Genomic DNA, 282,442 nt, shown 5'->3' with positions numbered 1-282,442 from the left:
AAGTTACTCAAACACTCCAAGTTGCATGGGAAAAAGCATCAGCTATACGAAGGTTAATAATAGTTATGGGAGAAGAAAATGATATTGCTCTTTTCTACACCATTGGATGTAAGTATGTAAGGTATGATTATTGCAAAGTAATCTATTGAAAATGAGTCGCTAATTGTTATGGATACATTTGTTGCTATAAAATTCACTGAAAATAATCTTACAGTGATAAAATGGAATTAATGTAGTTTAGCCCTATTGATATGATAAACATGTATGTCTGAAGAGGAGCGCTGATGAGATGAGCAGAAAGGAACCTCTGAAAAATATTTGAATTGGGTTTTTAACTTGTAGAACTAAGTTGTGTGCTCTTGTAACCGAGATGCTTGTACAAAAATCTTGCGCTAAAAATTTAAATGATAGTCACGCAAATATTAAAATAGAAAATTTTATAGAAAAAATAGCATATAGTGTTTCTCTTTCTGCTTTCAGTGTTTAGTCTAATCCAAAAGCATACTGTTATGTCATGAATCACAGTGATGCTTTGGGTGTCAACAGTTTTGGGCTGGCAGAGAACGGCTGTGTGTGTGTGTGAGAGAGAGAGAGCGCAAGCGAGTGAGAACCAGTCAGCTGTGTCATTCAAAATTATAACTCATGTTCATCTTGTTTGGGGGTGGAGGTTTTTGACCTCATCGGGAATTATTTCGTTTTGAAAATTCTGTGCACCAGTGGATCGGACATTTCACAGCTCTGTGATTTTGCAAACGAGATCTTGATCTTAAAATTCTCTGACATGACTCCTTATTTTTTGGATTTGGAGAAAGCTGTACTTTTTGGACTTTTAAGTATATCCATTCATATTCCATATTACACTGGAAAAGAACAAGGTAAAAAATATATATATTTCCAATATATTGTCATTTGCTTTTTTTTTTTAAATATTGTTGGCTTCCGGTGTAGCATGTAGAAATAACCAGGTGTAACGTAACACGATGTAAAATAACACGAAATGTCACTGCTGGTCCCCTGTGGTGTGGATCTGTAATGTGTCTCGTTGAGAAGGTGTCACCTGCTTTGAAAAACTTGCTAACAACACCTAACCTCATTACTGTGATTCAGGGACCAGAAACTGCTCAATTTTAGTGCCTGGACTACTCTACCAGAGAAAGAAAAAGAGCTGTTACAAATACAACGATAGACAGAAAGAAGTGACGGCAGTACATCTGTAAAAGGTAAGGTAAAATTGGGCTGCTGCCAAAGCCATCTTTCTGTCTCCCAAAAAAAGTACAGAAAGCACAAGTAACTGCTGAATTATGTAAGAATTTAGGTAAATTGGCAGGGATTAACACACATGGACTAACACAGACCAGCAAGGTGGCTGGATGATACTGTGTTCAGCTCTCAGTGTAGGAGCAGCTCTCATGGTGAGAATTCAGGAAAGACCACATTACTGTCTGGGAAATGAGCAGCGTCAAAATCATTTCTGCATTTGCAGCCAGGAGCGTTTCCAATTTATTTTCTCCAACTGTGCTGTTAAATTTATATCATTAGTAGACTTGAAGTAACTTAATCCCATTAATGCGTGCACTTCCATAGTTCCCTGAAAATTCAGTGGCTTAAGAGGCGTGTGGAGGAGTACCCAACTAATCACTTTCCAAAAACAAATTCTTTGAACGAGATGTTAAATAACAGATCGTGGAAGTTTATGGAGTAGATAGGAAATCAGGAGAGAAATGGGCCAAGGGGAAAGATTGAGACCCCTCTTGTTAACGGGGATTCAGTAGTGCTGAGGGAAAGAGGGAGGGACAGTTGCACCGTGATGGAGCAAGAACAGAGAATTTGTGCTTCTCCATGGTTTAATAAGTTTTAAACCCAGTATGGCTCAGTAAGAGTCCACATGGATTCAAATGAAGTCATGCTGGTGTGTTGTGTACCACAGAGGTGGACACCTCTCCCCTGTAACCACCATCATGATGTGTTCCTTGAACATTAACACGAATGGAGAACAGAATAAACCGGCAGAGAAGATGTACATCTGGTAAATAACAAGGAACAAGAATGTCAGGTATCCAAGTATTTCATAACTACAGGCCCATTTTATGACTCAGAAGAAAAAAATTTTTCTAAGAAATGTTTCTTTCAGTGTCTTAAAATCTTACCTGCCTTTAAGCGAGCCTTTTGAAAGATCCCTTTATCCTCCTGGGAAGGACGTTTCCATCTGCAAGGGCTATTTTCTGCCAGCTTAGTTGTGGAGACAAGATGCGAGGTGACGGCTCCGGAGGAAAGGCCTCTCCACCTCCTCCTGCTCGGCGTTTCCCCCAAAGCCTACAGGGAGGCCGGAGGGAGCAGCAGCAGCTCCTGTGTGACGAGACAAGCAGGAAAAATTGAACTGGCACAAGGAGCAGCTGTGTGCAGCGGTGAAGGTCGTAAGGACCTAAAGGAATGCAGGTGGCCTTTCTCCTCCTCTTGGATGGGTTCTCCACATACCTATGCACCGTTGTCACTGTAAGTTGGAATGTGCCTGAACACCAATGCATCACTATACTGCAATCACCTTACTGTTAGTACTATTAGTAATGTGGGGGCTGCTGGTAGTGTAGTGGTTAGAGCTACTGCCTTTGGATCCCAGGGCTGCAGGTTTCATCCCTACCTCCAGCTGTAGTTCTCTTGAGCAAGGTACTTACCCTAAATTGCTCCAGTAAAATTACCCAGCTCTATAAATGGGTAAATAATTGTAACCTTAATGCTGTAAATTGCTTTGGAGAAAAGCATCACATGAATGAATGTGATTGTTAGTACTATTCACTAGCTGTTGTAAAAGTATTATATTCATTTTAAAAATGGGGAAAAAAAGGCAAAGCCTTTTGCAATGTTTGCCGACAGAATATTTACATTTAATTTATTGATTTAGCTGACACTCTCCTCCAGATCAATTTATAGTGTTAAGTCCACACACCAAGTTGCTCGCAGTTATTTATATTACCTAATATGGCTTGATAATGTGCATGGTATGAATTCAGGCTAAGTATCAAGGGTACAACAGCAGATTGTGGGATTTAAACCTGGCTTTTTTCACTGCAAGTTTACAGCGTTAATTCCTACACTTCCTGCTGCCCCACAAGTTTTATGAGAAGTCAAGCAGACTGTGGTCATATGGATTTGTTTTTAATGTTATGAGCCAGTTTTATGTTTTTACAAATGGCAGTAATAATGAAGTTGTGAGCAACAGTGTCTTCAGCTGTGCAACCCTGATCTCTCATGAATAAGTGAATTGTGAGTTAAACTAAATTTTAATTGTTCATTGCTGATAGCTGATGAATTGTTGATTGAATCATATTCAGGAAGTAGCGAAAGATAGAATAAGACTTTTGCTCAGCTCTTTTCAACGTTGGTAACCAACGAAAATATAAAATTATGTAAAATGTCATTAAAATGGCCGGGAAGGCAGCTAGCACTGATGCCTCCAAATGCCTGGACTCTGGGTTCAGATGTGGGTTCAAATCTCACTTTCTATGAAGTTTGCATGTTTTCGTGAATTGGTGACTAAATCGCCCGTAGTACGAGATTGTGTGAGTGGCCAACGATGGAGTGGAGTTCTGTCTCGAGTGCACCTTGCCTTGTACCCCATGCTTCCAGGATAGATTCTAGACCACTATAACCCTAAATTGTAAAGGTGCTTAATGAGGATGGATCGATGTTGTTAAAACACATATATTGACAGACAAAATACTGATAACTTAATCTAAATAAATAGCAATAAATATTGATATATAACAATACAATCACAAGGACAAAAAGGAACTAGTTACATCATCTAGGCAAACTAAAATTGCCCTGATGGACACATTTATTTCTTTTATTTTTTTTTTTAGAGAGAATTAATAATCTTAGAAAAGTGGTACAATCTGTTCATCAGTCCATTTTCCATATTGCTATTGTGTGTCTAATTTCAGTGGTGGCCAAATTTATTTTTCTGTAAAAAGTAGCCCTCGCTTTAAAAATAAGCCCACACCGCACAGCTACTAGATGTAGCAGCAGTCATGTCCCATACTGCTCTCAATAGACACATTAATGACCTCCTGTGGCCCAGGGGAGACCCTGACCTACAGCGACATTGCACATATGAACAAGGTAATGGAATATTGCACATATTTTATTAACAATCATTTCTCTGGCTCCATTCCCTGAGATCAGGATGGAGAAGCGAGGGAGGTGAACACAGTAACAGGAAGGTGGAACATTTTAATGGGGCTCAAATTAACAAGAAGAACCCCCCTTGGGACCGTATCTCGACACTCTTTTGAGAGCATCGCTTCGAGGCTATCCGCACATGTTGCTATGTACCGAGATAATTTGTGCAGCTTTTCGATGCTACAGCGTAGTTTTCTTTAATGTTTTAGGGAAATCCATTGGGTTTTCTTTTGTTTCAACTCTTTATTTTTTTCTGTTGTATTTATAGTTAATATATCAAATTGTATTATTAATACCATTATTTGTATTTGCTGTAGCTGCTGCTGGTCATAGATTGATAGATAGATCTGGAGTACACACTACAATAATTGCTCTAACCGCTTATATATGATACTGATTTATATTAATATCCTTCTGAGTTTACTATGCATGAATGTACTGTGGCCCTGCTGTTAGGACAAGGATCTCTAGCCCCACAAAGTGGGACTCTGTGGAACTACTCACAGAATGTTCTTAGCACAACAATCACAATGCACACTGAAAAATATGAATGCTTTGAACGTGAATATTAAAAATAAATGTTATCAGACTACATTCACTGGCTGCTCTTATAAACATTCACTGCTACATTATATCTAATTATGTCATGATCAATATGTTCCATGTTTTTTTCTTTTTCCCCTAATCGCTGTTGCTTTTTATCAGATTCTGACGTTTAGTTTTAGAGGGTTGAAATTCAAAGGGAGGTTCATTATATGGAATTTGTATGGAGGGATTTATCATATTATCCAGTACTAATGGAAGTGCCAGGCAAGCCAGACAGATGGTGCTTTACTCATAGGCAAAAACAGCTTTGTCATGAGAATGGTTCTTTTGGAATTAACATTTCTTTCCAAATGGTCAAATTTCAAAGGAATAAGACACTATTATTCAGAATGAGGAAATACAGTATATAGAAAGAACACAAGAGATGCAGGGAATTAAAAAGACAAGTTACTGAGCATAAAACGAGCCGTTTCATAACGGCTGCAGCTAATAAAGCCAAAATATTTTATTTTCTTATGAGTCTGTGACAAATTTCTCATCACCAAGGTATTAAAATTCAGCAAACCTAATCCTGGAAAAGGATGTGTTTGTATTTTCAAAAAAAAATTATACTGAATTCAATACACACAAGTCATGCTGCTTTACCCAGTAACGTCATGTATTGTAATTTCGCGGTCTGCTCTCTCCTCCTTTGGGATCTATTTAAATGACACTGTCTTGAAGCATTTTGCTGCTATCAAAGTGCATGCAGACCGATGAGGTCTGAACGTTTCTGCTGTCAGATCGTGGAGATGTCGTCAGCGGCCAGCCGATCTCCAGCAATGTGTGTTAGACGGCCGCTCCTCTGAGGGCTGCATCTCTAGGCACAGTTACACGCGACGTCCTGCCCCTCAACACACACAATTACAAAGCGAGCCAAGACATGTAATTACTTCTCAGTAGCAGCCATCTCTGTCTCCATCTGTCATCACTTCTCTAACGATCACTCCTCCAGTTACCATTACTTGAATAGTTTCTCTAAAAAGAATTAGTAAGCCTGGGAAAATATCAGCATGAGGGCTCTTCATTTTCTCTATGAAAAAAATACATTCTTTATATCTAAAAATTATGCCCTGGGTATAGGACTGGCAGACAGTGCACTATTTAGTTAAATCTTTGACTTTACAGTTTTTCGCTGACATAGGAAATGGTGTTTTACAAAGTCTAACAAGCAAAGTTTATATTAATCTATTTAATAACTCATTTGCATTTCATATCTGAACCAAAGCACTATAATCCCAAAGCAGAAGAACAAAGGGCACCGGTGAAAAGACTAGATAATGTAAGCCAGCAGAAACGGGCATTATCTGTGAATTCAGTCGCACCGATCCATTGCCGATGACCTCTGAAACCTCCGAGAGGTCACATCTATATGCCTTGAGAATACATCTTTTCGAAATCCATTAGCGTGAAACCTCTGAAAGCCTGACTTTGTAGGCATAAACACTAATACGTGTACTGGACACTTCAAGGTTTACGACTCTTCCCCAGATTTTTATCTAGAATTAGTCTCTTATTGTAACAGTAACAATGTAGGCAGAGCCCTTAAAATGCAAAGACAAAATACTGTACAATCTACATACAAAAGGTAAGAGGACCGGTGATGCAAGAAAACAATACTAAAATAGTATCGAGACCTTTCCTTTGCAAAGAGCATAGCACACTTGGAATAAAGCATTACTAACACTATAGAATATTATTAAAGAGGTGGCAGAATAACAGCAGAATTAAAATAAATACTGTATTTACTGGAGTACAGATTGCTCCTTATAATTCAAGACTCTTAATATAAAATTATCAAAACTGCGAGCTGCATTTGATTATATATTGAAGACCCTAATTTATGTCTAAAGAGCAGACAAAACACACATGTACTATGTCTCCTGCTTTCGTTTCAGCACACGTGCGTTTTCAAAGCCTCTCCTCTCCCTCCCCCCATAGCCAGGAGAATCGAGATGCTAGTTAAAACGTGTTTACTCCGAGGCTGTTTCGTGCATCAACAACTTTCGCTGATAATCTGGCTTTAATGTTGAGAGGAAACTGCGCAGCAGGAGGAAAGCATTTGTTTCATGACGCATAATTAAAGACTCGGGACCCGCCACGTTTCAGCCACAGCCGAGCGTAAGCTTCAGTTCCGCACGAGACCATGCAGCACGCTAGGCCGATTTTCACGTGGTTACCGATAATCTATAATTACACAAATACCATGAAACACGACAACAGTTTCGAAGACAATTACTCCATCTTAATGTTACAGTTTAGCCAGATTTTCCTTTGAAACTAAACTAAAACCATCTGCAGACTGGCTTCTTTCTTCCCGACAAACTGAGCCAGAATGGAGTTATTCCCGTTTTCTAAGACGCCAAGAAAATGATTCATGCATTGCAGCAGCGAGTGTAAACTGCCCGCAGAATGGCATTCTGTCTTCTGTCGACAAGGTTCTCAAAAAACTAACATTTGAACGTATCGCCACACATCTGTCGTACGCAAGGCTGGAATACCAACCTGAATTTTGATTAGGAAATATTTGTCTTGCTTTGCCTGCATTACGTAAAAGGTATCACCAGTAGCTCGTAACTTTTTACATTAGGCTACTCACAATTATTTACCCTTTTATAAAGCTGGGTCAGTTTTACTGGAGTTCTTCAGCGTAAGTACCTTGATCCAGGGTACTACAACAGGAGCAGGAATTTGAACCCAGGTCATTTAATTCTTTACTGCTGGGACAGTATAGTGCTTGAAGTTGTGGCTTTTGGACCCAAAAGTTGCAGGTTCAAATCTCATTCCAGCTCTAGTACCCTTGAGTAAGGTACTTTCCCCTAAAAATTGCTCCAGTAAAAAAATTACCCAGCTGTATAAATGGGTAAATAACTCTGTTGCTTAGGAGAAAAATGTCAGTTAAGTAAATGTACTTGATGTACCCTCATGAGATCAAACTTTGTGCAATTGTCTTTCATCAAATGTCTCATAGTGGTAAAAACGACAGCAAAACATTGTATGAAGCTCTATTTGAATACCTGAGACTAGATGAAATCTGGTATATGTCTGTAAGAATTGGTGTTGAGTGGCTCTGACTTCATCGCTGAAGAATGCAGGGTGCAGTGAGTCGGCCAGATTTCTGGGTGGCTTTTGGCTCCATGCTTGTTGCTGGAGAGCTTCGGAGAGCGTTCTCAGGGAAACTATGCCCAGTCAAGATCTGTGTGGCTATATGAATGTCTACTGGTGGAGCGACAGACTTTATACTGGGAGTCTGAGCTCCTAGACTTGCCACTTCTCTTTCACATGATTTGCTGCAGTGTTGGGTGACACTCCTGATGTGAGAATCAAGTGACCAGATCTGGAAGACATACTTGTCACTTTTCAGTAAAAAAAAAAAAATGGGTAATCTGTACTACAGGTATATCAATTCAGGATAAGTGTCGTGATGAAGTGCACTTAGATTTACGTTTACATTAATTTATTTAGCCAGATGCTTTTATCCAAATCATGACTTCCAACAAACTCTATGTAGTGTTGTCAGCCCACACACCTTATTCACCGCGGTAACTTGCACTGCTAGATACACTACTTACAATGGGTCACTCATCCATACATCAGTAGAACACTCTCTCTGTGTCACTCACACACTTCAGCAGAAGGTGAGATTTGAACCTAGGTCCTTTGAGTCTAAAGGCAATGGCTCTAACCATTATATTCCCTGCTGCCCCATTTATGTTTCCAACAACCTTTGGAAGTTTTACAAAAAATGGTATTGTGATCTTGAATGTTTACATTGGCAAGAAGACCATGAAGATGGAGAGTGCCCAAAAAAAAAGAGGTCTACCAGAAGTGTAAGATTAAAAATGGCCATAGTGACACATCAGCAGTGGAGTAGGACTTTGTGTGATGCAGTAGGACTAGTCAACCTTGCCAGGTTGTCTGGGTAATGGAAGGTGATGCTCCAGCAGGAACCATGTGTCCCATCTGCTACAGATGAGCCTTTCGCCAGCCCAGCGGCCGCTTTGATGACATGCCAGGTGAACGATTGGCCAATTGACATATCCTGCTGTTGCCAAGAGACCCGTTTGATGCACTCGTTTACATCTCAGCAAGAATCTCAGTCCCCCTCGGTGCAGAGGCCTTGCGGTTTGGGTGTATATCCATACTCAGACATTCAGACATTAATGTCTAACACATTCTCTTTGATCAGCTTCACTGTCAACATACATGTCATAAAAGGTCAGCCAGTTTTTTTTTTTTTGTTCTTTGGAAGCCAGGTTTTGAATATGATTTTTTATATTGTAAGATATCATGCATATCAGCAATCTGTGGCTGGGCTGAACATCAGTTATAATTTGTATGTTCCCAAAGCACAGGGTTGCATGTTTTACACTGAGATTCTAGTTTCATTCTGATTTATACATGGACATTACCTTGAGTATTTTTTTAACAGAACCCAGATTAAGAACCCATGCTCTTGATGTTTTGACTTTTTTTTTTCTTTTTTTTTTTTTTTTTATAGCTGCTGTCTGGAAAACCTTAATAAGCATCCTAATGAATAAAAATTGTTTCTCATCATAAAACTATAAAGTTAAACTGCAAGGTTTATTTTCCTGGCACACAGGGTCAGGGATATTTAAACTTAAGTTGCGTAGAACATTATCTTTAATTAAAACCATTTGCTGAATTCTGTGTTGCTATGTGGTTAATTCAGAAAGGCTGAGTGTGTAGTCCACAGATACAGAAAATGCACTGGAAATCTCCATCATAAATGCTCTTACTAGGTTTTAATTTGTGCGTTTTATTCTGACTTCTATCAAAGCCAGCATGAAGAATTCAGACACCAAATCTGCACGACCGTACACAATTTTTACGAACCACACAAGCATTACAATTTAACGTTTGTTAACCATAGTGCTTGAATTAACATTCATGGAATGCGCAGCAGCGCTGCATCCAAGCTCCCCAGCTACTACGTCTTCAGTTCTCATTTAAGCAAACCCCGTCTGCATTTTAATAGTTTCTGTATTTCATTACACGGCAAACTGAAAAGTCGTACAGCTTTTCAGTTGCTCAGAAAAGAGGACAGTATCATGCATTTTGATAAACAAACCCATTCTTCTTGTGAGCCAGTCACAAGGTTACTGTCCTAATTATTTCAAGACAGATATTATAAATATCACCCGTCACAGTAAGATGCAATGTCATCCTTAACTTATGGATAAAGGAAACTCTTTTTCACTTCCCGGCACAGACTGTCCTATTGGTGGGGCAGAATGTCATTTTTACTCGAGAATCATTCAATAATCAAAACTAAAATCGCTTGTTTTAACACACCACTTTCATAACAAAAAAATGTCCACAATGCTCTTGTAGAGCAATGTTAATGTTTAAAGAAGAGAAGGAAAATTCAATTTTGAAGGATGTTGTTGAACACTGAAATATTCATTCAAATGAACTTCTCAAAGCTTAACATATACAGCACTTGATAAGAAGGAGATATATTAATAAAAGTCCATTTTTGCATGTTGGTCAGCCATGCATAGAAACTGATTTACCTGAAGAAATAATAGCTGTGAGTGTTCGTGAGATATTTCGAGGATGTTTCAAAATAATAAAAATCCCGATTTGATATACCTGGAGTACTGAAAATGGGCATTTAATGTAAATTGATAGCTGAATTAACTCAAAAGTTATCACAAGGAAATTTTCTGGACCAAAATAATAAAAATAATATAATTTAAGGCAAGACATATTCAATGAACATTATGTTAAGTAGAAAACTGGATGTTTAAATTCTGCAGTTTTTAATATTCGTGTATTGACACTTTTTGGTTAAACTAAGGTGCAAAAACACATTAAGCTCCAGTATGTTATACTGTGTCTAAATCTCAACACGTTTTTCATATCCAGTGATAATTAAACAATAGAGAATTAGAACTTGGTTTTGTGAAAACCAGCAATATTTATACCAAGGCATGGCTTATTCACAAATTCACCCTCACTTTCATGGATCAGTTTATGCTCAAGAGGTCAAAGTGGGCCACAGTCTGTCGTGAGATGTCAGGAGCCATGGTCTGCACCCTGGACACCAGTCAATGTAGACTATGGGAGAAAACAGCAGAACCTGGAGGAAGCCCACAAAAGGTCATGAAGAAAGGTTTGTAAACTCAACAGCAACATAAATTGAAATGGAAGACCCTGCAGCTGCAAGGTTGCCCTCGGAATAAAACTCTGAAATGGAACTGCCAGCTTCCATGAGGAACAAAAAAAAGAAAGACCCAGTCCTTGCATCCTGGCCTTTCTGGGTCTTCAGGGGTCAGAGGTCAGGTGCTCGGTATCTCAGAGCCCTGTACCCCAGCTACCCTTACAGGTCACGGTTGAGCTTCAGTTTCCTGTCCTCAATGTGGCGCAGTAGAGTCCTTCCCCTCTTCTCCACCGTATGGATCAGCGGCCCGAGTCCCTGCAGGCCCCCTCGACTCTCCCAGAATTCCCTGTCTGTGTACAACGACTGCAAGAGCATGGGCTCCAGGCAGCCCGACTTGAGCACAGACACTGCTCTCTCTGGGAACCTAAAAGACAAGTGTGATATTTTCGTTTCTTCACAAAGTGTGATTTTTGGGAAAGCCTTACTCTTGGGTTACCTCAGCTCAAATAATATGGTAATGAACAATGTTGAAACAGTGACAATATTACTGCCATAAAAAAAAAAAAAAAAAAAAAAAACTTTTTTTAGCTTGATGCATTTAGCAGTTATATAATGTACAGAAAGTCACACAAAACAAAAAGGCTTAATACTGTCAACTCACTCATCGATGCCTTCTACCAAGAGGAAATTGAGGTTGTCATGTGACTGATAGGGTCTGCCTGAATTGTCAATGAACACCAGTCTGGATGGATCAGCCTTCCTCACCTGGGTCAGAAGCATAAAGACAAAATAAACTGCATAGGTGCTTGTCATTTTGAAAACACAAGATTCTTAGTTTTCACTGGGAAATACACCTGAACACTGATGGACTAACTCATGAATTGACACAACTCTGGTGAATGCATTTCCAAATTCTCAAGCTCTGATGCATGACAAATGCATTGTTTCACGTCAAATATTTCAGACCGTTTACGTACTGGTAAAGCGGGCTGACTTGCTAAACCAGGTGTCATTCAAAGTTTTCTTTTTTTAAAGTGGTTTATCAACAAACAGTTGTCAGTTGCAAATACATAAACCCAGTTTATGCATAATGTATGTGTATGTGTGTGTGCACGCGCGCGCACGTATGTACATATACTCACTCAGCCCCCCATATAGCGAGGTCCGTACGACAAAAAAAAAACCATCCCAACAGATTATAAAACTAAAGAGCCTCTTTTCAAAGAATGGGCTTATTATTCACTATTACATTTATTCCAGTTGCACAGTCATTTAACTTCCACAATATGTATCTTATTCTGTACAATGGCTTTTATTAGGGTTTCGGACAGCAAAACATAAAACACATAACATTTTTGTCCCTCGGCAGTATCATTCTGGCCATTTTCCTTTAGTTTATTACCACAACCATGGTATCTTACCTCCCCTCTATTACACTGAGAATTTCAACTAACCATTGATTAAGGCAAATATAAATCACAGCTGAAACAGCAGACCAAATACTAATAATACTATTTGTAGCTCAGTAGCTCTGTTTTCAGATGTAATCTTATTATGAAATTGGAACAGAATGGAATTGAAATGGAATGAAAACTGGAATGGAATTATAATGAAAATTCCAAAGCAAATTTGTTTTTCGCACACCTTCCCATCCAGGGTATACAAAGCGGTGTCTGCGTTATCGACATTTCTCAGCTACATTAATTCATTTTTACCTAAACAGTTAAAGTAAAAAGGTTTTGTTCAATGGTGATGCATTTGTATAGGTATGCCTTGGTAGATTTATGGGCTGCAGGACCATCGGATTACCAGATGGGACTCACCAGGATGTGGACCAGCAGTAAGTCTTTGGGGTTTCTGCACTTTGCGCGTAGGAGGTTTTCCACACAGGACTCAGAAAGATCAGGCTTGAACCCGCAGCAATTGCGGTCGAGTCGGTCATTCACCTGCAGGAGACACGGGATTCCAAGAGACTCTCATAGCACTTGCCATCCTATACTACCCTTTGACCTATTGTAAAGTACAAGGTGTACTGAGCCAACGAGATCACAGTAGGGTGTCACACTGGAGCAAGGTCACACCCTCCAAACAACAGAATCAACATGATGTTTATCAAACACAAGTACATGCTGGTGATTGGTCCCACAGCTACTGACATAAAATAGCAAACAACGTGAAAACTGAGGCTTGGCATATGGGGGGAAAGGCATGAGCACGGCTCTAACACAAGATGAAACAGCCTGCTGCAACAAAGTCAATGCTCAGGTTCCAACTGAGGTTGCGGGGGCACTGATGGATAGTAAAAGTGGTTAAAGTTTTTCCAATCTCAGTAAGTTGTGGGAAATCCAGGAATACTGAGAACTGTTGAACTGCGGCTTAGTTCACCAAAAGGGCTGTCCAAGTCAAACGTGAAAGGGGGTTTGCAGCATTAAGAGCGTTTTTTTATTTGCTTGGTATCTTGTATCATCCTGAGTTTACAAACATATACATTTATTCATTTTGCAGATGCTTTTAACGTTATGTTTTGTGTTGTTTTAACTACTCTTTACACCACTGGTCACATTATAATACAGCAATACAGTGGAAACCTGAAAGCCTGCACAGATCCCAGAAAGTCAGCACTGCCACTGAGAACAAATGAGAAACATAAATCTCACTTAAAATGTCACACCACAGCATACTGCATTTATTTTACTTTACCATTAGTCTATTGCAGAGAAGGATGTAGTGGTTTGCAGTGACAGGATATTACCTGAAGTTAGGGACACCATGAAGTCAATTAAGCACCACAAGCTTAATTGAGCATTAAATACAGACTTATGCTTTACAAGCCTGCAGGTGAATGTAGCATGTGTGGAACTTGGCAACATCTGCCATCATGGACTGTTCATTAAGCGTCATTAGTGGTCTGACCACAGTCAGTATCTGAGATTTTGAATGCCTTGCCTACCCTTAGCCAGGCTGCTTACTCCTCTGAAATGGAAGACGTCTCCCCCAGTTGTTAAACTGGGTCCAGGATGGCACTCTCAGGTTCTCTCACCACCCTACTAAATTTCATGTCCATGCTCGAAAAACATATCCATTATCCTTATACTGTGCAGTCGGAGTTCTCTAAGCTACAGATGGAAATTAAACTGGTACAGAAAAGCAGCAGGATGGTACATATTCATTACAAGTAAATAACGACTAATAAAACCAGATTAGTGCCCCCATTATTCCAGACTAAAACAAAAAGTATTATAAAGTATTTTACAAGTTTTTACGACAAAACGTGTACACTTGTGTATTTCTGCATGAACACATTTTTAATGCAAAACTGTTGCCATTTTGGCTTCGGAACATTTGCATATCCCACAATGACATTTCCTCAAAAAGATACGGTAACAGATACACTGAAAATGTTCCACCGAACTGCATCTAAATGTAAGAGCGGAGAGCCTAGAGACATTATACAATGGTGTTTACTTGATTTAAAAGGGTCCAGAACAGTGGCACGATGTAATTATACAAGGAAAAAAATTTGTATATGTTGTTATGATATTATTAGACTATTAAACTGTTCTGTCGTTGCCTAAGACATCTTTGAGCAGAACCTAACATTACAATTGCAATTGTGACTATGAGAGTATGTCAAATTACTATACCATATGGCACAGTCACAAACTTATAACACCCAAAGGGGTCAGCATAAATGAAATCCAGCCGGATATTAGTTCTGAAGGTGTCACATGCTGTCCTTGCATAGTTGTTAGTATCTAAATTTAATATTGTACAGAGTCATCAGAGGTGTTAAATGATCTGGTAAGGGACATTGGAACACCTGTCCCGTCAGCTGTTTGAGAGAAGCAGTCAATAGCAGTTAGCTGCTGGCAGTTGTACAGTTATTGACCTGTACAAGAGAACCTTAACCTAAGGGGATGGAAAACCCAGAAAGATGTTAATAAAACACCAAAGTTCTTTTGCATTTACTCAGATTCACAAGAGACTTCATGAAGTTAAAAAAAAAACACATTACTGATTGCCAGATTTATTTTTACTTCTGCTAGTTGGTTTAATGAGAAAATATGATGGTCATATTTTTACTTTTGGAACAGAATGGCAATGATTGGACTGTACTTCTTTCTAAGCACCACAAAAACAGAAGTTCTAAAAATAACTCTATTGGTAGGGATGACATGATTGTAGAGTTGTTCATTGCAAACTTGGCTCTGAACCACCACTCATGCTGTAGACACCACAGCATGGTGAACAACTGCTATTCCTTTCACCTCCTCTAAAATATTGTCTTCTTGATGGAGCTCTGTGATTGCATGTCGTTGTTGTCACTATGGTAACCAAAGCTAGCAGCTATAAAGGCCTCATCAGGAAACAGACATGGATGGATGGATGGATGGATGGATGGATGGATGGAATCATCTCCACCCTGAGTAACCAGAAGATGTATAAGCTAAGGATGGAAAAAGGGTTGAATTTAGGCATTTACCGTATTGTGTACCACATAAAACAAAGGAATGAATGATGTGGGAAAAACTAACTTGTAAAAAAAATATTATCGCAGCTCTGTTACATTCTCTGAAATTATCCATGTTTAAACAGAATGAGGTGTTATGTTACAAATAGAAGACTATAGAACTGGGCGATAAGAAACTGTAATCTGTACTTATTACTGCAAAATCCAGTTTTACACTGACTTTATTAAGACTGGCAGCTCATGAATAAATTAACTTCTGAGTCCAGTGCAAATATGAATTGTAGCTTGATGAATGTCTCTTTGGATTTTTAATTGAACAGAACAGATAATACACTATAGGGAGATCTACAGTAGATAATTGCTTATTAAGTTGTATTTTTATTAACTTACTTGCTGACCTACAAAACACTTGCATGAGATTCAGGTCACAATTAATTATTTTACAATCAATTACTTTTATAACTCTAGAAAGGAGGTTGTGCCCTTTATTTGAGTAGTGCTTATTAAATCAAAAATATTTTGCCGGGTTCTTCAGATGAAATTAGCATGCAGTATAATGAGTGCTTAAATAGGCTCATTATAAATGCCCTTGCTTCCAAGGTAATTAGAATATACTTTAAAAAAAGCATGAGTTTTATTCTGGGATGATTAAGTACCATGGAAAACAGAGCAACAACTGGCCTCCATGAGATTTCAACTAAATTAACACTTTGTGGATCTGTTCTAATGAGAAATCATTTAACAGCTGAATAACTTTCATTTGACTGTCAGGTTACACACTGTCATTACTTTATGGCCATATGATTCCCCACCTAAGCCATACCTTAGAGAAATAAAAACTAGATTTATTTTACATAAAGTGGTCACTAACTTACGCTTATCTTTCTTTAGACCTTTGGCTGAAGTCCAAAAATTGCTCATGAAATTCACTTTCAGAACTGATTTGTTTTCATGCAGGTTCTTTTGGTTAATGTATTGGATGCATCCAGGCTCAACACAAATAAAGTACATTCATCATCCATTATAGAGTCTCCCGATGTTGGGTTTTTTTTTTTCCCCACTTATCCCAGTACAAGTCTGTGACATTCGGCCCGATGGAATAACCTAAAGCCGCATTTGAAAATTGCACCACTGCATTGTGGGAACTGCATATCCCTGCTTTTAGTTGCGGTCTGGCACTCTGTGTCTCGGTTGCAGATGCACATGTTTGTGTTTTGCATCACTGTGCTTTAAAATTTTCTTTTTATTTAAATGTAACATACAGCCTTTGTCTTCAAGTCAGTTCACATACACTATCGTAATAAGTGCATGACATTATACTGTATATAAAATCAATTTAAAAATATTGTTATAAATTGAAATTCTGTTTAATGTGTTACACAGCGTTTTCCCTATATTAGGCATATAGTAGGGTGAACTTGGGATGGGCTTGGAACAAATATACTTTTCCCCCTGAGAAATAATGGAATAATAGTTGGAAAAATAGCCCTGTAAAACCTTGTGTTATGGAAAATCATGTAATAAAAATAACTGATGAACATCGATGCATCAAGTGGAAAGTAACAATCTAGGTTTACTTAATCACATGTCTGCAGCTATGCCTCTTTCTCTTAATGTAATGCACAAAATGTATTTTCACTGAGATGTACGTCGCTTTGGAGAAAAGCGTCAGCTAAATGAATAAATGTAAATGTAATTGGGTTTATGGGAAAAATAGGGTTGGAGAGACTACTCAAAACAAACAAATTTGCAACCAAAGCATTATCAATTTCAATAACAATCTTAATAAAAATGTTAGCACAGTTTAAAACATGAAACTGTAGTAATGGTAAAATATATACTACTGTAAATATAGGACTTTACCATAAGAAAAAGGAAGACATCCTGAACACAACGTTGACTCACTCATTCATACCAGCGGTGCAAACAATACAACGCTCTATAATTTAATTAACAGTTTACAACATCGAGCTTTTCTGCATTTTCAAGTTTTTATTTTAATGTTCACTACCTTGCTTCTAATTTTTTCGGTGATATAAAATATTTTGTGAAAATGACAGGAAAATTGAGGAGTGGACTTCCAAAACGTGGGATAACTGAGCATCGTGTGTATTCCTCCACGGGCCGCCACATTCAGCTGATTTAGTCAGCGAAAGCACAAACATGTTGGGGATGAAATCATAAGCCAAAGAGAGATTCACATTATACTGAACCAACAGGGGATCTCCTTGAACTGGGACTGGACTATGGAGGATAAGTGTGCGTCAGAAATGTGCAAGGTCTTGAGATGCTGGATATTTTGTTACAGTACCTGAAGAAGGAAGTCGAACAATGCCAATCGCCCCCACTCTGAGTGGTGAACACCAATGCAAGGTGAGGAGTTAGCAGGGGACTCCTTACTGTCACACTTTGCTTTCAGCAGGGCCTGGTACTGCAGCCAAGTGAGCGGGAAGGAGTTCTGGTCGTTATCAATGTCAGCAAGGTGCTGGATGTCCGGGTCCCACCACACCACGGGCCGGGCTGTGCCGGTGGTGTACTTGTAGGGCAGGAGGTCACTGCGGAACCTCCTGGACACTGCTGGCAGACTCCTGTTCAGCCCCAGCACCCTGTCTAAGTGGAAGGCGAACACCTCAAACCAATCATCAGGACGTTTGATCAGGCCACAGAGACCTTGTTGGCAGCGGTGCCTGTGGTCACCAGGCTGGACCGCTTGGCTGCCCTGATCCAGCCCCACCTGTAGCACCTGGCCATGGGCGGGCACTCTGGATTTACTGACTACCACGCCGCTCGTCAGCAATTCCATCCTCTGGATGTCCTCACTGCTGAGCCAGGGAAGTTTCACAGCTCGAGACCCAAGGTTCCGATTTCTTTTGCCCGAGAAGGTGTCTTCATTCACCTTCCTACACCAGGTGACGTCCTCCTTCTCAGCCCCTTCCTGGGTCGTGTCTCCTTCTTGAGCAAAGACATGTTGCCTTTTCCTACCCATGGGCTTTGACTGCCTGCTATGTTTCCTGAAGTCTCTGGCAGCTCTCCCTGTCCCAGGCTGCCGATGTTCAATCACCTTACCAGCAGGTGTGTTGGCTTTTGGGCCACTTGGTGTCCACTTGCTCTTTGATGTATCCTGGCTTGCAGGGTACTTCTGTGTAGCAAATGTCACCCCAGGCCTGATCACAGCTTGTAAGCCTTGTCTGGGGGGAGGTCGCTGGACAGAGATGAAAGAACTACTGTGGTTAGCCTGCCCACTTCCCTGCCTTCCTTTCACATCTGTTGCAAATCGCTGTGGATGTTGCTTCTCCCTGCTGCCAGAGGACTTGCCTTTGGCTTTCCTAGGAGCCACATCTGAAGTTACGTTGCTCTGGTGATCCTTTATGGCAGCTCGATAAAGCTTATGTATCCCATCTTTCTGTAGAATTTGGTCATCATCAATTTCCCACTGACTTGTTGGAAACTCCCTCAGTGGATGAATAAACTTCCAGGCCCTCTGGGTGAGATCCAGTGGAAGAGGAAGGAAGCGTGCAGTAGGATCCCTTCTTTGTCTCCCATCGTGGATAGCGGCACGAAGTCCACGTTGAGACAGCCTCTGGCTCTCCAAAGGGAGCAAGGGGAGTGTGCTAATCATCAACACAGACACAATGAAGAGGAGGAAGAAGAACACTGCCAACCACCTTCTGAAATACATCTTCAACCACAGTCTCAGAGCCTGGAAGGCAGACAGAGGAGAACTGAGGTCAGGGTTCACGCCATAAAAATAATGTTGTTGCAACTTAATAATGATCATTGGTAAAAACCTAAAAAGATCCAGTCAAAATTCATGAAAATTCCCTAATCTTAAAGTCAAGTTGGAATTTAAGGAAGTAAATATGGAACTTTTCCAAATTTAGTGCATTTCTCACCACAGGCCTTTAAAACACAGCAGGCTTCTTCTGAACAGTTCTGTCAGGTGTTGCAGCGACCAGGGCTCCTATACTTATATGGTTTAATGAGCTTCTGTGCCTGTCCTTTTGCAGGACCTCAAGTCATAAGGCACTACACCACCTTTCAGATGCGTTGTTTTACCATCCGGAAGGACCGACTGTCCTAGCGAAAGTGCTCACATTCCGATTTTATTCTTGAGCTCAAGAGTCTGTACTGTCAAATATGTACTTTCTAACGCCATGGCCAATTGCAGTTTTTTGAAGCCTATCACCTCTCTGTGGCATAAAGTATACCAAGAAAACTATCTGGTGGGAATAAATTGTTTTCAATATCAGTCATTTCAAAAATCAAGTTTTTAATTGCAGAATGTATGTGTAATTTAAAAATATATATCTTTGTGATCCAATCAGGATCAATTAAAGTTTTACTTCCCCCAACATAAATGCACAAGTCTCCATGAGATATCGATCTAGATATTTAAAGTACCGAATCATATTTTTCTCTTCCTATTAAACTAGGGTCAATGGTAATTAGGTATATCAGACCAAAGTTTCATGACCCTCATCCTTCAGACTGCTTGTTTTCCCAACACTCATTTAAGTGACATACAGTATACATGTATCAGCTGCACCAGGACTGTCAACCTACTAACGGCAAATACAAGGAAAGGAATATTTTCGTCCAGTTTGCCTCCTTCCTGGTTATAGCTTTTCCAGTTCTGTTTCTCAAAGCATACCATTATACTGTACTCTGCAGGGAGAAAAAAATTCCTAGCTTGCAATTTTGAAGGTCCTTTGGTGGAAAACTATCCTCCGTGGTTTTAAACTGTGACTGCACAGCTCACTACAGGGTATGAATGGTGTGACTAGTGCTGCAAAAGACACCGTGTTTCACAGCAAAAACATCCATACAGATTGCTCACACTGGGAAAGGTTAAGTCTGTGTCTTGACACAACAACGCAGGACCTGCCGCCTGGCCATGTGCCACCTTACATGCTTAATGAGCATCTTGGACACGTTGAGCTGGTGCCAGGTGTGCTCAGCCCCCGAAGCGCTGCCTCTCAGCAAACAAGCAACACTTTGTAGGTACTTCTGTGAAACTAGATTTGGCCCAAACATTTTGTTCATTTTTGAGCTTGTTTTCTCCTTTCTGCAAGCCCCGGCTGGCGACGAGGCATTTATTAGCGTGCGGGTGTGCGTGTCAAGATGTTTATTCCAAGGGTTCAATGAAGAAGCAAGCAGTTCACTACTGTAGTGCTGTGGTACCCACAGGCAAGATACCTACTCTGAATTAATACGTTAAACAACACCCAACTATATTAACTGCTAAAAACCTGGATGTTAAGACAGACATCTTTTTGATACGTAAGAGCCCCCAGCTAGCAGATACCCCTGAGACATTAATGGAAGTGCAGTATATCATTTATACATATAAATTACATTATATTTACATTTACATTTATTCATTTAGCAGACGCTTCTGTCCAAAGTGACGAACATCTTAGCAAAAGTACAATTTATGCATTACATTAAGAGATGGAGACATAGCTGCAGACATGAAAGTCTCAAGCAAACCTAGTTTGTTACCTACCACTTGCTGCACCGAGGTTCATCGGTCAAGTAGGTGCATAAAACACAGGATGGACAAATCCTGATACGCTCCTACCAATTTTTTTTTTTTAAATATTATAAGATACACAAGCAAGCAAATACAATGCCGGAGTAGTGGCTGATTAAAGGCTTTATCTGGTGATGCTCATGAAGTTACGGCGCATGAACATTTACACCGTACATGAGCTGGAGAGATCTTGTGCGAAATGGGTCCAGAAAGGGTGAGTTTTCAGACCCTGATACTTTATACATATATATCTTTATAGTATATCTTTATACTATATGTTATATATTTCTACTTTTATCATATGAATATATCCCACAATCCAGGGCAAACTGTAATGATATGCAATGTAATTGTAACGAATGCCACTCGAGCAAAAGCACAACCTTACAAATGTCACCAACGGGAACGTGACCGGGCCGCTCGGACACGGGCGAGGTTGTGGGATCGGTGCGGTTCGCAGACGGCGACTGGCGTCCGGGAGCGGCGGCTGCTGCGGACGCTACAAAGGACTACATTGCTTTTGGTCGAGACACCGTTGACTTCACGCGTCGGTTAATGTCTCAGCGCTCATTTATTTACCCGAAAAGCATCGGTGCCAACCCAGACCCAGCCAGTCATCAGAAGTACCTCTGTGGCTGCAGCGCCGCTTCAGCAGCAATAAAACAGAGATGGAGGGCCTGAAGGAGACCCTCCCGCCACGCTGTTTCTCATTTTTACCTTTTCACTGGGAATTTTTTGCACACCGCTACCATGACAACAGCATGCTTTGAATCCTGATGCCCTAATGCCCTAAAATGCTCCCACCCTCCTCTGCTGAGAATGTGACATTTCTCCTTTCTTTCATTTCCCCTCCCTCCTCAGCAGTAATTTGCAGGAAAATGAATCACGACAGATTAGCAAGTAACTCATCCAAAGGACTTGTCAAATCCTGTGAAATGAAAATAAGCCTTAAAACCGCCTCACTGCTTCTTACTACTGTTTATTAAAGCCAAGTTTTTTTTTTTTTTTTTCTCTCTCCATCAATAGAAGACAGAGCTTTATCAGGGCCTCAAAACGAAACGCATTCAACGTGGCAATACTGTATTGCTAGTGCTACAATGAATCATTAGGAAGTCACAGCTTGGTATGTTACTAAACACAGAGAAAAATGTTCATACTCACTTTTTCCTAAACCGCAGAGCTGTTTTTTTTTTTTTTTTTTTTTTTTTTTCCCCCCCTCCCCCAGTCGGATTTTTTCACCTTTGAAACAGGGCAAGTTTTTGCTAAAACAGCTTTGGCCTGTCTGCATCGCGTGCGCAGTACGCTTCTGGAGAAACATGCTGGCAGCAGATTTATGGAAGAGGGCATACGGATGTCTTTATCTGCGATTAAAAAGCAACGCAAGAGTGGAAATGCCACGGTGCCGCTCCACTTGAAAAAGAAATGGGTTTCGTGCAAAGTGTTCACCGTTTAGTCGGCCCAAGGGGTGACAGCGAACGGCACATTTTCCCTGAAGGGCAGCCACATTGGCTCGGTGTCACAACGCGGCAAAAACAGTCCAGTCACCTTGAGAGAGAGAGAAAGGGAGGGATGAGAGAAGGAAAGTGGGACAGAGAGAGAGATTCCTAACAAATGTACTTAAACGCAAAGAAATTCACTTCTGAGCCACTACCAGAAATCCAGGGTATAAAATTCAGTTTACATGAATGTGACCTGTCAATGTGAATTAAACTGGTTTCGTAATTTCTTAAACTACACACCTACTCCTTAATGAATTAATTTATTATTAATCATTAAAATAATACAGGGTTTGTAGCATAATATCATAATTGCTGTGATACATCATCATCATTACTGGAAATGTTCAGTACTGACTGATTCATGTCTGCCTTTGACATTTCTGGTGAATCATGTGTTTCTCAGTCAAAACAAATCTGATGCAATCTTTCTGCAGTTCTGGTATAACTAGTGACTATGAAAAAACCTGCTTTTTGCTGTATTCTGTAATTAAGCCACCACGGATTAAAATAAAAATTTAAAAAAAAAAAAAAAAAAAAAAAAAAAAAAAAACCTTGACAAAACTTTCAATGAGAGTCGCCACAGAGCTGCTTTTTTCTGCATATATAAATTGCAAAGTAAATTTCAGCGCAACACCAAATATAACGGGTGGCTGTATCACTACATGAAAAAATGTACAATTAGATCAATTAACCATCACATTGTGCAAAAAAGCTGTTTGTTGCAACTAAGTTCACATTCTCATTTATTCAATGCAAATCAAGTTTTCCTTCAAAAGCAACAGCCTGGCCCTCTGCATTATGCCTATTATGATTCTTTCTGCTTAAAAATGTAAATATTTCACCATCCATTTTGCACTGTACTATGCTAAGTGCTTTAAGGCAACGCAGGGAAGGGCACTACAGAAAAATATACTTATTTGAAGCTTTTCTACTAAGCGACTAACAATGCTGGGTTGGTATACTACACTAGGTACTATGATTTACTCCTTTATATAGAAGCTTAATGTTTACTGGAGCAATTCAGAGTAAGTACCTTGAGCAAGGGTACAACAGAAGGAGTGGGGATTTGAACCTGGATGTTGGGGTTCTATGGCAGCACATCTAACCACTGTCATAGCAGAAATTATTCTGTAGGAAGCGAGACCAGAAGACACCACTTTAGGTTCAACAGATCCTTTCATTGTGTTCTATGCAGAATGCAGCAACAATGGCAAAGTGCACCCTGGTTCGATTAGTGCACCCATAATGCATCTGGATTCTTGCTGGTCCTCTGAATTCAATCACTCCATGAGAATAATATGAAATCGCCCCTCTCGCAGTGAGACCTACAGTGAAAAAACACACCAGGAGGGATCTTCTAAGTGAGCCACAAAGAGGAAGCATCACTCTAGGTTTAATTTTTTTAAATGTTTGATTTTGGTGTAAACCTTGTAATAATGGTGAGTCCAGATGACCTTTCATTCATCAGCTGCATTTCATGGAATAAGAAAACCATCACCACCAATCATTGATTTCATGATGTTTCGAGACTGCAGTCAACAAGAGTGCATTTAAATTCCCCCAGTCACTCAGCGTACCGCACATTGCGAATGATACCATGCTTTTCTATATCATCTAACAGACAAAAATTTCAGCCGTTTCACTTTCAAATTCACCACATTGCTGAACACTGCTAAAAATGTGTCTTTTTCCAAATGTCACAGCAAAATGCACATGCCTAAGGGTGATGCCTAAAGGAAATGAAAGAAGCAAAGGAACTATCACCCGCTGGCATCCAATCATACAAGATCCCATAGGAGGCTGAGCAGCTGAATGATGCCAGAGAAATAAATGACAACATCTAAACCTGCTCACCGCATGTTTCGTTAGCCCATCAAACCCAGACAGATGTTATGATTTTATCAATGGCTTGTTAAGTGTGACCATTACCAATGAAAATATATTTCTTTTTTTTATTTCCTTTGGGATCCTCATCATGTTTTTCTTAAAAGTTTACATTCAGTTTTCTGACTCATTCCGTCACAGTATGGAAACTGCCACTTGACATGTAGGCGGTGAAGGGGCTCATCACTGGTGAGAAAATATCATGCCCATTGTTACTGCGAGATCTGTGTGACAGGTACTGTCACACACCTGTCTGACAAATCATGCACTCCAACATTATTAATTACTGACAAGCAAATGTACGACTTCTTCCTATCATCAAAATATATAATAACATATCCTATATACAGATACAGTACAATATTATATGTGTGTGTGTGTGTGTGTGTACACATAAACTCACACATATGTATATCAGAATCAGAATGAGGTTTCATTTGCCAAGTGTGTTGACGCACACAAGGAATTTGCTTTGGTGCTTGGTGTTTTCAGTATTACAGACAATAGGAATAAATAAATTAATAGCATATTTACAGAGTAAAAGGAATAAATACAAAACAAAAAGTTAATTACAAAGTGATGGGATATATTATACTGATAGGAGACTTACAGGGGAGTGTAACTGTTAATGAGAGCGATGGCCCGAGGGAAAAATATCGACAATGAAGAGGAGATTCCATTATCTTTTTTCGGTGCGTGAACAAATAAATATTTCTCTGGAAATAGGCAAACAATTTACAAATCCATAGCAGATTCATCTGCCCTAGAGGAAACTTAAAGGATAACAGTAAACCTTCGTGTTTATAGCTCTGACAGCCATGCCTGTTGCCCAGTGCCCCCCAAACCCACAATTTCATAATATTAACCTTCAGATCAAGGCCTGATGTGATGCTGAGGGCAACAGTGGAAGGGGAACAAGGAATGATCTGAACACCACATTGCCCTCCCTGAGCTCAAAGCGCCATCACAGCTGCCACCACGGAGGGAGAACCTGTCACTCAGCGCCGAGCTGTCATCAGGAGGTCCTTACAAAGCTAAGAGGACGTGGGCAACCTGTGATTCAGGCCGTGACTCAGGCCAGCCGCAGCCAATCGAGGGGGTGTGATGGTGGGAAGCGGTTTAACCACCACACAGAAGCACGCACAACACACACACACACACACACACACTCCTTTTTCAAGGGATGCCTCAGGACAGGCAAGCCGCACTTCACGTTCACAACAGAATGAATCACATTCACAGGAGAAGTCAATTCAGATTAAAAGCAGATGATCAGGGCTACCCTGTCATCTGACTTGCAATATGAGAAGCCTGACATGTTTCAGTCATTAAAGTTCCTATTTGAAATGCACACCGCTGTGGAACATGCATTTTTTACATATTTATGGGGGGGGAAACTTATAATATAAATTTCCATTTACTACCAAATGTTGAAAAGTGTAGTTAGATCAGTCATAAAAAATACTGTATGACTCATTACTATATTGCACAGTTGACACGGTACAAAATTCAACAGATTCTACATTATCTCGCATACAATTCAGTACAAAATTGATGTAGTCATAGTTTGGTCACTTGCTCATTTTATAACAGATTTGGTGTTTGAAAAATGTAAAATGTCACCTCAAGGCTTGTCATTAATTTGCATGCCCTATATAATTAATCAGCAGCAAAATTAATGACACTATAATTACCAAATTCCAGGCAATCATATAAGCAATGCATTTTTGTGGATTCTAATTATAACAATGAGCCCTAATTACATTATCCAGGCAACATCTATTCTGTCTGAATAACACATTTGGTGTTAATGCCATGTGGCACTAATTAAGGCTGGTTGCGAATAAGCTCTTTGCCTTTTATTCCCCTGTTTTCACTGCAACTTCATATTCCTCATTTTGTGAGAGTAAGTCAAAATAATAAAAGACCTGCAGAAATCACCATCAGAGTTCAAGAATGTTGTTACATAGCTATCATAACATTTAAACTCATCTCCCATTTAATAACTTAATAAAAATTGGTAATAGGCTTGATGGTGGCACAGCAATGGAGCGCCGGTGCTGTACATCTCCTGGGCTGTGGGTTCGAACGTGGGTTCAGATCTGGCTCAGCCTGTGTGGAGTTTGCATGTTCTTCACATGGTAAGGTGAAGCGCTGACTCAACACTGCCTCTACTGTGTGCATGTGTCTATGAAGAAGGGTGGGTGGGTGGAGGTGTGTGTGTGTCCGTCCGTCCGTCCGGCCCAAGGTATAACCTGCCTCATGCCCTGTGCGTAAGACATGCTCCGGAGCACTGAGACTCCGCATTGGACAAGTGGTTATTGACAATGGACAGGTATTTAATAACATCTATACTGAATAGGTGTGAATGACATTTTCATACCCCGCAAAAAGTGGAAAACTGCATTTATTTTGCCACAGACTGTCAGGCATTATTCATATAATGTAACCTTTTTGCATCAATTCATTGGCTGGGCTTCTCAGCGGTTTTGCTCAAGAAAACCGATTCTTATAAAAACATTCTCCAGTTATGCCTATAAACATTTACAAGGGGACAGCAGGCTTCAGACCTCAGCACCATCAAATTCATGGGCTGAAAACCATAAGGCATCAAGAGCTACTAGCAAACTTCACAAAGAGGCCTTGTGGGCGAGGGGGGGGGGGGGGGGGGGGGGGGGTAATGGCACGATCCTGCTAAAAGTAACAGATGCTTTAATATTTCCTGTAAAAAAAATAGTAATAAATTTAAAAAAACCAAAAGGGAAAAAAGTCACACAGTACACGCCAGAGAAAACAAATTCTACAACTGCCAAGCAGACCAATTTTGGAGGTAAATATTTTGTCCCACCTCAAACAAGCGTGGGAAAAAGAAAAACGAGACGCACTCAAAGTTGACAGTCTTCCCTGGTTCTACCTCGGTCAACCTACACCAACATGGTAATCCAGGTAAGTGCGATTTTGCGGCAGCGTTAACAAGGCTCCGTGAAGCCGACCGCACTACTCGCCTCGACCAAGGAGTTCCACGGGGAGCGACAACACTACAAGAATGCAATAACTTACCACTGAGGTATGAGTTCTAATTCTCCACCCATTTCCAGCAGTCATTTGCAAAAGTCTGCTGAGAGTTTTTCCTTCCAGTCTGCTGCCTTGCTGTGCTTTACCACCCAGGAGTTCTGGATTACCACGTTCATTCCTGAGCCATTCACGCAGTTGATATTCTACCCTTTCCCCAGCTGGAACTTGGGGCCTGTCAGGACCCCGCCGCTGGAATTTGACACTGGTGGTCTCTGAAAGCCCCTGCGGTTCTCGCTTTCAGAATGCTGTTGCGGTTAGAACAGCACCTGGATCTTGGCTGAGGTGGAGCTCCATTTCAGCTCAGGTAGCCTTGGGGGTCATACTCTACTCACCTGAGAGGAGCTCCACAAATCCAGACTTTTTTCTTTGTTTTCAACAGATGCAGCGATTAAAGCTACTATGTTTGAGATACTCTTATACACAAATAGAGATGTTTTAGGAGTGATGTTCCAGCTCTTTGCCAGTGGAATCCAAAATAAATACCAGCCATGTGCAAAGATACGAGGCTATATTTTCTTGGATCATGCACGAGCCACAATGTATCTTTACGAAAGGTGGGTGTTTTAATGTAACTTCAACAACAGTGGAATCATGGGACCAGGCTGAAAGAACAACAAGCCAGCTGTGAAACTTCTCAAGAGCAAAACCCGATTTAGAAGCCCGTTGAGTCGCTTAAACTTAAAGTTATAATCAGATAAAGCAACAATTCAGAAAGATGCGCAGGATTTTAAAAATTATTTTTATAACCAAAAGAGCCCATAGCCTATAGCGATCGCAGCCTGAAATCTAAACTATATATTCAAGAAGACAGTTTTAAGAAATACCTTGAATAAAGGATGATGGACACGAAACGAAAGAAGAGTTCCGTCTGAATGAGGTTTAGCGGAACAACTGTATAAATACGCGATCGGAGAGACCGGCCGCGTTTTGTCGGGAAAAACAATACTAGTGTAACGTTCACGTGCTCGCGCGCGCGCGCAAATGCCTGGTTCTTTCTTCTGCCACGTAACGAAACGCCGATCCAGGTGTTCTGTCTTCTGTTTCCTCAGAAAAAAACCATCGCAACATTCAATTCCACACCTAGGGGGTTCATTGCATTTTTGTGGCCGACCGGGACCGCGATTGATCACTTAGTTTATGATTATTGATCGTCCAGCTGGCTGCGCGCTCACCGTCGGATCCATCCATACAGCACTTTCTTCACGGCTTCTGCAGAACTCGTGGCTGAAAAGCCAGGGAACGCAGCCGGACACTTACCATGTTTTTTTTTCCCTCCCCTCCCGAGAAGGAAAGTTTCACACAGACGGCGCACGCGGCTCGCTCCCACATGTGTCCCGTGCCTCTCGGAGCCTCGCGGTCGGGTTTGAATCCCCAGCCGCGCGCGCTCACTCATCGAATCCACTTCTGCGTCTGCCTTGCTTAAGCATCGTCTCCGCTGCTCTCCGTCCACCGTCCGCGCGCTGTTACACTTCAGCGCGTGCATGAGCGGCACCGCGCCCCACCTTCTCCAAGGGGGCGGGGCGCCACGCTGCGGCACCGTTATTGTAACGCAAACCGCAGAGCGCAGATCATTCGTGCAGAACCGTCCCAGCAGCTGCTGCTCTTCCTCTTCTTCTCGCAGCAGCAGCAAAGTCCACGAGAAATGCTTTACTGTCCCAAGAAGAGGGCCCTTCTTCAGCAGAAAGACCTCCTTCACAATGAAATTGCCCTGCGCCTGGCTCGCGCTTCACGCACACGGCGCCCACGAGAGTCCGCACCTGAGATCACCCGCGCAGTCCTATCCATTTTGTTCATTGCACTTTTCCTTCCTTCTTATTTAACAGTCTGAAACCACTCCCCCCCCCCCCCAATTCTCCAGTACACTAGAGACTGTAAGAGTGGTAAAGGTGTTTTCTTTGGAGGTTGCCAGTTCGAACCTTCTCTACTGCTAGGAGACCTTTGAGCAGCTCGTACCTAAAGTGATCCCGCTGTATAAACGGGTTCGTAGGTGTCTCAGCGTTGGAATAACGTGTCAGAAGACGAGACTGTGAAAAATCACGGTGTGCGTCTGTTCAGCAAGCATCGGTGCGGTGGTTCGAACGATAGAATTCGTGCCTCCCACGCGAGAGAGCCAAGTTCGAGTCCCTGCCGATGTACAGCTGAGCTGCTATGGGGGAGGGAGGAAATTCAGTTACACATTCCTGGAGGTTTTCAACTTCTCTAGGCAACAAGGGGCGGTGGTAGTTAGAGCTGCTCAGAGGTTGTGGATTTGAACTCCAGTTACAGTACCTGTGAGCAAGGTACTTACCCTAAAATTAAACAGGTGAGTAAAGAAGTGTAAGTACCCTAATGTTGCTTTGGTGTGTGATGTAAATGTTGGGTGGCTCTATTCTAAATACATTTATTTAAATGAAAAACAGCAATATACATGGTGGCACAGTGAGTAGTGCTGCTGTCTTACAGTGCCTGGATGGTGTGAGAGAACATGGGTTTGATCCCTGCTCAGTCTGTGTGGGTTTCCTTTGGGTGCTCTGGTTTCTGCCCACAGTCCAAAGCCATGCTGTTCAGGTTCACCCATAGTGTGTGAGTGACAGAGAGAGTGTGTGTGTGTGTGTTCCACTGATGTATGGATGAGTGACCCAGTGTAATTAGTGTATCTAGCAGTGTAAGTCACCATGGTGAATAAGGTGTGTGGGTTGATAACACTACGTAGAGTTCATTGGAAGCTGCTTTGGAGAAAAGCATCTGCTAAGTGAATAAATGTATATTCAGCTATATATACTCATTCAACTATACTGTATATATAGTTATATATTTAATTCTCCCCATATGAAAAAAGAAAAATGTTGAAAACCAGCTCACTTTACAGAGGGCAAAATCAGATCTTTTAGCCATCTTCCAAATAATTATAACAGTATAAAACCATTTTAAAAGAAAAGCAAACCCTTCCAGGCAAATACTTTACTATCAGGATGAAACAGACAAAATTATAAAGATACAATTATTGCATTGATTGCATTTGTTCATTTAGCTTATGTTTTCTTCGGAGCTAAATGCAGTTTTAAGATACATATGATGATTTCAGAGATGGTTATATGTCTCTGTGTGGTTTATGGACAAATTCAAGAACTTGGTTTACAGGCGTGTTAATCTCCACATTGAAAAAAAAAGGAAAGTAGCTCTGCTGAAAATACTAAAACAATACATTTACAATCAACTTAATACATGTATGTTCGAGATGAGAACATAATTATATTGCATAAAGTCCAAGTGAAATTCAACACAGTCATCAAAAAGTGATATGTTGATGCTGCAATAAAATGTTCCCATCTATTTAGACTTGTAACAGATGGTGTTCACTCAACATGATTTTTACTTTTTGTTCAATGTACTTAATTAAAATTAGTCAATGTAACACAATTCCTTTGCATTGTGTCTCAACTTAATGTCATTGTGTACAATCCATCTACGTTTACTTAATCCAGTTGTATCGGGACTATATATGAATAATATTTGTTGGGTCAGTGTATTGCTGAAACTGAACTGAAAAAGGGAGGATCTATAAGAAATATATATCTATTTATATAGTATATTGTATTATATATGGTTATAATTTATTATAGTTTAACATTCTATCACTTTATATATATGAATGACACGTAATTAATAATAATGTAACGACCCGCATTACTGTTTTAGGAGGGAAACCCGTCTAATGTAAATAGTTGCATTGTGGGGAGAAATGTTAAATGTGGCTGTGCAACCACTGGGGGCACTTAAGGGGAAAATGATGGGGTGACTGTCGGCCACAATGTTAGCAAAAGCCTAGTGACGCTAAGTAAAGGGAGGGGAGGTGCAGCTTCTAGAGGAAACAGGGTCCCCGGATCTAGGGCATTATTTCCTTGGTGCCGGTATTCAAATAAATCGTTCGTAATGAACGCTGCCTCTGCGTTTTTCTTCCCCCATCCAAACCCATAGCGCTGCGCACCACCACATTAAATCTAATTAATAATGTTATGCATCTGATAGATACATGTTTTTTCTGTCTTGTTTTCTCGAAAAAAAGAGAGAAAACCTCAAGCTTCTTTTCGAGATGATAAAAACACGACACAAATGTTGGCTTTTCAGTCAGTGTCATGTAGTCTCGACAACTGTTTTGCGAAAGCGTATTTCCAAGGTTTATCACAGCTTTATTTCTGTGGGGGGAAAAAAAAAAATGAGACGGACTTCTGTTGAAACGCTGCCCATGTATTTTAGCTTGTATTCAAGAAATATCAAGTTTATTCCTCACATATTTTTGTCTCCGCCTTCATCGAGTTTTCTTTCTCCGTTTGCGCGGGAGCAACTTTGAAGCGAGCAAGCGCGCGTGCGTTGGACTATCGCGATAGTCACGACAGTCGATCGCTATCGTGGTAGTTGCGACAGTGGTCGCGATTGCGGAAGTTGTGAGAGTGGTCGTGGCGGGAGCGGCCTATCGCTGGCTGTTTGTGTAGGGCACAAATAAAAGCAGTCTGTGCTAAAGATGCAGGGTTATTTCGGGTTGGGCAGCAGGTGAAACTGGTGCTTTGCAGCTGCTGAGCTGCTTAGTGGGTACCAAATGAGTTCAAGTCCAGCGCAGAATGTGCAGAGTTGTATTTTTCTCCTGTGTTTCCACACACACACACGCGCATGGATGATGGCACCACTGGCAACATACTTCTGTTCCTCCCTTTCACACGAGTGACATCCATCAGTACTAAACATACTGTCTAGTAGTAACCAGTTAAATTTACCCCACTGGTAGTACTTAAGTAGATTTCTGGAAAATTGTGCTTTTCAGAGTATCTTTTGCTATGAATACTTTTTTTTACTTTTACTCGAGCATATTTGCAAAGAAATGTATTTTTCCAACTGTTACATTCTTACCATCCTATTACTTGATCAGTAAGCAGCATATTAATACCATGAGAGATTTACATTTCTCTGTGCAATGAGACCAATCAGAGTTTACTGTTGATCAATGAGAGTTTTAGGGCTGGTCAATCAGGGCTCGGCATTAAGATTTGTCCGCACCTGACTCTCACCAAGTTCATGTATATGAACAACACTCTATATTTGCATTCCTACTGCCAGCAACAGAAGTACTGTATCACACATTAAACAGCTTGCTCCATTTAATCTTTTATTGTTTTGAAAAATATGACCTTTTTGTTGCATCTCCAAGTTTATTTGTTCATGTAGTCAAGGGTTCAAGGTTCCAGAATTTATGGTACCTCATCTTAAAATTTACTGTTAATTCCGAGTGATAATTCACAATTTTACTGTGGATACATTTCATATGTAGAGCAAACATGTAGTGTTCTTACAGATAGACGAATGGAACTGCAATCCATATAAATAAAAAATATCAAAAGAACAATGAATCGTGAGATGCAGACATACACAGAAGCAATCGCTGTCTTCAATAGCACATTTATCATGCTCATTTTCCAGGGAAGTGTACATTTCTGCAACAGTGCATGTGGGGATGTGTATATTAACCCCTCACAGTCCACGGCAAGGAACAAAGTTATTGTAGACCAAGGCAAAGGCGAAGAAATTTAGTTGGTGACATAATTTTTTGCTTACCTGCCGTTCTCTGAGCATCCGCTCTGATAACTAAGCGCACAAACAAAAAGCCCGACGACACTTGACCGATCGCACCGTTGACCTGTCGAACCCCGTAACTTGCACAGGTTCCAGAGCTCGCTCTTCTGTGAGGCGGTTAAACTGCAGTGCCGCCCTGCTGCGTGGACATCAATAACAAGCCCGGACGACTGAAATGATGAGGAACATGACGCTGAGGATGGCCAGGGCGGAGAACATGAAGAGGAGCCCTGCAAACACAGAGTTGTCCATGGGCAGTTGCAACAGCTTGGCTTGAGCTGGGATCTTGTTGGAGAGGGTCAGCATGTACCCCAGGGGCCAGGCTATACTGTTATTGTTTATCTGTGAGTGGAACAGGGGGAACACGTAGGTCATGGAGAATCGAGATCGAATTACTGCAGCAGCCATGTTCAATAAAAAACACTTTGTGATCTATTTAGAAACAAGACTCATTTGAGCAAGACTTTGAATTAATACCTAATGAACACAGTGATTTGCTTAGTTATTGGATATAGGATGTGGTATGTGCTTACCCTATTTTGAAACCTAATGTTGTTCCACGTCTGAGGACTGAATCCATAGCCGTCGACAAGCAGGGTATAAACTAGATTTGACGAATAGCAGTAAGTCCTCAGGTATTTTTCATTCTTTTTGGGGTACATTTCTTTAAGCTAGAAATGAAGAGACAAGTCACTTCACTCCAGTCTATTTCCATATCAGCAAGCAGCATAGCTGTGAACTCCAGCATACCCTGTTCACATTCACTGAAGATGTAATATCTAAGCTTATGATTTTCCCATTTCATTGTTCACAGCTAATTAAGTTTTTATTTCTGAAAAGTAAAAGCATGAATATACTGTGGCAAACACAGTCATCGATGGGGGGGGGGGGGGGGGGGGGGGGGGGAAACACTCACTTTCTGCCAGGGTGTGGAGCAATGGGACCAGATGGTGGAATTGAAGGTGTCCAGACTAAATGAAGTATTCAGCTGAAACATCTCAACGATGTAAGAAAACCCAGCATAGGCCTGCAAGGACATGTGCGCTCCTGGTATAGGCAGCTTTTCAAATATTCATAAATCTCACGATCGACATTTGTCCACGAGTGGATGGACACTTATGAGGAAAGTGTAGGACATTTGTCATGGACAATAAATATGAAGACAAAACCACATGATAAAAACATGCTACAACATACAAGTTACTGTGATCGACTGTGACAGATGGGACCAGGGACAGCTGGTAGTGTAGTGATTAGAGCTACTGCCTTTGGACCCAAAGGCTGCAGGTTTGATTCCCCACCTCTGCCTATAGTACCCTTGAGCAAGGTATTTACCCTAAAAATTGCTCCAGCTGCACAAATGGGTAAATAGGTAGACTACCATTGTAAGCTGATTTGGGGGGGGGGGGAGTGTCAACTAAATGAATAAATGCAAATCACAAATTTCAGCTTGAGGAAATAAGGCTGTTTGTAATAGACTACAGCCAGAAAGTGACAGAGAAACTTGTTGTGAGTAATAAATTAAAACTGTACTCTAAAAGGAAAAATAAGGCATTAGAGTAGCTCAAGCTCTTACATTAATTTATTTAGCAGATGCTTTTCTCCAAAGCAACTTCCAATGGATACTATGTAGTGTTACCAGTCCACACACCTTATTCACCATGGTGACTTACACTGCGTCACTCATCCATACATCAATGAAACACACTCTCTCTCCCTGTCACTCACACACTATGGGGGAACCTGAACAGCATGTCTTTGGGAAGAAACCAGAGCACATGGAGGAAACTCACAGACAGGGGAGAACATGCAAACGCCACACAAAGCAAGCAGGGATCAAACCCACATCCTCTTGCACCATCCAGGCACTGTGAGACAGTAGCACTACTCACCATGCCACCATGCCGCCCTCATGTGAGATCAAATCAACCAACCACTGCAGTGTATGCTGCACAACACATGAATGAACCATACCATGAAACTCCCAGACACGGGGGGCTGATAGACCCCGTTGAAGGAGCAGTTGGACAGGCCCTGACAGGAGGTCAGGTCGAACATGGTGCGCACAGTGGCTCTGCACAGGACCGGGTCGCCTGTCCCCACGAAGGTGATCTCCTGCTTAGGGTTGTAATTTTTGGGCTTCTCATTGCAGGGGGTCCCAAAGATGTACTCAGCAGACAAGGTGATGCTGTATCCCTGTAGGTAGCATGGATTTTCCACCTTTCTTAGGGAGGACCTCTGTAACGGAGTGAAAGGGAAACTTACACTTATTCATTTAGCTGATACTTTTCTCCAAAGCGATTTACAATGTTAAGATCCTTACAACTATTTACCCGTTTATACAACTGGTAATTTTACTGGAATTATTTAGGGTAAGTACCTTGCTCAAGGGTACTACAGTTGGAGGCTGAAAGTGTTGGTGCTTTTAATTTGAGTTTTTAATCAGTCATATACTTTTGAGATCTCATTTCACACTGCTACATCACATTAGGTCTCAAGCTGACAGCTGTTAGTACTAGTGCCTAAAAGCCCTTATGCTAAATTTGGACATAGGTTCAAATCCTGCTCAGTCCGTTTGGAGGTTGTATGTTTGGTCTGTGTTCCTATGCGTTTTCTCCAGGTGCTCCTGTTTCTTCCCACAGTCTAAAGAGAAGTTTTCAGGTTAATTGCTGACTCTAAACTGCTCCAGGTGTTTATATGTGTGAGTGAATGTGTGTGTGTGTAGTTTCCCTGCCATGTTTGCTGGAATCCTTCCTCACTCCATATGCTTCAGTGATTGGCTCCAGATCACTGTCCCCCGCACTGAACAACGGGTTATTTATAATGGATGAGTTGATGCCAGATCTCCATGAGACAAAGATTTATTAGCAAAGCTACCTGGCGAATTATTTTTACATTTATTCATCTAGCTGACGCTTTACTCCAAAGCAACTTACAATCTATTTACAGTAATTTACCCATTTATATAGATGGGTAACTCTACTGGAGCGATTCAGGGTAAGTACCTTGCTCAAGGGTACTACAGCAGAAAGTGAGATTCAAACCTGCAACCTTTGGGTCCAAAGGCAGCAACCCTGACCACTACACTACCAGCTGTCCCTGTATTAGTTTGTGTATTAGGCTGTTTATTGATAAGGTAACCGGTGTCCCTGTCTATCAAATTGCTAATCTTATGCTTTTGGGCAACGCTGTGGACCGCTGCAACCCTACATTAGGACAAGTGGTTATCAAGATGAGATGGATGGATGGATGGATGAATTTCAGAGAGCCATCTTCTGGTTAACATGAAGATACCTGCAGGTGCTTAAAGGTCAAAAGCAAAATCATATGATACCTTACTGACAGGTATGGGGAGGGTAGGTACGTATAAATATGCACAAAATATAACAAAATTGTATCGCAAAATATAACTAAAATATCACTAGTACTCTGATTGTCACTGCACACACAACTTGCTCTTTGGTAATTTTACTGAGTTTCCCTCTTTTGTAGCTAAGCAGGTGGTATAAATCGACTAATTTCATGCTCACTCTGTGGGCTCAACTGCCTTTCGAATGGCGGTTTTCAAAGTTGCCCATTAGTGGTGCCTGAGTCTGAGAGGTGTGTTAATGGTCATTACTGTGTGTTGTGTGTAGACTTCAGATGAAAGTCTGTAACGCTAAGGTTTCAAATGGGAGCCACCGAAAACTGCTGAAATCGCACAGATCAATTTGTTAATCCCATAATGCATCCTCCGTCTGCTCTCTTAAGCCTGGAGTCCAAGGACGGAACACACGTGACAATGCACTGGCCCTAAGGCAGACAGGATTAATGGCCTTTCCAGAAGTGGTCAGTAGGAAGCATTAATGATATAAAAAAGGTTATGACCTAAAATTTTAAATGAAAGCTAAACCATTATTTACTGCACCAATATCTGCTGTGAGTGAGGCGAGGAATAAAGAGGCAATTTTGCATGATGCCAGTCAAGCAGTCCAGCATCCTGGGGAACTGGGCTGCTGAAACCTAGAAGCAAAATTAAAATACACTGCACACCTGCACAAGGCTCGCCAGGACCTTCTTCTCTGCCTCATCCTTCCCATAGCACGTGAAGCTGTGGGTGTACACGTTGTACTCGTACCCGTACAGCCACACTTCCACGAAGCCATCTGGCCTTGGGTCTCCTGGCACCTCTTCTGAAGGGACAGAGAAGGCGATCTGGGTGGATGCCCCACCTAGGTCCAAGGACCCAACTGTTTCTGCTCCTCCCGGTCGAACCCAGGCGTTCCACAGGTTCCTCTGCAAGGCACGAGGGCAGAGGGTGACTGGACTACCTGAATCCCCCCCCTTGTTCATAGAAGTGGAGAGAAGATGTCAAGGGTCTGACACAACCATACCACAGCAGGGCAGCATCAAGGTTGGGATCATAAAATCCATTGGGGGGGGGATGTTGTCCGATGCTCAAGTGAGCATAAATTGCCCCCCACCAAAAAAAAAAAAAAAAGTGTATAACTCCATTGAGCATTGCTTTCATTTATAATATATTATTATATTATTTGTTTAAGAATTTTTCTCCCCCCTACCTCACAAGTTGTTACACCACTATAAAATCCATTTTTATGGTGCTATACTTTTAAGTTGCTATTAGTTTTAGGATGACATACAGTCTTCTCAGAATCTCGCATGTTTTCAAGACACATTTTGAAAAAAAGGTAAATGTTGAAGAATGATCATCACTGCTGTAACACTGGTGTGAGAAGTTTAATATTAAATGTCACTTTACTTTGCTGATTTGCATTTGGGATCAGATGTGCTGTTTCTTACTTGCAAAAAATAACAATTTTTTAAATGAACACATTTTAAATTAAATGTTCAGGTTGCCTTTGAAAGTGAAATTTTATATGTATGCATAAAGTTTCAAACATTTCTCAAGTCATATTACAAATTTATCTCACACTTTTCACTTTGCTTATTCTTTCCATAAATAGCAACAGAAAAATTTAAATATAGCAACTTAAATGTAACTAAAGGATATGCATGTTGTCCAAACTGGAAATACTGGAAATACAGAATAATGTTTAAATAATATTTAATTGATGAACCAATGTTCAACTAATATTAAGTAAAATTAGATTTTTTCTGGTTTTTTGTCCATGAACCACTGTGTCTTTTTATTCATGATTGATATGCAAGGTGACCTCAATCGCTGACTTCTAACTTTTGCTGGCGTGCAGCAAAAGTACCGAAAAATAAATTTAACTGATCGACTGTTGGAAATTCTCTTATTTGCATAGTCATCTTTGCTCTGTATTTATACACCCTTGTTATAACTGGTGGGTGTGGTGGCGCAGTGGGTTTGGCCAGGTCCTGCTCTCTGCTGGGTCTGGGGTTCAAGTCCTGCTTGGGGTGCCTTGCACCAGACTGGTGTACTGTCCTGGGTGTGTCCCCTCCAGGCTTGCGCCCTTTGTTGCCGGGTTGGGCTCCGGCTCACCACGACCCTACTCAGGACAAGCGGTTTCATACAGTGTATGTGTTATAACTGTTGGTAAAAGTCAATGAAATACACTTATCGCAGTTGAGATAATGTTCTTGTGTCAGTTCTTCTGAGATCCTACTGTTGAACAGGTTGCTGGGCAACACATAAGCAAAGAATACAAAATTTCACCAACCTCGATAAGATTTCCCTTCAGGTAGTTAGCGGTGATCCAACCATAGAGCCCCTCCTCTTCTCCTGAGATAATGGAGGCATTCTGGAAGCTCAAAGGTAATCTCTGGAGGTATTCCCTCATGTCCTGTAAGATTTTGTCTGAGGCTGTATTATTTTTTTGCCTAGTGACACATTCGAGAACAAAAAATAAGGTTATATGTAAATGTGTAAACGTGGAATTTTACTTTTTCACACGTGTATAATCATTTCTTTAAGCTTCACATACAAGAACACCAAATGCCAGCAGGTTTTATCTTAACAAAAATGGTTGTAAACATAACCAGCATTGGTTTCATGATCCCGCATCATAGGCTGCTTCAGGAACTTCACATCCAAGAGTTAAATCTCCCAGATGGCAGTCTATGTCGGCTGATCTCAATATGAAGAGTTACCACACTAAGGAAGAAATGTGCCACGGTAACACAACGTGACCGGCGTCTCAAGTTACCTTAGGAGTCTCATACCAGCTGTTGCACCAAGGAAAAGTGGGGTGGTATTTTGCTGGGAGGAGGGAATTTTGTCCATAATCTCTGCCATACACATTTTCATAGAGCTCCAGGAGGCCTCATCCTGGGCTGGGTTTTGACCAAGGCTTGATATCCCAGGACCTGAGGATGAATGTCACACAGACAGGTCATGGTGCTTTGCTACATCGTGGCTTAAAATACAAGTAAATTAAAATGTATCAGTAGCAATATGTTGCATGTCCTATGAAATTAGAAAATATTGTTATTGGTTAATGTAGATTCATGACTAATGTACAGTTCCCTTTGGTATCGGTGTGTACATTGCAGACCACGGTTATTTACGTATTCACACGAAAACACAGATGTGTTCAACCTATACTGTACATGATGCTTCTATACCACAGCATATGCTTATTTGTGGTAGAATGTGCAGTGTGTGGTTCTGGTGCCTCGCAGTTTCTCGACTTTTAGTTTTGACATGGCTTTGAATCCAGCTCAGTCTGCATAGCATTTGCATGTTCTCTGTTTTTATGTGGGTGCGCTCTGGTTTCCTCCCACAGTCCAAAGAAGCCTGCTTTAGGTAGACTGGTGACTCAGAATAGTCATAGTGTGTGACACTGTGTCTTGCTTGCTCTGTGATGGACTGATATCTCATCCAGGGAGTACCCTGTCTTACACTCTGATTAGCCTTGGACCACCATGACACTGCTTTGGATAAGTACTTACTGATGGATGGATGGATGGATGGATGGATGGATGGATGTTCATTCTCAGTTTTAACTTAAAATAGACTGTGATAACAATGATGATCATCATCATTCCAATATTTATACCAGCAGGTCCACCCCACAGTATTATGTATGTTACCGTAATGTTAAACATATTCTGATATAAGGTTAAGTTATCCATTTTTTACATGATCCACATTTTAGAAGCACTTCCTCACCTTCAACACGACATTTCATGGTCTCATTGACCACCCCGGTGTTGTTCTCCTTCTCTGCAGGCCATTGGTACAGGTAGATAGTAGTGCGAGATGAACCTGCATCGAGGACGATCCCATACTGGACAGAAAGAGAAGAGCATACGTACCACGTTCCAGGGTACACCTCACTGGATCTCTCCCTACATATCTGATGTTTTCCACGGCCACATGTCTCCTCATCTTCTCTTCCGATTACTTCCTTCTACTGTTGATTGACATCAGGCACCTCGTGAGGTACCACCGATTTCAAAGTAGATTTTGCCTCATAAATTATTCCAGATGTCAAGATCCAGCAAAAGATGGACAGGATTTCAATGACAGGGCTAATGGTAACTGCACAAATTCTCAGTCACTGGGAAAGAACTCCCAGGTAAATCTGTGGCATCTAAAGAAAAATTATTTAGTTAATTTTCCAGTTAAGGAACTATCTTGGCAACTCAGCCTTGGGGGTACATCTTTATGCAGGGGAAAAAAAAAGCAGCCCTTCCTCCAAATTGATTGCCTTTTGCCTAAGCTCATAAATTTAATTTTATCACTTTTCCACTGGATCCACTGCTACTGCTGCTGACGCCTCATCTCACATCTGTTATTGCTTTCTTAATATAGGCAAAATATTCAGTAAGACATTCACAATGGATGCACTAAACCTCTGTTATTAACTGTATTACATCTGACACCATTTGACGCATATGAACTTTGAGTTGTGCAGTTATAATTTATGGTGTTTGCATTCTGTGTTTCTCCATTTGTTTTGTGGCTCTCAGTTCACTCATCAGCACAGCGAGTAAGAAATTCAGCGATTCAGTTAGTCTTTCCAAAGATGGAGCATTCTTAAAATTAAATTAATCTCAAAAACACCCCAAAAGCAGCTTAATAGTTCTTATTCTTCCAAGAAGAAGAAGAAAAAACATACTCTCTTATGTGTACTTCAGCACTAACCCTATACTGACACTTGTCCAGAACGTCACAGACAGTCCCTTCTGAAATGTAATCTGCATGTTTTTTTTTTTTTTTCTTTTTCTTAAATCATATCACATATGCGTCATCTGAACCTCTGCCTTTTCTCACATATTTTCTGTTGAATCTGCGGTAAATAGAAAATGGCCAGGGCTAAGCATGTATAATTTTAATAAACTAATGTGTCAAACAAACGCCAAAAATGGGAATTGTACTTTGTCTTAGAGACTTAAGCGAAATAAGAACACCTGCATGGCGGTTTTCAGAATCTTATGGCGAGTGCAATTAAGCGGCACAAAAATGCATTTTCAACATGACATTGACATTTTACCTTACATTTATTCATTTAGCAGACGCTTTTCTCCAAAGTGACGTACATCTCAGCGAAAATACAAATTTGTGCTTTACATTAGGAACGCATAACAACATAACACAAAAATACAGCAATAAGAAACAAACAGGGTTTATACTGCCACTTTGCATAAGTTGTAGCATAACCTCTTTCCCCATGTTTTTCTGTTTACACTCAGCTGCAAACCACCATGTAAGATGATATCGAACAAGCACTTATTTATTTAGGTGTTTTTTTACAGAAAATTTAGCCACGTGGGTCAGGGGTACTACTGCGTTTTATCATGGGGCTTGAACCAACGACCTCCAGATTACAGAGCACAGATTGTGGGAAAATAACTTCACGATTTAAAATTACAAATACATTTCCCTGCTTAACCTTTCATAATTTTCTGTTTTTGTTGCTGCGGTCATGGGTGGTTATCCTGAGTATTCTGTCTTCTTTCATTATATAAATGTTTAATTCTTCTGCAGCACTCTGGAAGCTCTAGAAAGAGCTATTAGGGCCATTTGGTTGGGCGAAGCGTATCTACGAGAGACGACCTCCCCCAGGCTCTGATAAAAAGTGAAATAGTGCGCTGTGGCTGCAGTGCAGGGGACTTGTTGATTTCAGAGTAGGAGGGTAACGCGCTCTGCTGTAATAAACACCACCTGAATCCAAGTGTCTGGAAGACGATTTTATGTTCATCGGCATCTTACCTTCAAACCAGGGGACGAGTATGCGGCCTTGTGAACCTGGACGACGGAGACAGAGATGAGGACGGCGATGCTCGCCAGCAGGAAGAGCAGAGCGACGGCGACGCCCACCTTCGAGGCCATATCCTGTAGGGGAAGAACGGTGATAATGACTGAACGATGAAAACACAAGTGAACAATTTAACTGCCTGCCTGGAGCCAAATGTCACCTGGGTGACTAATGAAATGAAATGAAATGAAATGAAATGAAATGAAATTAAAGTGAAAATGAATAAATGTAAATGCAAATGGGTGGAATAAAACAGTAACCATCTTTACAATACTTAAGTTCATTCGAGACTTCATTCAGTGAGCAGGCTGAAAACTACATAAAATGTATATTTGGGAAAAAAACTGCTTGCTAATCCATATTGCATAGAAGCACAGGGTCAGTACCGTCAAGATGAAGTTCTCATTGGCAAAGCCCATTGTTTTCTGGTAAAATAAAAGCGGTTGCCCATTGCTTTCTCCCAAGAATGTCTTTGGGAGGAAACCCACATGGGAAGAACACGCAAACTTTGCATTGGATCCGAACCCACGTCCAAAGCCACGGCGCAAGAACTGCGAGGCAGCAGAAGAGCTACCTGCTGTGCCATCATGACCCTTTGGGCATGTAAGCATACCTTTGCTTTTTTTCGCAAATACAATAATTACAGGTCCATAACACTTTGTTGCTCAGACATCTACTTGTGACACAACCTCAGCACATTTTACCTCCTCTAGGCAGTCATTTTTGTACAGGTCATGAAAACAAATTGGTCATATGCTTTTTTTGAGACACGGGACTCCCTGAAAAGCTATTTTGGAGAGCTAATCTTGAGCTACTGTGAAAACTCCTGTGTATAATTACAGAAATAATACGCATCTGAAGTGTTTGTATTTTTTATCGGACTCTTATTAACAGCGTGCAGAGAGTTAAATTCAAAATACTATGTACTATGATTCATCGCAAGTCGCTTTAGAGAAAAGCATCTGCTAAATGAACAAATGTAAATGTAAAATAAAACATTGGCGTTAATGGATAAAAAGCTGAAGTACTTGTGTTTATAAACAGTGAGAGTAACTGGAATGTGAAATAAGAGGGGAAGCTAATGGTATAGCTTTTAGAGCTGTCGCTTGCATTGTAAAGACCCAGATTTGAATCTCACCCCCTGCTATAGTGCCCTTTCACAGGCTACTTGCCCAGACTTGCTTGAGCAAAAATTATCCAGCTGTATAAACAGGTAAATAATTCCAAACTGCTTTGGAGAAAAGCATGATACGTAGTAATAATGAAAAACCTCGAACAGACTGATATATTATTTATAATAAGATGCTGAACTTCATGAGGCACCTTTTTGCTCTTCAAAAGCTTCAGCGGAATGAAACTGAAAATAAAATTATCTCCCTTCATACATCGCATGCAGGTGCTTTAGAACGGTGTCAGAATGTGGCGAATAGACAAATACAATTTACTGCTTGTACGGATGACCAGAGTTAACACCTATTGAAATTGCCTTTGTTTTAAATGGCAGCTACATTTACAGCAACATGCACTACGCCTTAATTTCATCTCCTTTAAGTGGAGTTAGGCTAGAAATGGGACTAAAAGGGCAAGTGGGTCCATTCGAAAGAGCGGATTGTCCTGTTAAGAGTTAAGCCTGAGCCCTCGAGATTGTGATCTCAGCGAATGAGAAAGATCACGCTTTGCTTACCTTGCTGTGCGAAGGGCCCCGTTGAGATGGAGTACAATGAGGTGTAAGTGTGCAGACACAGCAGCCAACTGACCAGCAGCCGGAGTTTCAAGGGATGCGCTCCACTCGATGCTATGGGGAGGGAGTGTAAACACTTAGATGGCAGGAGCCCCTCCCACTCCCGCTCCTTTCTCAGCTATCCGAGGTGCTTGTGACCGGACCCCCGCTGGTCCCCACCCCGGTGGCCACAGCTACCTGTACTTCCCAGAAGTCCATCATTCTTCGCCTGCCTCTAAAACAAACCCACGAATACACACACACACACACACACACACACGGTTACAGTGGATACCTACTGATTTTGTTGTTCAGCGCTAGCTGGTCCCATCCATATAACCGAAGACATTGTGGTAAACAAGTTGTGCAATAAGTGATCTCACGAGTTGATTTATTACTTTTCTATCAAACTTGCTGGACTTTGAAGCTTCCAGTGAAGGAAACATGATTCCTAAACTCAAAAAGACTTTTGCATTCCTGCCAAACGAATGATTGCGTCTTGATAGAGACACTACTTGATATGAGGGGACACGTTCCACGTGAGAACTGAGACATGCGAGACATAGCGCTACAACGGTAAACGGACTCCGACACAATGAAGGGCTCTGCTTCTGCGCTGCCGTACTACTGATACACGGACACAGGCCGCCATCTGCGCGAGACCTTTCTCAGTGTGCCGTGGTCAGCAAAACAGTACAGGAGTTGTTACAGCCAAAAAAAAACATCAGTCATGGTGGAGACTGTTTGCAAGTTGGGCTTCATATGATTACAGTAATTACAGTGCATAACAATCAAGTGTAAAATTTTAGGTGCCATTTGTTTGTCAAAAGGGATGGTGCTCCTCTTAAACATTCCTCTGACGGGGGGGGGGGGGAATCAGAATTAAATTTAAAATAATTTTAAAAAAAGAGTTATTCAGCCCTCCAAACAGTTTTTCCTCTGCACAACCCTGATGGAAATAGTTCACTGTACAAAAGGATTTTTCATTAATACCATATTATTTAAAAAAAAAAGAAAAACGAACTAGCCTGCTAAATTCAACAAACCTCATGTGTTACCTTGCATGCAATTCAGCAATAAAAACAATGCGCTTGTCCATAACCAGGCATTGTGAAGGCACTCTCTTGAAACCTGAGAGAAAGAGGTGGTGTATGTGGTGGGATTGCTTGATGGGAAATACAAAGACCACAGGAGACCGAGTTCGGCATTAATAGACATCTGCATCAGCATTACCAGTTGAGATCAATTCACAAAAAAAAGAAAAAGGGCGGGGGGGAGAGAAGCAACCTAAAGAAGCTTCTTAACCGAACGGGGTTGGGCGAGCTGAGGTTGTAGCGAAAGTCTACTTGACGCGATTACGACGCTCCGCTGTGCAGAGAGTAGGCCCGCATACGATTGAGCAGCCCAAATAGAATGGCAGTCCTGATAATCAAAGGAAAGTACACCTTGCATTGGTCAAGGATCGGGGGGAACACGCATATTTTTAGCAGCCGGATATGTGATCCGACGCCCATTAGTCTGAAGGAGCCGGAAAGACGGGCGTTCACAATTAGATTGGGAAACTGCAGCTTGAGAGCCATCCCACCCTGAGTGATACTCTCACGTCAGAACTTTCCGAACATGTCAAAGAGCATTTCGGGGCTTCTCATTCAGACAAACTGTAAAACCCTCCGCTGACTAATTTGCCTCTACTCAGAACTGTGTAGTACTATGGAGTTAACGTGCACACACATTTTGCATCTGTCAAACGTTTGTTTTTATACAATCATAATCATATACAGTATGTCGTACATAAACTGAGAAAATACTGCTCTATGGTTGTTACGGCATTAACAAAAAGTTAAAGTTCTTAAGAAAAAGTCGGGTATTTCAATCCTGCAAAGGGGGAAAATGATTTGGGATGGATTTTTTTTTAGTGTATCAAAGGGAGTATAATAGAAGAACGTATGTGTCTGGACGACTTAAGATTTAACCACTTTCAGTAGAATAATAGTAATCTATATTCATATTCCTACAATAAACTTACACTATATGAATACAAATACACGAATGAATTACGATCAGTGAAGATATATAAATGGTTTCCAAAAAACACAGAAAAATCAATTATCGAATCCTGCAGATAGGCAGTATATGTTTAACAACATAGCTTTAATCCTGTTAGTGTATTAAAAAGAAACTCCAGAAAAGGAATTACCAAGACACTTGGTCTTAATGGGATAATGCGTTTGTAGGGAACACAGAACAGTGTATTAGATGACGTTTGAAAAAATGTGTGACATGCTTTGCGGGCTGAGCGATCCCAGCAGAGTGCATGAGGGATCTTCGAGGGACTTTTAAAAGCCACGGAAAAAGGAGACGTCCGTCTCAAATCCAAGAGCGGAAAGCCAATTAACAAAGCAGAATTAGAGAGAAGCTCGTAAATGGACATTGCAATGGCGACGGAGTTAAGAGTCGGTGTTAACAGCACAGCAATTGAATTAACCACTTTTGCAGAAGGCCTTGTAAAGTGTGAATCAAGAGTGTTAGTGCTGTGCATTTTTTCTCCTCATCATATTAATAACATTTCCACAATAGCAGATATAATGCTGTGATGGTGTAATGAATCTGTGGCTCCCACTGGCGATGCTCAAACAGTGCTGGTAACAAGGAAATCACAGCTCACACAGTGAAACTGGTGCAGGCACCCGTGATTCACACCATATGGCAAAAATTCTTGAGAGCAGCAGACTATATCACGAGAAGTTTGATATTTAAAAAATGTGGTGGAGGAAAAAAAAAATCTGTGCTTACAGAACAAAAACGAAATGAAAAGCATCCAGCTGGAATGTTCAGATGGTCACTCATGCTGATCATCAGGTGAACTGCAGAAAAGGGCATTTGCATAGAAATTCATGCTGGAGACAAATTAAATTCTCACCATTCTACAAACAATCAAATTAAAAAGCTCCTAAGTGCATGTCTGCCTACAAAATATGATTTTCTGATGAAAAACATGCTGTAAAAATCACAGTTTCATATCATACCGAAAGACACACTTCCTTTTTGGAGATTCAAGCAGCAAAAAGTTTAGGATCCGTGTTGCCAGCTTCCAAACTAATAAACAGTCAATTTATTTATTAAGTAAAAAATCAAAATGTTGAATGAGTTGAGATATACTGCAGAGAGAGTGTCCCCAAATACATAGAAGTAATGCTCAAGCACCAAAAAGCTCAAAAAAGCTCTATGTTCTCATACCCTGATGCATAACATGCTGTCATTAGATAGCAGCTAGAATCTAATAGTCCAAGCTGAGCAAACACAATATATCTGGCGTACAGCTCGGCACGTAGCTCGTATCATCTGCGAAACAGATGAAGACATTTAACATAACATATCAAACGGGTCTTACCTTTTCTTTTTTAATAAAAAAATAATAATAATAAAAAAAAAAAACAATTTCAGGACTGCTCAGGTTTGTCCGTGTCTGGGGGTCACAGAATGAACAATGCAATTATTTCATAGCTGCGTACAAATAAGATTAAGCAGTTCCTGCGAAAAAAAATCTGATTGCACTGGCTGGTGAGGTGAACGGACGAAAATAGTGAGACCCCAATGCCAGCACATTTCTATAATTGTGCAATATTAGCAGGCCCGGGAGGGGTGAGCGGCCAACTGGCCTTGGATTTCCGGAGACCTTTGTGTGCTCTACCAGCTTTATGAGTAGTGTTTCCACTCTTCTGCTCCCTTCTACCTTCACTTTTTAACCCTATTTTCGTTTTAACCACGAACCGACGACGGCACCCCGACTGGTGCTGAAACATCCGCAAACAAAACACTTACGAATACGAACCAAACTTGGAGGCCACCAATCCTCTATCTTATCCTTAACCTTGTTTCCTATGTTACTAACCCTAACTTCTTGAATTTCCCAGCATCCTTACATTCTCTCTCTGTTCTCCGATATCAATCGGCCAGACCCCGAAGAGGAAGGGTGCTACAGAAGAAAAAATTAATTGCATGCAGTTAGGTCACCGACATTACACATTTTCAAATGGACCGACATGAGAGCCACAAAAAATCAACAGAGTAAAATAATGTGAGACATTAATTGGAGCTATTAAATTATTATCACCATTAAATCGGTTTGCTGAGTCAAAATGAATTAATTCTCTTTGGCTATCCCCGTCTGCAGACATGAAATAATCATGGAAATGCTGACATAGCTTGACAGGGAGAGACTTTTATCTAACATAAAAGAGACATCACTGAAGATTGAGAAGCTATGAACTAACATTAAAACATTGTCATATTTTGCGTGTAAAATGGGCCATTTTCACATATTTTGCCTACTGTCTACTATGAACATCAAGTGAATTCCCAAATGAAGACAAATAGTGATGAAAAAAGTCATTTATTTCATGTGTATGGAAAATAAATTTCGTATAAATATGTATATACAGTACTGTGTAAAAGTTTTAGGCACTTTGTTGGGGAAAAAAGCTGTGAAGTGAGAATGCTTCCAAAAATAATGCTTTAATTAATAAACTTCCTGCAAAGCTTAGTAAGCAAGCATCCATAGTCAACAACCGCTTGTCCCGATCAGGGATGCGGCAGGCTTGGTGGGTCCCGCTCTCTGGGGGGTCTGGGGTGCCTTGCAATGGACTGGCGTCCCGTCCTGGGTGTGTCCCCTCCCCCTCCAGCCTTGTGCCCTGTGTTGCCGGGTTAGGCTCTGGTTCGCCGCGGCCCCGCTTGGGACAAGTGGTTTCAGACTGCGTGTGTGTGTATGTGTACTTTCTTTCTTTAACGACAGACAAAACCCTTACTGTAATACTCAAATTTTTTCCAAAAGGAATGCTCGGAAATCTAAAATACTCTCTTTCCCATTGACACTAATGCAGACGACATTAAATAATTGCCTGAAACAAATATTTTTGTGAAACATCTATGTGCCTAAAACTTTTGCACAGTATTCTATACGCAGACACACACCCCTGGATATGACAATGCTTTCAGTAAACGTTTTTTTCAGTCTTGCTCTCCTTCCCCCCTGGGTTCCTGTAGCAGCTACAGGGGATCAACGAAATATCAGAAACATCACATTAAAAGCACTTTGAAGCAGCGCTTTCAACTTACTGAGTCTCTGTGACTAAGGCAGCTGCACAGGTCAGTCACATTAACTTGAATACCAATTAGCAGTATGAAAGTGGTCTCAAAATAAATACTTTAATACGTGATTTTCTAAGGCACCATGAGACAGCTAACAGAGTTTGAAGGAATTAAGAGTAAAACACAACAGGGAAAGCCATTACAGGTCAACGAACAGACAGGCTAGATGCTGTCGCTGTTACTCTTACTGTTTCTCTTAGCTGTGCGACAAAAAGCCCCAGAGGTGCAGGAATACAGTAGAAAGATCTCACTGGAATCTAGAGTTGGATCAAGGCTTGGAAATAACATGCTGCTGTTCCCTTGAGGCCGTGAGCAGAGTCTTGAACGTGATCCACTCGACGGAGGCAGACGGGGCAGGCAGTTATAGAAGTGTGTATCTGAAGCGTGAAACCAGGAATGAACACAATACCTGTAGCCAGACATATGTCAGTGTTTAGTTCATTTACACACAAAAAAACATATTCCTCAAATTACTAAACTATTAGGTTTATATATATATATATATATAAAAACAGGCTCATTATGGGACCTCCCAAGAAAAAGAAGTCAAATAATGTCAATAATGAAGGTGACAGCTCATATAATACCAGTCATTTCTCAAACATAACAGGCAAGTGACAGGACTCTGTAGAGCAGAACTAGGTAGAAGAATAGTAACTGAAAAACATAAGTGGATTCACTGGATATTTTTTGTAGTTTCTTGAATATACGAGATAAATTTGACTTCAGATAGACAGGTAGATTGTTATATACAACGGGGGCCGTGGAATCATAAGAGAATTGTCTTTGTGTGGAAAGGAATGCCTGTGGGAATCAGTAGTACCATTCATATTCTTTACAAAGTTTAAATAACATGGGAAAACAACATCATTTTGGGGAGAAGTTTCTATGAAATGAATGCATGCAAACAAGGCCTAACTCAAAAAAATATAAAAGGTGCTTGAATTTCGAAAGATGCATTTGGCAGAAAAAATTGTGGCAATCAGTTTAGGCCCTCATATAAAGCAGTTAAAGATTCACATGTTCATTAATAAAAAAACATGCAAAGCTATATACTAAGAACCAACGTGATCCAGAAAACCGATATACTAATTCTCTCCTTATCTTGTGATTTGCACTTGATGCTAAGTTATACATCGCTCTCCACGTTGTAAATTTTCAACAGCGGTTCATGCTTCCTCAAAGGTTTACAAGCAGCAGAACACAATTAAGGACACGCTCATTAAGCTGATTGAACCGCTAGCACGCCTCTGCATTGATTCTGTCATTAAACATTTATAATCAAATTTACAGAGCTTCTTCCCAGGATGCATTCTCTTCCCATCAGTCAAAGCCCCTAATGTCATTGTACTGTCCATGAACACACTGACCAGGGTCCAGGACAACATCACATGCATGAGCAAAAACAAGAATGTGAACATTACAGTGATTTAAAAGCTTGTCAGAATGTATGATTCACTTCCCATAAGAGCTTGTGATAGTCAGGCTCATGGAAGAACAGAGCCTATCCTGGAGTCAATGGCCGCAATGCTGAGGGGTACACCCTGGACAGGATGCCAGTCCATTGCAGGGTAGTCTCTCACTCTCACTCTCACTCTCACACACACACACACACACACACACACACACACACACACACACACACACACACACAGTCACTCCCCCCTTCATACATTACGGGCAATTCAGAGTCACCAGTTCACCTGAACGGTATGTCTTTGGACTGTGGGGGGAAACCAGAGCACCTGGAGGAAACCCACACTGACACAGGCAGAACATAGAAACTCCATACAGACTGAGCTAGATTTGAACCTATACCCAAAACAACACAGGTGCTGTGAGGGGATACCTCTACCTGCTGCACCACCTTTGTCAGATTTCTATTTGTTATTATGATGGAAACCACTCACATAAAGGTACAAGTGGGTAGAGCAGACAAAAACATTACTCAGGTAAAAGTACATTTTATTTTAAAAATTTCATGATTGCCCTACGACACTGTTCCAAAGTTATTTAGTGATCTGGTGTATTACAATACATGTCAAATACATCACTTCAATAAATGTGAAAGAAGTTCTCAGAATTCGTGTTGTCAGATTGCTGGAGAAGGACATAATTACTGGCTCTATTATCACCGTGACCCTACTTGCTCTGGCCGTGAACATGTTTGACACGTGAGCACTGTTGTCTGAAAGGACTCGACCTTCAGCTTCAGAGCTTCCCTCAGTGCTGGTGTCCTGCCCTCCGGCCACTGCTTTCAGCTCTGACATTAGCACGTTCGCACAGAGCTCGTTGTCACTGCTCAGGATGAAATTAAAAACACACACACACAGTTTCAGAACCGCTTGTCCCATACGGGGTCACGGGGAACCGGAGCCTAACCCGGCAACACAGGGCGTAAGGCTGAAGGGGGAGGGGACACACCCAGGACGGGATGCCAGTCCGTCGCAAGGCACCCCAAGCGGGACTCGAACCCCAGACCCACCAAAGAGTAGAACTGTGGTCCAACCCACTGCGCCACCGCACCCCTTGAAATTAAAAAGTCAATCAAAAATTATCCAGAGGAAAAAACCTGCAACAGTTTTCGAAGAGAAAGGGGAGAAGTCATCAGATACTGAGGTCAGAAGCAGGAACAGGTGTGGTTTAGGGGTTGGATCTGGACGGGGGCACTGATGGGGATACTGGGCAGTTCGGGACACTTCTGTGGCTTCAGAGAAAAACGGTGATGTTACTTCCACCAACCTGGTCTGGGGAGACAGACGCACAGGTGGGCAGACAGGTGGCTGGGCTTGCTCCCAAACATTACCCTGGCACCACCCCAACCTCTCTTTCCCTGCCTGTCCAGACAGTAGACTTTGTAATTTGCATTTGCTGACTTTTTGGGCTTATTAAAACACACTGACAGTCCTTCTGTCAGAAATGTATCTTTTAATCAGTGCCCAAGTTCAGCATGAAGAGAGAGCTGAGTCAATGGAGCAGGGACAGGAGAAAAAAAAAAAAAAAAAAAAAAAAAAAAAAAAAAAAAAAAAAAAAAACGGTTCACGGTGAATTTCAGACGAGTGTGAAGCCCGGAGATAAGCCTACAGGGAACACTGTGCAAAGAGGCAGCTGTCACATTTTCCTTTCTGATATCTTGGTATGGCTTTTGTTATTATTCCAGTACAACCTGTTTAGCTGCAAAGTCCTCTGAACTGGGTTTAATGGACTGAACCTGGAAGGACTAAATGTCCATGGCCCCTGGTGCCATATTGATAGACCATGCTGGTGAAAAGAACTCCCACTTAAATCAACTTTGCTGCAATGCTGACACCTAGTGGCGCTGCTTATAGTTGCAGTTCAAGTGTCCTTGAAATTCCAGCAAGACAGAATGAATGAAAAAAAAAAAAACCTATTTTTATTTAATTATTTGAAATTAATCATTTTTAAATAAATTTGAAATTAAATTAAGAAAACATTAAAGGGTAGAACATTAACAAATGACAGACCAGGTAAAATGTAGTTATAGTAAACATTTATTTCTTCAGCATAAACGACACAAACATCCAGATGTGGCATTTCCCGAAAGCTATCCGTCTAACTGAAGTCTAAAGGCTTCACAGCGTTCAAACCACGCCACACAGAGGTTGCAGAGATCAAAAACTGGGAGGACATTTATACATTGAATACAACAGTTACCCACAGTTATAGATGGCAGCTAGGCAAATCAAGCAAAAAACGAAAGCTCGCACTTATCTGTATGAAAATGAACAGAACAGTTTTGGTTTAGTGCTATTCAGGGCCATTCTGAAGCATGGTTGAGCAGGTTGACAAGATCGCGTCGACCTTGTTGATCTTTTATCGGTTTACGGGCTGTAGTGATTTGGTAAACAGTGACTGGAAAAATGAGATGTGAGCTGATGTGTCCTCACACCATTCCTAAAAAGAAAAGGCACAGTTTACAAGTGTGATGCCCAAGGACAGAACAGCTGGCCAGGTGTTCTAGTAGTGTTCACCATCCAGATGAGGTGGTGTTCACTCTTTGCAGATATCCATCGATGATTAGAGAGAAATGTATGGCATAATCACCGCAACCATAAAGCAGTTATCCCACAAATTCAAAAAATATATTTAAGACTGAGGTTGTAGGACTAATTCAGCAGGTGATTCTAGACAATGTAGTGACAGCTGGTTTAGCAGCTCCAAAGAGTGAACCTCTGGATAAAACTCTCCAGCAATAAGACTGCATTCCCTCAACTACAAAATATGAATTTCTCCACTTTAGTGGGTGTGGTTTTATATACATCTCCACTTATGGACTTCTGTGCAGCCTCTGATGCAGAGAGGCAAAAAAAAAAAAAAAAGTTTCGGTTGAGAAGAATTCGGATCAGCTGAAGCGCAGCAGATTTAGGCGTACGATGCAAGCGTTAGGCACGAGAGGCTACACTTCCTAAATTATTTAAAATTACAGTGGACACTTTCCAGTTTAAACAACTTTCAGCACATAAGATCCTTAGGTTTAAGTGGCAGCCTGTAGCATAAGTACCAGTCCTCTAATTAAAGGCCTTAAAGGCTTTACGCACTTGGGGTCAGTCGTAGGAGACTCAAGGCTCCCTCTACACACCCCTAGTACTCTAAATCCAGCTAAGCAAGCTAGCTAGTGGCTAAATCCTGTTTATCTCCCCTCCTGCCAAGTCTGGATCATATTTTTAGCAACGGTGTCCTTTCCTCAAGGGGATCTGGAGAAAGCTGTGTGAGCAGCAGCGTAAGGGGAAGGGATGCTGTCTTTGCTGTCAGGTCGCCGACCTCAAGACTAGTTGATGGACCGAACAGGCAACTTGCACTGCAGAAGTTCCCCTGAGTCTCCAAGGATCTTCCTAAATGGCCAGTGAGATAGCTAGGCATCCATCTGATGGATGTGCATCGACGCCATGCAACAGTGGTGACTATGAGCAAAGCACCGGATTGAAGGCCTTGCGTGTGCAAATTAAATACCTCTCAAAAACAAAGCAAGTACAAGACTAGTCTAACCTACTGTATATGCATGAACTAGAATAATCCTGGATTTGAAAATTTGGCTAATTGCAACATAAAATATTCAATTGCAGATCACTTGCTCTAAACGTATGCATTAAGTAACTGAAGCTTGTCCACGGATCAGTAATGGACAGTTGCTCTTGAGAAACAAGCCTGGTTCGGCTGGGCTTTGCAGAGCCACGGTGCTGGTCAGTGGGGCAGCTCCTGTAGCAGCTCCGAGGCCAGGTCCGTGATGTGGGCCCAGCTCTCGCGGACGTGGTGCAACTCAGTGGTGCGGGCGCACACTGCGAAGCGCAGCACGAATTTGCCCGACAGCTGGCACGGCACCATGTGTATCTTCCTAGTGCTATTGATGCGTTTCAGCAGCGTCTCGTTTAGCTCGTTTGAACCCTTTTGACAGAGCCAGAAGAACGGTCAGTGCCAGCCACACCACGTGACTCAGTCAAGACATTTGACACGCGGTTTAACTTAGCCACCTTCAGCCTGAAGCAGACGAGGCCCAGGATGACCTCTGCGCAGATCTCAAAGCGCTGGTCATCTCGAACCATCTTCTCAAACTCCTTGGCAAGCAGCACCTGCTGTGATGTCAAGGCAACGAACACATGAGAACATCCACGAGCAGCCAGCTTGACTTGCAGCCATTTGAACATTCGGTACAAAGTTCCTGCTCGGGGTACCAGGTGTCCACCATATTACTACCATATTCATTCACGTGTTACAACATACACAGTTTACAGCAACCTGGATGTACAACAGCCATGCCATCAACCTTGTATTAATTTATGTCCCAACATCTAAGGGCAACAGTCTGAGGAAACACTCTGATGAATATCTTCAAGCAATGGAAATGCCCTCGTACCCATCTCACGTGCTTCACAATAACATCGGCTGGCCGAACTGCTGCAGATCACATTTATTATCGACTCAAAGCGTCTATGAACCATTTCGTTGTATTTACAAAAACAGCTTTAACTATAGAACATTTAGTTTCTGATTCCTTATCATTCCCCCCCTTTTACAAACATAGAGAACCTTGAGTATTCTACAGAAAAGAAAGCAAATTCAGAGATGAAAGAAAAGTGTAGCATGAAAATACTGTACTGTATACTATGATCCTATGTTAGTATTTTAACACGAGTGCTTGAAAACTCAAACACAGCTCTATTATACAACACGACATTAATATTAAGGCATGTTAAGCTGTGTATATATCGATGGTTTATATAGTACAGTATTAGGTGGATTGTGACAGAAACCTTGCAGAATTTCATTTACAATCTTTCCAAGAAGAACCCGGAGCCTTTAGTACGTATATGGTATGTGGAAGGTGACTTTATTGCAAAACATACTAACTCTTCACCACAAGACAGTGCAATTGGGCTAAGTAAAGCAAACCGCATGTGCTCTTGTGAGGTGACAGCAAGGAAAGCGGCTCGAGCAGGAATTCCACCGAGCGAGCGCTCGTGATGACTGCAGCGCAGCAAGTTCTTCTGCGCCGAGAGGAGGACAGGGATTCGAACCGACGCTGCGGGTCGTTCGCCGTGCAGGAAATTGGGACTGACAGAGCGGAGGAGGCAGTTACCTTGCGGATGTGGTCCTGCAGGCCTCGGAGTCCGTACAAACGGAACACGAACCACAACTTTAGAGAGCGGAAACGTCTCCCGAGCGGAATCTGCCAGTGCTGTGGGGCGGGAGTGATGTCAGATGCAACAAGCAGACATGCTCAGCAACAAATGGACTTGGATCTCTCCCAGGCTCTCGTTACTCAAAAAAAAGAGCGCCTTTCAAATGCGGCACATATGGCGTTTCTCCTGTTAAGGATGGGGCTAGTGAGCCTGAGCAGTCCTAACAATAGCACGTGCAGCAGATGACCAAGGGGCAAAGCTCGGAGTCTATTGCATTACTGGCTTATCCAAACAGAGATAACAGCTGTCTGGGGCTGAAGCCAGCGCTCAGCTGTATGTAAGGAGAACGTGACAAGTGTAAAGCGTTCCAGCAACAGAAAACACACACACACACACACACACACACACACACACACACACACACACACACACACACAGCTCGACACTTCATGGAATAGTTTTAATATTAACATCAAATGACAGATGATTTTGTTCAGAAAAGGTACTTACTCTGTAGTCGGTGACCAGCCCTGTAATTCAAGAACAAGAATAAAGGGGATTAAGCCTTACATTACTGCAATTTTTTTTTTTTTTTTTTTTTTTTAAATAGTGTTCAGTTTTAGATGTGCACGATATCGCAGGTTTAATATCTGGGCTGACGTCCAACATCTTGTTCCGCGTGAATGTCGAAAACAGAGCTTTTTAACATCCAGGACACCTCCGATTGAGGCATCAGGGCCTGTAGCGCATGAGCCAATTACACAGAGAAAAGGTCTGAGGCTGTTGCAATAACCTGCAATTTGATTTGGCGGTAATTTCATATTGGAGACGTGACACGCGGCCGACCGCGAGCGCTGGGAGCACAACAGAGCGGCGCGAGGAAGAACGAAGCCTTTGTCTTCCTGTCAGCACGAATGGGGCCTGGCAGCAGATGTTGAGCACGTCTCCGAAAGATGGAGAACAAAAGGCAGCCCTCGCCGCAATACGGGGGGTAGCCGATGGCTGCTTAGGAACACACACCCGTAAAACATGTCCGAAATGCAGAAGGCCACGGAGACAGCAGCAGGAGCACTTTAAAAGGGTTGCTTCCATGCCTTGAGTGTGATATTAGAAGGAAAAGTTCTAGATCATAAACACTTGCAAGGAGCGTTCAGATTAGTCACTTCCTGCAAACCACGAACTACATGCAGAAATCAAAGCGTTTCTTCCTTCATCCATCTTCCGATGACGAACTTGTGGCGACGGGCGGTAACCTCCGGACAAGTAGCACGTCTGTTTTTAGGACCCCCGCCGAAGTTTTAAGAGATGACGATTCATTGGAAAGCTCACAAACTTCACAATGTGGGGGAATGAACCTTTTGGGCCCGTGTGACCTGCTCACGGGGTTGGACTTGGTCTTCTGAGACCGTACCGAACTTTTGCTCCAGGATGGCCAAACAAAAGCTGAGTAAACGGAAAACGAATTGTTTGTCTTGACCATGACGAACGGTAACCTCCGGACAAGTAGCACGTCTGTTTTTAGGACCCCCGCCGAAGTTTTAAGAGATGACGATTCATTGGAAAGCTCACAAACTTCGCAATGTGGGGGAATGAACCTTTTGGGCCCGTGTGACCTGCTCACGGGGTTGGACTTGGTCTTCTGAGACCGTACCGAACTTTTGCTCCAGGATGGCCAAACAAAAGCTGAGTAAACGGAAAACGAATTGTTTGTCTTGACCATGACGAACTTGTGGCGACGGGCGGTAACCTCCGGACAAGTAGCACGTCTGTTTTTAGGACCCCCGCCGAAGTTTTAAGAGATGACGATTCATTGGAAAGCTCACAAACTTCACAACGTGGGGGAATGAACCTTTTGGGCCCGTGTGACCTGCTCACGGGGTTGGACTTGGTCTTCTGAGACCGTACCGAACTTTTGCTCCAGGATGGCCAAACAAAGGCTGAGTAAACGGAAAACGAATTACACCGTTACAATGCACTCCTTGCATTTCTGACATGTACGTCGCTTTAGAGAAAGCATCTGCTAAACAAATAAACGTAAACTGAATGCCGAACCATGTGATTCTTGGAGAAGTCGAAGAAAGGAACTTCCTCAGGAAATGCCTAGAAATGCTGGAATTAAGTTTTCGGAATGCAATTTCGAAGTTTGGACCGGGTCCTGTTCTCCGGCGGGTCTGGGGTTCAAGTCCCGCTTGGGGTGCCTTGCGGCGGACTGGCGTCCCAGCCTGGTTGTGTCCCCGCCCCCTCCAGCCTTACGCCCTGTGTTGCCGGGTTAGGGTGCGGTTCACCGCGACCCCGTATAGGACAAGCGGTTCAGAAAATGTGTGTATTTGCAATGAAGTGATCTCACAACCCTTTTCCTTATCTTTTCTACCTTTCATGTTTTTGCCCTCCCTCATAGGCCCTAACCACTGTGCCTGCAGAGCCTCATGGAAAAGCCTGCATGAGGTGTTTTAACCAGCTGAGTAACGAAAAGTAATTCCAGCGACACTTTTCAAGCGAGACAATCATTAAAAGGAACTGAGACAAACTTGAACTAACCTGACTCTTGGTGGTCATGTTTCAGATACAGAGGATCCATCTTGAAAGCACCTATGATATCGGCACGCTCCTTCACCCTAAGGCAAGGGAAGGCGACAAAAGGTGAACATCTGCATCTCCCATCGCTTGCGAGAAGGCAATGCTTCTCAGTAGAGCAGTAAAATCCGCTTGCTGTGTTTCACAGCACTTTAATATTTTTACATTAAAATGCATTAAGGGTTTACAGCTTTAGAGGAAATCTGGAGAGAAAAAGCAAGTCCTAATCATGGCATCTGCATTCTCTCAGTTGAGTTCATGTCTAGAAGGTGCAAAAGAATACAAGATCATTCAGATAATTACCCTGCAGAAAAATCTTTAAAGATAATGAAACAAGATCGTAGTCGGGTGCAAAGAGCAGCTACCGTTTATTGCACAGCACTTATTTGTAAAGGTGTCCACCACAGGTTGCTACTTTTCAGCCACTAGCAGAACATGAAGTTTAGCGCTTCTTGTTAAAAAGATGAGTCTGTGTCATTAAGGGCTGCGTTTCCTCCATTTCAAGAGGTTTGGAGGTTCGAAGAGGCACGCGTTCCCGTCGCTCTTGGGCAAGAGCGTGGAGGGCTGTGCATCGGTCTGATTGGAGGTGAGCAAAAGTGCCCCTTCAAGGCAATAAGCCCCCCCGACAGCCTGTTCCCCCATCTTCACGAAGCAGGACGCTGAGCTGCAGAGCCTCAATAGCATTGCTCAGTCACTGAGAGGCTTCACATCTTGATAAGCTTGTCTTATACGATCAACTGTCCTGGAGGAACAGCTAAATGCACTCAAACCCGCCTCTTTGTCAAAGATGAAACGATTCCCTTTCTCCAATTTAAGAGAACACAACAATATTCCCAATAACTGTCACACAGGAAAGACAGTGTCTTGCATCAATAAACCTGTGGGCAGTTTTGGGAAAACAGCACTCACCCAACAAGTAATTTCCTGGACTTTGTGCCAGATCAATAGGATTTTCCTCCCGTTGGTTTTGTTCAACCAGAGGTTATGGCTTAAGCCTCTGCAGACGCAGACCTTCTGTATTCAGACCCCTCAGTCAGCTTTCAACAAGCTGTATGAGGCCGCTGAATGGCGATGAAACAGCTGTCAGACCTGCATCTTATTTTAGTTTAATGAGGGGGAACACAGTGTTGCCATGGACAGGATGAGCAAGCTGTTAGCACACAGCACAGGGAACAAAGCGCCATCCTCATTTCCCGGTCACCAGTAATCCAACGCGTTTAAAAGACACAGAAAAAAAAAACAATAAGCAGGGGGAATATAGTAGCGTGGGAGATTTGGAAGTCAACGTGATGCTGACACAAACAATTGCAATCGATATGTGGACACTCGTTGGTTTGTATCCGGACCAGCTTTGTTCCCAAGCGGCTCACATCCGCTGGATTTTTACCCATTTGTCAATTGGCCCTGAGAGGAATGACATGGTGGAAGCCCTTAGGAAGATGGAAATAAAGGCTCAGAATGGTCCTGGTCAGTATAAGGTGTTTGACACTATTCCAGACCATCTCGAGGGGGTTCTGCCTGCAAGCTGATCAGTAGATTTCACAGCAGTGATCTGCGAACTTCGGAAAACTGCATTTATTACGGCACAATCTGCGAGGCATAGTCAAACGGCGACTGCTCTCCAGATGTACTTACCACATCACAGAACAGTCAAAATTGACCAAAAGCCACTTGTGTGCATTGAAGTTGAAGGAGTCTGCAAACTAAACAGAAAGATGGACAATTTCAGCTGGAGGCGATAGAAAATGCTCTTAAAAGCCATACTTCCACGTGCCCATTAACCTTGAGACACAGGCACCGTAGGGTTCCCGCCATTCAGTTCGAAACATCACGATATGGTCGCAATGCTGCCCCTCGGCACAACTTGCACCCGCTGCTCAGCTTCCGAACACTACCGCTGTAACTGGAAGCGTCCGTTTGTTTACAGCTCCAGAGTCATAACATCTGCGATACAGATGTGACTCGGGTCTGGACTCTTTAAAAGCATTTATCGTCAAGCTGTACTAAAAATTATTTTTTAATTCGTATTGCTGAAAAATGAGATGTGAGTTCCTGGTTCAATGTTAGTTTACTGAATCAGGCTGTACACGTGTGAATTAAAGAAAAAAAAATTTAATCTAATAAACTGGATTCTGAAAATCCCTAACTTGACTGTTTAATACAACAACCCAATGTATTTGTAACCTACGCAAAAACACCTAGATACGGTCAGTCTGATACTTCAGATCAGTTCACCACCACCACAACAACAACAACAACAACAACAACAACACAGGACAGACCTTTACTTTCAATGGTGAAATACTGGTAACTACCAGCATGTTAAGAATTAAGCTCAGTTTTTAGAGCTTTGGATAGCGTGCCAGGGACACGTGCCTGTCCCATGGTGCGCACTAAGAACTGCAAAACGCAGAGCAAAAGGAAGGCTCGGACATTCCAGCGAAGCAGAACATGCAACTGAAACAGAAAATTAAGGCGATGCTGGCATCGTGGTAAAAATTCAATGTATACTTCCTCGTCAGTTCTTGGAGGAAACCCAGCCATCACGGCTTTTTACTATCTTCTTTTCAATATCCGCTCTGCTCTTTGCTTCCTCACGCTATCTTCCATTGTATATGAGAACAAGCTATAGAAGCACGGAGGACCAGCAGGCCTGGGGAGGGCTGTTAATTTCCTAGCAAATAATGAAGCTACAGAAAACCCTCCCCCATCTGCCGCTCTGGAGCCGTCATCGGGCGTCTGATAAGCAGGAGTTCTCTTTACGGCCTTTGGGGCTGCATTGTTTGAACTTGCATCGCAGATAAACCGTGATATTTCTTGAGGCCGGGCCACAGGTTCTCTCCAAAGGTCTGCTGACGCCTCAGGAAATTACCACGCTCTTATCTCCGCTCGGCCGGGCTAAAGATCCATCACAATTCAAAGGCAACGCGACATTTGAATTTTGCTTTGACCGGACGATTCGTCACCCACGCCTTTCTTCTCGTCGTCGGCTCCTTGAGCGTTTTCACATCCGTTATCATCCCGTTTTACACTTCTGGAAATGTGAAACAACTACCTGGGTGGCAGCGGAAAGATCAAGGGGGTAAATCCACTTTGCATGTTGCATCTACACACAATTCTTTCTGGACCCTCCTACCTCCACGCCGTTGAGAAGCGGTCTGAATTCCGGACAGATGAAGGCACTTCCTGCATAGGCTGCATCGATGTGCATCCACATCTTCGCCGCGTTACCTGCAACGCGGATGAGATGTTGAAAGAAGTTTGCCCAGACGGACAGTTGGTACACGATCGAGCTGTTGAAGAAACTTTACTTACATAAAGGACCAAGTTCAATGATGTTATCAAACGCACATGATGCTGTTGTTCCCAGGGTGGCACAGAACTGGGGGGGGGGGGAGAAGAAAATTTTCATGGTTCAAACTACAGGGTCTTAAATGCTGTCAAATACATTAAACGAAAATCTGAACGGATGCAAAAGCTTGATACGCGTTACATTAATGTTAAGGTTTAACGTAAGGGGATGTCAGTTGAGAACATGTCATAAATTCCCTGCAAAATATGAATTGCTTGCAGTGGCACAGTTACTATGAACTGGAAATTCAGCTATTGATTCACAAGAAATCAATTAATCCACCTACAAATGCAAACCAAGCAGATACATTCAGACGATTCAGGGTTATTATACTGAAACCTTCAAGCTTGTTCTATGGACTTGTTACAGCAGGGGAAGCAAGATGCCACGATGGAAAGATGGCGATTTTATCATTCATATCCGACAAGCAGAGAAAGCATCTCTCACGCACTGCGGTGACTTCGTTTGCTGTCCCAGTGTCCCCCACCCACTCCCAAGTGATTTGCTTACATAGAAAGGAATAAGGCCTGCCCTCCTGTCCCTCTCCACCATCTTCTTCAGCGCTTCACCCTGCACCGAAAACTTCTCATCGGTGGGGACCTTTTTCATTGTCACCCCACCGATGAGGCCAGCCCGCTCCACGGAGGAATGTGCCTGGTATGGAAACGAGACACATACTGCACTAAAGGACAACTGCAGAGATACCGAAGAGTAGTAAACACATTTTGCAGGAAGTATCCCAACCTCATTGAAAGGATAGTCCGCTTGTGTCCTGGACACCGCACTGCCTTCTCATAGGACTTACTGTGGTACAAAGTTCTTGCGCTGAAGATTGTTAGTTTAGACAATAAAGCCCCGGAGGCCTTCCAGGTAATGTCAGGGCAGGATGGATTTACTAAGGTTGCCTTTGTGCGGTGCCCTTAAAATGTCAGGACTGTCCTTGGGTAAGACCAGCCCACCCAGACAAGTTCACATGGAGTCCTGTCGTTTTGCATTATAGGCTCTTCAGGAGAAGCCAGCTGTCATAAGGTGAAGCTCTCATCGCTGAGCCAGGATAGATGGGCTGTGCTATTTGGAGCACTTAATGCCCCATTTATATACCAGCTATGGGCGACGTGGTGGTGCAGCCGACAGCGCTGGTACCTCCGAGCACGTGGGCTGTGCGGTTTGCATTCCCCCCCACCCCCCACTGTGTCCATTCAAATTTCTTCCTACAGTCCACACAGATGTTTCAGGTGAAGTGGCGAGTGAATTATATGTAGTGTGGATGTTTGTAGGGAGTATTATATGCCACTTTGGATAAATGTGTAAGGTGAACATGACACCATATTTACCATTTATACCACATAAACACCATTTTGCTCACATCACAGCAGGTCCACAAACACTATTTGTATTATTTGAAAACTGTGCTCTCCCATTGTACCATATGATTTTAAATAGAATATACATCTTTAAAATGTAAAGTTCATAACCCCTTGACCCTGTGGCATCAAACCTCAATTTTCTGCACATAATTAAATTTACTCTCCTCTCCAAACACTGGCTGCAAAGTATAGGCTTGTAAAGCTTAGGCCAAGACCCATTTTAATCATTCAGTATGCGGGGGGGGGGGGGGGGGGGGGGGGGGGGGGGCGTGAAAATGCACAAACTCCAGATAAGGATGGTTGCAACCAGGCATAGTGAAGGAGTACTGACCTTCTTTTCACCATACTATAGATAGGTAAACTGCTGTATTTCAGCCATTAACTCTTCAAGACTGCAAACATCGTGCTTTGTTACACTTTGTGAACATGAAACAGATTTAGTGACAATTTAACATGTGGCATTACATTGTGGAACATATTCATTTACATTTATTCACTTAGCAAATGCTTTTCTCCAAAGCGACTTACAACAGATACCATGTAGTGTTACCAGCCCACACATCTTATTCACCAGGGTGACTTACACTGCTAGACACACTACTTCCAATGGGTCACTCATCAGTGAAACACACTCGCTCTGACACTCACACACTATAGGGGAAACCTGAACAGCATGTCTTTGGACTGTGGGAGGAAACCAGAGCACCCAGAGGAAACCCACGCAGACATGGGGAGAACATGCAAACTCCACACAGACTGAGCGGGGATTGAACCCGTGTCCTTTCACACCATCCAGGCGCTGTTCTGAGATGTATGGAAAGTGTTTACCAAATGAATAAGAGGTAAATACAGTGACAGATAAGCGTGAGTAACTCTGCAGAACACACACATGCACGTCCTGAGCAGGGTCATGGTGAACCGGAGCCTAACCCAGCAACACAGGGTGCAAGGCCAAAGGGAGAGGGGACACACCCAGGACGGGACGCCAGTCCATCGCAAGGCACCCCAAGCAGGACTCAAACCCCAGACTCACCACACAATAGGCCCTGGACAAACCCGTTGTGCCACTCCGCCCCCCCACAAAGAGAACTAATCAAGTTTTTTGAAAAGAGTTCAAGCTAATCTCTGCTGTGCTCCACTGGCAAGTCTTTCACACCCACTTCCATCCTGATCTCCCAAGACCTGCATCAATATGCTGCACATCCTGTCAACATCACCTTTACCAGCAATAATTTGAGTTTTACAAGACTCAATATTGCAGACACTTTGACACATCTTCATATTTCCAATTACCTTCCACTCTAAATGCAGCTACTTGCATAGAGAACTGCAAAATAAAAAGTTACAGTATTGAACAGGATTGTTGAAGTATCGACTCCACATCATGGTTTGTTTGTTTATGACAGCATTACCTGGTCGGAGGAGTACGCCACCAGTTTCGAGAAGATCTCCGACTCTGTACGGTCTGGATTGTCGGCCTGGATCCATCTGACAATCCGGGAGCGAGCAGCAAGGAGAGACATCAGCGTGGCCTCGCTGGCGGTGCCCTGCAAGGGTCAGGCAAGGGTCAGGCAAGGAGCGGAAAACATGGCAAGCGATCGCCTTGGGGCATACAACTCCACCGGCCATGGAGGTTCCACATGCCGCACAGCATCAAGTGTCCAAACGCATGAGCTTCAAACGGACTAAACCAGGAACACGTAGGTTGTCTTGCAAGGAAGGAGTTAAATTATTCTGACCCCCCCAGTTCTTTTCCTGGCATTTAAAATCTTCCATTTATCTGTTTAAGAAGCAAAATAAATAGGCAATTAAAGTGAAATGAACACGATGTTACGAAAGTGTTCATGTTGAGCTGTAAGTGCAATATGTTCAATGCCCTATTCCAAACATGTCCGAACATTGACAATCGCATGTCCAGATTCCCTTTAAGTGGATGTTACCAACTACTGCTATGACCCCCCGGCTGATCGGAGACGCACTCCAACCGTGCGGTCAATATGCATTGCACTCCGTACACGTTGGTTTCTTGAGATCTTATTTTAAGCAGTGCTGCAAGTGAACGTGCACGGCGCAGACAGCTTCAAAACTCAGATAATACAGGAGCTCTATTAGTTTATACAGGGGCAAGTCGCTGTTGATTTGTTTAGGCACATGTGACTTTGCAGCTATATCCCATGAATTTTCTCTGACTGAACAGGTATATCACAGTAAAACCAATTTATATGCTCCGCTTGAGTTCAACAGTAGAAATTCTAGGATATTCTTCAACATGGTACTCACATATTCCCATCCAACCAAATAATATAGAATTGTGGGGGGACACCTTATGATTTCTTGGTTCCTTCAATTTCATTCATACATTAACATCTAGTCCTGCAGAGATGCAGCAAAATTTAATGTTCTCGTGAAGAATTTTCGAAAGCAACGAAGCATTATCAGATCTGAGTTCTGTCCTTTCCTGTTTATAAACACATCTGAATCCGCATTTGCATCCTCTGAAATGGCCCATAAACTGTTGGAGGTGCCATCTGTTGCCATGGCAAATGACATTCAAAATGCAGGGAGACAATGAGACAATGACAGGAGGTGCTCTGGCTTTGACGCAGGGAGGCGGGGGAGGGGGGGGCTGCTAGGGGTGAGATTTTCATTAGGTAGCTATCGTATACGTCACGTTTGTGTTGTTGACAGCATCCCTTCATAGGCAGGCGCGCATGCATACACACACACAGCCAAAATTAAGGGTAATGCATCCTTGGCCTTCTCTGGCAGAAGCTGCCAGCAAAAAGCAATTTCCTGAGCTTTAAGTGTTGTGAGGCAGAAGGAGAATCAATGGACAAATTACAGTCAAACAAAAACATTTAGAGCTCAGAGTTTCTCCCCCCGCCGCTTGCTCAGCCAGACATTACAGCCAATTACTTGAACGCGGCATTGACATTTAAAGTCATTTGAAATCGCAAGGCAAGGAAGCCTCATCTCGGTTTCTTCACCAGTTTTCTAAATAGTCATTCTTTCAAGTCTTATGAGCAGTAACAATTCAGCTGAGATCAGCTGAGAACAGGGCTGTTCCATGTACGTACAAAGCAATCAAAGGATGCTCCATTGACACTTCAGAGGACTCTCAAAGTGTCCTGATCATGTACATTTGACCTTAGGCTGAACAGTGGGATGATGGCAAAAATATTAAGAGGCACAATTAAGCACAAGTAACTTGGTCAAGGGTACTACAGTGGTGGTGATGCAAGATGCTTTAAGGTTACTATACCGTGTCTCTAACCCTAACCACGTCCCGTAAGCAGTGCAGCACTTACGGCACAGTTCCTTACTTCGAAATGAGGAGTTTTAAGGAAGCGCATAGATCTTAGATGCATGTTGTGCCTTAGTCCATCAGCAGTATTTCACTTTGGCATGAAGCAAACAAACACATTCAGGAACCACAAATGAATGCTGTAAGCCTTTTGGTAAAACTGCTTCATTACAAAAAATTTTTTTTTTTTTTTTTTTTTGCATTTAGGAACATGGGTGTTGTTTCCAGTTGACATCCCTAGGAGCTGACAGCATCTGCCTACCTGAATGACCCCTCCGCCACATCCGGTTGTACCTGCCAAGAAATTTTCTGGCAGATTGATCATCTTCCCCAGCCAGTCCAACATCACTGTCTCCAGCTCTGTACATGCTGGACTCGCTGCCTATCGTGGGACCAAGGTGGGGGGGGGAGGAAAAAAAAAAAAAGCTTGTTTCAACCTCTCATAGTATATTGGAAGGGCAAGTCAAAGGGAAACCATATCTGGCAAAGAAAACAAAAGCAACATATTCCCAGCTGAAGAGTTTTACTGACATGCAATTGTCAGAAGGAGGCAAGTACACCTATGAATTAAGGTTTAAAATAAAAAAATATTTAAAAAAAAAAAAAAAAAGTGTGCTAGAATTATTCTAGTGAAACCTGGCTGTGGTAGTCCATATTTAAAAACTGAAAAGTTATAAATTTGCAAAGATCGCCAAGATAGAAATGAGAACTTAATGTTCAGGTTGATAAGGGGTGTGCCACGTTTGCACAAATTTGGTAGAGGGAAGTGTTCCAAACCTGTAGTCGATCTCCCATTGGAGACCGCGTCGCTGAAAACAGCGTCGTCGTGCCGACAACGTGGGACACTGCAGAAAGTGTAACTACCTTCACGCTGGGTACACGACTCCATTTTCACATGCAAGCCACTGGTCAGCACTTTTCCTCCAATCTATTCATTCTCACATCATACACTCACATTGTCTGAAGCCGCTTGTCCCAAGTGGGGTCGCAGCGAACCGGAGCCTAACCCGGCAACATATGGCGCAAGGCTGGAAGGGGAGGGGACGCACCCAGAACGGGACGCCAGTCTGTCACAAGGCACCCTAAGCAGGACTTGAACCCCAGATCCGCCAGAGAGCAGGACCCGGTCAACCCCTCTGCGCCACAACGCCCCCTCTCCTATTCATTCTCAACTTTCAAAAATACTAAAAGGGGTAACTACATTTCTTTCAAGAACATGGAATGCTGGCGTACCAAAGACAGACTGCTAGAGGCAAAAGGAATTAGACTAAGCCACACTTACCCAGGAAAAGCCGATACAACCAATGGCTCCACACAACATGTCAGCCAACATGGCTGGGAAAGAGCTTGCAGTAGGGAAGTAAGCATAGAAGAAAGGACTGTGCCAGTGGGTAACCTGTGGAAGAGGGGACGTAGAAGGATATCAGGGTACACCATCTATAGGAGGTCTCGTTCCATACATGGGTATTTAACCACCAGTGAGTTCTGCCTTGCTGCCCCAAGGTAGACCTGCACATTACGTTAATTTAGCAGACGTTCTTCTCCAAAGCAAGTTCCAACAAACTATGTGGTGTTTTCAGCCCAGACACCTTATTCACCATGGTGACTTACACTAATAGATACACTACTTACAATGGATCACTCAGGGGAACAGACTCGCTGTGTGTCACTCACACACTATGAGGGAACCTGAACAGTGCGTCTTTGGACTGTGGGAGAAAACCAGAGCACCCGGAAGAAACCCATGCGTACGCACGGCAAACATGCAAACTCCGCACACACTGAGTGGGGATCAAACCCACGTCCTCTCACACCACCCAGGCGCTCTGAGACAGTGTGACTGTGCCACCACACCACCCATAAGAGACATTACGATCGTACAACAGCACTTCAGACACATTCAACCCAAATGAACTTAACCAAGTCATAACACCAAGATAAATTCCAAGTTGTGGGGTGGGGACCCCAATGTGCTCAGCTCAATGTACAGTCTATAAGCAATTGGGTAGCAGCAATTTTTTGCTTCATCCTTTTTTGCTCCAGCACATTGAATTTGAGATGAAAGAGTTATGAGGTTAGAAGTAAAGAATATCAGCTTCAATTTGAGGGCATTTACATCCAATAGTGCCATCACTTTTAGTCCCCTAGAAGTGAGGCGCCATGTACAGAAAGGACTGGAATCCCAGCACAGTTCAGATTATGTAAAATGTGAATTATTAGCTAGCTCTATTATAAATGTGATGCTGTTTAAATTGGTGAACAGTTAAATCACTTTGGGGTAAAAAGTGCCAGCTAAATGGCAAATGAACGATTTCAGGCAGTGAGGGGCATTGCTTGGCTTCACCTTGCAGCGAAAGGAGAAATTTAGATCTGCGCTCCTAGTACAGTAAACTTTATCCAGGTTTTCACCCTGAATTGTGTCCGTACTGTTACCCCGCTGTATAAAGTGCGCACGTTACGAGTATCTATTGTACACACCTAAAAATACAAGTCACCGTAGACAAAAGGATCAGCTAAAAACTATTTATATAGTACTCTAGCCTGAAGGCAGAACAGACAAAAGGAATGATTGAGCACATTTTAGTGAACTTTTTTCAGACATACAAAACAAACACCTGTTGTGGGTGAGGAGTAGACTTGTCCAATCATTCCCACAAGGAGCTGTTCAAGCCCAGAGCCTGGAAAACTGACATGAGATGGAAAGTACGTGTTCCAAGTGTAAAGAACATTTAGAAGATTTCCATTTGCAACCCCATGCTATCCGTACTATAGGCGCTTCCAGTGCTGGTCACTTGGTCACTCACCCCAGGCATTATGACTCTCTCGATGTCCTTCACAACGTCCTCATACATCTCTGGTTCCACCGGCACTTCCTCTGGAATGAGGGACCTTAGGTACCCAGGTTGAACATCAGGGTAGACTGATCTCTGCTCAATGGTCTCAATATAGTCTGCAACATAGTCGATCATCTCCTTGCCTCGCTTGCGGAACTCCGTTGTATTCATCTTCAAGCTGAACGGAAAGATACACATGAGTCATGATGGCTTCACTTCCGAAAGGACGCGAGTGTCGTCTGAAGGAGAGACAGCCACGTTTTCCATTATTCTGATCCCTTCAGCAGAGCCTGGACCATGACATGCATCCATTGTTTTAGTAAGCCTCGAGAAACTGATCAGCTGGTCAACATGGTCAGTAAATTCAAGGAAGCAATTTGCGGGGACCCTCAAACTGAGTTATTAGAAGGTTGAATGGCAGTTAACAGAATAAACTCTAGAACACCCCTTCAATGTGTAATAAGTCTAACTGCAATGCACCTAAACAATAAAGTTGACTACTACATCTCAAGGAGAACTTCACGACTACTAACAAACCATGAATCGCAAATGCTCTTCATGCCACTCCTTGTAACTTAATGCCACCCGAGAGGATTAGTGCTGAGACACATTTCAACAATGTGTTTATGATGTTCTGAGGAAGCCACTTCTGAAGTTACGCTGTGTGATTGTTACTAAAAGCAGCTCAAATGCAAGAGAATAAAGTTTAACAGATCATGATGAAGTTGTAAAAGGAGCAAAGCCAAAAGGTTTATCAACAGAATAGAATAATGGTTTACCCATTCCATCTCTGGGCTCCATGGTAGATTATGGCTAGTGAGACCATCACCGTGTACCTGATCACAGAGACACAAATGTTCCCTTCTCTAATCCACGTTAATACAACCGTAATAGAGGCATTGGTAATCCAGTGGCTTCAGACAGTGCTCTGCTTGATTATTCTCCAGGAGGAGAAGAGTTCTTAAATATTCCATACAGGTCATCACCAACACCAGGGTACTTGGCCATCCCTTACCAACAGTTCAGGCACCACTTAGATAGCGCTGAACACACTATGGCTTTGACAGGAGGCATTGATGAGGATTTGTTGGATGCTATTCATCCCAGCAAGAGGACATAAACAACAGCATTTAAAATCAATGTCCCCAAAGCTCAAGCATCAATTATCCTCATCACCTGAGCCAGTTTTACACACACAAGGCATGTATTAATTTGGATCTGTACAAGACAGACAAACCACAGGACAAAATTTACACCACTTACTATTAGTCGAAGGAGTTAACGTTTGGTACAAGTCGGGTCCACGCTCAAAAGGTTATAGAGGAAAACCCACAAGGTTTTGCAATAAAACAACACGAGAGTATCGGGGTTGGATAACAGACATTTCCCTGTCGAATTGCCCTCCTCAGGCAACAGGTGCCAAACCTAATAAGGGACCAGGTGTGGCACAGCCCATAGATGCTGCACCTGACATGAACACCAGTGCTGGAAACACACCAAAGGACAGTGCTGCTGAGGTAGGAGGACTCACCTAGCCGTGTCAACCGTAGCCGTTCGCCCGTCGCTGATCAGACTCTGTAACATGGAGCCAGCCAGGGCAGCCTGCGCTTTTATCCGCCGAGTGCCCCCTTCAGTCAGCCAATGGGAACGGCCCCCAGAGCCGCGAGGCAGGGGAGCGAGTGGGTGGGTGACCGGGCGGCTGGCTCACGTCACATTTAATGAGACTCTCATAATAAAGCCGGATGCAGATCATTGACAGAAGGACCTGAGGATCAATCCAAGGGCACTGAGGTTACATTATATAGCCGGCAAACAATCAGCAATAAGTAACCAGTTAGTAACAGGAATAAATGACCAGGAAGGCTAAACTAAGTGAAACGGTGTAAATTACACCGTTCTGGCCCTTTATCCAAGACCTCGTGGTGTAGCTGCATCTCTCCCCCCCCCCCCCCCCCCAAGAGTCTGGGGGGCCTCAAAGTTCACTCATGGGTAATAGTAAGATTTTTACTGATGCTTTGTACTTTTTGATACCAACTATTAGGCCTTTTATTTTGCCCTCTTTCAATATTTGACCTCATGTGGTGGGCATCTACTTATTGTTGTTGCCTTACTCCCGCCACCCCTTGGACGAGATGTGCCATGTTGCGCTTTGCGTACTTTCACTTTGTCATGGATTAATCGAATGAAACTCAGGGGGGAACATTTGTGGACCGGAGACCCTTTTTTGGTGTTGTCAGTTCTCCTTTGAAGAAATCTATTCAAATATGAACAACAGCTAACTACAGCATAAAGATAAGATTTGCAAAACAAATCAAACAAAATGAGCTCTGATCAAAGTTCCAGATGGATTTGCGGCACTTCTCTGCCACCTAGTGGACCTGTGAAGTTCTACGTTTCATTCAGAAGTTTCTCTATTTTAACTTATTCTCACACTTTTCTGAAATGCAACCTACAGTGTTAAGACACCTAAAATGATCAATTTAGGTTAAGTACCTTGCTGAAAGTGAGATTCAAACCTGCAACCTTTGGGACCAAAGGAACCAGCTCTAACCACTTCGCTACCAGTTGACTGTCTGATACCTAATAATTTCTTCCAGTCCGAAATCAGCAAAGGGTAGCTCATCCTCAATTTCTGCCAAGGGTGATGCTGAAACAGTCCTTGCGTTTAAAAAATAAAATGCCAGAATGGGATATTGCTGACAAGTGTACAATAAAAATGTTCTCTACTAGCAAACAATCCCTCCATGAAGCTTCAAGCAGCAATAGAAATGTCCCCTTTAATCCCTTGAAAATTCAATATCCACTTTAACTACAGCAAGGGAATGTTGAGCCTCTTTTTTTTTTTCTTTTTTTGCTTTGTTCACTGGCTCTACACAAAGGTGTTTAATAGTCAACTATTTGGTTTGTATGAAGTTGTCTCAGCAGGTTGTCTCCAATCAATCACTTCGTTTGGAACAAGGTGATCTAGTTCAAAAAAAAAAAAAAAAAAAAAACAGAAAACTGGTCCTTAACTGAGGAACTTTTCCTCGACAAACTTCTGAAAGGTGCGTTCCCCCTCTTTACAAAAAAGATCTAGAATACCAATCCAATTCTGGTGCCAAAGCACCCGATGCACCAACTCATAATAGCAACAGCAAACAATAAGTGCAGCCTGAGATCGTTCATAAGACTGGAGAAGGTGGAAAGAGAAACAGAAGGCGAGCATGCTATAGATCCTCTGCCTTCTACATACAACGTTCTCAGAACTGGTGGATATTGTCACCTCTCCTCCATCAGCCTCCAACTCCAAGCTGATGGCAGTTTTTAATTGCCCTTTGTTCACAACTCCTGTTATGCATTAGTGAATGTGACATGTAAAAAGAAGGGATCATGGAGCTGCAGATGAGCAGCAGTAGCCTGATCTAGCTCTGGCTACAGTTTTTTTTTTTTAATATAAAAGTGTTCTTATTTGTGTGTCCAGGGGACTTTGTACAGGTGTATGAAGTATCCCGGCTCACCAGAGGGAGGGGCTATCTGCCCAAGCACTGTCCACAATGTGCTCAATGGGAAAGAACAGATTTTTCCCAATTATCTGACATTTGAAAGATTTAAAAAAAAAAAAAAAAAAAAAAAAAAAAAAAAAACCCCTCTGGGCAAGCAAAAGTGCATTTGACAACCAATAGAAACCCTAAGTAAGGATCAACTGGACTTTGATTTTATCGGTTTAATTTTTAATTAGTCACATTACTTTAACACTGTGAGTGCCAGCTAAAACATTGCAGTTCTCAGGGTTCGAACCTCGCTGTGCCCACTTCTGATGAGGATTCAAGAGGTTGAAAGTGAACAGATTTCTCACAGCACCAAGGAAACTAAAATCCCCCCCCAGTCGCCAGAATCAGGGAAGCAGCACCCTCCTCCGAGCAACGCTGCCAGATAGAGTCTGTAGCAACAAGAAACGGGAGAATTACAGCAGCTACATGGGAGTAGCAGTTGCCTGGAGCCAAGTTAGCGCAGGAGAATAAGCAATGAAAATACTGATGATTTTCTCCAAATAGATTGGCGTGTGGGGGGAAAAGGAATACTCCAGTTTAACATTTATTCCAAATGTTACTTTGAGTCCATATTTTATGTGTACATGTGTATCGTAAGCTGCTGTGAACAGATATCTCCATTTTTACAGAGAAAACTACATTTATGTTAACTTGCAAACCACTTGGGGGGAGGGAAGGAAAAAAAAAAAAAAAAAAAAAAAAAAAACCAGCACACCTTTGAATGTGTAGCAATGTATTAATTTTATTCTAATTACAATAAAACGCAATATATCAGTCCCTTATTTGTACAAAAATACCTGAAAAGGTTACAATTAAGATTTATAAACCATTCAGCTATTTACAGAACAAAGCAGAGCACATTTTGAATAGAGGAATTCTCTCCACAACAGGAGACAAAAATTAATCATTTCTATTTTGCATTCCCTGAAATGTACCTATCACATATAAGCCCGCGCGCACACACACACTTTATTCAGTTTCACATTGTGACAATATCTGCCAAGCTTAAATGGAAAACAGTTCAATAACTGGTCAAATTGTCATGTCTATATTAGTGCAGAGATTGCATCTGAGGCACCTGCTCAGTTTCAGGCTTGTTTAAACAGTAAGAAAGAAGGGAGAGGGAAGGAGGAGGGGGGAAGAAGAAGAAGAAAAAAAAAAGTATTGTGCAATTCATTTTAAAAAGTTATATGCAAGCCTAATCTACACAGAAAACTACTTACCATGAACTATTTGGTGTGTCCTCATTGCAATCAAAAATCACTACAATGCATTATTTATACATAACACTTAATTCTAAATGACCAGTTGTCAACAGGCTCTAAATCAACCCTGAGCAATCCAGTTACATTCATGTCACTTAAATAGGGGATAGAATGTACTTTTTCAATCAGTTCAAAACTAGTAGCTCATGTACTGCATCAACAGCCAACTGTAATGCGATGCTGCTATTTGAGCATGGCAGTTTCAATTAACGGTAAGACAAGCTAATCAGTTCTACAAGGTCTCTTGATTGTTTGCATTTTCATAAAACCATGATTTGCACCTAAAGTATCAACCACTTTTGATGCAGACAGCTATTTTAATGTATAAAAATTAAAAAAAAATCAGTTGAACTTGGATATATTCTTAGAGCAATTTGTGAAACCACAAATTCAATAAGCTTTATATACATTAATTGAAATAAAGTTACACAATCAAGTTTCTTCATGTTATATGCAGCTATGATGAAATGCCATACATGGTGATCTGTAACCTACAAAAGTGTTACATCTATATTATGACTTTTATGCAATATACATCTATTCCTTAAGAAAATTGCATGTATCATATTTAAAGCAACATAAGCAAATTAGGCCAATCTGGTTTCTTACTGCAGCAATATGAAACTGGAATTATCAAGTGAGTGGACCGACAAAATTAAAATACTGAAACTGATTGAATGGGTCTCTGGAACAAGTACAATATTCATACAAAGACTTCCAAAAAAGTGCTTAATTCAAGTAGTCTTGCGTGAAATTGCATAACATAGGGAACTACTATGGCAGCTACATCTTGCTTGTATCCCATTTATTGCAAATATCATGTGGTGTATTAATAGGCCTTATATTTCTCTTGTGGTACAAGAGACATGACTATAAATACATGGCGATATTTCTAGCTGCCAAATTTTACTCACCTTTATGTCCAGCTGGAGTGTACAGAGCAGCTGGATCATAACATGTTAAAAGGATGAAAACCCTAACAAATGTTTGGCGGGGGGGGTGTAAATTTTCATACATGTACACCAAAATTTGTACTGTGTGAACCATGTTAACTAACCATCAGAAAAAGCTAATGTGCTTTACATATTACTTCAAAAAATGTTTGCTACAGTTAATTGCAGTTTAAGTATACAAAAAAAAAATGCACTTGGTAATTTGAACAGTAGCTAAATTAAAGAGGTTCAATCATTTTCAAGAAAAAAAAAGCTGTACTGCAGAGCACTGAGAATATATCTAATTTCAAGTAATTAACTTCAGATAAATACGTTTCTGAAACATCTGAAACTCGGCTGCTTTTCAGTTAAATAGCGGTATAGCATACAGAGAACTTAGCGTGGCAATTCGGTTATTCCATCAATTTTTACTTGCGTGGTTATAAAAAGGTCCAAAATGATGGCTCTTCAGTCTCGATCTTTCCAGTTATGGTGATAAAAACAAAGATAACTGAAAAGTAACTCCCTCTATTCCTCATTACATGGGCGTTCACCTAACATACTGTTACTGTACAACGTAACACACGAGGGACCAACACTAAACAGAAAAACTGATTTCATCCACGACACCAGTTCCCCATTGCATTTCTAGTTTCTCCATGAGGACCACATGGTCCACAGATGTCAAAAGTGAGTTACCGGTCCCAAACGCTGAGGTCACGGTCCTAAGTTTCCTGGGGGCGTAGTGGTAATATTCCGTTTTCTGAAAGACAAGCGCTCTACAGGCAGGTTCTCAGGCAACAGTCCTCCCCAATAACATGGTTCCTATTCCCATCACATCTCCAAGGCATTAATTCTTTCTTCCTAAGTTCTCAGTCACATCATAGGAGCACAAGACCACACGACCACACAGCATCCCATAGCTTAATTTCACTTTAAGCAGCACAAGCTTTTCAATAAAATGCTACTTACAAGCCCAACAATGTGAAGAAATAATGAAGAGAAATGATTATTCTTTTCCTGAAGTGTGGTGGATGGGGCTGGGAGGAGGAGGTTGGAAAAGATTGGATGTTGTAGGTATATGTATTAAAGTCAATGTTCCATGTATCTATACACAAGATCTTTCCCCATCAAGAGTATTACAACAAGCTTCTCAGAAATATATGTATGCACGTAAAGGCCATAACCCTTTGTCTGAAGAACACACATCCTGCAAAGGACTGTATGGGCTGTGAGAAGCACCCCCCCTCCCCCGACCCCCACCCCACCCACACATACGTACGTTACCCAGCTGCTCCAAAGCAACAGCTCATACAGTTCGACAGCTACAACACTTACGGTCAGTTTCAACATACCCCCCCTCCACTGTCAACTTCTTGCATCTAATCACCACAAAGGATTTCCAACATTAAGCCAATTTGTTCATAAAGACTGTTTTGGAAATGCAATATTCAGAAAAATCAAGGCCATTTTTCAAAGAGTGCAAATGGGGTGGGGTTAAAACAAAAGGTTCTCATCCATGTCATGAACAATATTGCAAACATGCTTACTGAGTTTTGTCCTTCCTAAACAGCATAAAAGTATTTACCAGATGAGTGTGGCTAGGATAATACATTTAATAACTATTCAGTTTGTCAATCGATGTCAATGTACTGGCAGATAAAAGAATGATCTTGAACTATGTTGTCTTTTGTCTTTGATGTAATTTTTTAGTCAATATATACAAAAATATCCCCATCAGCAGTCTCTGGTAGCTTAATGTAACAGGACAAGGTGTTCTATAAGGTCATTTATCGGTCTTGGTCATAAGGCCACTACTGTGCAAGGATGCTTAAGTTTGCAAGGCAGGACTCCTCTGTTGAGCTGGTAGAATTCCACAAGTTGTATCAGGTCGCTGAATTTGGTAGACCCATCATCAAGGCTAAAGAAGATTTGTCCATCTTCTTCACACTGGAAGAACAAAAATATATAAACATGTGCTAATTATCATTCTTTACATGAGAAAGTCTGCCCTTTTTATATATTGGCGTTTTATAAATCTGATACCTCTACATTTTTATATATCCGAGTCTTGATTCAAAGTTAAAACAAAAAGTACTTCACGCTTTCACTATAGACTTCCAGATGTCATTCCAACCCATTAAGGGAATTCGCAGTTCTGAGAAAGTGCACCCTTAATATCCAAATATATAATTAAAAAAAATTACCCTCAAAATGGCAACTTACCAAAAAATAGGTAAACATGAACAGGGGTTACAGGCACAGAACTTTTACACTTTGCATTTTCCACAGCTATATACTCGAGTTATTGTACTGCAATACCATAGTGTATGTACTGCATCCTAAATAGATTAATCTTCAATCTATAATTTCTTTGTCAAGGGTAGAGCAGTATTATGATAAATACGGTATGTCGTTAAAGTGTTTATGTGAAAATAATTTTGCACTACGTGCCTCTGGGGCATTAGTTTGCTCTTTCCCACTATGGACATCCTTTGTGTGATTTTTGTACAAAGGCTGGATTCATACAGTAGACAGACTGTTCTGTTTATCCAGCAAAGAGATCTGGAATGTCCACAAGACTGTGCCACATTAGCTGATATTAACTTTTTCCACTAGCTATGGGAACAATATTCCTGATGTACAGTTTAGCTCACCGTTTCATATTAAGCATGAAACATGAAGATGTACCTTCTGTTGGCAAGAACTCTTGATATTTAAGAATATTTCTTAAATTTGTTGCAACAATTTCAGATTTTTCAGTAATTTCAGAAATTGAAATAAGTAAAACTGATACTTCTCTGAGCTGCATCAGTATCTCATCACCCTAAACGTGACAAACTCCACCAGTAGGAAATTACGTTTCACTCACCGGTAAGATCTGGAAATGTTTGATTTTCTGGTGATGGCACATTGTCAGGACAAATGCTTTTGGATTGCTCTGACTGTCCCTCAGGAGGAATAAACTATTGCAGAAAGATAAAAACCAAAGAAAAACAAAGTTTACATCATAAAGGTAGAATAGTCAGTACTAAGGGAAGCAGAACCTGACGTTTGCAGACGTACCCGTCCACTTGTCCTTGCTGAATGATCATCTTGTGGGACTCTTCTCGCGTGATCCTCCCGTGAAACCACAGCTGCGTTCTGTGAATCACTAAGAGGCATATAATTCAGTGAAGGACACATTCTCATCAGAAAAATCCAGAACCAAAACCCTTTTCTTTGGGGAAGTAAATACCTGTGCTAAGCGAGGAAGGATGAAGTGGACCAGGGCTACCAAGAACATTCATTCGCTGACTTCGTTTCTGGGGGGTAATAAATGAAGCAGCTCAGTTTAAACAGGTTGCACTAACTTCCTCTCATTTCCACCAACTAGTTTCTCAGATGCACAGATGCACCAGTAAAGAACACAGTGAGAAAACCAGTTTACCAGGGTGCAGGCCTAATACAAGTTGTGTCTCATCAGGACACATTCCACAAAGTAGTGCAGTTCCACATGTATTCCTCAACTAAATTATATAGCTATTACATTCATTAATTATAAACTAGTTGAACAAAAAATTACACCAGTCGTTTTGGACTTCATTATAAATTGAGCCAGAAGTATTGAGTAACGTTGAGCTCTTGGAAAGTGATACTGATACATTCGACACTCACTCTCCACGCATGGCCCTCCTCCAGGGCAGCACTCTGCGCCTCCACTGGGTTGTCGATCACCCGCCCTATCCTTCCTGAGAAGTCCATGGCCACCAGAGAGTTTTCAGACACACTTCGCTATAAAGAGAGGACAATTAATTCCTGCTCAAACACTTCTACAGGTGTTATTACCCTTCTTAAGTGCACCCTGTAGCCCTGTCCATGTCCTGCTGGAATAACATCTGTGCACTTTATTTTAAATAAACAGTTCCAACCAAAAAAGCAACACCTGATGGACAACTCTTCTGCAGATTAGCAATGCATCAGGAAACCTTCCTCAAATTAACTAGAATATTCATTCATGAAACTGGAGCACAGCAGAAGGGGTTTTAGGGAACAGTTCCCACCTCCCAGAATTCCAATCCAGGGGGGCACCAGACATGATCACCTGACTAATCATGACAGGTTAGACAGCAACAGCTCCTACTGTGGCTGTAAACAAGAGTAGCACATGGATATTTTTCATATAGAACCCTTAAAAGTTGAAGTAGAGACTTAAAAAAAAAAGCTTACCATAGGTGTTGAAAAGTGAGAGAGCAATGTTTTCCGTTGCTGGGGTATCTTGTAGTTCTGATAAAGCAAAATTCCGTACTGCAAAACATAAAAAGCATGTATTGTCTCATTTATTCCATTTACTACTACTACTTTTCTATAACAATATTCCTTTTTACTTACCCTTTAAAAAAAGTCCAAAAACAAAAAACTGTGGCATTTTTTCCAAATAATTTACAACTTCACATTTATACAGCTGAATACACACACACACTCACACACACACCATATATGATTAATAGCTAACGCTATTAGATGACTAATGATAAATTGACTGATTGCACCACCACAAGTCACATAACCAAGTCTTACACACAGCGTCCTGTGCAAAAGGTCTCAAACTGCTCAATCTAGGATCAATCAACTTTTTTGAATTCTGCTGCCACACAATGGCAAATGCTTGGGACCCTTTTCCTAAAGCAGCAAACTGTACTTCATCTCCAGCTGCAGCACAGCAGGTACTGCACCTGTTCTCGCACTCGTACCTTCAGGAGCCGGAACGCAGTCATCCAGCATGTCCTGCTCTGCTCATCCTCTGCGCACATCATCCTCAACTCCTTGAAGTCACTCCTCACCTTGTTTGGCTGCAATTCATGACACCCAGGGGGACAAGTTCTTTAAAGCTTACAAGGAAAACACCAGAGTAACTGCCTCTGACATTGTGTGTTTGACAAGCTGGGAGCTGGAGCACATCAACCACTGTCAGGAAAAAGCACAGTGACAAGTGAGGCTACTCAAAGGTCTAAGTCCAAGCCACTAATCAACTAATCCTTCTCAGTCTGTGAAGGATGCCTGCTTCACCGGTGGTGCCCTACAATGATCTCAACAGAAGGTTCATGTTAGGTGAGAACCTAGAGCTTTTATCTGTTCCTTTAGCCATCACCTCTCCAAAGCAACAATGTTAAACTGTACCAATTCAGTAAAGTACCTTGATACTCACATGACCCCTTCTGCTCCTTAATCCTGCCCCATATCTGTCACCATTAGCTTTGTGTTCCCCCATCAATTCTATATACACCTGCTTGTGTCACATGCACCAGCGATGAACTTACCTTTATGCAGAACTCAAAGTCTGTTGGCGCATTGTGCAGCTTTTTGCCTGTTATTACTGTGAAGATGTTGCTGTCTTCAAGGTCGGCAAGCAACTGCAAGTGCCTGGGTTCCTGGAACGAATCGACAAGGACGCAATGTAAAAAATGTTTCACAGGAGGGGGGAAAACTAATAGGAAGAGACTAAAATTAACTTCTTTACTAGAGATATAGGTGATTGTTGCACCATCTTCTCAGACCAGGGCAAATATATTGAAGTGAGTAGGTGCTGAGATTTTATGATATCTGTTGTGTGTACCTTTTCCAAAAAAAAGTGAAGTACCAAGACTAAAAGACAAATTGTATCATGATAGCTTTAGTACCTTGGAAGGTAAGGCAGAGATTAAAAAAGTTCAAATATTTCCAAAGCCAGTTCTTTAAACACTAAAAAAAATGGAGGGGAAAAAAAAGCTTTAAGAATGTAAGCTGAGGCTAAGGAAAAAACCTTACCTTAGACATTCCTTTAATGGAAAAGTACAACCCTGAACGTCTTAGAAACACATACAGTTTCTTCCACGACTTTCTTCCCACATCCTTCAGATACAAAAATCCCTGTATTTCAGGACATCCACTGGAATTTAAGAACTTCTGAAATGAGAATGTGTGATTTGGTTAACAGCAACTGAGATAAACAAAGGACACAATGTCAAATGGTACACAGATGGGAACCCCTGATTCACAGCCCCTATGGGGTCCAAGCTCTCTAGACACACTGTCACCTAATTTAAATAAACAGTTTAAGTTAGACAGGCAATTATTTCGATCAGGCTGTGTTGTGTCTGGTTCAATGTGTGCCCAATGGGGCTGTGAAAGAAGACACAACATTTCTCAAAAGTCAATTTAAAGACTTTACAAACAACCCAGATCAGTTTCTGATGAAGTCTTACAAAAAACCTTTTTTTTTTTTGAATGCTATCAATATGCACATTTGCAGCAAATAAAACTGCATTTTTAATACACCACTTCTCTGATTGATCACACCCACTACAGGTAACTTGATACCGTTGTGGGGATTTCAGCAGGATCACAAGCACGGAGGTATACTTGACAAGCGTAGCAACAGATGCTGTGGGACGATACGGCACCTGTAAGAGCTGAGATGGCGGAATTGAGCCGTTTGTCTCCTGACACCATGCGACCATCTGTTCTGGGAAGAAGTTCTGTCGGGGGGATCCCAGAGAGACACTTTAACCATGGGTTTCACAGGGTACTGCTCCTTTACCACAGTATATTATGCCCTTACATTTTAACACACCAAAAATTAAGAACTTAAATCCTCACTCTGTCGCCAAGCCAACACTTATCCAAAGTGACTGGCAGCTCTTCATCCATCTATACTGCTGGGTATATTTATTGGGTAATGCAAGGCAAGTTCCTTGTTCACAGCCACTACAGGAATAGTGGGAATTAGGACTTAAACTGGCAGCCTTCAAGCTACTAGTCTGCACCCTTAACTACTGTGTAACTGTTTCCATAACTCTGCTATAGAGCCAGATGGCAAGTACTGAATGAGTGCCACTAGGGACTGAATTATGACAACTGCTTTCCAAGACACTTTCTTTCACACAGTTTCCACTTTACTCATTTAAGTAATATATTCCATCCAAGCAATTGGACTAAATTCATAAAATAAACATCAGAAAAACATAATAAAACAAAGGTACTCTCTTAGTGTGGAATACGGTCAGTGCCAACGAAAACACCAACCTGCTCTAATATCTTAACACCCAAACGGCAACAGGAAATTAGTAAACTTCACACTTAGAGCGAGCATGAAATCAGCAACACAAAAAAGCCTAATAGCAATGTGGTAAAATCAAGGCAGCAATCAAGTTAGCTGTGGGACTCACCAAGGGATTTCTGAAGAATTCATATTTGGCATAGTTCTTCCTGAACAGAAATTTGCCTTCACTCGACATCAATGCTTGCACTTGCACCACCAGCTCGTGGTCCTCCAAACACCTGTCTGTAGAAAGATGCTCCAGGTTAATGCTCATATGGAACTTTGATGAGTAAAATCAAGTGTACCAAAATGTTTTTCTTCATGTTTTACATCACAACAGCAAGAAATTTCTGCAAGTGTAAAAACAATTGTTTGCTGCAGAAAAGATTGCATACAGTGCTGAAAATATTGAAAAAGAAACCATTTGTGCAGTTCTCATGCACACCACCTCAGTTTCATTACATTTCTACATTTTCACTTAATACAAGGATGAAACTTAAGGTTCAGAAGGAGGAGCAACAGAGGGAAGAAATGGGGAGGGGGATCACATGGACCAACCTGCCAAATCATAATCCATTCACACAAGGTGTGTCGAGACAGCCACAAGCCACTGTCCTGTGAACATTCTGAAGTGGTCCCATAGATACTGCAGGGAGTGTCTGGGACAGTTATTTGAAGGTAAATCGGTGTGTATGTGTGGGCTTCCTGCGGACAGCAGTGCCTGTACCTGATACCTGGCAGCCTAGTTGCCCTGGGCAACAGCCCTTCCCAGCAGGGTGGCAGCAGAGCACTCCAGGACAAGGACCTAGTCTGAATCGCTGGGCCAAGCTTGAATGATTATAGCTGAAACTCTTGGCATGTTATTCGGTATAAGACATCTTCCGGGTTGATGGCACGGCTGCACAATAAAGAACGATTTTTGAAGTTGTTACCCTCAGCATGGTGTTTTCATGCCTTTGTCTACCCCCTGCACTTGCTCATTGTGTTATTCCGATTAAAGGCCCAAGTGATATTGATATTTATGATCAGTGATGAATCTGCAGTTTATCGTGACTTGAATATAAGACCCATTGTTGGCATACCCCGTTCTGCTCAAAGGCAGACAGGTCTCCTTCCCAGCTTACTGAGATGATCAGGATATTTAGCTTTGACTTGGAAAACTGTACCCTTATTGGTCTTCCTGATTATGTTACATTTACACCCAAAAAAAAAAAAAAAAAAAAACACTCAGTAATGCCTGTCCCAGTGAAAAATCCCACACCGCTATGCAGCATATACAGACAATATAAATGGAAATAAATCAAATATCTTAAAAGTACATCAGAATTTCAGGTACCAGTAACTAAACATGGGTAGCCAACTGACATCACATTTTACTAGTTCAACCTATTTTTCCATTCAAAATTCACTCAGTCACACAAAAGCATGCTCTTTAGTATTGATGCTTTTAGTTATCTATAATGGTTTGGACACCATGAATCAAAGTTCTCCCGAGACATCAGAGTGGGGGTGCATATTCTTTGTATATTACACATTCAGTTTAATGAAATGCAACCTAGTTTGTGTCAGAAAATGTGTGTTGCAGTGCAATACCGGTTTATTCTAGGCAGCAATATTTCATGGGGTTCATTAATCAAAAACATAAAGCTTTAAATAAATATAATTAAGCCTTTCCAACAGCATTGTCATCTTAGTCACAAAGAAACCTTTCTAATGAAATTGAGCCCTATTAAAATGTTACAGCTAAATTATACATGAATATAGCCTTTCTTAGGGGGGGCGCGGTGATGCAGTGGGTTGGACCGGGTCCTGCTCTCCAGTGGGTCTGGGGTTCGAGTCCCGCTTGAGGTGCCTTCCGACGGACTGGCGTCCCGTCCTGGGTGTGTCCCCTCCCCCTCCGGCCTTACGCCGTGTAGGCTCCGGTTCCCCGCGACCCCCTCTGGGACAAGCGGTTCAGAAAGTGTGAGTGTGTGTGGCCTTTCTTAATGACATTTTACTGAAATTAAATTAAGGAATTTCACTGTTCTTGCCATCATTAGTGTAAATACTACATTTAGGATTAAAAAGTTACAAGGTTGCAGGGAGAGAATAATAATCAGAAATAAATTGAAGGATAGTGGTCAATGTGTAACTCCCTATTCCTTTCATTTTAACCGATATGCTCGATTAACAAGCAGCAGATTGGCATGAATACATGGTGGAGATTAAGATCTGAATAATATGCAATATTTAGTGTGTTGAAATATGTATTCCAAGAAAATTCATTTAAATGAAGAAAATTGACTAAAGTCTCAATTAAGGTTACAACCGCTGGAATTAAGGTTATAACCTTAAATCAGCGTAACCATCCCCATTCGCTAAGTCACGAGGTGGTGTTACACTAAAGCCTTCCCTAATGTGAGCAAAATTAGAAGATGTGCCTTCACTGACTTCCTTTTAGATTAGCCATTAATTCCAGATTACAACTCTGAGGGTCACACTTCCAGGAACACAACAGCTCCTTGCTAAGCAAAGCCAAACATACTGTATATGATGCCCTAACATAAGGAACACAAGCTACTGCACACCAAGAATGACAAAGTAAAAATATGAATTCACCTTTCCATACTGTAAACCACTGGGCAGTATAACCTCTAGACAAAGAACGATGCTCTAGCCAGCTTCACAACTTGTATGAGCAGTTATGCAAGCTGAACAGATATGAAATTCATTTGAAGTACAACACAACGAAAACTGTATCGTGCTTTACATGTAACACTCCAGTACACGTGTATTTTACAAAAAACTAGCACCAGAAGTCTGCTCATAACTTGGAGTTAAGTCCACCCATTTTGTTAATCAATAAAATTGAATTACAGCTTATTCCCTTGATTTACCAATGGGTCAGGGTAATGTTGAAAATATCAAACAATGAATTAAATTCATACAGGGGGTGCGGTGGCGCAGTGGGTTGGACCGCAGTCCTACTCTCCGGTGGGTCTGGGGTTCGAGTCCCGCTTGGGGTGCCTTGTGACGGACTGGCGTCCCGTCCTGGGTGTGTCCCCTTCCCTCTCCGGCCTTACGCCCTGTGTTGCCGGGTAGGCTCCGGTTCCCCGTGACCCCCTCTGGGACAAGCGGTTCTGAAAATGTGTGTGTGTGTGTGTGTGTGTGTGTGTGTGTGTGTGTGTGAATTAAATTCACCTTAAGACCATTTCATCAGCAGATCATGCAATGCAGGATCTCAGTTTTCCTCTACCTAGTAACATCAGAAGTGAAACAGGAAATTCTAGGCAGAACACCAGCTTTCTTCATTGACACAAAGCAACATTAAAGTATATTCTTTTTCAGTCATTTAAAAGTACATCTCCAGAATCTGTGTTGGTCTGTTTGACGTGCGTGCACACGTGTAGCTTGCACACACATGTCTTAAGAGAATGAAACAAAGGAGGGTCAGTAGCACTTTAACACAAGAGTGCATATGGAGAATGTATTAAGAAGTGTTTCACCTTAAATGACAACCAAGTGTCTCCTGGTTAAAATCCCCAGAAGTGGTCACAAGACTGATGCACAAGAGAAACGTTTATCTGGCAACTTATTCACTGGTTAGTTTGTTGAAGTTGGATAAAGCAATTTAAAAAAATGCTGGATGAAATCACTTCTGTAAAGTTGAGATGCTGTAATCCCCTTCTCTTATCTCACAGCAACGCAAGTGTGCATTTGCTACATTCCAACAGCGGAAAGCAGAAACGGGCCTTTATGCTCACCTACAAAGAAATCTAACTTAAATGCTGACATTTTTATATAGTCACAAGGTATAAATACTTCAAACGTATTGAAGTTGGATAATGTTTCTTCCGTGTGGGTCTCCTCAGGGTCAATAAAGTAACTTTCCTGCTCAATTTAAAATGATCTGGAAATAAAAACCTCAAGGCTGAAGGCACTTGAATTCCATACATCCCTGTATGAAGTACAAGTTAAGAGTGAATGCTATTCTCATACCATGTGCTATTAGCTACACACAAAAAGCATCTGAAAAGCCCTTGAACTGGAGATGCACACACTTGTCTCCTGTCCATTGTTCTTCCCACTAAAGTCTGCAGGAGGGTAAGCGTTTACCTAGGCCAAGAAGAGGGTGATGTTCCACAAGTGTCCAACTATTGTCATCCACACAGTGGCTCTTGTACACAAGTAGCTGGCAGAGGTCCCTGGCGGTCATGTCAGCTGGAATCTCCACCACTTTTCCTGTGCCATCTTCACTGAAAACTTTCACAATCTGAAAAGCACAAAAAGTCAGGCATGTGTTAAAACCCAGCCAATAAGAACTGGCAGGCATGAATGAGTGTCCACAAGACAAAATCATGCACAAATAGTCATATAGATACAGGAAAGGAGTAACTATAATTTAAATACCCCATCGAAAAAAAACAAATGAAAACTGTTCCCTGTAGTTGTCCCTTCCCCCCCAATCAGGTATATGCAAGAAAACTCACTGAAACGCCAACATTCCCACATCCCCTTCCTAAATAAAAATCTCAGTTTTATATGCAGCTCTCAGAGTCATATTACCAGTTCAAATACTTCAGGCAAGGTTTAAAGTGTTACGACCACCTGCTACCCCTTCAAGTGAAGCTCTGACACAGCCAGTGACATCTAATGGCACGTTTGATGAAAAATAAATTGTGGGGGGGGGGCAACAATAAATCCTGTTTTCAGCAGCTCCCTGCAGATCAGTCTTCCTCCAGTCGGCCCAACGCGGAAAACATTTTGGATTCACTCAGAACTCTTTCAATGCCCCAACGCAAGCTTTCAAAGTCACACTCATGGACCACCCGTCAAGCTCGCTTCCTTTTGACGGATTCGGTGAGGTTAAAGTATTTTTTGCAAGCCTCCCCAGAGGGGGGGAGGAGAAAGCCAAAAAAAAAAAAAGCATTCTTGTTTCAAAAAAGAAAATGCATCGAAATCTTACCTCCACGGCCCGAAAAACGCAGCAATCAGGAGAACAGGATGGCATTCTCAAACAGTCTAGAGAAAGACCGTTTCTCTGCAATTCCCCACTTACTGGAAGGAGGATTGGAGGAGGAGCGAAGGAAAAAAGATCGCGCAGCAGTTCTGCTGTGTCAATGGATTATTGCACGGTACCTGTCACAGAACCTAACCGCCGCCGTGCATTGGTGCGAGCCGGCGCATGCAAATGGCAGTTTCCAGCAAGGCGCAACTTCCTAGTGATCTTCTCACAAAGGGTTACGAGCAAAGGCGTTTAGGTAGTGAATCAAACCACACTTGGCTAACCAATCGCGGGGCCGGTCTGGGCTGATGTAATCGTTTGCCACTCGCACACAATCACATACAAACACGCACAAACACACTGGCACACTGACACATGCTTGGGATTAAGAGACACCAGATACACACCCAACTTTTACCAGCAGCAGCTCAGCCTCTATCACTTAAGGTGGGGGTGGGTGTATATACATCTCCGAAAAAGCTTGAGGGTAAAGAAAGCCTTTTGACTGCTTTCACAGTTAAGGTTGCTTGTATCTCTCCCCCCCCCCTCCAAGTTTGGTTTACCTCCCCAAGCTCATCTCTTGGAGGGGCAAGCCTCATTACAGCTGAAGTGAGACAACCTGAGCGCTCGGATTTTATGAAGTCGGCATTAAGCCAACATTCCTTCCCCAAGAATAACTACGCCCGGAACCGGACTGTTTTCATAAAGCAACGCCCCCAAAGAACGGGGTGGGGGGTTGGGAAGAGAACCCAAAAAAAAATAACCCTTCACTGCAGATACCTGATGCAACACTGCAATTATTCTGTAAACCTGTATGTGCTGTTTGGACATCTAAGTGGCGGACTCCCTCCACCCTTGATTAATAGTAATTTAAGCGGAAAGAGTCATTTAAAACTGAACAATAGCTTTTAGGTGACATGTTAGTGTTCATCTGATATGCACATGTGCGATATTTCATGTGTCAAGTTATTTAAAAAGCATAGCAAAGGAACTGTTTCCTATACAGTAGAACTGACATAAATAGGACACAAAAGTTCATACACAGGGAATAAAGAAATGTGAGCTCACATAACCGTGCTCATTTTTAATTGTGACGTCTGGAATTAGGTCTGAGCAATGAACTGCTAACACTCAGTCACCGCTTACACTCGTTTCTGACATTTACCATTTTATTAGCTATATATGTGGACATGCCAGGGAAAAGGGGGGAGGGGAGAAAAAAAAAAAAAAAAAAGAAAACGGGGAAGAAACTGATGTGGTCTCAGTCAAACTTGACAGACATGTGCCTGTGTGGATGTACTTACTGAAGTCTTCATCTATACCAGGAAGAAGTTTGTCAGAAATACCTACTTTCAATGTAGAAATAATATTTGCGATGTATTACAGCCCTTTACATTTCATTGTCTGTACCTTTGACCTGTGCAGGGTTTACCAATCTCACAATAAATAACACCTGCGAAAATCCATTTAAGGGCAAGCTGTGGTCCTGTAGATTACAAGGTCTGGCATGGGCTAGAGAAAGCAGCACAAACACTTGATAATGCAAGTGTAATGCAGACTTTGATTTCTGTTTCTGAAAATTTAAGGTACGGTGACAACATTATTTAAATGGATAGAGCAATTACTCAACCTAATAACCACTTGGATCCTGGTAGGCATGGGATTAATAATGAATATTAAAACCTGTTAAATATTCAAGTTGTCTCCACATTTATATTCCCTTCACTTGTGGTCCTTATCCCGTACCCCCCCCCCCCCCCCAAACACCCAGCAGTGGAGGAAGTTCACCAATTAGCACCTTTACTGTTACACTTGATTACCATAATCCACCCAGGCCAGAGTGGGGAAAGTAATGCTTTAGTAGTTACTCCACTTGACCCATTCAGTCCTCCAAGGGTTCCTTTGATCAGGGGAGACAGGATGAAGAGCATTAGAGAAACTAGAAACTGGAGAGAGGGACCCCCCCCCCCCCAACCCTTCCTGGTCACAGTGCCCACAATCATGACTCAGGGACCTTTATGCTAATGAGTTTCTTATGCAATGTAATCCACTCCTCTCCAGAGGGTTTAAACCCCAGGAAACCCACAGGCCACAAACACACCGCAGCCTCTTTCTACAAAAATGCAAGCACAAGCAAAGAAATTACACACCCAGGTTGGGCAATGCCACTGGGGGGCATCTTCTGAAAACAGACAGCAAGTCATAGGAGCCCCTGCAGGAGCAATGTGCCACTAAGCTTCTGACAGTTCCCATAAAATGCTATTTCTAAGTAAAGGATTTCAGAGGAAATTGCCACTGTTATGACTCAGATGTAAATCTGAATTTGTAATCGCCATGTTTTACCAGCACTCCTAGTTAAGGATAAGAACAAAAGAGTAATAACCTACTGTTGACGGGCATCATGAGGAAGGGACTGAATGTTCCGTAAAAATTACACCAAAAAAAAAAAAGCCAGGGGACTGAATGCACGCACACACACACACACACACACACACACACACACACACACTATCAGAACCGCTCATCCCATACGGGGTCACGGGGAACCGGAGCCTACCCGGCAACACAGGGCGTAAGGCCGGAGGAGGAGGGGACACAGCCAGGACGGGACGCCAGTCCATCGCAAGGCACCCCAAGCGGGACTCGAACCCCAGACCTACTGGAGAGCAGGACAGTGGTCCAACCCACTGCACCACCGCACCCCCCCTGAATACAGACACTTCATGAAATTATAGAAATTGGTTGTGATTATTCACAAAAAAAAAAAAAAACACACTAATGCATACTGTCCAGTTTTGAAAAGTGAACTACAAGTGACAAAAATCTACAAATGGAAACATTTGCACCAAGTATCTACATCATGTCAGACTAATGTAAGCCACACCAGAAATTCTTCCAAGGAATGAACTTTAGCCTTGAGATTACTTTTGTGAGCCTTATGATTGCCTTGTTCAAACTAAAGTACAGCCAGTACAGTTCTGATTGAGAAATACAACAGTACACATTCAGTATAGAGCCCAAAGCACCATCTGTCCTCTTAATAGCCACATGTTCTGCCATTCTTCACAGTTCAGAAAGAAGCAAAAGGCACAAACAAATCATCTTCAGTGATTTGTGTGTGCTTTTAGCAAACTTCACTTTGCCCACAATGTCACATGGACCACAAAACAAGATCCTGATGAATGCAAGAAGTCCAACAGTACCGGCCATAGATATGGTATACAACATAGTTTTTCTTGAGCTCACCTATATCACTTTTGTAGAGCCTGTCATACAGCTTACCACAACTGGAACCGAAAGTCTGTCTACAACTTAACGCCATAGTTACCTTGCGTACGTATATTCATTTAGCTGACACTCATCTCCAGACCAACTTAATGTTAAGCTACTTACGATTATTTACCTGTTTATACAGCTGGGTGATTGTTACTGGAGCCATTCAGGTTAAGTACCTTGCTCAAGGGTACTACAGCTGGGACTTGAACCTGCAACCTTTGGGTCCAAAGGCAGCAGCTCTAATCACTATGCTACTGTTGTCCGTTAGCGATGCTGTTACATTAAGTACCTTAAAAAAAGTTTAACAGTGCCTGAAAACCGAAATGCAGCCTGCACCCCTATTCAGAACTGATTCATCGTGTAAAACATCCTCAGTCCTCATCTTACTGACTTCTCAAAAACCAGAGATGTAAACACTAGTAAGTTGGTTGAATTAAGGTGGTCCCACACCTCTGTTCAGGAGTATTACAGAAAGTCAGCATCAGCTGGGCAAGTACACTGGAAAATATTTACATCAAGTTCCTAGTGCACCAAGTCAAAAATTAATGAAACGTTTATTTCATGCCAAGTCTTTGAAATAAGAGTGCACTTGAGTGTGTGAAAGACTTATTAAAAGAAAGTATGCCAGAAAGTCTTACTGTACATTTGCTTGGACGTTTCCAACGCAGTTAAATCAGCACCAATAACTGGATTTCAGTCATTTCGTGTTGGCATGACCGTCCCAAATTTAATTGTTTTAAACAGAGAGCTTCATAAACCTGACGACTCACAAGCAACGTATTTAAACTGCTCAAGGTTGTCCAATTACTGCATCAAATTAAGTTTAAGGGACTTGCCCCAACCCTCTTCAGCACAATGCTTAAATAATTTCAAGTTCCATTTTATTTCATGTTTCTGATTTTTTTTTAATACAATTTTTACAAATTGTATTCTCCGAGATGTGCGTCACTTCAGAGAAAAGTGTCTGCTAAACAAATAAATGTAAATTTTATTTCAGTGCAGCTGACTAAGTTTTATAGTCCCACTGAACTTTTATTCATTCACATGTCATTTCTTCTCAGGAGAGGATTTGTATAAACCTCTTTAAAGTATTTGATAAAATAATGTGGCAAATAAAAGGAATTGCTTACTCTTTAAAGAGCCTTAATTTGCAGCTCTGCCACACAGATGCGAGAAGAGCTTTACAGCAAGAACATATGACGGTTGAGTTTGACCCCAAAATTACCCTACAAGCATATCTAATTGTGAAGGATCCATAGAGAAAAGCAGAGAGACAAAAGGTCTGAGACACTCGTGGTTACAATCTTAGTTTGGCTTAAGTGATGGACCCAAAACTGATTTAGTAATACAATTTACCAATTTTCTAATCATGAAACGCATACAAGCACGTACACACACCTTGCAGTTTGCAAACCGGTCTCAGGAATAAAAGGTGGTTCTGTAGGCCAAGAACCTAAATCAACACGATAGTTGGCACGGTTCAAGTGTCTACTAGTGAAGTAGATTTCAACTCTAAGGTTTGCTAGTCATGTTCTGCAAGATGAGTGCCCCTATATTCTCTACAGAGGATTTTGAGCGAATCCCTGAGCACGCAAATTGAAATCAGCTGACATGGTACCAAACTATGGTCTGGGGCAGTTTGAGCTGGGCTTTTGGAAAGCAAGTGAGGATTTGTATCTGTGCAATGGAAAAATCTGTCATGCAGCTTTCCGTAACTTTGTTACTGGGTGGGTAGTCATTGGGGCGGCTCACGTCACTGGAACTCGAACTGTGCACTTTGAAATGCAGACTCCATGAGAGCACCTGCAGGTTTCCAGGTCTGAACTCATTTGAACAATCACAACACAAGTTGGACTTCTCCACAAAAATGTACAAAACAAATGCTTGTGGTCACACCAAATCCATAAATGAACACATGAAGTAGTCCTATATGGGCATCATGTGATTAAGAAAAATGATCTTATGCCATAAAAATATAAATTTTAACCTCTGGTGTAAAGTCTTTTTCAAAAAACATCTTGAATTGTCACCTAAACACGTGCAGTCATAGTACAGTTTAGGAACCCATCCTGAACCATAAGTCTGTTTGCAGTTCACTTGGCTTGTGAACGCAAAGTCATTTCAAGACAGCTTAATAATGCAGACAGCCCTCCGTTTATTTACAGACTAGGTTCTGTAAGACTCGAACACAGGAGTGTTTTATCATACAGACGCTAAGACCAATATTGCCTTCAGGCTACATGAAACACTAACTGAAAATGTTTCCATGAATTCCTTTTCCATGCTGATTGTTGATCAACTGACAACCTAAACATGTGCGACGGTCACCAAATCTGACCACCACCAAGGTACGGAGTTTAACCTGATCCCACACTCCAACTGTAGGAATGTGCTCTAATGTCATCTTCTGGCTTGGTATGTAAAAACAGGTCCTGCTCCTAAAAATTTTATAGACAACTCATTTTTGAAGAAATTACTGTTGTAAATTGTCCTGTTAATTTTAAACACCGTAACAGGACAAGCCAGTGTTTGATGCATTTACAATGGCTTCTCATGCGTTTTCCGCTCGGCTGGTCCGGAATCCAGCCGGTTTGCCCTCCGAGACACTGTCAGGAACTATTTGTTGTGGCCTGGGCCTGTAGCGCCACACAGGACAACCACGTTCTACCGAGCTGGGAATTCATCTTAGGGAAGAAGTTACCGAGTACAATTTAGAGAAACCATGTGACCCTCGGCTGACTCGCCACTTAGACGAGGCACACACAGGATATTTAACACACCGCATCATGAGAGCTGTGTCTGGTCTCACTGTGACCACACAGTAGAATTCACTTACTGGGACACCAGCAGAAGGGAAGGAGAATGAACTTAAATTAAATTAAAAAGACACCAGAAATGTCACCCATTACTTGCAACAAATGATTCTGGTTGCCATCTTATTTGAGAGAAGCACAAGAAAAGCCCTCCAACTGTATAATTTTGTCTTCTTCCAGAATACAGACTCCTCAACTTTACACAAGCTCAAACCAGTATTCCACTCATGACTTTGTATTAAGTCACACAGTAAACTCCCCACCTTCCCATAAGTGGCCCTTATAACAAAGGGTCACGAGCTTATATCATTTTTCTCTACTTACCTTACACTATGGTGCATTGCTAACAGTAAATAACTGATCTGTAAGGAATGCTTCTGCCTGAGAGATCAAAACAAGCAAGTCATTTGTACATAAACACACTTGGCCCAATCAGGAGATTCTAGGGTAAAACCTCTTGCTTTATAACTATGCATTACATGAGCGCTAATGGCACACTTCCAGCCAGGTGAGCTCTTCACTGGTGACCTCTGATCAAACTATCGAGCTGCTTCTTTCCTCCCAACCAGCAGGTCAACGCATGCTAAGAACACCAAGTTATTGTTTTGAGGGTTGCTGTCGGGCTACTTAGTTTGCACCTAATTAGACTAAAGCAAGGTGCCCCATGGCCCAGTAGCTGACTAACTGCTCACTACACCCTTATCAGTCCACTTAAGGGGGAGTTTATAGTGTAGCAGTTGGAGATGCTGCCTTTGGATCTGAAGGTTGCCACTTCAAATCTCCCCTACTGCTGTAGTACCCTTGAGCAAGGTACCTACACTGAACTGCTCCAGTAACATTACTCAGCTGTAAAAATGAACAAACAGCTGTAGGTAGCTTAACATTGTAAGTTGTTTGAGACAAGCATCAGCTAAATGAATAAATGTGAATACTAATTTCTCCCAGTACAGAAATGCACTGTAGACAGCCAAGCTGAGGGTTATGTGTTAAATGATCAAGGCCATGCATAATTTCTCCCTTGTTTAACCCGATTTTTATTTTCCAAATGTTTAGCAAAGTCATTCAGGGATATTAAGCTTAAGGCGAGAAATAATGAGATTTGCAGTGAAGATGGAACCTTGTGGCAGTTGCAGTTTTAGCACCAAAATTTGTTAAAACTTTGAATCAGACTCAAAGCAGCAAGGAAGGCTATAACCAAGCAAATGCCATTTTCTTCCAACTTACTACTGCTCTGAACAAAACTGCCAATCTGTTTCTTCATTCCAACTGTAGAATGTCACAAAACAGAACAATAATGCCAGACCAGAGAAGAAACTGGAAAGGGTATTCAGGTTTTCTGCACAAAAGTTGTACTGGGTTTTTCTTCATCCAAATATCCCCCCCCTTTGCCTCTCTTATTGGAGAGCCTAGCAAACGGGAATGCGAAGGTCCTACTTTCCTGCCCAAGAAGTGGGCCAAAATATCTTTCTGGAAAGACCAACTGAAGGGAAGGTTTTTTGTGTTAAATAAGCCTGACTGCTGTTTTAAGTAACCAATTCTGTAGGGCTAAAATGGGAAGAATTAGGCATTGTGAACACAGCCAGAGGGTAATGAAATTAACATGTGATCTGAAAACAGAAGAGGCAAAGGATGCTTCAATTCTCAGAAGTACAACTTCAGAGATAAAACACGCAAGTTTGAGTCATTTCTTTCTTCAGCAGGCTATTTGGTGAGTGTTCAGTAAAACAGGGACATTTCCATTTATCAGTCTTGATCGCTAAAAAGCAGAAATCAAAATCTCCACTCAGTCCAACTTTGTTCTCAATATAGGTTTTTTTTTTTTAAAACAAAATATTCACCATATTGTACATGTGAAGCTCAACCTTTAATAAAGCCAATCCTAGAGTTCTCTGCCAGTTTGCAGTACCAAACCCTTACTGTGAAGGATGAATCATTTGAGGTTAAGTGTAATCATTCAAATATTGCACGTGATATTTTAATGGCAGAGGCCGGTTTGGCAGGTGACAGGATTATGATACCTTCACACCTGAAGGGAACACGCACTGACTCATTGCTGGCCATCTGCCAGCACACAACTGTCAGCCACTTGCCTTCTTGCATTTGGAATATGTACCTGATACACTGCAATTCATTCACAATGCACATGTCTCAAGGCGCTCACCTTCACCCGCAATCTTGAGTTCCAGATCTCTAACCCAAGGTGAACCCATCTAAAGTGTCTTATAGCATCAGCAAAAGGTAAAATATATGATTTGATTTTTCTTTTCCCCCCCAGCAGATGCAGAAAATGTCATTTTGCATTTAGACACTTTTCTCCAAAGTAACTTCCAATGAACTATGTAGCGTTATCAGCCCACACACCTTATTCACCAAGGTGAATTACACTGCTAGATACACTACTTAAACTGGCTCACTCATCCATACATCAGTAGAACACACTCTCTGTCACTGACACACTATAGGGGAAACCTGAACAGCATGTCTTTGGACTGTGGGAGGAAACCAGAGCACTGAGAAAAGCCAGGGAGAACATGCAAACTCCACACGGACTGAGCAGGGACCGAACCCATGTCCTCTCGCACTGCCCAGATGCGGTGAGACAGCAACGCTACTCACTGTGTTGTCGTGCCACCCTACGCACCAGGTTATGCATGTCTCCAAAGCAACGTACAATACTCCAGGTAAACTGAAAAACATGTCCTACAGTAGAAATAAGAAATAAATGCACAGAGCTTTAAATTAGACACTCAAGGCAGAGCTTGTCTAATTAAACTGTTTTACTAGTATGCATTAGTGGAGGGGAATCTAGTCAGATAGGAACAAAAATTGTCATGGCAGATTGCGACACCCTTCTTCAATGCTGGAGAGATTGGTAAGTTTCAGTTATCAAACAAAAACCTCAGATAAAACACCGAAATTGAGTCATACTAGTCTACTGAAGAGTAGCTGTTCAGTAAAACAGGGAAGTTTACATTTTCAGGGTTCATCACTGAATAGCAGAAACCAAACTTTGAGCTCGACTCAGATGTTCACAATTTCCCCGTTTCAGAAAAACACAACAAGCTTTGTAAAGCATCTAGTGGGGGGAGGGACCACCACAACCTATGGGATATTAATGAAGCTTAATGTGGAAACTGTCATTAAACTACTTTGGAAAATGTATACACCATTCTGTCCAACATCAAACGAGGAGGAGAGTTTCGCCACTGAGTCTGTGCATCAGTTAGGAGATACAGTAACTGGATAAAACCAGCACCTACAGATCATGTTCCGCATGTCAAAGTGTCAAAAGCTTGCTGGTCTTTCTCCATGGCATCTGATACAGCATGGTGTAAACCTTGCAGTACAGAGGATTGCAACATGGTCAATTCCACTCAAAATCTGAACACTGGTCTTACTGGCCAACACAGGGCCATTTGTGGCAGCTCACCTCACTGGGAGTAGGCTATTAAATACATTGCTCATCTATACGTTGGGGCTATTCCAAAAACTGGGCCAGATTATGAGCTCAGTGAAAGCTTTTAATTGATTGAAAATCTTAATGAGGGTGGAGTGAAGGACACAAGGTTCCCTGGTCTACAAAAGCACTTAGTACACACATCTGCAGGGGGAGAGCAGGAGCAGATGACAGGTACAGTGATGGGTTATATCAGTAGGAATGTCATGAAAAATTCACAGCATTGCAGACAAAGTTTTGCCAGATACAAAATCACTTGGAACAATAAACTTAAAACCCGACAGTGCCAGGAAGTGCCCCGAGACAGGAAAATTCTGTGAATGGCACAATGCTCAGCAGGCAGACATCAGTGACTGGAACTGGCAGCGGAGTGGCAGAAGAAGTCAAACCCAGCTGTGGAGGAATGAGCACAAGCTTCCAAAAGAACGATTAATGAACCGACCTGTCAGGTTAGTTCTGGCAGATGGACGATTAATGAACAAACTTCTCCAGCCATCTCTTACAGCACAGTGAAAAGTAATTGAGTTTCACATCTCATGCAACTGTGGGGAAACCAAACATTTTGAATCCGATTTGTGATGTACGTATAAAACTAGTACTGCAAACTGTGCACACAAACATGAAGAGCAGAATGAAACGCTACATGTACACTGCCTTGCAGTATAAAGACTCATGTTCAAACAATACATACATTTATTCATTTAGCTGACACTTTTCTCCAAAGTGACATGCAATGTTGAGCTACTTTACAACTACACAGCTGGGTATTTTTACCAGAACAATTCAGGGCAAGTACCTTGCTCAAGGGTACTATAGCCAGAGGGGAGATTTGAACCTGCGACCTTTGGGTTCAAAGCAGCAGCAGCTGCCCCATGTACCCTATGCTATAGTACCCTTGACTAAGAAAGTTCTGGTGAATTGCTCCAGTAAAAGTTCCCCTGTTGTAATTCCCTTGGCATGGAAACTTTGTTATGCATTGTTTTGGGAAAAGAAGATTACCGAAAACCAGACAGATGGACACAAGCTACAACAGCTGTACCCCCATCTAGAACAAAGACAAAATTGTAGATGCGTTCTATATGATCACTAACGATGTAGATTTAATGGCGCTTAGTCTGGGTAAACCATTATAAGTAGCTTGGCATACAAACCTAGCGTCAGTTGCTTTGGACAAAGGCAACAGAAACGAAATAGTAACCAAAATACCCAGCTGTACAAACATGTAAAGAATTGTTTCAAGCTGGCTTGGATAAAAGTAAGACCCTGGTTATGGCCTACAAATGTATCAATGGAACTGCCCCCAGCTATTTACAGGACCTGATCATCTGCTACAGGCCAACCAGACTGCTACGCTCTTCCACACCTGCCCGCTTGATGGTCCCACACACGAAAGGTAAAGCACGGAGGTTCTTGGTTCTGGCTTCGTTGTGGTGGAATGACCTCTCCATCCCACTCTCACTCAGAACTACTGAATGTCTGTCCACATTTAAAAACGGTCTGAAGAAACTCACCCCTTCCAGACTCACATCGCCCATGATCTCTTAAGTTCATGTAAGATTCATGCCCATAAGATTTACATGTTCATATCATGCTCAGATCAGTCCTTTACAGAGCCACTCCAGCAATGTAACAAACTAGGAAGGTGATTAGGAATCGGCAATATTCTTTAAAGTTTTATGCAGTTACTTACATTTATTCATTTAGCAGACGCTTTTGTCCAAAGCGACGTACATCTCAGCAAAAGTACAATCGATGCATTACATTAAGAGAAAGACATAGATGCAGATATGTGACTCACTGGTTTCAAAGACATAATCGCACAGCTCAATTTTTAATAAGTACTTGTGTGATGAACACCAGTGCATACGGTGAAACAAACAAACTGTACTTAATCTCACAGCTGCAACTATGTCTTTCTAAGGTAATGCACAAACCATTTTCTGTGAGATGTCACTTTGAAGAAAAGCTTCTGCTAAATGAAGTGTAGATGTAAGGTGTCAGCTAAATAAGGGTTAATCAAATCCAAAAAGGTACAGTATTACATGTTACAGTAACTGTAGTGCAGTGGACCATTTACCCATCTTTAACCACGTTTCCTGTTTTACACATACTGTTTGAAGAAAACCTTTCCCATAGCTACAGAAGTCTTAGACTTTCTTCTTTCAGTCCCATGAAGCAGAATCTCTTACTCCTGGCCTTCAGGAGACAGAAACTAATGCTAGCTGGCAGGAGAGCTTACAATATCCAGCACAGTATCCATAATATTGGAAAGAGGTAAACATCTTTCAAAAACTACAATGTACACTATAGAGTTGCAGTGAACATCCTGGTAAGATCTGAAGTTTCTGCAAGTTTTCCCCAACTTGCAGTTCATAATGGTATTTTATTTCACCCCGGTATTTGTTATTTCCTGGATTTCAACAGCAGTTGAAAAACTGAACTTGGGAAATTGACTGCCAAGACATTTGTTAGAACGTTTAGCCACGGTCAACAGTACGGTGTAAATTGACAGATCTGTGTGGTTCTGGGTCACTAAATTAATCCATGAGCTGGACTGACTACCATAGAGTCCACTTGATTCTGGAAAAATACAGCCCTGACTTTGGACCTAAAAAAAACTTACGACTAGAGCAGGATACACTTTGTAGCGAACCGCTACAATCGGGGTAAATGAGACACTAAAATTGTTAGTTGGGATTCCATGTTAGTGCTGCATTCTTTCACAGCTTCGTTTACAAAGATGTTTACTAGCTTCCAAAATCTAACATTAAAAGGTAAATATAATTAGTCTTACTCACACATAGTTCATACAGGGTAACTTAGTCCACACTGGTCCAGTAGCAACAGCACTGAACGTGAAAACAGTTAACATTTCTCATCAAGTATCAAAATGTGCACGTTATAGATTATAAAAGACGCTTACATTATAGATGGGGCTTGGGCTGGCAACCTTCAGGTTAAAAGTCCGTGTTCTTAGCTGCTACACCGCCTGAATGTTTGATTTCCTTTGGTCGTTTATTGCTGCGCGCTGTGTTCCGACACACTAATAAATCAGGAATTTAGCAAGTATGCGCCCCATATAAAAACAAATCCACTCGCACCAAAAACCAAAGTCGCAGACTTCATCAGTACCATTACCGACTAATGCTATCAGTCAAATCCAATTTCCAACTCGTGTTTCCCCAAAGCATTTCAGCACACATCCAAGGGAGTCTAACAACGTAATGTCTAACAGCCTTGATCCCATTTCCCAGTAATCTTACATCTGACATGGAAGCAATTCAAACAAGCCCAAGTGTATATTAACATCATTTTCCTACAATACTGAGCACACATTGCAATATGTCCATTCTCGATTACTACTATACACTGCAAAACATGTTTATAAGTGCAGTCTTCGGGATATGTCTGTCTCCTGCCACAGATATGCCTGCAAAGCCTGGACATTAGCAAGACACAATGACAGCTCTGTAACCAGCAGTATGGGGACCAAGAGTCAAAGTATCACATGGTCAAAGTAATTCAATTTAAGTGACTAAAGGGATTGCCAATACTGATGTATTTCGCAAAACATGTAATTGAGACAAGGCAATTAGCAAAGGCCCTTGGGCCAAAGAAACAATAAAAGGATGTTTGAAGCAACTACCACATTTCTGCCAATACAGCCTGATAATTACCTTTGAGCAACTCGTGTACTTCTCCTGGGAATAAAAGAGAAAGTGTGGTCCAGCCACATGAAGACAAAGTGATGCTGGCATGACTGAGGAAAAGCCACAGGACCATGACAGCAAGTACCAGCTGGGTCCCACAACTCATGGGGAACAAGGAGCAAGAACCAAGGAAAGGAACCAAACAGAGCAAAAGACCTCTCCTGAACTATCCCAGCTGGTCTTTTCCACAAGTGAAAGGAAAGGCACCAGGACCCATCACTCAAACACACACACACAGCTCTATGCATGATGAGGTATCCACACCATGACAATGCAATGGTCAGGAATGGACTTCCCCTTCGGATCAGCTTTCAAAAGTTCTTTCTGTACCGCAGACATTAAATCATGCACAGAAATTCACTGTATTTGAATATTTGCTTTGAAAACATTTCTTAAACCATTTTAATCAAAGCAGGCATTTCCCACAGATGTCGTTCAGCAATGATAACCCAAGTTTAGCCACAATGCATGAATTTGCACCCAAGAACCTTCCTCAAAGGACTTGATGGCATTTTTCCCCGCTAGACCTATATATCTGTCTAAACTCCAGAAAGACAAGCATCCAAAACATCTCATCTTGTGGCAGCAGCATTCAGAACATCCAACAGTATAAATACTGGGAGTTCCTTCACAGCAGCATTTGCTGCAACAGGAAAGACTAATGCACGGTGGTGATGCACTGCGCGAGGTCAACACTCTTTACTAAAGCACTTCCATGAAAACAGGTACACAGGCCAAGTGTCACGGGTCTCAGTTTAGCGGCGTCACCATGCATTTCAACTTAAAAGCTCAAAAAACACCAGAGTCATCTGAATCCGATTTATGTCATTTTCAAATAAGCTTATTTATAAAAATAAAAAAAAAAAAATGCTGGAACTTACTGGCCAAAGAGAGCCACACAAGACATGCAAACCCACTATATGCCATCGTGAGCTCATCAAAATCCTATGACACTTTGCCAAGTTTGAGTATATTAACCTCACCGTTCACTTATCCATGACTGCTTAATGACAACAGCAACAAAGCCATCTAACCTTTGGATGTGCATACACACTGTGCTGGAATTTGGCTTGCGTGACCAGAGAGCCAAGCACATTGTGCTCGATCCCGACAACCTGTAGAGACGTGCGAGCAGCGGCTCTTACGTATTTTCCAGATGGCTGACACTGTGGTAAGGAGCCATGGCTGTGCACCGGGGAGCTCGTAGGGCTGCACAGCTCCGGGAAGGGGTTCGGGATCGCCGGCAGTGAAGAGGTTCTCAGCTGCTGCTCCTCCTCTTGAAGTCTCCTGCGGGAGAAAGAAGTTTGGTCCTCTCACACCTGGGGCACAGCGTCTTTTCAAGTTACCATTTCATTACTGGGACTCACGGGCAACGGAGGGATTACGCCCCTTATGGCCTGCATTTCCAAGACAGGAAAACTGAAGTAGTTCCATCAACTTAGACTCGATGTTTGGTCCTCTACAGACTGTCCACCTAGCATATAACATCACCTAGTCATGCTGCCACAAGCACCCAAATTGACTCCATCAGTAACCTTTTTTAAAAAAAAGTATGTCTGAATAAAACATTTTACTTGTGATTCCACACAAGTTACTAAAAAAAAATTGTTAAACAAAAAAAAAAAAAAATGGTCTAGTTGTGCAGGAAAGAAAAAGCTAAATAGATCTGGAAAAGCAGGATAGCATAAAAAAATATTCTACATTAGTATTAACATTAATAATATGAAATGGGTGAAAAATGTAACAAAACTATAACAATACTGTATGCAGGTTAGTTTATGTGTCCTTATGGTACACAGAATAGAGGACAAGGGGATTTGACGAAGTCGACTTGTGGTGAGGTTGCTGGGACAGAACCACACCTGTATTACTTGGACTCATATACATACTGGGTGATTCAATAGCACTTTCAGAAATGTACTGTTCTATAGAATGAACATGTCCAAGGCAATTTGTAAAGAATTTCCTTATTGTTAAGGGTAACTGCAACTTGGTGTATAAATGTTCATATGACAGAATAACATTTTTGCCTGTGTTCATTTGTCCAATCACTTCATTCAGACATTACTTTTGGAGATGCAAATAAAATCAGAAACCAGGACTTTCCTCAAGTGTCTTACAGCAACGTGTGTAAAATTCGCTTCCAAAAAACAGTCAGGCTGAGCGCAGCAGGAGGGTTTTTTAATGGCCGCAGAAGAAACAGCAACCCAGGCCATCGATCGCAAGCAGATGGTTCTGCTGTAAGACAGCAACTAGTCTCAGGCTGCATTGATGTTTCTCTACACTTTCACTAACCCCAAAAGCAAACAAGATGTACTTTTGAAGTGGAGTGCTGTTCGAAGGCTGGCCCAGAATAATAACCCCTGCGTGAACTCGAAACGCCTAGTAAACATAACACCCCGACTGGCAGCGTAGCTCATTACCTGACTGCTTTCATGGGAACGTCAAGCTTTTGAAATAACAAACATACCGTCATGTTCAGGTTCATCTGTCACCGGCTTGGGTTATAGTTACCAGTATTTTAAGTAGAGGCTGCAAAGTTGACCTCATCCAGCATTAGGATGCCGCCGCCCCACCTACCTGACTGCAAGGATGTGCATAGGTTGTGAGCGGCGAACCCTGTGTCCGGGGGAGGCGGGCTGCAGGGGGCTGCCGCTCTGTGGGGGGGCACGGTGCGGCTGGCCATTGTGTAGGAGGGGTGAGGCTTCTGTCTGAGTGCTGCACTGGGGGTACAGGCTCTCGAAGGACGAGTTCATATCATTCACCAAGGCCTCCAGGTCTACATCATCATCTGTGGGGTGACAGAAGGAAACATTTGGGGAGAGGGGGGCAAGAGAGTCAACTGTCAGATGTGAAGTCTCTGAAGTAGAAGTGACTTTACCAGTGGACTTTAACATCGAAAACTACTGTGCGGTGTCAAGGCTCCTCTGCTCCAAGAGATAAACAGTCTACATCATATTCACACTGTTCTACCAGGGTATCTCCACCAAACATGAGCACCTCCTGCAGATCTGTCAGCCAGTCTCACTGCCTGATAGGTGAAAGAGGGCAGATCTATCCAAAACAACCCTCAAATCTTCAATTTCACCTTCTTCTCCTATAAAAATGGCCATCAAGATTCACGCAGAGCCTGGAGGGGGACTGGGCTCTGTACCCAGCTGGATTCATGTGATTTACAACTGTGGAGACGCCCCCATTGTTTCATCTTGCAATTCCCATGAGCCAGAAACAGTCACACTCAATCTGCTTTAATGGATATGATGCCTCTCGAAAGCACTCCAAATTGTCCAGATTCTAAGACTGCTCACAAGTCTCGCCATCATTAGTCGAGTGTCTGCTTTCCGCTAGGCTGTGAGCGAAGCTTGCGGACCCTTCAGGCAGCTTTGCAGGACCAGCCCCAATGAACCAAGCACCACAAGCCAGGCTCAAACTGGGGATGGAGAAAATGGGTATGAAACACTAGAATTGGGCAAATCAATGGGTTGATTTATTAAATGTCACCTTTTCAGCAAAGACTCATCAAGCAGTCACCCCAACTGTAAATAGCCAGTGGAGACTCAGCTCAAACCCTTAGATCCAGTGTCTTTGAGCTACAGCTCCACCCTCCGACACCCTGCTTCCCATCAAAACATCAAATTCTACAAGGAGCAGCTTCACATTTAGCAAGTGAAAAGGGATTTTATACATTGAAGTTACTTTATTTGGCCAATACCTTTGGCCAAAGGATTTTGCCATGTTAGGTTTGTACACTAGATTTAACCCATTCATACAGCAGGGTATTCCTACTACATTATTCCAGGGCAAATACCTTCAACAGTATTTATGGCAAGGACACCATGTGTTTTATTACAGACATACAACCCCACACACAGCATAAAAACATGTTACTGCGACATAAAGATTTCCCCACTGCAGATGAGGACAAGTGCAGGCCTGTACACACTTGGCCCAGACCTCCTAACATTTCTGCTGTCTCCACAGCTATACACCTAAGCTATTCAGACAAGAACATCGTGATACCGCTGAACAGCAGGTACAGAGAGCCAGGCGTTTCGCAACTTGCACCGTGGGCCATGGCCCATTTGGACCATCTCTGGTTTCTTGAACAGTCAAAACTCCACCTTATTTTGTAAATACGCACGCACGCACGCACAAGCTACTTGTCCCAAGCAGGCTTGCAGTGAGCTGGAGCCTAACTGGGCAACACAGGACACAAGGCTGGAGGGGGAGAGGACACACCCAGCTCTGTCGTAAGGCACCCCAAGTGGGACTCGAACGACAGACCCACCGGAGAGCAGGACCCATCCAAACCCGCTGCGCCACCACACCCCCTTTAAATATCTAATTCCTGCTTGCTTACCAAAAATTGTGAAAGACTTCCAATGTATTGAATTGGAACACAACTGAACAGCAGTCAAAATGCTTATTGGTTAAATATCAGCTTTGTTCTCACCTTTCCCAGAACTGCTGTTATGAACATTTACATTTGTTCATTTAGCACATGTTTTTCTCCAGTGACGTACAATGACAAATTGTGATCTTTAGCATACACATTTACCCAATACACTGGTATTTTGGGATTAAGATTTTTCCACCCTTGTCAAATATCAAAACAGAACAGCTGGTAGCATGGTAACAGCTATTGCCTTTGGACCCAAAGGTCACAGGTTCAATTCCCACCTTTGGCTGCAGAACCCGGGAGCAGGGCACTGTCTTCAAAAAAAAAAAAAAAAAAAAAAAAAAAAAAATTACAGTTTACTCACATATACAACTGGGTAAGTACCTAAACACTGTAAGTTGCTTTGGAGAAACGGATGAATGTAAATCCAATTTTCCAAACCAGTTGATAGATGTCTGCCCTGAAATTCAACAGCGCACCAGTAGATGTCGCAACAAACCAGCACTTTGTAACATCCCTGCCTAAAGGACAGCACCTTCAAAGTGCCTGTTCTGTAAGGGCAGTAGGGCCATAAAACAGATTTACCTGCAAGTGAACACCACAACACATTCATCTTTATCTATTCAGCTAACAGTTTTCATCACAACAACATAATAAATATTCAGTCCACATCTTTACCCAAGGGGACTTAATGTTGGACACACTATTTGGTGCCAATTCACCAGAAACACATCTTTGGATTGTGGGTGGAAGGCACCCTGAGGAAACCCAAAGAAACAAGGACATGCAAACTCCAACACCAAGCCTGATTCACACCTATAACCAAAGAGCTGGGAGGCACCATCACTACCTGCTGCACCACCTTGCTGGCAATTATATCATTAAAGCAAATTGGAAACTTTTTGGCAAGTGTCCAGAGGATCTGAGTTGGTTCTAACCTACATTATGCAAACAGAATGCATTTTGTCAAAAGTTTTGTTGCTGTAGCTGCTCATTCTCATCTTCAGGCATAGAAAAAGCAAAGTTGTTTTGTAAGCTCATGGTTTCTGTTTGGAGACCATAATCATGGTCTCAGGTTTGCATTTTCTGTCCATTTCTGGGTATTCTTCAGTTCATGAAACTATTAAAAACCCATCGTTCAAGTCAGGGCTGTCAGGACGTGACTGACAATGTAACCACTCAACAGAACGTTCTGCGTTTAAATTAGTGGGCAGCGCAACAATTTCACGGAATGAAATAAGTACTTTAAGACTGCAAGTTATTTGCCCATTTAAACAGCTGGGCAATTTTCCTGGAGCAAAACAGAGCACATACCTTGAACTAGGGTAACACAGCTGAAGGTGGGATTTGAAGCTGTGCCCTTTGGGTCCAAAGGTAGAAGCTCAAAACCAATACAGTAGCAGCTGCCCCATATTATACAGAGCGTTAACTGAATGAAGAGTAGAACATTGTCTAATGGTGATAAGTACATTACACACCTCCCCTCATCCCAACCCCAAAAGACAGGTGCACCTTACCACCGTTATGGGCCATAGAAAGCGAGGTGGACGACAGTTATGTGGGCTCAAAAATTGTCTCTAGTAGTGTTTTTTCTTCTTTGGAGGTAGAGCAATATTCTATCAGGAGTCCCAGAATTCCTAGCAAGACCCCTGTTTAACGTGCTATCGAAAATTAAAGGGAAACAGCATTACAAAATTTCTAAAGCACTGGCCAAATTAAATTTAAATAATAATCCTGACCCATTAAGATGCAGCACATGGAAAATGAAAAGTATATACCATGTCCAGACACAACAGATAGTACTCATTTGTCTGAGCACAACCTATACAGACAACCTGCTTTCCCATTACTGTTTATTTCCATGCGGAGAAATCAAATTTGTCCCATAAGATAAAGAAATTGAGAAGCCTGGTGGTGCCAGACACGTAACCCTGGTCTCTCTCATTCTATTAGCCACAGAATGCAGGGCCGAGTTACATTAGGCCTGGGTACTGCATTCAAGCAGGGTCCTGTTGGCTGTAGAGTGCAGACTTCTATGAATTCATGCTCTTCACCCCCCAAATCAGTGATTGTATATTGATGGTGGCACTAACAGCAGACAAGATCCCAGTGTTTATTTTCTACAGTAAGGGATCAACCTGCCCCATCACTCCATCTCATCTCCACTGCACTGAATAAAACCACTTAATTGTCCTTGGGTGACAGGGGGCAGAGTGGGATATTTCAAATAGTTGTCAAGAACATAAGATCAGGTGTTTTCAGGGCCTGGTACAAGCGCTGCAGTCACAGCAGTCTACACAAGCCTGCACAATCAGAGCAGTACAAAGACCAGGTCCTCAAAATTTGAGGTGAAAACTTGTCATTTAAAATGAGAGCTCAGCAAGCAGACAGCAATTCATCACCTTACTTGCCCGAGACTCCATAACAAGCAGATCACACACTTAAATATACTGTCCCTGTCAAACTGAATTCAGTGAGTCGTTAAGGACCAGCACTTGAACCCTAGGGGTTGATGCAGGGGGTCCTGCTATGACTTTGTAAATTTTGCAGGAAAAGATGTGGCACAACTGTAAGCACGCTGCCTCCGGATGCAGTAATTGCATGGTTATGTTTGTATCCCATCCCATGTAGTTATACCCTTGAGCAAGGCATCTATCCTCAATTACGTCGATATAAGTTACCCAGCTGGACAAATGGGTAACGAACTGTGGGCAGTTTGACACCAAGTTGCTTTAAAGGAAAGCATCTGCTAAACAAATACAAGAGTGTTTACCCATCATATTCAAAAGAGGCTGGGTGAATAAAAGTGATCAAAATGAGATGTTACTTTTCTTATGATCGTATCAAGTAGGCTTGTTTTACTACGTTTTTCCCCAGACTCCAGCAGCATGGAAGGCCAACAAGTTTGACAAGGTCAGCTATGGCCCTTCTAAAGGCTGGTTATATGAAAGTCGAAGGCTGCAATTGCTCACCGAAATCAGTGCTCAACAGTCGAGTTCACAGCAGATTAAATCAGGCCTGGCTGGACGCCTCGGGAAAGCACATCATTTAACATCCACAAAGATCAGTTTACATCCATAAATCTCCTGCATCATGCATGCAATTTCCTTAATTAGGAAAATTTACGTAATTCCTTGATGAAATGCAATGGAAAGAGGGCCAATTTTACAAAACCTGACATCTCCCCATAAAAATATAGAGAACTAACCACCGTTTAGTCACTAGATCTAACGAAAGAAGATTAGTAGAGAAACAAGCATGACGCAGGAACTTTCCTTTTGTGTCCATTATGTATTGTTACACACTGGGTTGTTTTAGCTGATCAGACTTCATTGTGGGACCAAAGAGGAATGTGGCTAGAAACCTTGTTAGGCTGAATGCCACAAAACACATGCATTGTGGAAGGTAATCAAAATACTTTCAGTACCCACACTGGTCATCATATTCCCTTGAACTCTAAGAAACTACTTTAACTTATTTAGGTAAGTTAATTTATCATAAAAGAATGAAGCCAAGGTAGGGGAGCACAACAGGAGAAAAATTGTGATTTAGCTTTGCTGGGACATGGTAGCTACTGTTCTGTACATGCAGAATAGCACATAGTAATTATGTTCACTTCAACATCTGAAGGAACATCTATGGTCACCTAAGCAAACCTGTCTGCACTCTGGAATCACTAGGGTTTAAGGAAGGGAGTTCTTTATAAGAACTCTGTACCCCCCTCTTTTTTTTCCACCCCAATATGAGACTAGCATTACAGTTTCTTAAGAAAATGCTAACAGCATATAAAATGGACCAAATGCATGCAGGTAAACGCATCCAGAGCTTTTCGACAAAACTGTGCAGTTCACCAAATAATGGGGGTTGGGGGGGGTAAAACGGCAGGATGCACAACTGCTTCAACGCTGACATGCGGTATGTTGTGCATTACTGTGTGGTATCAACCCGTAACAAGACCCAGCCTACCTCTCCTTCCAAATTTCGCATCCTGATGAACTCTGAAGATGACCCTCTGTCAGGACACTCACTTATTTGTCTGCCAGATAGAGAGGGGAAAGCCTTGTAATCGGCACAAAAGCTGTTCTGGAAGTTTCCTACGATCAGCAAATGAGACAAAGCCAAGATAGAGACCACTGCGTTGGTCTAGTTCTGTGTGGCATCTGTCTCAACAAAAGAGTGGATGCTCTCATTATATCTTAATTGGGCTTGCATCTATTATGGGTGTTATAACAAAAAAGGGTCTTTCTGAAGTCACTGCACTATTTAATAGTGCTTGGAATGCTAAACAGAATGGAGTGCGCCATTGTTAATGCTGCAATTCAAGCTTTGTTTCTTTTTTGCTTATTTTCTATGTCAAAATAAATTCAGAAGGTGCTTTTTGTATTAGATACTGCAAACCTTTGTTTAAATCTGCAGTAAAAACCTTAATTAGTAAAGAGATTGACAAGTCATTAGAAACATCATGGTTTCATCGAAGTAACTAAATAGGGTTTACTTTTTTTTTTTAAATGAAGGAAAGCAGCTGCCATCCAGAACACGTCAAAGCAGTAGACAGCACCCTACCGATAATGATGGACCTGACTGTTGGGTAGTGTGCAAACCCTAGAAGATAAACAAGGCTGTCAGATCAACAACCACCAAAAGCCTGAGGTGTGGCTCATAAGATTATGGTCTTGTGAGAACCAGAGGGACTGGTCCACCTTAGAGGTACAAGAGTACTGATGGGAAGGTCAACCATGAACAGAAAAAAGGAGGGAACAGCATACATGGAACAGCAGGTTCCACAAACAAGTGTCAGTAAGTTCTGCACAGTTGTGTGCAAGCTTGAGTTCTGCAGTGACATGCTCTGCAACGAACAAACTAAAATACCATTTCTTAGACAAAGATGCAACATGTTGCAACTTGACACTGCTATACATTTCTGGGCTGGGGGAATTGCTTAAAAAAAGACAGAAATCATGTCCTTCATATCTACAGCTGCTCCTGAGAACAGCCACTCAACAGCTGCTCAAACAACCACTCAAAAAGCCACATAAGAACCTAACATTTGCAGATGACTGCTGATTAATTCTTCATAAACAGCAAACACCAGCTGCAGGGTTCTACAATTGGTTGTCCACAGAACAGGTACATTTATACTTTACCTGTTCAACTTCATAACATACTGCAAAGACAAACTTAGTGTGGCTTTAAAATATCTTTATTGTAATCAACGGAAGGCAATAAGGTATAATACGAAAGGAAACCTACTTCTGAAGAGGTTCCAAAGAAATTGCCCAAAGCCATGAGATAGGAGGGTCTACTGTGCCGTCGTTGACAAATTTCAGTGCTTCACTGTGCTGGCATTGTGGTTTGCACTTGTATTTAAGATCACGCTTCTTACACTGATGAGCCTTTTCATAGAGCCAAGTCTTTTCAGGACAAGTACTTGAAGGGTACTACAGGTGTGGGAATTGAAACCTGGGTCCTTGAGTTCAAAAGCTCTAAATGCTGCCAATTTCAAATCCACCTTTTCATTGAAAGGAAATCAAAATTGTACCTGTTCAGCCATTTAAAATGCAAAATGTGATCAAGCCAACATTTTGGGGGGTGGGAATTTAAGTCTCCCAACACACATACACAATCAACATTCAAAAGCAATTCCTGACATAGTAACATTGACACTGACCACAGCTTCAGCTTAGTATGAAGCTCTGCAGGTTCTGAAGTTTGTCATTAAGCATGAAAACCATCTACGAAATGCATGCCATATCATTTAAACATGACTACTCTGATTAGAATGAGTTACGGCAAGGCAAAAAAAAAAAAAAAAAACCCCAACCCTGTACCACTGAAACACTACATTTATATTGATTCATTTAGCAGATGCTTTTGTCCAAAGCGACATACATCTTAGCATTACATTGAGAAAAAAACATGGCTGCGGACATGCGACTTAAGTAAACCTAGTTTACCTTCCACTTGATACGTGGAACGCTATATTACATACAGTGTGGAGAGAAGAGAAGGGGAAAAAATAAAAAAATAAAAAAAATCAGGCCAAGGTGCAAGCCAATGATCGAGCACAGTTCAGTGCTACAGCACTAGTCTGAATCTAGTAATTTCCATCATGAACTGTACAACTAAACGGACAAAATGCCTAGGTTGTGCTGTTTTCAGAATGCCAACTGATTCAATTACATTTTCCCTTCCTTGTTAGGCACCAATAAATAAAAAGTATAAACATAAAAGTTTAGTTAAATAGATGCGCTGAAGACAGCTGATGACCAAGACAGCTGCCATTCTGGCACAAAAGCCACCTTCCCATTGCTTAAAGCATTTACTCTTCAGGTGTGATCACATCTGAAGTCAATTTCACAATTAAATGCATGCTTCATTTATGCTTTTTAGATGGAGGAAAGTTAGACCCAGAGCTCAGCAGGAGTCCACAGGTTCCGTACAGTGCTGCCAAGGAGCTCTAATCCATTCCCTTCAACCTGAAAGTTACAGAGTATCTTTCAACAAGAGTTTGAGAAAGTGAATTCTATTGAATCAATAAAACACCTCTGGGAATCCAAAAACAAAGGGAAATAAGGCAGGATAAACTAAATCATTCATACCATCATTACAAACCCAGAGACCATTTGCAGGTGGTTTGAACTGTAATTCAAAACCATCAGCATAAGGGATACACTACTGATCACCAAATTGAAAGAGATACTACTGTGGCCAAAGCTGTTGCAACTATAAGCCACAAAAACAGGTAAAAACTGAAAGATCAATATGATAAATCTGAGATCCAGATTCAAGAGCAGTACAAATAACCCACCATGTTCCTACTTCTGATCCACTGTGCCCTGGAATTATACAGTACAAGGTGCAGAAAACTGAAATGGGAGAGCAGACTATATGAACTGGTCGTGTAAGATGTGCTCTGCACTTTCAGAGGGGCACATGTTCAGATCTTTCATTTAGGAAATTAGCATTAAGACAATTCCCCTGTCCAATTATATTTCATATGGCTTTTCCCAAGTAACTTGCAGTCAGCATGGAAGGTTATATTATGATCCAGTTCTTCTGAAGTCTTAGGAGGGCTATTTTTATTGAATAAAACATTCATAGAAGTTGCCTGTAAGCTAAGAAGTTTTTCTATGGGACTCATTTCTCAAACACTTGAACAATGAAGAGATGTCAAAGATATGCCTCCATATTCCTTCAAGTCTCCTATCTACCTACTTTGTTCAGTTACCATCTAGCAGTACACTAGACCTTCGGACTTTGCTTTAGTCACGTGTTAACTTCAGGCTGTGTAATACACAAATATTTTTGAACACATTACTAAAAACTTCAAATGTACAGAAGTACTTTCAGTGAAGACCTTAAACGTAACCTGAGTGATCAACCCAAACCAGATACTAAATTCTCAGATTATGAAGGTGAACACAAAAACCTGTACAGTGAAAGAACTTAAGCATCTCTATCTTGATAAGTTACTGTTCTGGTAGTCTGAAGGTCTACAAAAGCTGTTGCATGTAAGGTTAGCATCATACACAGTATGTTCTATTGCAACTGAGGAAAAAAATTAAAATGTAATTTCTGCTCCATTTATTTCCATGACAGCACCAAGCTTTCTCACCCACATCCAGACATTTAACAAAATTTCAAGCTTTACCTCCCATGCTGGGTCAATATTGTACTGAAATCTCATGCTCCGATTGTCATGGATGAATTTTGTACAGTACAATTAGATTCAAAGCTTTATTATAATGGCACCCTGTGTCTTTACAAATCAACCCTTTGAACTGTTCAAATGTCTACAGCGGAAGAGAGATGAATATATATCCCAGTTTGAACTTAATGAGCAAGTCTCCTGCTTTGCAATGAGTCTACTTACCCGCCTGCCCAAACACTAACCCCCTACCCCACCACACACACACACTAAACAGTGTATGAAACCAAGACACATCCTCATTTTACTCACAATACACCACAGGGTACCATGGTATAAACATTCCAAGTGCATCCAAGTTAAATTCTTTCAATAAAGATACCAAATACACATTTCATGTCTAATTAGTACAGACGGGGTTATGTTCCAGTAAATCCATCGTAAGTCAAAAAATACATTTCACTGGATCACTGATTATCCTTTAAGATGGTCGAGATCAACTGCTAAAGACCTAACACATGCTATAGCCATTGCCAGCTTGCCACCTTCATGATGAGCAAGTATCTTGAGTTCCATCTCCAGAGTAATTGCTTTCTTCTTTCTCTTCTCACCAGAAGCAGGAGACACTTGGGCATTTAGTAGACATGATGGGATGTGAAAAAATAAAATGCTCACACAGTATCGGCTGTCTACGCTTGCTCACAGTCTCTAGCAATGATACTAACATGGTTGAGTGGATGCTGCAGCTCGCTGCCAGCACCCAGCATCGGGACAGCATATCGTAAGTGCATTAACAGATCGAAATTCAAATTTCAAAGTACGGATTCAAGCAAATGCGTATTGCTATCGTACCATCGTAACTTTGAAAAACAAACGTAAGTTGAACCATAATAAGTAGAGGAGCATCTGTACTATGTTTCTCAGACACATCAGGTAAAATGGATCAGTGTTAAAAGTATATTGAGTAAAATCTGCAACAAAGCTGCTATCTGCAGTTCCACACAACATAGCAACATCCACCCCCTGAAACAAAAAAAGGGAAGTAACATTAAGTAAAAAGCCAATGAAGTCTTACCTTGATGAGCAGGTGAATTCTGAAAACTTTGTCCAATCAGGTCGGTGGATGTGCGTTCAGAGGGCCGGTCTACATTATCCTGCTGTGGGGGGGGGTTTCAAAGGGTGAGAAGCGTTAATACAAAATACTGCCTATGTGATTTAATGCTGAACAGTTTTGAGCAAGTTTTAAAATTAGGTAATACAAGTTACCTTCCACCCCAGCGATTTAATGACAACCTATGCAAATTAATAGAGGGAGCCACCTGAAGCATGACTTTAGAACATTCACATCTCATGTTTTATGGGAAGTCACAAGTATGTACAAGTACTCAATCTTATGAAACATGGAAACTCCTTTGCGAGATTTCAGAGAGAGGAGGGTCTTCTCACAAATAACCAATTAAAATGTGAAAGTGATGGACATGGCTTATCCTCATTAAAACCCCATTCCCCAGGTCAAGGTGGTGTTTGCTAGGCAAGCTGAAAAACACTGCTCAGCCATGACTAATAACCATTTGGTTTGACAGCACAACTGATCCCAGTCACGGGTCGACGGCAGTTACAACCAAACTCAAACCATATGTTCCACAAAAAGCTTGATGTGACATCTCACATTTGGCCAAATGTGCATCTGTGGATTTGAAGGGAGAGGGAAAGAACTAAGACACTGTCCAACATTTTGGGTTCACTGGGCAGCTTTAGCTATATATAGACACTAACTACCATAAGCCATTTTGTATTCAACTATTCCATTATGAATGGAAAACAAAAATACCATGTAAATACCATGTCAGGTCTCTTCTGTTCGCAATGTGTGCCAATCATGATCTCACATAGCACGATTTAATTTCTGTGGTTATTTTTAAGACTTCAATGAAAGCCAAAAAAATTTAATTTGAATATTCAGCATTTATGTTTTTAAAAAAAAAAAAAAAAAGTCTGTTGGGAAAGCTTGAGCTATATTCCCAACCAGACTTTTGACCGCTCTTTCACATCTGCCCATTTGGTGGTCCCACGCATGAAAAGTAAAGCACAGAGGTTCTTGGTTCTGGCTCCACTGTACTCCGTCTCTCTGAGAACTGCTGATTCTCTGCCCACATTTAAAGAGTCTTTTTAAAAATAAAAATTAAAAAGAGAACCTCTTTTCCAGATGCACTTTGCCCATGATCTCTTAAGTTTGTGCAAGGTGTCATACTCATGCACTATAACTTGAAGATCATGCCTGGATTAACCTTTACACAGCTACTCCTGTAATGTAATGCAAATGTTTATAGGCATCTCTAAAAAAAAAAAAAATTAGGAAGGTGCTCAGGAACTGTAGATATTCTGCAGCTACTCATGTGAAACATTGGTTCATATGGTGGAAAGAAACAAACTGCACTTTATCACGCATAAGCATCCAAGTTTTTATTCCTACTAATGTAATGTTTACATTACATTTTTGATAATGTAGCTTTGGAAAAGTGTCTGCTAAACAAATATAATGAAAAAATTTGTCTAAAATCTGGACAGATGGAATTTTGGAAGTATTTGTCCTGATAATGTCTTCCTAATAAGAAAATGGGTAAGAAGGCCAGCACCAGCAGATCCTAACCTTCCTAAATCAGTGATAAGCAGCTGGTTGCAGGAGCTGATTAAGAGGTGACCCCCCCCCCCCCCCCCCCCCCCCCCCCAACACCAAGGAGAGGAGGAGGGGGAGAAGGGGGGGAGAAAAAAAAAAAAAAAAAAAAAAAAAAAGTTTGACACTTAAAACTCAAGTTCGTAAGACTGAATTGTCAGATATAGGATTCATTTTACAATCTAAATGTTCAACATAACAGAATATCTCCTTCAGAACTGATGTTTCGGTGTTCAAGTACGAGTGCATCGTCAGAGGGAAACATTGCAGTCTACCACCACTGTACTGTATAATTGCCCTTTATTGCTCCCAATAGTTTCTGCCAAACATTCAATCATAAGAGTAAATAATGGAGAAAGGACAGCCTTGCCAGCAGCCTCTTCCTACCGGAAGAGTGACAATAAGCCATTTGTATGAACTTTTGCCAAAGGGTTAGTATATTAATTAGGATAATGAAACCAATTTTAAAACTTTAAAAAAATTAATTTCATTCTGGCCTGTCAAAATGCTTTCTCCACAACAAATATCCAAGGCAGCCTCCTGCTTTTAAGCAATAAAATTAGTATTTAAAGCAATGCTTGCCAGTCAAACCTAGCAAACAAATCCAGTCAAGGATTAATTTTTGGGAGGAGCACCTATGAACTGAAGATGTGGTTACAAAAAGGAGGGGCATTCTGAAGGGCCTTTCCTTTTTATAGGAGCAGACCGCAATACTAGCAAAGTGGGCAAGTACGATTCATAAACATTTTAAAGTCAAGGATCTATTCACCTCTAGTGTGATACAGTCTCACTGTATACTGATTTCTCCACTGCACCACCATTACTGAGAACTAAGCAATTTTGAAATATTAAATTCAAGTGTTCGCAGTGTATTTATGTTGCTAGTTGCCTGACTGCTTAGTCCTGGCAATGTCACTTTCCCTACACAAAACAGTTTTAAACTGCTAATTATAGATAAGTAGCTTAATTTACATATGAAACAAAAACACACTATGAAATAAATACCAACTAAATTTGATAACTGGGCCAACAAAGTTTGGTTACTAGAATAACAAATACCATCTAATGAGTAAGCTATTAAATACTTAGGAATTCATTTAATGCCCCCCCCAAAAAAAGTTTCTAGACCATCCTGGAAGGCATCAACACTAGTCTAAGCTTAGACTCCAAGCCATCTGGAACATATTACAGTCTTGTGACCATATCCTGTTATACATCACCTGACCGTGTCTGAACAAGTTTCAATGCAAAGTAATTCCGGCATAGTTACCTCACTAATCCATTTCAAATGAAAAGACAAGTGTCTTTTGTAAAGATCTTCCCAGGAGTTCCTTAGTCACGTCTTCCCAGACCACTGGCAAGAGGCCAAGCCTATAGAATTAGTCATTAGGGCTCCAGAGTACCAGGATTCTGAAGGCATGTGCATCCAAAATAGAATTACTAAACATGATCTCAAAGAGAAGAGGGGAAGTTCACTTAAAAGTAGTAATAAAGTCAAGACAGAAGGCAGGGAGCCCTTCTTGGAGTGCTTTGAAAAGGCCAACTTCTCCAGGACTGTTCTGGATTGCAGCCCAGAATGCCCCACAACATTTACTACAGTTACATAACACTACACAGCAAGTTCAGTTCTACCAACTTCCTGGCACTTCAAGTGAGCACAAAGATGCATAGGTGCGGGTGTGTGCTTTGCATAATATGCGCTCGTGTACATTACATACAGGGACGATGGAAGTGCACGATTGAAGGTGGAAGATGTGCAATGCTTCGCAATGTTCATGGGAAAGTTGGTTGCCCTGGCAGATTTACAGTGCTTCTGGAGGGTCCCACACGGCATAGCCCCGTAGTAAAAGCTGCCTCGGTCTCGCTGGGCTGCCTACAAAAGCCAGCCAGAGCGAAGTCGGCAGGGTAACCGGGCAGGCTGAAGCTTTCTATTGGGCCTGAACTACAGCACGTGGAAACGAACAATGACAAAAAGAGCTCTTCAAAACAAGCTAGCTAATCCTTTGATTGAGGCCATACTTTAGGGGCTCCTACGTCAAGTTACGCCGTGTGAAATCCAATGTGTTCAGCCCAAAGGAATGTGCATTTATGCGACTGCCATTCTCTGTTCATTGGTTTTCCATTCATGTGCTTCCCACCCTCCTCAAATGTGGAACCCACAACAGGTACATCCAGTCAAAAATGGAGGGAAACTATAGCTGCAGTAGAAACTTTTGAAACTAAAATTTAGAAAAAAGCCAATGCTGAATTTCAAGGGCAGGTTATAAGAGGCATTACTTCAAGACTCCTCTGTTCTTTAAAAAACAAAACACCTCCTTGGTATTCAGTATCTGCTTGAAATTCAAAGGAAAAAAGCTTAATTGATGTGCACTTCAGCAGTCAATATAATATCCTAAACATAAGCACATACATAAGCATACATTGCTATTACAAATACAGAAAGTACCAGAAAATAAAAATAACTGAACTAAGATATGCTGATTGAAATGCAAATAGATTTGTATCCAATACCTGGTAATTTGGATGATGTAGAAAGTAGTCTGGACATCCAGCTACAGCCATGTTCATCAGTGATTGATGTCTTCTGTTCCACTGTCACATTCACTTCTGGCTGGTGAAACAGGAACCTGAAAAGGGGGGAGGAGATAGAGGGGAGGGAAAGAAAAGAAAAAATTAAAAACCTGACCAAGCACAAAGACCCAAAAAAAAAAAAAAAAAATCTTTCACATGAAGGACGAGTTCATTTCCAGGACTGTGTAACCGCAATTATTCTTTACAGCTTCTAAGTTCAGATTTGTTCCTAGCCATCACCCCTTCCATCAGTTATAGTTGTAATTTTTCCATTTGTGATACAGAAGGCTCAACTCTGATGACCCCACTAGATTTCACATCTAAAAAGGAGACAAGAACTAAACATTTACTCCTTCGCTCAACAAGGGTTGACAGTTTCAGTGTATGGTCTTGTGGACTTTGCCATTTCCATATTGTAAGTTTCTAAAGCCATACACAAAAACTTGAACTTCTGTTCCATAAACTTCCTCAGATACTTAAAGCATGATTTAATATACTGCAAAAAAAGCCAATTTTATGATTTTTGGAAATGGCACCATACCATGCAATTCAATGTTATCACAATGTTAAAACAGCTACAACAATACACATTAAGTGTCATGTATAAAATCTCAAGTTATACAAAAACCCAAACTGCTTTTAAAAACATCTGGCTATATTTATAATCTACAGAACCCTAACCTCAAAGCATGTAGCATTGTTCTGTTCGGAGACAGAGGGACCAACAGGATACTTTGATTTCTCCCCGCTTCCCTGTCTTTCAGGTGCCAGCTCCAAACCCCCGATTACATAATTAAGTAGGTCCACGAGTTCCGCATCTACAACACAAACAGTCTGCCACAGAGCACCGCGGTAACAAAGGAGGAGGCATCTGTGTGGATGATGTCACCATCATAAATCATGTGACCATCCTCAGTGCCATGCCAGGGGGACAGCACTCCTTTTGTTAGTCAGTATTGGCTGTTAATTTATCAAGGGGGGGAATACAGTAGCACAGCATTTTCATTCAGCTCACACAACCCCAACTCAGACTGCGCCAGGGCCTTGCTGAACAGCGCTGAATGGTCTTCCTGAAATCACGACGCTTCAAGTGCAGTCAGCCCCAGGGATGCATGCCAGCTGTTTGGGGGGGGGGGGGGGGGGGTTCACAGATTCTGCATCCTCTTCACAGTGCATCCCAGGATTCGGACACACTGCATTTAGAGTTTCCACCCAAAGTGGGAAAATCAGAAGTTGTCACCTATAGACTGGGGTTCTTTAAACATTTACTTTCATGTATGTGAATCAGCTGTATCACTGCCAAGAAAATGTGTACAAAAAAAGTTTCCCCCTTTCCAAATAAACTGACCTTTACCACTTCCAGAGTAACCCACATACCTGACATATCACAGGCTTCATGCAAAAGGTGTTAAGACTTCAGCTAATGGCAATTTTGGAAAACTGGACACTTCTCGTTGTCAGCATTTCTAAGGATTTCTTTTTTTACAAGCCATCACAGCACACAGTGCATGGCAAGCTCATATTGTGCAAATTCCAGTTTGAGTGTGTGAAAAATGCTTTGCATTTCATCCGAACCTAAGAACCACTGTTTAAAACAAATCACATTGTCTTTTGGTGGCTCATACTCACGACACTGTGCAAACCATGGTAGGGGGAAACCCTTGTATGGACACTTTCCCCACTGATTTTGCACACAGTTGCAATTATAAATAGAACAGATCTAGAAATAATAAGCGCAGATTCTGAACGGTAACAAGTCCGTAAGCATTGCCCATGTTTGTCAGGTCATACACAAAGAGTCAAGTTAAAAGAATGTACCTTTATGAAGAGCGATTACCCCTACATTGGCCTAAGAGGCAATGCTTTGCCTTTACAAAGACTGGAATTGGATTGTGCGGGAGGCCTTATTCATTTAGCAGATTCCTCAAAAGTGAATGATTTACTATAGTAATACACTGGTGAGCACTTCATATAGGTTTCTAGAACATGGAATGCTGAACTGGGTCATACTGTACAAACCACGTTTAAAGAAGCACCAACATCAGTTTCAGGTTCTCCAGGTTGCAACTGCCTTAACACCCAAGCATTTAAACCTTAGGTGAACCAACATCACCTGCAAGCCCCACTCCCTAGACAGATGGGGGAAAGCACTGAACAACTATTTCCCAAACAATGTACACAGCAGATCAATTGTTTATATTCTGCAGAGTGCACTGAACAGTGCAGCAATGATTAAATGTCATGTGCACTACAATGGTGCATTACCGGATTTAGCTCTTTTACAGATGACTTACGAGACTAGATACATGCACTACAGCGAAGGCCATATAGTCACTGAGGCCTCTAGAGAGCACTGGTCATCAGTCCTAATACCAGCCTTTGAACACATTAACACAAGGTAAACAGGCCACTCCACACATATGAGCAGGGATCAAACCCACATCAAATCACACTCAGCTTAGACAGTGAGCGTTAATTCATTTGCATTCACCAATTGCCTTTGATTTTTAATTAGTTTGAACTGATTCAGTTACAACGGCAATTGTTAAGCAAACACTACAAAAGCTAAACAAGCACAGGTAGACGGCCATACGGTGTTAAAGATTAATTAAATGGTGGGAAACTGCCATAGTATGATATGATAATGTTAAACTATTGACTATTTTAATGGGAATTGGCAATATTCTAGCATAAGTCGATTTTGAGGCTCAGGAATGCAGGAAAAAAAAAAAAAGTGTACCCTTGAAATTAATGATCATTTTTGTCTTTGAATTGAGACAATTTAACTTACAAAGGTTCTCTTGGGAAGAACTGACCTGCATAAGGTGAGGGAAGACATACTTTATACTGTTCCTTATCAAAGCAGAGCTACACGGACAATCATCAACTACATGCCCAATGCTGGCCTGCAGTGGTCCAGAGTCTATTCCATGACTCTATAGTGCTAGTAAGGCATACTTTGGATGGGATATCAAGCCATTACAGGGCAAGGATGAACAGTCAATTTCACCTGAAACATCTTTGGACCAGGGGTGGGGAAGGCAAACACCTGGTGAAAACCCACATAAGCACAAGACAAGCATGCCAAAGACACACAGCACAAGATCTGCTGGGCACCACCCCCTTCAGGAGTTGAAGTTTTTCAGACTTGTTTATTGTAGAGCAGTTCCCAGGACTGGTTATGGTGATGCCTTGCACATGGCTGTCTTAACACAACCTACGCTTGTAATTAGATTTCAGTCAAGTTGCTCACTGAGGATATCACTATTCAACCAAGAGGTGAGGGCTCCATGTAGTCAGGGGACTAATGTAGCATTATTGCCAACATATCACGTTCATGAAACATTTTATCTGGTTTAAAAGTGTCTTCAGGATTGTGAATTAAGAATTCAATATATTGGTATCAGTGCTTATTTAACTTCCGAGCCATTTTAATACCTTCATTTCAGCATTAGCAATTTAGCATACAGAAAGCATCAACATTACACCCGCATTACTCTGGTACCACACAGACCTTGTTTTCCCCACTGGTAAATATTGAAGCCTGTACGGTCATGGAAATTACACAGTTACCATACCGTGGAATGTCACTCTCCACTGTCACCATGAAGGACATGCACGAACAGGTGCCAAACTCAAGTTTTATTTTAAAACTATAAATGCACCTGAAACGAAATAAGTGCAGGCTGGGATGTACAAAGTCTGCAATTAGAATCACTTGCCCAATCCCCACCCCCCCCCCCAAATTTAAAAAGTCTTCAAAACTGGCCTTGCAAATAGTGCTGCCCTCATTGCAGCCAAAACAAAGCAACTGCCTTTTGGATCAGTAGACAGAGTGAAAGGACTCGTGAGTAATGAGCACAGTGTGTGGGACACACTGATCAGTTCAATGTGGGTGATCTGCAAATATTCTCCGTTATGCGCGCTATGACATCGTGCAGGCTTCGGGAGATCCTACCTAGCTCAGAAGACCCTGAGAACTGGGATGAGAGATCTCAGCAACCTGGGCACTTCCATTAGAAGAAATATGCACATAGCCCATTATACTGTTGGCATAGCACATAACCCGCTCCAAACACCTGTTACCTCAGTTACTGTAGTGGAAAGGCCATCTCCATGAACTGAATTCAAGGAAAGATATGTTTCTACATATACTTCCCACAGAGCCACACCAGAACAAACAACTTCTAGGATTTTGTGTGTGTAGTATAACACAAAGATGTAACATGTAAAGTGTGTATATGAATTGTATATACACAAACTTCATGTTACATCTTCAAATGGAATCAACTTATAATAGAAATCAGTAAGACTTTTATTCCTTTTCATGGGTGATGTCAAATTGAGGTAATTCCACCAAAACTCTAAATTTCTATAACAGAACTTTGCAATACCCTCCCATTCCTTATAAAGGGAACAGGACACTATTAATGTGTCCCTCAAGGACCAGCAACAAATCCATCTTGTGGGATTCATTTTGTTCCAAATGATTTCTTATATCAATTTTTCATAGTTATATGGCCTAGTCATCTAGTAGTGAAGCTAAGTGTTCCATGGTACTTAGTGGAGAATGTATATAGTGGGTGGGGGCGCGGTGGGTTGGACCAGGTCCTGCTCTCCGGTGGGTCTGGGGTTCGAGTCCCACTTGGGGTGCCTTGCGACGGACTGGCGTCCCGTCCTGGGTGTGTCCCCTCCCCCTCCAGCCTTATGCCCTGTGTTGCCGGGTTTGGCTCCGGTTCCCCACGACCCCGTATGGGACAGGCAGTTCAGAAAATGTATGTATGTATGTATGTATGTATGTATGTATGTGTAGTGGGGGAAGGAAGTAGCAACGATGTTACCGTTGCCACCTTTGGACTCAGGTCAACTGTTCAAATTTCACCTCCAACTGTAGTACTCTTGAACAAGGTACTTACCCAGAATTACTGCAGTCAAAATTACCCAATAAATAATTGCAGGTAGCTTTATACTGTAAGCCATTTTGGGGGTGGAGATGAATAAATTATTTCCAGTTCCCTTTGTATTCACCACACAAAACATTACAGATAAAACAACCTAGACAAGTGTTTTTGTTGCCAGATTGCCAATCCAAGGTGTCCTGCAGTTGTGCCAGATACGGAGCGGGAGATGCACGTCAATTGTGCATCCGAGCCCTTGACCCATGCGGCCCATGCTCAGCTGCTCCGCTTACCTTTAACTATGCAGGTCGATCAGCTAGAGGCCAGGTTGTGTGTGTCCACTTTGAATCCAGGCTATTTCCAGTAAATCCTAACTCAAGCCCTTTAAACCCAGCCATCTAAGAAACAAATTTCCTTTAGATTTTTTTTCTTGGATCACGTTTTTAAGCTTTACTTGAAAGGCGGTCACATGGGAGCTGTAGTACTTGGCGTCCCGTCAGCAGGTTGCGATGCTCTGGGCTTTCCCAGGTAGCTGAGCACACGTGTCACATGTGTCTCTACATCGCCTGAGCCACACAACCTGCTGGCAGAACTCCGAGTGCTGTTGGTACCATGTGACCTTCCACCTACCATTGACAAACACCCCCCGCCTGCTGCATTAAAACCAGATATGTGCATTACCTTACCAGACACACACACTTGAAATTACAGGTACTGCGTAAGAGTGCCTAGCTACAGACATGCCTTCAAACATAAGGCAAAATGCCACAGCCGAAACCCTTTTCACACAGCACCCCAACATGAACACATTACTGCCACTTTTGAGCACCTAAACTGGAATTTCACTTTTACTCCCCACATTTAAGACTAAAGAGCTATACATGATATTCTATCAGCACATTTATACAAAACATGACAAGTTAAATCATGTGAGAAGAATTAGGTTAAAAATGTTTAAAAAAAAAAAAAAAAAAAAAAGGACCTGCAAGATAATCAGCAAGATGTTGCCAGAAGCAGGTTTTGCTTGGCAGAGGGGGTTTGTGAAGCCAAAGTCATCATTAGTGGCGATTCCTAGAGAGCGCTCAACGGGGTGTGTCCTTTGACCCTGGTTGTCCCTCCAAATCGGATGAACCAGTTCCCGCTGCGTGTCCAAGCGGCCAACAGACGGCTATAATTTTCCACCTCTTTCCTCATCTGGAAACCTTTGTAAACAGCAGCGGTATTTATATCCTGGATGTAAACAGTCGAAACTGCTACATGCTGCTGTACAACAATGCAAAGACAAACCATTACACAAAAATCAGTGGTCACTGTGGACTATTACACAGTTCCATATTCTGAAAGACAAGGGCTTGTGGTAGTTATTCGTGACAGGATGCCTTACGTGGTTCAAATGATCGCTATTCTCTGACAACTCTGAAATGGAGTAGGACATTCAGGAAAACTATTAGGCTCAGCTGCCTTCTGATCTGCAGATGAGCAGGTGACACAAAGAGAGGCTTCTTCCAGAAAGGAAAGGCTTCTTGTAACCCACACTTTGCAAACCACCATTAATATTGGCCCACATTCAGCAAGGACCCATTGCTCCAGCCCCTGTAACCTAACAAACCAAGAAAGGTCAGTCATCACCTTCAACATCCCTCCGCTTTTAACCTTGCATCTGATCACCAAATACAGCTGCCGATGCACAGAACACAGGGCATCTGATACTATACCACACCTCTTCTCCCTTCACTGTGGAATTCTGCTCCTGTATAGCTTTGCTTCAACAAGTGATGGTATTGAGATTAGATTCTCTTTAAAGAAGGGAATACATGGAAAAGCTGAAGAACAGGTGACCAATAATCAGATGAGAGGAATAAATCTCAGCAGCAATGGAAACACTATGTGGTCAAAGGTTTTTTTTTTTTCTTTTAACTCCATACCAACAAGCACAGGATTCTCATATTCCAGCAGACACCTTAGTCTATGACAACTTAGAATGGAAGATACACGAATCAGACACCCATTTATAGAGCAGAGTGATGTTAACACTGAAGGCAATTTATAGCCAGCAGTTCACATAAAATGCATATGGACTGTAGAAGGAAACCAGAGCAGCTGGAGGAAACCAATACAATAGTGTGACCGCAAGGTCTACACTGAGCTAGATTCAAACTCGAGTTTGAATGCATAGCCCAAGTTGGAGGCACCAGCTGCCCAAAAACTCCAAAATGTTTACAACCCATTTCATAAAAGCTCATTTTTGTGTGGAGTGATTTGACTATTGATCCTCCAGCACAGCTGTTTGAACAGTTCTTCCTTGCTATGAATTAACCAAAATACATAATTGAGAATGTTTTAAAATTATTTATTTCTTCCTTCACGAAGAATGTTCATATTCACCTTTGGCATGTGCCAACTTTATGTAGGAGGAAATCGGATATTCAGGAGCAGAACAGGCTCTCATCTGCAGGCCAATGCGCAGGGATGAGGAAAGGGCCGAAAACAGAGGATGCAGCTCTGGAATGCGCAGTGTACAGCTGCGAGGTCTGCATAGTGTCTCCATCTGTCCATGTCCATTGCACGGGTGTGGGGAGCATCGGGAACACGCACAAATTTAGGGGGAGTTTGTCTTAACTATGTGGTTAGGTTGCATCATAATGGATCTTTGTATCAGCTACTGGGCGTATTTAAAGGGATCCGTTTGTATTAATACTATTCAAATACACTGAACATTCTTCTGTGCATCACTGAGAAAGCTGAAATTTGGATGTTACATCCAGAAGTTTAACTTATTTCAAAGGAAATTAGTAGCGGTTGTAAGAGCATACAGGGAGAGAGGAACGACTGGCATAAGTTCATTTCGTTTAATGAATGCAAAACAGCCAAAGGCTTCACTGAATATTTGAGGTGGGGGGGAGAGCTTGAGTTTAAGTACCCAGTCAAAGGTTGAACAGCAGAACATTTCCTGTCTCTTCAAACATTTTACATTAATTTAACACTTTTCTCGAAAGTGACTTCCAATGAACTATGTAGTGTTATGAGCCCATACACCTTATTCACCGTGGTGACTTACACTGCTAGATATATTGATGTTACCCAGTGTAAGTAGTGTAACACACTCTTGGTCACTCACACACTGTGGGGGAACCTGAACAGTATGTCTTTTATATGTTCTTTATGACAGCACACACTACACTTGTTTTAAATCCATCACAGTTGACAGTTCATTTATGAACTATCCAGTCAAAATACACCTTTCCATTTCATGGAAAGTACAGTTCTAGGAATAAATGCAACCGAGCATTTGCATGCGTCTTACAGCAGAACTGGGGGATCCTCAATTCCCAGCAAGCAGACCACTGCACAAATGCAGACTCACATTAAAGTCATACATTTACTCATTTAACTGATACTTTCCCCAAAGTGACTCACACTTAAGCTATTTACAATTACTTACCCATTTATACAGCTGGGTGATTGTTACTGGAGAAATTCAGGATAAGTACCTTATTAAAGGGTACTACAGCTGGAGGTGGGATTTGAACCTGCAATCTTTGGGTCCAAAAAGGCAGCCGCTCCAACCACTACTCAACTAAAATGTGTCCTAATGGTCTTCTACACTGAAAAACTTATAACAAACTCTGCTGCAGGAGTGCAATGACAGAAATTTCCAAAATATGAATAATCTATAGCTGCTGAAGGCCCACATGTACAACTCAGCCATCAGGTGAGATCATCCTTTTGACTTCTACACAGTCAGCCAAGGTGAATTATTCATCATCACTGTTCCCTTCTGGAGCTGAAGATTTACTCCATACTGAGGAAAAGGAGATCAAGCTGATATGAAAGCATTGTGTGTTTAGTCCTGCATTTTACAGCTACATATTGAACCCATGGGGTAAAAATTAAGGAATATTAAGAGCTAATGACAGACTTACATCACCCAATGTCTTTTTCACATTGGTACAACATGAATTAAGTCACTTCCTCATTTACTTCTTGAATGAAACTCAGCTCAAGATGTGTGATGAAATCCTTCAAAGGCAATAAACATTCATTACACCATAGACTTTCATGGAGAATGTTTTGGGGGGGGACCTTTGGCAGGTTGATTCCTATGAGAACTACAGAAAACGCAACACCTGTCACCAAAACAAACTGTAGGATCATTAGTGCATACAGATGCTAAATATCTGTCACACCAACAGTAGTTACCTCTGGATGACACAAAAAGCCTTCGCATAACGTGGTTCTTGTTCTTTTCTTAAGAATCTGTGAGATGAAAGACTTTCCTAAACTTAAGTCAGATTTCCAGCCCAAATCCACCTCATTAACCAGCGGAATGTCTCAGCACCATGGCTGAGTCATCCTGTCCCTGACTTCCACATGATCAGCCTCAGCATCTCCACCAGCACACGACAACTCGGGGTCTTCGAGGATGGCTATTGAACGTGTTCAAATGTGAACCGAAACATTAACTCTGGTAAAAGGCAGTCATCTCCCGAGTCATGCCAGCGAACGCTTTATGCGCAGCCATACTTGACGGCTGAGCGAATGCCGGTCTGTGCCCACCCTGAAAAATCTGACACAAAGAGGTACTTTTACAGACCTGTTTACTTTATGGCCAGCGTGTGTTGAGCTGTTAACTGAATCCACTGAAATGCTGCTCTGTGCCGAGAAGAAACCAGACCACCGTAAACCAAACATCTGCATTTTGTTTGGCAAAGCTTTTATAACATTTTGAAAGGTTACCCGAAGTCTGAAAAACAGAGACCAAAGAATTTGTCCTCTACACTATTAAATTACTAAACTATTATAAGTGGAGCATCTGTAGGTTTTGGGATTTATTTGCTCTGGGAACTCAGAGCCCGTCAACTGCTGTAGTATTATTGCTCCATCAACAGCAGAAATCAGATGATGCCACCTGACATTTTGTTTGCAATCCTAATGGCCGATTTCTCAAATACCATTTTATTTTTCACAAGGTAATTTTAAGTCTAGCATGGTGGAAATAAGAGCCATGTTATATCCTTGTGTTCACAGAAATCTTGCCAAATATGCTACCCCTGAAGCCCAAACTTGGTGCTTGTGTAGCACTTGACTAGCCAGTTTCCATGTATTGGCAGTAATCAAACTCCCGAGATGTAGTTTGCATGTAGCAATACAGTGATGTAGAGCAGAAATGGGGAAGAATGATCTGAATTAAGCATTCGGACAAACTGGATGATTTTAGTCAAGCAGGTCACAATCCACAATATGCAGTGATTGTACATACAGTATCCAAGTGCCCACAATAATTCATGCAAGTTATTAAGTATTTGAATATGCTTACTGTGGACTGCAGAGCTTTCTTTGAGAGACTGCTGATTCTTAGCATAGTGGAAAGAATCTCAATGATCAAAACCATTTGATGTGACCCTACAAAATCTGTTTATAACTGAGAGCTGTTGGTACCATCTTGCAACCCTCCCAAAGCCAGACAAGTTGTTACACCACTGGTTGTCAGGAAGGTTAAATAAGTTATTACATTGGCTTTACAAGTTCTGTGGGCAGCTGGTAGCGTAATAGTTAGAGCTGCTGCCTTTGGACCCAGATATCACAGGTTCGAGTCACCTCCGGCTGTAGTACCCTTAAGACAAAGCACTGACCTTAACCGCTTCAGTAAAATTACCCAGCTGTATAAATGGGTAAATAGCAAGTACCTTAACATTGTAAGTTGCTTTGGGTAGAGAGGAAGAGAAGAAAAAAAAAAAAAAAAAAAACCCACTAAATGAATAAATGAAATATTTTACTTCCACCTGCAAACATTTATAAGAATAGTTTTCATTTTAAGCATTGTTTTGTGAGAAGTATTCTCTTCGGCAAGTAGCCACACAACCTGCAGAATAACGTACACCAAGAAAGACAGGGCTCTAAAAATAAACCTCTTCAGAGGTTTTAAATCCTTTCGATCCACTCCACTGTTGCGTCGGAGCTTATTTTTAACCTACTGACCTGCTCAATGCACATTATCCCTTACTGCACAAACACTTTGTTAGAGCCAAATTCCCTGCTTGTATTAAACTAGAAGTTTTAAGAATTTATAGCTATTCTAAGTCTCCTGCACACAAAGACTCATAATACAAAAACAGTCTATTAAACATTTTAATAAGCAACTTAGAGCCAAATCTGAAGTACCACAACAGTGAAAAGGTTTCACTGAAAGAAAAAAAGATTTATATATTGTCAATTTCCTTAAAATGATAGGGTTATCAACTGTTGTGTCAGCATGTACAAGAAAGTAGAAGTGACCCCATTTTCTCTAGCTGTGTGATTTACCTAATGAAATGTACCAGATAAAGGGTGGGCAAGCCCAATCCTGTAGTACCACAATCCTGAAGTTAAGGCCTCAGTACATAACAGGAGTAGCTGGAGACCACAATCGCGTTATGCAAGTACAACTACACACATAATGAGACTAAGTCTGAAAAATTGTGATCAGAAGCCACTTTGACAACCTCAACAAATAAGCAAACCAAGAGCACAAAGGTGGACAAACCGCATGAAAATGAACGCAATGCTTCATGCTGCTTTGAAACTATGGCACGAGTCTATAGGTAAATCGTAAAATTAGGAATCTGCAAGAAAAAGGAGAAAGTGTACTGCAAACTCACCGTTCGTATGTGATTTTGGCAAACCACCCAGCACAGTAGTTACATCCGTCACATCAAGCTGCATATTTCTTCTTGGAAAGAAAGCGTTTACAGGGAATTTCTCACATCTGCAGCCTTTCTATGCTATATTAAAATAATCTTGCTCCAGGGCTAGGTCCCTCAGCATGCAGGTGGAGTCTCCTTTTCTGGCCACATGCATGCACTTAACCCTTTGCTACTATACACCTACCTTTTCAGTCTATTAGTAAGTCTACATAACAGGGATATGCATAATGTATCAATCACCTTACATTGATCAGGTAGCAGCACTTATTTTACACTGAACACCTGATCTCCAAAAGGGAATGAAAGGGTTATGGTTTGTTCCACAATGACTACTGGCTCGCAATAATCCAACACAACAAAAGCTAGAACTACTTCTCTGGGACTACCTTCAAGTAGTAAAGAGCAAATTGCAGGAGTATGATCTTTAAAAAAAAAAAGTGAAAGTTACATATGAATTCAGACCAAAATTTTTTCCTGGAGAGAACTTACCCCCCCCCCAAAAAAAAAAAAAAAAAAAAAAAAAAAAAAAAAAAAAAAAAAAAAAAAAATTTACTATATGCATTTTACTCCAGTAAAAAGAGACTTAAATGATGGTTCAAGTAATACAACCAAAGACACAAACCAGAGCAGACAACCTTGCCATCATGAAAAGAACCAAATCCCGTTGGGAAAATAAACCAAACACGCAAGGCCTGGAGGAAGAGGGGGGGGAAAAAAAAAGAAAAAGCTGCATGGATGAGCAGTATGAACTGGAAATAGTCCTATAGGACATGCAAGACTATGGAAAGCCTAATCATCTCCCAAGAGGAGATCGGACTCACCTCACACCAAATCCTGGGTCTCAGATGCCGTTAGATACCAATCTAAATGAATCGATGAATAAATAAACGTAACGGGAGAGAAATCCAACAACCAGATTTGTGCCCTACCATGTGAACATCTGCTGCTGCATCTGGGGCACAAGGCAGAAAACCACAACCCAAGCATCAAACTTCAAAGTGCTCTTCAGCAACAGGTTTCCTCGCAATACAAAAAAAAAAAAAAAAAAATGAACAGAAATAATCAATGGCCACGATGGACATGATTTGAGCCTGGAACACCAGTGGGTTTAACTGGAGGAACATGGATGAAGAAAAGCATGCTGAGAACCAATGTCCCTAGAAAGAAGACAAGAAACAAACGACACCTGGACACATGACGTACATTATGCGGGTTTTTAAACCCAACTCAAAAAAAAAAAAAAAAAAAAAAGGTTCGATCATGATGGATAGCATTACTACTGAAAATTCAATTAAAATACTGAATTTGTTTGGGGGGGGAAATACATAGCTACACATCCAGCTGTGTTTACTAATGGTCTGAACGTATAATGTAAATTGATTCCTCCCACTGATTTTAAAAAGGGACTTGTTTTGATAAATTTTGCCTCAAAAGGAAGCGGATTAAATGAAGTACATCACAGAACAAGTTCGATTATTAGTTTTTGCAGCAATCGATCAGCGGTGAAGCGCGTTTTACGCGAGATCGACGCAGGCACATGCGCGCGTGTCAGCGGTACGTGCCCTACGTGGTTAATAAAGGGAGCCCACGCGTGTTTCCCTTCTCCCGTCGCACCTCCGGCGTCCAAGTTTTCACCGGCGAGCGCTTCCAATCACTATCGACTCCACGCACAAAAACACGACTACGTGCCTTTCTTTCGCTCCAAAAAGTAACGCGATGATATTACTACAGAAAACACGAACTCACCTAACTAAGCCCGCAGATATTCCCGCGCGGAAAACGACAATGGAAGCAGTCCTCCTCAAGTACAATATTTATTTTAATTTTTTTTTTTTTTTTTCTAAACTGTACTGATTATAAAAGTGAGTGAAGAACTGTAGTTTCTCAGTCTCAAGTGGTTGAAATTCCCGTGGAGAAAAGAACAACTTCCACAGACTTGTCGCTCAGCTGACTCTCGGACAGACACACACGAGCCGGATCCGCCCCCTATACAGGCACCTCCTCCAATCGAACGCGCGAATGAGCTCCGCCCCCACGTAAGCCCCTCCCCCAAACGTGCAAGCGCCTGAGCTCCGCCCACCCCAAGGCCCCTCCTCCTCCTCCTCCTCCTCCACTTCGCCAACACCCTGTGGTGGTTTCGCAAGCGAGCTGCTTGTGTTTGATTTAAATTAACCCCTGGAAGAAGTATCAGGTTCAACCCCTCTTCAAATAAAATTCCACTTAAGACCGTAGAGGAAAAGGTCACTTCACCAGAATTAATACTGAAGCACTGGAGAGCTGCGTTTACCTTGACACACCAAAATAAATTGTAGGTTACTGGGGTGGTACTTAACACGGTATCTCGGTTTGTCTCTTTGAAATGAAAGTTCATGGTTTTAATCCCTGTACCACCCTTGATCAAGGGCCTTACTTCGAACTGCCCTAGTAAAACAGCCTGCTGTGCAAATTGTTAGGTCTTTGTAATGTTTATTTAACACGGTGAGTCACTATGAACAAGAGTTTCAGCTAAATAAAGGTTAATAATTGAAATAAATTTATTTTCTACATGTTAAATTACCACGTATGGTCCTTAATGAAAAGAAACACAGAGACGGCTGTCATTCATTTTCGGAAAGTGCTCCTCCAGACAGGATCTTGGCAGTACGGAATGGGACTCGTAGGGAACAAGACAAGATAGACTCTGGACTGGACACTGGTCCATCAATGTGTTCTCCACAAACACTATGAGCAATATAGAATCACCAGCGCACCTGAATCACCTCTCTAGACCATAAGAAGAAATCGGACGGAATGCAAGGCGCATATTCAAATTCCACAGAGACGGCGCCAAGACTGGATTCAATCCCACAAGCCTGGACCTGTGAGCCGCCAGGGCCTGCTATACCACCATACCAACGAGCTGTTATTAATAGGTGTTAGCATTTCTTAAAATTAGCACATTACAAACTGGTTATGCCTCAAAATCTAAATTATCAGATTTGAACATGGCTTTCATTATAAAATAATTGTTATGAAGAAAAGCCTTCTGGCTGCAAATTGAGGGGGCCAAAATGCATTGTTTTAGTGGAATTATGCATATTGAAAAATGTTATTTCATGATCTGGAGAAAATAGTAGGTTTTCCTAAAATCCATAATACCTGCCAACAACACTGAAAAAGCAAAGGCTAATATTTGAATGCGAGAACCCTAAGAATAGAACAAAGGGTTCATAAAGTAGCTCAGCCCAAACATCAAACATGTGAGATCTTTGCAGGTTCTTAGGATTATCTTCCTACTATAGACAGGTTTCGAGGGGATTTACCTCTTGTTGCTTGTCGGCTGCACAAACTGAATAAAACTAAAAAGTTTTTCTTTGATCCGATGAATGTGACAGTGCCATTAATTCTTTATGACAAGTCCTTATCTGTGTGGATGCAGTAACTTACCATGTTCCAGGCACACCTTTTGTCTTCATTATAATGCCACAAACTATGCAAATGCCATGATTTGCTGTATACCATGGTACACCGTCATTTTTGTATTATAGTTCACAATATGCAGAATTTTTTTCTCTTTTCTGTATTGTGCTACAGACTTGTGTACTGAAAACAAATTTGAAACGGCTTTCATGTCTTTCTATGAGCTGTTATTATATAACATATCGGATTATGTATTTACATTGACGTTGCAATTTTGCAGATTTCTTTAAGCTGCTATAACTGTGAAAGAAAAATTAACTTTTGAAATTCCAAGAATTGTTATAATTCAACTCATCTACATTTTACATATTTCATACACATTTCATTTATATATTTCATATGTTTTTCTCACATTTTGCAGTCCAAAGTGTTTGAATTATTTACAGGTGTAATTCAAGTCCACAAGTGAACTTAAGAGCCTTTCCAGTTACAGAGTTCTATAAAAATACAATGCTTCCCCCTTGCAGTTTATTAGAATCCTTCCATGAAGTCTTATGTTATTCAATAAGGGTCATCAGAAAACTTGCAGCAGACACAAAATGCATTAGAAAACAGCACGTTGTTCGAGATGAGCGCTGTTGAAATGTACAGGGTTGTTAAAATGCAAGGAACTTAAAACACAAGAGCAGATCATCATACTCAGTTCTTGGCAGGCTGCATGTGTTCAATATGAGCCCCCTACAAAGCTGCCAAGCACCTGCAGCTTCACCAGCAGCTAATGATACACCAGCCCTCCTAGTCCCACAACGTGACGTGCAGCAGGTGAACAACTGCTCGGCTGAGGACAATTTTCTATTCGTTTAAAAACCTTTCAAAACCCTATCCTGCATGTGGCTACTGAGAAGAAGTGGTTACACTGATTATTAGTCTACCAGTAGTACCGTTTTCCGCACTTGTGAATAGCAGAGGCATTGTGGATCAGCAGCAGGAACAGGGGTGCTGTGTACGCAGAAGTTTTACATTCGCACGAATACAAACAAGATGCTGTTCTTCTAAACGTCGTGTCAATGTTGAAACATCATCAGAATCTGAGATAAAAGAAAGTTCAATCTGAAGACTACAAAATAAAAAGGGGAATCACAGCAGTGCATCTTCTGTACAGCTGGTGTCACAGAAATCCAGTAATTAATTTTTTAACTGTAGTTCAGTAATCTGTAACATCTCAAAATAAAAACTTATCCAGACCCCCTCAGAAAAAGTAAAAAAAAAAATGTTCTAATGATGCTCAGCTGGAGATGGCTGGACTAATAAGAAGTAATGAGATGGATTGGGATGGAAGCCAGTTGGGCTGATTGCTTGTAATATGTAAATCAACAAATCATTAAGGACGATTAAGATGGAATTTCTTGTCTTTGTGAAATAGCTAAAATATCTAACTGATCATGCATACAAATTCAAAATGAAATCAAGATTTCCAAGGAAATACCCCACTTTATTATGCAAGAGTAAAAACTCCATGTCATACCTGACCAGAAGGTGGTAAAAAGAGTCACGTGATATTTTTCTGGCGAAGTACACTTTAAATTCAAATCATGCATGCCTTTTTTTATTACGTGCCATTATAAGTTAAAGGTCACAGTTTGACATTTCTGACATCCACATCGAGTTTTACTACTGATTAAGTTCCTCAACAGCCTATTTGTCACGATCTACAAGATTGCAAGTCCCTGTAAATGTCTTGAAAGACTAGGATTAAATATCCCAGGATTAAACACAGGTTACCGAATTGCGTTAGGCTACTTTACTTCTAGGTCTTACCCATGTTTCTACAATGACAGATTAATTCTTTGTGCTGGATGGACACTTAATTGCTGGATGACAACCTGATGAAGTGCTAGAAACATGATCAGGAGTCACGGCTATGGAATTTCACTGAGTGGTCACAGAAAAAAATCAGAATTGCATAAGGCAAATTATAGTAAAAGGGAAACTTTTGCAGTTAAAATGAAAAGAATAACTCTTAAAATATATATGTTAAAGGATTTTAAAATGGTTTATTGATTAACATTTACACAGGGAAAAACATAATTAAAATCCTTCAAAAACCATTCGGTGAATACAAAATGATATATAATTTACAGCTTTAATAGAGTTCCTTTTTTTCCATTTGTATAACAACTATTACAATAATAGCAGTTCAAAGCAAAATTTTCCAGTTTTTGTTTCAATTTGTTACAGTTTAATATGAATAACTATAAAATATGAATTAATATAGCAAATTTCTTGTATGTTCTTTAGTTCTGAAACCTTTTATGGTTAGCGTTCTAGTGAATTATATATACCTTGCCAACAATAACAGGCATCATCATTCTGCTGATGCACATCATTATTTTTTGCTTCAGGAAAAGCAGGTCAAGAATCCCTTGACCACACCAGATATCCATTCCATATGGGTCCAAAACCTGTGCCCAAAGTTAAGACCCCATCTAGGCATTAAAATGCCTGTCATATAGTCTTCACATTTAATACGATCCCATATGTTTGACCCTTTAGGTGAAACATGCTTCACAACACTTCCTCAGACCCATATTTCATTTGAGCTGTTGACTGAATATTTCTGATACACTCTATCAAAATAATAAGAACCTATAAGTTAGAACATATTCAGCTATTTTTAATACTGGAATATAGTTAACAAGCTGTTTCACGTTAATATAAAGCTCTAAAGCTTTAACAGACTGAACTTTTTTTCAGTTAATAAGAATGCACGAATTTATAATCACGACTGAAAACTTCACATGAAAGTATGTACGTTACAGCTGCATAATGTTATTTCAACTGGGTAAGGCAAATAACAAGGTGTACTTATTTGGTACAAGTAAGACTCTATTGATATTTGTAACAAAAATGCTTAATTTCTGTTGGCCTCAAAACAGAACAGCCTGTACAGTTTTGTCTCCATAGAAAAGGTTACTTAAGTCTAGGATAATTCAACATTTCCCAGAAGCACATTTTAACAGCATTTACGCATTTGCAAAAATAAAATTGTGACATGCTAGCTTAGAAAATAATGACATTAATCTGCTTGTAAGAAAGGTTGAGACTAAAAACACAAAGCTCCCTGAATTTTAAATTCCACACATTCAGTATTACTCTGAACAAGTTAATAAATTGTAATTGGCAGGTGGATTTCACTCCATCAAAGTGACCATGTTCATAAAACAGCTAAGAATGAAGTTTTTATAAATGCATATATATATATATATATATATATACACACGTATATATACATTTACTGTATATATAACAACTTCATTCAAAATAAAAGTGAGATTAGTTTAACACTGCACTACATTAAATAAATTTAATATTACCTCTCAAAATGACAAAAAAGCATGTGCAAGCCTAAGAATTTAAAAACATCTGAGACATCTGTATTCCGTTACACATGACCTAAACAACAATTATTGGCATTTTTTGAACAGCAAAATGAACAGCTAACAGCAACTACTTAAATAAAAATGATATGAAGTGGTATTTTCTTAATATAAAACAAGGGCATGAAGATCAATAGGGACAAAACCACAGACAAAAATGGAATGCATCGTTTGGCCTGCAGACGTCTCGTCGGATGGCGGTTCTAGTTGCTGAAGAGGCGATTGTAAATTGTCTTAGTGCTCTTGTGCAATGGATGAAGAGGCACGCATTGTCCCCAGCCTTCCATTCACAAGTACTGTTTTTGTTGGAACAGGCACCTAAACAATTGAAAAGAGCAAACAGTTATTAGCAAGCGTTCCTATACGAACCACCCCGGATTCTTATTATGTCAAGAAGCGTAATTTTAACTGATCTTAGTACTGCTGAATGTATACAGCGTGCATGGGACAGAAGGTGGTTTAGTGGTTAGTCAAAGGACCCAGGTTCAAATCCCTGCTCCCAGTGTAGTACCTTCGAGCAGGGTTCTTACCCTGAATTGATAGGGTAAAAATAAGAGAGATGTGCACATCATTGAAAGGAGCTTGGTGTGCAAAACTCACAGTGTAAGTTGCTTTGCGGAAAAGCAATAGCTGAACAAATAAATGAATGAATAAATAATATTTAATCCACAGCATGAAAGGAGGAAAAGAAAAGAAAACGAAGTTTAAAGCAGCTCAGACAGCTTGCAAAGAAAAGTCTGTTTGGCTTAGTCCTGAAGTTCGAGTGGCAGTTTAAATAATACCACGAAACACAAAGACCTGTTAAGAAGAAGACCTGGTGTTTTTAATGATTTCACAAAGTCATCAAAAGCAAAACTCTTGGCAGAGGCGAGGAGAAGGCTGTCAGGAGGTTTAATTTGAGCTGCGGGGAATCTGTCACTAAAAGCATGCTTTACAATCTGGTGGTTACTTCTCTTCCAGCTGAACCAGCGCAGACAAGGTTATGAACAGGACAGTCTGAAATAGGCCTTTGAAAAAATAAAGAACTGCAGCAGACATATGATATGATAGGCCAAAGAGTCACAGAGTTAAAAAAAAATTCTTTCCACATAGGTTACATAAGACAGCGAGAAAGAATAAAACATAATAAATAGGCAATAAAAATCTTTACGATAAAACCAAGTTTAAAATAGCAACAATTTGTACTGGTGTCCGAAGAAGGTTCTAGAAGAAGACACTCTTGCCCCAAAGCAAGTCTAGATCTCAAGAATGAAACAGACAAGAGCGCTGAGCCACGGGCAGAGTGAGACTCCATCTCGCCGGCAGGGCCGACTTTGTGTCGGGCGTGAGGGTGGGGGTGGGGTGCAGCGGAGGAGACGTGTCCCGACAGCGTGCGGGGAAGCATATGTGAGCGACGGGAAGTAGACAGGAGCGCTCCCAGGTCAGCGCCCTCCTGCTGATACAGAGTCGCTTCGATTATTTATGGAGAGCTCGGCCCGGCGCGGAGCGAGGCGTCGCAGAGGTATGAAATTTTTATGCGCAGCTGCCTTAGTTTGGATGAGAACCTTTTAACGGGAGACCAAAATAGAAAGTCTAACTATTGCGTCACTTGTCGTGAACCTTAAAGTTTCCTTAGCACTGCAGTCAGGAGCAAAAACAATTTTTTTTGCATCTTTTCAAACTTTATCTCAAACTGTAGCATGTCAAAAATATGTCATTTATTACACGTACCATATCTTTTGCCATCAGATAGTCACTACCCCTGCAAACTGCACAAAATTTGCAGAAATGAACGTGACACATGGCAAGTTAATAAAAAGCGATCGTAAAGCATTCAAATGAAAATATATAATAATGCAGCATAGAGTAATGAAGATAATAGGGCAATCAGCGCTTGCACAAAGTGCGATAATTTAAGTAGACTGTATTGCCTCAGTCTAATTAGGATGGATTAGTGTGAAAATTTCTATACCTTCATATTTTGTATTAGATTTACTTCATTCAGTCGTAGTATTTTTGTCATTATGGTCTATATGTGAAGCTTCCTCTGTGAAGACAGTATATGGATGACACAAGTGATTAGGCAAAAAAACTAATTTTTGGATACTGGATTTTCTAGACATTGGTGCTTAACCACAGCAAATCACATTGCATCTGTTATATGTTGTTACTTGCTATCCCCTTTTTTCTTTTCTATTTTTGACAGGCCGCTGCCAACCCAGGACGCCGGAAACCTTCAACATTATAAGATGATTGGCAGCTCCAGCAACCTCCAGCTTGGACTACAAGTTATACGGGCTGCTACAGGTTGTATCTTACGGTCCTTTTCGGTACTAGACATACCCACACAGGTGTCTCCACAGCAGAAAGCCCAGGAGGGGTGGGCAGCCGCTGGCGCTTGGACCCCCAGAAGTTTATTTCTCTCTCTTTGCTTTTGACTGGGAGTTCTTGTTTGCCTTGCCAGCAGCTAAAATTGCGGTTAAGGAATTTGAATTAACATGTATTTTGAAGTTGAAGTATAGGTGGAATCCTGCTTTTGTAGCTTTGAGGAAGGACATGAACCCAAAAGCAAAATAACTGCCCGAGTTGGGAGAAATAAAGCTATTGCTGCTGCCTTGGATTCAGATATGTGATAAGCAACTAGACTGTAATAATTCCATCGTTTCAGAAGAGTTCTGTTTCTGTTATTGGGCACAAGGACTCAAAGACAGGTACCTTCTTCAGACGCTCAGCCCCCAGCCCGGAGCGGATGGCTTCCAGAAGAGCTTGGCGGGCTCCCTCGGGGTTTCTCGCCGTGCTCATGCTGATGGGCACGATGGGCGTGAGGGGCTGGGGTGGGGGAGGAGGGGCGTGGGATGGTGGGGGAGGCACAGACGGAGGGAGGGGAAACATGCTTTCGCTTGGGAACCGGCTGTTCCCCTCAGACTTCCTGAATCCCTCGAGCTCATTGGCTGCCTCGGATCCTGTCTGTGAAGTTCAAAAGACATCAGCTTTTTCAAGTCTTTTGTTTTTACTCTGTTTTTGCTTGACGTGCAATTTAATAGCTATACTGGAGTGGAAAACAAGAAAACACTTTATACCATATGCCATGGAGCGAGGACACACTCCAGAGACCTGCAGTGAGTCACCTTATTGCACTGGTCACGCTCATTCTCAAAAAAAGTCCTTTACCGAATTGGAATCAGTAGATCGATTCAAAAATTTTCCATTAAATAAACCTCTGCAGAAAATCGATCAAAAATTTGAGTTTGGTTTCACATGCTCTGTGTAACATTCATATGCCAACACCTTCAAAACTGACGAAAGATGAGTGGATTATTGTTCCAGTGCTATTGTTAATACTGCTACCACATCAGCTTGGCCTTAATGGTTTCGCTTCAGTCGTCTGCCAGTGATGTTTCTCAGTCCACTGTAAAGCGCAGACTGTGGCCAACCATAAAGCTGACCTTCATTCTAAAAACAAAGAAATATTCCAAGAACAGAGCTATATAAAGCAACACGTGCTTAATCCAGATCTAACCTTCCTGAGTCTCGAGGAGTTATTCTGAGCTCTGATTGCTGCCAAAAGCGCACAGCGTTCGTTTTCTGCCGTGACGTAGGACGCTGCTCTCAAAGAGCCTTCTCTTGTATCAGATACCTAGTGTCAAAGGGATTAGAAAACTTTATAAACAAAGCTACTAATTTCACCACATTAAAAAAATCTATTAAACATTATTAAGGAGGGAATCAAACCTTCAAACAATCAATTATTGTTTGTCTGAGATACTGATATATTAAAAAAAATTCTTTAATTTATCTTTACTTTTCAAACATCTGTCTTAGCAGAAATGTGAAAAACAATGGCAATTAAACTACATTATATTTGATTACAAATACGTAGAAGATTCCCCCATCTGGCTGGCAATTTTCTGAGCTCTGGCCACTTACCTTCTTAAGACGCTCTTTTCCGTGTCCTGACTGGATAGCCTCCATAAGGGTGCTGTGCAGCGTTGTATCCTCTGGAACTGCCTTCAGTATAACCGGCCTGAACTTCTGCACGGGCCCAAAGACACCCACTTGCCGGGACTCTGGGAAGGCACTGGAGGATGGATCCCCATCCACCAGGGGACCATCGGTGCCCTTGGCACTCAGTGCAGGAGAGGCGATGCGATCGGCCACCGAAACCAGTGTGTCCACCTGGATTGGAGCAGATGTGCTGAATCCCATGTTTCCCCTGTCTGCGTTCAACGAGTTGGCACTGGCACCCCCTTGAAAAGTGCCCAGTTTCCCAGTCCTGTCCATTTTCCCCACTGTACTGCCCTCCTTTCTCTCTGTGGTGTATTCTGGGAAACTTAGGGATCGTTTTGGATTGGCCACGAGGCTGGAAGAACATTTTCCGTTCATTTGTATCGTGTCTTCATTGACATTATAGTTGGTCCCATTTGATGTTACATTTATGGATCTGTCTCCATTGATAATGCTCTTGGTACTGAAGAACCTCGGCTTGAAGACTGTTGACTCAGTCTTTGTATTTGATTCCTGTTTGGTTTCCATTCTGGTTGAAGGCATTCCAGTATATTTAGCAATGGCAGATGCTACATACTGACTGGATGTTCTCCTGGGTGGTTTCAAAAAGGACAGGTCTCTTCCCAGCTGCGGCTCCTTTGTGGATTTTGTAAGGTGCTGCGAAGGTTCTGAAGTTAAAGGGTTACACTCCACTTCCTGAATAATGCTTCTTGGGGCTTCCACGACATCCTTCAGACTTTCTTCAGGCCGAACCTTGCCGGCAGATTCAGCAGCAGGTGCTGGTCTGGTGAACTGTGGATCTTTTGTTTTCAGAACTGCACTCTGAGGAGCGGGAATCCCATCCTGCTGCTCGGCTGAGTTCCAGAAAGCCTTGGCTTTCTCCAAAAGAGGCAACTCTGTGTCACTTCCAGACCCTGGAGAGCTTCCATATTTGTTATAGGTGTTCTGCTGCATGACCATGTTGCCGAGGGCGTCGATTTTAATGGCACCTGTAACTAGGGAGCCAGCCGGCTTTTGGGTGTTGTTCAAGGCCGGTTTTGGTGGAATGACAGTGAAGGTTTTCAAGCCAAAGCGAGAAGTAGGACTTTGGGTGATTGTACTTTGTGGCATCTGGGATTTCATGGCTCGTGGAGTCTCATCTTCCACTGTAGGCGTCCTGATCTCACCCTGACAAGTGGTTTGGTGCTCAGGGCTCCTCGGAGGGCTGCTGGGAACACTTCGGGCTGAAGAGCCCAACTGCTGGCTTTGCCTTTTGAGGATGGGTGGATCCGTGCAACTGTCCCCTTTGCAGAGGCCATCTCGAATTTCTGTCACCGGGATCGCCATGACCTCCTCGATCTCCTTCTGAGGCACACTGACACTCCGCATCACATGGGGTGAACTCGTGCCAGCTTTGCTGTGACTGTTTACAGTGTTTACTGTGTCAGTTCTGGTCCAAATATTTCTGTGTGGCTTGTAGGTTAGGATCTGGTTTCTAGCAAACAGTGTGTCAGATGACTGGAAATCCTCATAATTTGCCCTGCCAAGCTCCTGGTCCTCCAAAACTTCATTTATGGCAGTCACCGGTACTTCCAAGTGCAGAACAGACACTGGGATCTCATTGTGGTAAGATTTCTCGGAGGAGGATATTGAAGACTCACTTACTGAGGCTTGGTCTGTGTGCTCAACATCTGTTTTTTTGAGGAAGTGAACAATAATAAGCAATGTTGTTATGAATCTATGAATATTATGTCTGTATATATTGACTTTTTACTGAAATTTAATTTTGATCAAGCATAGCTCAGTTTTTTGCTCCATATTCATATTTTAGGTGTATTCAGCCAATTCAAAACTGTCACACACAGCAAGAGCTGAAGGTGTCTTTGTGACAGTCCTTTTGGCAGCTGAAAACACCCACCTGCAAGGTCTGCCTCCAGTTCAGCAAGCGTCTGGTGAAGCTGAGTGGACAACTCTGCGTCGTCTTCGTAGCTGTCCGTCATCCTGTCCGTCATCCTGTCCGCTTGCTCCATTGGATAGATTTTATTGCTGTGTCTGATGTGAGAAAGATAGCAGCTTCCTGTTATGGGCACTCTGTGACATGCTGTACAAAAAACTTGCTCTTTTTACAGCTCGATAAAGGAGACGGCTTAAATAAACAAAAGCCGCAGAACAGAGTAATAATATATCAAATAAAAAATAAAAAAAGGCAATATATGTATTTTTAATCAATAATGCTGCATGAAATCAAAGAAATCCAAGCAAAATCTATTTGTCAAACAAGTAACACGCATTAATCACAGAACTCTGTCTAAACATTAAAATAACCCTTTTATCGGGAAAAACAACTCCTGAATACCTTCATGTAAGTTTATAAGCTATGACTATACCAGAGACATTACTGTTATTTCTCTGTATCGCTGACAGTTAATTATGTGGTGCGTTTCAGATTTCTTTCATGAGACAGAAACATAAAAAATAAGTTCAGTGTATGTTGTTGTCACTCATCTACTGAATGAATTCATACATATTAACAACCTCATTATGTATGTTCACAGCAGTTTGTGTGTTTGAATCGTGCAATGGAATTAAACGTAATTAAAGCACTTAACTATTTACAGAAAAAAACGTAGTAACAGCTGCACTGTATTTATTTAATTTGTACCATTACAGATTGAGCAACAATTTTTCTAAAACGGGTATCTAAATCCTGGTTTATTGGATCTGTTATGTCTGCTGACAATCATGCTGGACAAGGTGATTATTGGAACACAAGTGACTGTGCATGTTCCTGCAGGCATGTCTGCATTCGGGTGTTAGTGTGGCTTTTTAAAATTCACATTAAGAAAGTGTTATTAAAGTGGTTGCAAGTAGTCGTAAAGCAGGTCATTATTTCATATGATGAAGAACGATGGCTTGGATTGCTTTAATGGCTTTGCACGGACAGATGGCTTTGGCACCGCCAAGCCTGTAACTGCTAAACTGACTGCTCAAGTCTAAGGACCGCCGAACCAGCTGTGAGACGGCACCTGTGCCGGGACCCCCAGGTGGCGCAGCCTTCATCGCTGTCGCTGGAGCTGTCCTTGGCCAGGGCGCGGGAGCGAGCCCTTGGTGGAGCAGGCCCGCCATCCGGTGAGACGCTGCCATCCGGAGAGGCTGGGTGAGTGAGGTCAGAAGGCGAGCTGACGAAGGGTGAGTCCTCAGCCGTGCCCTCGGAGGGCGCGTAGCCCTGGTCGGGGAGGCTGCAACCACTGCCCACGGACCCTGTCTCAGACTCCTGCTCCGGAGACAGATTCGGCTCGCTCCCCTGCAGCGAGTGCAGCCAGGCTGGGCAGAACGAGGTAATTAGTGTCATTCGAGGACATCGGCATTTCAATTCCATTTCATAGTTACGTTTCTGTATCTCAATGCTCAATCCTTTAGGCCACTTAGACTGACAAAATGATTATTTTTAACTTTCACTACAGTTCACTTTGTCTTTTTGTAAGCACTTTGAGCTGCAAAATTAGTATGAAAGTTGTTGTTATTATTATTATTATTATTATCATTAATAATGTTACTATAGGAGTCTCACACTGTTACACAGCGGTCGCAATATGCAGCAACATTACACACGACAACACATACCAACGACACACGTGGTAACAAAATTTAAAAACCACAAAGAACAGCAAAGAACTCAAAATGCATGCTCATGCATGTGTTCAGATATTGCTTCATGCAAGACTTCAAACGTCATTTGGAGAAGAAATATGAAACAGAGTCAGACAGGATGAGAAAGTTAGCGGTATTGCACTGCTGCTGTCTGTCACTGGTCTGACAGCATGTGTTTGGCACTTTTTTATATCTTGCATCGAATATATTCTGCATCTGGTAAATGTATAAGAACAAAAGTTAGATAAGATCCTTGACATAGCCATGCATATCCAAGGGGAACTGATATGAGCACGGCTGCACATTGCTGGGATTTGCCCAGCTGTATGAGCACAAAAGGCCAGACGGGAATTAGGGGGATGAGATTGGGACCCAAGGCTTGTTTGTGTTCATGCTTAAAATTAGCATCTGGCAACATGACCTTTCACTCACATTCACTTGCGTGGGTTAAGATCCCACACAATGTGGCTCAAAAGCAGTCTTTGTGCTAAGCACCACACTACTGAGCCACGTTCTTAACAGAGTAATGCATTGCTCACATGTAAGTGTTTATTTTGTGATCCGTTCAGAAAAATGGAACACAAACGTACCTTTTATTATATGAATCATTTCAGTTTGAGTATTAACTGTTACATATCATGGCATAAATAAAATAAAGAAAGGCACACACCTGATCGATGCACATTCATGAGCTGAACTAATGCTGTTCTCCCAGTGACTTCCTGTGATAAGCTACTGACAGTGGCTTATCAATTCATACAGCAGGGTAATTTTTACTGACATCGTATCAGGTAAATACCTTGCTCAAGGGTGCTACAGAAGGAGAAGGGATCTGAACCTGCATGCTTTGTATGGAATGCAGCAGCTATAACCACAGTGACGGTAACCACCAGCCCAGTCATATATGTCTTTGGATGAATTATTAATTAAACTAAATTAAATTGAAGATTTTTTTTTTACCTTTTAACTACTGTATGCTGAGGAGCAGTGCTGAACACAGTAAAAACTTAAAGCTGACACATTTTTTTTTCCAAACTTGTTATAATTATATGGAAGTTAACTAACACCTCGTACACACGGCCTACTAAATATTCTTCACGTCCTTCTCCATTTTACCTACTTTTACCAAAGGCCATCTGATATTTCTGCGCCCATTAAAAGTGCTCTACATATCTGAAGCACTTCACTCCTTTAAAAAGAGGAAACTTCATAATGATCTGATTCATGAGGGTCCTCCCTGAATGTAGGTAGCTGCCTCACCACTGCAAAAGTGCTCAGACTGATTATGAGTAGATTTGAGAGTGACATTGTAATTACTATGAGTGTGCTCAATTAAATTAACATTTTACATTAATCAGAGTAGATTCATTGATTTCAATGCAACTCAAGAGCTGTCGAAACCAATGCAGAGGGTTCGGTCATCCCAGAAAGAGCCAGAATACTCTACTTCATTAAACTACCACAGCCTTTTTTTATAATGATATCTCATATCTTTATGTCCTTATGTGAAAAAGGTCATCCATCCCTATTTAAACACATATCTTGAAAGATTAATGGAGCTACAGTAACTAGCTTGAAATAAAGTAACAAACTGAAATTCAGGGTCAAACACATTTTTATACTCTACTGTTCAAGTAACATTTAATTGTCAATATTATAAGTTGAGGAATCCCGTATGACTAAAAATTATTAGAATAAGCAACAGCGTAAAACAGTTTCAGACTTCTGAAACTGCAGTGTTTTACAGTTTTATACAAAGTGAATGGTAATGTTTTAAAATATTTTTAATACTCATAGTTTTATGGATAAGGGTAAGGAACGAGTCCAGTAAAGTCACAGAAAACCATGAGCCCCACTTTGAAACTACCCAAGTAGAGAATATTGTTGACAATGAGACCCCGTCGCCCTTTGGAAACATAAATCGTTATGAGTAAATTGTGTACACGTAGTAACAAGGTTCTCAGCAATGATCAAGACACTTTTACTTTAAGAAATTAACAAGCCTGGTATCACACTCATGAGACCAGACACAAATATAAGGGGACTGGGGATATTTTTACAGTATTAAGAATCATTTCAATTATTTCAATTTTTTCATGGCAAAGAATGAAATTTACATTTGCAGGGACTGCTACAATGGTTTTAATTTTTAAATCAAAATTATTACTTTGAGAAGCGGTCATGTTGTTATTAACTAGTTGGGTAGGTTTCATCAACCACTTTGGCCACTTTCAACTTTCTTGCACAAATCAAAAGAAATACAGATATCCCTTGATTTATTCACAGGGATGGGTTCTGTAAAAATATCTGAAAAAATATATGGATAATATATGGAAAGACGTTTGCTATTTTAACAGTTTTATTAAATTAAAAATCCATTAAAGTTAAACTGATCATCTGCACAAAGTTCAATTTAATGTCGTCTACCAGGTGATTCATCCCATTCACGTGCTACATTTCTCACTTTGTTATCAATCACTCACAAACCACAGACATGAGCTGTAAACACTGTGGAAGTGAGCTGAAACAAGGTAGTCCCACTCTATTCTGTCCGAGTGTGTTTTACTGCAAGTTGGCTGTGGAAATATAGGTTCGTTTAGCTCAGCAACAGACAGAAATTTGAGAAAACAGAAAAGTGAAGAAAATTAATTAAAAATAAATAATCTTGACGAAATGTTGTATTTTGAATCATTCACAACCTAAATGTTCATAACACAAGGAGCCAATTTAGCGTCAAAATATGAAAACATTCCATGAAACCTTGAAAAAACTGATGTCAAGTCTAACATTCAAGTTTGTTGTTGAACTTTCAGATAAACAGTACATTACTTTGAAAAGACACATTTAAATATTTTTCCAATACAGATAATTTATTTTTGAGTATTTTACCTTGTGTGTGACAGATTCCAACTGACAAAATCCTAATTTTATAGCAAAATATAGTCATAAGAGAATGAGTTATTTTTAGAATCAGACTATTTCAAGTGCTCTGTGATCTTAGATAGCATTCAATAAAAATTATTTTAAGTCATTACACATGAGCACCATATGAAAGCAATGTATTCCACTTCTATATTGTCATAACGTGCCAAAAAGTTCAGACTCTTAATCTTCCAGCTTTTGGTGTTGAGTATTTTAGTCTTTCTCTCTAGAACATAATTTGTAAATAACCCCACAGAGAAAAACCTAAAGTTGTGCTGATCAACCATAATATCAACAAAGTCAATTTATTGTTTAGTCACAGGTGAAGATCTGTTTGCCCCCTAAGCAAGCTGTAAAGTGATATCACCAATTTCTGTTCAGAGAAATTACCTTCTTTTCATCTCCAGGCAAAGGGAAGCCTGTTTGTTCTCTTTTTGGAGTCAGAAATGAACAAATACCATGAAAAAATTCTAAAGTCCTAGAATACTGAGTATACTAAAAAGCCGTTCAGCTTCTTCTCGATAACACTACGGAAGAGGTTTGTAAGCTCAATAGGCCAAAGAGGCCTAATCTCACCTGCACCTTAACCAACATTCCATTGTCATTTACAATCACAAAAACATAATGACAATTTATTCAAAATGTGCAAAATCTGTCACTTTTACTCCTGGGAGCTTACAAAGAGTAGTGCACAAGTCAGCTTTGCTTCAGTTTTCCAAATGTATGCAGTGGCAAAATCTATCATGTAGACACATTAAAATTTGAAAAATGACAACAATGAGCCTTAAATCAAAAAAAAAAAAAAACTGCATGCAGCGCTACAAGGCCCTTCTTGTTTCCCCTCAAGCAGGACTACAACTGTTTGTCACCTGTCAGTTCCAACTCTACATATCTAAATTTACCATCATGATGCAACCGTACCGCTATTTACATCACCTACAACACACTCCATGGAATAGCGAGCTAAGTTCTTCTCAAATCTCTATAAGGCCTAGGGCATTCACAAAGACAAAAATACAAAAAAGTCATGTACAAAGGCTTTTAAAACTGCATAAAAAGGTGAGGAAAAAATAGAATACAGTTACTGAGTTACAGGTTCGAAAGTGTAGAATGAGACAGGCATCAGAGAGCAGCGAGGAATAAGGGGACAGGGCCCAGCTTGGCAGAAGAGAGAGCCGCTCCGGCATGTAAAAAGAGGCGCGGGGAGAGTGGGAGCAGAGGATGATGGGAAAACAGACGGAGGGTAGCATGGTAGCCCAGAGTGTTGTCCTTCACCGACGGTCGCCACGGAAGGAGACAGGAGCACAACAGTAAACTGTTGGTATGAAGAAGAAAGGAGAAGACCTCAGGAAATGACAGGAGGAGCAGCTGCCTACAGCCATGTCACATCTGAAGCAAAGGCCAAATGCAAAGACACCTGCAGAAAAGCCACTGTTACATATTTTTAGCTGAGCCTTTTAGTTTCATACCATCTGTGTAACGAAATCTTTCATTTGACACCGAAACCAAAATATTTATTCTGTTCATATAAAATATACACAAAACACTTACATGTGAACAATCATATTTAATCCACTGAAGAATACACAGAAAATAGAAATTACACATTTATTAATATTATTATTATTTAAGTACCTTGCCCAAGGCTACTACAGAAGGAGATGGGATTCGAACCTGGCTTCATTGATTGCAAGGTAATCGTTCTACGGCACCTGTTGCCCTCACTACCTGCATGTACTACCTGTTCTACATCCTATTATTAAATCTTTATAATTTCTTAAATAAAATATTGCTTTACTTTCTGGCTATTTTTGCAGATGAGCTAAAACCATAACCCTTAGTTGAATGACTCAGAAAGGTATCACCACAGATGTGTTTCATCCATTAAGGACAACAATAAAGGGAAGAAGAACTCAAGGATCTTGTCAAGACATGGGAGCATCAAACACTGTTTGGAACGTCAAACCAGGAGCCAGACAGCACTGCAGGAAGGTTAGGGAACGACATGAGAGGAAGAGAAATGGGAGCGTTAGGCAAGGTAGACTTGGAGAAGGCTGGAGCGCTGTAGGAGCCATAAAAGCTGGGACCTACGCTGGGCCTGTGCCTCAGAGTCGCTCTCCAGTTGAGCATCGTGACAGCTCGGCTGTGAGGGAGGAGGGCTGTCAGGCGGGGGAGGGGGAATCACTAACGTGGGCGGCTCCCGCGTTGGGGTTCGTCGCGGTTTCAGTGGCACCTGCTGCTCAGAACCTAGAAACGTGGATCCAGCAAGCGCTAAATCATCAAAGAGCATCAAGTGATGAAGGTCAACGCTGTTTAATTTATGCAGCAAAAACAACTAAAATGCATTCTGGGAAAAAGAAGGAATAAGATGCAGAGGTTCCTCTCAAACACACACAAATACAGTACAACAGTGGTCAAAGAGAGCAGAGTGCTTCTTTAGCATAGAGAATCATTGCACCATCTGCAAAGTGACAGGCTGCAAATTAAAGTACACTGGGGCAAAGTAAAGATAGATGGCAAAGACTGCAAAAAAATTGTATTAGACAAAAGTTTTGTATTAGATATATCCACACAGGTCCCCACAGGTGAATGCTCAGGAGGGGTAGGCAGCCACTTTATCTTGTAACCCTAAGATTTATTTTGTCTCTCTTTCTTTGTCGATGGGGTTGTTCTTTTGTTTTCCTCTCCTCCATTGCCAGCTGGCTTACTCTGTTGTTAACTGTATCTTTCATAGCAGTGGCTCTCAAACTCTGGTCTGCCTATGCACTATGCCACCATGAGATGACGACCGTAAATAAGATGGACTGGAAGTCCATCAGCAGCAACATTAGTAAGCCCTCAATTGCATGCATTTAATATTGACTGAGGTCCATTCAAAATCTATAGGAAAGGCTTATGAATTTATGACACGCGTCAAAGGTGCGTTGACCCTCATGCTGCTGTGATTCCTGGGATAATTCAAAACACCGTGCTGATGCTTTCAGCTCCCGAGGAACACTCGCCCTTTCATGAAAGTGCAAAGGCGAAGTCAAAGAAAAATCGTAGCTTAAAATACTTTGTTTGCTAATAGGAACAGATAACCATCGGCAGGTGAGACAAAACTTGGTCGATAAATCTGGCTGGAGCAACACTTAAACAATATGTGAACCCTCTAGTGGAGCGAGGGATTTTATACAGGTTGCGCATGAGACAGCTAAAAGACACTGACAGATGTGAGGCCCCACCTGACACCGCTCACAGAACGGTAAAACCCTGAAAGCGATGTGGTTTGCTGGGTGTGGGGGGGGGGCAGCGCATGCCTCCACTGCTACTCCACGCAATGCGGCGCCCGCAGATTTCACTCAGCTAAGACATTTTCCAGTCTGCTGAAATCAAACCATCTGGCTCCTGACAAAGCAGAACAATGCTGCGATTGAAAACCTTAACACTCATCTTAAAGGTCTTACAGCAACCAATCAGATTGATCCCAGTCCCTGATATCCTTTTTTTTTTTTTATCTCTCATCTTAACAATCGCCTTTTGTTCCACTTACATGAAGGTGAATAAGAAAGGCATTGTTCCATGCAGTGCTGACAGGTGCTATGTCTGAGTCTGAACAATTACATTTCTGCGGAAAACAAGTCTGTGGGTACAGGGCAGCCCGCTCTCCATGCTTCGACGCGGCGCGTTCAGTGCCAAGGAGGACGTTGCCGTTTCACCTGGGAAGTAACCGTGAGAAACGCCAGCTGCTGCTGCACACGTCTGGCACTTTAAGCAGGTTCCAGGCAGTTCTGCATTCAGAGTCACCTCCTTGCCTTCACGAAGAACATACCGAGCGCTGGAAAGTGCCGGACTCCCCTTGGTCATCCCCACGTGGAGGGAAACACGGACGCGGCCTTACAGGAAGAAACTCGGTGGCCCGCACACCGATCGTGTATTACATGCCCCTTTTTCATAGGAAAATATGCGCTGGCATTTTGCGAAGAACTTCATTTAGCAGTTTTATCTTTCTAACACATAACTGGTCAAACTGACCACACGCAGGAAAAAAGTGATGGGACAAAATATAAAATTAATCGTGTAAAGGTAATCAACACATGATTGTGAAAAAAAAAAATGAAGAAAAGTGATTTTCTTAAATTTAAGTAAAAAAAAAAAAAATAAAAATCTAAATCAAAATCAAAAAATAAATCAAGAACATCAGAAATCAGTATAAGACCGTATTTATGGAGTGCTCTTGTTTACGTGCTGTGATCCTAAAGAGGAGAAGATGATCATTCAGGGGGAAGGAAACAGTTTTCGTGGACCCTGGCCACGCTCCGGCTGCACGCGGGGCCGACACCGCGGGGTTCTACGCGAGCGCTCACCTAAGGTGCTGTGCCTGTTGTTCTCTCCTTCCTCCAGCTTGAGCTCGAGAGCAGACCGGTTGTCGCTGGGCGTGGTTTGGGGCACCGTGTCGCCCCCCAGGCCACTGCTGCTACAGCTGCTGGTGCTGCGGACGGAGCCTCCCCGTTCGGAGTGACCGGCGCTGTGGGCGGGGCTCCGCTCCGACGCAGAGTCGTCCTCCGCCGGGGTACCGGGGGCCGCTATCGCAGGGGGTGCCGGGGCCCTTCTCTTCTTTTGCTGGCTGCCGCTGGGGGAGACGCTACGCACCTGTCGGAGAAGAGGCATCGGGTCAGAAGCAGCGAGGGATGAGGCACTGTCTGGGTGTTTCAATAAGATAGCGAGCGTATTTCATACACCCCCTTCTTATAACATTCTTGTCTCCTTAGTACCTGAACCAATGGTCACCTTGACCAATGCTTCCTACTGTAAAATTGTAACAGAACCTCTGTTCCCGCTCCACATCCACATAAACTTAATTAACCTCGACATAAACTAAGAGGTAGAGCTTTTTATTTGTTTACTTGACACTTTTCTCCCCAGTGACATAGAATGTTACGCTACTTATAATTATTTACCCATTTAGACAGCTGGATAATTTTTACCGTATCAATTCAGGGTAAGTACCTTGCTCAGGATCAAGGTGGGGGCTCAAACCACTACACCCCCTGCTGCCTGACAAGCAAGGCTGACACAAAAATGGCATTTATTTAATGTAACATAACACAATTTCCAGTGTATAAACTCATTAAGTTTGGCAGCAAGAGCAGATTTTGAGAAACAGGCCTGGTTTAGCACCTCCTGCCATGTTTTGGCATGTCACTTTGGCCCGGGTGAGCCTCATTTCACTTAATGAAAGCTTTGCCTCGATTTCATAATCTGGAGCTTAGAAAAAGGGGAAGGAGCTTAGTGGAAAACATGCAGGGAATTTGCAGCCCTACTTGTTAGTCTCTTCTCATTTCGCAGCTGGGCATATTTTCGTACTCGGCTACAGTGTCGAACGCTCCCCACGGGCCTCGCTCTGAAGAGTCTGCGGCGAAGTCTGGAGACGAATTGTGTGTGTGACTCTAACAAGCGCACCTAACTTGCACAATATTCATAACTGCAGCGCTCTACATAATGCCAGCGCAGCCAGTCTCGCCGCTCAAGACTGCATTCTTCCCATCACTCGATAATGACCAACTCATTGACCTCCCGTTTTCATGTTCTCCCAACGCTAGACTTGACTCGCCTGAACAAGTCCAGAAGTGTTTGAGTGTAGAGCAGAAATGCTTACTCTGTGTCTATGGATGTGTGTATGCACACACACACACACACACACACACACACACACACACACACACACACAAACAGTCTGAAACTGCTTGTCCCAAGGTGGGGGTATCATGGTGAACCAGAGCCTAACCTGGCAACACAGGGTGCCAGATTGGAGGGGGAGGGGACCCACCGGGAGGGGACCCACCGGGAGGGGACCCACCCAAGACGGGATGCCAGTCTATCACAAGGTACCCCAAGCAGGACTCGAAACCCAGACCCACCACATAGCAGGATGCGGCCAAACCCGCTGCACCACCGTGTCCCCCATGTGAGTATGCGTTTTTGAGGAAACTTTAATCCTACGAAAAAATTAGATTTTATGTAAAATGACTACAGTGGGAGGGGGTGCGGTGGCGCAGTGGGTTGGACCACAATCCTGCTCTCCGGTGGGTCTGGGGTTCGAGTCCCGCTTGGGGTGCCTTGCGACGGACTGGCGTCCCGTCCTGGGTGTGTCTCCTCCCCCTCCAGCCTTACGCCCTGAGTTGCCGGGTTAGGCTCCGGTTCCCCGTGACCCCGTATGGGACAAGCGGTTCTGAAAATGTGTGTGTGTGTGACTACAGTGACAGCAGAAAGCACACATCTGTGTATTTTATGTAATTTTTAAAGAAACAGTGTTAAATCTGTTTCACCTTTTTTTTGCTAAGAATGAAACGTTATATGGATACATATTACATATACCTTAATTTTGCAGCTCAAGAAAGTGCAAAAGCAGCATCAGTGTTAATGTTTTATCCACTGTACGTTCACCCAAATGATAATAATTCACTTTACAGCTGTTGAACCCCACTGCTGTTAAGCACTTTGAAGGAAAATGTACAAGGAGGAAACAGCACAACTGCAGTGGCCTAAAAGCAGATAATTAGATTAAATGTCCGCGGTAAGAAAGTACTCTCCAAAATCAGGCCATTTGTACTAGCTTTTTACCTTGTAAAAAGGTTGCGTGCCATTAGAAATACATAAAACACGAGTAAATAAACAGTAAAAGCACCTTCTCCTGCCCTTCCTTCTAAAGTCTTATTGTATATGTTCTCAGACTGCTGCACCAAAGCCCAAAATGCAATCCACACTTAACCCCATAACCTATAATCCACAGAAGCCTAACGCAATAAATTATTTCATTCACTTGGCATGTTAAAACTATAATACGCCCACGCACGGTACAGATAGTCCATAATTACCATCTTAAGACCCAGATTTTGCAGTTTATAGGATCATGTTATGTTACGCGTAAGCACGAAAAACCCAACTCGATGTTTGCGCTGCCCTATGACCACATTTTCAACTGTGATCCGTATGCAGTCCTGTGCCAGCAAATCACAGAAATAGAATAATAGCACAGTAGGACAGTACGGATGGGTTTCCTCGATTTCGTCCGTAGAGCGCACTCTGTGATTTGTACTTTAAAATTTTATACACATTGTCCCTATCCAGTGACTAAACTGTTCTCCAACATAGCTGGGAACAGAAGTCTATTCATAGCTTGATTCATTTCCACATCCATTGTAACTTTTATTACCAGGCCACTACCAAGAAAAAAAAAAAAAAAAAAAAAAGAACTAAAGAAATTTTTTTTTTTTTTTAAAAAAAAAAAGCTTAATAATGTCGCCTTCCTGTAAAAAAGTCTCGAATATAGCCTTAATAAATAAAAATTACTCTGTAAGCATTTTTTATTTTAATACATTAACTTTGAGCTACTTTAAAACTGATGCTAAGAGAAACGTTAAACAAATAACTGAAAATAAAAATGCTGTCGCCACAAACCCGTTACTGTAAATGTCGTTTGTTGATTCTCCCCCCCCCCCCAAAAACATGCGCAACATTTGTCATGCTACTCATCACCACCCCTCAGAAATAAGATACAGAATCTGTAAACATTGTGGGAAGTTAATATGATGCCTCACTTCTATTCTGTTTGGGTTCACGTTACTGACACCTATGAGAAAGCTGCATAAACACAGGTTGCATTCGCTCCGCAACAAAGATAAACATAAAAAAGGCAAGTGAAGGAAATGCAATTTAACCTAAGTAAATAAAAAATAGTTGCATCTTTGAAAATTCATCACCGTACCAAAGCCACTGTATACCAACAGGAGTCACATCGATTAAATCAGAACATACTGATTTTTTTCTACCATTCACCCATCCAAAAAGCAATTGCTGCAACTAAAAAAATTATGCATGTTCTTTCATCGTTATTATTCCTTCGCTTGTCAACACTCTCCTTTAAAGCGACTTAAGAGCTCTACGGCTGTCGAATTTATAGGCAACCATCAAGTTGTATCCCGTCATACCTTGATCAGCTGATTGCTTATCGTGACACATGAAAATCCTGTGGTACAGCACCCTGCACGCTGTCAAGATTCATATCCATAATCCTGACACCTTATGCATGGAGCAACACTGCAGGGGCCTGGGTAGCACAGCAACATCAGTGTTTAACTCTCTTGTGTGCACAGAATGTGGTCTCCCCCACATACACAGCCAAAAAATTCCAGTTTTCACACACAAACTCGATTTTAATTAAGCATACTGGATACTGCAACAAGGCAGCACACTAATCTAGCTCGTTGGATGAAAGATTTAAGGATTGTAGAACTGATTTGTAATGAAAGGCGGTGTCCCTAACAAATAATAACCATCCTGCGTCCAAATGTATGGTTTGCGTACCGATGTACTGATCGGAATCAGACAGTGAGAATGACTGCACAGATAGAGGAAGGCATGTTCACGTTTACTGGCACACGGAGAAAACAGGACCCGACACGAAGACTTGCGGCGGGTGATTTTTTCTCTCTTTCAGAGCCATTTCACATTTAACTTTCGATTAAGTTAATGTTTACCTTCAGCTGGCCCATAAGATAGTCATGCTTGCTCACAGGAGACAAACAGCTGCTACTGAATTTATGAAACGGTGCTCGATAACGATGCGAGAAACACATTCTCACTCTCAGAGCTCTTGATTTGTCTCTTTTTACACTAGAAATACGTGTTCCTGACCTTAAACACCTCAATATCAATTAATTCTTTGTACGCAAGACAAGGAAAAAATCAACGCAAACACATGTAATTTATTCTGTAATATTAACGTGAACACAAACGTTCCGGTTATTATGGGAAACAAACTTAAAGCATTTTCAATGGCAACTGAAACAAATGTAGCACACAAAGCACATTGTGTTTCTTCTTCTCACTTTTATGCCCCAAAATAATAGTACTTGAGAATCATTTTTATGGCTTGCTGCTTCTTTTATTGAGAACTCAGGCCTGAAGTAATTTTCCATGGGCTGAACCCGGGCCACAGCTCCCGTTGAGTCGGTTTCTTTCTTCGAATTTTGACCCCAGCCCACCCCAAGCCCCCGCAAAGCTCCCTCCATACCCCCCGGTACCCAAGACCCCCAAAACAGGAGGAGCCTTCGCTGCACCACTATCATTAATTAAGCATAGAGCTTTTTAATTTTCTAAATCCCGAAGGAATCTTGGCTTTCGGATGGATTTTAATCTGCCTCTGACTAAAGTCTGAGTTATTTAATTATCGAAGCCCGGCTCCCCCGGCCCTTGTGCCGGCACATTCTGCTTGCTGAGCCGCTAGCAAGGCGACCACACACAGGCACAGTGAGAATGTTTAAAGCAAAATTGCGCAAATTCCTGCCTTGTCCGGTACCTTACTGTACGCGCACATCAAATAAAATGGTGGGAGTGACTGGGTTCGTCCGGGGATTGAATGCTTTTCAGCGGACATTGTATTTGTACATCAAGATGACACAGGAGTTCAGGATGACTTTGCTAAAAGAGAGCCTCGGTTAAAAGGTAGCCCAGCGAACACTCAATATTTGTATTTGCAAAGTATTCTTACACACACACACACACACACACACGTACTCATAGTGAAGATAGTGATGTGTGTTTTTTATTTTTTTAGCAGCAAGGTTCTGCCACTGTGACAAATGATCGCTTGCATTGAGATCATGCCAATGTCAGGTACGTACTGTTAAAGCTGTGCTACATGTGACTGTTGTGCAAGTGATGTAAACAAAAAAAAAAAAGGAAAGTTCACACACATTATCTGAAACCGCTTGTCCCATGCGGGGTCGCGGGGAGCCGGAGCCTAACCCGCAACACGGGGCGTAAGGGTGGAGGGGGAGGGGACGCACCCAGGACGGGACGCCAATCTGTCGCAAGGCACCCCAAGCGGGACTCAAACCCCAGACCCACCAGAGAGCAGGACCCGGTCAAATCCACCGTGCCCCCAAGAAACAATTCTCAGAAAAATATTTTTTTACGCAAGTATGCACATGCAATTGGGCGACAGCAAAATCCATGATGACCTTGTAGATCTGCTTTGGAGAGAGTGTCCATTATCCACTGTAACATATATGGTAGACTCGTCCAATTTTAAAATCTGAAAGCAACAGATTTTTTTATCCCTTTCACAACAGCCTGCAGCGCCCAAAAATGTGTCTGTTTGTGTTGACCCCTTTCGATCAACTTCTGGTTCGGGCCTTGCGGTACAATGTCCTTCGTGCTACTGTTCGGCCAGACTGCTCAAACCGGTCCAAAGAAGCAAAGGTCGAAGGGCTGAGGACCACAGAATTCTTGACGTCATGTCCCTGTTCTCGGGGCTAACAACTGCTCCGCAAACATCGGCAGTACTTTGGTAGAAAAGGCACAACCTGAAGACTATTTTTCAGATTTTTTCATTTAGCTGACACCTTGTCCATAGTGACTTACACTGTTTGGTCTTTGTACTAAGCTACGTACTATACAATGATTAGCCCATTTTTTAGGTTGGGTATTTTCTACTGTATCTTGTCAGGGTAAGTACCAACCCCCCCCCCCCAAGGGTACTATAACAGAAGCAGAATTCCAAATCCAAGCCCTTCAATTGCAAGGCAGCTGCTCCAACCACTGTGTTACCTGCTGTCCCTCCACCACTTCTGTCAGCACAGCCTGTAAACTACATCCAGCATCATAGATCACACACACACTGGCTGAAGCTACCTGTCTCGAGCCTAACCTGCCAACACAGGGCGTAGGGCTGGGGGGGGGGCAGACACAGGGGAGGACGCCAGTCCGTCTCAAGGCACCCCAAGCAGGATCCGAACCTCAGACCCACCAGAGAGCAGGGCCCGGGCAAACCCGCTGTGCCATTATGCCACCATACCCCCCCAACTCATCGTAGATCACATTTACTCATAATGCTTTTCTCCCAAGCCATTTACAATGTTAGACTTTTTATAATTATTTACCCATTTATACACCTGGGCTATTTTACAGGAGTACACACACACACACACACACACACACACACACACACATTTTCAGAACCGCTTGTCCCTTACGGGGTCACGGGGAACCGGAGCCTACCCGGCAACACAGGGCGTAAGGCCGGAGGGGGAAGGGGACACACCCAGGACAGGACGCCAGTCCGCCACAAGGCACCCCAAGCGGGACTTGAACCCCAGACCCACCAAAGAGCAGGACTGCGGTCCAACCCACTGTGCCACTGCACCCCCCTTTTACAGGAGTAATTTAGGGTAAGTACCTTGATCAAGGGAACTGTAGCTGGGATTCAAACCTGCAACCTTTGGGTCTAAACACAGCAGCTCTAACCACTACACTACCAACTGCCTCAAATTTGAGCAAGGAATACAAAGTGTCTCAGTATAGACACAGCACCACAAAGCAAGTGCATCAGACCTTGAGCGTGTATCCTACCATATGAGAAGGTGGCAAACGATGGAAGAAAATTAAACCGAAGCACAAAGCTTCATCATAAATTAACCTGAAAATTGCGCGAAGCCAACACGTTTGCCGTGAAGGCTGACACATGTCCGGTCTGAACGATCAGACCAGGTGCTGCTGGATTTCTGGATCACAAGGGGCGCGTGACACTTGCGTCTGCGACAGCTGTTTCGCAGCGCCGCTTTTCCCAGGACGGGTCAAGGAGTGCACAGCTAGGGACCGTTTTTGGAGGGTTCGAGGAAGCTTCGGGTGACAGCCAGTCCGTTGTTCTCCTTCACTGAAGAACAAGTTTATCCAGGTTTTTTTTTGTACGTTACTGCTAAGGATGCTTTTCAGCCAAGCGAGACACTGGGTTCTTCACCTGCCTTGCCTGTGATAATGATGCCAGGTATAATAACTGCATGTAAAAATAGCTGTGAGACCTGCCACAGCACTGCACTTAGGGACAAGTGCCATTAAGGCGCCTATGCTTGGAATAAATTATGGAGGAGTGTGTCCCGAGGTGTGAATCCACAGTCCTTGCGGTCCATATTCCAGAAGGGCAGCGGTCTTTTTGTCTCGTCTTGAACGCTCATGAAAAAAGGACATTTTGCTAATGCCCATGATCTCTTAAATTCATGTAAGGTATATTTACATATTTATACATTTTTACACATTTATAGAAATGTTCATGATCACCTTTACTGAGCCACTCCTGCAATGTAAGGTAAATGTTTATATATGTCAAAAAAATAAAGAAAATTACTAGGAAGGCGATTAGGAATCGGCGATATTCTGGTAAACTTTTTATGCAGCTACTTGTGTGATGAACGTCGGTGCACATGGTGAAAGAAACACACTAAATGTACTTAATCACACCTCTGCAGCTATGTCTTTTTCTCCTAATGTAATGCACAAACTATTTTCTATGAGATGTATGTCGCTTTGGAGAAAAGCATCTGCTAAATGAATAAATGTGAATGTAAATATAATACCCATTTCACTTGCTTTACTGTAGTTACAGTTTGTTCTGGGAATGAAACAAAGCCCAGCAAGCTAATGCATTACGAACCGTACATGAAAGAAATCTGGCACGCTATCACGTATTGCAAAAATCTTGGCAAAAATCTCAGCATAAAGTACGCACCTATTAGTGGTGCCGCAGTGATGTCTACAAATTAGCAGACTAGAAAAACGGTTGTCTACAAATCAGAAAATCTGTGAGTAGAACAATGAATACTAAACTATTCTTTTGATATGAAGTAATTGTACATAATGACGGCAACGCATATTTCACGGCTATAGGTGGAGCTGGGTGTGTCTCACTTTAGCAAATCGTCCATTGTTTTCAGTATATAAAATGAGTTATGTAAAGCACGCAGAGTTTGAAACTGCTTATCCCGAGCGGGGTCACGGCAAACCAGAGCCGAACCCAGCAACACAGGGTGCAAGGCTAGAGGGGGAGGGGACACACCCAGGACAGGACGCCAGTCCATCGCAAGGCACCCCAAGCAGGACTTGAACCCCAGACCCACTGAGAGAGGAACCCGGCCAAACCCGCTGCACCACTGCACCTCCCTTACATAAAACATACAAATTCAAATATGAATACTATTTTGTGGACACAGGTACCTCAACATTGCCATAACTGTACTGTCCCCAGAGTGATGGATACCAGCAAATACATGCTAATAGATCATCACGGTATCGTGGAACGTTATGGAAATCCTTTACTGTAATTGTTACATATTTTCCTTTAATGGTCAACCGTATGCTGCTTATTACACATTAATATCATGTAATTTTGCTTGTAACTGGCATACAATCAGCAGTGTATCATATGTCAGTGATGCACACCTGGAAAATAAGCCGTGGCAAATATATAATAAAATGTATTATTAGGGGTGATGGCAACAATATGGTTGAATTTTTCACTCAGCCACAATCTTAGAATTTGCCAAAATGAATTCAAATTTCAAAATGTGTTTGCTCTTTACATTGAAACACAGTCCTGCTTGATTCATGGACCTTATTACCTTGGTTCTAAGTTTAGTCTCCTCATAGCCTGCTTCTCCTAGAAACATCCTAAAAAGCACTAAAAAGGTATGGAAAACAGGCCAGAACTTAAACAGAACCGAAAGAAATCCAGGTGTAAAAGTCCGGTAGACAAACAAACACTTCTGGGTTGCTGCAGTGAAGGACTGTCAGAATAGAAGTGCAATAATGACACTATTGTTGATGGAGTGGAGTGGAAATACACACACACACACATTATCAGAACCGCTTGTCCCTTACAGGGTCACGGGGAACCGGAGCCTACCCGGCAACACAGGGCGTAAGGCCGGAGGGGACACACCCAGGACAGGACGCCAGTCCGTCGCAAGGTACCCCAAGCGGGACTTGAACCCCAGACCCACTGGACAGCAGGACTGCGGTCCAACCCACTGCGCCACCGCACCGGAGTGGAAATACTGGAAATATTTTTATGTCAGTGGAGGACACTGAATAACCGCAATGATCAATCCTTAACCTTTACACACCTCCACGGAGCCGTTTAAAAGAAAAAACATCTACTTTTTTTGACATTTTATGTCAATATGTCCCATTTTTAATTATAATTAAATCACGTGCGCTGAAATTTAGCAGTCGGCTTTTAAACATCGAGGGCTATAGATTACAAGAAAAATATAAGTTCCCGAATCATCGTTGCACTGAGCAGACTTTGGCACATACAATAATAATATTTAAACTAACTGCAGACACATTTGAGAAAGCAGACCGCAGATTAGCTAACCCTCAACTGTTTTCCTGCAATAACAAGGAATTATTTTTAAGTCTATTCTTTCCACGTAGTCAGGAAAAAGAGCCACACCTTCTATATCGAGGTAATGTCTATGATTAGCAGTGTACAGAAGCACAATGTACATTAAAGCTGAAATAAAATTATAAAACTTTAAATGCATCCTTGCAAAAAAAAAAAAAAAAAAAATGTGGGGAAAAGTTGAAATAAGGAGGACCCAAAAATAATAACAGATAATAAAAACAACATATATTCACCGGCACAGCTGAATGTAACTACAGCAATCCAAAGAAATAAATCTATTTTTAGGTTATTGCTTAGCAGGCCTGGCTCACTGCTCTGTGCTGGCACAGCTCTTTCCAGAGCCTTCTTCCCAGGGGACGAGGGCTCCTGAGGCCGACCGGCTCACGCCTGGCCTGGTGTGCCATGCAGGGGATGAATGGGTGCTGGCAGATCAAGCACATGCGGGCAGGGCAAATAAGCAGACCCCTACACGCAGCAGAAACCCACCCAATGTTGTTCAAGTGATGCCAACACGGTCATGTTTTGGTGCAAGTATATGAGTGACATGTAATCTGGTATGTTCCTCTTCAGCTTATGAACGCAGCTGGGAAGTCTGTTCGTAACTTGATTTGTTCGCAACTTCACTGTCACCTTTTGCCTCTATTTAACATCAATAAAAGCTCAGTAACGCAAACGTCATTGCACTTTGTAATCTGTAAACACCTCAGACAAGGCTACTTTAAATAAAACATATTCTGTTACACTTACATCCAGCCATTATCAAGAACAACTTATCCAATGCTTTGTCACCGTGTTCAGAGTTTATTCCGGAAAGGCAAGGTACATACTGAACATGAGTCCGCTACATCACATTGTAGCACTTTTTTTTTATGAACCTGGAACTACGTTAAAACTAAAACCCATTTGAAATTATTGAAAATAAAATCACATCATCTCTACAACCTCCCATTCAATGCCAGCGACCAACTCATCGCATGCAATATTTGAACATTTTCATCTTCAAAAATCAATAAGATCTCACATACACAGACATCATCTGAAACTGCTTGTTCCATACAGGGTCGCGGGGAGCCGGAGCCTAACCCGGCAACACAGGGCATAAGGCTGGAGGGGGGAGGGGACACACCCAGGACGGGACACCAGTCCATCACAAGGCACCCCAAGCAGGACTCAAACCCCAGACCCACCAGAGAGCAGGACCTGGTCCAACCCACTTTGCCACCACACCCCCCTAAACAAAACCTTTAAGAAACAATTCCCCTCAATTTATTTATTGGTAAGGCTATGAAAAGTCTTGGATATACCTGTAATAAATAACACTTTGTAACGTAAAATTTTTCAAGTAAGAATTTCAATTAGCTTTGAGCTAAATTAAAATTACTTAAAATAAAAATATACTGTCTCTCCACAAACTGCTAACAAATGCCAATTGCTGACTGATTCATTGCATCAGCATGTATAATGTTCCTCATCTTGTTACTGATCACAAACTCTGGCAAACACTAGGTACAAGCTGTAAATGCTGTGGAAGCAAGTTAAATAAAGGTGGTCCCACAGATCTATACTGTTTTGGTGCATTTTACTGCCAACTACTGGCTGGACATGGAATCACAGGTGGCTTTTTCTTCACAGCAGATAGAAATTTTAGATGGTGAAGAAAATGTTGCTAAAAATAAATAAATGAACTGAAAAATGAGGCATCTTGAAAAATTCGTCAGTGAAATATAACAGGGGGAGCGAGTGAAATAGTACATATACCTCAAGATGAGCCACGTAACTCGATAGGGATATAGCATCAGGAAATACAAAAAGCGGTATTATAAACAAAAATGGTACCCCATCCAGCCAAGCAAAGTCTTTGGAATGTATTCAGGGAGCCAAATATTCAGATACATAAAGAAATGTTCTTGATAAACCTTGATGTTACCATGAGTACAGATATGGTCACAAACCATACACGACCTTTGACCTCTTGAACGGGAATCAACCGCTTACCACTGTGGATAATAGTTTAAGTCGTAAAAACAGTCCGTTTTCAAGTTGTTAAAAGTGAATTTGTCAACTTCCTAGACTACACCGGTTTAGCTCTATGGGTCTTGTCCCCTTGCAAGGGTTCTACCGGCTTTTCAGAAAGTTGGTTCTCCACTTTCGACAAGGGAATAAGATGAAAAATCATCAGCGTCATGCTATAAGTAAAAAGGTGGCCTCACCTGGCAGCTCTCTACAGAACTCCGGACTTCACACAGGGCAGGCGTGGGCTGAGGGGGTGGAGGTGCCCGGCGCTTCTTCAGCTCCGCCTTTGGGGACATGCGTGGGATGTTCATGACGGACTGCGACTGGCCCAGCGTGTTGGGCCGCGCCTCCATGCAGGGGCTGCTTGGAGTTTTGAAGCTGCTCTGGAAGCAAACAACAGACGAGAGGATGGTACTCCACCAGGTAACACACAACCACACATAGTAAACCCCAAACGGCGGGCCTGATTATAATAATCTGGACAAAACTAATATGAATATTGTAAAACATGTAATTAAATATATAGTATGTATAACGTGTAGCTACACATAATAATAATACAGTATATATGTGTTATATACATTATATAGTGTATCTATAAACCATAAACCACTTTTGTTTAAAAAATAAATAAAAAAACCTGCCACTTTGGTGTTAGTTACTTAATAAAATCAGAATGATAAATTGCATCCAATTCACTTTTTATATCCTAGTATAAAGAATGTATGCATGAGCAAACAAATTTAAAGGTTAGGAAGAAGAAGATGCTGCCCGTTTCCTGTTATTTGGTGGCCGATTGCTAACTGGTGACATTTAAAAGGTCACGCAATGCAGATGACAGGTCCTGGTGGCAGGGAAAGCAGCAGCTTCCCTTCTCTTTGCTCCTAAGTCAATGATGACCACCTGAATGGAAAAGTCAGAGGCTATTTACATTTACATTAACATTTATCTACTTAGATCGCAAGTTTCTCCAATGCCACTTATAACGCCAAGGTATTTATATTTATTTACCCATTTACAGAGCTCGGTAGCTGTTATTTCTGTTTAAAGGGCGACTGCTTCTGAGGATCACTGGGTATGTGGTCATTCTACTTAATTTGTTCCATTAGCGAAATGCGTGACTACAAACAGAAGCGGGTGCGACAAAGCTTCCGGTTAGCTCCCTCTCTCACTCAGAACTGCTGAATCCCTCTCAACTTTCAAGCTGGGTCTCAAAACTTCTTTCAGACTCTCCAAATCTATCTGCTCCATAAATTTGCCTTTTGCCTTCATTATCTTTTGTTGAAAAAGAAAAAAAAGCACTCTACCAATTCTATATGCAGCTACGCCTGTAATATATGCTGTTTGAATTGTGACATCAGACAAACTGATTGTACTTCCGCAGGGGGTGCGGTGGCGCAGTGGGTTGGACCACAGTCCTGCTGTCCGGTGGGTCTGGGGTTCAAGTCCCGCTTGGGATGCCTTGCGACGGACTGGCGTCCCGTCCTAGGTGTGTTCCCTCCCCCTCTGGCCTTACGCCCCTGTGTTCCCGGGTAGGCTCCGGTTCCCCGTGACCCCGTATGGGACAAGCGGTTCTGAAAGTGTGTGTGTGTGTGTGTGTGTGATTGTACTTCCAGTATCGCGCATCTGTATCTGACCGGTAGTGAAACGCACTTCTGTTTTCTCTGAGTTGTATGTCCCCTTGGAGAAAAGGATCTGCTGAGTAAATAATTATAAATGCAAAGGTAAATGTTTTTCTTATGTTGCCATATAGTGCACCCTGCGGCTGTAACGCTGCACTGACCTGGACTGCGAGGGCAGTTTTATTTGTTTTGACGTTTTCTGTCTTACACTTCTTACTTTCTTACCCAGAGGTTTCTCTATGAGAGAAATCACTTTTTAAAAAGGAATAACAAGCATTTTGCCATCATGCTATAATTAAGGATCCACACACGCTGTCGAGCAATCAGCCTGTGCAGCTGGAGCCCCAGGCATTGACGTTCACTGACGTTCTGCTCCCCTCGCAATTTGCTTCCATAACCCAGTTATTCATCACAGGGAGAACAGATTAATGCATGTGGATTAATGCTGGAAATGAGACTCATTCCAGTGACAGATCCCCATGTAGTGCCAGTGGAAAATGGGAAGAACTCCCAATGTTCAGAGAAGAATGTGTGTCTGAGAGCAGACAGAGAAAAGATGTTTTCGAAGCACAAGAAACTGGTCAAAGTCTTTTCTAGTACTGCGTTTGGAACCTGCTTCCATAACTTGCAACAAGTGACCTGTGGATTGAAGCCCCAATTACATGATGAGATTTGTGCCCCAATTTATATTTCTTATGAAACCAGTGTATCTGTCTTCTCCGACGAACCGTTTCTCTGCCTCTGTGGGTCTCCTCCACCATTGCATCCCCAGGAAGACTTTGGTCCTCAAGATGCTCCTGTTCAAACCCAATGCAGCTGCAGGTGTGTTGCATCAGTGCTAAACACGTTGCAGTGAAGAGCTTTTTCCACACAGTTTAAAAAGAATCATTTACAGTAAGAATTAAGAAAATTATTTTATTACAAGCACGAGTTTTCAAAGAGCTTACTCTTCGCACCTGTGAAGGACTACGCGTTCCACTTTACAGTTATTTATTTAGCAGACACTTTTCTCCAAAGCAACTTCCAATAAACTGTGTTTTCTGTTCACACACCTTATTCACCGCGGTGACTTACACTGCTAGATACACTACTTAAACTGGCACACTCATCCATACATCAGTGAAACACACTCTCTGTCACTCACACACTATGGGGGAACCCGAACAGCATGTCTTTGGACTGTGGGAGGAAACCAGAGCACCCGGAGGAAACTAAAGGCACCACTTATCTTTTCCACTTTAACTGAATTAATTAATTTATACATCTCAAATCAATAAGAAGGACTGATGTTACGGTTTCGCCATCGAAGCGGCAGTTACAACATCAATGTAATTTAAAAAACTGGATCTGATGATTTTATTCAGATTATAGAAATTACAACCAATGGGACAAAAAGGAGATGGTATATACAGCAGCGGAGTGGGATTTTAGTGAAATGGGCAACTTATAGCTCCTTTAATGCAAACGTTGTACAATTGGACAGACACACTGATCACAGCCTCTATAATGGGAATAAAGTCAGAAGACGCTAATGAGAGCTGGTAGGGGATTCTGCACAGGCTGAGAACACTGCCACCTACTGGACTCTATAGGAACTGTTTATTACTAGAAATAGTCTCGAAGGAAAAGACTTCAGTGTCAGTATCACTGGTGCCCTACTTCCCATCAGGCACCAGAGGCAAAGAAAATATTAAAACCACGAAAATAAGGAAAAAAATTGTATGCAATTAAAACTCTAAAATTACATTTCCAAAAAAATCCCAGAATTTTAAGGCATTTATGAAGAAAGGGTCTTGCTTTTGGCTTCTCCATCAATCCTGTGGTTTAGCATTAGGAGGTGTGGTGGCGGAGCGGGTTTGTCCAGTGTCTCGCTGTTTGGTGGGTCTGGGATTCAAATCCTGCTTTGTGCCTTATGATGAGTTTAAAGGGCATTATGTTCACTGATGTCATTCAATACCCCTCTTTTTTGCACATTTCAGAAAGAAAGTGCTGAGGACTTACTGGCTAGGGCATCGGGCTACTTTTATTTATTTGGTACATCAGAAACCCTTTAAACACAACGTGAACTTTTTTTTTTTGAGAATCAAACGCCGCCTATTGCTACATTATACAAACCAAATCAATAGGTTCTCAACAAGTCACATGATAATACTTTCCACATCTTATAGTTAACAGTAGACAATGCATTCTGCGTGACAAAAAGTCATTTTAGGTAAAGTCCATGCAAATGAACAGATGATAATGATTTTCTCACCTTTGCTTTCTGCCTGCTGAAATTGAAGAACCCCAGAAATCCCTTCTTATCCGAACTGTTGCTCAGCGTGTTGGAGCGAAAGGATTCTGCGAGAAGAGCGGCAACGAGAGTCAGAGTAACACAAACTGGATCCATGTTTTGCCCTCATGAATTATTAAACAGCCGCTGGGTAACGTGCATTCCTTAGGAAAGTGTCCTAATGTCCCTTGCTACTTTAGGGGGCATATGCAACTCGGCACAAATAGCTACTTGTATACCATTACATCACGCGCACGTCACATATACCATATGCAGATGTAATGCAAGTGGCCGGCAAATCTGTTCATGCAATACAACATATTGTGTTTCCAGCTGCACATGAGCTAAGATTGCCCAACTGGTAAGGTTATCTCGAGGCACTTGTTCACACCAGACAGGCTGTTCCACTCTCCACCAGTAGGTGTCGCTACAGCTGCACTAATCAGACCTGTCAAAGGAACCTGAGTGAGGCCTCAAAACTTGCATCTCTTAGCTCTGTGCAAAGACAACAACTACATCACTGACAGCGGAGAAGCAGAAAGGATAAAAGAGCAAGAAAGCAAAAAAAAAAAAAAAAAAAAAAAACAGCTTTCAAATGATGATGAACCATTTGAATAGGAAATTAATTTGTATCTATTCAGTGACTATGTTTCCTGTACAGTTAATTTTGTAATTGAAAGATAGTGAGACAACAAGACAGCGGTTCAGCACAGGCATGAATATATATTTTTACAGATCCGATGAGCACGGGGGAGCTAAAGAAGCCAAGCCATGTTATCTGACGTGCAAGCAGCTGCAATCTACCTGCACGTGATGCATCTACAGTTGCTTTGGAAAAATGGCTCAGTACAAAACGATACCTGAGTAATTCAGAACAGGCGCTGAAGCCATTTTAGCCTGAAGAACTGGAAACAATCACAATTTAAATCAACGTTTCAGACTTTACAAAGAAAAGGGTCACATTTACAACACTATATCACTGGTATTAAAGAAAATGTTTCAATAGCTCTCAAAGATTTTAGTTATGCGTCATGCTCTCATACAAAGTGTTCACCCACATAACGAGAACAAGGAATTGTATTCAGAAACATGTGAAATTTGTACCCTAGAATGTGCATAATGAGGTATCAACTCAATTACATGAAGAGAAATACCATTTCATAATTCAAGCCTTGGTAAGATCCAGCACTTCACAAGGCAAGAAGTCTCCCAGACCCCTATGCAAAATGTGGCTTCATCTCCTCATAGCCGTGTGCCTACTTACAGGCATCTCTCAGAAATTGTGTGACTTAATGTGATAGTGCAAAACCACCATCAGGGGTATGGTGGCGCAGCAGGCTCGGTTGTGCCCTGCTCTCTGGTAGGTCTGGGGTTCGAGTCCTGCTTGGGGTGCCTTGTGACAGCGTGGTGTCCCGTCCTTGGTGTGTCCCCTCCCCCTCCAGCCCTATGACCTCTGTTGCCGGGTTAGGCTCTGGCTCACCGCAACCCCACTTGGGACAAGCGGTTTCACACAGTGTGTGTGAAAACCACCATCTATCTTTAAAATGTGTACTAAAGCAAATAAAAAAAAAAGAGTAGGTTGTTGAGAAGGCAAAGGAAAGCCTTGTTCATTGGCGTAAAGCTTACAATTCATTTATTGCATAATATATTTTATGAATAGCCCAGCAAAGAGGGGCTAAAAGCATTATAAGTGATAATAGTTATTATTTCATGAGAATTGTCTTCAGTGGCAGTGTTCTCATATATTGGACATGGCTGTGAATTAGATATTACTTGTGTTTGAAATACAAGGTAGGAATCCAGCATGCTTGGTGAAAAAAAATGGATAAACCATTGGTAGATCAGGAATTCATTATTAAATTCTACCCATTTCAATTACTGGTGATGAAGAACTAATTTTAGGTGAATTCACCTTATGAGCAGATTTTAAGTTATGAATTAACGTTGTAACACGAGGGATGTCTGTACGTACTCTTGAAATGCACAGCAGAGAGGACGTTTTCAGTACACATTTTGGTATTATACCAAAGTAAACAATATTACTCAGCAGTAATTTGATACTGTTATTGCAGACAAAAGTAGTTGCACCAAAATGATATACAGCCAATAGTAAGTGAGCTATTTCTTTTAGAGCGTCTAAAAGATATTATAGCTAAATAGATTAAAAGGATGCCATGCTTAAATTTATGAAATTATTATAGTTACATCACATTATCTAAAAACTGCAGAACTTGAAAAAAACACATACTGTAATCAATGTGAATACAAACATACATAATATTGAGATATTAACCAAACTTTTCAACAATTTCAAGTAGTATATTTTTTCACCTCCAGTTCATTAATTTGGTATTATCAGTACAACAGTAAGCAGTAAAATTATACATTTAAAATGACTGCAACCTCTTTTGATGACCCCGTACTACACCCCTATAAGAAAGGAACATGAAACCTGCATTGAAATATACTGCAAATACACAATGTGTTAAAGTACTTAGACACGGAAAATTCATTCGCGCTGATTTTGATGTGACTAGAATGACTGCCGAAGAGTCAATTAGAGAAGGAGAACGCACCCAGTTTTTGGTCCAGAACGTAAATCTCCCGGACCCCCAGCTCATTCAGCGATTTGTCCAAGTCCATCTCATGGTTGCTGATGTTGTCCTTGAGCAGGATGACGTGGCTGGGATCGAACTCACACTTCTCACAGATGACTGGCACTAGGCTGCCCAGGGGCACTAGGGGGCTGACCCGGACCACTGCCTTCTGGGTCCGGTGGTAGTTCACAATGAGGCGCACAGTTTTCTGCCCAGAAGAGAAGAGACAGCCTATAATTTGTGAGCACCTTCAAATGTTCTCACAATGTTCTATCAACATTTATTATTTCTAATGGGAGATGATAAAAAGGGCAACCAATTTTGAATATTGACTTACAGAAAAACAATGGGCAGGCTGCAAAATTTTATCCTAAGGGTTGTACTGCAGTTCTCCTGTTAACAGCTCAAATGACTTCTACGTTTATAAAAAATACATAGCGTTTCCTAGCTCGGGGAGAAAGTGTTTTTTCAGTCATTAGTGAAAGGACCCAGAGAAGCTCGTTATCTGATTGATTAGCTGGATTTGTATCCGCAAAACCTGACCGTGCCCTCCGGTGAGACTAACTCACTTAAGCAAAGTGCGGAGGGAGGCTCAGTCCATGCGACAGCTGCTGGAATCTGCTCTAAGCAGCCTATGCTGTGTCATTACACAGAACGCGAAAGCAAACCTCGCTCTTTCCCCATGTATCGCTCTTGATAACATCACGCACTGAGGCATAAACAAAGTGCCGCCAAGAGCACAGGAGATCCGTCCTTAGAAACACTCCTCTCAACCACAGCAGTCACGGATATGAAAGAAACATCAAAACAAGCAGGCATTCCTTCCTCAGCTCAAACTCAAATACGACAACACTAAAAAGTCAAGAAAGAAAAATACATAAACACAACAAAGCAAGGAAACCATTTAAAAAATGCAGTCAAAAGTTAAATAGAAGAAAAAACTCAGAAACACACAGTATGTGTTGTTTGGAGTCAATTTGCAGTTTGTACTGAATGAACAGTGGGGTGGAAGCTCCAGTCTTGCCTTTTCAAATGACCTTTTAAATAATTGAAATTACTTAAAATTTAAATTAAATAAGTCCCAGCCTTTAAATCCAAGTTTAAGACACACTTTAAATGTGCGTACCTGCTGTAGAGCTATCCTTGATCTGTTCACTGTGCACTGTGCACTCTTGTTTGTTACATAGCAGCGTAATTACACTGTACCTGTTATATGTTGTTAGTTGCTATCACTTTTTTCCTTTTCTGTCCTTTACCAGTACCCTGCTATGGCATAGAACTACCGCCAGCCCAGGATGCTTTGTGTACTTCGCTGCCGACTCGTCTCAGTAGAATGCCCAGGAGGGGTGGGCACCCACTGGTACTTGGACCCCCAGAGCGCTATTTTCCTCACCACTGTTACCAGCTGCTTTGCTCCATTGGTATATTTATTATTATTATATACATAATATACATATATATTATTTATATGAGTTATAACTGCAATTTTGGATTATTTTCGGTAACCTTGTTCAGTACTTCAACTTTGTTCGGCATTCTGTATCACTCTGGTGAGAAGCGTACTCTTTAAAATGTCAATAAATTAAACTGAACTGGACCGAATTGGATTGAATGTATAAAATACATATAACTGATCATAGTCCAGTGTCATGCAGATCATCAAAAAGTAACGATTTTGCCTTAGCGATTTCGAAACGATTGCATAGCATATCAAAGCAAAACAAAGAACTTCTAAACTGTACGTATCCAGTAACAACTGAGCATTGACTCAGCGCAATCAGATAATGCTGTTGCTAGCGGGCAGCGGCCGAGTCCGAAAGCATGCAGGAGAGGAAATGAGCCCTAAGAATAGTGCAGAAATAATGCATGGTAACTAAAGGTAAGGTGTTCATGAAAAATTCACACGGTGGTAATGGAGAAAGACAAGGCACTCGCAACGCAGAGTCCAAACGCTCCGCAGGTATGATGCACAGGCCTACCTTTGCATGGGTTCCTTCGAGTGCTGGTGATATTTCCTGTTGCGTTTAATCCACAGAAGTACAGGGGCAGACAGTGGCCGTTATGTGGATAAATTGAAAACTGCTTATATGGAATGGTGTATACATTAAATCAGTCAATCAATCTGGGAGGATAATGTGACTGAAAACAGGTGCAGTGCATAATTAAGAGAACCAGCAGTGTAAATGACAAACTGTAATTTACTCTAGATAACAGTATTTGCAGAAAAACTCGAATGAATAAATATTGTAATGCTTCATTATTTATGCAAAAATATACACTTCTGGTTTTAACAACAATATCTGAAATCTATACAAAATATTATCAACATGTTTTAATTGAAAATGTTAATTTAACTGAGTTCATAATGGAAGCATCTGTGTAAATTATTAGAGCAGAATAAAGTGGAAATCTCTGGGCACCACCCTCAGATTCCCCACACCGTTGTTTGTTCTAGACACATGCATGTGACTCCCGGGCATGATGGTAATGGCTGTCCAACTGTCCAGGACAAGCAATTGGTTTAAAATTTCCTTAGTCGGACAATGAGAATCGGTATGATGCTTGTCCGATGGAAAGGTGAACAGTAACACGTAAATAAAATATTTAGGAAATAAATACAGGTAAGATAAAATGGGTACATTATTAGGCAATTCAATGAAAAAAAATATCTGCATCTTCATTTCTAAATCAATTTTCTTCATAGAAAGTTCCATGGTTTTTTCCAAATAAAAATGAAGAGAAATAGCCCGGTATCTTGCCATTTGAGCGATTTCTTTACAGAATTGCAAGATTTCATTGCAAAGATAAACATGTAACTATAACCTTGTGAACAATAAACACTTTTGTCCAGTTCCTGTCAATTAAAGGTGTTTTAAACCTAGGTACTTAGTTATGTTTGTCTTTAAGAAATGTTCCAAAACTGGACAGGTCCAAAATTTGATGGGAGGGAAACAACGTAAAATGTACCTGTCCAGTGGTCAACCAAACACAAAAAAGAAATGATATTGAGACCCGGGATTCCACTGCAGTCAATAATTCCGTGGACATGCATTCAGTTGCCTTCATCACTAAACAAAACCTGGTCTCTAGTCGGCACGTGGCGCGGTGCTGTGCCCAGCGAAGCAGAACCGCCAAGCTGCCGCGCTGGGAGTTGGCTGCGTGATTCATCTTTCTCTCCGACTCTCCAGTCTGGACTCACCTCAGGCACTTTTGGCAGGGGTTTGCGCATCAGTTTCTCCTCCGGCACCTTCTCCTTGAGGAGGACGCTCCGCACACCCAGCGCTCCCACCAGGGCGTTGGGCTTGAAGGCCACAGCCCGGCCGTCGGGGGACAGCAGCTCCAATGTGTGGCAGGCCGGGTTCAGGTGGTACCTGCTGCACAGGTCCACCAGCAGGTCCATCAGCGCTTTGCTGGGGACAGGGGAAGCAGGGGAGGAGCGTTCGTCAGCAATGGCAAACATCCGCAGGTAGGGTTACGGCGTCGGCACCAATAGGAAGACCTGTAATTACAACGGTTCACCCAGACGCAGTCTCCTCAGCTTACTCAGTTACATAATCGTACGGAAACTCATACAAAGCAGCCAGATACTATTTGACCTCGGCGACAGAGCGCATACAAATGACGATGCTTAGCAGTATGGTTATCCGTAGTTAGGGCTAAAGCTATCACCAAAGTTCATAATTTCCTACAGACTGGACATGCCGACAGAAATTAAAAATACTCAGCTGAGCAGAGTATACAGCACTTGAAGACACAAAGCAAGTAGGTACGCAGAGGTGATTCTCTTATTTATGGGTACCAGGTGTAAGTTAAGGTTAAGGGCAAATGGCCTGAAAATGGAATCGCCAGTGATAAATGTGAGTTCTGGGAGGAACTCAAAGAAGTTTTCTGTTATTTGAGATGAGAAGCTCCATCGCGCAACAAAAACGACTAAGACAAACAACAGACGGGGAAAACCAACAGAAGGAGAACAGAGCCTGTAGAGCGTCCGGCCTGCAGAACCCGCGGGTACATTTCAGAACAGCCCTGGCGGATTACTCGATATTTATAGATGCTTGTTGCAATGGGCAAATTCCCTCATTGTGTTATTCACTGGGATGGCATTCAGAAAAGCAAACGCATGCGGTTGCTTTCCTACGTTGTAACCCAGAAGGCCATTTCACACGAACCAAATTGCTTATATTAAAAAAGATAAAACTGGTGCAGCAATTTCTGGCACCTCCCACACTGATAAAAAGTAGCTTTACATGACGATGTAATATTTACCCTGATCTGCAGAAACAGCGTAATGCAGAATAAGTTTATGTCACTAATCTAATCAATATTTGTTCCAATAGCCTGTAATATAAAGGAGTGAACTGCTGCCCTATGTCCTTGATAAAAGTGGGTTTGGACAATGTCTGAGACAGCATTTAGCATTTGTTGCTGTATTTTCCATCTGTGGGAAATAAGCAAACAGTCGACAGAGCAGTCTGTTTCAGACGGTTGAAAGGCTGAAGCCAGTCACGCAGAAAAGCAGATTCTCCACAGTAGAGACCAAAACAAATCACACTAACCTTTAATTTCCTTTAAACTTTAACATGTGGGCAAAACTTGTAAATTAGTTACAAGTGGGAATACTTGCAAAATTATTAAGTCATGGATGATACTTTTTTAATCCACCTAAAATAGACCAAAAATTTACTTCACTGTTAACAAAAAAGGGGGGGCGTGGTGGCACAGTGGGTTGGACTGGGTCCTGCTCTCTAGTGAGTCTGGGGATCGAGTCCCGCTTGGGGTGCCTTGCGATGGACTGGCGTCCCGTCCTGGGTGTGTCCCCTCCCCCTCTGGCCTTACACCCTGTGTTGCCGGGTAGGCTCCGGTTCCCCGCGACCCCGTATGGGACGAGCGGTTCAGAAAATGTGTGTGTGTGTGTGTGTGTGTGTGTGTGTGTGTGTGTGTGTTAACAAAAAAAAAAAAAAATCACTGTCTACCTAAAGACTTATTACTGGTTTATAACACTCATGACATTTAAAATATGGACTTTTTCCACTCAAAGTTGAAAAATTCTAACTATTTAAAATATTGACAGATCAATTTTGATATTCTGGAAGAAAAACTAAATGCGTGCCATGATTTACACCAGTAAATTTACACATGGATTTGTACAACACATTTACTGCCATTTCATTGCTCAGGGGAGCAACTTTACTGAAGCGCCCCTCTGGTGACTTGCAGCCTTCAGATACTGTTTATGCTCCTAAACACTTCCACGGTGGCTGCCCAGTACCCCATGGAGTAACAGACAGACCTCAGCAGGTGGCATACTTTTTAGAGCCATTGCCTTGCAACTGGAATGCCCTGCATTGGAATCCTGCTCCTGCTGCAGTACCCTTGAGCAGCTACATACCCTGAATGGATAAAGAAAAAATTACCCAGCAATATAAATAGGTAAATCATTCTATATAGGTTAATACAGAAACCTATCATTGTAAGGCATGTAGAATAAAAATGTCAGTAATAAAGAAAGAAAGAAAGAAACCTCCAGAAAAGCTTCAGCAGCAACATTTCGATTTTGAAATGTGTGACAGTATTTCCTAGGATAATATGCGAAACATTCAGTACTGTGATTTTCTAATGTAATTATTCTCAGAAGAGCCGTACATGAACGTGTTGCTACTGTGTCCCTCTGCTGGGAGTCTTTTCACCTGCAGAACTCAGGCAGTCTGATACTCTCTTTCTGGTTGGGTGTGTTTACTGCCACCTACAGGCTGGGTATGGAAACACAGGTTGCTTTTGCTTCGTAACAACAAACGGAAAGAAAGTGCAATTAAAAACAAATACGTAAAATTGAAAAGATTTGTATTTTCAAAAACTCCGAACTCAAGCGAGCATAACGTGAGGAGCCAGTGTACTGACCAACCCAGTTTTTCAGCAAACTTCTTCGGGAACCCCTTGCATGTGACTTATCCATTGTTATTACACTGGACACAAGTTTGGATGCAACACCCACCTTCCATCAACAGTGCCAGCGGTCTGAAATCCATCTGGGAGAGTAACATGGAGGTCTACCATGGCAGACAGCATGTTCTCCTTGGTATCGCCACTCTGCATGCCACCGTCTGGCACTGCATTCCGGGGGGCTGTAAAGATTTTGCGTGGAGCAGGCTGGGGGGCACCAGGCGGCGGGGGTGCTCGGGGCTTCATTCTCCTGCTGCAGACAAACAGAGCAGAACGTGATTAATTAAAGAACATACAGAGTTACCATTATACATACACTACATGACAGGCTGCGTTTTTACATTTACATTTATTCATTTAGCACACGCTTTCACCAAAGTGAAATACATCCTTGAGAACAAGACAAAAAGCACATCTTCACAAAAATTAATAATTTATTTGCAACACATATTGATAGAACTGTTTTATTCTATTATTTATACCTCTTTAGACAGCCTTTCACATCCAGTCATTATGTACATATATACATACATGTGCATATATAAATACATATTTACATTTATTCATCTAGCAGATGCTTTTCTCCAAAGTGACGTGCATCTCAGAAAATACAATTTGTGCAATACATTGCGAGAAAGAGAGACATAATTGCAGATATGTGATTCTTAAGTTATATATTTATACATACATTTATTTACACATACAGACGTATGTATATATAGCGAGAGAGAGAAAAATACACAAGTGAGCTCCACTGGCATCCTCCTTCGCTTCGACCCATTTTCAGCAAACCCTTGATCAGTTAGATTCCAGCGATCCTCAGTCTCTGACAGCATACACTACTTTACTGCAAGGCACTACATATGTGTACATAGTTCTTTTGAAACTGAATTTGCTCATGTACATAAATAGGGAATTTTCTGAAGAAAATCTCTGATTAAAACAAAAACATTTCATGAACAACGGGGTTTTCCTCCATCTCAGGACCTTCCAGGCAATACATTCCACCATCAGACAGCAGAATATCCACAGCAGCATATTTTCCTCAAGCTAAGACTTATTCCAAGCTGAGAATCGGAAAATAATTACAAATTCGCCTGGTCAGTTTACAGGAACACAAATGTCTGCACTTAAAAAATGTATTTATATAAACCTCTTGGAAATCCTTGGTGGAAACTGGCATGTTACCTTAAATACCGCTGTCTCAAAGTAGCTCAAGTTTCCATTCTGCGCTACATGAACCAACAGTCATGTCTCCTGTGAGAGGGAGAGGCCACCATGTGACCGCCCCGTGAAGAGTTGCATAATGACGGCGACCGCTGAGAGCAGTCAGCGTGGCACCGAAGCTACTGAGGGTGACAGTTACTGTACTTTAAAATCCCAGCTTAAGCTTCTCATTGCAATATGTCCAGACATTTAAAACTACGTGTTTATAATATAAAATAATTATAAGCCTTTAATAAAAGCTCCCCTGTCACTACAACAGAATGTACAACAGTAGGGTGGGGAGCCAATGGTACTTGGACCCCCAGAGGTCTTTTTTTTCTCCCTTTCTTTATACATTGACAGTTTTTTGTTTTCCTTTCCTCAGTTTCCAGGTGGCTTATCCGAAAAGTTACGTCTGTCGCATTAGGAAGTTTATATGTGTATCGTACCATTCTCTTCTCTGCTGTACCACTCCTTGGAACTACAGTATGTCCAGTGCTCTACGTCACCCAGGTAAGAAAAGCGCTGCATAATAATATTCAGTAACATTGAATCGAATTTACTGTAAATAGGAATTGTCAAGTTGTAAACAGATACCATTCGTGTTTACAAAAAATTCCAGGTTATTGCCGCGCTATTAAATGGTGACAGTAGAGTCTGTCCCTCCACTGAAAACTTTGAAAGATTTAAACAATTTCTACAGTTTTCTATATGTTTAAACTGGAAATGTACACCAACATGCCACTCACTATGGACACTGGGAAATACTTGACAGCAGTGTTAACATTCATATCAAGCTCACGGTCACTATTTATACCATACTTGTCACTTCCACATGTAAATAATATCATTTGCTTTGCTTTGTTACTGCCATTGTCCATCACCTCCTCAAAGCCAGTTAGAGAAGAAGGCTCTTCAATTCAAGAACTGGTCTTTTGGATTGGAATTTTTATGCAAAGAAAGGTGTATCTTATTTATCTCTATTTTAACTTGAATATAACACACACGCACCCTGTCCGAAACCATTTGTCCTGTGCGGGATCGTAGCAAACCGGAGCCTAACCCGGCAACACAGGGCGCAAGGCTAGAGGAGGAGGGGACACACCCAGGACGGGACGCCAGTCCATCCCAAGGCACCCCAAGCGGGACTCGAACCCCAGACCCGCTAGAGAGCGGGACTACCCAGCCAAGCCCGTCACACCACTGCACCCCCTTGAATATAACTTTGGAGCAAAATTATCCTTGACACAGTGCAATTACATCACTTCCAGAGGTTTGAGCTGGTATTTTAGTTAACACATTAGTAAATTATCACATTGGAGTAATGTTCTATAAATCACACACACACACACATTTTCAGAACCGCTTGTCCCATACGGGGTCGCGGGGAACCGGAGCCTACCCGGCAATATGAATGGTGATGATATTCTGCGTTTATGATTTTGTGCATTTCCCTTCATCGACCCCAAAAAAGAGTACATTAGATAAAACTCACATGGGTCCTTTAGTCTTGCTGGATTCTTCCAAAGCACAGACAGCTGGGGTGTGAGGATGAGTGCCACGATCTGTCAGGCGCCGAGCGCGTGCAGCACACAGCCGGAGGTGCGTTTCTTGAGCAGTGCTGAAGGAATGTCTGCGAGTTCTGCACAGCGATGTTGGACTTCAACCTTTACGTGTTAATCATTGACAACAAACCGTGAAGGGTGTCATCGTGGCCACGCGATTGTGTCATTGACTCAAGGGCGCGTTACGAAAGAGAACCAAAACACCCCGTCTTCAGAGGAGTCATGACCTGAAACGCCACGAACACTTCCTAACCAGCGGTTGGCCTGGACTGACATTTATGAATGGATTAAAAGGCATGATTTAAACTGTGGTCTCCTGTATGCACAACCCCCACCCCACCCCTCCACCGTTCTGGCACATTCAAACAGCTCACCTAGGACAAAGAGGCCCTTTTGCTGAGAACCGGCTGTCCTTTGATGGAGGGAAATGCTCCATTCGAGCCTTGGCAGGAGAAACCAGAGCTGGAATTGCTTCTGTGTTACAAATGGACCTGCCCACCCTCTCAGGGAGGAGTGTTTCATTTCTAATGTGGTTTTATCACAGCTCAACAGGCAACTCAGTGCTAATGGTCTTCTCTTTTTATTATCGGAGTTCTCAATCTCTTTTGGGTTACTATACAAATGAGGCTAATCCCAAAACAATAATAATAATACTGATAATAACAACTCATGCATCCATTTTTATTTACCACCTGTCCTTATCGGGTTGTGGTAGTTTGAAGTCTATCCCAGAATCACTGGGAGCAAGGCAGGGGGGTACAAGACACCAATCCATTGCAGGAATAATAATAATAATAATGGTAATAAACCTACTCAAGCAATGAACATTGGTGCATCAAATGGAAAGTAAAGTAGGCTTACTTAAGAATCATATATCTGCAGCCGTGTCTCTTTCTACTAATGCAATGCACAAATTGTATTTTCACTGAGATGTACGTCGCTTTGGAGAAAAGTGTCTGCAAAATGAATAAATGTAAACGTAAAATTTTTTTTTTTCAAATTCAGACATTTAAATGTATTGTTTTTGCTGACAACTTTGTCCAAGGTGACTTGCTTTTCAAGGTTCAGGTATGAATACCAAGTGACAATTATTTACCCATTCACACAGCGGGGTAATTTTTACTTTATTGCTTCAGGGTAAGTACTTTGATCAACAGTACTGCAGAAAATGCTGGGATTTAAACCTGGCACCTTGCAATGCAACCTGCTGAATCTATTTGAAAAATGAATGGCTTGCAGGGGGAATAACTGCATAAAATCTGGGAGCTCCTTAACAAAATGAACAAATCTATACACAGTTATCATGCACGGTCCACAGTTAGCTTCGTTTAAACAAACTCATCGGTACGATAGGGATTTCACACCATCTTCCAGGATAGCCAAGTGCATGCAAGTTTTATTCTCCATTAATCACCTCCTTAGATAACTGAATTAACACAATCATTCCAAATATTTTCAACAAGGTGAGAAACAATTTAAAACATGTCATATCGAACAGTAAAAGATACATTAATACCAGGCACTGTATGAATGATGCACTTGACACATTCAGCATCCAAACTTGCATAACAATAGCAGCAGATGGAGGGTACAAATAAAGAAAGTTGGGTTTGTTTGCAGACTGGGTCACTGGTACTGTACATGTGGGCAAGACCAGGGCCCATTGTTTCGCAGCCCAGACTGGCATATGGGCCACAGTAAATGGGGTGCATCCTCGTGCTGGTGCCTAAACGGATCTATACAGACCTGTGCAGCCTCCCGGTCAGACCTGTCGTGGATGAACGTGGACCAGATTAAGGGATTAGTTATCGCGCAGGCCTGTCCACATTCTGTGACCCAAATAAGTCTCTATCCCTGAAGTTAATCAGCTACAATTAGTCAAACCATGTGTAGCGGACTGTGCGCAGAGAGACACTAGAAAGTGAAGGCATCTGGAAAACAAGGCTCATTTACAAATTGTTTTCATATTTATTGCAGCTGACAGGGAGTTGATTTTTTTTTAACTGCCCTGTAAACGGTGCTCAAGGAAATTAGGTCATAAACAAAAACTTTATTTAAATGAAGCCAAAATGCATGTTTATGACCATTCCTTAATTCACGGTAAAAAATATCACATATTTAAAAACTGTAACATGTTGCCTGATATCTGTCTCTACCTTAAAGGTGGGGAGTAAAACACTTCATAGAGGTTTGCCCTAAGAACAAAAGGCAATTTTTAGAAACATAATGCTGAGACTAGGAGATGTTACAGAGCAAACAGCTCATCAGAAAACAATGCGATAACTGATGCCACATTCAAAAATATGTATCACCTTGCAGGGAGCAATGGGATTAAGATGTCACAGATCAAGCGTTCAGATTATGTGTTAAAACTGTCGTCTTCCATGGAAATGCCTTTCACACATATTACACTCCTTGCCTGCTTACAAACTACAGAAAAAAAAAATATTTTCGTCATTCTTACAGGCTTTTTTACCCAGTGATTGATTGGCCAGGGTATACCCCCCCCAGCCTTGAACCCAGCGCTTCCGGGATAGAGTTCAAACCACTGTGACCCTGCACAGGGCACGTGGTTTGAGAAAATGTTTGGATGAATGGATAGGCTTTTTAACTGACTACATAGCACAGAGGAAAAAATTAAAACACAACATATCAAAAGAAAACGTTTTACACATTTCCTCCATTATTATTAAACAAGGACTCAGAGCAGCACATAGTATAGTGTTTAGGGTGGTTACCTTGCCACCGGAAGGTTCTGGGTTCAAAGTCCATTACTACAAGATCAAGGTACTTACTCTGAATTGACACAGTAAGAACACTAAGCTATAAAAAAGGGTAAATAACTGTAAAAGTTGGTTATCTAATATTGTGAGTTGACCAAGGCAGTAAAATAAAGGTTAATAACAACAGCAATACACAACTGACTCTATGGAACAGTGCAATATTAAAAAGAAAACTGCATGCTGAATAGAAAATCACAACTTGGTGTCCAGCATTTCAGCGGATCTCATGAAAACAAGTCTTAAAAGAACTATTTTGTACAAGCAAGGGCACTTTACATCATCCTTTGGAGGAACAAAGCTCTCTTTCTTTTTTGTAAAGTTCAGAAAGCCTCTCAACTTTCAACGTTTTTCTTTTTCTCCGTTTGTCTCAGGTCACATTAAAATGAATGAAGACGCCTGTAATGCGTAATGCAGTTGACATAAAGGCAGCCGAAACACTCGCACACTCTCTCTGGACGCCCTAGTCCTGTGTAGTAAACGGAAATAACAGCATTTCGAAATTTTAACAAGATTTTACAGGAGGAAGCACGTCCGTGGGGGGTCGGAAGGTGTGGGTGGTCATGTAGCAGAAAAATGTGCCGTTTATTCATTGGGAACCTTTTTGTAATCGTATGTTTGACAAGACCACAAAAACCTTACAGTGAAATAAAGAATGAAAGGCCTGGGTGCTCCAGTATACCTGGACAGGGGATATTTGAGAGGATTCCCTGCTGTATGTAAGATTTAAAGCAAATACAAGAGAGCAAAATCAAGTTTGATCTCATAAGTGTATGATTAACGTGTGTTTATGTTTAGTTCCTTTAATAACTATTTCTTTATAAAGGTAAAGTCTTTATGCGGCTAATGGTGAGATACTGGTTAAAATGGTGGAATGTGACAAATTGACTGTACCCACTTGTCTACATCCACAACTTTCCTTCTGTTGATGTAAAGCACTGTTTGTATTGTTTGCTGAGAAAAAAAAGCCTCTTCTTAATTAATAAATGTAAATGTAAGCTTCGCTAAAAAAGTTTTGATTTTCCGGACGGGTGCATTTCGACGAAAAGGTTTCGTCAGGGGTCGACGAAGGCTTCCCGCCAAAACTCGTCCGTCCCGATAAATAAAACCTTTTATTCGCTAAGTTCGAGTGTGCGCTCCCATTTTTCCTGTAAATACTTGAAAAGGCTCAACCTTAATTGCTCACCGCACGTCTTTCAACATTTTCATCTTTTGTTCATCCTACTTAATTGCATGAAATCAAATGTGGACACACACACCAGTTCGTACACTGCGCGCTGGTCACTGGCACTGGAACACAAAAAAATGCAACCTTCAACAACCGCCCAGAACGCGTTAGCCGTTATGTAAAGTGATTATTTCATTTGAAGAATGGAAATTTCGTATGACTGACAGTAAACACGAAAAAGCGGACTACTTAAACAAAAAACGAGGCAGAATTCTTTTTTTTTTTTTTTTTTAAAAAAAAAAAAAAAAAAAACAAACAAAAAACACTCTTCCCATTTCCGAGAGTAAAGAGAACACAAGGTCTAACTGACCGCACTGCAGTCCTCTCATCGTGGACATTTGCCCATTCGGAACAATTTGTCCTTTATTTGAACAGATTAATCCCCCATTTAGGCTGTTCTTTGTCGATTTAAAATAGTTGTATTGAAACTGCGGACTCAATTACTCTTAACAGCAAAAGCCTATCCGTGAAAAAAGAACTCCAGGAATATTTTACTATATCCACAGTTCCATGGAAATACAGCTCTACCGTAGACTGATTAATGAAAGGGCCATTTGTCTTAAAATATTGCTTACTTTGAACACATACATTTTACTAATCAAACAGTGTTGCGTTACAGTCGATAAACAGAATAATTTGATTGTGAAAAGTATATTTTAGCGCTGAAAACTGATAACATGACCTTATTATAAGGGGAGAACAGTATATATATCCAGCTATTTATTTTCATTAACCGTGTGTCTTGATTATGATCGCAAGGGTCCGCAGCCAATCCCGGAATCACTGAGCACAAAGCAGAGGCAGTACACAATGGATGGGTATTATTATTATTATTATTATTATTATTATTATTCCAATGCCACCTTCACAAGCAGTCTCTATTTGCACGATGCTTGCTCACTTCCTCACACTGCGCACCATATCAGTCAGTGTAAGTAAGGGCACAAGGAAAAGTAATAAACCAGGGTCAGATCTTAATTAAATTCAAACTTATCATTCCTAATGGATTTTTCATAATCGCCTTCAACACCAGGCAATTATTTCTGCCGTTCAGACAAGAATGAGGACCTACAGTTCTTGTTGGCAGGTACAGCGTGAGCATGTTTTTGGTGCCAGCGGTGAATACCCTCGCGCCGAGTGGGCCGGGGGGGTAGAGCGGGGAACCGCGGCAATCTGCCATTTCGGAGTCATGGCGTTCTCATAGCAACCTATATTTACAAGTGGAGGGGTGTGTGTGTGGGGAGGGGGTGCGGTTGGTCGAAAGAGGTGGGGGTCGAGGGTCCCTTTCCACTTCGCAGCAGCTGCAAAATTTACAAGTGGGAGCCGCACGCGAAGAGTGAATGGCCCAGACGTATCCACGGGACACCTGACTCCGCGCAGGCATTTTGTTTGCCGTTGCTAGACATGCCGCTTCCTAACTCAGCATCTGCCTCCAGCCACCACCCCCCCGCTTCTCGGGTTACGAGCCGCTCGACCCGCAGACCCCACCCCTTACCGAGACCAGGGTGGATACTAGCTCGGCGGCACTCCCCACGTACCAAAGCCTTCTGGAACATTCGTTAGGTGATAATACAGCATTTAACATGTATGACATGATTAATATTATTGTGCAGTGCAGTTATTTACATATCTTATTAAAAAAAAAAAGCTATAGAACTGAATACAATCACTAAATCTTGACTCATATATATATGAGTTTGTACCGTTTTTCTCTCTTATTTCATATGTAAATTAAAAGAGGCACATGGCATTATGGGTCCTACGTGTCCCACTGTCAAGACACATGTCGCCACACCCTAAGCTCTGCTCTGCCCTTTTCTTTTACGGAATGCCAGCTTCTACCATTACACGCCCACACGCAGCTCAGAATACATGCAGTCTGGATGTTTGGGCTGCCACAGCTGACCTAACCGCGAGGCGAGGGAGTACCGCTACCCCGCGGCCAGCAGTTAGCCACCATAGTCGCTGAGAAAAGCCGGGCGGAGGGCTCCGGCCCACAAACAGCCGATGGAGGCATCATAAAGAATGGCCACAGTAACGGGGACACCCGTTAACTGAGCACCTGGACACAGCACCTAAGAGGCAGCTGTAGTCCGCATCCCCCCGAAAGCCAACTGTCAGGTGAGACATCTCCCTCTCTGGGATTAGTCGGGTGGAACGCACCGGAGATTTCCGCCTTGAAACGTGTCAGCACCATCGGCACAGAAAGTGTCTCACTTAGCCTTCAGGTCTTAGGTGAAACAAGTTCAGAGGAACTGGGGCTACGCTGGAAAATTCCACTTTGCAAAAGCAGAAGCACAGTGGTTTTCAGCTACTTTTCAATTAGTGACTGATTTGCACATGAACACCAGGTGACCAGCCACATTATTACCTCACCAAACCCCTTAGAAATACAGAATTAGCACAGCCAGCTGCACTCTGGAGCTACATTAACATAAACAGCGGCCTACACAATTTTAATAGAAAAATAAGCACAATGGCTATACGTTGAAGATTTATGCTTTATCTGTTTTGAACCCTTTGAAATATACTCAAGTTGAATACACTCCTTGTAAAGATTCAGTGGCACACATTGCACTTCTGCGTGTAGAAGTGGAAATGAAGAGATTTAATTGCCTTAAGAGCCATCCATGCTCGAATAATGCGCACTTGACAATGGACACAGTAAGTGACCCAAGTCGGTAACACAGCTGTAGTGGAAAGTGCGGCTGCGTCTTTCTACATTCTTGTCTGTGCACGCGCGCACACACATGCGCACGCATTTTACACTTTAAGCACCATGTGGTGTAGTGGTCACCCTGCATTCAAAGGAGAAGGGTTCCAATCCTTTACTGGCTGCAGTACCCTTGAACAAGGTTCTTACCCTGAATTGCTCCATTAAAACCACCCAGCTGTAAAAATGGGTAAATCCCTGAAAGATGCTTAAGTTCAAATGTAACGCTGTAATTTACTTTAGAGAAAAGTGTCAACTAAACGAACAATGATTATAATAAAAACACGTAGATGGGGAAACTGTTAAACTATTTGAAAACCAAGGACAAAGTGAAACCAGCAAATAAAACTAATCTCAAATTAGACTTCTGGCCACATCGAGCTCCTTCCCCTGGTCCACAGCCTCCTCTCATCCATAAACACAAGCACATGAAAAGTCACTTTGCGGGCTGGGAATCGACCTCAGCTGCTTGTGCATCACCACAGTGACTGGGATCAGGTCTGGAAGTCCAGAACCCCTCCACCTTCAGCAAACCTTTATAACACCCAGAAAAATGCATTCCAGAACTCTGAATCACACCACTCTTGAGATGTGTGACAGTATCTAATCAGCTAGGCCCACGATGCAGGATGGATGTCTTGTGCTTTATCTGGAGTTGAACAGCTGTTTATTGTTTTATGCTTCAAGGCTGGTGTGTGGCCCTGTTTCAGACTGACTTTGACCTGCAGTGTTCTGAAAAAATATCGTATGAGTCAAATACTTCAGATTAGATAGAATGTAAAACCCCCTAATAGCAAACAGAATAAGGTATTGCTGATAGTTACCAACTCTCTCCATTAAACTAGCAAACTAAGATGTTCTATCAACAGCATCTTATCATCTGCCTTGCAGTGCTGAAAGTACAGGAGGTTTAAAACAGACGTGATGGTGCAATGGTGCTATTGTTACTTTGTTAGCGTACAGCACACCTTAACAACAGCACTTAGCAACACAACAGCATTAATGTTTCAATACCTTTTGTAGATGTCTATTGACACGTGAATCCATATTAGCTCATTTTGTTTACAGCGGGTTACTCATTCATTCATATTCTTTATCCGTTTATCCAGATGGGCTTGGAAGGATCTGGAGCCAATCCCAGGGAGGTAAATCTGAGTGGGTTACTCTGCATACAGTCAAACTGTTCATGATCACTGACACAAAGTCATGGTAAAGAATTTAGAGGTACCTGTGCACCCAAAACATGTCTTTGGACGGTAATAGGAAACCTCATACAAAAAACAAAGAGAATGTGCAAGCTCTTCGCATGCAAAACACAAGCCAGGTTGGATCCACTAACCATGTGAGGTCCACGAGCAACCATGCTTCCCAGCTAGAGCAGGTGGGATCTCAAATGGACATTGCGAAAAATGAAGTCTATCTGTAACATGTCCACTATTTCAGAATGCCAACATGTGGCGGTGCAGTAAGAGCTGCCTTCTACGAGATGGCCCCAGGTTTGGAACCAAGGTGCACACCTTCATGCTGTGTAAAAACATGCGCTTACAAACCTTTGCTGTGTAAAAATTCCCAAGCAGTATAAATGGGTAAATCACTGTAAGTGAATTTGGAGAAAAGCATCAGCTAACTAAATAAATATGAATATGTAAATGGCAGCTTAGATGATTTGGCTAATATCCAAATTCTATAAAGTCCCTCTTCTCACAGAAACATACAGCATATTGTCTAGAAGGAGGCTGAGGATGGCTGGCTGTAATCCACTCATGTCTGAAATCACCCCTTGCATAGTGTGTGACGTCCCTCTGGATTATGATTAAGAATTATGTGATAAGCAGTTTCCATGTGACAGCGGTAGCGAAGAGCACCGATGCAGCTTCCTAGTCGATCAAGTCTGTAAAATACACCCTAAAAAAACTGAGTCATGCCTACAGAAAACAAGACAAGAGCACCAAAGGCAGGTGTTCACAACTAAAAGCTTCACATCAGTGTTCCAAAATATTAAAAAAAATCAAAAATAGTTCTCTTAATTTCATTCATTTGAAAATATTGTATTTATTAAATATAAAAATATTTTGAGAAATATTTTAAAACATGGATGCTACAGATATTTCACTACTATCATGCTTGAAAGAGTCTGTTGGTATGTAAGTGTGCACATTCACTCTAACATATTACAGGACAGGACTAATCAAAGATCTGATGATTGACAAAAGTGTCTTTGCGCTACTTAACTGCTCCAAATTTTTATTTTTATCTATACAGAGTCATAAATAGTGGATCACTGGTCCAAAGAAAAGCTGGATTACTTTAACAGCAGTAAAGTACTGTGTAGTTTATTCTCAATGCTTCTCAAATCCAGATGTGCCCAATTTCTTAATTGCACACATTGGTGTCGGCAGTTTTCTCAAAAGCACAGCTCATGTTTAGCAGAAGGTGTGAACAGTATCACGCTGTGTATCAGTAACCCCCATTATGGGCATGTTCTGCACCGTCACCATCATTTGGGATCATGCATCTCATCTCTCCTTATTAATAAAACAAGTGTCATTTGGGTGCCAGTACTGCCAGCTTCCTTTTTTATTTTTTTCACAAAACCATACAAAAACATCACAGCTGACTCGGCTAACTGACGAAAAAAAAAGGCATTTGACAATGGCAAAAAATAATTTTAAACGGTCTCTTACTCATTTAGTTCAACTGAAAATTTACTATAACCCAGCAGATGCCCATATGTTCCCTGTAGGTCCTTTTTGAGTCATACCTGCCTGGAGATTGAAACACAATGCAGTTAAGGCTGAAATTACCGCCAAAACACACACACACACACACACACACACACACACACACACACACACACACAACAGATCACATGCATGTTCAGCCCCAACCTCTCTGCACACAGAGTTTTGATATGGTGGCAGCACAGGTAAGTCAGCAGGTTGGCCAGGTCTTGATCTCTTCCAACCTGATCTGCCCCAGCAAACAAGAGTGACTCAACAACAGCTGTTATACAAAAGCCAGCGGGACACAAATCCAAAGGGAGATGAGTGTTCTGTTCACAAGAGTGTGCTTGAAATGGAGGCCGGGCAGTGGCAAGCAGCAGAAAATAATAATAAAAATACTAGTAATGATAATAATAATCTTGCAGCAAATTTCAACCTCAGAAGAACAATTAACCTGAAACACAGAATGTGAACCTTACATTACAGCATAATGCAGTACAAAGTTGACCATTATGCAAACAGTGGAAAGTTTTCTAATTAATCCTGTCAGTCGCACATTGAGTTCCATTAGCAGTGTCTTCTGTTTTTTATTTTTCAAATTTGTGGGAACTGGTTATGCGTTAAGTCCCAACAGTTTTATACACTCTGTGTAGCAGAAAGCAATAAACGACAGCAGACTTAACGAAGACATTTGTAACCAACATTTGACACCTCCCATCTTTTGAAACTTTCTACTTTTGAAATATGGTGTTTGTAATTTTCAAAAATCATGTTTGAATGTTAAACAGTCACCACAATCCCACCTGCTTCTCCATACCACAGTGAGAATCCATGTGGTAAAGGAGGACCTTCTCAGAATAAGCTTCCCAAAAGTATCCAGTCAACACAGCTTTATAAACCAAGAGCGGACTCTGCCGCTGTACCTACAAAGCTCCCGTGTCTCAACAGCAACGGCAAAAATTCCAGCTATAAGTATGTGTTCAGCATCCGTTTGTGAAATGCTCTTCTCAAAATGTCCTGATCAAAACTGCTTCTGAAACAAGCAGAGGAGCAAAAAACATGTTAACCTTCAGCACAAAGGGAACAAAAACAAATAAGCTTGGAAAAAAAACCTTGCAGTTAAATTATGAAGTAAATATAGAGTACGCACTGCACACACCTACAAAATCAGAATAACTCTGAGGGTTGCAGTAACTCCATTAAGTCCCAGTTCAATTCTCTCTGCACTAAATTCTTCCTATTTAATTCCCCCAAAGAAATAGCACAATAAATTCACTTTAAGCAGCAGGTCAATGAGATTGCGTTTTAAAGTGCAGTATGTGTTGGACATGTGGAACTGAATTGCATATGGAGCCGATGAGTAAGACCAGCTGACGGAGAGGCCCTGATGCTGAGTTTCTAAAGAACGTTGTTGAGGGAGCGGGTGGGAACACCAGAGACAGCAATCCGTGGTAAGCGCAGACACTCCTTGGGCGGTAGAGATGTTTCATCCCCAGGGATGTTCTCTGGCAAATAAGGGTGCTCTGTTGACTTAAGGATGGGCACAAAACGCCAGAGGGAAATCCTGAGAGCTGAACACAAGGGATTTCCTGATTCCAAATTTATATTGTATAATAATGCAGCACATAACAAGGAGATAAATTGCTATTATTTACTCAGTTACCTGCTACTTTTCTCCAAAGTGATTTACAATGTTAAGGTATTGGCAACTATTTACCCTTTATACAGCTAAATCATTTGTACCAGAGCAACTTCAGGTAAGTACCACACCCAAGAGCACTACAGTAGCAGGCAGGATTCAAACCTGCAACCTTGGACTCCAAGGCAGAAGCTCTATCTACTATACTAGACTACCAGCTGTCCTCAGGACTTTTCTCCAGAACTGCTTAATGTTATTTACCCATTTATACCGCTGGGCAATTTTCACTATAGTAACTTGCTCAAGGGTGCCGCACCAGGAGCGGGGACTGAAACCTTCAAGTGAAGGCAACTCTTACTATGCTGCCTGCTAACCCACACACACATTGACCCTACTATCAATATTCTTGAAAAAGGTATTTAGAAGGTGTTTCACACTTGTGAGTGAGTAAAGCTAAATACTGCACTGGAAAAAGTGTTGCCTCTGTTAAGCTTGATGCATGTATACACTGGCTTTGGTTTAATAGCCTCTCTCATTTTTGATGTATTTTGATGGATAAATGAAGACACTTAATCGGAATGTGCTGTGTGGTACTGCTGTCCTCCCCAGGTCACCATACGGTGCCTCCACCCTGCCACAGAATGTAGTTTCTTAATATAATTTAATATAATATAATACTTATTTATTCATTAGATGTTTTTTCTCGCACAGCGATTACTGTTTAGCTGACACTTATGCACAGCAGCTCAGAATGCTAGATATTCTACACTAAATGCCCCACAATCAATCACCTTTTATGCATAAGAAAGCAATTATTAGGGCTTCAACACACAACCAGAGATGAACCGACAACCCTGATTCTGAAAAGTGGATTTTTAGTCAGTCATCTAGGACAACATCAGGGCAACCACAGCACACACACACACACACAGAAAAACAAAAGCAAACAAGCCCAGGCATGTTCTACGCATAAAGCAGAACAACACACTCAGTGCTTAATTGGAAATTAGAAATAAACAAGTTCTCTGCAAGCACCGCCTTCACAGCGAGAAAAAGGCTGAGCTCTGTATACCGTCCCAACGTTCACCATTTCGCTTTGGTGAGTCTTCCATCATCGAGAAACCACACCCGGCTTTTTAATGCCTTGCACGAAATTGCCAGGTCAGGTTTCAAAAGCCAGTAACCAAGTTACAAATACAAGCATTCCATGATCTCTGACATCAAGTCCTTGCGGCTGGCAGTATTTTACAGGCTCGGTGCCGTTTGAAACCTCACAGTGTAATGAAATCACTTCAGACTCGGACTTACTTTTGGCAGCAAAAAGCAGACGCAATTACGCCCAAGTTGTGTGATAAATCAAAAAATTTAACAGTAGCTCTATATGAGTATACTGCTCTTTATTGAATTGCCTCCCTTTTATACATAGAGTTTATCGAAGCTATGGGATTAAACATCCGGATCAGTAAGAGCCAATAAAGAAAAAGCATATATTTTAATGACATGAAGTATGATTAAAATTTGTAACAAAGACATGGAACATGAATAGTCATTTCAGGAGAATCAATAAACAACACATCCACACACCAGTAGAACAGGTGCCATATTGACACTGTCAGGGTTCAGGTGTTTTCCCAGCAGTACTTAAAAAGGTGCAGAGTGAAAAGGAAGAGCTGTGCTCCTCCAAACGTGCTGCACACTCAGCACACCCTGAGGTGTGCTCAGTTTACAGACAGCGTGAGAAAGTCAACTGAAGACATTTCACCTGAAAAGGCATTGTCCACTTTGCATGAGTAAACTTACCAGTGCTCCTTTCAAAGTAAACTGTGGGACACAAATAAAATAAATAAATAAATAATAAAGTATCTCTGCGATGCATTTTTCTTTTTTAGTTCACCTGCAATAAACACTTTTTTTTTCCTTAATTTCACACAAAAGGGCTGATCTTCAAGGATTTTCCTTTAAGACTTCTATTCAAATTGAATACATTGGGTTCAATGCTACAAATCTGAACACAGTTTTACCGGGCTAGCAATCGCCTCTAACTTCTCTCTTCATATACACAATTTCCAATCATCAGCCTTGTGAAAAGCGAAAAGTCCCAAGCATACTGTATATCTGTGTGCTGCACGGCCGAGTCAATATGCGGGCGTGAGCAGGGTTCGAGTGCTTAACCTCAGTAGTGCTACTTCAGGATCTAAGTAAGTAGGTACCCCTGTAAAACCTTAGTCTGTGTTGTCATTGTAGAGCGTAACCATGGAGTAAAACTAAAGTCTTAACAGCTGATTACATTAACAAATGTTACCCGCTGTTCTGAATGATCCCACAAGAGAGCAGTTTGATTGTCCGGCAACTGCCGCCTTTAAATAACCACGATAAATCCTGCACGACTGCCATGTCACTGGGGTTGATTTCAAAAATGCCTTATTAAAATATCAACACCAGAGGAATGTCCTCCCATGTAGAATAAGATGTGGGAACACCGTTCATGTTACCGATTGTACCACAGCTCTCAGCCTTCACTTATATGCCATGCGCTGCAAAGCCCTGTAACAACTGAATTTAAAACACTATAAAGTTCTGCACCTTTTAAGCCTTTCCAGTTAAATGCTCCAAAACTGACTGATACATAAGCTGTGGAGAACAGCAAAAATTCAGCTTCCAAGGGCCAAGGAAGCAAAGCGCAGGCAATAACATTCTTAGAAAAATTTAAAACTTCACCACTAGCATCTGTATCGCTTTAATATCATCTGTTTGTGATAATCAAAGAGGGCTTTTAAAAAAGGGCAGCATAAGGACAAGGACTTTGGCAGTACTACCCTTAAACAAGACACAAAAAGTCTAGTAAAATACCTAACTATACAAATGGGGCAAATACTAGCCTTGGGTTAAAATATTAAATAGGAATGTATCAGAAAAATAATAATAATAATAATAATAATAAAACTTGAATCCTAAGGAACACGTCCAGCTGCACCCTTATACCAATAATAAAAATATTAGTAATAGTGGTAGTAGCTGTATAAACAAGCCAAACACTGCGGGTCATTTATAAAAAGCATCAGCTAAGTCACAATAAGAGTTATATAAATATATGGTAGTGAATCTCTCTAATACATTGCCATACCTTGGCTGCTAAACAGATGGTGCAAGCGATTCCGTTAAAAAATACATGACAGAAAAAAGCACAGCTGGTATTGTTTACTTTAGACGTCAACTTTGGAGCGACACAAAAGACGTATTATAGCGAAATTAATAAATAAACGCGCCGCGCATGCGCACACCCCACACTGACGAATCGCAAAACCTGTCAGTTACTTTTCAAAACTTAGAGAAAGATCAGTCCCCTTTTCTGCCATTATTTAGTTTGCTAGTAAAAGTGTCTTTGTACAAGTAGCACCCTTTTTAAAGGCTGCGTTAGAAGACGACCGGCAGGGTGGACGCTGACATCATCAACAGATGGTTTTGGCAGCGATCTAAACAGTGCGCGCATCGCATCGGCGGCACGATCGTATCCTTCTTCTTCTGCTAATGAGCTGCGCTCGCCGCCCCGCCCCGCGCCAAGAAACAGAGACAGCAGAGGGGTTCAGCTTTTATTGCATGATTCTCACAATGCAATGCATATATGTACACACACACACACACACACACCTTACCTTGTCGGGGGTTTCTCGGACGCGTTTATGTCCCCAGTTTCCATAATAAAGAGTCTATAATCGGGGTGTCCCACTTCAGTCAAGAGGAACAGAGCAGCAGGGTCTCCTCAGGCTCCATTGGGACCCGAATCACTCACTGCAGAGACTGACAGCAGAAAAGACTTATTTTCTCAAAACCTTCCAAATACGCAATAGAGAAAAAAGACCACCAATAAATGTTGAAAATAGTAGATATTTTCACATACTTTCACGAACCGCTAACTGACTGCCTAAGTAAGTAAGTAAGTGAGTAAGTAAGTTCCAGCCAGGTTTTGATTAAACGTTAAGTACCGAACACCCTGCGACCTCCTAAACGAGACGCTCGTGCTGAAGCACAGCATGGTTCTGGTTCTCCCTTCCCAGGTCCTTCGTGTAAAGCTCGTTATCCGAAGACTGCGCTGCTTTTAGACCGAACACTTGTCTTGTCACGGATACGCCGCGAAGGCGGGGGACGGACCGAGCCGCGAGCGCGGCAGATGCCGGATCACATCAGCTAAACAAAGATCCCGAAGCGAAGCCGTGGCTGAGCGCGCAGAAGAAGCCAGAGAAGCAGAACCCTGTGCGAAACTCACTCTTGTCTTGTCGCACTCCGCCATGGATGGAGCGCTTACAACCTCCGAGACATCGCGAAAAAGCAACTGGAAGCTTCGGCGGTGCGTCCCTCCTGTCGCCGAGCTACTTTTATCGGCATCCCGCCTCCGTCAGCAGCGCCCTGTCAATCAGGCTCCGGGAGCGCGGCCAGAGCCCGGACGAGAGGGCACTGCGCGCGCGCAACACACACACACACACACACACACACACACACACACACACACACACACACGCGAAGAATCAATCGGATCAGATCTGCAGAAGAGTTACACACGGGGCCGTGTTTCACGCAGAGATTGATTGAGCGTTTTTTGGTTCTTCACTGGGGCTGTTTGGACCCTGACGCATGATTTTGGGCTTGAAAACGACGCCGCCGGTCTACTCAAACATGAAAAAAGTTCAAAGAAAATAAAAGCTGAAAAAATAAAGTACAAAGATTGGGGTGTGATTACTAAGGAGGCTGCAGGTATCCTACTGGTTGAGCTGCTACCTTCGCACTAGAGGTCGCAGGTTTAAATCCCATCTCCTGCTGTGTTGTACCCAATCAATGCCATGTTGGGGTACTTACCCTGAACTGATGCAGTAAAAATGACACAGGTGTGTAAATGGGTATACAATTGCAAGTTATTTTAGGGAAAACATCATGTAAATATGTGAATGTAATGATCTATGACATTATTCTGGGCAAAGTCCTGTGAGGAGAGGTGTTACCATACTGGTTAGAACTGTTACCTTTGGATCCAAGGGTTGCTGGTTTGAATCTCGCCTACTGCTGTTGTGCCCTTGAGCAATGTACTTACCTTAAACTGCTCCAGTAAAATTATTCAGCTCTATAGATAGGTGGTCCAGAAGGGTGCGGCGGCACAGCCGGTTTAGCTGGGTCCCGCTCTCTGCTGGGTCTGGGGTTTGAGTCCTGCCTGGGGTGCCTTGAGATGGACTGGTGTCCTGTCCTGGGTGTGTGCCCGCCCCACCTTCCAGCCTGTGTTGCTGGGTTAGGCTCCAGTTTGCCATGACCTCACTTAGGACTAGCGGTTATAGACAGCGTGTGTGTGCGTAGATGGGTGACTAATTCATAGTATCTTAATGTTCTTAGTTGCTTTGGAGAGAAGTGTCAACTAAATGAACAGATGTGAAGCTTTCTGTGCAATAAATTCAGCGCAACATTTTCTGTGTTGTGTTCCTGTTAAATCTGGTCAATTTATTACTTTTCTTTGTTATAAATATGGTTTCTTTTGCCTCGTGACTTCATTACACTTACTTCACTTCATTCACTTAGCTGATGCTTTTCTCCAAAGTGAATAACAATGTAAAGCTACCTACAATTATTTACCCATCTATAAAGCTGGGTAATTTTAACAGAGCAATTTAGGATAAGCACCTTGCACAAGGGTACTTTAGCTACAGGTGGAATTTGAACCTGTGACCTTTGGTTCGAAAGGCAGGAGCTCAAACAACTTTGGTACAAGCTGCCAGTTTCATGACATCTTCCACAATTAGCATCTGAACACATGACATTAATGATGACCAGTTTCACTGAATTTTAGGTGTTTTGTTCAAATTTTGCATTTCTGTGGTGTGCCTTGTCAGATCAGACTGGCCATAGAAAACAAATGGGTGAGACTATAAAGAGCAAAGAAAAATGAAATGAGGGAAATTGTACTCAGCTGCAGCATAAAACATACATATACACATATGACATACATACTGTATAAACCATACATATAGTAATGAAAATAGGTAGATAAAAAGGCAAAGGTCAGTAAATACATAAATATGTTAAATTCATTACTTTACACACACACACACACACACACACACACACACACACACACACACACACACACCAGTGGCATCATTTCTGGTAAATGAGGTTTATGGACCATAAATTCCAAGAAGTGCAGAACTTGTGACAATGGCTAGGAATGAAGCTGCTTAAGAGGTGTAACACAACATAAGTTACTTATGTTTCACAATTGATTTATAATATAAACAATTATAATGGGATACCTAATTTTGGATGGGCATACCAAAAATATTAAGGCACCTCTGACACAGCACAAGGGTTAAAGGGGTCTGTGGCCTAGAGGAAGTGATGGCAAAGAAGTGATATAAAACTGGTTGTGATGTTAAAAATTAATGTAACTAAATAAAGCTGCTTAAAAAACATTCTCTATGCAGTGGCACTGCAATATTTTCTCTGTAGTATTCCATAATCAATAAATTGAGTTACTCAAGAGTATTCTATGTACTGGTACAGCAACATGTACTCCATAGTTCTGTGAAAATAATCTCACTGACTGTGCAAAGTATAAACTCAGTAATTTTACAAAGTACTCTGCGCTGCTACTGCTCCTTTTACTTTAAGGTATTTTGTGAAAATTAACTTACTGTACAAAGTACTTTGCATGGTCTTAAATCACACTGTACTGTATAGTGGTACTGCAATTTTTACTCTGCAGTACTTCAGGAAAATAAACAATCACAGCAATAAAAAGTACTATATAATGAACCCAGAACATTTATTTTCAGTACTCATAATCTCATTCATCCTCTTTACGTGCAGTAGAGGTTCTGCTACATTTACTTGTATTGTTTTTAAAAGAATAACAAAGTTTGAACATACAAATAATATAGTGCAACAGAAACTGAAATAAACAGGTGGTTGTGTAATAAAATGTATGTTTTGGCTGGAAGAGACTTAATACAGGAACCCTGAATATTTATGTATAATAACAGTCATTCCTAATTGCGGTACAGCAACTGGGTTTCTACTGGGTTCCCACCTCGATCAAAACTGACACCTAAGCTCATAATGACTATTATTAGACTAGACTCATGACTAGTATTATTTACACCGTTACCCACTTTGCATGGCAGAAATTGTAATGTTATTGCAGGTGTGCTGGTCATATTCATATTCTTGTGTGTCAGAGGAAAGAACACAATAAGGCAACATTTTCTTAAATTTTCATATACTGAGGACTGCTGGAAAATAGCAGGTGAGGTTCCACAGTGCCGTGAGGTTCTGGAAAATGGAACATTATGAGTCGACCTGCTTACCTGTAAGTAATACCAATACACAGTTTTGCGTTGACCAAAAGACTGAAAATTCTAACACTCAGATGAGCCAAGCACCCCATGTGTTTGAACAGTGTGGTATGGTGCATGTTATTATCGTCATAAGCAGGCTCGTGTACTAAAATAAAACATTCCAAAAGTTCAGTTTTCACACACTTTTACTATTCTGTAGCCTCACAGAGGTACATTTTTCAGTCCCAGTACCGTACTTCACATTTACTTGCATATTGTGTGATTACAAACTGTGGTATCCATGGCAAAAAGAAAGTGTTTTTTAGAATGCTCAAGGCAAGATGCATGTAGTCGCTTTAATGAGGATGATTTTAAAGCACTGTCTATCATCTCTCCATCCATTCCATCCATCCATTCTTCATCAGTGACCACTTGTCTGGTGAAGCATTGTGGAGGCACAGGGCATATCCCAGAAGTATAGCGTATGAGGCAGGGTACACTCTGGACAACATACCAGTCCATCACATGCCCATCACACAGTCATTCACTCACTCATAGAGACATTAAAGGCAATTTAGAGTCACAAATTCATCTGAAGCACATGGACTGTGGGAGGAAACCAGAGCACCTAGAGGAGACCTTGACGCACAAATGGAGCACAGGCACATCTTACATCTGAATTCAAAGCCCAGGTACTGTGATGTACCAGTGCTACCTGTCAACTACACTTTAGCTAGCAATTGAACTTAATAATTTATTACATATTAACCACACAGCAGTTCCAATGAGAGGATTGCTGGAAAGTGCTGTTTGACCCTGAACACATTAAGAAAACATAATAAAATATTAATTTGGGGATATCTCTACTATTTGTACTTTGGCAAAAGTGAAAACTGCTGAAGAAACTTTTAAAGAAATCAAAAAGACCTTCAAATCAGACTTATCACAACAGGGACAGGAAAGTTGCTCACTTTCATGATATGGCTTCATGCCATTCTTGTTGTTTAGCAAAAAATAATTAAAAGAACAATCATTTCTGCATCTTTATACCACACCAGCGATACCACAGAAAGGCACAAGGTGAAAAATCACCTCATGTCTCTCATAACTGAGCTGAGAGTTTTGCTGGTTGATAAGCTACGTGGCCCAATAGTCCTTGTTCCATATGACTGGGCAATGAACCTATCATGGGCATCACTGGTAGTTTAGTGGTTAGTGCTGCTGCCCTTGGACCTTAAGGTTACTGATTCAAATCTCATTGTAGATTGTAGTTCCCTTGAGCAAAGTACTTACTGTCAATTACCCTAATAAAAATTACCCACCTGTACAAATGGGTAAATAACTCTAAGTAAATTAACATTATAAGTTGCTTTGGAGAAAAGCATCAGTGAAATGAATAAATGTAAACTGAGCAAAGTGGCTCTATAACATGCTGAGGTTACTGTTTCAGGGCGAGTCCCAAATGTGAAATGTACATCTTTCAATTAGCACTTCAACACCATCCAAAGAGTTCTGTGTCAGATTAGAGTTATCATTAGCTCCAATTTAATGATTACTATTCTTAAAGATAATTTTTCAAATGAGAGAAAATGCAAAATTAAATTTTAGTATTTTGGAAAATCCTATAATTCTGAGGGGGGGTTTCCTGTACTATAAATATCTTAAATTAGTTCTCCAACACAGTACAACAATTTCAAGCTGAGATCCCAATCACTAACACAGGAGAGGTACCAGACATTTTACTATATCGATTTTTTTTTTTTTGTAATTTTCCATTCAGTTTTGTTAGATTAAACATACTTTTGGCGTTAGTTCGTAGTATGTCAGTTTTTAGAAAAATATTCCACATTCTCGAAGTTAGCAAATTTTGGTCACTTTTGGCATCGGGTTCCAGGCACCGAATAATATTCCGGCAGTGGCAGCAGCCTCCCTTTTTTAGGATCGGATGCTTTCTAGAATGTTTTAGTACTTTCTAGAAAGTTCTGGCGCCTTCTAGAACATTCCAACGTTGTAAAGTACCAAACTAAAACTGCTACTCCAGAAGAATTAGCTTGATATTTGTAATCAGTAAACTTTTACTAATCATAACGCAAAAAAAAGCAGCTTTTTTCGCACACTTCGTTTGAACATTTTCTTACGTTGTGTAATCAGTCGTGGAACTACTACGTAGCACACAGTAGGACCTGGTCTCCTTAGCCGTATTTGTAGAAAATGCGCGGCATAAAACATTTAATTCGGAGATTATACACCGAATACATCAGTTTAAAACTTGTTTCGTGCGGGTTCAAGCGGCGTATGAGGATGCACCTTTAAAGTGTGACCACAAGAGGACAGTAGTAGAAAAGCTATCGGTTCAAAAACCAATCTCATGTCATGTTCCTGAACAGCTGCTGTAACACCTGTGCTGTGTGCACGACACGCTTTACCTCGTCATTTCACCAACAATGTGATACTCGTGCTATAGGAATATGGCGCTCCTCCCAGAATTCTTCGAGAACCTTCCAGAACACTGCTGAACTGAGTAACAGGACACCTGGACTATTCCATATTGGTCCTGCAAATAACTGGAAGAAAGTGAGCTAACCATAATCTCCAGAATACATTTTCCTACAATATTTTAAAAAAAAAGGCTCATATGTTCGTGGTCAAGATGAGGAATTTCAACACCGTCCGACGGACAAAAACGTGCGTTGAAACTTTTTAATACGTCTGAACCTGGTCTGGGAGTCCAACCTCCACGCACGATGGATTCTGGGAACAGAGTTTCTCCAAGATGACATTTCTGCACGATTATTTGACCTTAGACATCGCAAACCTGACATAGGAATTACGTTTTAACAGAATGGAAGCCGTAACGTTATGGCAGGGAAATTAGTATTACACTTGTGGAACTACGGTTTCTGAACATCAGCGCCACATGAGCAACGTCCTTCCCCCATTTTCAGTATTAACTCTTTTACCATGTTCAGGAAGTCTCACCTTTATTTGCATCTTTGCTAATTTCACATTTAAATTTGTCCTCAGAAAAACACCATATACTGTATAACTGAAATGCACAGAAAACAACAATGTGCCGAAGAAACTTTGCAAGTGGTTGGACTTAGTATTAAAAGTCATTTGAGGGGTGATGCCACTGCTTTTACAGTTGTAAAAAATAAATATCTTCTGCAAACAAAAAATATAGTCACACAGCAAAGTTCAAAGAATGTATTCTGTATTCTTTTGCTCTTCTGTTTAGGCCCCAGCGTTTCTTAAATGTCAGTTACTAATTATAACCTGTTTCATAATGACTTCTAGCATATTTTTCCGTACAAATGTTAACCAGTTTTAGTTTTAATGTCATATTTGCATCCTACATTGTGTTTTCAGGAATGTTTTCAGTTGTGACTAAATACTGAATAGCACCTTTATAACCAAAGCAATGTCTGAAATGTTCATTTCACGTCATTCAGCCAAGTTGTTTTTTACACTTACACGTTGGTGACTGAAAACATTTCCTCAAAAGAAGATGACAGACAATTAATAAATTATTAATAAAAGTATTAAAAATAAACTGGAAAGGTACTTGTGTTATTAGAGGAAAAACATACTATTTGTTACAGTCTGACTTGGAATTACACGACCTTAGTGTTTGTTTCTTACGATGACAAGTCGCACAAATCACCATGTGTTAAATGAAAATCTGTCTCCCCGACAGTCTCGCTCACTGTACTTTTGATAGTCTACTGCGGCTACATGTTAATTCACACTGTTTCACTGTCTGTTTCTCTTACCACAATGCAATTTCAACAGTTTCTTTTGTAAAGTAACAAATACTCAAAACAGGCAACTATACCTTGATTAAATAATTCTATATTTAATTTTTATTTATTTCTCCACTTTCAGGACAATTTCATCTTCAGTAACTTAAATAGCTTTCTATTACATCAAATTGTCAATGGATTTAACTGAAGGAATTTTTGAGCCATTTCGGATACCTGTCTGTCTCTACGGTATGACAACAGCTACCTTTAAAGTTACAAGTAAATTAGAACTGTATTTATCACAGTTCCTCTGTAGACTGGGGCATTATCCATATCTCATCAATCTGAACACTTCATGAAATATTAAAAGATATCAACAGCCAGTTAACCAAATCTGATCAGAAATGAGCACTTTAAGTTGGGGTCAAAGTTGACATTGAGACGTTTGTTCAATACCTGACACAGTCCTACTGGGCTTCTGCAGTCAAGAGAACACAGGGGGCAATGAGCTGTTTGATGCACATCATCTTGCAGCAAAAGGTGACACCACAGAGGCAGCTGATGGCATAGTGGTTTGAGCTGTTGCCATTGTATCTGAAGGTTGCAGAGTCAAATACCACCTTCTGCTGTAGTACTGCGTGAGAAGAGCGCTCTATAAAAATAAAAATAAATAAATAAATAAATACCCTTGAGCATGGTACTTATTCTAAGCTGCTCCAGTAAAAGTTACCCCACTGTAAGAACGGGTGAATCACTGTAGGTAGCTTACCCTCGTAAGTTGCTTTGGAGCAAAGTGTTGGCTAAATGAATAAGTGTAATGGACAAGTACCTTTTACTGCCTTCATTATCCTGCACACACAGCTCACAATGAAGCACAAAGGAAGGACAGCGAGTCCAGCTATGTACACTTCATTCGCTCGGCTCCCTCTTTCAGGACCAAGATTTCTTCTTATGGCTTCCTGAGCGACTGAGGTCTGTGTTCATACAGGTAGAGCTCTCTAAACCTCAGACAACTTTATGTATTTTTGTATATATAGAGTATATGTATGTGTGTGTGCATCTATGCATGTATGTTTGTGTCAGTCAGTCAGTCAGTCGCTGGGTCCTGTATATGTGTAATACTGTTAATAATAGCTCGGTCTCGGGTTATACTTGTCAGGAATAGATCTTTGACAGAGATAAGGAAATACAATTAAAACAGCACAAGTGGATTCTGTTGTACCCAGATTTTTCCACCTTATGTCGTAAATTAATCTATTAGGAAATAGGAATATTAGGAGAGAAAGCACTGCAGCTGAGTCTTTAACATCCTTCGTGCCAGTTTTTTAAAAGAGCTATTTAGAAATGGAGTATATGCCACACATAACCGAAACACAGAAATTAAGCCCACACTGAAAAAGGTACTGCGTGGAAATTTTTAAAAAGTTTTTATATATTTTTAATTTTTTTGTAAGGAATACAGCTGACTCTTACATGCATCTGGATTGTATCATGACAATGTATTAATCAAAATACATAGTGTGATTATTGTTATGTTTTCTGTTGTGAACCTCGCAGCCTAACTTTTTACATTTATTTAATTGATTCTTGTCTGAAAAAAATATGACATTACAGTTGGCCCTAAAAGCCTCTCAAACTGAATCTTGCCAGCTGACAAATCTTAGCACGCCCAGCCATGCATAAATATGCAAGGCTAGTCACTCTATCTTGCTCTAAGAAAGCAAGTCCATTAAGTTATTACTGCTTATTTCTTGAGCAGTTGAGCAGTTCTGAATGCTTACAGTTTAAGACATTTCCCAGTAAACAAATATTGGTACACATCATATTTTAAATTTATGTTTAAACATTGTAATCTGTCTCACAAATGTTTCATATTTTAAATGTCTTATGAAAATCAAACACATTTCACCATCATTGTTCATAAATGGCAGAGTTCAGTTTGTATTTAGCTGTTTTTTATCTGAGGTTTAAAAGACTAGGATGAAAGTCAAACAAAGAAATGCTACTTGATACTACTCTTACCATTTTTTTCTCTGCTTCCTTTTTTGGACATCCAGGAAATTGCAAAAGCAGTTATCACTGATCATATTCTTAAACCATTTTACTCTGCTCATGAACCAGACATACCAGACGTACATTTACAAACAGTAAATACCATGGGTGACATTTCGGTGAGTGAACCTTTGCTTTTAATTTATTCCATGAAAGTGTACATGAAATATAAAAACAGCAAAATGTATTTACAATGCAAATGTACAACAATTTCTTCAGATTAATAGAAATTTATTAATAAATAATATATTTATCCATATATCTCTGGAAAAGTAATTATATTCTAAGATCAAGCAACGATTACACTTTCAGTTATTAAAATGGCAAAAATTAATTTGCAATGTATAATTTCAGATACCAAGTTTATTCCTTTTTGATTATTTATCTTAATAATGATGTTAAAGAAGATGAATCACAGTAACCCAAGTTATGATTTACCTGTAGATGGCAATGTAACACCACAGTGTACTTCTTGTAAGCGAATCAATTGAAAAGGCTTTTTTTCTGCGGGAACGAATTATTTGCAGACAACATGAACAAATGTATAAACTTTATGTATACATTAGTTGAATTAAAACACTGAAATAAAGACTGTTACAAAACATGTTACAAAGGTGTTATTGCAGAAATATTAGATCAATAGATAGAACAACAAGTATTTGTAAAGATAAATAAATTTAACATTTTTCTCTAATCCCACTTCTAATAGCCCTGAGCACATAAGTGTGAAAAGGTTTTTTTATTATTATGCTTAATTAAAAATGTGGAAATCAACAAACAGTATCTGCATTTGTTTTCCGCAGAATGATTCAGTGACCCAGGGATATGATTACAGTGAATACTATTCCCATAACTCTGATGATTCTACTAGTCCATGTAACAATGGCGAGGTGAGGAAATTCGGCAGCATCTTCCTTCCGACGCTCTATGGAATTGTCTTCGTTGTGGGATTTGTTGGCAACGGCTTGGTTGTATGTGTCCTGAAACAGCAGAAGTCAATGACCATGACGGACATGTGCCTCCTAAACCTCGCTGTGTCGGACCTGCTCTTCGTCATCTCCCTGCCGTTCTGGGCTCACGAGGCTGCGGTGTCTAGCTGGGAATTTGGCAAATTCATGTGCGTGGTGGTGACCGTCCTGCACGTAATGGGCTTCTATGCCAACATCTTCTTCATCGTGATCATGAGTGTGGACCGCTACATGATTATCGTTCATGCCATCACAGTGGCGAGGTTCAGGTCCTTTAAACTTGGGGTCATTCTCATAGCAATTGTCTGGGCCATCAGCTTCTGGGCATCTTTGCCCACCGCTGTCTTCACTCGTGTGAAAAACGAATCCGGTTTTAAATGTGAGACTGCATTTCCCGAGGATAACAAATGGAGGCTGTTCACATATTATGAGTTAAACGTTTTCGGTCTGATAATTCCTCTCATAGTCATGATTTTCTGTTACTCGAAAATCATCCCAACTCTTGTCAACATCAAAACAAACAAGAAGCACAGAGCCATCAAACTTGTGCTTCTGATCGTTCTTATATTTTTCTTTTTTTGGACCCCATACAATATTGTAGTATTCCTGAATTCTCTGAGGTACTTGGATTACTTTTCAAACTGCGACAGTATAAGGGCTATAAACTACGGTTTGTACTGGACACAGACGCTGGCTTTTACACACTGCTGTCTGAACCCGGTCATCTATGCCTTTGCCGGACAGAAGTTCAAGAAGCTTGTTTTGAAATTACTTCAGAAATGGTTGCCAGTTTGCTTCACCACCTGCAGAATCAGTGAATCCTTCAACACAGAAGTCTCGGAAAGAAGAAGCTCATTTCATTCGAGATCCTCCGAAATTACATCTGCAAGACTGCTGTAGCTGTACGCAGGCGATATGAACTGAGGCTGGCATGACTGAGAGGATATAAATTGCATTCAGTTGCACTTCTTACTTTTCTATCCATGGACGTAGGGCGCATAAACATAACCGTAACAGCCATTTCATTTTCGCAACGTTAATTTCAAAGTCAGCAGTAGTTTGTCGTAACAGTCTAAATTCCGCTTTCAACAAACAAAACATTACTGCCCACTGTTAGTCATCGCACATCATAATCCAACTCTTCCTTATGCCATCTTTGCATGTACGAAAGGCAAGAATACAAGAAAATGTCATAAAAAACAGAAAATTTTAAAAATACACTTAAAGAGTCAATAAAAACAGGACCAAAAGATTTTCTTTAATGATTTTATGAGGAAAATGTACAGATAAAGACGTAGTGCTTTCGAATTAAATGTTTTCTTTTCTTCATACATATCTTATGACATTTAGCTGTTAAAATGCTTTACATGCACTTCACACATTGTACAAAAAGCACGTAATGTATGATATTGAATGAAAGCTTAAAAGTTATCGCACACTGAAATAAACAACGTCTTGATTGATGGGGAATGTAACCTGAATGTAAAACCTTTGATTGCAAATCACATTTAAACTGTCACTGAAATCTCGTGCTCCTGTCTTTTCAATAAATGTGTTGTAAAAATATTTCCTCAACAAAGTTTTTTTTGAAATCCCCTGTCTTGTCTCGAAATGCATCAAACGTTATTGCCACTACAGCAATGACTGTGTGAGTTTTAATCTTGTGCAAGCATTTCTAACAGCAGAATACTTACTTTGTCCAATTGCAGTACAAAACCTGTGGTGTGACACTGTGCAGAGGAATGCACTCTTGAAATAAAGAAGTGTGTGCGCTACTGGCATCGGAACAGTTTTTTTTTTTTTTTTTTTTTTCAGTTTTTTAGGAAAGGAAATAGCATGAAGCCTTTTTTCTTTATAAACCGCAAGCATATCTGTGCAATGTACCACTTTTTTTTTTTAAATCTTCTGTTGAACTCAGAAGTGTCAGAAGAGGCCCACATCCTCTCAGCGTGACATAAACATTTCACAGCTAGAACTCATCCTCAGCTTGACACATCAGTAGAGGATTACAGCACGGGCAGCATGGTGGCACAGCGGGTAGTACTGGTGCCCAACAGCACCTGAGCCGTGAACTCGGATGTAAACTCGAAAGGTAAACTGGGGAGGTTCTTGGTTCTGGCTCCGTTGTGGTGGAATGACCCCCCCCCCCCCCCCCCCCATTCAGAACTGCAGAAACTCTGTCTGCATTGAAGAAGGATCTGAAAACTCACCTTTTCCGGACTCACTTCGCCCATGATCTTTAAAGCTCATGTATGGTGTAACTGTTCATGCACCGTGACTTTATGATCATCCCCAGATAAGCATTTACTCAGCCGCTACTCCTCTATTGTACGTAAATGTTTGTGTACTTTTAAAAATATGTAGGAAGGTGAGTTTTGTGTACTTACTCATGCGATGAACAAAGTGGAAAGAAACAAATTAAGTTTACTTAAGAATCACATGTCTGCAACTATGTTCCTCTTTCTCCTAATATGATACATACATTGTATTTTCTCTGAGATGTATATCGCTTTGGAGAAAAGCGTCTGCCGAATGAATAAATGTAAATGTGGCTTTAAATCCGACTCTGTGCAGGTTGCACATTCTCCCTGTGTGTGTTCATATGAGTTTCACCCCAGTGCAAAGATAAAGGTGGCTTTCGACTGAGATTAGTGTGTGTGTGTCTGGCTGCCTCTCTCTCTCTCTCTCTCTCTCTCTCTCTCTCTCTCTCTCTCTCTCTCTCTCTCTCTCTCTCTCTCTCTCTCTCTCTCTCTGTGTGTTACTTTGCTCTGCTGTATAACTGAATGAATGATAGTAAACAGTTTAGTGTAGTGTATCTATCATCAAAAGTTGCCATGGACAAAGTTGTATGAATAAATGTAAATGTACATGATAGTTTCAAAGCGGCCTGCATAAGTCAGGACTGGACACCTGTTGTTTTACTGAATGACATATTACAGGAAAAAAATCCTCATATGGATTTCATAATTAAATTTGAAATTTAGTATATTGCTTTTGCATGGCAGTGCGGCGAGTAGTCCTGCCACCTCACAGTACCTGAGCTGTTTGGGTGTAGGTTGTCGTCATTGTCGTGTCTGCGTGGCTTTCCTCTCACGTTACAAAGACATGCAGTGCAGGTTAACTGGTGATGCTAAATTACTCACAGTGTGTGAATGGATAAGTGTGTGTCTAGTGTGTACCGCCCCTCTCCCTGGCACCGAGCAATTCCAGGATAGGGTCTGGATGATTGTGATCCCGCTCAGGACAAGTGGTCACTGAAAAAAACTTTCAGACAAATGTGCAATGAGTCAAAAAAGCATAAAACACAGTTTGGAAGCAACCAAGAACAACAGTATTACACAGCAACCACACACACACACACATTTTCTGAACCGCTCGTCCCATACGGGGTCGCGGGGAACCGGAGCCTACCCGGCAACACAGGGCGTAAGGCCGGAGGGGGAGGAGACACACCGAGGACGGGATGCCAGTCCATCGCAAGGCACCCCAAGCGGGACTCAAACCCCAGACCCACTGGAGAGCAGAACCTGGTCCAACCCACTGCGCCACCGCACCCCCTACACAGCAACCAACCCAACTAAAATTTGTTTTATTTTGAGCTTTGTGAACTCATTAAGTGAAAAAGGGAAGTTCTGAGAAAGCAGAACTGCACCAAGAGGGATGGAAGAGGCTATCACTGGTGAGCTCTTGGGGACAAATCAGTGCTCCAGAGTACATAGTACCCCTCTTCTACTGCCTGGCATGGACACACCAAAGACAGCGGACAGTTAGTCTGGAGCTATAAGGCAAGAATGATGTATAGAGATTGAGTTATCCAAGAGTCTCCCCTTGCGGTTCAGTTATCAGTTAACCCTTCCTACTATGTGAAGCTCAGGCCCGTAGAAAGTGCTCTGTGGTGAACTGAAACAGCAAATCCTGGATTACTTACTTAACGTAATCTTTTTTCTTAATCTACCATTGATTCAACTGGCACCAGGTGAAGAATCAGTAATACAATACAATACAGTGAAATTGACTCTTTTTATGCACAGAGTTGCATGTCCCTTTGGGTAAAAGCATCTGCCAAACAAATAAATGTAAATATAAATGTTTATTGTTATGACTGCATTTGTGTTTGATTATATGTGAGACTTTCTGTCTTGCTCACAGTAGGCACTCTTGTCATCAACCCCAAAGATACTTCTCTTTTCTTGTATTCTGTTTGTATTTTCTTAAGAACTGAAAGGCTGAAAGGTCACTGACTTGAGGGTTAATTTTGTCCAACTGTCTGACTTTTTTTAACATCCTCCACCCTTCTCAACTTCTCAAGAGATCCCATTGGCCACCACCCAGAGAAATGCCATACGGTGATAGGGCTTCCTACCTATCGATGTTGGTCCACCTCACTGAGGTGATGCTGAAACCTCCTTCCTCATGACCTCCCTGACCTCATCCCTTCTTTCACTAGGCCATTTGAGCCACTGTCTTCTATCATGTGACTCTGAACACTGACGGATCCAAACCTGACGCAGTGGATTGAACAAAATGAAGAGCTGAAAACTCCGTAGATCTGTTCATCTACCTGGAAGTATTTCTGCTTCAATCACCTTTAAAATGTTCTTGAGCCTTTACACCCATCCCTTCTCCACTTCTGACTCCACCATTCCTTCCCCAACCCTTTGAGACTGAATTCAGTACCATGGAAGCACTGAGTCAAACAGTTTCTCTGTTTCAAACCAAATAAGAAAAGTCCCTCCACGCTAACCTCTCCAAGACCTGCAGTGTTAATCACCACTGAAAGACGCAACAAGACCAGTTCAATAGTTTATCTACTGGCCTGAGCATCACATTGCAAATATTGTTAATGAGGAACTGTTGCGTTATGTCATTTAGGGTTATGGCTTTGCTTGAAGAAAACATTTCAAACACCACAATCAATTTCCATGAATGTATGAGAAAATCAGTTGATAAAGGCAGTAATTTCAGAATTAACACCTACGACAACCAAGAGCCTGATATTTCCCCTTTATGTAAATCAATTCCTTTGAAAAGTATTATCTTGTGCTATTCAGTATTTTCAGTACAACAGTGCACAATCTTGAGTAATTCTTTTTGTTTTTTTTTTTTTTTGGTGTTAGTCACAAAGGTGGCTCAGAACATTCATCCTGCATTTGAGCATTGCTGACGGGTGAACAATTACAGGAAAATCGTGCTCACACATTTTTTTTTCTTCCTGCTTGAATGATAAAAAGAAACGACAATGAGAACACCTTACAGGAAATTTACTTATGTCACAACAAGAAAAACGCAAACCTTTTCCATCACTAGAATTCAAGCTTCGTTGTAACTTTACATCAAACACAAAATAATGTTTGGCAGACACCATGGCTGAGGTAAGAAGTATGTTTTAAGTTTTAAATTTATGGCATACTGTACCAAATGTGTTTAGTATTTGGAGTTTTGGCATCATCTGATAAATAGCACCTGCCAGACAGGAACAAGAAGAAAACGTGTCAGGCAAACGGTGACAGCATACTTTGGTGTTATTCCTCTCTGGGTGGGCTGGGAGACTTTGTGGTTATGTCTTGATGCATGCAGAAAGATTTTTATAAAGAGCAGCTGTGTACTACAGCAACGATCCCCTCACAGGCCTGTGATGCCACAACAATAAAGCCACTCAGACAACTGAGGTCTTCTAAGAGCCTTTTTGAACTTCTGTGTTTTGTCATATTGGCTCATTAATTTTGCACTGACGAATGATTCTGAAATTAATATGGGCACACGTTCTTAGTTCATTTCATCGAACTAAATCGCTTTTGTTGGCTCGCTCCATTGAAATGTTTCGATTGCTTTCTCATTTCTGTGACTGAGGGAATCAATGAATGAAATAAGTGAATTAAGGAGCTGTTGCAGCGCTATGAAAACAGCACAGCTTTTGTATCGTTAGAAAATTACTTTTTTCAGATGGCTAGAAAATTTCAAGAAATGCGTCCAAATGTTATACTGAGATCAATTCGGAACAAAATGTTGATTAACGAAATCAAGGATCGAAAGAATAAAAAGGCGCTTTTGGTTCTTCTCAGAATGCTATAAAACCATTGTAAAGGCCATAAATTTCGTTGTAAAAGAAAATTTAAGTTACGTACTCCTCGTGCAATTCATACACTGAAAAATGTGTACTTATGTATATATTTCCAATATGTGATTATGTAAATATTAATTTACAAGTGTGATACTGATATTATTTTGAAACAATATTTTGTTGTTAAGTGCCTACAATATGAAATGAAATTACACATTAATTACTTTATCTATTACATTGAGGTTGTACTGAGGTCAACATAACAGGTCACTGTCTCCCACTAATGACACCGTATGCTGTTGTAACAAAAATGATTTAACTTCATACATTTTAGCAGTGATGTTCTGAGATTTCACTGCATTAACTGATGTATTCCTTACAAATGTAATGATACTTAAATGTATTGATGATTTTTGTTTCCACTGACTGAAGTAAGTCTGAGAAGCACAAACGGTGAACGTTTTTTTCTCCTTTTGGTGAGACTGAGCCTTGTGCAAATTATGCAGATTAGGTTTTAACCTCATTTTGCCAGTGTTGTTGGTAGAATTAACACCTTTTCGTTCTCTCTGCAGGAGCAGAACTTTACTGACATTATGTAAGTGACACACCCCAGTTCTTTATGCTTTGCACCAAAGTTTCTATGCTCAAAAACATATGCTGAGTTACTTTGCTTTGTAATGCAGTTGCAATGTAAAGCATAAGTTAATTCATTGCAAAGTTCGTTGTTTTCATAGTATGTTTCTAAATGAAGCAGGGAGACATTGTGTCTTTCACCTCTGAGTGGTACCGAGTTAAACAGAGCTGTGATGTACTTCTTTTGGTTTAAGCAAACATGCAATACCATAAAATTGGCAAGTCTTGTGTCTGTCTGTCTGTGAGTGAGTCATGGTTCAGCTCAGAGCAAAGGTGAAAAGTGTTGCGCTTACCCCACCTGACCATCACTTTCCTTCAGTGCAGAGTAATGATAGTTGTGTGACTCACTTCCATTGCATAATATTTAAATAAGACATTAGTGAATACGAAAAACATGTTTAGGATGTTTTGTCTGGAAATACACTGTTTATTTCCTTTTTCAGTGTATTTCCCAGTAAAGTGGCCTCCCTCAACGAATAAGATTTAAGAACAGAAAAATTGTAGGCGATGGTGTCTTACTATACATTCACATCATTTACATTGAGGAGGAGGAATATTCTGGAATGTTTTCAGAAAATAAGTAGATGCATTACATTAATTAAAGCATTGATTTTCATGGTGTCATTTCAATGCAAAAGTTGCAAGAAATATTAGCACTAATCTAAGATGTAAATGTTTTAACTGATGATTTCACTGCATATTTATAGATAATTTTTTACTATGATTTACTACGATCTGAGAAACATTATGCTAAAAATAACACTTTAATTCCTCAGCTGAGCCTGAGACTTGTGCAGGTTATACAAATTACTTTTTATTTCAGAATGTGCTAAAATAAATGAATGCATTAAATTGTGTCCAGTGTCAATGTGAACACTGCAAAAGGGGATTTAAGCCCTCTACCTTTACAAAATATTTAACCCAGTTGTAACAAATTCTCTATTTCTCAGTTCAATTATTTCTCTGTGCGTATACAACTGAGAGGGGGCACGGTGTTGCAGCGGGCTTGGCCAGGTCCTGCTCTCTGGTGGGTCTGGGGTTCGAGTCTCGCTTGGGGTGCCTTGCAACAGACTGGCGTCCCGTCCTGAGTGTGTCCCCTCCCCCTCCAGCCTTATGCCCTGTATTTCCGGTTTAGGCTCTGGCTTGCCGCGACCCCGCTCAGGAAAAGTGGCTTCAGCCTGTGTCTGTGTGTGTGTGTGCGATAAACATCGTGTTAAGACCATTTTCAAAAATCTCCTCATTCATTTCTTATTCAATAAAGTAGAAATAAAGTGTGATTCACTGTGTGATGCGTAACACTTGTCTCTTTTCCTGCCAGAATGAATACCAGTGAAACTGTTACTGAGGATTATTATTTCGAGTATCCCACCACCTGTAGTATGGATGTCTCCTCCACAATGGGCTCTGCTTTAAAGCCCATCTTACTTTCTATTGTGTTTGTCCTGGGTTTGACTGGCAACAGCATGGTGCTGTGGATTCTCATCGTATTCATCAAGCTGAAGAACGTCTCAGATATCTGCCTCCTGAACCTGGCCGTGTCTGACTTGATGGTCACACTCTCCTTGCCAATATATGCCTACCAGTCAGCAGGTCATGAGTTTGTGAGCACTATCCTTTGCAAGACCATCACTTGCATCTATCAGGTGGGCTTCTACAGTGGGGTCTTTTTTGTAACACTAATGGGCATCGACCGTTATCTGGCCATTGTGCATGCTGTGGCCACCATGAGGGTAAGAACGATGAGGAATGGCATGGCAGTGAGCATCGTCATCTGGTTGGTGGCCTTCTGTAGCGCACTCCCAGAGGTGATCTTCTCAGGCACAAATGATGAAGAAGGTTCATTCAACTGCGCACCAAATTATCCTGGGAAAACCTGGAAACTATTCCGGAACTTTCGAGAAAACATAGTTGGCCTCTTCATCTCTCTCCCCATCATGATGTTCTGCTACATCAGCATCCTAGTGGTGCTAATGAGGTCTCGGAACTCTAAAAAGCAGAGAGCCATGAGACTCATCCTCACCATCGCCCTCCTGTTTGGGGTCTTTTGGGTCCCCTACAATGTGGTTGTTTTCCTTGAGTCCCTGCAGCAGCTGAACATTGGAAACACCTGCGAAAACTCAGTGCGAATCACCTTTGCCATAAGTGCAACGGAGACTGTCGTGCTGGCTCACTGTTGTATCAACCCGATCATATATGCGTTTGTGGGAGAGAAGTTCAGAAAGAGCTTGAAAATCATGTTTTCCAAAGTGCCGATTTGTGGATATCTCTGCAAACAGCAGCCTATTCATGCAAAAAATTCTGAAAATGAAACAACCAACACTTCTGTATAACTTTGATGCTTATACAACCTTCGAACCCCAGACACACCGAACTTGCACAGTATGTCTTAAGAGATACGAGCAGGTATAACATCCAATACAGAAATGTGCAACTTGCAATGTACATATGAAATTTTCCCTAAATATGTTAATATGTATATATTTTCTACTTATTTTAGACATATTATCATGCATTTATGCACTGTTTTTTCCATCATTTCATATGTATTTTTTAAATACTTTGCATGACATTGAATAGCATAGCACATTTTTAAGACTTTATTTTTCCTGAAATAAATTACTAGTTTTTAATCTTTTTCCACAATCAATATTTAAGTAAACAGTGTAATTCTAATTGTTCAATTGTATATTGAGCACAAACATGTTTACCTGGATCTCAAGCCAGGCTTGGAATATTAAATATCTGATCTGTATTTAAATATCCTTCCGAATTTAAACTGTAGACTTGAATAAAAAGAAAAGAAAAAAAAATGTTTTTTTCACAGTTTCAACTGTACAAAATTTGCAGGAGCAAGGTTGTTATAATTTGATGACTTCCTGTAGCAGTATTAGAATTGCAGTTTAGGTACCGAATTTGTCTGTTATAATTGTTTGAAATTCAACTAAAAAAGTAAAAATCAGAATAGTAAATAATTTTCCCATAAATAAATTGTCATTATTCTTATTATTATTAGTAGTATTATTATTATATATAATAACATTTAAATGTTCATGTATTTCAGCTGAAGTTACCTGGAACTGAAATAAAAAGAGAATTAAAAGTTATTTTTCTATTGCTTTTCAACCACCTAAAATAACTTTTTTAAAAAAGGACCTGAGTTTAACACTTTTGGAGTCCCATCTCTTCATAAACTGCTTATCCAGAAAATAGCTGCAATGACTTGATCCCAGTTTCTCTCATCTGGTGCACACTGACACCCACACAGAGACATACTATATGTGCACAAAACTGTAAGTCACTCATTCAGATGAAATGCATATCTTTTCACACAAATTTAAAGCAAAAATTGGAGAAAATGATTGGAAGAACATGTACTAGTCACAAATAGAAGAGGGCCACAACCAAACTAAGAACTGAGAAGGTGCTCTTTCGTCATGCCGCCATGCCATGCCAACGAACTCTCTCATAAGATCTTATTTAAAATTTAGAAATACATCTTCAGCAAAGTACAGTAAAGCAATGTATATAAAAGCAATTTACTATTGCTATATAACTATAAACATTGAAACATAGCTATACATATGTACTTACACTTCATTCATATGTGCGATGCTGTGAAAAAGCATTTGTCCTATGTGTGTTATTTTCAGTTTTGCAGATATTTAAGCTTAAATTTTCTTCAGTCTTTTTGTCAGTTCTAGTAAAATATGAATGGACCCTGAGAAAGAACAAGATGCACTGGTATTTTTCTATGTAGCTTCCTTCATGTCAAAGATAAATTGAATTGAATCCATTGAGTTATCTTTATTGAGTTCTTCTCTGCTGTCATGTAGAATGCCGAAAACAAGATAAAACAGGACAGAACAGTGATGATGTACAGCTTAGCTGGCCAAGAAAGCTGGGTAGCAACTGCGGAAAGGAAAACAAAAAAACTCCCGTCCATGACAAAAGAAAAATGAACCTCTGGAGGTCCAATCGTCAGTGGCGGCTTATCCTTCCCGGTCATTGTAATGCAGTTATAATGGATTTGTGTAGATATGTCTTTTTATAAGAACAGTATAACAAGCAGCACAGTTAGAATTTGTGGTCAAGATCCAGGTGGGTAGTGACAGAGGTGGGCTGAGTAGTGTTGTAGTGAAATGCACGACAGAAAAAGTATTGTTAAATAGAAATATTAATTTCTCATGTAAAAGTACTTCCAAAATTAGCCCAAATAAATCTTAAATAAGCATCACATCAAAAAAAAGTTTTTGTTACACATTCAAATTAAGCTTTTTAATGCTATGTACCACTGGTATTGTTTACTACAATATCCAATTTTAACATCGTGTCAATAAATTAAATGTGCTTAGCAAAAAAAATTAGAGAGTCAAATGCACTAATCATATATTGTAAATAGAAAATAAAAGATCAGTCAGGTATTTACCATGATTTACCTGCCTCTTTGTCCATGGTGACTTTCAGTTTTAGGTTTGTATACTAAGCTTTTTACAATGTTTACAATTTGCCCATTTATTTACAAGGGTAACTTTACAGTACAGTATTAGTTCAGTTCAAAAATGGTACAGCAGGAGTACAGGTTTAAACTTATGACCTTTCACTGCAAGGTGTCACCGCTAATCATTACGCCACTTGCTGCCTCGGAAGATTTGACATTTAGTTGATACCTTTAACCTGAATGATTTACAACTCTCTACATTTTTTTAAGCAGCACTGCATTCATTTATTTTTTGGGGGGTTTCAGAACAAGGCAAAACAGCAGCGAGAGATTTAGGAGTCAAAAGACAAGTCATTACCTGCAGCTGTTACACTACTGATAGTGCACAATCAGACAGAAGGGCAAGGGAGGAACAAAAGTTGCTTGCCAACATCTTCTCCTATGCATGTCCGTGGGGTGCAAGCATGGGGAGAACCATGCAAACCCAACACCCAGCAAGCAGCTCAGGATCCGTGAGTCACCAGCTTTACCTGCTGTGCCACTGTGCCCTACAGACAGAAAATGTTAAAGGAAAAAAGGTCAGACATTTGAGATGTTCTTATTCAAGCACAAGTAAAACCCTATCGGGCTGGTCACGTGTTCCGAACTTGCGTTACTCAGCCAGGGAAAACAGCCGAGCAGTGGTTCATCTCGCACATGAAAATTAGACAGTAGCAGGTATCGGCCTGAATATACACACACACACACACACACACACACACACACACAGTCTAAAACTGCTTGACCCGAGCAGGGTCCTGATGAACCGGAGCCTAACCCGGCAACACAGGGCACAAGGCTGGAGGGGGAGGGGACACACACAAAGGACGGGACGTCAGCCGGTCACAAGGCACCCCAAGCAGGACTCGAACTCCAGACCCACCAGAAAGCGGGACCCACCAAGCCCGCTGCACCACCGCGCCCCCAGCCTGATTGTACTGTATGTTATATAGCAAACTGACAGCAGCTTGCCAAATGTTGTCTAACAGAGATTTAAGTGATGGACTGTGCTATGATACAATGATATCTTGACACTGGTTTTCTGGTTAGAAGGCAAAGCTTGTTACCTAAATAGTGAATGAATAAGGAAGCTGGTTACAAAACAGGAACACAACAACCTACTGTAAGTTTTTTAGAGTGGGTGTGGAGTTCGTGTGCTGACTGATATCACTTGGCAGACAGATGACAGCACATCTGGGAATTGTAGGTGAATAGGTAGTCAATGTAACTTATATATACACCATATAACTAGTAGTATTTTCTAGCTTTAATGTAAAGTTATGAAAATGTGTTCTTGTTATTCATAAGTGACGTTCAACATTAAGTTGCAATAAAAGCAATTAACAGCAAGAAATATCATAGAATAAATAGTCAAACGTTTGTTAAATCTGTGAAACGTTACATTTCTTGGAGGCTATGAATAACCTGAGGGACTCTGAGAGGAAACACTGATTTCTGGGAGAATTGGTATGTCTGCAGTTGTCTCAGTACAAAAAAATACATTATGACCCCCATCCTAACTTTCACCTTGAGTGTAGCAGGAAGCAAACATGCCAGCATGTTCTTATTTTTCATGTGTCATTGCTCCCCACATAGTGTGTGAAAAGAGCTTCTTTTCTGTTGTTCACTAGGGTTGAGGACCACTTGGGTCACTTTTGATCCCAATTCAAAAGGAATCACCCTGGTATCTGTTACACCAAGTTGATAAAATAAACAAATACTGATAAAAACAAACAAAATTCATGTCAGGAGCATGAATAACCATGTGCAAGATGTGTGGAATTACTGCCACAAGTCGTACAGCAAACAGTTTTGCTATGGGGACATTTCGTCCCCGCTGATATGCATTGGGGTAATATGAAATTTGCAGTAATGCTCGCATTAAACATTTTTAAACTCATAATTCCTTTCCAGGGTAGCACAGCAGGTAGCACTGCTGACTCACAGCACCTGGGCTGGGCTTTAAAAAGCCTGTGCCGTCGGTTGGTGTAGGTTCAAATTCAGCTCAGTCCGTGTGGAGTTTCTCCCTACGTCCGAATGGGTTGCCCCCAGGTGCTCTGGTTTCCTCCCAAAGATATGCAGTTCAGGTGAATTGATGCTGCTAAATTGTATTGTCTGTGTGACTTGATAAGTTATAAAGAGAAAAAAATTAAGCATTAGATGAGAATCAACAGTAACGAAGACGGAGGCTGAAATGTAGTTTAGTAAAAACGCACAACTTTCTTTACAAACGTACTTGAGTGAAAGTAAAAAGTACAAATGTCAAAATTTCCTCTGTGCTATATAATTCTTCCAAAAATTTACTTGATTATATGTAACAGAGTAAAAGTAACTCATTTACTACCATCTTTGGTAGTGAGTGAGCTTAGTGTGTCCCGAATTTACGTGCTCTGTCGTACACTTCCTTATATGAAATGAACCTGTAAGCTGTCAGCCGTATCGGGCCTATACACAGAAATGGCACTGTGCAACTTCAAAGTCCAGTATCACCATAAATGGTAAAAACCATGACTAGTACAACAGTGAGCCTTTAAGAAAGTTTAATATTAATCTGACTGGTGTGAACTAACCAGTCATATAATACCCAGTAGTACATAACACTTAACTGTACATAGAGGGTAGTTGGAGTACGCCTCATAGCCTTGAGATCTGCTCTCCGACGCATTGTCGCTGAAGTGCTCGTGTAAATAGTGGCTGGCTGCTTGAACAAATTCTACATCTGCTGAAATGAAAGCTTCTGATCTTCATCATCCTTCTTCCACAACTGCCACTGCTGTGCAAGTCCCAGGACCAGGTGCAATGTCATCAACATATACATAGTGAAATCTGTCTCAGATGTTCCATCCTAACCACTTTCTGCACTGCTGTACAGCCTGCAGTTGCCTCTTCCCTGGTCAGAGTTTTCCATGAAAGTAAGAATGAAGTTTTTACATTTTGTCATTTAGTTGACACTTTCCCCTCCAAAGAAATAACATTACGCGACCTACAATTACACATTTATACAACAGGCTTATTTGCTCTGGAGCTATTTTGGGTGAATTATTTGCTCAAAGCAGCTACAAGAGGAAATAGGATTCAAAACTGCAACCTCTTAATTTCAAAAGCAGCAGCTGCAAACACTATGTCACCTGCTGCCCCAATTCAAAATTGAAATTTCCAAACAGATCAGTTCAACATTAGTAGAAGGACTTTATAGACAAAAGAAAAATTAGAAATCAGTCAGAACTAAACAGAAGACAGAGGGGGTGCGGTGGTGCAGTGGGTTGGACCGGGTCCTGCTCTCCAGTGGGTCGAGTCCCGCTTGGTGTGCCTTGCGACGGACCGGTGTCCCGTCCTGGGTGTGTCCCCTCCCCCACCGGCCTTACGCCCCGTGTTGCCGGGTAGGCTCCGTGACCCCGTGTGGGACAAGCGGTTCGGAAACAGAAGACAGAGCGCTCCAAAGCGTTTCTTGAGCAATGGTTTCAGAATTAGTTTTAAATGAGCCTAGGACTCTCCCAATTGACAGGGCGGTGTCAATACTGAGTCACCTTGGACAAAGAGAAGAAGTCTGATGACAGAAGGAGTTGAAGGCTTTAAGTAGCTTTCTTAGTATGGGGTCTAAGGGGCAGATAGTGAATTTGGATGATGGGATCAATAATCCTATCAGATCCTGCTTGCCAGCAGACTCAAACATTGAGTAGCAGTGCTTTGCTCCTGAACAATGATTGTTTTGTTGAATTCGCACACACTGACTGAAACTGCTTATCCCAACCAGACTCGCAGCAAGCCAGAGCCTAACCCAGCAACACGGGGTGCAAGGGTGGAGGAGGAGACACACCCAGGATGGGACACACCCAGGATGGGACACCAGTCCATCACAAGACACCCCAAGCAAGGCTTGAACCCCACACCCACCACACAGCGGGCACTGGTTGAACCTGCTGTACCACCACACTCCCTGTATTTTGCTGAACTTTGAGGCATATTTTTCTAAAAAATAAGAACAAAGAACTAAAAATAAGCCACTTCTGCTACACCCATAATCACAATCAGTAACTAACTGTCCCACATTTAGCAGAAATGACTGCAACTAAATGCTTCCTGTAGCTGCTGGCCAGGATCTTAGATCACTGTGAAGCAATTTTGACAGATTCCTCCATACAGAATGGCGTTAGTTCAACATTTGCAGGTTTTTGAGCACAAATCTCTTTTTTCAGGTGTTGTCACAACATCTTAATCAGGCCAGAACTTGAACTAATCCATTGCATAACTTTAATTTAGTTTTTTAGCCATTCTGACAGTTTCTTGACATTCTGATGTTTAGCTTCCATTGACAGATTTATGGCCTGAAGTGATTAACACACAGATTGTATTTCTCTGAGATGTACTTCGCTTTGGAGAAAAAACACACACACTGGCAGAAACCACTTGTCCCAAGCGGGGTCACGGTGAACCAGAGCCTAACCCGGCAACACAGGGCATAGGGTTGGAAGGGGAGGTGACACACCCAGGAGGCAGTCTGTTGCAAGGCACCCCAAGCAAGACTTGAACCCCAGTCCCACCAGAGAGCAGGCCCCACCCAAGCCTGCTGTGCCACTGCACCCCCACACTTTGGAGAAAGGTATCTGCTAAATAAATAAATGTAAATATAAATGTAAAAGTAAGTAACATCAAGGCAACCAGATGCTGTGTCGGCATAGCATCCCCAGTCCATCACACTGCCACCACCATGACTGACAGTTGTTAGGAAGTTCTTCTAAAATGCTGTCTTCACAGGGCCCATGTTCTCCAAAAATATTTACTTTTGATTCAACAGTCCACTTAAGATTCTTGCAGAAGTCCTGGAAAACATTTAGGTGATCAAATTTAATGCCAAAAAGCAGCAAAAATGGAGAACAAGTTTTCAGGTTTCCATAGCTCTGCTCATCATGTACTGAAAAACGTATATATTTTATTGACATGTGCTATGTAGATTCCAAAGAGAAAATGCAGAGAGCAGCATTCTGTTTCAGAAACAACTTACATAGTGCTGTGGAGACATGGTGACATGAACAAGGAGACACAGAAACACATGTGGAATGGGAATTTGGAATGAGAGGTGGTGCACACAAAATCAGAAACAACTGGGTAGCACATCTTACAGAGGCAGGTAGGATGGCATGCAAAGGTTGCAGTTTCATAACTCAGCATGTGATGTTTAAAGACTAATTAATTTGTACGACTGCCTGATAGAGAGACTGGAACCAAGAGAGCTTCATTCTATGAGGCTGCCTTGACCTCTGGTAGTCATCTCTGGATATCGCTCTCAGAGGTCTCTAACAACTACCCCTGGAGTTTCTGACGACTGGAATTTGTATCAGTGTTGCTTGATTAAAAATAATACCAAAAAGTATCATTGTATTCCAGGTTATAATTTTGCTAAACTAATCCTGGGAGTGAAAGTATACTCAAATCATTAGTTCTAACGAAGGCCACAAACCCTGGTCGCAGAAAGAAAATACTTTCGTGAGTTTCTCCACCCACATTGGGTTTGCTTTTCACCTATGATTTAATGCGGTGCTAACATGGCAGCAGGGGGGTTGCAGCCTAACCGCTTGCAGCCAAGGTGTAGCAGAAGAAAGTTTACTGAAAGAAAGCATTTGCTGTCTTTGATTTCATACTGAATCATTATGTGAACAAGAGCTAGCTGAGTCTTTAACACAGCAAAAGTAAAATAAAAATGTTCAAATAAAATAATATTTGTCACTGCAAAGAAGTTACACTCACCAAAACAGTACTCGCAAAGACATCTATCTCACCATCTGGTTCTGCATTCCGGAAACATTGCATGTAGGAGAGGTTCTTAGAAATGAATTCACTGTTCTTTGTAGTCAGTAAGGTGTTCGAACAGTGTGCGTGTGCGTGTGCGCACGGGGGAGCAGATGTCTAGATATGGGCGTTAGTTGGGAGAACAATTATTTATCTGCCACATGAGTGGGCCAGCAGGCAGTGTAGTGGTTTGAGTTGCCATATCACAATCAGAGACACAGGTTCAAATCTCTGCTCATTGATGTAGGCTTAAACAAAGTACTTACCCTGAAATACTTCAGTAAAAATGGCCCAGGTGTACAAATTAGCAAATAATTGTAAGTAGATTTGCATGACATTTTAAACATTGGACAAAGGCAAAAGGTAAATCCGATAACACAGGGTGCAGAGCCGAAGGGTGATGGGGATACACCCAGGACGGGATGCCAGTCCATCGCAAGGCACCCCAAGCAAGGCTCAAACCCCAGACCCACCACACAGTAGGCACTGGCTGAACCCGCCGCACCACCGCATTACCGCACCCCCCCTTCATAAGGTAAATAACAGCTAAAAATAATAATCCACTTTCTGCCTTCATTTCACAGGTGAAAACTTGATGCTGCTGCAGAGTTTGCTTGTATATGGTGCAACAAAGAAAGAAACCTTTGTGGTTAGGCATATGCGAAGAGCAGAAATAAGTAAACATAAGTAAGCATAAGACAGTATAACACTTTTGATCATACTGTGTATGCAACATATGCAAATGATTTAGTGGTCAGTCAGAGTGTTACAGTAAAGTAAAGTATGATAGCCAACTGCTCCAGAGAAAGTATTCATCTACTTCTGCTTCAGTGCCTTTGAGCAAGGTGTGTACCCTGTACATGACTTTGCTGTATAAATGAATAAATCATTGCCAGTCTTCCATGATCTTCATCTACCATTTATATTTCTTTATGTAGGGCTGTAACGCACATACATTCATAACAACAGTAATTTAGAGTCACTAACTCACATGTCTTTGGACTGTGGAAGGAAACCCATATGAGCATGGATGCATGAGAACTCAACTCATACTGAGCAGGGGTTAACCCTGTGTCTGAACCTACAGCCTAGGTGGTGTGAGGCACCAGTGCTTCCTGCTCTACCACCATAGTACTGCATTATCATGGCCAACCAGGGCATACCCTGCCTTTCTTCATCTGCTTCCTGGGATACTCCAGACCACAGCAACCCTGAACTGGAGAAGCATGCACTGAAAATAGACGGATGGATGAAATGGACATACATTCTGCATCTCTCAAGGCTGCAGTCACTCTGATACTCTGATACTGATCCTGATGTTAACACTTGAGGGAAGCTGCTAGCGTAGTGCTAAGTGCTGCTGCCTTTGGACCCAAAGGTTGCAGGTCTGAATCCCACCTTTACCTGTAGGTGTTTACCCTGAAGTGCTCCAGTAAAAAGACCCAGCTGTATACATGAGTGAATAGTTGTAGGTACCTCAACATTACAAGTTGCTTTCGGCTGAATGAGTAAATTCACTCTCCAGTGCTACTGCTGGGTCTCACTTGGCCTGTTGTTCAGTCCCAGTGACTGTGAACCCCGTCTGCTCATGATGCTACATTTGGGAAAGGAATTTATTAGAGGCTTTTGCATTGTGCATTTTGTGTGCCGCCCGACACCAAGTTCTGCATTTACAGCTGTGAACGTGGACTCGGTTTTACCAGGAAAACAGAAGTTATAATGGATGAGTCTGCCACGGAAAGCAGCGGTTTTGTTTAGTTTACAGTTATATAAAAAGAACAGTTAGTCATACCGGAGAAAGAACTAACTAACTACCAACAACTTGCAATTCTTGAACTAAAAAAAGTAATCAAAACTTTGGCAAAAAGCATAATTGCTTGCAAGAGAAATTTTAGCAGGACATTTGTACATGTGCGGTGGATGTCAAACAGCTGTGTAGGCCAGAAAGCTATTTTTCCCAAAGTGGGGTGTTACATTTACATTACATTTGTTCATTTAGCAGATGCTTTTCCCCAAAGCGTCGTACATCTCAGAGAAAATACAATGTGTGCATTATATTGGAAGGAGAGAGATAACTGCAGACGTGTGATTCTTAAGTAAACTTAGCTTGTTTCTTTCCGCTTTCTTCATCGCATGAGTAAGTGCACAAAACTCAGGGTAGATTAATCCTGATCGCCTTCCTACAATTTTTTTTAATAAAAAAAGGTACACTAATATTTACATACAATAAAGGAATAGCAGCTGTGCAAATGCTTATCTGGGGATGATCACAAAGTCACGGTGCATGAACATTTACACCATACATGAACTTAAGAGATGATGGGCGAAGTGAGTCTGGAAGAGGTGTTCTCCTTGCTCTGTTACGATGTGTGGTCTATTTCTCTACCATGATTTAGGATTTCCTTAATGCTAATAAATAAATAAATGCAAAATAAATGCAAAGCAATTCTGAATAATGATTCTCATCCATCGGTGAAGCATTTCACCCTTTACGGTAATGGAATCTTGCAGAATGACAATGCCGCCATCCACAGGGCAACAGTGATCAATAACATGAGTAAACCAGTGAAGCAAGATCAGTTCCAGACACAAGCAGACACACCCACACCAAGACACTGCCTTTATTAGCAGTTATTTATATTAATGGGCGTACGCTGTGGTTAACCGTGAAGTGAAGGTGGCCATATAGGTGGGACAGAGGCTCAAGGCCCTAACGAAATTATACCTTTATTTTTTGGTAAAAAAAAGACAGAAATCACAGACATTTCCCATTTAAACAGGAACACTTAATTGATGCACATAAGTCCTCCTTTTTGCTTCAAGCCAGCTGCCTTACATGTCTCAAAAGGGTCACTTAACGATAAGTAGCTGGTCTTCATTATGTGTAGGAACTGAGGGATGCCCTGGAGGACTGTGCATCAACTGCTCACTTGATGCTGTGAATACTCTATCAGTGTAAAATCTATGCAGCATTTTAGGATAATGTTTTAGTTCCCATACACAGAAACTGACATGAACAATAATATTTTTGCAATTGCTGCACACAGGTGTCTTTGAACATCCAGATTTTATCAGACTTAAGACAAACAGAGCAGGACTTCTGCTAAAAGAGTCGCATCTGTCTGAGTTGTCACGATAATCTTTCACACCATCACAGAGAGAGGTGTGAGGTGCGAGATGAGGAAATGTCATTAGTGATGCAGGCAGTATCTCATATAAGTAAGATTTTATTTACCACTAGTCTACCTTTTTAAACATGTACACCGTTAAACTGTGAAATAGGCTCTTGGAATGACCAGAGACATTTTTCTTTCAGGAAAACAAACATTTCTACTTCTAAAATTTATCCTTCATTTGAATCACAGTGTCACAGTGTTAAGTCAGTTTTAAGTCCTTAAAAATACAGATCAGTGTAGATACCTGCTGAGAGCTGAGAGAGATTTTCTTAACTATGTTATAGTCGGTGATGTGAATTAATGGGGATGTAACAAGGTGCACAGAAAAAAAAAAAAAAAAAAAACTTATTTAAAGCTGACAAAGAAAATATTTCACAAATTTAATTTGCATTAGATTACATTTACATTTATAAACGTCATTTAGCAGACGTTTTTCTCCAAAGCGACATACATCTCAGTAAATACAGTTTGTGCTTTACATTAGGAGAAAGAGACACAGCTGCAGATGAATGATGAGGTGCAGATGATTAATGAATGTGGGACTGGCAGATTCGTAAAACTATGCAAAATATGTTCACCATTCATTTTACGGTATTTTTTTGTCTCGCATGTTTATTATTTCAACAATAGATTCAGGTTGCTGTTTCAGGTGTCATACTACTGCCAGGACACAAGGTGGTGAACTTTCACAGAAGGGTGAAATGTGTGTGCAATCACAGTAAACAGAAAGTGACTGGTTGAGTGCTACATTCATATAATTTATCTCTTAGCTACAGTATCTATAAATGGTCTGTGGTATTTCAGTAGTTCTTTCCACTGAAGTCAAGATAATGAACTTAAAGAAAAAAACATTTCCATATACAGCTGAATTCTGGTGCATTTTTACACACTAAAACATTTAAATCTCTCCCCCTTAAAAAATACATTTGCATGACAATTATAATGAATCCTGGACCCTTTGGGGACCCTTCTGGAAGTTATTAGAAAGTGCTGCATGATCATACCCGTGATAAATTGTAACCTTTTGACCCTGATCCCTTACTGTACATGCGTGGACATATTTTCAGTTTCTCTGTGCACTGCCTCGAAATGTATGCTGTTGTGACCCTGTGCTGTTCCACCTGGTCAGACAAAGCGATAAGTGTTTATAGGTGTTACTGCCCATATTGGCTATGTTGAATTAAATAAATACACAGAAATTACCTTTCAGCACCAAGAAAGCAATACAAGTTATGTAAACTTAATTTAAAAAAAATAAAAAAACACCCAAGAAGTAAAAACCTTGAGCTACTAAACTCTCAAACCCAACTCCCAAAGCAGCTCCACCTCAGGGCCTTTAATTTTGCTTTATTTTCTGCACCTGGTGCTCATTGCCTTAAAAATGATTTGCACCTAGAAGTGCCCATTACTTTAGATGTGTTTTTAGTACTATCACCTTCAGCTCTCTACTCCAGTAAACACATCTTCTATTTATAGTCACAAGGGGGAGAAGTGCCGACATTGACTCACCGCTCATTTTGCCTACCCTTCACCGTTTTAATGTCTGCAATGTATTTTACATTTATTTATTTAGCAGACACTTTTCTCCAAAGTGATTTCCATTGAACTCTACGTAGGGTTACCAGCCCACACACCTTATTCACCGCGGTGACTTACACTGCTAGATACACTACTTACACTGGGTCACTCACACACTATGGGGACCTGAACAGCATATCTTTGGACAGTGGGAGGAAACCAGAGCACCCACACACAGACACAGGGAGAACATGCAAACTCCAGACAGACTGAGTGGGGATCAAACCCACGTCCTCTCTCACTACCCAGACGCTGTGAGACAGTAGTTCTACTCGCCGTGCCGCAATTTTAATGTCTGTGGTGCATTTCCATTTCAGAAGTAACCAGCTGAAATCTGTTACTTCACTTCATTCCCCCTCTTTTCCAGAAATAACAAACTGTAAACAATGAACTAAATCTAGGAAGTATGGTACCTTGCACAGCCCGCAGCTTGTAGGTGAAGTTCTTCATTATTTAGCTTCAGCAATGCCGATGAAGTATCAGAATAGAGTTAATTCGTCCTGTTTTTTTTTTTTTTTTTAAGTGGTCATGGCTATATTTTCATTTCGCACTGTCTGTAAGAAGGAAGTGATGTAATGGTGAAGCTGCATTTGAGCATTGCATCCACACAGAGAAAGCTCAATGCTGGTAGATAATCTGCTGCAGTAACCTTTGCTTTTCAAAAGACTAGAAAATTTCTCAGAAAGTAAATGGGACTTTAGCCTTTCTCGTACAGAACCTGCGTTTTTAGACCACTCCAGCCTTTTCTATGTGCATCTCAAAGTACAGGTAGGTCCCCACAACCCCCAGTCCCTTTCCATCAATAGTCACTGGACACAAAGGTTCCTTGAACCTCCCGACATCCACCACAATCTCTTGCATTTTATCATTGCCGTTGGTTTATCCAGTAGCACTCAGCAAAGTCCTTCACTAAACTTCTGTACTCATCCTCTCTCTGCCCCCATTAACCGATGCTACTGCTGTATCATCGGAGAACTTCTACAGATGGCATTACTTAGTGTTGTGCCTGAAGTCCAAAGGAGGACAGAGTGAACAGGAAGAGGCCCCGACTCTCCTTTGATGGGCCCTTGTGTTCCTCAAGGCTGCATCTGACACACAGCCCTGCAACTTCCCCAAACTGTTGTCTGCCAGTCAAGTAGCCATAATCCTGGACACAGTTGATCTGTCTAACCCGATAACCAGTTACTCCTGCCTCATTCAAGTGGGAGTAGGCTCTGTTCAGTAAGTAGATGATGTCATTTTCTACTTCAATGAGGTCCTGGAAAACAAACTGGAGAGAGAGTCCAGTACAGTCCTGAACAAGGGTTTGAGGTGAGCTAAGACCAGCCTTTCTATGGTCTTTATAATATTGGAGTCAGAGTAATTGTGCAGTAGTCATTTAAATCTAATGGTGATCATTTCCTGGAAACTGGTACCAGTAAGATTTTTCGTACATCATTGGGATACTTTTCAGGCTCAAGGACAGTTTGAATATAAGCTGGAAAACTCTGTGTAGTGACTCTATAAACACCTTCAGCACCCTCAAAATAATACCATGAGGCACTGTAGCATTTTTATGATTTAGTCAACAATGTTTTCTTCTCACGTTGACACAAGTGAAAAACCGTCAAGGTTGGTTCCAGATTCTTAGGAAGGGCAGCGATGGTTACAGCAATGGCTGAAATGTTAGGTAATGATTCAGGAAAGAGGGGAAAGGAGTGATGGTGACCGACGATGAAAGGGTTAACGTGGAGATGTGTATGCATACTTCTATGGGAAGAGAGGCGACGGAAGTGGTTTATATGCAGAAGTAGGAAAGAAGGAAGAGTAGGGTATAAAGCCGAGAGATGCAAGCTGGTGGGAGGAGAAGTGATAAACAAAGAGCCTTTGTCAAGCTTGAAAAAATGTCCTAGCATATTGCCCTTTCAATTGTCACCTTCCACACAGCAGCCACCAGGCACCTTATAGACAGTGATGTTCTTCAGGCCCTTCACACCTCCTACACATTATTCTGCTTCAGCTTCTTCTCCACCTTCTTCCTGTAGGCGTCCTTGGCCTTCTGGATTCTCATCTGTAGGTTTCTCCGCACTCACCTGACTTCCTCCCTGTCACCTTCTCTGAAGGTTCTCCTTCTCTAATTGAGAACCTTCAGCTCACTTGTAACCCAGGGAATTTTAGGGAAGCTGCATACCATTCTGGTGGCTGTGATCGTATCCACATTGAAATTGATGTACAACGTAGCCTGCGGTAGTCAAACAGTATGTCGGCTTCCTCCTCTTGTGGTTAAAAGAGCACTTCTTAGTGTGTGGTCTCAAAGCAGCTTCTCATCAGCTTCTGGTGACCATTTTCTCACTATCCTGATGGTCGCTGGTTGATGCTGTATAGTGGTCTTACGCACAAGTGTGAGGTTGATAAAGCTGCAGTCCGATCTGTTGATCGAGTGCTTCGGAGCTGAAAACATCTGCAACGTTAGCATATTATAAGCAGCTCCAGGACCCTGTTCTCACTTGCATTGCACTTGACAAACTAAATGTAAAGGGAGTTGAGGAGAGAGTGATCTGATTAAAGTCTCCATAATTAAAGTATCTCATGAACAATCGAAAAAAAATTGCTGTTAGTGTAAAAGCCCCTTATACATGAGAGAGATCTGAGCAAATAGACAAGTTGCAAATTCCAGCAAAAAGTATATTGACTGACAAATAGAACATCTGTACAACTGCTAATAAGATGCACCCTTAAAATATCTTGAACTGATAAATTCCCAAAAAAATTAGTTCAGCAGAAATTTCAGAATGGGGTAAATGCAAGAGTCTTCCCACGAATTTTGGAAAGTTTGCAGGCTACTTTCCGCCTAGTTAATTTTTGTGGTTCCTGCCCCCATTCAGTGCTAAAGAGGAAGCAAATGTGGTGCAGGCTCAGGTAGTTAAATACCAGCGATCTGGCTACTGCTGTCTACACCTACAGTGACCGAGAAAAGAGCAGCAAGGCCACATTCAAATCTGAGTACTTCTGAAGTGAGTTGCAATTCTTTCTGAAGTGGAATGTGTTAAATGTACATTGTCTATGATGAAATTTATTGTATTTACATTACATTTATTCATTTAGCAGATGCTTTTGTCCAAAGTGACGTACATCTCAGCAAGAGTACAATTTATGCATTAATTAATTATTTATGATAATAATTCAGATCTCACCTTTCTAGAGCAAAAGGACACTATGAATGTTACAGAGCTCTGGGTCAATTCCTCAGACACGTAAGTAACATGGTTTGAAGACATTTGTGGTGATTCCTGTTCATTTGGGTTAAGGTTCGATTCATCTGAAAGGTAATTTTGTTCACAGGAACTTTCTAGAATTTAAGTACTCGGCTGCATTGTTATTGTGAAAGTCAGTGAAACATCTCAGCCTTAAACATGGTTACATGTGGGGTTTTTCCTTGTGTCTGTCGCACTTATTGAATGTCCCTGCTCTGACGCGAGATCGCGTTCTCTCTCGTTTCTGAACGTCTCGCCTGATGAAGGCAATTTCGGTAACAGCAAAAGAAAGAAAGTGGCTAAAATCTGCATCTGATATTTTCTTCCACACATGACTATTATATCTGCTTTACAGCTGAGATTTTATGTACATCTTCTACTCATCCATTCACAGTAAATATGATAGTTTTCATCTGAAAGGTGAGAAAACGAAGCTGCCTTAGTGCAAAACCACTCTGATTTTCATCAATGGGAAAATACTTAAAGACTCAGATTGAGAAAAGCCATTGTAGAGTAGAGACCATAATCTGAGATCCGGGATATAAGGATTCATAGCTGGCATCTTCAGATGAGTCTCGGCACTCAGGAGCCTATCCCAGATGGGAGGATGGGGGTGTGGTTTACCGTGGAATGGATTCAAGTAATGAACCTTTGGCAGTTTAATCTGCTGTGCAGGTTTCTATAAAATACCCACAAATTCTAGGTAAGATCTTGTAATTGGAGTGACAGGCCCACACTCATATAAGAAACGCAGTTGTTTACTTTACTCACCATACCACATGCCAGGATATGATACATGTGGATATGTTACAGCTGACACACACACACACACACACACACACACACACACACACCGTCTGAACCGCTTGTCCCATACGGGGGTTGTGGGGAGCCGGAGCCTAACCCAGCAACACAGGGCGTAAGGCTGGAGGGGACACACCCAAGATGGGACACCAGTCCGTCGCAGGGCACCCCAAGCAGGACTCGAACCCCAGACCCACCAGAGAGCAGGACCCCGTCCAACCCACTGCACCACCGCGCCCCCCGCAGCTGGCTATAGATAAACAATGCATGGGCTTTGAATGTAAAGATGATGTGCAAGAAAAACAGCAACGCAGAAGCAATTCTGTGAGATATGAAATACAGCAAAACCCATAAAATAACTAGCAAAAAAATAAAACAAGAAATATAAGATGGGTTGGTTGATTCTGAATATTTCATTTGTAAAACTTAAAATGAAGCTAGCAATAAAGTCTGTAAATTATTTTTTAGTCTATTATACTATAATGGATCTATCCCACAGCCAATACTTTTATGTCCATAGATAACTAGCTTGTAATAACATGAAAAATTTAAGTACAGGTGGTCCTCGACTTATAATGGTTTGACTTACGATTTCTTCGACTTCACGATGGTGAGCTGGAGATAGACATTCAGTAGAATATACTGTACATCAAATTTTGAATTTTTCCCAGGTAAGCGATATGCGATGTGATACTCTCTCTCAGTGCTGGGCAGTGATCCACATCTCCCAGTCTGTCATGAAGAGGTGTGTACTAGGTGTATTAAATACATCTTCAACTTATGATATTTTCAACTTACAATGGGTTTCATGCAACGTAACCCCATCGTAAATCGGGGACCACCTGTATATTAAACAATGAATCCTGATTAATTAGGTGGACCATCTGTAAAAATTAAATCTATTTCAAGCTGCAACCAGACTGTTCCAGACTTCATCAGCAGCAACAAATCCAGGCAAACTTCATTAGAATCAATTTCTTATCTTTTCTTAGGTTTCTTATTTTACAATATGATAAAAAATTTAGATGAGTGTTAGTGTCAGCCCTGCCCTCAAGGGTTGCAATTGTCACTGTTTTAAAATATACTTTAATTGCAATATCATTGTGAAAAAGTATATTTTAAAATGAAAAAAGTTTTAAGTTGAAACATTTGCTTAACCCTAACTCTAAAACGTACAATTATTCATTATTAATTCAGTATTTTATATTGTTTTACCTGTACAGTGACTTAATGTGTTTTTTTTTTTTTTTTTTTTTACAGGAGCACCTGGGGCTACGAAGACTATTATAATTTTTCTGAGGATTTTGGGGTGTGCAGGTATGAAAGACACAGTGCTCTGTTCCTGCCTGTCCTGTACTCCCTCTGCTTTGTCATCGGCCTCATCGGCAACAGCCTCGTCTTCTGGGTCATATTGGCTCGTCTGCAGCTGCGGAGCATGACGGATGTCTGCCTCCTGAACCTGGCCGTCGCTGACCTGCTACTGCTCTGCGCCCTCCCCTTCCTGGCCCACTACTCCAGAGCGGACTGGGTCTTCGGTGACGCCATGTGCAAAATCATCCTTGGCACCTACTACATTGGTTTCTACAGCGGAATCTTCTTTGTCACGCTGATGAGCATCGATCGTTACCTGGCAATCGTCCACGCTGTCTATGCCTTGAAAGCCAGGACGCGCACCTATGGACTTATTGCCAGTGCTGTGGTCTGGCTTATTGGGATTTTGGCCTCTTTCCCGGAGATTGCTTACATTTCTGTTCATTTCCACGATAACTCCATACTGTGCTCCGTTGATTCCAAAATGAAAATGTCCTCAAGAAAATTTGGTCTATTGAAAATGAATATCTTTGGCCTTTTGATTCCATTAAGCGTCATGGTGTTCTGCTACTCAATGATCATCAGGAGGCTGCTCCGCAGCAAGTCAACAAAAAGAAAGACAATCCACCTTGTGCTGTCAGTGGTTGTGGTCTTTTTCTGCTGTTGGGTTCCATACAATGTTGCCTCATTCTTCAAGGCACTTGAACTTTTACAAGTCTACACTGCATGTCATTCCAGCAAGGCTATCCGACTGAGTCTGCAAATCACAGAAGCTCTGGCTTATTCCCATACCTGCTGGAATCCCATCCTTTATGTCTTTGTAGGGGAGAAGTTCAGAAGACACCTCCTAAAACTCATAAACAAGACTTTCAGCATCAAGCATCCCTTTTCCACTAGAACACCCTCACTGTACTCACAGTCAAGCAAAACTGAAGAAATGTCTGCTAACGTGTGAATGTCAATGCCAAAAAACTGAATTGTTTATGTATCCCACCCACTCAATTCTGATTTTTTTTTTTTTTAACATTAGTAGCATGGGAGGTGAATCGGTGGTGCCTACAACAACCACCTTTGGGGATGCGTCTACTGTTGCTTCCCCAACTGCGGGGTATGACTCTTGCTAGGGTGAGGAGAGGCAGCTATTACTGTTATATTGGGAGTGTAAACCTCCCATGCATCACACTTAGACTCAGTCCCTTTTCCTTTCCCTTAGAAAAACCCATTTACCCACACACACAGAATGTCACAACACTCAGGTTAAATATAAACCCAAAGAACATTTAATAAAAAAATTAATTAATCCACACATATAAACATTACAGATAGAAAATGAACACTTGTACCCGGTGTTTTTTTTTTTTTTTTTATATGACTTGGCGCGCTTACTGGAACTTCTTGTCCACCATGGTGCCTTCCGTGACACACGTGCCAAGTTCCCCCCTTTCCTTTAAACTAATCAAAATCAACTAACCTCCTCTCCACACGCCCGCTGGCTGTTAGGCTCGCATAGCTTATCGAAACAGCTGAGCGAAAACGAACCCAAACTGGCTCGTTCTTTTAGCCCGATCTCCTATATAAAAAAAAAAAAAAAAAAAAAAGAAAATTCCTTTCTCCCTACACGGTTTTTCCAACCTTTCCTTCCTACTCCTTCTTCTTCCTGAGGTCACGGGCACTTTCCCAACCAGCACCGATTGGGCAGTCCCTAAATGACATTTTCCTGCCAATAAACACCGAAAAAAAAACTTGCAATATAGGAAAAAAAAAAAAAAAAAAAAAAAAAAAAAAAAAAAAAAAAAACAACATCAAATTACAAAACCATAACCCTCTCCATATTTATACAACTATTTTACATCAATAAACTTTACACACCAAATACACAAACACAACATGGGAACAGATTGCGTAGGGGCTACACTTAACTTCCATCCAAAAAAACAACACCTGTTTTATTTCATACCATCAGATTTTTTTAATTGGAACAAGCCAACTTCAGTACCTTTTCAAGTGTACAACAGCAGGACATTGTCATGTTTCATATATTTTCTCATGATATTTTTTGTAAATAGGAAATATATAATACAGGTTTATATTTTGTGCAATTACTGGAGCAGAATGTTTTAGTTTAATTCTATTGCTCTCCTGTGCTTTACATTTTATAATAAATTTTAATGTCATTACATTATTGTAGACCTTATGGCTTTAAAATAAAGCATTTACAGGCTCTGCAGTTCCAGTCTTTACAGCATCAAAACTAATTATATACTTATTGTCTCTTGGGGCTGTGTTATTAGCAAACAGCTATTTTATCTTATTATCATGCTTTGTTTCCTTGGAAATGTGAGTAAAATGAGCTGAGGTCAACTTTGATGATCTTTGTAAGAGTTCTTTTAACTCCACAGCACACTTGAAGGGTCAAATGTCTGATGTGATTTGGACCTTATGATTCTTTCCATCATATGTTTTTCTTCATTCTGTTGCTTTTCCCATGTAAAAGCAAATAAAAGATGCGGAGACTGCTGGGATTCATACATGTTTCAGAGCTTGCAGTTAATTTTGTATATATACACACACCACAGCAGCAGCATAGTTATATTTTTGTGAAAAAATATAAATATTCAAGGGTTAATCCATCTCACAGCAATTAAAAAGCAAATTTCATTAACTGTATGGCACAGAGAGGAGAACAATATTTCAGGACTTTGTTCAAATTTGTTAGTGGTAAACATTGTCTTCGTAAATATGTGAATCAGAAGGAGCAGTGGTTGGCAGGTTCAAAACCCACATTTGGCTTTTCACCAGCTCATGTCAGTGTTGCCTCTGCAGACGGCAGCAGTTTCACGTGCTCTTGTAACCATGAGCATAACAGGACTTTCAAAGAGTTGCAATGTTTGCAATTTCTATAGCAAATGCACTGACAATAAGGGCCTTTAAGGACAGGTAGTATGTCCCACGTACCTTTAGAGCTCAGAGTAACAAATAAAAATACCTTCAGTACCTGAATTTTGAAGAAGGAGTTGCTGGTTGAAGCGCCATTCTCTAATACTGATGTAGCACCCTACATAAAAAGCTGAAGAAATAAGCAGAGGTGTGACAGAAACCATTCAGATCAGTCACGCTGGGACACATCAGTTCTCCTGTAACTTTCCAAGTCCAGATCCTCAATCATCTAAGATCCCCAAACAGATTTCAGAGGATAGGCAGTAACCACAGTAAAAAGAGCTATTTGCTAAAGTTTCTGCTGATTAGATACCGTACTGTTTATAAAACCAGTTAAAAAAAGGTAGATACTGATGTGACTTCTTTACGTCACAAGTACCAGAACACACAAATCACCTGTTCCGAAAGCAGATTCTGAGTAGTACGAGCGAAACTTTATTAAAGTGGAAATTAGAAGAAGCCACCTCTGCAGAAGAGCCTGTGAACCACGTGGGCTGTGGTTTGGTCAAAGATGCACCCGAGGACTGGGATGGTTGGTAAATTGCGTAGTGCAGGATCCGCAGGAACACGAGTCAATGTTGGTTACTACCGAACACGTGACCCAACACATACATGACCGGGGGTGTCTTTTTGGCCAGTGATGTCCCAAAGGCAGCCTGCTGATAAGGCTAATAAAGAGTCTGTGTCAGTTCAATGAAAGGACAAAATATCATTCTACTTGAGATGAAATTACTTTTACTATGACAGACGGTAGAGGTTTGTCAGATGAGTTGACCACAGATGCTTGACGTTCCTGTCCAATAATGCAATCATATGGAGGCTTCAGATGCAAATTTCCACCATGCAGTTGACAAATTTAACTACTTTTTCACAGTGCAAAAACATTTTTGTACAAACCAGCTGCGTATTTTAGTAGCACAACTAAAAAAAAATGTTTCAGACCTAGCAGGGGTGAAGCTTTCATCATTGCTAAAAATATCAGTATGGTAAAGCACAACTTCCTTTTTGTGCTTTGCTCTTAGGGATGGTAGTAGTCACAATTTTTCTGCTCGCTTTCAAGCCTCCTGCAAAGACTTGTTAAATAAATATTGGTATTTATTTCCAGTTTTCCTATGATTTAATACAGTTTTTGTAATTCATCCAAAGGGACTTTAAAGCTATACTATTTTGGAAATTTCCATACATTTTTCCATCACTGTACTAATCCAATTAATAAAAAATATATAAAGCAGTAACTGCAGCTATAGAAGCTACTGCATGCATTTATGACGGCCATTGTCATGTCGGAGTCATTTGATGAAAGATTGAAAGATAAGCAGACAAATAGCGTAAATAGCAAGATGTTTTACATGCTGCAAGAGAAATAATAATATGCAGTATTAAATGGTCACTATGTCAAATCTATACTATCTGGGGAACCTAAAGGTGAAATACTAATGAAATGCTCATAATTGTGCATCCTAACACTTTTGCAAGATGTCTGATGAGACGAGCTGACATTTGAATAGACCAAAAATGGTAACCTTCCTGTTCGTATGGTCCCCAAGAAGCTTTAACCACATCTATCATTTTAAAAACTCTGTGGTCTCAAAACTGAACTGACACATGTTTTGTAGTTGATTGGACAATTAGTTGAGTGAAGTAGTAAGTGAAAAAAGAAGAAAAAAAAACCTTGAAAACTTGACATTTTGCAGAAATGTTTGTTATTCTCTCAAATGATACCGTTATATCAGCCATATGATAGAGAAGTCCAGAAGTCACAGTATTTGTTTTTGGGTTAGTTAGTAAATTATACAGCTGCAGTATCTAGGTAATAAAAGAAAAAAAAAAAAAAAAAAAAAAGGTTCGTGTGTGACACACTGGCATGTCTGGTGCAGGAAGTGATTGGAGTGACGTGGCAGGAGGTGGACTTTCAGTAATTTCTAGATTTAAAAAAAAAAATGAGACTAGAGAAAGAAACGAAACAAACACAGCGCTCAAAACACTGCGTGAGGAAAAAAAAAAAAAAAAGAGCCCATTCTCAAACAAACAGGAACAAACTAGGTCCAGCACTCACAACCATTCATGCATCCTATCCATTTTCAATAAGTAGAAACTCCATTCAGCATTACTATGGTCTGAGCTTATCCTAGGAAGCACAGCACACAAAAAAGGCCCCATAAAAGCAAATGAGTAATCCATTGATAACCGATTCACTTGTAATTTCCACATTTATTTAGTTATGGGAATGCACAGGACTCTTCATGAGATTTTGGTCATATTTTAGATTTACTTTGTTCCTTTTACTTGACTTCTGGAGAAATTGTACTTTTCAAAGTAATTTTTTTTTTTTTTTTTTTTTTTAAATTTTACAGTACTGCAGTCTAGACTTAGTTTTTTTTATTTAAAACAAGTGCAGCCGCAAACAGACACAGAAAATGAGCTTTTCACTGTACCTGTGTCACCACACCATCCCACCCAGGCTCCACAGAGGAAGTGACTTTTTTCCTCTAACAATCCCATGCTGGAACCTTTAAATAGTGTGTCTGCATCTGACCCTCCTCTCTTAATCAGGTGTGGTCAATAATTCAGACAAAACGCTCCAAAACAAATCCAGACACTTCCACACTGAACCCTCCTCACTGTCAGCTGTCTCCTCTGGATTTCATTGGTCAGTGCTAATTCTTGACCAGTCAGACACTACTGCTGACTTTTGTCCCTCCTTGACTGTCAACATAGTTCATTCACGCAGGAGAAGGTGGAAATGATAAAAGTTTAAGCAAGCTTATTAAGTTTAAATTTACTCATTTAGCAGACACTTTTCTCCAAAGCAAATTACAGTGAACATTCTGTAGTCTTTAGTTTACTACTTTTCATTCAAGGTGACTTAGCGTGCTAGATATGCTACAGTACAGAACACGACCTATGGTGAATCACTCCTCTATACAGCAAAGCAATGTAACAACTCTCTCATGCACAAAAACACACACTGAGCAATTTAAAGCCACCAGTTCTTGTGGAACACATGTCTTTGAGCCGTGAGAAGAAATGGGAGAAGCTGAAGGAAAACTACGTGAACACTGGGAGAACGAGGAGCAGCCACCCTATGATGAACGTGGGAATCCTACGCAGGGTGTACCGTATTTTGTCTTTTTCCCTGTGCTTCCAGGATATGCACTGGATCTTCACAACTCTAACTTGAGCAATTGGTTAAGGATTCTGAGAGAGTGAGAGTGTAATTGAATGTTGAATATTATTGCTGAACACAGTGAACACACTCCCCAAATTTTCTATTCAAATTAGATACATTTTTGCAGCCAGGCACAGCCACCACATCCTAGTGGAACCAGAAGTCTCGATACCTGTGGGTTATCCAAACCAAAAGATACTGTCTTTGTGTCCATCCCAGTTCTTAAAACGCTGCTTTCTACACATCCACCTACACTTCAACATGTGTCGTCTTCACCAAAGGATGTCAGTTTCAGTGTACATAAACTCCACATGCACTCTAAAAAACGCATTTGTCAGTAGGTTGTGTAGGAGGGTAACAGCATCTGCTTGATTTAAAACGATAAAGGATAACAACAGACAAGCAGTGTTTCAAAAATCATGTGTCTGTAGCTGAATACATTTCACTGCATTGTATATCACTTTAGATAAGTGTCTGCTAAATGAATAGATCAAAATGGATGTGCAGCATAGCATGTAGAAATCAAAGGACCTCATTTTGAAACCGCTCCTCTCTTAGTACCCTTGAGAAAGGTACTTCCCCTAAGCTGTAGTACATGAACCTAGTCTTGCATGTTGTTTTGGAGAAGTCATCTTACTGATTATATAGTAATACAGTAATATAATCAAGACAGAGAACTGAAAAATTGCTCCAACACCTGAACTCTTAACTATTTAATAACGCCTGTTACTGGGATTTCAGTTGATTCCTCTCATTATCAGATAATGTTCATATTATCCTTCAGAAACTGCTTTTTCAGTGTTTCAGTTGCTTAAATTGCTGATCGAGGAGCAATTAATGTGAAAGAAATACTGAATATTTTCACTTTTTGATCCTTACAATTAAGCCTTATATATTTTCACTTAGTGACTTTATTCATGAACAATTTATCATAGTTGTATGAATTATTTAAAATTTTATTACAAAATGTTTATGCCTGTAGCATCCGGACAGGAGTAGAGCACGAATGTGCGTTGTTGTTATGTCTGAACACGGACAAAAAATAAAATGACCCCGTCTGCAAAGTATTTATAAGTGCACAGTGCAAATTGTACATTACTGGGTAGAGGTAAAGAATGAATGTGGGACAAGGAGACACAGTATATTCACACAAAAGCGAAACGTGAATCTGTGAGTTGGACTTGAACACGGAGGCATGATGAAATACAGGACCGGAAAATGAGACCAGGACTTGAGAACAAGAGGCAGGAGTAGTCAGGACTGGTACGGAACGTAAACACCTATGGAACAAATTGAGGTAATAGGAAACTAATGATCACTAAGAGAGCACAACAGAAATGTTGAGTAAGAATTCGCAACTTATCCTCTGCCCCTTGCTCCTTTTATACCTCAGCAACTATCAAACTGCGAACAGGTACATGAGTCTGGGCTAGCAGCACAGAGTTGTGCCTCCTCTGGCCTGTAGGGGTATTTTCTACGTGGGTTGTGACAGTAACCCCCCCCACCAGCATCGGCCGGTCCAGATCAGCAGCCCAGTGCCAACGGGCAGGCGGCCGCCCCCTTCGTTGCAGAGCCGGCCGGCCCGCATGAGACCGGCGAAAGTCCCCAATGAGAGTCAGGTCTAAAATGTAACGTGCCAGCACCCAGGATTTCTCCTCATGGCCATAGTGCTTCCAGTAAACCAGATAGTACAGTGTGCCTCGGGATCATTTGGAGCCCAGGAGGGCCCTGATGGAGTAGGCAGGGGAATGGCCTACATCCAGAGGTGGAGGAGGTGAGGCCGCTGCTGGACACTGAAGGGTGGAAAAACAGTGGGACTTGAGGTGTGAGACATGAAAGATGGGGCAGATACAGTAATAAGGTGGTAACTAAGCGGTAAGAAACTGGGTTGATCCTTTTAAGTATCTTGAAAGAGCCAATGAAGCAGAGGTTAATTTCCTTGAGAGCACAGGCAGTTTGATGTTCCATGTGGACAGCCACACTCTTTCCCCTGGTTGGTAAAACACCATCCTGCACCTTCTGTCAGCCTTCTCCTTTTGGGAGGACACCGTCTCTTGAAGTTACATGCGCAAACTCCCACACCGATTTACTCCTCTTGTACCAGTCATCCACAGCTGACACCTTGCTGGTTTCTGCCGTCCATAGGAATAATGGAGGTTGGTAACCTAGAACACATTGGAAAAAAGTTAGGTTAGTTGATAAATGGACCAGGGAGTTTTGGGCATACTCTGTCCAAGGGAGAAATCTGTTCCAATTGGTTTGGTTCGGTTCTGGCTAAAGTGGCTCCGCAGGTTACACCCAATCTCCTGGCTGAGGTGCTCCACTTGCCCATTGGACTGCAGATGATAACCAGAGGAGAGGATAACAGACTCCCAGGTGGGAAAAGAAAGCTTTCCAAACTCTCGAGGTGAACTGGGGTCCCCTATCTGAGATGATACCGTCTGGTATGTTGTATAACTGGAAGACATGTTGAAACAACAATTCCACAGTCTCCAGGGATGTGGGCAGACCTTTCAATGGGACAAGGAGACAGGCTTTAGAAAAGCAATGTATCACCACTAGTACTGCAGTGTTCCCATCTGACCTAGCTAGGTCAGTAATGAAGTCAACTGCTAAATGGGACCATGGACAACTTGGGACTGGCAGCGGTTCAAGGAGCCCTGCTGGAAGCTGTGGTGGAAGCTTGGCCTGGGCACATGTGGTATAAGCAAGGAGGAAGTCTCTCACGTCCTGTTTCATGGATGACTACCAGAAGCATTCAGAGAGGAGTTTAAATGTTCGTTTGATTCTGAGGTGCCCTGTACTGGGACAATCATGGGCCCAGTGTAAAAGCTTGGACTGGCTGGCAGAAGGGACAAATTCCTTGTCTTGTGGCTGCTTGCTGGGAGAAGGTTCCTGGAGTTGGGCTGCTTTGATGTCATCCAACAAAGCCCATTGGATGGGAGCTACAAACTGCACAGGTGACAGGATGGTGTCTGGTGGCATGAGTCTAGGCGAAACTTCAAACAACCGGGAGAGAGCATCAGCCTTGCTGTTTTTGGACCCAGGGCGATAAGTCACTGTAAAGCAGAATGTGGTGAAAACATGGCCCACCATGCCCTTCTGGAGTTGAGCCTCCTTGCTTTTTGTAGATATTCCAGGTTCCTATGATCAGTCAACACTAGAAATGAGTGAGTGGCCCTCTCTAACCAATGCCTCCACTCTTCTAAGGCTAACTTTATGGCTAAGAGCTCCCTGTTTGCGACATAATTCCTTTCTGTGAATGAAAATTTGTGTGAAAAACAGGCACATGGATAGAGCTTAAGGGGATTTCCCTGACACTGTGAGAGCACTGCCCCTACCCCGACTTCCAATGCATTGACTTCTACGAACAGCAACTTGGGATCAGAATGCTTTAGGATTGGGACAAAGGTAAAATGCTTCTTCAGGTCTTCAAAGGCCTGAAACGCTTCAGGAGTCCAAGTCAGTCGCCTGAGTGCTCCTTCCAACAGCAGCGTCAAAGGGGCTGCTACAGAATTGAATATCCTTATGAAGCACCTGTAGAAATTCGCAAACCCTACGAACCTTTGCAAGTCTTTTACGGTCCTCGACTTTGGCCTGGCCAGCACAGGACTGCCGAGACCTCCTTTGGGTCCACAGTAACACCATTGGGTATAAGGACAAGACCCAGGAAGTCCACAGATCCCATATGGAACTGGCTCTTCTCTTCCTTCATGTATAGCTTATGTGCTGCCAGCTTTTGTAAAAGCTCCTGTACATGTGCTACATGCTCATCATAAGACTGAGAAAAGATCAGGATGTCATCTCAATAAACCAACACCGAGCGATTAATGATCTCTGAGTGTTTCATCAAACACCTGAGGGTGCATTGGCCAGGCCTGACCAGATTCTCATAATGGCCTAGGGTGGTGCTAAAAGCCATCTTCCACTCATCCCCCTCCAGAATACAGATCAAACTATACGCACTCCTGAGTCCCAGTTTCGTGGTTTTCTTAGCTCCTGAGACCTGTTCAAGGGCAGAGGTACTTAAAGGTAATTGCATTCAGCCCCAATAGTCACTACAAGGGGGTAAGCCCCCATCTTTCTTTTTCCACAAAAAAGAAGGCAGCAGATGCTGGAGAAGTGGATGGGCAAAGTATCCCTGCTTCTAGTGCCTCCGATACATATGCCTCCATGGCCTCATGTTCTGGTTGGGAAAGGGGATAAACTGTTCCCCTACGGGGTGTCGTGCCAGGCAGAAGGTCGCAATCCCAAGGCCTATGAAGGAGCAGTTCAGTAGCCTCGCATTTGCTAATCACCTCCGATAGGTGTGTGCACTCCCCGAAATCTGCAGGGGCATATGCATTAGAATTCTCTATGGATATGGCACTACAAGGTAATCAACAACAGTGTTCTGTATACTGCCTTCCCCAAGAGAGCACCCGATTGGTACTCCAAGAAAGGACGTGGACATGGTGGGTGACTAACCACAGAACAGGTGGTTGAAGGGAGATTTAACCCGATAAAACCAGATCTGTTCTTATGGGACAGCCCCACCTACAGAGTGACAGGTTCCGTATGGTGTTCCAACCACCCGAACCCAACTGGTCTTCCATCACTAGCCAACGGTTTTGAGCACGGAGTACAGAGCAAACCCCAAGACTCAGAGATATTGCCATCTATGAAATTCCCGGCAGCACCACTATCCACCAGAGCTTTCGCCTCACGTATCTGCAAGCCCCTAACACTTTAGCTGATAATAATAACTGTGAGAAATATCACTCACCAGTTGACTGCGCTGGATCCATCAGACGGTCGCACGCACTGGACAGGAGACCTGAATGTGGTTCTGCAGCTCCGCAGTAAAAAAAAAGCACAAATTCTGCTGGAAACACTGCCTTCTCTTCCTCTGTCAAACGTCCTTTGTGGCACCGAAATGCTGCCTGTTTTGTGCGTGATTCGTCAAGCGAAACGCAGTTCATACAGCAGCGTATTTTCGCCTGTTCTCCGTCACTCTTGGATGTGTTGGCAGCCCTGTGTTCAGTGCTGGGGAACGAGGGGGGAGGGGGTGCTGCCACGCGCACTTGTGGATGGAGCGGACCGACCGGACTGACCGGGAGCACGATGTCTAGTGTGTATCAGTTGTGTTAACATTAGCAAGGACTCGGTGATTCGGAGAAGTTTGTTTGGGCGCACAGTGAGACGTTCTCCGTTCGCCTCCACCGGCATCTCCGTGAGCTCATGCAGTGCTGCTGAGGTCATGTTCTTCTGTGGGAGTCCGACACAGACGAGCGTTGCCATTACGCCCGAACACGAAGGAAAAGTAAAATGACTGCACGTGCAGAGTGTATTTATAAGTGCACAGTGCAAACTGTAAAATACCACGTAGAGGTGAAACATTGAACGCGGGACGAGGAGACACACGGTGTATTCACACAAAGGTGAACAGTGAAACGTGAATTTGTGCATTGGACTTGAACACGAAGGTGTGATGAAATACCGGACTGGAACACTGGACCAGGACTGGAGAAAAAAAGGTAGGAGTAGACGGGACGGGTACTCGGGACTGGAACATAAACACCTACAGAACAAACTGTGGAAAGGGGGAGCTAATGATCGTCAAGAGCGCACAACAGAAACACTGATTAAGAATGAGCGATCTATCAGCTTGCTTTTTTATACTTCAGCAACTGCCAGATTGCGAACACGTGCATGGGTCTGGGCTAGCGGTAGTGAGTGGCGCCATCTCTGGCCCGGAGGGGTATTATCCCTGTGGGTAGTGACAATTCCAAAATGAATGAACATTTAAATTTGTTTTTTTCAACGCAAATATACAGCCTTTCCTTGGGTCAGAGGGGCTGTTTAGAGAGCTAAATCCTCTGCCATGCATTTGCATTTTCTCACTGTACTGATTCTGCTTCTGTGGCGTTGTGAAGTATCTCTGTTCCATCGTTAAATCAAACAAAACCATTACGTTATGTGTAGAGTGCTGAATATAATAATGAAACCCATGTCAGGTGACAGAGAGAGCATCACGAGTGTTACATGACTAACCTTAACCACTTTCCAGACAACTGGTGAAGAGAAATTCCAAAACTGAGTAAGACAAAAACTGAAATTACCTGTCTTTTTAAAGTCTCATGTTTGTTTCTTACATCTGCTGAAAGACAGCTATGCAACTACTTATCTCAAACATTGTCTAGTGAATGTAATTGTACAAAACTGGACTGGCAGAACATCCAAAGTCACTGATGTCCTTTAGATGATTAACTCACACCATGTGATTCATCAAGACATACATCTAACTCCCAGTCTTCCCAGTGACACTGGTGGTTAACAACTTGCCCCTTTAAAGGATGTCTAGTGCAGCCTATGAGGGGTGAAATGTTGACTCTCAGTTCTACTTCTGACACCAGCATTTCAAATACAAGAACGGTATGATGTAACTTACACTGTGCAGAAAAATTTGGCTAAATTATTAATGGGTTCGTGTTAACAGGATGTTCGTTGTGTAATGATAAAAGCCATCGTCTTACGCTCTGAAAGTTTGAATCCCACTCATTCAAGTTTTGCACAAAATTGTACTGTAAGAATACCCTACTGTAAGAACTGGTAAAAAAAAGAAAATCACTGTAGTGCACAAATCTGGAATTCTAAATTGCTTTGAACACATTTTTCAGGTACATAACAAATCCACAATACCTCTTCTGGTACAGAAAATAAAATGAGTTTGTAAATGAATAATTAAAATATGTATGCATATGGCATGCGACACTATACTCTGCATATTTACCTGAAGCTGAGGCAGAAACTCCCCTGGAGTGTGTGGTTACCCAGTGCAAAAAAGAGAACACATGGTTTTCAAATGTGAAACAGCAGGTAGTGAAATGTCTCGATACTTCTACATGTTCCTTCATTGAGTGTGAAACTGATAAACAACGGTAAGATCATGATCAAATCTTATTTGCAAAATCTGTATGCTGTGATAAAATTGTTTGATTTCAGAAACACAGGCAGTATTTTTTAAAATCCATTCATTAAAAATGTCAGGTAAAAAAAACTTGGGTTATAATACCTTTTGAACTTTAAAAGTGGTCCGGATGTGCAATGTTAATAATAAAGTTAATCTAATTAATTTATGAAAATAACACATAATTAACATTTTTACAGAAATTACAACATGGATTCCACAGTGCTCAGCAATAACTCCCTGAAAATGTAAGTGAACGACTTTGAAATTGACTACATATGAGAAGTAAACAGAAAAGACACAAAATTGTGTTACTGTTGTCTTGTGTTGCCTTCAACTTAGTATTTTATGTGTACAGTACTTTCCTCCGCAAATGTGTGTCAGATCTGCTTTACATTTTAACTGGTTTAAAACTGTTGATGTTGCTGTGCACCCCTGAACTGAGAGCTGATGTGTAGAGATTTCCCCAAGTAACACATTTTTTTGTGAGCTCACACAACAAATACTATTCCCTTCTTTGAGATTAAGTTCACTGTGGCAATGTGGTATTCTTCATACCATTGTTATCTTCTTGCTTTGATGTTATCAGGACATTTTCGTGATTGGCCAGATTCATATCAGTTGTGGTAAATTTTTTAATTTTCCGATTTCTTTTTAGTTTACTTCACATCAAACCATAACCAGTTACATAAATGGGTTATATAGGGTCTTAATGCGAAGAATTTCTAGATAGGAAGTTTAGCAGGTAAACCCATGATGTACAAAATTCCAGAATTTCCATGTAAGTTACTAGTGAAAACTTGCCAGGACCAGATATATGAGGAGTGATCAAAACCTCTACGACTTAAATGTTTTTAAAAGTGGTGTAGAAACAACAAAACTGTGAGCCGAGTGCTTTAAAGCAGTCCCCCTCCCAAGCGATAGGATTTTGTTCCGATTTTTCAGCCAAAAATCGGCAACTGTGAGTTGTTTAACTTCCACTTCTGTTTTTACGGTTGTTGGAACACCATCAAATCTTCTTTTCAGCTTCATTTTATTTCTTGAGAGCAATAAAATGATGAGGAAGGTCAGATAAATAAAGGTTAGACCCACTGGAATGCTTTTTTGCAACAGTCTACGAAGGAACATTGTCATAGTGCTGAAGTCATCAAAAATTGTACAGCTTGAAGTAGTTAGGAGGCAATGAACAACACTGCCTCAAGCGCAGTTTTTAAGTTCCAAAAAAATTATAAATTTTATAAAATTATGAATTACAAATTACTGTAAAGTGTAATTTCTTTACATATTTGTTTTTACATCATTCTAGCAACAGTAACTCTGTATTTGTGACTGCATCAATGACAGTTACAAAGGCTACAATGACATTTCAGAGCATTGTGGTGTATGGAGGTCCTTTCTCAATTTATGATTATTCTTCATGTCATATATTGTTTTGATTATACAGTGAATATTCATTTCTTTACAGAAGCAGTGAGAGCTCTGAAGAAATTTATGAGGATTATTACAGTGGTAACCCAGATGCACCCTCAGTGTGCAGGTATGAAAGACACGGTGCTCTGTTCCTGCCTGTCCTGTACTCCCTCTGCTTTGTCATCGGCCTCATCGGCAACAGCCTTGTCTTCTGGGTCATACTGGCTCGTGTGAAACTGCGAAACATGACGGACGTCTGCCTCCTGAACCTGGCCATCGCTGACCTGCTACTGCTCTGCGCCCTCCCCTTCCTGGCACACAGCTCCAGAGCAGACTGGGTCTTCGGTGAAGCCATGTGCAAAATCATCCTTAGCACCTACTACATTGGTTTCTACAGCGGCATCTTCTTTGTCATACTGATGAGCATTGATAGGTACCTGGCGATCGTCCACGCTGTCTATGCCTTGAAAGCCAGGACGCGCACCTATGGACTTATTGCCAGTGCTGTGGTCTGGATTCTAGGGTTTTTGGCTTCATTCCCAGAGGTTCATTTCATTACTGTTGATCACCTGTCTAACGACACACAGTGTTTAGTTAATTACAATACAAATAAGTCCTTGACAGTATTTGGCCTGTTAAAAATGAATGTTCTCGGCCTTCTGATTCCATTAGGCGTTATGGTGTTCTGCTACTCAATGATCATCAGGAGGCTGCTCCGCAGCAAGTCACTGAAGAGCAAGACAATACAGCTTGTGCTCTTGGTAGTTGTGGTCTTTTTTTGCTGTTGGGTTCCATACAATGTTGCATCATTCTTCAAGGCACTTGAACTTTTACAAGTCTACACTGCATGTCATTCCAGCAAGGCTATCCGACTGAGTCTGCAAATCACAGAAGCTCTCGCTTATTCTCACACCTGTTGGAACCCCATCCTTTATGTCTTTGTAGGGGAAAAGTTCAGGAAACACCTCCTAACCCTTATAAACAGGGCTTTCAGCAAAGAGCACTCCTTCTTTATTACTTCTTCACCATCAGTGCACTCCCAGTCAAGCAAATCTGAATAAATATCACCTTATACAGGTGGCAGACAAAATAATGGAAGCAACATTGATATCAAGGACCTAATTAAATTCACTTTCATAGAGTGCTCTTCTCACACAGTGACACAGAGCACTGAACAAAGGATCAGAGGCACAATACAAATAAAAGGCTGGCTATATATTGAATTACTATAACTATACAATTAAAGCTATAAGTAAGCCTGCTGGAACAAAAGAGGAGCAAATGAAAGGAAGAAAAAATGAACCAAAAGACAAGGGAGGAAAAAAAAATCTCTGGGGGTCCCAGTGCCAGTGCTGCCCACCCATACTGAGCATTCTAAATTTAAAAAAAAAAAAGGAGACATAGCATCACCACTAGATGCTAATAAGAAGCAGGGCCACCTTTCGCCTCCAGAACAGTTTCATTCCTTCTCTGATGCTGCCACACAAGTCCTGAATTCTGTGAAAAGCCTGCAGTGCTGAGGAATAAAGGTGGAAATTGTCTTCATAATTTGCATTGCAGAACTTGTCTTAAAGGTTCATTAATGTTGAATTGTGGTGACTGGGAAGGCTATGGAAGGTATTGAATTCATTTAGCAGTGAGTATGGAGGCACTATCAGCTATCATTACGGAAACAACATACGGGAACAATGTTTGCACCATAGAGGGCACCTAGTCTTGGGAAATGGCCTCATATTCCTTGGCCATCATACGATCATGCAGAGCTGCCATCAAACCTAATGACTCTCATGAGATGGCTGTCCATATTATTAAAGATCCCCTATCATGTTTAATAGTTGGTAACAGACTGTTGACAGCACACAATCATCCTTTGGTTTTCTCCCAACGTAAACCCATCCCTGTCAGAAATCAGGTAAAAGGTGACTCATCAGACCATATTACTTTTTTTCCATTGCTCGGGGGTCCAGATTTTGTGCTTTTTACACCAGATTGTGTGTCTGTGTGTTGTCCTTGGATAGAATTCTAAATAGCAGCCATGCCATAAATTCCACCATTGTGAGGCTCATGAGGTAGTTTTTCTACAGACTAGGTCACACAAGTGCTTGTTCATTCCTGTGGTAATTTTTGAGGCCATACATTTGTGGCACCAAGCAATTATCCGTTAAAGAGTCCATTTATCCATGTTTGTGAATTCTGACTGGTGACCATAGTTTACCAATGCAGCTTGTCCATGTTTGGCATATGCGTTCCCCGCTTTTGTAACGAATGCGCCTGCAATTCAGGAATAAACTATTTTTGCCACTTTGGAACTCTTTTGGTTGCCTCATGTTTTTTCTCAAAAACTCAAATATGAAAGTACTAATTGTCATACCTCATTTATAGATGACAAATACTGGTAACATCTAATATGACTCATGTTTACCCCTGCATTCTTCAAAGTCAGCCCTTTTTCATGCAGTGTTTATTTGGTCTCCCATGGAAAACAGAACAATGATAGAAAGCAAAGACACTAGGAACAACAATGTTTCCATCTGAAAGTGCATCAAAAATTTTTCTTGTATATCTGCCCAACACAGCATATTTTTAACCCAGTGTCAAAATATTGCAGAACTGAAAAATGAATTTCAACATTAACTGTAAAGTACTGTGAAGAAAAAAATATGGTAGAATTAATTTGACAACAGTAAATGTTACCTTTAATACATACCTATAAGGGGGGAGAGAGAAAAAAAAAAAAAAAAAAAAAAACTGACAGTGGTTAACAGGTGCAAAACCCACAGTTTTTGGCTTTCAACCAACTGTCATCTCACCATTACAAGTGTCAGCAGCAAAGTTTCATATTCTGCTCTAACAGTAAACACACAAGGATTTCTGCAGGTTTGCCATTTGTGCAATATTTTTTGTGCAAAAAAGGAAAAGCTCCCTCCATTGAACAGTAATAGACAGCAGGTTGCAGAGCAGTTAGACTGCTCATTCATACCCTAAACCTGCTACAAAAGGCACTTATATTTACCAAAACAGAAGAGGAATATTTTCTAAAAAGCACACTTTCACATATAAACATCTACTTAAGTAGATTTTGTTTGGTGCTCGTATCAAAATCACATTTGAACTTTTTGGCAATATTTTTACGTTACTGACATTGTTTACAAAATAATTCTATGCTGAGCATTTACTGTTCCATGAACCTCTCATTTATAAACACAAAAAAGTGTTCCAAGGTTTGACAAAAGTTTCAGTGTAATTACTCTGGTTGTGAAATAACATCATATGTTCTCCGGAAATGCTTTACATGTGAAACTTCCAGTTACAAGTCTGCTTTCCTAATCATTTTAAAAATCCAGAACAAACAAATTCAAAACATTTAGATAAAACTAGACTACTGAGTCATAAGGGTGTAATAAAAAATGCATTCCCTTTGTATAAATAATTGTTAAAAGCCAGCCAGAATTGAACTCCATCCTTCGATTGTGTAACACCTTGAATTTCATGAATTTATTACAGTAACAGGACATGAGTTAAAAACTGTAAAAGCTGATTTTGATTTCCTTCCATGAGAAACACAAGAACCCCAAATCACCTAATATGAAAGCCAATTTCTAGTGGCATGTTCAAATCAACGAAACTGTAGTACTGAAGAACACCTACAGTGAATCACAATAAGTCACCTTTGTGGAAAAAGCTGTGAAACGCGTGGGCTGTGGTGTGGGCTACTGTGCTGTTGATGACAGGGATGGCGGTAAACTGTACAGTGCAGGATCCTGAGGAACAAGGGTCGGACTCTAGTTCCAGCAAGGTCACATTGTTGGGAGCGTCCGTACTCAGCACATGAGCAGGGACATACAGCGTGAGCTGGGGACCTCTTTTCGGCCAATACCGACCCAAATTGAAGCCGTTCATCCAGACTTGTCCCTGAGACAGAACACAGGGCAAAGTTAAAGGATAACAAAACCCCCAGACAGTTCAGCATTGCAAGCGTAATTGTTGTTACTGTTAATTGTTTCGGCAAGGTTACTCTTCCTGGAACTGGGGACACAAGTTTGTAACTAAAGTTAACCACAGATGCTTTCACATGCAAATGTCCACTATATCCAGTCAACTAGTTGTTAATCACAGTAAAAAAAATCTGTTGTGGGTTTTAGTAGAGGTACAAAAGGAGGCATTGTATTTTTCTGTGAGACGTACATCGCTTTGGTGATAAACATCTGCTAAATGAATAAATGTAAATATAAGTATGAGAAATCCTCTTCCAGAATGTGGCTGTTTTAGCCAGTACAATGTCCTTCAGGTGACGGAAATTATAAATTTTCTGCCAGTCATTCACCCACTTACAAAAGTTGACAGATGAAAACAATGTTATTGTAAATTACTAACATAAAAAAAAAAAAGTGTTTAAACATGAAATTATTGATAAGAGATTATGACCACAGTAAAATCATGTTGCATTATCTTTCCAGTCTTATTATGGTGAGATTTTTGGATCTGAATCAGGGGTACTTTTAAAGCTATGTTATTTTGGAAATTCCACATACATTTCTTGTCACTGTTCTTACACTGAAGAATAATTGATTTATTACTTTGTCATCAAGTATTATTCTCCAGTGAATACAGTAACATGTGAAACTGAATAAAACTCATTATCTTTACTGAGGTATCTTTTTTGATAAAGATTTATACTTCCGTAATTATGCTGCAGTGTAAATGTTGAGTTTCAGTGCTGACATTTTTCATATGGAACATGAGAAACCCAAGAAACTTTTAATGTGCAGAAATATATGGTCATCCTAAATCAATACCATCTGAAGTCCTTAAATGTAAAACACTAGCAAGCTGCTAATAACTGTCCAAAGCAATACCTATTCTTGCAAGCTGTCCCAGGAGGAAAGCCTACGTGCGACTCAAATAGTTCACGCGCCTTAATCTTCCTGTTTTTATCATTCCTGAGAATCTATAACCACATCTTCCACTTTAAGAACTCTGTGGTCTCAAGACTGAGAAATGATGCATATTTTCTAGTCAGACATTCAGCAGAGCACAGTCATCAAGAGAATGTGTCTATGCAGAAAGGTCTGCGTGCAGTACAGGGTGTTCAGTAAAAGGTAGTATGTCATTCTTGCAGGTTTATTATGAATGTAAATGTCAATGCCTCTTTCATACCACAATAGTAGTACTAATGGACTGATAAAAAGTAAGAAATTGAGATTTTATAAATACTAAATGTCTATTTTATTTTTTTCTTAAGGCATATTCACTTGAAACTCTTTTCTTGGGACTCTGGAGGATTTAAAACCAAAATATTATACACAGTTTATTCTGTTAGCCATTAGGCCTGCAATACCTTGGTCCAGCCGGGAAACTCAATGTATGTGTCTTGAGGCAGGTCTGGTATACCATTTGGGATGCTGAAAGTGCCGCTATAGAACGCAGGCGCAGAGAGGGGTGTGACCAGGGTGCTCCACATCTCCTCTGTTTGGCTTCCTGTCAGCAGGCCCTGACTCACTGCCTCATCGATACTCAGGCTATAGACCAGCCAGTCTGTGAGCACCTTAGAATTGAGGGTCAGGTTGGACGTCAACCCCTGTGGACATTGTCATAGGAGCAACACATCAGACGCATGAGTGACGTGCCAGTGTTACAAATGAACACTCAAATCATAATGCGATCTGGGTGGTGGAACTGCAAACTACTACTCTAGTTGACTAACCAGAACACCCTGCTTGTTAACCCAATGACACACAAATGCCCACAAGTTTCCTGTTAGATAGGTTGAAGACTTCTGAACTGAAAAGCAACAGTTACTGTATGTCAAGGATGCCATTTGAACTAATTAAGCATACCACAATTTAATTGATCATCTCAGCAGGTAGACAAAGTGCTGGTTAATCCACTTCCCAGAAAATGGGTCAAGATAACCAAAAACTGTCAAGGCAGTTGAAAACAAAGTTCTTCATTTCTGACATTGGTCAAAGGGCAGCTACACATCTACGGTTGTCTACTGAGTAACTGAAGAAAGAAAGTGGAAGAATATCTAACCTTAAAGTCATTGATGCCCTTTCCATAGTTCACTCGCCCCATGTTCTCCACCAGGACATCCAGTTGACTCCCGGCCGTCCCTGTGATATTGATGGTTATATACTTGTCTCTTTCAAGGACACCCGCTGCAACCTATATGAGGGGGATCAAGTCTTGTATTTAACGCAAACACTGACACAGTATCTCAAATTCCAGAATCTGCAGAGTGCGACTTACACCATCCACAGAAACATAGGCACGATCACGAACTCCGTTGAGTGGTGAAGAAAGAGGGGTGGGTGTGCTGCAGTTCATGGGTAACTTGGTGCGATACAGCACATATCCAAAGTGCTTTTAAAAAAATAAAAACAAAAAAAAAAAAAAAAAAGTCAAATGGGTACTCTGCCAGATATGGAGGTCCTCTGTCTTTGTGATGTTACCTGGTTAATGTCAGTGAAAGTCAGAGGGTAGATGGTTTTCACAGGACCGGAGAATGACACTGTGTCTAAAGCTTCAGACAAGGTCTTCAGCTGAGTGAACAGAGATTAAATAAATTAAAATCTTTTGAACACAGTTCCACAGCTGACAAATATTTCACTGCATCGTGGGTCTCACTCTATGACAGATCTCCTAAGTGGGATTTAAACCAGGTTCAAACAAACGGAACTGCAACACTACTGAAAAGATACAACATACTGTGGCCTAGTTTCACCCTCTCCAAAACCATGACCTCTCTCAAATGTCTCAGCTGAACAGCATCACACCGCATATCCTTCCTGCATAAACACACACTGCTAACTTCCTTTACACACTCCAATGACACAAACATTTCTCATATATGAATTCATGTCAGTAGGTATCTGTGTTACTTTGACACAATTTCTTGTTGCACGTATTAACTTTGAGCTGCATTCAGAGGGAAACGGACTATGTCACATGTTCGGCAAAGAACTTTCTTGGCGTGAGCATCGTTAAGCGTGCTTTTTACTTTTTTTTTTAAAAAAAAAAAAAAAAGAAAAGAAAAAAGGGATATCGTGCAGTCACTAACAGGCAGCTGGGGTACTGAGATAATAAGTAGCCACAAAAATCTGGAGGTGAGGATGCTTACATCCTACACATCACAGCAGTGGTACCGAAAGAGGGGGGGGGGAACAACAACATCATTCCATACACTGCTGCATTATTCCTACAGAACAAGGAGATGCATCTTATTCCTTTTCCATTTCCTATTCAGAATAACTAATATGGAAAAATATGTGGTACTTAATCTTCCTGATTGTAAAATTGTATTGTTTAGTTGATGTGTTGCCCTGAGGTCACAAACTTGTTTGTAAACTAAGCCATTTACAATTGCAATGATCCACTTAGACAGCTGGGTAATTTTTTTTTTGTATCTGAGGAATTCAGAATAAGTACCTTACACATTAATAGTACAGTCAGAGTAGGGATATGAACCCAGGTCATTTGATTGCAAACAGATGGCTGTAACTCCTAACACTGCCTGCTGTAAAAGCCATTCAAAGACATATGCCAACTACGAATATAAACGACTGCCAGTGGGGAATTACTGGTGCACTAAAAAAGCCAGATAACTTTGCTATGAATGGATTAGTTCACTACAAGACCTGATCACTCGCTACACTCCAACCAGACTGTTGTAGTATCCCACCTCTGCCAGCTTGGTGGTTCCACATACAAGAGTTTCAAAGTCAAAACCACAAGGGTTTTGGTTCTGGCTCAAATGTGGTGGACTGATCTTCTCTCACTCGGAACTGCTGAATCTCTCTACATTAGGGAAGGTCTCAAAACTCCCCCCACTTCTACCCTGATCTCATAAGTGCATGATAAATGTGTAATTTTTAATAATGGAAGGCCTATATGCAGCTACTAGTGCAATGTCTACTGGTTCATAGAGATGGAACAAATTGACTGTACTCAAAAATTGTGTCTGCATCTAAATCTCTCCTGTTGATATAATCAACTTTTCTATTGTTCTGAGATGTAAGTTGCTTTAGAGAAAAGCATTCACTAAACGAATAAAATGTAATGATCTAGTGCCAGAAATGGGTCAAATGATACAAGCCAGTCAGGATACAAGAGCCAACTACTAAATGATTTCCTTATCTATCATGCCACTCATAGCACAGAAGAAAGTAGTAATGGCTCCTAGTTGCCTTTCTCTCAGAAAAGATCTTCACTCAAGACCGCTTCACTTATCAAAAGGTGAAAATCCCCTTTAAAAGAGATTATAGAAAAGATTAAAAGACAGTACCTGTCTCTTGACATTTTGATATTAATCTAGTTTCCATGACACCTGCAACGACAACCTACCTTGTTCATTTTGACAGCTCCATACGCGTACTTTGGTGTTGATGGTGGTACTGGGCCTTCTGGTATGCTTTTGTACTACAAATGTCATGTATTAAGCAGAAAAATAAAAACATGATCACTTCAACACATCAGTGACTATTAATAATTCTGGAACAAGAAATAAATATTCCACTGTGGATACACCTGAAGCAGTAACAGTACTTTTAAACTAGTCTTGAGATTAAACAAAGTCACTGGCCAGTTTTTTAATACTGAATAAAGAAAACATGCAACTTATGACGATAAGTGAGGGCTTAAAATTGGATGTGTAAAAGGACAAACTGGGCAAGCAGGTTGTGTCGAAGTTTCACCTGTTGTATCACATGGCGTATGGCAAAGTACTTTCCTGTGAGATCTCCAGCTTCGGTAAGGGGGGCATCATAGTCATAGCTGGTGGGCTGGGGTGCATAGGGGGTGTTGGCACCTGCGGGGGTTGGGTACACATACACAAAAAAGGGCATCATGTCTGACTCCCTGGATCTGGGCTACAAGCTCATATCTTAAATTCCAAAACTAGTGAGCTAAAACCTTCTTAAAATTACTGAAATATATAAAAAGGCAGTGGAACTTATTCTCTTTGCAGTCTGTGGATTTACAGCATTGACAGATGACTTACTGGATTGGTTTCAGAATTCAAAGATACAGCTGAGGAAAAGCAATACAACCATCAAGAACTGATCTTTGTTTGAACAATGTGCCTGGAGACAGACAGAAGTACATTATTCTAGCAAAAATGTGACAGTCCCCTAGTTTTAAGAAACAGGCAGTGAAAAACCTGTTGAAACATATGATTTGTACAGGAAAGGACTGGAACACTGCAGCGGCTACCATGCAACTCTTCTTCTCAAGTACCGGAAAGATTTTCTATGTGTGAGCACACATTTCCCCCAGTTCATCCTTCCAGTCGATGTTAAAGTCTTGTTTTACTTTTACATACAAAAATACACAGGAGCACGTTACCTCTGAGTTACGCATTTACAAACACTGATTATTTTTAACTGCATTTTCTTTTCCGAAATTTCTGTCTGCTGCACTGTCAAAGTGGCCTGCAGTTCAGCACCTAGCTGACAGCTAGCAGTAGAACAGTGCAACAGTGTGGGGGTGTAGGGCCACCTTCATTCAACTGACTTCTACAATGAGCTCGTGCTTGGTGTTTGAGTGTCTGATCAACAACAATATGAGGAATGCTGCACCGATTTCTGGGATGAATCGTTCAGCTACTGGCATTAAAGAGGAGTTTCCAAACACTCTTTTCAGTCATTTTAAATAAGTTAATTTGTAGTGTGCTTCAAAATAAATTTAACTTCAAAAGTGTGCTCAATATTATAGTTTTGTATGAGTGTTAAAGAAACGACTGTATTATTTTACATATCACTGACCTTTTGAATGTGTAGATAATAAAGGAAGCTGGAAGTGACCAGTAAACACTGCAGATGGTTATGGTCATAGGGACTTAATAGGACAATGGGAAAATGGCATCCCTGTTTAAGTATTTTAAATTAATTTGTTTGAACACAATAAAAGCAAGGAAATAAGCCTAAAAGACTTAAAAAACAAGTGCTTTATTTGAGGTTTTTCTCAAAATATAAATAGCAAATAAATCAAGGGATGTCTATATTAAAAGTGATTAAAGGGACTCTGGATTCACAGTAATATCAAGCTATGAACTTTTTGTTCCAACTGTGTCTGTAAATTAAGGAACCTGTGTGTGTATGATACAGATGTTTTTCACATTAGCTTTAACAACTGGGGTCAATGCAGAAAATATTTATAATTAAGTCCAAACAAAAAGGACAGAAAATGCCATAAAGTAAATTTTGCTTTTCACCTACCATTCCAGTATCCAAAATTTGTTCCTCCAATAAACATGTATCTATAAAAGTGAGAACAGTATTGTACTATTATTACTTTAAAACATGTTCTATAGTGCCAGTGTTGCCTTTCATCTTGTGCTAGTCTAGTCTGCAAAAAGTAAATGATTTTGAAAATGTTAAACTGTCATTTAATTAAGAGCTAACATTTAAGCATTTCCTTTACATGTTTCAGTTCCTCCTACTCCACCACAAGTCTTAAAGCATAAATAGTATGGCAGTTATTCCATTTCATCTGTTTTGATTGTTCTGAGAAATCAATGTGACAGGTACTGTGCAAGTCGAGTGCACTGTACCACATACTCACATTATCCAAGCATCAACGCTGGATAATTGACAGGGCAGAACTCACAGATTTACACTGGCTCCTGCTTCAAGAATTTCATTGAGGGACTTTGCCACAATGGACGCAGACACGACAGAGTGGTGCTCCCCCCAGTGATCGAGCCAGCCTGTGTAAAACTCCGAGTTGACCTACGTCAGAGAACAGAATGAGACAATCTGCACCCAAACAGCAACACAAAACCAATGCACATGAGTATACAAACCCACACCCTCCTACATGTATCCATACCCACACTTCAGTGAAAATGGTTAGGCAAAGGAAATTAAACAGATTAATAATTTTTATTACAAAAGGTAACAACTAAATTAGTCAGGCTACAAAAAAGTAAATCATACATGCAAAAATAATTGGGGAACCCATTTTTGTATGTTACAATGCTCTACCTGCCAAGTGAATCTCACATTCTTTTTCCTAAATATACTATAAACTTGTACCACAAACACCCCTATTTCAGTCCCTCATTAAAAATATCAAAAAAATCATACTGAGTTTATTTCAGCCTCCTACAAGTACTCCAGAGCTCATTTTCTAAAATGACCAGCACTCAAACTGATGGGGAAAAAACAGCTAAAAAAATGAGCTAAAAACAGCAGAGGCATGTGAACAGCATCCTCTAGCGTGATGCTGTATTAACTGCTCTGCTAATCGAACACGCAGAGAAAGTGTGTGTGTATATAATTTTACGGGGGGAAGCAGTCTTTCATCTTACCAGAGGACCATGGGGCTCAGCATATCTTTGTGCAGCGAAGGCAGCTGTTACATTTCCACCTATTTAGCACAAAAGATTGAAAGTATATATACTTTTTCCTCTAAAGTAGAAACAAAATACTTAAGTCACATAAATTAACTGGGAAACATGCAGCTGCACTGGTTTTTCCCTTTTCACTTTAAAGAACAGAAGTTATAAAAGACAGCATAAAAAGAAAAGGGATGTATCAGATAGGCCTGAACCTCATTAATAAAAATAGGGTTATAATATATAAAATATAGCCAAAACATGTCAAAACAAGCATATTTGAAGAGTCCCTTGTAGACATAATAACAATAGTTAACAAATGAACAGCTGTGTGCCAACTGCAACGCAGTACCAATGTCACATCAGCAAGTGTGCAAAAAGCCATTTAGACAGATTGGATCCCGACCCACTGTTTAGCTTTTCAGAAATCACTACCTTCATGTTTTGATGTACAGACAAAGATAAAAATGGAAAACAGCAGCAGTCCCATATTTTCCCCTCATGTCTGAAACCGCTTGTCTCAAGTGGGGTCGCAGCAAACAGGAGCCTAACCCAGCAACACAGGGCACAAGGCTGGAGGGGGAGGGGACACACCCAAAACGGAACACACCCAGAACGGGACGCCAGTCTGTCACAAGGCACTCCAAGCGGGACTTGAACCCCAGACCCACCAGAGAGCAGGCACAGGCCAAACCCGCCGCGCCACTGCACTGCATCAAAACACCTGATAATTAACTACATTTAGTCATTTCCACCATGTTTGGGTCTGGTTCCAATTTCATCAATGTTCACACATCAGTGCTTGTGTCAGAAGTAGTAGAATCATCTGTCTAACAGCAAAAACAGGAAACTATAGAGCTAACACAGTCTATTCAGTATGCTCCCCTTTCTTCAGTTCCCAGTTAAACTGAAAAGTGTAACAAGTAGTGGTTAGAAACAAACAGACATACAACCATAAACAGGCACTGGCATATTGACACACTGACCTGGGCCAAAATCCACTGTTGCATAGAGGTCCTGCAAGGAACCGCATTTAAGGAAACCAACCGATGCTCCATCTGTGGTGAACAGCACCACCTCATTGCCCAGATGGTGGCGAAACAGCTGAGTAAGGTGGCGAAGGTAGTTGTAGTCGCATGCGAAGTAACTCCCGTACTCATTCTCCACCTGTGACGCATTTTGGCATGTTTGTTCACCACTATTATTTTAAAGTATTTATTACAACACCAGTGCAATGCTCAAGAATAAAAAATCCAAACAGAGAACATGGTCATTGTCTTCCAACATATTTTGAAAGTTAAAAGGAAATACAAAAAAGAAAAAAAATGCTAAAACAGAAAAACCGAGACACGGAACAGAAAATATTCTTGGGCAAGATCTTTCACCAGTGTTGTTTAACTTTAGGGGAATTTAACCTACGTAGAGCACAAAACGTCAAGGAAAAAGCTAGATGTGATAAAACTTTTTCAGTTAAACCTATCTTGAGGTGACTCTTCAGCCTTCTTCACAGTTCACTTAGCACTAACAGAGATAAGAATCAAGATGAAGAATTCAAACCACTTCTTGTATCCGCTTCACACTTATCAGCTGACATCTAAAGCAGATGTGAGATGTGTTATTTATGAAAGCTGGAAAGGTTGGAAAAAAAATGCACTTCTTCAGTTCCCCTCCCCCTAAACTAGCACCTGGGTTTCAAACACATTGTGTTTACTTGTGTGAAGGTTGTCAAGCTGCTATCATGATTTTTATATTGTTTGGCGCCACCTATAGGAAGAAAACAGCAATAGTCCAACAACTCTCACGTACCTTATCTCATCTACATTTATCTAGCAGACACTTCTCTCCACAGTAATTTCCAGTGAACTCTATGCAGTGTTATCAGCCCACACGCCTTATTCACCAAGGTGACTTACACTGCTAGATACACTACTTACACTGGGTCACTCATCCATACATCAATGGACCACACTGTCACTCACACACTGAGTGAACCTGAACAGCATGTCTTTGCAGTGTGGGAGGAAACCAGAGCGCACAAAGGAAACCCACACAGACACAGGGAGAACATGCAAACTCCACACAGACTGAGAGGGGTTTTTAAAGTATTCCTGCCCATGAAAGAAGTTCTCAGGCAGAATGAATAACTGCAGACAATGGCATGTTCTCAGACTAGAAGGGAAGAGTAGGGAGAGGGTACTGGGATACAGGCCACAAGATATGCAGGGTTTAGTTTCATCTTAGCTCTAAATTACTCTTCTTCGAGATTGACTGAACGCTCCGGAAAATTCAAATACTATTGATATTTGCTAAGAATTCCCCATTTTTCCAGTCAGTTTAAGATAAAATTCTGGGAAAAAAAAAAACTAGCATGAGCATTACTGATAATGAAATATGTTCTCTATTAGTGAATTTAAAATGCTTTAAAATATATTATTATAATTAATTACTGAAGTACCACAAATATACACCACTGGAAGTCATTTTTACCATATTAGTTAGCAGAATAGAGCAGATAAAAGCATTTAAACAGAAAAAAGGGCTTACCTGAACTGTAATAATTGGGCCTCCATTCTGATAGAGGAATGGTTTAATCTTTGGAAGCAGATTACCCATCCAGTTGTCCACAGCTCTTATATAATCTAGCACAGAAGTGTAATGTCATGTACAGCAATATTTCACTTTTATGCTAATTTGAAAAACAAAGGAAAATCATTTCGATTCAGATGCTTTAAAAACATTACATTGTAACAATTTTACTGAACAGTTAAAAAAAAAAAAAATAAATGAGAGAAAATGAAATGACCCTCATTTCCTCTCTTACCTGGGTCAGAGGATCGAAGAACTATATCAGTTTTATTGAGCAGCCAAGCAGGAAGTCCACCCTGAAAAGAGGAAAAAAAAAAAAAAAAAAAACACCCTATTCTCATTTACCATTACAGATCCTGCAATGCATTTTATATTTTTTATGACTTCAGTTAAATATCAACTTATCTACAACATTATCCTGTCAGAGAAAGAGCTACGAGCGTGGACTGGTCGTAGTTACTGTTCCTTCTTATCAAATATAAACATTGGCCCATTTATTCTTTTGATTAAGCTACTTTCTCAAATACACTGGGTCCTCATTCCTTTCCATTCAATTCAATTCATTTTGACAGAAAACTGGTTTCACCAAGGTGACACAGGATGTTACACATAGTTCCAAGGAATGGTACAGTAGAGAAGGGAATGGAACAGACAGGCAGCAGAGACATAACTCTATGCATAAGACAGTAGACAAGCTACCTTATGTTATCCCAACTTACAAATAACCCAGTTAGGAAATTCCAAAGATACAGACGTGTGTCAATCATTGTCAGAGGGATCCTCATCCATTTCACTTACCATATCCCATTCTGCACATATATATGGTCCTGGTCTCAAAACAACCAGAAAGCCAATATCATTGGCCAGCTGAAGGAAGTACTCCAAGTCTCTGTCTCCACTGAAGATGTACTGATTGGGAACTGGCTCATGATAGTTCCAGGGAACATACCTGAAAGTCAGCAAGAAGTTAACGGAGGACAAACATGTGACACAGAACAAACAGCAATGTCACATGACTGGTAAGAGCACAGCAATCAGGAAAGGTATGTTGACAAAAAATACCACATCTTCAGCTGCTTTGTCTAAGCAAAGGTGCTCCACAATACCCACGTTTGAATTGCATTCAGACCAGCCATGTACATCTTGAGCAATCGGTCCTTCCAGTAGACCCTCGGAATCCTGCTATAATGGATACTGCCAGAGATGTAGCGGAATGGGTCTCCATCCTTGCGGAAACAGTTGTTCTTGTAGTCGATCTCAAAAGTACGCGGGGCTGCAAGCTAAAAATCAATCAATCCATCAATCGAGAGTTCTGTGTTTCTTTCAAACCGTCATAACTTATCTCACACTTAGACTTAGAGTAGATGATCTGCACAAAGCTGCAGGCACCCAGAAGGAAACACATGGAGGACTCATGGAGACAAACTTACAAGACATCATTTACATTTTGTGTGATGCCACTAAGAATATTGCAACAAGGAACTTAGCCTAAGGTGCAAAAATAAGTACAAACATAAAGCAAGATGCAACCAAGGATAAGAAACGAAACAAAGTGACGAGTATGAAAGAAGTCAGTTAAGAGGTGAAACAATTTTGAATGACAGAAGACGGACACACTGAGTAACACAAGTTTAAAAGCAGTAATTTATGGCTAACATCACGCCAGTTCTTCAGCTTCCTGATTTCTACAAACGTGGTTACAGCAGCTCCTTCAGCATGAACACAGAAGTGTCTGATAACTGATGACAATTTAATAATTTTCACATTTGCTCAAAATCCAGTCAGTCGTCTCTCGTCGACGTCGTCGTGTGTATTTTATTTTTCGTACCTCGTTAAACATGATTTTTAGCAAAACCAAGAGGTGCCCTATAGTATATTTTGGAGATAATATGACAAACCAAAGCAACTGCAAACATTAAAATTACATTTAAAAAATATAATAATGTAAGGGGAACGTACTGTACTTTTGAAGGCGGCACCGGCAAACCACAGAAGCAGCACATACACACAGAAAGCCATTTTGAAACTCGTGACAACGACTTCTATCAGCTGACCAAATACTGCCACAGGGAGGCCACGTGACCACGAGCACATGAGCCATTCTGTTATTTTTATTGGCAAACTGCATGACGCCGAAGTTCACGTGATCGAGCTCACGTGATCCATGCGGACGTTTTCTGTTTTGGGGGATAGACTGTCTGTGGGAGGGGCTTACGGATCGGCGGAGACTCGCGAGCTCTTGACGTTGGTTAGTTACCAGAGGAGGGAACGCATTGATACTGTAGATAATTGGTGAATAAAGTGTAGTAGAGCACATTACTTATACACACACACACACACACAATGTAGTTAAGGATTTTATAGATTCAAATATTCCTCCACGTTGTCACTTTTGTATTGCTCTAGTTTATCCCCCAAACTTTATCTATGACATTTCTATAATTTGGCGATGTTTGTCGCCTCAGTCACCTCAGCGACCGGTAAACTGGTCTAACAGCTTCTCTTCCACAAGTCACGAATCGCAGGAAACTTCCAGGACAAAAGAGAAAATGACTCAGAAAAGCTGCTACTCTGCTGTTCCAAATATGATATGTCTCGAAATTCTCAAATAGGGGTAATTGAATAATTGCGGATTAGTCCTCGCCTTAAAATTGTGGCATGATTATTTATCAGTAGTTTTTAATGGATATTATTGTATGGAAATCCCAATGCAGCGTAATAACATATATTTTCTTAAAATTATCTGTAAAATGAAAAACTTCTCACCAACAAATTTCGATTGAGTGATTTAATGATATAGCATAGAATTATTTGAAGAAATTAGAGAACTCCAGGCATTGTACAAGGCTGAACGTCCCCAGATGATCCAAAAAGTAAGAGATTGTGCCAACTGAAATAAGCAATGAATTATTTTAACAAAGTCACAGCAACATGTTTTATGACAAAAAGTAAAATTTATCTTTACATTTTTAAAACATTCGTCCCAAGTCTGAAAAATGACATTTTTAATCATTTTGGCATCTTTAATAAGAAACTCTGCATATCGTACTTATTTCTAGGGTGTGGCTTTAATGAAATATTTAAAAGATTACTGAAATTTATGGGGTGGAGCTTGAAAAGCACTATTTGTTTATATATATATAATATACATATACACACACACGTGTGTGTGTGTGTGTGTGTGTGTGTGTGTGTGTAATATACATATATAGTATCTGTAAAGTTTAATGAAAGACTTTTTTTTTTCTTTCATGTTTGAACAACACAGTTCATACTCATAAAATCTTAGGTTAACTAACTGCTCTGTGACTACTATGGTACAGTGCGGTGTGCTTTGAACTCCTGCCCCACAAAATCAACAAAAGGACGGGGTTCCAACAGGTATGAGAATAAGCGAGAGCTTCTGTGATTTGCAGACTCAGTCGGATAGCCTTGCTGGAATGACATGCAGTGTAGACTTCGAAAAGTTCAAGTGCCTTGAAGAATGAGGCAACATTGTATGGAACCCAACAGCAGAAAAAGACCACAACCACTGACAGCACAAGGTGGATTGTCTTTCTTTTTGTTGACTCGCTGCGGAGCAGCCTCCTGATGATCATTGAGTAGCAGAACACCATAACGCTTAATGGAATCAAAAGGCCAAAGATATTCATTTTCAATAGACCAAATTTTCTTAAGGACATTTTCATTTTGGAATCAACGGAGCACAGTATGGAGTCATCGTGGAAATGAACAGAAATGTAAGAAATCTCCGGGAAAGAGGCCAAAATCCCAATAAGCCAGACCACAGCACTGGCAATAAGTCCATAGGTGCGCGTCCTGGCTTTCAAGGCATAGACAGCGTGGACGATTGCCAGGTACCAATCGATGCTCATCAATGTGACCAAGAAGATTCCGCTGTAGAAACCAATGTAGTAGGTGCCAAGGATGATTTTGCACATGGCTTCACCGAAGACCCAGTCCGCTCTGGAGTAGTGGGCCAGGAAGGGGAGGGCGCAGAGCAGTAGCAGGTCAGCGATGGCCAGGTTCAGGAGGGAGACATCCCTCATGCTCCGCAGCTGCAGACGAGCCAGTATGACCCAGAAGACGAGGCCGTTGCCGATGAGGCCGATGACAAAGCAGAGGGAGTACAGGACAGGCAGGAACAGCGCACTGTGTCTTTCATATTTGCACACCCCAAAATCCTCAGAAAAATTGTAATAGTCTTCATAGCCCCATGTGCTCCTGTAAAAAATAATAAAACACATTAAGTCACTGTACAGGTAAAATGCCAAATTAGAAATGAATAATTGTACAGTTTAGAGGGTGTTAAACTTAAAACTCTATTTTTATTTTAAAATATAGGTGGTTCCAGATTTATGATGCTTCGACTTTTTTTTTGACTTTACGATGGTGAACTGGCAATAGACATTCAGTAGAAGCTGTACTTTGAGTATTGAATTTTGATTTTTTTCTGGGCGAGCAATACACAGAGCGATACTCTTTTGTGATGCTGGTCAGCGACAGTGATCCGCATCTTCCATTCTGTCACGCAGCGGTATGTATTAAATGCATTTCTGACTGAAGATATTTTCGATTTATGATGGGTTTCAGAGAACATAACCCCATCGTAAATTGGGAACCACCTGTACACTTTTTGACAATGATATTGCAGTTAAAGTATGTTTTAAAACAGTGACAATTGCAATCCTTGATGGCAGGGCTGACACTAACACTCACCTAGATTTTAAATCATATTATAAAATAAACCTAAGAAAAGATGAGAAATTTGAATCTAATGAAACTGTTTTCTAAAAAAGTTTGCCTGGATTTGTTGTTGCTCATGAAGCAAGTCTGGAACAGTCTGGTTGCAGCTTGAAATAGATTTAATTTTTCCAGATGGTCCACCTAATTAATCAGGATTCATTGTTTAATATACAGGTTGTCCCCGATTTACGATGGGGTTACGTTGCATGAAACCCATTGTAAGTCGAAAATATCATAAGTCGAAGATGCATTTAATACACTTAGTACACACCTCTTTGTGACAGACTGGGAGATGCGGATCACTGCCACTGCCCAGCACTGAGAGAGAGTATCACATCGCATATCGCTTACCTGGGAAAAATTCAAAATTTGATGTACAGTATATTCTACTGAATGTCTATCTCCAGCTCACCATCGTAAAGTCAAAGAAATTGTAAGTGGAACCACTATAAGTCGGGGACCACTTGTACTTAAATTTTTCATGTTATTACAAGCTCGTTATCTATGGACATAAAAGTATTGGCTGTGGGATAGATCCATTATAGTATAATAGACTAAAAAAATAATTTACAGATTTTATTGCTAGCTTCATTTTAAGTTTTACAAATGAAATATTCAGAATCAACCAACCCATCTTATATTTCTTGTTTTATTTTTTTGCTAGTTATTTTATGGATCCCGTCCTGGGTGTGTCCCCTCCCCCTCCGGCCTTACGCCCAGAGTTGCCGGGTGGGCTCCAGTTCCCCACGACCCCATATGGGACTAGTGGTTCAGAAGGTGTGTGTGTGTGTATTTTATAGATTTTGCTGTATTTTATATCTCACAGAATTGCTTCTGTGTTGCTGTTTTTATTGCACATCATCTTTACATGCAGTGTTTACATACTGTATCTGTAGCCAGCTGTAACATATCCACATGCATCCTATCCTGGCATGTGGTATGGTGAGTAAACAACTGCATTTCTTATATGAGTGTGGGCCTGTCACTCCAATTACAAGATCTTACCCAGAATTTGTGGGTATTTTATAGAAACCTGCACAGCAGATTAAACTGCCAAAGGTTCATTACTTGAATCCATTCCACGGTAAACCACACCCCCATCCTCCCATCTGGGATAGGCTCCTGAGTGCCGAGACTCATCTGAAGATGCCAGCTATGAATCCTTATATCCCGGATCTCAGATTATGGTCTCTACTCTACAATGGCTTTTCTCAATCTGAGTCTTTAAGTATTTTCCCATTGATGAAAATCAGAGTGGTTTTGCACTAAGGCAGCTTCGTTTTCTCACCTTTCAGATGAAAACTATCATATTTACTGTGAATGGATGAGTAGAAGATGTACATAAAATCTCAGCTGTAAAGCAGATATAATAGTCATGTGTGGAAGAAAATATCAGATGCAGATTTTAGCCACTTTCTTTCTTTTGCTGTTACCGAAATTGCCTTCATCAGGCGAGACGTTCAGAAACGAGAGAGAACGCGATCTCGCGTCAGAGCAGGGACATTCAATACGTGCGACAGACACAAGGAAAAACCCCACATGTAACCATGTTTAAGGCTGAGATGTTTCACTGACTTTCACAATAACAATGCAGCCGAGTACTTAAATTCTAGAAAGTTCCTGTGAACAAAATTACCTTTCAGATGAATCGAACCTTAACCCAAATGAACAGGAATCACCACAAATGTCTTCAAACCATGTTACTTACGTGTCTGAGGAATTGACCCAGAGCTCTGTAACATTCATAGTGTCCTTTTGCTCTAGAAAGGTGAGATCTGAATTATTATCATAAATAATTAATTAATGCATAAATTGTACTTTTGCTGAGATGTACGTCACTTTGGACAAAAGCATCTGCTAAATGAATAAATGTAATGTAAATACAATAAATTTCATCATAGACAATGTACATTTAACACATTCCACTTCAGAAAGAATTGCAACTCACTTCAGAAGTACTCAGATTTGAATGTGGCCTTGCTGCTCTTTTCTCGGTCACTGTAGGTGTAGACAGCAGTAGCCAGATCGCTGGTATTTAACTACCTGAGCCTGCACCACATTTGCTTCCTCTTTAGCACTGAATGGGGGCAGGAACCACAAAAATTAACTAGGCGGAAAGTAGCCTGCAAACTTTCCAAAATTCGTGGGAAGACTCTTGCATTTACCCCATTCTGAAATTTCTGCTGAACTAATTTTTTTGGGAATTTATCAGTTCAAGATATTTTAAGGGTGCATCTTATTAGCAGTTGTACAGATGTTCTATTTGTCAGTCAATATACTTTTTGCTGGAATTTGCAACTTGTCTATTTGCTCAGATCTCTGTCATGTATAAGGGGCTTTTACACTAACAGCAATTTTTTTTCGATTGTTCATGAGATACTTTAATTATGGAGACTTTAATCAGATCACTCTCTCCTCAACTCCCTTTACATTTAGTTTGTCAAGTGCAATGCAAGTGAGAACAGGGTTCTGGAGCTGCTTATAATATGCTAACGTTGCAGATGTTTTCAGCTCCAAAGCACTCGATCAACAGATCGGATTGCAGCTTTATCAACCTCACACTTGTGCGTAAGACCACTATACAGCATCAACCAGCGACCATCAGGATAGTGAGAAAATGGTCACCAGAAGCTGATGAGAAGCTGCTTTGAGACCACACACTAAGAAGTGCTCTTTTAACCACAAGAGGAGGAAGCCGACATACTGTTTGACTACCGCAGGCTACGTTGTACATCAATTTCAATGTGGATACGATCACAGCCACCAGAATGGTATGCAGCTTCCCTAAAATTCCCTGGGTTACAAGTGAGCTGAAGGTTCTCAATTAGAGAAGGAGAACCTTCAGAGAAGGTGACAGGGAGGAAGTCAGGTGAGTGCGGAGAAACCTACAGATGAGAATCCAGAAGGCCAAGGACACCTACAGGAAGAAGGTGGAGAAGAAGCTGAAGCAGAATAATGTGTAGGAGGTGTGAAGGGCCTGAAGAACATCACTGTCTATAAGGTGCCTGGTGGCTGCTGTGTGGAAGGTGACAATTGAAAGGGCAATATGCTAGGACATTTTTTCAAGCTTGACAAAGGCTCTTTGTTTATCACTTCTCCTCCCACCAGCTTGCATCTCTCGGCTTTATACCCTACTCTTCCTTCTTTCCTACTTCTACATATAAACCACTTCCGTCTCCCCCCTTCCCTATAGAAGTATGTACACAGATCTCCACGTTAACCCTTTCAGCATCGGCCACCATTACTCCTTTCCCCTCTTTACTGAATGGTACCCTGACACTTCAGCCATCGATGTAACCATCACTCCCCCTCCTAACAACCTGGAACCAACCTGGTGTACATATCTCATACTTCTCACAGTTATAACTGCACTAGTCTTCATAACCACCACAGATGCTGTAAAAAGCACAGATTGTTACAATATACACACACACACTAAAAATATAATCACTGGCTCCTCATGTTCTGTATTTTTCAGTTACACATTTTCAAAGATTCACACCTTTTCCAGTCTAATTGTTTTTAAAAAGTTAAGTACACACACACACACACACACACACACACACACACACACACACACACACACTTTCAGAACCGCTTGTCCCTGACGGGGTCACGGGGAACCGGAGCCCACCCGGTAACACAGGGCGTAAGGCCAGAGGGGGAGGGGACACACCCAGGACAGGACGCCAGTCTGTCGCAAGGCACCCCAAGCGGGACTTGAACCCCAGACCCACGGGAGAGCAGGACTGCGGTCCAACCCACTGCGCCACCGCACCCCGCTAAAAAGTTAAGTACTGTTGCTCAAATTCAAAAATGACAAGTGTTAGAAAATACTTTTCCCTTGCATAATGGATTTTTGAACAGCTTATGAACAAGGTTTTTATTTTATCCATTTTAGCCTACTACATAGTCATTTTTGCCCCACAAAGGGTATTTTGTACAAAGACATAATTGCTTTTATGAAATGTTTTGGGAAATAAACAAACCATTGTTTGTAACACCACTTGTTCGTGGTGTTAGTCTGGCTATTCTCTTGCTAATGAGTGTAGTGTAAATAAAGCCTTAATTGAACAATGAAATGAAGGTCATCTGTATTTTCTAGCTTTTATTGATTGTGAGAATTAGTAAAAGCCATTTTAGAGTTACAAACACACAGGGTTATGAACAGACATCCGGTCTTGGCTGTATAATCACTAAAATGGGATTTAAAAGGAGTTTTTCATACCCGTCTTCTCCAGATTGCTCTAAAATGTCCTTGTAGGAATCACTGTTAGAGTAGCTGTAAAATATAACACAAAAAGTATGGCATTTATCTACAGCAAAAAGTGTCTGTAAAAATGTAATTTAAAGCTTGACTGACAAAACCTTGTTTAGTTTATATTTAAAAACTTTATGGGGAATTATTTTGAGGACATAAAATACAAACAAGAAAATAAATAATTTTTAAGAATCATATACTTTTAGCTCATATTTTATAAGAATAGGCACCAACTTCTAATAATTTGAAATACGAATACTAATTTACAAAATTACAAGCCAAGATTAAGTACCAGTAAAAATAGTAAGTGAAGATTTAAGGACCCCAGTAGTTTGGTAGGTTTTTGCTCTATTTACTACTTTCTGTATGCTACAATCCATATTTAGATGAACTATTCTGCACAAGAAACACTCACTTTCTGGATTTCATATTCTAGAAAATACTGGTGAAAACATCAGTGGTCACTGGCAGTTTCCTTTTCATTTTATTTTTAAACTAATACTTAACGGAGCATCATATTCTCATTTACCTGCCTTTTTCCACTGAAGTGCAAGTGGGGAAAAAAATAAATATGAAAACGACCAGTTTTTTTTTTAAAAAAAACATCACCTGCGACCCAGTGTTTGTCTGACAAAGCAATTTGTTCTGCTCGTTTTCCCTTCAGTCTTTACCAAATATCAACATGTACATATGTCACAGTCAGCAAGCTGGAATATTATTTAAAATGAATCACAAAGATTACTCAGTAGGACTCAACACTCCAAATCTGTCACATTTACAAACTGTACCATCACAATCTTCCATCTGTCACAGATTAAATTTCCAGAGAAGAGGAAAATATATGAGGACAGAGAACAGTCTGTATAATAACATTTCATACTGTTAAACTTTCATGCAATTCCATACATTAACATCAAGATACATAACTGAAAACCAGTACTTACCTCAGCTACACACACACGGACACACACACACTGCCCGAGACCGCTTGTCCTAAGTGAGGTCGCAGCAAACCGGAGCCTAACCCAGCAACACAGGGCGCAAAGCTGGAGGGGGAGGGGACACACCCAGGACGGGACGCCAGTCCATCGCAAGGCACCCCAAGCGGGACTCGAACCCCAGACCCAGCGGAAAGCAGGCCCCAGAAGAAATAAAACCAATAAGCACAATGCCTAAAATGACAATAAAAATACATAACCACACAAAGCCCATACACATCTTACAAAAAGTAATTAATAAATATTGCCAAATACACTAAATGTGCTCCCTAAACGGTATCATCGAAGCAGTAGTGAAAGGAGGAAGCGAATGTTATACCCACGCCCAGACACTCACCAGCACATTGTAACCTAGACAGAGAACTAAAAAAACACTTGAAAAGTAAACTATACCTTTCCACAGCTGTGATCCAGAACATGTAATGGTATAAAATATACTTCTGTTAAGCAGAAACATTACAAACACAAAGCGATCAAAAAAAGATCTACAGGGAAGAGAAACTGAAAGAAGAAGCTGACAAACTTCTTTTTTTCAAAGCAATCTTTTTGTGTGTTTTCCTTCATGGAATCATTTCTTAAAATTAGTCAAGATACAAAATGACATCAGGCTAATGAAAAGTAAGCAAAGCTCTGAATACAATTAACTCATAAACACATGAATTATACTCATTTAAAGACATACAAAAACTGTCGCGCCCTCGTCGGCAAGCCAAGCGACCGCCCCCGTCACCGATCAGCACGACCAGGTATAAATGGAGCGCCGTCACGACCCAGCGTTGTGGAATCCTAACAATGCCTACATGCCTGGCTTGTGAGTCAGCGGGCCGTTCCTATACCCTATACCCTATATCCTATACCCTATACCCTGCTCGTTCTGCTTTGCTCCTGAAAACGACATCCTCGATGACCTCGGAAGACCCACACCTATCCCCGACCTCCGTTCTCTGTTTTGGTGCATAAATAAACAGAGCAGATGCAGAACAGAGACACCGGAGCTCTCCTTACACGTCTAATAGGGATCCCTTCCGTGTGACGCACACCAGCTCCTCGGCGGCGAGGCCCAGGAGTCTGAGGACAACCTTCCGAACAAAAGGACGTGGTTCTCTAAAGCTGCTGTTGTCCTCCCGGTTCCTCACAGCCATTCTCAGTAGAACAAACACCGTGATTAAACAATCTAAAATGTGCACTGAAACTGGAAAATGCAAAAAGAAGCAGCAATGTTAAAAATACAATTGTGAAACATGCATGAAATTGCATTTTAAATCATCTCAAAGTGAAATGTGTAACTTTGCTGAATTGATAGTGAGTGAAGCCTTTTACACGACTGCTGGAGACCAAAAAATATGGAGTTGTTAGTCCATTGTGCGAGGAAAAGGTATGTATTTTCATAAGCCATGGTAGCGATTTTTCCTTATATGAGATCCCACGATGTGAAGGACGGCTGCAACTTCACATTCGAAAATTTTCACCTGATACTTATTTACCCCACATTTACATTTATTCATTTACCGGAAGCTGTTCTCCAAAGTGACGTAGAACTCCAAGAAAACAAAAGTGCAAATGTACTCTTACCCAGGTAAATTTTTGGATGACAACTATAACTTGAGAAAGTAACAGTACTGTACATTTACTTGAGTATTGTTTTAACTGCTCCACTTACCTCTGATTGTATGTAATAAAAGTAATTTGGGATGTGGATCCACCTTTGTAAATAGGACAAACGCCACCTGGATCAGCTAAGTTACCTGTCCTGGTCCTCTCCAAATTCGACCTGTTACAGTGACATCATGAAATTGTACTGTAATAGAGACCAACCTTAATCATTTATCAGACACTTTTCTCCACAGCAACTTCCAATGAACTCTATGTAGTGTCATCATCCCACACACCTTATTCACCATGGTGACTTACACTGCTAGATACACTACTTACACTGGGTCACTCATTCATACATCAGTGCAGCACACTCTTCCCCATACACACACTGTGGGTATTTTTTAGAGTCACAAATTCACTTGAAAGCATGTTCTGGTGAGGAAACGAGAGCACTTGGAAGAAAACCACACATACTGAAAGAGGATTGAACCCACATCCTCTCATGCCACGCAGTTTCGCACCGCAAGGCCAATGCTGTCTTGCGCTTTACAGTGAATTAATATTGGCTATAATCTCCGGGCAACTGGTGCAGTTCATCTCTTTCACTGTCTCCTGCTATAAAATGAGTTTGTTCCTGTCTGTGAGTCCACATCTTTGGAGCTGGAGAGAGAACAGCCTGTTTTCCCACTCTTACACAGATGTGTGTGTGTGTGTGTGTCCATTGATGAAGGCTGCAAGGGCTTTGCAGGGAAGTCTTTGTACAGTAATACTCACCCTACATCGTTAATTGGTTCCAAACAGCACGACTTAAGTCAAAAAATGACGGAAAACAAAATAACCCCTAAGAAACCGATTTAGACTCCCTATAAACCCCTAATAAGCATTTCCCCTAAGTGTATGCACTTCAATTAATGCTAAAGGAAAGAAAAAAAAAAAAAATTTACAAAACAATTTTGCATGATTGATGTCTATGTTGCTGGGTGGGGATGACGTGGAAGTTGGAGGAAAAGGATGAGGCTACAGTTGATGATGTATGCATTTTAATTAAGGCTAATGTAAATAATGTACTGAAAAAAACCAAAAGGAAATTTACTAAAAATTTTACCAAAAATATCTTACATGTAGCAAACAACAATGGCGCAAAGTGGCGGAACGCAACGTTATTGGTGCCGAACGGCAGGTAAATAAGACAATTTTTTTATTTTTAAGCTTTTAATTGATTTTATAGATTACAATATATTATTTAATATATTTTAACATTTATCTTTATTTGATTTTACACTTCTTATTGTTTTTTAACAATTATTATAAACAAAATATTTTCAGCCGACCGACGTAGAGTAACATCAGCCGACTGAAGAAGAATCGTATTTTTCCACATATATTTTAAAAAAAAAACTGACGTAAAGTTGAAATTGATGCAACACGAAACGATGTAGGGCGAGATATTACTGTATAGAGCTTGGAGTGTGTTGGGTATCACAGGCACCCAGGGGAGGAAAGGTATGGAAGTTGCTCCTGAGGCTGTGGATGAAGATTCTTAGACTCTTGCTTCGTTTTGAGCAGGTCTTTTTTTACAGACAGTGTTTTATTCTAACTAGGTAACACTATTAATTCCTTTTGAAGGAGACCTGTTAAAATGAACAAAGTAATTTTGGACAGGCCAGTCAGTCCTTTATTTAAAAGCATTTAGACGATTTACAGATACCTGTATGAAACGGTGACCTCAGACAGCTTTAAATCATTAATGTATATTTTAAAAACATTTACAGATGCATTTATCTGGATGCACAAACTATAAAACACTACAGGAGTAGAAGTGGGAATGTGCTCCAAGACTGCACATTTCATGTGTTTATAATTTATTTAAGAAATAGCGGCAAATAGAGAATTTCTCCGTCTATTAATGTTTTGTACATATTTATAATGTGATGAAATCTTGTACTTTTAGTCAAATAGGCATTAATTACCACATAGGCCAATGGGTGGTATAGTGGTTAGAGCTCTTGCCTTCCATTCAAAGAACCCAAATTTGAATCCCACAGTAACACTCTTTACCATGGTACTTACCTTGAAATGATATAGCAAGAATTCCTGAACTGTATAAATGGGTAAATTACTTTAAGTGACTTAGTATATGAGCCTAACATTCAGATGCTCTAGAAAAAAAAGCCTCAACAACACAGATAAAGGAGAATAAAGCTGGCCATACTCACCTTATTACAAGAAACACAGTAAGAAAGGTAACTTACCCTTTACCTCTGGATAATAGTAAAGATTAAAGAAAAAAGTTGGATTTGTAACTTTATTCCACTATCTGCTAGTATTTGAAGAAGACATCTATCAATTACAAAAAAAATGCAAAAACATAAATGTCTTTAGCCAAGTAACAGAAGACTAGTGACTTTTCATTCATTCATTCATTCATTCATTATGTCAAAGCATAATGCAGTACTGAAGTGCATGAAGGATCTCGAGGTGTTATGCATGCAGACCAATGTAGGGCTGAGAAGAGGGGCAGATAGATGAAAATGACTCACTTTGCAGAGATACACTGACAGCACATGGATACATGGATGCTCATATAGCATGCACTGTATGTTGCTTTATCAAAAAGCATTTGCTTAAAGGAAAATAATCTATATGTAGAGCAAAATGCCTTATTAAAAAAAAAAAAATGTTGCGTGAAAATGATAAGGTTATCTAATTCAAATGATCAGTTTTGCTTGTCTGTGAATGCAGCACTGGTGAGATGGTGTTAAAGAAGGGATGCTTTATGCTTAAAGTGTTGTTTGTGAGTTGTAGGAGGTGCTTTCTGAACCGCTTCTCCACGAAAACGTAAAGGACGGGGTTCCAACAGGTATGAGAATAAGCGAGAGCTTCTGTGATCTGCAGACTCAGTCGGATAGCCTTGCTGGAATGACATGCAGTGTAGACTTCGATAAATTCAAGTGCCTTGAAGAATGAGGCAACGTTGTACGGAACCCAACAGCAGAAAAAGACCACAACCACTGACAGCACAAGGTGGATTGTCTTCCTTTTCATCAACTTGCTGTAGAGTTGTCTGGAGATGATCACCGAATTGCAAAACACTATGATGATTAATGGAATTAGAAGGCCAAGGGCATTCATTTTTAACAGGCCAAATACTCTCAAAAAATTGTCTTCTGTATTGTAATGAACTAAACACAGTATGGAGTTAAACTGCGATTGAACAGCAATGAAATGAAGCTCTGGGAATGAAGCCAATACCCCTAGAATCCAGACCACAGCACTGGCAATAAGTCCATAGGTGCGCGTCCTGGCTTTCAAGGCATAGACAGCGTGGACGATCGCCAGGTAACGATCGATGCTCATCAGTGTGACAAAGAAGATTCCGCTGTAGAAACCAATGTAGTAGGTGCCAAGGATGATTTTGCACATGGCTTCACCGAAGACCCAGTCCGCTCTGGAGTAGTGGGCCAGGAAGGGGAGGGCGCAGAGCAGTAGCAGGTCAGCGATAGCCAGGTTCAGGAGGCAGACGTCCGTCATGTTTCGCAGTTTCACACGAGCCAGTATGACCCAGAAGACGAGGCCGTTGCCGATGAGGCCGATGACAAAGCAGAGGGAGTACAGGACAGGCAGGAACAGAGCACTGTGTCTTTCATATTTGCACACCCCAAAATCCTCAAAACTATCATTGTAATAATCTTCGTAATTACCACTGTAGCTGTAAAATACAAACAAAAATTGGGTAATCAAAAGAACCAGAAAATGCTAAGAATACAATATTAAATGAAATTAAATGAAGAAAACGAAATTTTCATACCCATACTCTTTCAGGGTCTCTGAAATGTTATTGTAAACTTTGTCAGTGTAGCTGCAAAATTCAATATAAAAAAAATATGGCAGTTAACTGTGATTATAAAATGACGATACAAAATGGCATTATTGCAGAACAAATTCTAAAGACAAACATGCCAGTTCCCATAGTACAATGGAAATTGCTGCATCGCGTTCTAGATTTTCTTGCAAACACTACAGTGGTGCTTGAAAGTGTGCGAACCCTATAGGGATGGTCATCATTCATTACATAAAATATTAAACTAAACATTTAAAATCTAAATCTTAAGCTTTAAAATGAAGATTATGATTTGCACACCTGATTCTACTTACCTACTTGGTTGACACAAAGCAACTTGGGGTTCACTAATTTTTGCACCTACAATACCATGTTTTCACCACACACGATTCCCTCTAAACCAACAAATGGTAATAGGTCCAACGCACATACTATATCAGACGAGAAACCCTGTTCCTGATCAAACAATTTAGTGGTAAAACTGAGGACACAAGGGGGTCACATGCTTTCAAGTATGTTGTATGCTGAAAAAGTTCAGAATGTTGCCTTACATGGTTTTACTTGAGTATTGTTTTACCTACTCACATCTGATTTTATATTTATAAAATTTATACAATCAGAGGTGTGGAAGAGCTTATACAGCTCGATGAGTCTAAAAGTCATGTTTAAAAAAAAAAAAAAAGACTGCTTTGCGGAAGTATTTCAAGTTTTATGAAAAAAATTTTAAAGAAATTTACCAGATTCTATTATTATATCAGAATTTCAAAGAATCATAATTAATAAAACTTTTAAGAAAAAAGATCTTCAAATTACTAGTTTTTAACGTTGCCCTGGAATAAAAATAACACTGTTTTAATGTTTGTGTCGTGTAAGACCAAATAAGTGCTCTGAAAAAGCACCTCGGTAGTTTGGAAGTTCTAAGACACGTTTTACGGAACTGGGGACTTTTTTTTTTTTTTTTTTTAAACTCCGTTTACTCTTCTCTGCACTCTGCCACTCCGACTGAACAACTAGTCTACACAAGACACACTCACTTTGTCATCGTATCATCGGAGACGTCAGTGGTATTCATGGTGCAAGAAATCCCTGTGGAAACATCAATTACTTGCAAATTGTAAGGACCCTGTGTGAAAAGACCAAAATTAAGGAAGATTTTTAAAGTTGTATTTCTACAGTACGGTACTCACTTGTCTGCCCTGCTTGATTCCTGTAAATGACACTGAACGTGAACACCACCAGTTTTATACAAGTTCCCTTTTGACGTCATCTGCTACCCGACACCCGAATCAGCGAAGCTTGAGGATACATGTTTATTACTACTCACCTTTATTTAGCTGAATCTTATCTTACAATGCTTTATAATGAACTTTACAATTATTCACCATTTATAGGGCATTCTTCCTGTTTCAGTTCAGCTTAAGTACCCTGATCAAGGGCACTGCAGAGAGAGAGGGGGATTTGAACCAGCAACCTCCGTGTTGCACTTTGAACTTCTAATAATTTAGACTTGATTCAGTCTCAGTGACTTGCTTCTACTTTAAATATTACGATGTAACAGCTGTCATAACACAGTAAGCAAATTAAGCAGGAAAAAAAAACAAAAAAAAATTACACGAACAGCCAAGAGTATGGTCCATGTTTAATTTTAAATAACTGATGGCAAAATAAAATATTTACAGCACATTTGTGTAAACACACAGCTTCTGTACAAAGTACACATGCAAAAATAAGTCAAAAGATTAAAAATGAAAATATATTTATAAAATGAGGTTGGAAGAACACATCCAGTCATTTCCCACATTTATCAGTGTATGTACAGCTTTACATTATACTGAATAAATAACAGAATATGAGACTGTACAGATGAATCCATCATGTCACATATCTGGCAGAAAAACATTCTTCAGAGGTACATCTCAAGCTTGAAATGAAAACACAGCAGCCCTCAATGCCTCCACTTAATTGGCACTTAAACCATTTTGAAACAGATTTTAAGCACTGGTAACAAAACATCTAAATGACCTATAGCAGCTAATATGTAGAGATGACAATAGTTTCTTAAATGTGACTTTTCTTTTCCGATGGTATCTTTTCTATGTCAAAAGTCTTAACATAAAAGTACTGTAGGTGGCTGGCAGCTTTAAATTACATACATTTTTGCATAAAGTAACTTACGGGCTCAGTTGCTCCACTAATCAATAAATTCACAAGAATCCTATTTAGATGACCTTGAATGCTAGAAAGAATAACTTACATAAACTTAGAAAATTATGTTGTGATGGCAATTATTCAGTTAGTGACATCAAGTTTTTGAAATGTGTAAATATATGTAATACTTCGTAAAAACAGAGCAATGCATAACACATGTAAACAAACCACTGAATTTATGACATTCATTAACTTAAGAAGTCATAAATAATAAAAAATACTTCCAACAAAACTATAATTTATAACCCTAAGAAAAATTTGGTAAAGCTAGTGAAACTGAAAAAGGTAAAAGCTTAAGTGGCACACAGAAGCAAAGTCCATCCAAGAAGACATGAACATTCCATCATGGTAGAGACTTCAAGGAAATAATACTGAATTAATCAATTGATTATTTAAAAGCAATGCAAAACACTTCAAAAATGCAGTACCAGGTAAAAAGTACATGTACTTCTATATATTTATTACAAGTTCAATAGAGGTCTTGATGTAGACCAATAAATTAACAAAGCTGAAACACTGCACAAATATGAATTCATTAAAAAAAAAAAAAAAAAATCACAAATAAGTGCATTTTTGTGACTTCTTCACTGAAGCCATCTGATTGGCTCTCTGGGGTGCCACTCTTAAGCCTCATCCAAACAGCTGTCTTAAGGGCGGGACTTCTGCAGTCACTAATCTGCATTCTCAATATTCAAAGCAGATATGCTCTATATACATAAGGTTAACAGATCTTAAACATGAGAAACAAAATCTGCTCTAATAAAAGCAAATGGCTGTCTTTTCATGAAAGCTGGATCTGCAGCTATTAAAATCTTGCCATATTGTTCTGTTAATTGCTGTGATTTAATAAGCAAGGCAATTAAAAAGATCTCATTCAAAGTTTTTCTGTACATTTTTATTTACAAAAGATTTTACTGAAAAAAAAAGTCTTTATTCTTATACATCAGAAGAAAATTAAAAAGAATACTGCCTGTCTGGGCTCAGAAAGGGGGGGGGGGGGGGGGGGGGGGGGGGGGGGTGTGTGAATTGTCCACCATGCTAGTTTTGATTGCACTTCAAAGCTTTTTTCCTCTTTCGGCATAGCCATGCTGACCAAACTGTGTAAACAACTGAATTAAGATGTGTATGTATTTTGTTAATTTATTGGGATTTTTATCAAAACGAAACCAAACTGGAATCCAGTCTGTAGACAGGGGTTCTTCCAGAATCAATGGGCCCCTTGAACAGAGAAAACTAAATGACTTAAATTTTGGGCCCTCACACTAACTCTGTGGGGGAAGTCGGTTGTGTAGGAAGGTCTTGATGCCACCAATGGGGCGAACATCGTTCTGGTGTTTGCGCCGCTCGATGAAGGAAATGAGTCGAGATGTGTCAATGTAGTCCGTTCCATTGCGCCCCCCAGCCTGCAGCCAGGGCTCCTGCAAGCAGGTGGCCGCAGGTGGCCGCCGAGAAGGGCTGTCCTGCAGGAGGCAGCGCGTAAAGTCCTTGGCGGCCTGGCTTACGCCCTGGAAGCAGTCGTCGGGGAAGCTGAAGTCCAGCCTGCAGATGTTGAGGCAGGTCTCTTCCAGGCTCTCGTCCAGGAACGGGGACACCCCACTCAGGATGACGTAAGTCAGCACCCCGAGACTCCACATGTCTGAGGCCAGGGTGGCTGGCTTGCCCATAATCAACTCAGGGGCAGCAAACTCTGGGCTACCGAGTAATGTGTGGATGTAGGGGGTGCTGCTCAGCTGCACTGCGTCACCGAAGTCCGTTAGTTTTACCACTGGCTGACCAGATATCTGGCCAACCAAAACATTCTCAGGCTAATGGGGTGCAAACAAGAAGGGGGGAAAAAAAAAATAAAAAAAAATTTACTGGTGCTTCTTAACACAAATTGTCTCTTATGACATTATGGATTTAAGTATTCTATGAATGAATGTCAAAAAAAACTCTACCAACCTTTAAGTCCAAGTGAGCTATTCTGCAGTTATGTAGGTATCGTAAAGCTTCTAAAATCCCCTTCAGATACATGACAACCTTCTCCTCCGTGAGATTTCCCCAGCTGACAATATAATCCAGGAGACGGCCTTGGTCAGCCCTGAAAGAGACATGAACAGCAATTATAATACCGCTCATGTCTTTGTTCCCACATTCCGCTTAAGAAATGGATATGACAACTAAAAATGACTGTTAATCAAGGCAGACAAAGTATCAGTAGCAGGTGACAGGAAACCCAAAGGTGGTGAAATGAGGAGGTGAACTGTCCTACAGTCAAAATATTAAACAAAAGTTATTGAATAACAGCACATTCTATGTTACTAACACAATTACCATTACATTATTTAACAGTATCTTTTACATTATTAGATCGTTATTCTTGAGGAACTCAATTTTTTTCTATGTAATCCAAGTTCCACTTCGTAATCTGCTCTGCCTCTGTGTGTACAGCAGGGTAGCTATTTTTCAGATAGGAAACTGCACCCACATCTCCAGGACCAGCACATAGTTGTTCGAGGTCTCAAAGGTGTCCAGCAGGCTCAGCAGATGGGGGTGCTGCAGACGCTGGTGGATGCTGAGCTCACGAGTGACCTGCTCGCGTCTTGTCAGTCTCTTGTTCACCAGCTTTGCAGCTACCATTCGCCTGGTCCCCTGGTGGTCACACTTCTTCACCACTGAGAACCTGCCTCTGATCACACATCACAGGAAGACCGTTGCATCAATGCCTTTTAATATTCTTATTGCAGGCATGCACAAAACTCAAAAAAAAAAAAAAAAAAGAAACAGAAATCACATAAGCAAGCTATGCAATATGACAATGGATTATTAAAAGATTTTAAATTTTCCAGATTTTCTTCAATTTCAACCATTTATAATCATATTTAACACAATATCCACTGTAGAGATACATATTATTAGTATCTGCTAAACAAATCTGCAATTTCAAGATTTCCTAACACTCCTAAACTGCTTCGCAACCAGTTTATGAAAAATGCGTTTAAAAGTTGTATGACTGGTAAACGGAAAGCTACTGTACAAAAAAACCCAAGGCATTGTTGATTTTTATAGGCATTAAAAGATGTTATAAATGTGTGAAATGAAACAAAATCAAATGGTCCCATTGGACTGTGTTTGCATGTATAGCAACTGTCAATAAAAGTAGCTCATCACATGGCATTTCTTCTCAAATGTGTTTCAAAATCTATTTCAAATCTAAGTTATGCATAATGTGCACATCATGTGAGACTATCTGCAAGACAACTCTAAACAAAAATTCAGAAGGTTCTGGGTCTTGGCCCCAGTGTGGTAGAATGAGCTCTCTTCTCTCAATCAGACCTCCTGAATCCCCTCCCACTTTCAAGAAAAGTCTCAAAACACACCTTCCAGACTCCTCTTCAGATCTCCCATCTACACCATCATCTCAATAAAATCATCATCTGTCAATGGTCGATCCGCCATTATCCCATCAATTCTACATGCTGTTACTCACAAAATGTTACTGCTAATGTTACCCATTTTAAAAGATTTTGTACTCACTGTCAATTCTATATACAGCTACCCGCGTAATGTAAACTGGCTTAAACAATAACGTCAGACATACTGATTGTACTTCAAGAATCGTGCGTCTTCATCTTTGTCAGTTGGTGAAATTCACTTTCGTTTGAGTTGTACTTTGCTTTAGAGAAAAGTGTCTGCTAAATGAATACATGTAAATGTGAGTTAACCATTTTTAAGAACCTGTTCATTTACACAGGCTTTAGTCACCGACCGTATTTTTATTCCAATGCTTCAATCGAATCAACGTTTATAGCTTTTTTCCTAGAACTTACCTTCCCAATTCTGCGACTTCAGCATAGAAAGACTCAAAGTTGTCCTTCCACGTGACCCTAACACCATCGTTGGACGTACCTGGAAAACAAAAACCAAAACACCTTCCCTCCATTAAACCTGAACTCTGGTCAGTCCTGATAATTGGCATTTTTAGAGGAGTAAATAGATTCTACATGTAAAAAAAACACTTGCAGACTGATTAATGGATTAAAAGTTTGGCACTGACCTTGTTCAAAGCACTTACCTAAAACCCTGAGAGTGGCTGAGGTTGAGGCAGTGCCCATATCATTGGTTGCGATACAGGTGTACGTTCCATCATCCTCTGAGGATACCCCAAGGATTCGAAGTGTTGCCTCCCCACTGTCACTGGAAAATGGGGGAAAACTATCCAACCTCACTTAACCTCATACACTTCTACACTAAATTAATAATTTGACCAAAGTGATTCGGCACGATGATACTGCCATATTTGTATGCAAGACTTCACTACAAATCAGCTGAATATAAAATAAATGCAATGCAGTAACTATGTTTCTAAAATTACATTTTTCTAAAATCAGTCTTTGAGACTGTTAAAAGATACTGAAAACAACTCAATGATGAGCTGAAGCGTCGTATCTGGACAACAGAATACTGTTACTAATCTATTTGCTAACCACTGCGGTGAGGGCTTTCGTGCTGGTTTTTGATTCTGGCCCCAAAGCTGTAGAATGAACTTCCTCTCTCCTTCAGAACTACTGAATCTCTTCGAGCATTCAAGAAGACTTTTCAAACACATCTCTATTGTACCCATTTCTCAATCTATATAGAGCTATGTACATAGGTGGGTACATACGCAGGTGGTGGTGGGACTATTTAAAATTCACTTCCATAAGCAGCTACTTGGGTGACGTGTGCCAGCAAAACGGATGTAACTGCTTATTTCCTAAAATTACTCATTTGATGGTGAATGCACATTTGCGTACCCCACACATCATACTTCGCTTTTGAGAGAAGCGCCTGCACAATTAATTAATGTAAATGTGGCCAAGTAAACGTATCAACGCTCATTTCAATGCTCTTCGATAGCTTTGTCAACTGCGGATATTTAAGTCAGTCAGAGCGTGTCTGTAGGCGCATACCTGTAGACCATGCTGAAGTGGCCGTTGTTACACAGCGTATTTTGGTCAGGGCCTTTCCAAGTGATGGTCGCCCTGGGTCTACCACAGACCTTACACCTGAGTGTGACACTCTCACGGATCTCACAGGTCACGTCGCTGAGGGGCAGGAGAAACTCTGGGGGAACTGCAATGAGAGGGAGAAAGTGAGCACTTTACACCATCAGACTATACTAGACAAGATCTTGAGTTCATGCGTTTTAAAGGCTACTCATGCAAATTATGTTGAGGTACGGTAAAGCGAATAAGGCATTCCTTAATTCAAACTTACCATCATAAATGAAGTTTGGATTTAGAAGCTGAAAGTAAAGTAAGATAATTAATTAATGCCTTCAAAAAAAAAAAAAAAAAAAAAAAAATCCACTACTTAGAAACCCCATAAAAACAGGAAAGAATTAAAACCCCACAAATTACCCCAAAAGTCATATAATCACATACTTGACAGGATTTACATTTATTCATTTAGTTGACACTTCTCCAAAGTGATTTACAAGTGTTAAAATATTTACAATTATTTACCCATTTATACAGTAGCCTAATTTTACCAAAGCAGTTTAGGGCAAGTACCTGGCTCAAGGGTACTACAGCTAAAGATGAGATTTGAACCTACGACCTTTGGGTCCAACGGTGGCAGCGCTAACCACTATGCTACAATGGGTTGGGGTACCAATTACCTTTACTGAAACTTTGTTTGCTAAACCGTCTCGGGACTTTCTCAAGTTGTTTTCTAGCTTGTCTTTCTTGCTCTCCTTGTCTCGCCTTTCCGGCTTCTTTCGGATGCGCAGTGCAGCATGCCAGGATGATGATTTTCTGCTCCAGAAATGTAAAGCGTGATTCAAGATACTTTTTATCATTACAACTCACGGAGGGACACATTTTCAAACTAGTATTCGTCTGTAAGGTCAGTATGCAGAGGCCATAAGGAAGCAGACGAGGGGCTACAAACTGGCCTGAAAAGAAGACAAAAACATGAGCAGCTGAATTCCTCTTTAAACAACAGGAAAGTAAAACTAAGACAAGCTGCTTTTGAAAAAAGCGTCTAGTAAGCTGCTAGTAGCGTTTGACATATTTTGACACGAAAGTACTCAACGCTCCACTGCGGGGACTGATGTCAGGTCGTACTTAATGGTTCCTTCGGGGAAGTCGGGGATGGTCATGGAGGTGTGGCCCAGCACATAGCCGGGGATCCAGCCCTCGGCGGCAGGACTTTGCTCGTTGGCGGCGCGGAACACCAGAAACATGTTCTGCTGGTTGCTGGCCAGCATGTGGACGACTTCGCCCTGGTTCACGCTGATCTCGTCCTCTTTTACGGCCAAGTAATCCTGTGTCACTAGCATGGTGGACAAACCGCTGCTGCTGCTACTTTCACTCTGGAACGACATCGGGGACACAGGAGAGACAATATGAGCTATTGTTCCTTATACATA

At 41.2% G+C, this 282,442-nt stretch overlaps 13 protein-coding genes across 21 annotated transcripts in view; 4 read left to right on the top strand and 9 right to left on the bottom strand.

Moving 5' to 3' along the window:
• Positions 1-10,526: 10,526 nt before the first annotated feature.
• On the bottom strand, positions 10,527-19,140 carry gask1a (golgi associated kinase 1A). The gene is made up of 4 exons (XM_018762886.2): positions 17,674-19,140; positions 12,715-12,837; positions 11,553-11,656; positions 10,527-11,315 (listed from the first exon to the last, which is right to left on the bottom strand). The coding sequence occupies exons 1-4, from the start codon at positions 19,138-19,140 to the stop codon at positions 11,111-11,113; spliced, it is 1,899 nt and encodes a 632-aa protein (XP_018618402.2). The 3' UTR covers positions 10,527-11,110.
• Positions 19,141-33,107: 13,967 nt separating this feature from the next.
• On the bottom strand, positions 33,108-42,219 carry entpd3 (ectonucleoside triphosphate diphosphohydrolase 3). Its single transcript, XM_018762907.1, has 9 exons — positions 42,100-42,219; positions 40,054-40,171; positions 39,089-39,248; positions 38,603-38,762; positions 36,990-37,232; positions 34,932-35,195; positions 33,874-33,984; positions 33,491-33,628; positions 33,108-33,299 (listed from the first exon to the last, which is right to left on the bottom strand). The coding sequence occupies exons 1-9, from the start codon at positions 42,217-42,219 to the stop codon at positions 33,108-33,110; spliced, it is 1,506 nt and encodes a 501-aa protein (XP_018618423.1).
• A 10,357-nt stretch (positions 42,220-52,576) lies between these two features.
• Positions 52,577-70,643, bottom strand: ddc (dopa decarboxylase). Its single transcript, XM_018762734.2, has 14 exons — positions 70,614-70,643; positions 69,053-69,260; positions 67,531-67,644; positions 66,511-66,630; positions 64,357-64,491; positions 62,088-62,231; positions 61,541-61,607; positions 61,362-61,456; positions 59,861-59,928; positions 58,190-58,266; positions 56,162-56,181; positions 55,609-55,707; positions 54,503-54,604; positions 52,577-54,416 (listed from the first exon to the last, which is right to left on the bottom strand). Exons 2-14 carry the CDS (start codon positions 69,251-69,253, stop codon positions 54,216-54,218), a joined length of 1,443 nt encoding a protein of 480 aa, XP_018618250.2. The 5' UTR covers positions 69,254-69,260; positions 70,614-70,643; the 3' UTR covers positions 52,577-54,215.
• Positions 70,644-74,316: 3,673 nt separating this feature from the next.
• LOC108940745 (growth factor receptor-bound protein 10-like) lies at positions 74,317-130,954 on the bottom strand. The gene is made up of 17 exons (XM_018763107.2): positions 130,729-130,954; positions 117,342-117,457; positions 113,232-113,313; positions 102,690-102,900; positions 101,255-101,396; positions 85,965-86,121; positions 81,997-82,112; positions 81,232-81,306; positions 80,597-80,734; positions 80,110-80,220; positions 79,543-79,641; positions 79,019-79,096; positions 78,467-78,583; positions 78,048-78,114; positions 77,876-77,963; positions 77,682-77,775; positions 74,317-76,759 (listed from the first exon to the last, which is right to left on the bottom strand). Exons 2-17 carry the CDS (start codon positions 117,396-117,398, stop codon positions 76,613-76,615), a joined length of 1,779 nt encoding a protein of 592 aa, XP_018618623.2. The 5' UTR covers positions 117,399-117,457; positions 130,729-130,954; the 3' UTR covers positions 74,317-76,612.
• Positions 130,955-135,918: 4,964 nt separating this feature from the next.
• On the bottom strand, positions 135,919-193,258 carry cobl (cordon-bleu WH2 repeat protein). 3 transcript variants are annotated; one of them, XM_029246030.1, is made up of 16 exons: positions 193,141-193,258; positions 192,530-192,674; positions 175,075-175,275; positions 172,282-172,492; positions 169,062-169,290; positions 167,346-167,390; positions 166,468-166,553; positions 162,789-162,974; positions 150,701-150,986; positions 148,446-148,601; positions 142,808-143,105; positions 141,700-141,833; positions 139,725-141,472; positions 139,318-139,434; positions 138,513-138,764; positions 135,919-136,136 (listed from the first exon to the last, which is right to left on the bottom strand). In XM_029246030.1, the coding sequence occupies exons 2-16, from the start codon at positions 192,571-192,573 to the stop codon at positions 136,053-136,055; spliced, it is 4,077 nt and encodes a 1,358-aa protein (XP_029101863.1). In that variant the 5' UTR covers positions 192,574-192,674; positions 193,141-193,258; the 3' UTR covers positions 135,919-136,052. The 3 variants fall into 3 exon arrangements, with proteins under 3 accessions (XP_029101863.1, XP_029101864.1, XP_029101865.1); XM_029246031.1 differs by lacking the exon at positions 167,346-167,390; XM_029246032.1 differs by lacking the exons at positions 166,468-166,553; positions 167,346-167,390; positions 169,062-169,290.
• An 8,798-nt stretch (positions 193,259-202,056) lies between these two features.
• On the top strand, positions 202,057-204,188 carry LOC108940625 (C-C chemokine receptor type 5-like). The gene is made up of 2 exons (XM_018762892.2): positions 202,057-202,103; positions 202,788-204,188. Exons 1-2 carry the CDS (start codon positions 202,089-202,091, stop codon positions 203,850-203,852), a joined length of 1,080 nt encoding a protein of 359 aa, XP_018618408.1. The 5' UTR covers positions 202,057-202,088; the 3' UTR covers positions 203,853-204,188.
• A 3,998-nt stretch (positions 204,189-208,186) lies between these two features.
• On the top strand, positions 208,187-212,171 carry LOC108940619 (C-C chemokine receptor type 8). Its single transcript, XM_018762882.2, has 3 exons — positions 208,187-208,324; positions 209,586-209,608; positions 210,965-212,171. The coding sequence occupies exons 1-3, from the start codon at positions 208,316-208,318 to the stop codon at positions 211,974-211,976; spliced, it is 1,044 nt and encodes a 347-aa protein (XP_018618398.1). The 5' UTR covers positions 208,187-208,315; the 3' UTR covers positions 211,977-212,171.
• A 15,119-nt stretch (positions 212,172-227,290) lies between these two features.
• LOC114909120 (C-C chemokine receptor type 4-like) lies at positions 227,291-231,527 on the top strand. The gene is made up of 3 exons (XM_029245945.1): positions 227,291-227,657; positions 227,846-227,897; positions 229,962-231,527. The coding sequence occupies exons 2-3, from the start codon at positions 227,860-227,862 to the stop codon at positions 230,965-230,967; spliced, it is 1,044 nt and encodes a 347-aa protein (XP_029101778.1). The 5' UTR covers positions 227,291-227,657; positions 227,846-227,859; the 3' UTR covers positions 230,968-231,527.
• Positions 231,528-242,996: 11,469 nt separating this feature from the next.
• On the top strand, positions 242,997-246,725 carry LOC108940748 (C-C chemokine receptor type 4-like). Its single transcript, XM_018763111.2, has 3 exons — positions 242,997-243,038; positions 243,268-243,315; positions 244,533-246,725. The coding sequence occupies exons 2-3, from the start codon at positions 243,278-243,280 to the stop codon at positions 245,536-245,538; spliced, it is 1,044 nt and encodes a 347-aa protein (XP_018618627.2). The 5' UTR covers positions 242,997-243,038; positions 243,268-243,277; the 3' UTR covers positions 245,539-246,725.
• A 194-nt stretch (positions 246,726-246,919) lies between these two features.
• Positions 246,920-260,422, bottom strand: glb1 (galactosidase, beta 1). Of its 2 annotated transcripts, none has more exons than XM_018763103.1 (16): positions 260,358-260,422; positions 259,509-259,678; positions 259,197-259,347; positions 258,634-258,694; positions 258,357-258,451; positions 256,799-256,979; positions 255,786-255,844; positions 255,083-255,204; positions 254,692-254,732; positions 253,171-253,283; positions 252,821-252,895; positions 250,930-251,019; positions 250,727-250,840; positions 250,511-250,642; positions 249,816-250,055; positions 246,920-248,389 (listed from the first exon to the last, which is right to left on the bottom strand). In XM_018763103.1, the coding sequence occupies exons 1-16, from the start codon at positions 260,415-260,417 to the stop codon at positions 248,132-248,134; spliced, it is 1,962 nt and encodes a 653-aa protein (XP_018618619.1). In that variant the 5' UTR covers positions 260,418-260,422; the 3' UTR covers positions 246,920-248,131. The 2 variants fall into 2 exon arrangements, with proteins under 2 accessions (XP_018618619.1, XP_018618620.1); XM_018763104.1 differs by having other exon boundaries at positions 260,363-260,410.
• Positions 260,423-261,588: 1,166 nt separating this feature from the next.
• LOC108940480 (C-C chemokine receptor type 4-like) lies at positions 261,589-268,386 on the bottom strand. Of its 4 annotated transcripts, XM_018762696.2 has the most exons (5): positions 268,350-268,386; positions 267,373-267,426; positions 265,093-265,221; positions 264,853-264,904; positions 261,589-262,622 (listed from the first exon to the last, which is right to left on the bottom strand). In XM_018762696.2, the coding sequence occupies exons 4-5, from the start codon at positions 264,888-264,890 to the stop codon at positions 261,689-261,691; spliced, it is 972 nt and encodes a 323-aa protein (XP_018618212.2). In that variant the 5' UTR covers positions 264,891-264,904; positions 265,093-265,221; positions 267,373-267,426; positions 268,350-268,386; the 3' UTR covers positions 261,589-261,688. The 4 variants fall into 4 exon arrangements, with proteins under 4 accessions (XP_018618212.2, XP_018618213.2, XP_029101905.1 ...); XM_018762697.2 differs by lacking the exon at positions 265,093-265,221; XM_029246072.1 differs by lacking the exons at positions 265,093-265,221; positions 268,350-268,386 and having other exon boundaries at positions 267,373-267,530.
• Positions 268,387-269,404: 1,018 nt separating this feature from the next.
• LOC114912566 (C-C chemokine receptor type 3-like) lies at positions 269,405-273,677 on the bottom strand. The gene is made up of 3 exons (XM_029260066.1): positions 272,800-273,677; positions 271,331-271,362; positions 269,405-269,595 (listed from the first exon to the last, which is right to left on the bottom strand). The coding sequence occupies exons 1-3, from the start codon at positions 273,528-273,530 to the stop codon at positions 269,405-269,407; spliced, it is 954 nt and encodes a 317-aa protein (XP_029115899.1). The 5' UTR covers positions 273,531-273,677.
• Positions 273,678-277,059: 3,382 nt separating this feature from the next.
• The window catches only part of triob (trio Rho guanine nucleotide exchange factor b), a 113,126-nt gene continuing 107,743 nt past the window's right edge, over positions 277,060-282,442 (bottom strand). Inside the window, exons 49-57 of one of the 3 annotated variants that reach the window (XM_029259822.1) lie at positions 282,138-282,385; positions 281,690-281,825; positions 281,287-281,314; positions 280,980-281,142; positions 280,103-280,242; positions 279,858-279,936; positions 278,516-278,716; positions 277,990-278,128; positions 277,060-277,853 (exon numbers count right to left, since the gene is read on the bottom strand). In XM_029259822.1, coding sequence (XP_029115655.1) covers positions 277,311-277,853; positions 277,990-278,128; positions 278,516-278,716; positions 279,858-279,936; positions 280,103-280,242; positions 280,980-281,142; positions 281,287-281,314; positions 281,690-281,825; positions 282,138-282,385 — 1,677 coding nt within the window. In that variant the 3' untranslated portion in view covers positions 277,060-277,310. Of the gene's footprint in view, positions 277,854-277,989; positions 278,129-278,515; positions 278,717-279,857; positions 279,937-280,102; positions 280,243-280,979; positions 281,143-281,286; positions 281,315-281,689; positions 281,826-282,137; positions 282,386-282,442 lie in introns of those variants that run through there. The other 2 variants (XM_029259823.1, XM_029259824.1) reach the window with 2 other exon arrangements.

Source organism: Scleropages formosus, chromosome 18 (assembly GCF_900964775.1).
Source record: "Scleropages formosus chromosome 18, fSclFor1.1, whole genome shotgun sequence".
Lineage (NCBI taxonomy): Eukaryota > Metazoa > Chordata > Actinopteri > Osteoglossiformes > Osteoglossidae > Scleropages > Scleropages formosus.
The sequence above is the reverse complement of the archived record's forward strand: the minus strand, read 5'-3'. Positions and strand labels throughout refer to the sequence as shown.

Coding starts and splice junctions, on each gene's coding strand:
- gask1a (XM_018762886.2), bottom strand. CDS start 19,140: ATGATCATTATTAAGTTGCAACAACATTATTTTTATGGCGTGAACCCT. Junction 12,838..17,673: donor TGTTCGACTTCCTTCTTCAG/GTACTGTAACAA, acceptor TGTCTCCTGCAG/GTGAATGACCGACTCGACCG. Junction 11,316..11,552: donor TTGGTAGAAGGCATCGATGA/GTGAGTTGACAG, acceptor CTTGTCTTTTAG/GTTCCCAGAGAGAGCAGTGT.
- entpd3 (XM_018762907.1), bottom strand. CDS start 42,219: ATGGCCTCGAAGGTGGGCGTCGCCGTCGCTCTGCTCTTCCTGCTGGCG. Junction 40,172..42,099: donor ACTCGTCCCCTGGTTTGAAG/GTAAGATGCCGA, acceptor CTTTCTGTCCAG/TATGGGATCGTCCTCGATGC. Junction 33,985..34,931: donor CCGTGTCTGGGAGTTTCATG/GTATGGTTCATT, acceptor ATGTCCTTGCAG/GCCTATGCTGGGTTTTCTTA.
- ddc (XM_018762734.2), bottom strand. CDS start 69,253: ATGAATACAACGGAGTTCCGCAAGCGAGGCAAGGAGATGATCGACTAT. Junction 67,645..69,052: donor AGAGAGTCATAATGCCTGGG/GTGAGTGACCAA, acceptor CCTCTTCCACAG/GTTACCCACTGGCACAGTCC. Junction 66,631..67,530: donor GTTGTATCGGCTTTTCCTGG/GTAAGTGTGGCT, acceptor GTCCCACGATAG/GCAGCGAGTCCAGCATGTAC.
- LOC108940745 (XM_018763107.2), bottom strand. CDS start 117,398: ATGAACATGGCTGTAGCTGGATGTCCAGACTACTTTCTACATCATCCA. Junction 78,584..79,018: donor CTCACTTTTCAACACCTATG/GTAAGCTTTTTT, acceptor CTCTCTTTATAG/CGAAGTGTGTCTGAAAACTC. Junction 77,964..78,047: donor TCCTTCCTCGCTTAGCACAG/GTATTTACTTCC, acceptor TATGCCTCTTAG/TGATTCACAGAACGCAGCTG.
- cobl (XM_029246030.1), bottom strand. CDS start 192,573: ATGGAAACTGGGGACATAAACGCGTCCGAGAAACCCCCGACAAG. Junction 162,975..166,467: donor TCAGCAGGCAGAAAGCAAAG/GTGAGAAAATCA, acceptor GTTTGCTTCCAG/AGCAGCTTCAAAACTCCAAG. Junction 148,602..150,700: donor CAACAGGCACAGCACCTTAG/GTGAGCGCTCGC, acceptor CCACGTTTCTAG/GTTCTGAGCAGCAGGTGCCA.
- LOC108940619 (XM_018762882.2), top strand. Junction 209,609..210,964: donor CAGAACTTTACTGACATTAT/GTAAGTGACACA, acceptor TTTTCCTGCCAG/AATGAATACCAGTGAAACTG.
- LOC114909120 (XM_029245945.1), top strand. CDS start 227,860: ATGAATGTTACAGAGCTCTGGGTCAATTCCTCAGACAC. Junction 227,898..229,961: donor TGGGTCAATTCCTCAGACAC/GTAAGTAACATG, acceptor TTTTTTTTACAG/GAGCACCTGGGGCTACGAAG.
- LOC108940748 (XM_018763111.2), top strand. CDS start 243,278: ATGGATTCCACAGTGCTCAGCAATAACTCCCTGAAAAT. Junction 243,316..244,532: donor AGCAATAACTCCCTGAAAAT/GTAAGTGAACGA, acceptor ATTTCTTTACAG/AAGCAGTGAGAGCTCTGAAG.
- glb1 (XM_018763103.1), bottom strand. CDS start 260,417: ATGGCTTTCTGTGTGTATGTGCTGCTTCTGTGGTTTGCCGGTGCCGCC. Junction 258,695..259,196: donor TATGTGCAGAATGGGATATG/GTAAGTGAAATG, acceptor TCCTCTTTTCAG/GGTGGACTTCCTGCTTGGCT. Junction 256,980..258,356: donor GCCCAATTATTACAGTTCAG/GTAAGCCCTTTT, acceptor AATGCGTCACAG/GTGGAGAATGAGTACGGGAG.
- LOC108940480 (XM_018762696.2), bottom strand. CDS start 264,890: ATGAATGTTACAGAGCTCTGGGTCAATTCCTCAGACAC. Junction 262,623..264,852: donor TGGGTCAATTCCTCAGACAC/GTAAGTAACATG, acceptor TATTTTTTACAG/GAGCACATGGGGCTATGAAG.
- LOC114912566 (XM_029260066.1), bottom strand. CDS start 273,530: ATGACGGACGTCTGCCTCCTGAACCTGGCTATCGCTGACCTGCTACTG. Junction 271,363..272,799: donor TTCAGAAAGCACCTCCTACA/ACTCACAAACAA, acceptor AAAAATACGATT/CTTCTTCAGTCGGCTGATGT. Junction 269,596..271,330: donor GCTGATGTTACTCTACGTCG/GTCGGCTGAAAA, acceptor TGCATTTTCCAG/TTTCAGTGCACATTTTAGAT.